Source organism: Grus americana, chromosome 1, assembly GCF_028858705.1.
Source record: "Grus americana isolate bGruAme1 chromosome 1, bGruAme1.mat, whole genome shotgun sequence".
In the NCBI taxonomy this organism is placed as follows: domain Eukaryota; kingdom Metazoa; phylum Chordata; class Aves; order Gruiformes; family Gruidae; genus Grus; species Grus americana.
The window spans coordinates 164,942,765-165,231,122 of record NC_072852.1 but is presented as its reverse complement, the minus strand read 5'-3'; the positions used below and the strand labels follow the sequence as shown (position 1 = coordinate 165,231,122).

General features: G+C 38.2%; 2 pseudogenes; both read left to right on the top strand.

Annotated features, from left to right (window-relative positions):
- Nucleotides 1–19,635: 19,635 nt before the first annotated feature.
- Nucleotides 19,636–21,102, top strand: LOC129204843 (uncharacterized; annotated as a pseudogene).
- Nucleotides 21,103–171,704: 150,602 nt separating this feature from the next.
- LOC129204793 (inositol 1,4,5-trisphosphate receptor-interacting protein-like 1) lies at nucleotides 171,705–172,744 on the top strand (annotated as a pseudogene).
- Nucleotides 172,745–288,358: the final 115,614 nt, after the last annotated feature.

Below are 288,358 nucleotides of genomic sequence, written 5' to 3'. Positions count from 1 at the left end.
CAACATCTATAAAGTTAAAATCAGGACTCAAAGTGGAGATCCACAGCATTTTATGCAAAAATATACTTGTCTCTGGGAGGTTGCTTTTTTATCAGTTGCAGAATTCTTAATTTTTAGCATGAATATTATATTTCAGCAAAAGAAAAAAAACAAAGGCTTATAGTGGAAGCAGGAAATTAAACTTATCTAAAAGAAATATAAATATTTGTCATCCAAGAAGAATGATGTTTGCAGCTCAGTTAAGGAAAGGTGTGGGGTTTGTGGGGTTTTTTGTTTGTTTTGTATTAAATAACTTTTTTTTTTTTTTAAAGAAGTCATTTAGGGTTATCCTATCAATGGTCTTACATAATTTAACTGCATAAGACGACCATTGCCATTAGTTATTGTGCATGTCTTTTCTATATCTCAGAATGTCACTCTGCTGCATATACTTGGAAAATTGTTTCATGCTCTATTTCTTGGAATTTTTTTTACTTTTTTTTGAACATTTTGGAGAGAAAAATGGGAAAAGAAATGCTGAAGAAGAATTAAAGGGATATTATTCTAAAAAAATTGGAAACCTGTCAGTAGTAGAGCAGCTTCAGAATACGGCAAATTGAAGGGAATTTGTATGATTTGTTGAGATGTATGCTGTGTACCAAAAAGTACATCACCAAATTCCAGGTGTAAAATAAAGGTTACTGTGCTATTTTTTTTCTACCTCCTTTGATCACTCCATTGGGATCTCATTAGTCCTGTGGTTTGATCTTTAGCTGTAGCTGACCAGCCTTCTCAAAAATAAGGAGTAAGAGAGAAGGGAAAACATTCATTAAAACAATGAAATTTTGATACAGCTATATGTTTACAAAGTCTCCAAGACATATTTGAGTATCTTGACTTTGTCTGTAGTTTACTCAGTGTCCTGGTTTCAGCACGGTGCTCAGCTGCTGGCTGGGGTAAAACCACGACACTCAGATACTCCAGAAACTTACTGTAGATGTTGTATTAGGGCTGGGGATGGTGTTGATTAGAAAGATATAGTGCTTGCTTTATGTCATCTAAGATTTCCTTTAACCCAGGAAAGCTCTCCACCAAAGGCATGCTTTGTCTTCACATCACCAAAATAGCAGTTTCACTGTGACCTACTAGTTAAATAAAAATATAATAGCTTGTGTAAAGTAATGGTTTCACGTACTGCATTCATCTTAAGGAATAAAAGAATCGTCACAAAAAAAACAGTCAATGGTGCTTTAATAGATTTTGACCTTTCAGGGAAAGATGAATTTCACTTCCCAGCTGGACGCTAGACTCAGTGACACAGAAGATATCTGCCAGGCTTCACAATTTCCTAAGATTCAATATAGGAAATGAAAGATACTGTGAAAATAGAGCATTCTTAAGGTAGATATCAACTATAGAGCTATTTAACCAAACTAACTCTTGCAAAGTCCTGGTATACTTTACCAAAAAATCAACATTATATTGCTTTCATTTCATACCCTACATAGATTAAGTAAATGTTTTAGTTATTAACTTTCTGCATACTACATGGTAGAAGCCCTTTGTTACAGAAATCGTTAGTCCAGAGGCAATAAAATCAGACTCTGATCCCACCTGTCTCAATGTAAATGTGAAATAATACCATCAAGTTATTAAAATTGAAAGCATTAAAATTACAGTTAAATATGTCCCATAAATTTGGAGTGATCTACTTCTATTTACTTATTTAAATGTTTAAGTTATGTCTGGAAATCATAAAGTATTATGTTTTTTTGGTGTGTCTTTAATTTAGACAAACAATAGAAATAAAGTATTTGTACAAAGTGATACCACTATTTTGGAGTGTAGCAAGTTGGCCACAGTCAACATCAACACTCACACAGCTGCTTACTCCCTCCCCTCTCCCATGGAACGGGGAGAAAATGGCAGGAAGGTGAGAGAAGTCTTGTGGATTGAGTCAGCTGTCCCAGTTGTGCCCCCTCCCTACTTCTTGCCCACCGCAGCCTGCTCAAGGGGAAGGTGCAGGGCGGGTAAAAGAGAAAACCTCAATGCTGTGCAAGTTCTGCTCAGGAACAGCCGACAGACCAGTGTGTTATCAACACTGTTCTAGTCACAAATACAAAACATAACATCATACATCAAACTTACATCAACCTCAACCATCAACCATCAACCCACTACAAGGAGCAATAGCATTGCATGCCTGAGTGAATAAAGATACGAAGGGCAAACCGTATAGATGAGAGAACTTATTTTATTTGTTGATCTTAAAATGCTTTTCCACTCTGAATGTCCTCAAATGTCATAATGCAGACAAATAATCATTTGTGTTGCAATATGTGTACAGTCCACTGAGAGAAAAGCTGCAGTTTTAGATTCCCATTTAGGGAGTTGAAGGTTGTCAGTTGTTCTCAAAGGGAGGAGAAAGAAGTGGTCAATCCCAAAAGCTACACCTGTACTACTAAATGAAAGAGAACCACGGAATGGAGGCAAAGGCTGGACAGTTGTCTACAGGACATAGTCAAAGCAGGGAGTCTTTTGAATTCTGAAGAGAAGGAAGTGAAAAACAAATAATAGGACTTTACAGCTAAACCACAGGATATAAAGATTTCCAGTTTCCTGTTCATTGTTTTGAGGCTGCATTTTTGTGCCAGCAGTTTTGGTAATCTCTGATTTAATGTCCAAATATTGATGCTACATATAAAACCTTTTTCTAAATGCAGACTTAATATTTATTTTACTCTAAAAAATCACAATGGTTTAATTCAATTTTTTCTATGACTTGATCTGTAGATTTTCAACAAATATTTTCTATATGCAATTGTAATTTTATATTTTATGTTTTAATTAATATAGTTTTGTCATTTTCCTTTTCTTTTTAATATCATTATCAGTTTGGCAAATTTCATTCTAAGATGAAAAAGTATCTATCACCTCCTATGTTTTGTAAAAATAAAATAAAATATTAGCAGTACCAGAAACAATTAATGGGGCTGTTTAATACAAAATGGGGAATAAAATTGCCATGAGGACATTAAGTCTGAGAGCCAGAAACCTTTGATGGGAAACATGAAAAAAAATCTAACATTAAAAGCAAGACTGAAAAAATCCAAAGAAAAAATAAATTGAACCATTAAACAAGAGAGCACTTATAAAAAAAATACTTTAAAATGTTGTGCTTGTTATTTTAATTATCAATACAATTAATGGCATTAGTTAATTAGTTCAGATGCTAAAAAAAAAAAAAAAAAAAAGAGAGAGAGAAAAAAAGCTTTCTCGCTGAACATTTACATCTTTTCCTGCCTAGTAGATGGGAATTGGGAGAAGAGGTTATACAAGGTGGAAGTAAGGGCACAGGGGAAAACCAAAAAAAGGGACTGAAAAAGGACATGACCAGGATGGATAAAGATGAACAATAGTCATAAAACATACCAAGAAGGATTCTTTAGGCATGCTAATTGCTAAAGAAAATTCAGGGAAGAACTGAGTCTGATGAAGGACGGGGAAACAACCTAGTGATATTGAAAGATAGGGAAACATTGAGGTACTCAACACCTTTTGGCATTGTTCTTCACAGACCAAACCTACTCTCAGACCTCTGCCCGTACCATATGGTATGGGAGACAGAAGGGCAGCCAGCGGCAAAAGAGCAAAAAGCTAGGGAGGAAGTAAGGCAAAGCAAATATCACATACTGGAGGACCACAGCCAGCAGATTGGGGGGGGGGGGGGGGAATCAGCACTGATGATGACACCTCTGGAATACTGTGTCGAGTTTTGGGGTCCCTAATTCAAGAAAGATTTTGAGATACAGGAGAGATCCTTCAGAGAGCTATCCAGACTGTCAAAGGCTAGATCACATGTCCCGTGTAGACCAGGGTGAAGGAGCTGGGTTGCTTAGTCTGGTGAAGAGGCGGCTAAGGGGTAATTTCACAGCAGCCTACAATTACTTGGAGGGAAGTCACAAAAATGAAAAAGGTAAGCTCTTCTCTGTAGTTCCAAATGATACAGCAAAGGTCAATGGCCACATACTGTGGTTTGAGAGGTTCATGCTGGGCATTAGGAAAATAATTGTAACTAAAAAGTGCAATACTGGACCAGGTTGCCCTGAACAGTCATGGACTCTGTATCAGCGAGGTCTATGAGACTAAGCCAGACAAAGCCACAGCCAACCTGACGTCATGCTGGCAATAGGTCTGCTTTGAGTGAAAAGTTAACAAAATGGCCTTCAGAAATCTCTTCTAAACAATACTTTTTTTATAATTCAATGACTCTGTGTTCCCTGGTTTTGTATTATAAACACCAGGGATTATTCATTGCTGTTGATGGCAGTTCAGAATCTATTTGCCTAAAATTTACTTTGAAAATAAACTACCAGTTTTTAAAGAGTAGGGCCTCAAAGCAAACATATACTTAAAACTGTCAAACTGTAGCCCTAAATGTTTCTACTAAGCACAGTCAAGGACTAGAAAGTTCATGTACCATTTCAGTTTCAGAATGCTTCAATGTGTTACAGACAAGATATGCTCTCAGGAATGCACAGGATCACCTATGCTGTCTGAAGAGTTTGTGTCATCTGTTCTGTCAATGCAAAAAAGAATTTCAGTTCCTGGGGCTTCTGGTACAGGATTTTTCAGAAATATAAAATTTAATTTAAAAAAAAAAAAAAGGGAAATTTTGTCCAATGTCCAGGTTGTCAGTTTAAAGCTGATTTATTTTGTTTCATTAACAGCAGGGTCGTATGAGACACTAATTCTCTTTCTGAGTGGTTTCAAATGGAATCCTCGAATCCTTGAACTAGAACTTCAGTTGAGATAAACAAAAAGCAATGAATACTTTGTTGAATCCTAATCTTTTAATTAGTTTATTTAAACAGAAAGATGATCCTTGATCAAAATTTTCTTAAAAATAATGTAACATATATATCTTCAAGAATGTGTAAACATTGTGTTTATAAAACATTTCTAAACAGCACTGAGGCCCTAAGATAAGAAATCAAGTATGCCACTGCTGCAATATGTTTCTCACCTTAAAGTTTTATTAGGTTGTATCTTGCTGTAGAAAATTATGAGGTTTATGAAAAAAAAAATACAAACTCTAGACAGGAAAAAAACCAAAATGCTTCAAGTACTTTTCTGATTCATATCACTTTTGATTACTCTGTATGGATCATATGTAGCCCTAAAAAGCAGAAGTCTTCCAGCTGTATAACGACAAAGCTCCACAGGGTTTCAGTAGTGACATTTTTCCATTGTGAAAATTACCATTTCCTCTTTTCAAGCTATGTTTACAAGACAAAATCAGGATTCCCTTCAAAAGATATAGTTTCAATCTTGAAATCTACAACCTAATAATTTTTATAGTCATTTTGTTCAGTAGAGCTTGATTGATATTTCACCTAACATTGTCTATTTGTTTTTTGACATGCTAATAAATTAGTGGAACCCCTGCTTAGTTTTGGAAACCATTGTACAGTAAAAAATATTCTTTTTTTCCACTTTGTTTTAAAACTTCTTTCCTACCAATTTCATATGATACAGCCAAATTCTGTCTAATAATAGTAAATAGCAAAGTCCTGTTCATACCAATTTACCTCGTTCACATTTTACATGATTTTATGAATGTTACAGTATTCCTTCTCAGATGTACCATTTCAAAACTGAGAAAAAAGTCATTTAATCTTGCTTTCAACGGAAATTTTTTAATAAATCTGAGCTTACTAGCTGTCTTCCTCTTTATATGCGTCTTTGCCTTCTCTCTGTTTGGGAACAGGGGAGAAAGAAGTGGAGATGTTGATGTGAGCAGAATAAGAAACTATATTCAAGATTTGAGCACACTGTTACTGTGGCCTGTGGCTTAATAATGTTTTTCTGCTTTCAGCTTTATTTTCTTCTTTTCTTGGTTAACTCCTCTTAACATAGTATTTTAGCTTTTCAGTTTCTGCTAAGGTTTTCACATGGTATTTTTACAGCCAAATATTCTATGATACTTTTTCTCTGTGAAAATTGCAGGACCAGTATTAAAACTATATGACAGATATGTCACCCTATGATGAGGGTATTTAGGGGGCCGATAAACTGCTAGGCTATTATTACTTCATGTGTTACACCTTACATGGACCACTGAGCCATTGCTTCATGCAAAATGAATTATTGTCCCAAAGCGGGTGTTTATCCATTTTAAAAATAAGATAAAAACATTAAGATGTTTTCCAAATTTCACAATAGATATTGGGATGAAAGTTTATTAAAAATCATTATGTATACCTATGACACAATGTAAAAGAGCTTACACTACTATTCTACCTGAAAGAAAAGCCTCACAAATCTATTAGAACTCTTTGAGAGTGCTGACAAGCTGATATAGTTAATAAAGCATAGTAGCCTTCTTAGAATGCTTTGACATGGTGCCTCAGCAAAGGCTCTGTAAGAAATTCATCCACTATGTGATAACAAGGAAGACAATCTTGTGGATTAAAAACTGGCTAAAAGGTAGGGAATAAAAGAGTTGAAAGGGTCTTTTATGCTACAGAAGGCAGTTACTAGTGAAGTCTCACAGAGATCTGTGCAGTCGTTTGTGTCTTTCAGTACGCTTGTGAAAAATTCAGAAAAGCAGCCAGTTAATGAAGATACAGAACTAAGGCATAGCAGAAAATTATTTGGGTTATTAAAAAATTAAACTGACATAACAAAATGCAGAAAAATGACTGGAAAATGAGAAAAAAAATCATACAAGAAATAACAATCTTAACTGTACAAGTGATGGACTGGTGTTCAACCTGTCCTGATGGCAGCATTGTTATTATCCCAGAAGCCAAGTTAACAGATTGACAGAGCATTTTGATCATGCTAATATCTCAAGCCAAGAAGCAGCACACATCAGTATGAACAGACCTCTATTATTATATGGCATTCCAGATTATCTGAATATCTACCTCTCTTCCCATTAGTGTAGCTGCAGCTATTACATCTAACACCACTCTTCAGAATTAGCAAAGCACTTCAGAATATATATCCTTTATCGACAAGAAATATTCCTGTCTGTTAAACAAAAGTGTAGAATTGCTATTTTGAAAGCTATGCTGCAGCTTCTTATATTTGGGGAAAAAAACAACCCAAAAAACCCCACAAAAAACAAAACTAAAACCAAACCACCAAAACTCGCAGAAACTGGTTTCTAGTATCTCACATAAATATTTTGTGTTGCCTGCACATGAATGCTTCATTATTTAGCAGATGAGTTTCTATCAGGGTCTCAGCATAGACATAGTGATTTCCTGTATACACTGTATTTACACTAGAAAAGTTATATACACGATTAGAAGCAACAATTAAATCTTTAAGGTACTGTACAAGTTGTGTATTCCATTGATGTTTTAAGACCCTGAGTATGTTTGATTGTTTCAGGTCACCTGCTCGAAACTACTTTTTGAGAATGAACAATCACTATCAAGGGAAGTTTTTTCCATTAATTTCTGAGTTTCTTCACATAGAATCATAGAATCATAGAATGGATTGGGTGGGAAGGGACCTCAAAGATCATCTAGTTCCAAACCCCCTGCTGCGGGCAGGGACACCCTCCACTAGACCATGTTGCCCAAAGCCTCATCCAACCTGGCCTTGAACACTTCCAGGGAGGGAGCATCCACAACCTCTCTGGGCAACCTGTTCCAGTACCTCACCACTCTCACAGTAAAGAATTTCTTCCTAACATCTCATCTAAATCTACCCTCTTTCAGCTTAAACCCATTACCCCTTGTCCTGTCAGTACACTCCCTCATAAACAGTCCCTCACCATCTTTCCTGTAGGCCCCTTCAGGTACTGGAAGGCCACAATTAGATCTCCCCGGAGCCTTCTCTTCTCCAGGCTGAACAACCCCAATTCTCTCAGCCTGTCCTCATAGGAGAGGTGCTCCAGCCCTCTGATCAGCTTTGTGGCCCTGCTCTGGACTCTCTCCAACAGCTCCATGTCTCTCCTGTACTGGGGCCCCCAGAGCTGGATGCAGTACTCCAGGTGGGGTCTCACAAGAGCAGAGTAGAGGGGCAGGATCACCTCCCTCGACCTGCTGGTTACCCCTCTTTTGATGCAGCCTAGGACACAGTTGGCTTTCTGGGCTGCAAGCACACACTGCCGGCTCATGTTGAGCTTCTCATCAATCGATACCCCCAAGTCCTTCTCCTCAGGGCTGCTCCCAATCCATTCCCTGCCCAGCCTACAGTCATGCTTGGGATTGCACTGATATCTTGCGTTTTGTAACTCTGTTTCTCTTTTCTCATTCTCACCTTGGCTGATCAGCCACATAAGGCATGTCTTTATGAATGTCATTATTTAAAGGTTCATATTACTGCTATTTTAACATATCAGAATATGCTCCTTAAATGATATATCTGCAGATATCTGAGGCCTCAGAGTGCATTTTTCTCACTCGCTAGCTAACAGTACATTTTAAATTACAGCTTAGTAGAGTTTTACTTCAAACAAAACTGTTTCAATATTCAAGTAAGCATAGTGAAACTTCATTGATTGTTAGTAACAATAGATTTATTTATGAATATATCTTTTCTCATTTGAAATGTTGTAGAGGAAACCAAACCAAACCAACAAATTTGATAACTTCTAGCCAAATAAATTTAATGCCTTTTTTTTTTCAGACAGAAAGAAGTGTGTATTCTTGGCAATAGATCTAATGCTCCAGTTATACTAGCTGGTTAAGAAATTTGTCTTTCCTTCCTCAAATTTTTCTTGCTTGTATCCTCAGACTGACATGGCAGAAAAAATAACTAACTGTCCTGGTTTCAGTTGAGATGATAGAGTTAATTTTCTTCACAGTAGCTAGTATGGGGCTAAGTTTTGGATTTGTGCTGAAAACAGTGTTGACAACTTAGAGATGTTTTAGTTACTGCTGAGCAGTGCTTACACAGAGCCAAGGCCTTTTCTGATTCTCACACCACTCCACCAGCCAGTAGGCTGGGGTGCACAAGGATTTGGGAGGGGACATGGCCAGGACAGCTGACCTCAACTGATCAAAGGGATATTCCATACCATATGATGTCATGACCAGCATATAAGGCTGGGGGAAGAGGAAGGAAGGGGAAGGGAAGATGTTCAGAGTTCTGGTGTTTGTCTTCCCAAGGAACCATTACACGTCATGGAGCCCTGCTTTCCTGGAGATGGCTGAACACCTGCCTGCTGATGGGAAGTGGTGAATGAATTCCTTGTTTTGCTTTGCTTGCATGCACGGCTTTTGCTTTACCTATTAAACTGTCTTTATCTCAACCCACGAGTTTTCTCACTTTCACTCCTGATTCTCTTCCCCATTCCGCTGGGGGAAAGTGAGCAAGTGGCTGCATGATGCTCAGCTGCTGGCTGGGTGTCGTGGTTTAGGCCCAGCCAGTAGCTGGGTGCCACGCGGCCGCTCACTCACCCCTCCCCCAGCGGGACGGGAAGGAGAAGTATAACAGAAGGCTTGGGTCGAGATAAGGACAGGGAGAGATCACTCACTAATTACCGTCACGAGCAAAACAAACTGAATGTAGAGAGGAGATTCATCTAATTTATTACTAGGCAAAACAGAGTAGAGCAGTAAGAAAATAAAATCAACTCTTAAAACACCTCCCCCCACCCCTCCCATCTTCCTGGGCTCAACTTCACTCCCAGCTTCAACCTTCCCCCCCTCAGCAGCACAAGGGGGAAGGGAATGGGGGTTGCCGTCAGTTCAGCACACATTGTCTCTGCCGCTTCTTTGTCCTCAGGGGGAGGACTCCTCTCAACATTCCCCTGCTCCAACATGGAGTCCCTCCCACGGGCTACAGTCCTTCACAAACTGCTCCAGCGTAGTCTCTCCCACAGGGTGCAGACCTTCAGGAGCAGACTGCTCCAGCGTGGGGTCTCTCCCACAGGGTGCAGACCTTCAGGAGCAAACTGCTCCAGCGTGGGGTCTCTCCCACAGGGTGCAGACCTTCAGGAGCAGACTGCTCCAGCATGAGTCCCCCACGGGGTCACAAGTCCTGCCAGCAAACCTGCTCTGGTGTGGGCTCCCCTCTTCACGAGTCTACCGGTCCAGCCCAGAACTTGCTCCAGCGTGGGCTTCCCACAGGCCACAGCCTCCTTCAGGTGCCTCCACCTGCTCCGGCATGGGGTCCTCCATGGGCTGCAGGTGGAATCTCTACACCCCCTCATCCTTCCTCCATGGGCTGCAGGGGGACAGCCTGCTTCACCGTGGCCTTCACCACGGGCTGCAGGGGGATCTCTGCTCCGGCGCCTGGAGCACCTCCTGCCCCTCCTTCCTCACTGACCTTGGTGTCTGCAGAGTTTTCTTACATCTTCTCACTCCTCTCTCTGGCTGCAAAAGCTTTTTCAACTGTTTTGTTTGCCTTCTTAAATATGTTATCACAGAGGCGCTGATTGGCTTGGCCTTGGCCAGCGGCGGGCCCGTCTTGGAGCCGGCTGGCATTGGCTCTGTCAGACACAGGGGAAGCTTCTAGCAACTTCTCACAGAAGCCACCCCTGTAGCCCCTCCCGCTACCAAAACCTTGCCACAGGAAACCCAACACACTGGGTTAAAACCATGACAATTATCCTCCCTTTTCTGTGTCTTGTTTTGTCCTATTAAATTTTCTTTATCTCAACCCATGAGGTTTTTTTTTTCATTTTCCATTTTCGATTCTCCCCCCCTCCCACTGGGGGGGTGGGGAGAGAGCAAATGGCTGTGTAGTTGGTTTAGCTACTGGCTGGGTTAAACCACAACAGGTATAAAAATATATCCTTTGTGTAAAATAAAGTACATAAACACTTCATAGACATGCTAAACTGTCTCACAGAAGACTACATATCACTAATTCCTTCCACAAATTGAAAAATTAAGCTCAAAAATTAAAACAAGAAATGGGAATTCACGAGTCAGATGGAAAAGACAGTCATTAGGAAACAAGTTGACAATAATTTATTTAAACCTAGTAATACTTACTAAACACTTTTAGAGAAAATTGCTGGCAGCGAGAAAGTCTTTATGTAGTAGTTAGTGTTACAGTTTTAGGACAATGTAAATACACATTTCCAGCACAAAGATTTAATCTCATGATGGAATTTACTAATTAATACCCAATATTTTTGATGGATGATTTCAGTAGACTTCCAGGGAATGACTAAATTGCTCAACATAGGGGATGTGCCTGCTGATTTTTAAGATACCTAGGGGGTCTGGTATATCTGAAAAAAGAAAAAAAAAATGTTCTAAATGTGATTTGAACCACCTGGAACAAGAGCTGGGAGACAGGATGGATGCTCTGCACGGCATCAGAAATAGTATTATCTGTGCAACATAATCCCAGTCCCATCTTTTTCTATTACTTTGTATACTGCTTATTTTTTGAGAAACAAATGTTGAAGAGGAGATTAAGCTTCATATTATGACAATTAGATTGATAGACTGAGAAACTTCCCAGGCCACATTGACTGTGTTGACTAGATCTCAGCTGTCAGGAGAGCTCAAACACATACCTCTTGTTAAGACAACTTTATTGTATATAGCAAAATTTAGGCCTTAAACTCAAAGGAAAACTGAATGTAGACATTGTTTGAAGCCATTTAAAGAAAATAAGCTCTTCAAGTGTATGATTAGTCTAATCCTAATAAAACATCTAAAGCACAATTCATTTATTAGAGACACTGAAATTCATTGAGGTATCCCTTTTCCATCCAACTTCTAATTCCAAGAGCACTGTTTCTCCTAAAATCCTCGCTCATACCTGCCGGCCCCATGTGGATACCTAATCAACTTTGTTTAGGCAAATCCATTGCACTTCTAAAACTGGGCAGGTGTGAAGCTTCTAAAAGCATGTATTTCTGTCTGGTGGCATGAAACCAGGCTAAGGTCAGATGTAATTGTGAAGAATCAAATGTAGATGTCTGATATTTGTGACGTAACTGCCATCTTGAATGCAAAGGATGAGAACAGAAAAAAGTGCCATAATTTTTACCTTTAGAGAATATCTATCATTTTTTTCAGAAATGTAACACTATAGAGGATATGAATGACAAAATGCTGTGGAAATACAGAGACTGCAGACAGTGATACAGAAGACAGGTGGCTCTCCAAGTCTCTCAGTGGGTAGACTAAGTAGTATCTATATGGAATTCAAAAATTGCTTTTTATCAATATTAGTAAGATTAAATCATAATTAATGGACTGCTTGATAGAGCACATTCTTTGTCATGAAGACATTCATCATATTGCAAGAACTCGTGCATTTAAAAATATGTGACATTCTAAGCTCAGATGGTAATGTAAAGTCTTGATTCAAAGTCTATAAAGTCGATAAGGGTATTAACATTAAAAATCAGAAATAATTAGATTAGTTCTTAACTTAAAAAATGGCACAGACAAGAATGGATGCAGAGAATGCTGTAGGAAAGCATTCTTACCAAAGTTAGAAAGATGGCAGGCATGATATGACAAACTGATTTTTTTAATGCTTGAAAACAAAATATCAGCAGAAGATAGTTATTTTTCTCAAAAAAATTTGTAAGTAAGGTCTTTGTGCTGGGTATTTAAAGACAAGGTTCAGCCATAGTGCAGTAACAAATTTGAATGAGATTGATATGGATACAGTTTTTAGCCAGCCTTGAAAAAACATACTTCTCTAAAGAAAAGTGGTATCTTTGTAACACCAGTTTGATGATAGGTGAGGTTGCTGCAATTTGTTAAAGTAATTATTCAAGAAAAGCATGCCTCAAACAGAGGAATTCTGTGTTCCACATACATACACTAAAAAAAAAAAAATCATTTGAGGTTTTCTGTGATGGAGAAAGCTTTTGTGGTCTGAGTGTAAAAACAGTCTCAGAAGAAAACGTGTAGTGTAAATACTGGTGTCTGAAAGTATGAGAAACTATAACACAACTTATCTGGGAAAATGCAGCTTGTTTTTAAACTATAAAGCATAAGTGCCTCCAAATAAGAATCCTCACTTGGAAATGTTATGCAGTGAAAAAAAAATTTCAACAAAATTAACTCTAGGATCAAAGTTACCCTTCAGTAAATGGGACATGATCACAATCTACTAGGCTAAACTAATATTGGCAAAAACTATGAACACGTGTATTGGGACTTAGCCAGAACTTAAGTATCTATTAAGTTCAATATAAAACATTCACTCTGATTTGTCACTCTGTTTCAAAGATACCTAAATTCAATGGATATTGTCATTGATCCTATAGCTAAATACAGCTATCCTTTCATCTTACAATGAGTATTTATGTGGATAAGACCTGTTGTGCCTGAAAAGCAAAGAAGGTCCCTCTGTCCAAACCAGGTACTCTTAATCACTCTTCAAATTGTGCAGGATACCTAAATGCCCATTTTCACCGTTTTGAATTACCCAGCAATTACAATGCTTAAATTCAGCTCTGAGATCTGAACCTGGCCTCTAATCACTAATCTTTTTCTGTCAGTCTGGTGGCATGTAGGCAATCGCAAAGCTGTGTAAGCTGTGAGGACGCCAAATCTGAAAAACTGATGCACTTACCTCTTCCTAGAATTAGAGCATTTGAATGTTAAAGAACAGGATTTTTTAAAAAATATCAAAATAATAATTCTGGGAATTTAGACTCGTGCAGCTGCTGCTGTTGTTAGTGAGGAAAAGAACATGAAATGCAAAAGAGGTGGTTGAGTTAGTTAGTTACACTGACAGGGCAATCAAGCTGATTTCCAGTTGTTCTGCACTGAATAAATGTACTCATACTGCAGTAAAGACTTTACAATGATTTCCATGTCTCACACTTGGCTCTGTCACCCATGCACATCAGCTGAAAGCTGGAAATAAAACTAATTAAAATCCTGCCCTTTTTCACAGTAAGAAAAGGCTTTAAACAGCCATCATAATCTTAAGCCAAGATAATTATAAAATGCAAATCTGTATCAGATATATTGGCATCTTGTAGTCATTAAGCAAATAGAAACTTAATTTCAAAATCACAGCTTCATTTGTATGAGTTGTACTTCTCAAAAAGAGTACCTTTCATATGGAAGTCCTAGCTTTCAAACTTCTCAAGCCTTACAACACTGACATTATCATGCTTCCTGCAGATTTCTGCTCCTATTGTAGTAACATAGGGATGAAAACGACCTCATGGGTTACTGAGTCTTGTCCCCTGCTGTGCATATAATCCTGAGCCCATTGAAGTCAGTGGGAGTTTTAGCTTTTGCTTCAATGGTAGCATGATTAGGTCCAGAATATTTCAAAAATATTCTAATTAAAGCTGGTTTTTACACATTTTCTTAATGACTAGTTAAAGATAATAGTCCAATGTCTTCAATTACAAATGTAATTGGTTCAGTTTAGTTGCAATTTGTTTTTAAATTCCTGGCTCTCTGATGAAAAGCTTAAAATAACACTAAAGAAATTATTTTTGTCCATATCTAGTCATGAAAGGTCAAAGCACACTGAGCTTAGATGTCTCAAGCAAAGGACAGGCTGGAAGCAAACAGCCACAGCCTTTAAGATAATTTAACTCCTTGTATCTCTAAGAAAAATTCTCCAGGGAAAGCTGGTATTTGAGTAACAACAATTGGAGATGATATTCACAGGGCAGTTAAATGCCTACTGCCTCTGAAGACCTGTGCTTATCCTGATCTGTTTTCTTAATTAGATCAATCACAAAAGATGAATCCACTGGACTAATCTTCCAGATCCACACCTTCACAGAGTGTAAAGCTGATATATCTCAGGTACTGTCTTACATCTTCTAGCCTTATGAAAGAAGGACACGAAGTTGGAGTAAAAACACGTTAGTTTATGAAACATGCTGAAACAGTCAATATTGCCCAGTGTCTTTAACGCTGTAAAAATTATTTGAGCAAGCTTCAGTTATTTGAAGTTATTTGTCTGGTCAAAGACAGTGAAGTTTCCTTTATGATCAATGGACAGAAGTAGAGCACCTCTGGAGTGTAATTCAATCTGGTTATCTAAACATCTATCTTAGACTAGAATGATTCATCCTATGAGAGAAGAAAAAACAAAACAACAAAACAATCACAAAAAAACAAACGAAAAACCTTCAGAAACCCCAACACTCCCCCCCTCCCCCACCAAACATCAGATTTCAATCATCTTTCTTACAGCTTTGGGTTGGGGCTTGGTTTTTGTTTTGTTTTGTTTTGTTTTTTCCCAGAATGCAAAATAATGGAAGTCATGAAATATATTAAATGTATTGGGCTATTTTAACTATGATTTTAAACTATGGTAGTGGTACACATCGCGGGACATCAACACCTTTACTGGTATAAACTGGCATAAATTCCAAAGAGATGTGTGTCATTATTCCACAAAACAGGAAAAAAAAAATTAAAAAAAAAAAGTACAATTACGAGTATTTGAAATGTCTTTAACACTAGAACAGTTGTAAATTGATTGCCACTAACAGTATCTTAAAGCCATCATGAGAGCTAATCTACTATAGGTAGTAAATCAGTAGTTTGAGGAACAGTAGAATGTAGCAGTTGTAAGTTAGGGGTCTTCAGAGAAATACTACTAGGATTTAACGTACAAAGGGGTTTTTTTTTGCTAATATATATTTGAATTCTTATAGCTCTAGTAAAAAATTGTGCTTGAATTATGTTATTAGGTTCAGCAAACCAAATGGAATGAGAGTTTCTGTGTTACTATGTTCATGTGTAAAACAATCATTTGAGGATTTACATCAAAACATATAATGCAATTGTTATTGTAGTCATATGTTCTAATATATGCTCTTCAGCTTTCTAGTCTTTATACTTTCCTGCTTGTCTCTTGTAAATATTTTCTTAAAAATGAATCAAGCATAGCTGTCCTTTTCTGTTTAGAATCCATGAACTTGCCATAAAAATTTGCAATTTTACATAGACTGTTTTCAGAAACAGAATTTAGGTCCAGCACTGCAACCCATCCTTGTCTAGGCATGTAGGACATCTATCTAGTGATTCCAAAACCTTCCTTAAGAAAATTGGCACATCTCACTGGTAAATTTGCTAAGATATTTCTGTTCAAATGGATCAGCTAACTAATTTTTGGTTTGTAGATTGAAGCTTCTAAACATGTCCAAGCAGAAATATTTCCTTTGAGTGACAGTATATTCCAGTGTGTTTTCATGTATGTCTTCTTGCTGAAGGTAAGGAAAAGAGAATTGGGAAGTTGTGTGACAGGAATCATGAACCCATTCTGGAGATGTCTAGCACAGGAGTGAATTGGGGCATGCTAGATAAGGGAAAATTGTATTATTGGGTAATGCTGTTGGCCAAGGAGTAGAAAACATGATTGCTGGCTTCCTCAGGACTATGTTCAGTCATGCTGGAAGAAAACGAGTAAAAGAGGAGGCCCTTGGCCACTGAGGAGCAAGGGAAGTAGTGATAGTTCTCTGTAATGATGAGCTAACAAGAGACTCAGAAATGGCTTCAATCCCTGACATACAGGGCAAACACCTGGATTAAGACCTTAGCTGCTATTGCCACTGTCTCCTGGTTTTCCAGCTTCCCCTTTCTACAGTTTTCTTCTTGCTCAGTTCCAGATCCAATCTATTGCTTCATTTGGACATTGTTGCTGTGCTGGTACCACCATACTCTCCTCACTATCTGTATCAGAAACATCTGCTGATTTGGGGTGTTGCCAGATCACTCCATCTTCAACTCTCCTATTTTCTCTGATCTGACTCACTGATATTTAGCAATGGGAAACATCCTTGGACACACTTGACTCTGCATTCTTTAATGCAATCTGACCTTGCTAGGCTGATTAACAACCAGCTTCCCCATTCCCTGACACTGTCAAGACCTGCTTGCCCATAAGTTTATTGAATTATAGTTGCCTCCAAATTCGGAACTTCAGAGGTAGGATACAGAGTTTGGGATGTGTGGTGGGTTGACCTTGGCTAGCCACCAGGTGCCCATGAAGCCACTCTATTACTCCCTTTCCTCAGCAGGACAGGAGGGAGAAAATATTATGAAAGGCTCACAGGTTGAGAAAAGGACAGGGAGATCACTCAGCAATTACTGTCACAGGCAAAACAAACTCAACTTACTGCCAATCAAATCAGAGTAGGATAATGAGAAACAAGAAAAAATATTAAAACACCTCCCCCCACCCCTCCCTTCCTCCCAGGCTCAACTTCACTCCTGAATTCTCTATCTCTGCCGCCTGAGCGGCACAGGAGGACAGGGAATGGGGGTCGTGGTCAGTTCATCACACGTTGTCTCTGCCGCTCCTTCCTCCTCAGGGGGACAACTCCTCACACTCTTCCCCTGCTCCAGCGTGGGGTCCCTCCCACAAGAGAGAGTCCTCCACCAACTTCTCCAAAGTGGGTCCTTCCCATGGGCTGCAGTTTTTCATCAACTGCTCCAGTATGAGCCCCTTCCACAGGGTGCAGACCTTCAGGAGCAGACTGCTCCAGCATGGGTCCCCCACAGGATCACAAGTCCTGCCAGCAAACCTGCTCTGGCGTGGGCTCCTCTCTCCACAGGGCCACAGGTCCTTCCAGGAGCCTGCTCCAGTGCAGGCTTCCCACAGGGTCACAGTCTCCTTCAGGCATTCATCTGCTCTGGTGTGGGGTCCTCCACAGGCTGCAGGTGGATATCTGCTCCACCATCATCCTCCATGGGTTGCAGGGGGACAGCCTGCCTCACCATGGTCTTCTCCACAGGCTGCAGGGGAATCTCTGCTCCAGCACCTGGAGCACCTCCTCCCCCTCCTTCTTCACTGGCGTTGGTGTCTGCAGGGTTGTTCCTCTCACATCTTCTCACTCCTCTCTCTTCCAGCTGCTGTTGCACAGCAGTTTTTTTCCCCTTCTGAACTGTGTTACCCCAGAGGCACTACCACTGTCACCGATGGGCTCAGCCTTGGCCAGCAGCGGATCCATCTTGGAGCCAGCTGGCATTGGCTCTATGGGACATGGGGGAAGCTTCTAGCAGCTTCTCACAGAAGCCACCCCTGTAGTCCCCCTGCTACCAAAACCTTGCCACACAAACTCAATAGAGAATTTTGGGCAGCTTAGCCAAAGTTAGCAGTAAATGTACTTAGGGAGGGGATAAGGAATTTATAATATGTTTCAGTTCACTTTGGGTGAGGATTTGAGCCAATGTTTCCAAAGAGGCAAGATGAAGTCTTTTTCATTTTCCAACAGAAATAAATCATGTGGAATGAATAGTCAGTAAACACAATAAAATTTATCATGTTATTTTTCTGCAAGACTTTGAACATAAAAAAACCTTAAAGGAATAAACCCAAAATATTATCAGAGCATTGTGAAGCAGAAATGGTTTCCTAATAGAGTGTTTAAACAGAAGTGTATCAGACTTGATCTTCATTAATTTAAAATATTATTATAGAAATTAAGGGAGGGTTATTCATAAGTATGATTGCTACTTGAAAAACCAGAGCTCTTGATTTTTAAGATGTCACCAAAACAGGTAAAGTACTGTTTAAAAATTCAGAAAAAAAACCTCTTGCCTAGGTTATTTTTGCACTTTCAAATATTTTTTGAGACGTCTCAGAGGTTTAGGGAAGGTTGCGACAAACCACGTCTTGAGTGAACTGTCTCAAAACTTGTTCGCAACCCTGGTAAGCTCTTCGTGAGACTCCCCACTGGATTGGCCGAGCCCAGTTGCCACGACCAGACCAACACTCCCCGCCGGATTGGCCGAGCCGAGTTGCCGTGGGCAGACCAACAGGGGTGAAAGCACAATCACGTTGCTACGGGGGTGTGGTGGGGGTGTGCCCAGGCAGGGGCGACCACCCCAACCTGTCGAGAGCGTGCGCAGGTATGCAGTACGTGCCGTCATCTAGGGAACAACCTCCCCGCGTACCCTATAAAAGACTGCTCGGTCAAATGGTGAGGGGAACCTTCACCGCCGGAATACGCGAAGACTACGGACCAACGGGACGCCGCTGGATCCATGGTGGTGACTATCTTTCGCAACTCTATCCTGACTGCTTGCTAAATTTCCTCCTTTTCTATTCCCTCTTTCCCTTTCCTATCGCTACCTTCTTGATAAATGATAAATACTTTGTTCAGTAAAGTCCTCCAGTTAGCGGCATATGACCTCGTTTGTGTCTTAATCTTGCTCTGGGTTTAACAACGAGTCTTCCCGGCCCGGGCCTTCCCGGATCGGAACACTTAATTAGCATCACGGACAGGATGCCCTGAAGCAAGAGTGCCAAGACAAGTCTAATTACCACCACTCTGAGTCCAGTGATGTTCCGTTGGCTCCCTCTATGGTGTCCAAGCGCCGCAGGTTTTGCCGAAGCAGGTCCCGGAAGATGCACGAGGAAGAAAGAGAAAAAGCCCCGCTGACTACTGGAGCACGTGCGCTCCTTTATATAGGGTCCCATGCTCACGCGCAGATCACGGCTGCGTACGTGCAGTTTGTGCAGCACGTGCGGTACGTGCTGCCTCCTCGGGAAGCCTTTTTGCGCCCTGGCTCTCGCGCATGCGCACGGTGGCGCTCGTCCGCAGACAGCGCGGGGGGGGCAGTGCCCTCCGAGGCAGGACATCAACGCGGAGAAATAGTGGTGCGATGGGAATGTCGAGACAAACCGCATACAGTAGCGGTCTGCTACAGGGCGGGCTTGTGTTTTTTGTTTGAGACTTGCGTGCTGCCTTCCTGAGACGACCACTTCCCCGCTTTAAACAAAATGAGTGATAATAGAACCATTCCTTCGGGAAGAGAAGTTTTGTTTGATTTTCTGGAGAAATATGAAGTGCGACCCTCTGTGCCCAGGGTGGACTGGACTCAGGGAAATTGGCATAATTTGCAGAGCGTGGTTGACCGAATGAGTGCCTCGTGCAAAGATGCAAAACTAAGAGCAGGACAAGGAAAAGCGATTATTTGTGCCGTATTGGGCATTAGTTTGGTTGCAGCTGTAGAAGCTAGAGAGCAACAACGCACGGTGGAATCCCAAATGATACAGCCCTTGCAAGGGCAAGTAAAGAGTTTAAAGGACCAAGTGGAAGCAGAAAGAACTCAGGCCTATCATTTGCAATCTGCTCTAAAAGAGCAACTCCTTGTGGGCAAGGACTGTCCTAGGCCTCCTGGGAAAAGGACTGAATATCCTTACAACAAATTGGAGGAAGCAAAATTAAGGTTGGACAAATCAGATGTCCCTACCAGTTTTTTGCGACCCTTGGTTAAGATGGAATTTAAATATGAGGATGAATTTCCTCAAATCACTGCTAAGGAGGTCCCATATTCTGCTACTGAATTGGCTAAATTGGAAAAGGATTTTGGCCGTAACCCTAAGAAGTCAGAGACAGAATACGTTTGGAGAGTGCCGTTGTTGGGGCGGGGGGGGGACACCAGATACTGTTAAGTGAGAAGGAAGCCGAGGGCTACTGGGGGCCGGGAGTGTTCTTGACCACTGGCAACCACCATGCGCCCTGGTCTCTAACCCAAAGAGCAGCCTATTGGGCTGGGGGACTCAACCCTTTGGAGGGGGGGACCCCCTTGCTATCGTAGGGACGGTCGACCAATTAGTAGAAAACGTGCAGAAGGCGGCATGTCTGCAAATGATGTATGAATGGGAACTTAGACCTAAACAAGAGTCCCCAGTGATGATACCAGTCAATCCAGAATGAATGACACCCCTTATAAGGGGCCTCCCTGATTCCTTAAAAGCTGTTGGCATCCAACTGCAAGGAAAAATACAGGCAATGTCCCAGGGCAAAAGGGCCGTTGCCGCGTTAGAAGAAATAGTGACCCCCAATAGTAGACAGCAGGAAAGGAAAGCGTGGACCTGGGGAGAGGTTGCTCAGGAATTAACTACCGGCAGAAGTACGGCCCTGTGGCCATTCCATCTGCTAAAACAGACCCAAAGGATCTAACACACACAGAACTGAACCCTTCCCCACACCCAACCAACAGTAAAAGGGTATCCCTCATAACACCACCGGGTGGCAGGGATATAGGACATAAACGTAACGGTCTGTGGACCATGGGGTGGCGAAAGGGCATTCCCCAAGACCTTATGAGTGGGTTACCCATGGACAAACTGGAAAAATTAGTACTAGGATGGCCTGAAAACCCACCGAGTAAGGAGGAGAGCCCCACTCCTAGTGCCCCTGTGCTGGGGCTGACCATCTCCCCTGGGCCAACAGGAAACTAACTCCTTTGCCCCCTTGTAGTGAGTGGGGGAGCAAAGGGTGGATATGTATTAGACGGCTCACTGGAAACCACAGGGGTGATCTATTAATTACTTGTTTTGTGGAGCCTAAGTTAATTCCAATAATGTTCCTGGTAGACACTGGAGCCCAAATTTGGGCCATCAAAATGGAGGACACAGTACAAAGCAGCATAACTTTGTCTAGGCGACGGATGTTCATTGCAAATGCTTTCGGTGATGTCCAAACGCAAACATTGGCTACCATAAGTTTGTGATTGCCTGGGTGACATGGTTCAGCCCCACCCGGCAGCTGAGCACCATGCACTGCTCGGTCACCGCTCCCCCGGTGGGATGGGGAGGAGAATGGAAAAACAAAGGCATCTGGTATGGTCCATGCTCGCAGTATGGATGTCAAAGATGTGATTTTTGATGAAGTTCCTGGGCACCAGTTGAAGTCAGTTCTAGTTCCATCATCATGGCACTTTGTTCAGTTTCAAAGTCCATCCTTCATTAGTTTTGGGTGATTCTTATGGTCATACCATTGATATGGTATATAGCTATTAACATCATGCAGTTTAAATCATTGGCTATTCTCACCCAAAACCAAATCCCCTTGAGGTACACAACGGACTTCCCCATCCTTTCTCATCACCCACCAAGTGCACCGTGGTCCCTGAGCAAAAGCAATCCCACAGATGGGCTTGCCTTTGCCTGAAGCGGTGATAACCCAAACTGTTTTACCCAACATATTTTTCATGCGCACTACAGGAACTTTATCCCCTTCTACTGGGCGTGGAAATTTTGATTGGGCAGGGCCAGCTCGATTGGCAGATCCCCTAGTGTTAACTAACCAGGTGGCCTTTGCTAAATGGGTGTCCCAGTGTTTGAGGGTCCCACCACCCATTGCTCTCAGGGTAGTTTTTAGCAGTCCATTGTACCTTTCAATTTTCCCAGAGGCTGGTGCATGGTAGGGGATGTGATACACCCACTCAATACCATGCTCTTTGGCCCAGGTGTCTATGAGGTTGTTCCGAAAATGAGTCCCGTTGTCTGACTCAATTCTCTCTGGGGTGCCATGTCGCCACAGGACTTGCTTTTCAAGACCCAGAACGGTGTTCCGGGCAGTGGCATGGGGCACAGGATATGTTTCCAGCCATCCAGTGGTTACTTCCACCATTGTAAAAACATAACGCTTGCCTTGGCGGGTTTGTGGGAGCGTGATGTAGTCGATCTGCCATGCTTCCCCATATTTATATTTCAACCATCAGCCTCCATACCACAGAGGCTTTACCCGCTTGGCTTGCTTGATTGCAGCTCCTGTTTCACATTGATGGATGACCTGTGAGATGGCGTCCATGCTCAAGTCCACCCTTCGATCACGGGCCCATCTATATGTCGCATCTCTTCCTTGATGGCCTGAGGTGTCATGGGCCCACCGAGCTATAAATAATTCACCCTTACGCTGCCAGTCCAAATCCACCTGAGCCACTTCAATCTTGGCAGCCTGATCCACCTGCTGGTTGTTCTGATGTTCCTCTGTGGCCCGACTCTTGGGTGCGTGGGCATCTACATGACGTACCTTTACAACTAGCTTCTCTAGCTGGGCAGCAATATCTTGCCACAGTGGGGCAGCCCAGATGGGTTTGACTCTGTGTTGCCAGTTGTTTCGCTTCCACTGCTGTAACCACCCCCACAGGGCATTGGCCACCATCCATGAGTCAGTATAGAGGTACAGCGTTGGCCACTTTTCTCTTTCAGCAATATCTAAAGCCAGCTGGATGGCTTTCACCTCTGCAAACTGGCTCGATTCACCTTCTCCTTCAGCAGCTTCTGCAACTCGCCGTGTAGGACTCCATACAGCGGCCTTCCACCTTCGATGCTTTCCCACGATGCGACAGGACCCATCAGTGAAGAGGGCATATGGTTTCTCATCTTCTGTTAGTTTATTATACGGTGGGGCTTCTTCAGCACTTGTCACCTCCTCCTCTGGTGACATTCCAAAATCTTTGCCTTCTGGCCAGTCCATGATCACTTCAAAAATTCCTGGGCGATTGGGGCTTCCTATTCGAGCCTGCTGTGTAATCAGTGCAACCCATTTACTCCACGTAGCATCAGTGGCATGATGTGTAGAAGGAGCCCTCTCTTTGAACATCCAGCCCAGCACTGGCAGTCGGGGTGCCAAGAGGAGCTGTGCTTCAGTGCCAATCACCTCTGAAGCAGCTCGAACCCCTTCATAGGCTGCCAATATCTCCTTTTCCGTTGGAGTGTAGCGGGCCTCGGATCCTCTGTATCCCTGACTCCAAAACCACAGGGGTCAGCCTTGAGTCTTCCCTGGTGCTTTCTGCCAGAGACTCCAGGTAGGGCCATTCTCCCCGGTTGCAGTGTACAGCACATTTTTTACATCTGGTCCTGCCCGGACTGGCCCAAGAGCTACAGCATGAACTATTTCTTGTTTAATTTGTTCAAAAGCTTGTCGTTGCTCAGGGCCCCATTTAAAATCATTCTTCTTCCAGGTTATGTGGTAGAGAGGGCTTACTATCAGACTATAATTCGGAATGTGCATTCTCCAGAAACCCACAACACCTAAGAAGGCCTGTGTCTCCTTTTTGTTGGTTGGTGGAGACATGGCTGCTATTTTGTTGATAATATCCATAGGGATCTGATGCCGCCCATCATGCCACCTTATTCCTAAAAACTGGATTTCCTGCGCAGGCCCCTTCACCTTACTTCGTTTTATGGCAAAGCCAGCCTGCAGCAGGATTTAGATTATTTTCTTCCCTTTCTCAGAAACTTCCTCTGCTGAGTTGCCCCATACAATGATGTCATCAATGTATTGCAGGTGCTCCGGGGCTTCACCCTTTTCTAGTGCAGTCTGGATCAGTCCATGGCAAATGGTGGGGCTGTGTTTCCACCCCGGGGCAGTCGATTCCAGGTGTGCTGGACGCCCCTCCAAGTGAAGGCAAACTGTGGCCTGCACTCTGCTGCCAAAGGGATCGAGAAAAATACATTAGCTATATCAATTGTGGTGTACCACATGGCTGCCTTTGACTCCAGTTCATATTGAAGCTCCAGCATGTCTGGCACAGCAGCACTCATCGGCGGTGTGACTTCATTCAGGCCACGATAGTCTACCGTCAGCCTCCACTCTCCATTGGACTTCCGCACTGGCCATATGGGACTGTTAAAGGGTGAGCGGGTTCTGCTGATCACTCCCTGACCCTCCAGTTGACGAATTAGCTCGTGGATGGGAACCAGGGAGTCTCTGTTGGTGCGGTATTGCCGCCGGTGCACAGTTGTGGTAGCAATCGGCACCTGTTGCTCTTCAACCCTCAGCAACCCTACAACAGAAGGGTCCTCCGAGAGACCGGGCAAAGTAGACAATGGTTCAATTTCCTCCACTTCCAAGGCGGCTATTCCAAAAGCCCACCGGTAGCCTTTTGGATCTTTGAAATACCCTTTCCGGAGGTAGTCTATGCCCAGGATGCACAGAGCCTCTGGCCCAGTCACAATGGAGTGCTTTTGCCACTCATTCCCAGTTAGACTTCAGCCTCCAACAGAGTCAACTGTTGGGATCCCCCCGTCACACCAGAAATAGATATCGGTTCCACCCCTTCATAGCTCAATGGCATTAGGGTACACTGTGCACCAGTGTCCACTAGGGCTTTGTACTCTTGTGGGTCCGATGTGCCAGGCCATCGGATCCACACAGTCCAATAAACCCTATTGTCCCTTTCCTCCACCTGGCTGGAGGCAGGGCCCCTCTAATCCTGCTCATCATAGTCACTACTCACCTCTTGCAAAAAGGACTTAGAAGTCCCTTCAAGAGGATCAAAAGTGCGATCGGGCCTTTCACATGGTCTGGGGGGCTGCCCGGTGGAAACTGGAGCGGCATTCTTTCTGGAAGAGTCCCTTTTTACAGCTGTCTTGCCTTGTAGCTCATGTACTCGTGCCCGCAGGGTTGAGGTAGGCTTCCCATCCCATTTCCTCATGTCTTCTCCATGGTGACGCAGATAAAACCACAGGATATCTCGTGGTGTGTATGCTCTATATCCCCTCTCTGGAGCAGAAAAACGCTTACTCCTAACAGCTGCAATACGCGTCTGTGCAGGTGGGGAGTAAGATATATCCTCTTTGAATTGCCGGACATCCTGGGACAGTTTCTGCATAGCCGAGACGAGGGAGGAAGAAAGGCTCTCTTCATATTGCTGGAGTCAGCCAGCCACTTCATCCACTGTGGGCGCCTCTTCACTTTTCCAGTCGATGACTGCCACTGAGTTGGTGTACGATGATGGTGCACTTCGTACAAATTTTTGCCACATGGGTCGGGTATATTGGACTTCATCGGGGTCTGTGGGCAGCTGTGCATTGTCCGGATCATAATAAACCATCTCCCGCACAGCTAATTCCCTCAGATATTGGATACCTCTCTCCATAGTGGTCCACTTGCCTGGCCGACATACAACATCTTCGCTGAAAGGATACCTTTCCCTCACACTTGACAGGAGTCGCCTCCAGAGGCTGAGGGCCTGTGCCTTCTTCCTGATTGCCTTGTCAATGCCCCCTTCCTTAGACAGGGATCCTAGCTGCTTGGCCTCCCTGCCCTCCAGTTCCGGGCTACTGGCCCCATTATCACAGCAGCGGAGCAGCCAGGTAATAATGTGCTCCCCTGGAAGGCGGCTGAAGTCTTTCCGCATGTCTCGCAGCTCACTCAGGGACAGGGATCAGGTGATCACTTCTGGTTCTGGCTCTTCTTCTTGTTCTCGTGATGGTCCCGGTTCATCATCGTCTTTCACTAAGCGAACCGATTTCCTTGTGTATTTCTTTTTGTGTATAGGGGCGACTGATACTGGTATGGGTTGATCTTTTAGCTCGGCTACAGTGCCTGTTGCGGGGGCTTGGGCAGCTGCAGGGCCTGTGGGTCCACTCTCTCCCTCTGGATGGTGCTGTCTACTGTCAAGCAGTGTTTGATAGATTGTGGCCAGGGCCCAGCACAGCGCAGTAAGTTGTGTTTCCTTAGAATCCCCACAGCATTTTTCTTTCACATGTTCTACCATTTTATCAGGGTCTTGCAGTTGTTCAGGAGCGAAGCTCCAAACCGTTGCGGGTGAGAAGGTCTCTAGATACCTGCCCATACTCTCCCACATGCCATACCAGCCCTGACTATTCAGCCTTGGGGAAGATCCCTAGGTGGTATTGAAACAATTTTTGCTAACCCTGAACAGGACTTGGAAAACATTCAGGAGACCTAGCAATAGGAATATACTGGCCTGAACATTCCAAGGGTATTCAAAATTCTCAGAAATTGTTGTAACTAACCAAAAGGGAAAAGGGGAGGTGAAAGAGTGGGAGAAGGTATCCCCCCGCCTTCCCCATAGATTGGGTGTGTAACCATGGATAGGGGCCATGAAACAGAAACTATAGAATCAGGTTGAGATAATTAGTTTGTAACCAAGGTAATAGGTAATGAAGCTAACTGACCATGGCAAGGTACAATGCTGCTATGTTCCATGTACAGTCCCTACCAAACTGAACAATAGGTTTGGAGACAGCAATTTACTTCATAAGATTAATATGGACAGGTGCACCTACAACAAGGATACTGCGCATGCCTGCAAGAAGAGGGTCACCCAGCAGACATGGTGATGGTTCAGGATCTGAGGGCCGTAAATCAAATAGTTCAAGATATACACCCAGTAGTGGCCAATCCATACACTTTACTGACATCTTTAAAGGAGGAACATAAATGATTTACTGTACTGGATTTAAAGGATGCCTTCTTTTGCATACCTTTGGATACAAAAAGTCAAAGCATATTTGCTTTTGAATGGGAAAGTTCACACAACTAACATGGACTGTACTTCCGCAAGGATTTAAGAATAGCCCCACAATATTTGGAAATCAATTGGCAAAAGAGTTAGAAATGTGGAAGAAACAGAATCAAGGAGAAGGTATATTATTACAGTATGTGGATGACATCCTGATAGCAGCAGAAAGCAAAGAAACATGTTTTGAAATGACCATCAGTTTATTGAATTTCCTGGGCCAAGGAGGATATAGAGTTTCTAGAAACAAGGCCCAGATGGGGAAAGAAGCAGTGATTTATTTGGGATTTGAGATATCTCAAGGACAGAGACAATTGGGAAGCAAAAGAAAAGAAGCCATTTGTCAGATCCCCGAACCTAACAGTCCAAAGGAACTGAGAGGCTTTCTGGGAATAATTGGGTGGTGTCGACTCTGGATTCTAAATTATGGATTGTATGTGAAACCCCTATATGAAGCCCTGAAGGAATCCAAAGACCAATACTTGATTTGGACACCTGAGTGCCACAAATGATTTAAAGAACTCAAAAAGGCATTAATGATGGTCCCTGCACTGGGTTTACCTGATCTAACCAAACCTTTTGAGCTGTTTGTGCATGAAAGGCAACATCTGGCCCTTGGAGTGCTGGCGCAACGGCTGGGATCTTGGAAGCAACCGGTGGGGTACTTCTCCAAACAACTTGACACCGTGAGTAAAGGGTGGCTGGGATGTTTGCGTGCCGTGGCAGCAATGGTGCTGCTGATTCAGGGCGCTTGAAAATTGACTATGGGCCAAAAGATAGTGGTATATGTATCGCATATGGTAATAACTGTCTTAGAACAAAAAGGGGGTCACTGGCTATCCCCCAGCAGAATGTTGATATACCAGGTTGTCCTATTGGAACAAGATGATGTGGAATTAAAAACCACAGCAATTGTAAATCCAGCAATGTTCCTGTCAACAGAAAATCCTACCGAGGAATTGGAACACGATTGCCTGCTAACCATTGAACAAGTTTATTCCAGCAGGCCAGACCTGACGGACAAAACTTTGAAGGATCCTGATCTGGAACTGTTTACAGACGGAAGCAGTTTCGTGCAAGAAGGAAGGCAAATGGCCGGATATGCTGTTGTTGCCACCGACAAGGTATTGGAGTCAGGGACACTACCTGCAAATACATCAGTGCAGAAAGCAGAATTGGTGGTGTTAAAGCAGGCTTTACAGATGGCAGAAGGGAAAAGGGTAAACATATGGATGGATTCCAAATATGCATTTGGTGTGATCCATGCTCATGGAGCCACCTGGAAAGAAAGAGCACTGTTATCAGCCCAAGGATCACCGATAAGGCATAAGGAGGAAGTTCTTCAACTCCTACAAGATGTGCAGAAACTGAAAGAAGTGGCTGTAATGCATTGCAAGGCTCATCAGTTTGGTCAGATGGTAATCGACTGGCAGATAAAGCTGCAAAGGAGGCTGCAGGACAAGGTCTCCTTGCACTAGTACCAGTAAAACAGATGAAAATTCCAAATTTAAAAGCAAGATACAGCAAACTAGATGAACAATTGGCAGAGCACTTAAAAGCATCTCAGAATATGGAAGGATGGTGGGTAACACCAGAAAATCAGGTAATAGTAACTCCATAAGTTATGTTAGAACTTGCAAAAGAGAAACATGAGCAGACACACTGGGGCACAGATGCTATGGTTACAAGTTTAAGAACATCTGTAATGTGCCTAAGATAGGAAAATATGAGTGGAAGTATTGAAAAGATATTATTTAAAAACTTCCAAAGGGGGGAAATGTAACCGTGGGATAGGGGCCGTGAAACAAAAACTATAGAATCAGGTTGAGATAATTAGTTTGTAACCAAGGTAATAGGTAATGAAGCTAACTGACCATGGCAAGGTACAATGCTGCTATGTTCCATGTACAGTCCCTACCAAACTGAACAATAGGTTTGGAGATACTAATCTTATGAAGTAAGTTGCTATGGACAGGTTCACCTACAACAAGGATACTGCGCATGCCTGCAAGAAGAGGGTCACCCAGCGGACATGGGTGCGAGACCACTGACGACCACCAGAGACCCCTGAGGACCACCGACTCAAATCACTGAGCATGCGTGACAGGGAGGGAATATGGAAATGCATTCTAAGAAATGATTATCATAGGACTGCCCTTTCTGAGAAAAACGATGAATATGTATGTTTTGATCCTAAACAACCTGTGTGTTGGTGATCACCTGGCATGCACCTTGGGTGGAGCTATCCCCCGTGCATCCAGCGCTGCAGTAAAGAATGCCTGCCTTTTAACACTACATTGGTGTTACGAGGTTTATTCCCGGATTTCGGTGACAGGTGCAATTATTAATCAATTCTGAAAGATACTGACTGAGGTACGGGCATGACAGAAATGCTACGTACAAGTACCAGTTCAGACTCATGACCGTCGATGATATCTTATCATAAGTCAATATCACGCAATACAACAATATGAGAACACGAACCCCTCTCCCAGAGGTGATAAACAGCGCCGCAGGGATTACATAGAGTAAACACAGGTTTACAAACCAGAGCCATGTGACCAAACAGAACATCATTATGACCAGCGACTGTTTCAATAACATTATAAATGCTTATAACGATTTTGTTTTAACATGCTTGGGTCAGACTTGTCGTTATCACAACCCTTTGAGCCCCATGTTGGGCACCAAAAAGGACTGACGTGGTTCAGCCCCAGCTGGCAGCTGAGCGCCACGCACCACTCACCCCTTCCCTGGCAGGATAGGGAGGAGAATGGAAAAACAACGGCAAAGCCATGAGGGTTGGGATAAGGGCAGTTTACTGGGACAGCAAGGGAGAGGGAAACAATCAACAACAGTACTGATAACAGATATTCACAATGGGTGATAACAGAGAACAATTTACTGATCCCAGGACCAGTGGGATGCCTAGCCCATCCCAGAGCCATGCTGAACCCACCCCTGCCCGACTGGCCCCCTTTTATGGTGAGCATGATGTCACATGGCATGGAATAGCCCCTGGCCAGCTTGGCTCAGCTGTCCTGGCTCCTTGTGAAATTAACTCTGTCCTTGCCAGAACCAGGATACTGGGGAAGATAAGGTCACTCCGGTAATGATGGTTGTGGGCTCATTCCCCCTTAACCTTTTAGGACTCGACGTTCTGAAAGGCAAGGTGTGGATTGATAAGGGAAGGAACTGGATGTTTGGCACCCCATCTACAGACAAACGGTTGTTACATGTGGCGCCTCTGCTCCCTCCCTCACGGATGTTAAACCCTATCTGTTACACTTAAGGGCATGGGAAGGTATAACCCCGGTATTGGAGGAATTAAAAGAACAGGGAATTGTGGTGCCAACCCACTCTCCTTTTAACTCCCTAGTATGGCCTGTTTGCAAGCCAAATGGGAAATGGAGACTTACCGTAGACTATCGAAAGCTTAATGCTAACTCAGGCCTGTTAACAGCTGCTGTGCCAAACATTGCTGAACTTACAGCTTCCATCCAGGAACAAGCTCACCCTATCATGGCAACCATTGATGTTAAAGACATGTTTTTTGTGGTTCCCCGGCAACCTGAGGATCAGGAGTGCTTTGCATTCACTTGGGAAGGGCAGCAGTTCATCTTTACCTGGCTCCCTCAGGGGTACAAGCATTCCCCTACTTTGGCTCACCACGCTTTGGCACGAGAATTAGAATTGATTCTTTTAGAGGAAGAGGTAAAAATTTACCAGTATATTGATGACATCCTTATAGGAGGAAGTCGAGCAGATAGAGTTCAAGCAATGCAAGACAAAATCATTTCACATCTAGAAGGCTTGGGGTTAAAAGTCCCACTCAAGAAAGTTCAAGCACCATCAAATGAAGTAAAACTCTTAGGAATCTGGTGGAATGGAGGGATGACATGAATTCCTCGAGATACTCTCTTCACACTAGATCAGATAAGAATGCCCGAAACAAAGAAAGAGTTACAACATGCACTGGGATTGCTTGTGTTTTGGAGAAAATATATTCCCGATTTTTCCATCATTGCAAGACCTTTATATGACCTGTTACAAAAGGGAGTGTCATGGGACTGGACCCCACTCCACGAGCAGGCCCTGCAGTTGCTAGTGTTTGAAGCTACTAACCACCAAGCCCTTGGCCCAGTTCACCCCTCCGACCCGGTCCAAATTTAATGGGGATTTGCCCAATCAGGTTTACCGATACATCTTTGGCAAAAGGGCCCCAAAGGACCCACTTGACCTATCGGGTTCTACTCTCGAAGCTTCAAGGATGCCAAGAAAAGGTATTCTACCTGGGAAAAGGGCTTATTCATAGTTAGTTTAGCTTTGCGGGAAGCTGAACGTACCATACATAAACAACCAATAGTGCTTAGAGGTCCTTTTAAGGTGATAAAACCGGTGCTGGCTGGCACACCACCTGCTGATGGAGTGGCACAAAAAGCCTCGGTGCGGAAATGGTATGCTCAGATAGAGCATTACTGCAATATTTTCGAGGTCTCAGAGGGTGTGACTAAGACCTTGGCTATTCAGGAGGAAGCTGCCTCAGAACCCGAAAATGGTACAATCTCCCCTGTAGTGCAAGTTGCCCCCCCATTTTCAGAACGATTACACAATGTTTGGTTTACCGATGCCTCCGCCAAAAGAGAAGGCAAAACATGGAGATATCGAGCTGTTGCCTTGCAAATAAAAAACAAACAGAAAATAATCACCGATGGGGAAGGCAGCGCTCAAGTAGGAGAACTAGTAGCGGTATGGAGTGTTTTCCAACATGAGGCACAATCTGCTTCTCCTGTCTATACCTACACTGACTCTTTCGCTGTCTTTAAAGGGTACACTGAATGGCTCCCATTTTGGGAGCAGAATGGATGGGAGGTTAATCGAGTACCGGCATGGCCAAAGGAGAAATGGCAAGATATATTAACCATTGCGAAACAGGGAAATTTTGTGGTGGCATGGGTAGCTTCCCACCAAGAGGGTGAAACACCGGTCAGCCGATGGAACAGTAGGGCAGATGAGTTAGCCAGGCTCACTCCCCTACAAAGTGATTCTAGATCGGAAGATTGGGAGAGGCTGTTAGAATGGTTACATCTCAAAAGGAGACTCACTGGAGCCAAAGATCTTTGTCGAGAAGCTCAGGCTAGGGGCTGGCTGATTACCTGCAAAAACTGTCTCACCTGCATTTCTGCCTGTGAGCAATGCTGCAATCGTTTAGACGGACACCTGCTTGTAGAAGCCCCCCTACATTTGAGGCAAGGGAAGGGGCTCTGGGAAGCCTGGCAGGTAGATTATATCAGCCCTTTTCGGAGATCGGAGGGTAAGTACTATGTCCTGGTGGGAGTAGAGATAATATCAGGACTGGTTCAAGCTGAAGCATTTGCACGAGCCACGGGCAAGAACACAGTGAAGGCCCTGAAGATGTGGTTTAGCTTCGTTCCTAAACCACAGTCGATCCAGTCAGATAATGGTCCCATTTTACAGCCAAGGTGGTACAGGACTGGGCTACAAGAGAGGGAATTATATGGGTTTTCCACATGCCCTATTACCCACAAGCAAATGGAATAGTGGAAAGAACAAAGGGTCTCCTCAAACGCTTCCTCAAACCCCATGAATCAGGGTGGTTGGAGCAATTGTGGGACGCGGTTGCTCATGTGGACAACCGGTGGGGGGTAAATGGATGCCCCATGATCACAGCATTCTGTCCAAATGCCCCAAACCTGATCCCGAACCTCAACAGCCCTGAGCACCCCCAGAATCCCTCCCACTTCCCAGGCCAACCAGTGATGGTGAAATTACCTACCATTGGGACCGTACCACTGGTACTCGAAATTCCGCTGAACAAATACACCTGGAAGGCAAAGGATGCCCCTGGGAAAGAATATAAAATTAATACGAGATGGATTGTTCCTTCTTTCTAACATTGATTTGCTTCCGGTTCTTTTAGAACCGAGTACCGTTTCTTTTCCTTTTACAGGTGGAGCCCGCGGAGCCAAGTTAAGATCTTCCCTGGAGAAGAGACAGATGTTAATCCTGATTCTTTGTATAGTACTGGTAGTTACAGTTTTGTTAATCTTTATAGGATGTGTAGTGTCCTATCGCAAATAATGTTTTGGCTGGCCATTATCACCATCTTTAATATCGGGGGAAGCTTCTGCACTCCCTCCTCCCCAAACTTGTTATGGCAAAATGAATTTGTTGCTTTAGGCCAACAAGTAGCTAACGCTTTTAATCTTACTAAGTGTTGGGTTTGTGGTGGACCGTTAGTTTTAGAAAGTTGGCCATGGACTGCTATCCCCATTTCCCCTGAATGGCTGGTGAGCAACTACAGTGAAATTAAAAATGATACCAATTGGGAAGACAGTACATCACCGCCCTGGCCAATATGATACCTGACTTGTGGAGAATATTGTATAGCCTCCAACAACATCAATACTGGAAACTACCTAGGACGATCTAACTGTAAATTGACTTACAGCTATGGTAGTACTTCCACTGGGAAGATGGACTGGAGATGGCGAAATGAAACAGGTGGTATTTGGTATCAGGAGGGATTCTGGTCCCCAGGTGGGAGTTTGGGGTCCCACTGGGGAGGGTTAATGAATTGTTTCTGTTCATATAATAGTTTGGCAGGAGCCTATTACTGTATTAATTGTACTTCGAATAACTCCCCCGTAACCCCCCCGAGTCCGTGGGCACAAGGCAATCCAAAAGGGTCAAACTCACGAAGCCCCTTTGCCAACGGGCATTGTGCTCTGAAGGGACATTATTGGGTGTGTGGCCAATCTGCTTATAAACTGTTACCGGCAAATTGGACTGGGGTGTGTTATGTGGGGGCAATCTGCCCCTTGTTCTTTCTGCTCCCAGAGGATGAAGGTAATGAATCGGGTGCTGAGGTGCATGATGACCTCAAATGGTATCGGCAGTCCATTGATACCTCAATAACAGGTGGAAGTAGTCAAACCTGGGGTAAGGATGATTGGCTCCCTCGCTGTATAATCCAACATTATGGACCTGCCACCTGGAATCCCAACAAATGGGTCAGCGGTGCTCAAAAGCCCTTCTATAATTTAAACTGCATCATCTAGCTAGAAGCCGTCCTAGAAATTATTACTAATGAGACGGCCCATGCTCTTGATCTATTGGCAGATCAGGCTACACAAATGCGAACAGTGATATTCCAACACTACATGGTTCTCGATTACCTGCTGGCTGAAGAAGGGGGGGGGTCTGTGGTAAACTAAATGATTCAAATTGCTGTTTAAGAATTGACGATAATGGCCAAGTTGTTAGGAAGATTACTGTGGGGATATGAAAACTAGCTCACGTCCCTGTCCAGACCTGGAAGGGTTGGGAATTTGATCCCTTCTCTTGGCTTCCAGGTGCTCCATGGGTCAAATGTATTCTCTTCTATATGTTATGTGGTGTTGCATTGCTATTGTTCCTCCCGTTTCATTCTGTGTTTTATACAGTTGATTCAGTGCACTGTTTCCAGTATGCAATTTAGAGCCGCTTCGCCTCACGATGATGTTAGAGACATCCACGCGATATATCGACTTAAGCCCGAACCTTCAACTGTGAAAATTGTATAGACTACGCTTTCTTTTCCACATCTCACTATCTTCTTTACTTTTCCTGTCACCACCATGGGCGAAGAGGTGACAACCTTTGAGCCACGGGGTGGATGTGGATGTGAGGGATCACGTCTTGAGTGAACTGTCTCAAAGCTTGTTCGCAACCCTGGTAAGCTCTTCGCGAGACTCCCCACTGGATTGGCCGAGCCCAGTTGCCATGACCAGACCAACACTCCCCGCCGGATTGGCCGAGCCGAGTTGCCGTGGGCAGACCAACAGGGGTGAAAGCACAATCACGTTGCTACGGGGGTGTGGTGGGGGTATGCCCAGGCAGGGGCGACCACCCCAACCTGTCGAGAACGTGCGTAGGTATGCAGTACGTGCCGTCATCTAGGGAACAACCTCCCCGCGTACCCTATAAAAGACTGCTCGGTCAAATGGTGAGGGGAACTTTCACCACCGGAATACACGAAGACTACGGACCAACGGGACGCCGCTGGATCCATGGTGGTGACTATCTTTCGCAACTCTATCCTGACCGCTTGCTAAATTTCCTCCTTTTCTATTCTCTCTTTCCCTTTCCTATCGCTACCTTCTTGATAAATGATAAATACTTTGTTCAGTAAAGTCCTCCAGTTAGTGGCATATGACCTCGTTTGTGTCTTAATCTTGCTCTGGGTATAACAACTAATCTTCCCGGCCCAGGCCTTCCCGGATCGGAACAAAGGTATAAAAGATGAGGAGCTATAAGCACTAGCTTTTACATCTTATTAACAAAATCCTGTGGGAACTATGAATAATATCTGCTGCATTCAGAATTAAAATAACATATAGCATGAACTCACTTTGTCAAAAAAATTCTCATTAATTATGCAATTTATACTTTTTGAGTGCTGTTGCCTATTCTGATTTTTTTGTCAATTATATTAATTTTTTGATCTTTGAAAACAACTATTGATAGATTTTTAAATGCTGATCATTTTTTTTATAATTACAATGTCTTGAACGTCTTGTGGTGATTATCTTCTGAAAAAGGGACCATAAGTTCTAAACTAGTGTGTGTATGTAGAGGAAATAAATAAAATTTCATGTTTTCACCTTCTGTTTTAAAATAAAATCATAATAAATTCCTTGGTCATTCTCTACTGTTTTATCTGTAAATCTGAATGGATATTACAGGTATTTAGGCTGTAGAAGACAAGTAGATAATAATTTAGACTATCTAATTTAAGTGAGAACTGATTAATACTTTTCTTCTACTTTCAAAACCATAGTTCTCTCTTACTTAGCTCTTTGGCACCAGCAGATGGAAAGACTTTCCTTACCCAAATTTCTCTGCATCCAGATCTGAAGATCTGAGCAGTCAGAACCTCAGGTGTAGTAGACTTCCATTCCTCAGACTAACATCACCAAAGCAAACCCTTTTTTATGATGATAAAATTATATTCAGTTATGTTAAAATGATACTGGATATTGGGAAAAGTTAGACTTTTTAAAGACTTCATCACATGCATCTCTTTTTAGAATTATATGACAATTTCAGTTATTATATTTAAGTGAATGAAGCTTGCCAAATAAAGTTGCAGTCTTTTTTCAGTCATTATTTTAGCATCTATCTATAGCAGAGGTTTAAAATTTCTTTACTGGAAGACGTTAATAGGGATTCTATAGAAAAACAAGGAACTTTTTTTGCATCTTTAGGAAACAGGGAATTTTTCCCCCTCTTTTGTGTTTTTTTATTTTTTTAATACAATACATTTTACATTTTAAAGATGTTTTCTTTACTACCCCATTGTGTTTCAATATAAGTAATGAACAATCACACAAGAATCTGCTAAAGACAGTTCAAAATGTTATCTTTATAAATCAGAGTTCAGTTCAGTGCTGGGTTGCCTGATCCAGGGTTTTGGTTTCTTTTATTGTTATAAACACTATAAAAAGTGGGGGTTTTTTGTTCAGAGGAGGATGGTGACAGAGTCACTTTGGGATGAACCTGTGAATAAAAGCAATAAGAATTCAGGTACAAACTTACCTTCTAAACTGAATTATTTTGTAGTACAGTTCAGTAAGCTGGGAAAAGGTCTACTCTAGGACAGTACAGTACAAATCTCTTTCACTTCTAAGGAGAGAAATTAAAAAAAAAAAAAAAGAAAAAACATGTTTAAGCAGTTACTGAAACAGAAAATCTCATGCCTTACCACATTCAATTACCAGACAATTTTCAATTACCGGATAGGTCCTTTAAATGTTTAATTATTTTTTTTATTGAAGCAATAAGAGATAAGTCTTTCTGTGATCTGTCATCATAAGGTTTAAAGTTGAAAATATAATACACTGTCAAATAAAAAGAATGTTTTCACAATGAAAATATTGATGAAATAATGCAAAGGTTTTCTGATTTCTCAATATAACTTGCTGCATGAATTTGTTCACTATTCACAAGTTATTTAAAATGCTTGCCTCAAATAAGTAGCATGTAAAATAAAATCCGTAATTCAAATCTATGCCCATTAATATCTATAGGGACCCATATAAAGCAAACCATTTTTATATTTTGGGTTTAATTTAAAACATCTGCTGTATAGCTGAATATGAAGGGAACAAGAAAAAATCGTAAATTATTTATCTGAAGTTCCAGTTAATAAAACACCTATGCCTAGGTCATTCTGAGACAAATATTGTTGTTTCTTTTCCATCTAGTCACAATACTGTAATTCTGGAGGCAAAAATAAACCAAACAAGACAGAAAACACAATTTCAGTGTATATACCACAGGAAGAAAACAAACCCAAATAAAAACAAACATTCACCTTCATTAAAGATGCTAGTATATCAAAGATAACAGTTTATAAAAGCCTTTCTTTTGCACTGGGATTTGACTAGCGTACAGGTTTATCTGAGTTCCTAGCTAATAATGCTCTTTGGATTTGACATTACAAGAATTTTTAAAAGTGCTCTTGAACCACAATAGAAGTTGTGAATTGGAAGAAAATTATATTGCAGAAGTTTTATTTAAATCTATGGTCTTGTCTCTCCTATTCACATTTTCATTTAGAACCTTTTTGTGAAGGTATCGGACCTGATGGCAATAACTTTATAGCTTTAATCTCCTAACTTTTGTATATTTTTGGATGTATTATCTTAGCACGTGTTTTCTCCTGTAGCTGATTTAGAAAAGTGGATACTGGTCTAATTTGTGTTTTCTCTTGTTCAGAGACACAGTGCACTACACAGTTTACAATGAGCCAATCTGAAAATGGATTGTAATGAAAGATGTTGAAACTTGGTCAGCAGAGACATGGAACCAGCCCCTCCCGGGTGATGGAGTCCACACCTCCCATTTGATTCCAGGCTCTCCATAAACCTCCTCAGGAGATTCAGAGATCTGAAAAAAAAAAAGAGTTTAGCAGAAGCTAGAACTATCTTGAAGCCACTTAAGCTAACTAGTCTCAAACCCTTCAAATCTATTTATTTATATGTCTTGTAGAGACCTTTTAAAGCATAAGCAAATTAGCCTTTTTTTTCATGAAATACAGGCCTTTCTTCCACCAGATCCCTTTATTCGTTCCTTTCTCTGCACTCACATTATATCCCGCAACAATTACTAATTAGAACACTTACCAAAAATGGTTAGAATTAAGCACTCTTCCTATGAGAGAGAAATATATTTACATACTTATATTTTTTATTTATTTATTTGTACACCAAGAAATACTTTTCAGAACAAGACATCAAGACAGGTTGTACAAATCTCACCCCATAGTATAATATAGATCCTGAAATCAGGCATGGTAGGGTCTACAACACATGAAGAAAGCTCAGGGTTTTAAAGAGCTTAGATACCTCAGTCGATATTTCAAAGGAAGTACCTTCATGCACACAAGATTCGTAGGCTGGCATCTTATCACATGAATAGGCTTTTTCTCTTTTCTTCCCATCTCCCCCCCCCCCCCAAGTAACTGAATAGGAATCACTATTTTCCTATTACAACTGGGAAATATTGCATGTCTTCAGAGTAAAATGAATTACAATGGGTTTTTTTTTCAGGAAATCTATTTGATATAGAAGTTCTATTTAGTTAAAGGGAGATCATTTCCACAGATCCCAGTTGTGCATGATAGCAAGCAAGCTACCAGACTGAAGGTTTGGCTTTAGAAACCTCTCCTTTTTTATTTTGAGCCCAAGTATTTGAATGTCCAAGATTCATAGTCTCTGAAAGAAAAGAAGCATAATAATGGCACTTATTTATTACATATATTTTCCTAATTTGAATATTCAGATAACATAAAGAACATGGTAAAATTTTTCTTCATGAAGTGTGGTTAGAACTTCACCTGTGTTCTGATAATAAAATGTAAGGCTTACAAAGGTATATGGAATGTGAACATAATAATCTTATTATGAGAATATTATACAGCCAAGATACTGACTGACATAATCTTTTCACGTACTCATTTTTGTATGTGGACTTCATTACATAATTAGTGAAAGCTCTTTTACACAGCAATTTGAAGAAAAAAGTGTTAGTAAGTAGTTTCCATACAGGTTGTAGGCTTCATTACTTTCTAGTTAATCCCTTCATTTTAAATATATATATTAAGATCAGTATGCTAAGTACATTTTTCTGAATCAAGCATTCTGCTGTTTCTTAATGGTATGCAGTGTTATTGTTTGAACCAATTTTATGTTATTCATATAGTGAATGAGTGAAATTCCTGCTCAGAACATTGTCAAGTTAATGATATAGTATAAACTCCTACCATGCTATCTCCGTTTACAAAGATAAACTGGAATTTAATTTCCTTCTTTGACTAAAATAACCCAAACCCAAATAAATTAAAGCAATCTCATAGAACTCAAAAAACTTGGCATATTTTGTAATATTGTCATTTCTCTTAACTATAATAAAGATTTTTAATTTAATTTAATGTCAGAATTATATGGAATACTTATTTTGCAAAATAAATATTTAGAGTTGGAACTACGTAATAAACATTTTCTAGTGTATTTGTAGCTCTTAGAAGTGAAATAAGCAAAAAGAATCGAGGCTTGAGCAGGGAAAAGAGAGGGAAGAAAGAGCTAATTCCTATTGGCTGTTTGTCTGTTTAAATGAAATGTTCCACACAGTGTTTCTTTCTTTTTAAAAAATATTTAATAGAAACATTGAAACAGATACAATTAACCCGAGAGAGACCATAGTTAAAATATTTTTGAGCCATTGCATTTTCACTGCTGATGTAATGAAAAGTTTGGAGCCTAGAAAGTTTTGATAATTTTCTTCATTTCCTTAAAATAAAATGTCTACATCAGAACAAGTACAGTAAAAAAAGATTTTCTTACAACTTCCTGATAGAAGCTTACACTTGTATTAATCTCTGCTCATTTACACCGATGGCTTGTCTTTATTTATTACCCTAGAGCATACAAAATCTTTCTCTATACTTTTAATGACATATGTAACACAATTTGCAATTCTACTATTATTGGGTATATTGTAAGTGATATTACTTGACTAATATTAGTGAACAATACAGCTGAGTCATGCATAGAAATCAGGGGAAAATTATATAATGGCCTTGGTGGCCGATGGGCTCTAATTATCTGTCTTCTAATAAGAGTTATGGTGTCATGACAGATTGGTAATTAAATAAAAACCTAGAAATTTATGTTTCCAAATTATTTATAGAAAACACAGATTAAGCAAAGTACAAGGTCTTATATACACAAACAGTATGAATGTATTACCCTACCAAATTGTCTTATGTGTACATTGTTTTCATAATACTAAGATAAAATTCTAACTAAACAAAGGCTTTGGGCATGGTATGAGATATAAAATTTTATAAAAATGCCATTGAGTGAAATGCACTAAACCTGAAAACACATTCCAAAATTACATGGCAATTAGCCTATGCTATTTTCTTGCCATGCCATGCCATGCTTCAGTCTACACCCTAATAATCTGGGAACATTTATTAAAAAACTCTGCATCAGGTTAACATTCTCAGTCTACTCTCTCATGTAAAGGTACCACTCCCCTGCATAGGGTGGCACAGAAAGCCTGCCAGCCTGGAACACGCAGTGTAGGGCATGCAGACACCTCTCCCTGGGGAAGACATACAGGTGCAATCACAAAATTAGACCACAAACCCCCTGGTACCTACCTGATCAACAGCAGCTAGTACCTCCCTGTAACAAAATGCCTACATGGGCAGTATAAGAAGCAGGAAAACAGGCAATACCAGTGATTATACCTTCTCCAACTTCTGAAGCGGTTTTCACAGGCCAGACTAGGTGGTTTGGTGTCCTGTGTTGACAAACTAATGAATCCAGTTACACCTGCAAGACAAAGTCCTGAAGGGCAACCCAGGAAGCTCTCTCTAGAAGGGCAGAAAGCTGGGCTGATTCAACAGTAACAGGGAAATTAATGGAAACCTTTGCTAGGATCAAGGTCCATGAGAAATCTCAGAAAAACAAAACAAAACAAAAACCAACAAAACCCTAAATAGAGATATCTACCTATGAATTAATTAGGGGATATACTCACGCTGTACTTAGAAAACTGTTGTTCACATACTTGCTGCTAAATTAATTTGAAATATTATAGTTTACCTAAAAAGTTCCTAGCAAAGTAACAGCCCGGATACTCAACTGCATCTAAGATGACATTGGATTCTTACATTTAGACAACTGAATTAAGACTCTTTTCAATACTGTCAGCAGAAACTACAGAGTTATCTAGAGTTGATTCAGTCTCCACTGATAAAAATAAAAGCTTAGACATCCATACAGTAGATATCAAAATGTATTCCTTCTCTGGAGTTAAATCTTTCCCTAGCATGAGATTCAGTTACAAAAGTAGATTATTTAATACAATCTAAGCATTTAAGGTATTCCAGTGTACCTAAGATACTAAAGAACTGTCACAGGACTTTAGAGACATCTTTGCCCTTCTCACATTGCAGCTAGGTTGTAGGCAGGGTGTCCAGAGACTTCTCAAATGGCACCAGATATCTATGGTTAGACAACAGAATTGTGTCCGAAATATCATGAGATTTTTCTTTTTTTTTTTTTTTGCTTGGATTTTTTTTTCCCCTGATTTTTTGTTTTGTGTGGTAGTCTATAATAATTTAAAAGAACATGATAATGTAGATGACTTTTTTTTAGCTTTAACTGGGCAATCTGTACTTTGCATTCATGGTCTTAAACTGAAGGTAGAAGGAGGATATGCCACGTGGTTTTGCTTGCTGAAGAGGTGGCACTTACTCCATTTTATTACAGGATGTCCAAATCAGATTTAAGAGTTGTGGTGCGTTGACCCTGGCTGGAGGCCAGGTGCCCACCAGAGCCGCTCTCTCACTCCCCTCATTCACTAGACAGGGGAGAAAAGGCATAACGAAATGCTTGCAGGTCGAGATAAGGACAGGGAGAGATCACTCACTAATTATCGTCACGAGCAAAACAGACCAAACTTAGAGAGGGAATTCATCTAATTTATTACTAGGCAAAACAGAGTAGAGGAATGAGAAATGAAATCAACTCTTAAAACACTTCCCCCCACCCCTCCCATCTTCCCGGGCTCAACTTCACTCCCGGCTTCAACCTTCCCCCCCTCAGCGTCACAGGGGGACGGGGAGTGGGGGTTACGGTCAGTTCATCTCACGGTGTTTCTGCCGCTTCTTCATCCTCAGGGGGAGGACTCCTCTCATCGTTCCCCTGCTCCAGAATGGAGTCCCTCTCATGGGGTGCAGACCTTCAGGAGCAAACTGCTCCAGCATGGGGTCCCCCACGGGGTCACAAGTCCTGCCAGCAAACCTGCCCTGGCGTGGGCTCCCCTCTTCACGGGTCCACCGGTCCGGCCTGGAACTTGCTCCAGCGTGGGCTTCCCACAGGCCGCAGCCTCCTTCAGGTGCCTCCACCTGCTCTGGCGTGGGGTCCTCCACGGGCTGCAGGTGGAATCTCTACACCCCCTCATCCTTCCTCCATGGGCTGCAGGGGGACAGCCTGCTTCACCATGGCCTTCACCACGGGCTGCAGGGGGATCTCTGCTCCGGCGCCTGGAGCTCCTCCTGCCCCTCCATCTGCACTGACCTTGGTGTCTGCAGAGTTTCTTACATCTTCTCACTCCTCTCTCTGGCTGCAAAAGCTCTCTCCCTCTAAGTGTTTTGCTTCTTCTTAAATATGTTATCACAGAGGCGCTGATTGGCTTGGCCTTGGCCAGCAGCAGGTCCATCTTGGAGCCGGCTGGCATTGGCTCTGTCAGACACAGGGGGAGCTTCTAGCAGCTTCTCACAGAAGCCACCCCTGTAGCCCCCCCCCCACCAAAACCCTGCCACACAAACCCAACACAGAGTTCAAGTCAAAATACGGTCTTTATTTTTTCAACAATCTAGATTTTCCTCCCAATAATCTCTACAAAGCACTGTTTAGAAGAAGTTGTGTTAAATGTAATCCGATGGGAGTAAGACTAAACTCAGCAGTAAAGACTGTTTTTCATTTTTCTACGTAAGATCTCAGATGTGCCTGAGTTGGCCCTATCGATCAAGGTCTGACTAAATAGAAAGCTCCTCTGGATGTCTCATCATCTCCAGTAAGATAGGAAGCACTTTATGTAAGCAAAAGTATTCAGTTTTTGTTGGTGGTGGTTTTCTTCTCTGTGGGACCAACAGTCCCTAGAACGCTCACGTGTGTTAACTCAAACCTTGCCAGCAGCTTCTTTATTTAAGAATAACGAAATTTGCTTACACCTGACAACGTCTGTTTGATCTTCCTGAATGTCCACTGGGAAGATTCTTAGTTCAAAACTTCTAGGTGTTACCCCTAGGGGGTTGTAGCTGAAACACTGACTCATTTTCTTTACTTCCACTTTCTGTTGTAGTATATTAATTCTGGGAATATCTTTTTATTTTCAAGTCTCTTTTTTCTTGCCGATAAAAATGTTTAAACGTGCATCTGAAACATTGTATGTAACTGAAAGCTGTGCCAGTAGTTCCTGCATTGCTTAAGGAAAAGGGAAAATTATATTTGGAAAAGCATATACAATTTGACCCATTGCTTGGCATATGTTTTCCCTCAGAACATGTTGTTTCAAATTATATAAAGCAGCTCAAAGGAAAAACTGTAATAAGATAATGAATTCATTTGAGTCTAATTCTTTCTGATAAAGTATCAGGGTAATGAAATAATGAAGAATTCCCAGTTTAATTACAGAGTTTTCATGATTGACACAAATCCATATGCTCACTTTGAAACATAACAAAATTTTATAACACCTTTATTTGAGTAAATCAGAGCAAAGTCTAAGGCATTTAAATATATGTAAATCCCAGAGCTAAAAGTGGATTAAGTACCACTTGCAACCCCACTGTAAATTGTAATTATACCATGATATAGAAGAGTTCACCTTTTATAGATCAATATTCATATTTTTCATAGTGTTGGAAAAGGGATTCTAGTGACTCCCTTCAAGCAATACTATTTTTTCAGCTGTTTAATTATGACTATTTGCAATGCTGATTTCATTCTTCAACACAAACCTTTCTGACTACTCTGACTACTCTTTTTTGGGGTTTTTTTTTTTTAGTAGGTTCTCTAAGTGTTGCCAATCTAATGTGAACACTATCAGAAGATTGCTTCATGTCTTCCTTTTTTTTGGATAGAAAATAGTTTGCTGCTCTTGTGTTTTCTCCAGACCTTTATATTTTGCACATATAGGCATATCCTGATAAGGATGATCAGCATAATTGTGGCAGATATGTTTTAAAGGCAGCTGTTAGATGACAGAGGATAAATAAAAATCATTATTTTGATAGAAATTGGCTAAGATGCCTGATATTTGTCTGTAAGACAGCTTTGATTCCTGAATTGGATTTGTCTGTAAGAGCTCACAGTGATCACGAAGAATCACTTCAGTGAAATGGGTGTGATGCCTGAGGATGTATCCGTGCTGTACTGCCTGATGGCGTTTCAGATAGCTCTGAGCTAGCTCCAGTTCAGCTGGTGTGTTTGCACAGAGAAAATCCACTGACACACAGGCTGGAAACAGTATAGCTGTGTCCACGTGGTGCCACCTCAGAGCTCACTGACCAAGGCTTAGCCATGTAATGTGGTATCCGTATCATCTCTAGCCTGCAGGTATTGTGCAATATAGACATACACTGAGGGTCTCAAGAAAAGAACTAAAGCAACCAGTGATTGTGCAGCAAGTACACCACTATCACTCAGACCATTTAGCGTATCTTAAATTAAGCCATTAATACATGGATAAATGTGTTGGAAAATCCCCACAGCCCAGAAAGCATTCCTGATGGAACACCTAGATTACTTTAAAAAACACTGTAGTAATGGAACTATCTTCTTTTTATGTATTTATAAGACACTCAGATTAAATTTGTAACAATTCCTTAGAAGATTCAAGCCTACTTTTCCTGCTTAAAAAATACTTTAATCATCAAGCTGTAGATGGGGTTGAAATTTAAAATAATATTAGATGTTTCCAGAGCATTGATCTTAGACATACAACCTAAAGAGCTACTTCAGGGATTTTGGTGTAAATCTACACTGGTAAATGGAAAAAGATTAGGAACTTATCATTTTCTACACTAAGTAATTGTTAGGTCACTCCCTACAACTGGTTGTCTCTGAGACCAGCTTATAAAGAGTGCTAGCAGTAAGCAGTGTGGACGTGAGCTAGTCAATGTCATTCGGCCTCGGGTTCTTTTTCGTTTGCTAGCACTAAACCAGCTCAAGTACAACCACACCATGCAACACAGACACTCTGTTGCATAGAATCTGAACGAGAGATTTGCGCAGATAGGAAATACATTACTGCATATTGCAATAAGAACAATAATCGCTTTGCACTTGGAGCTTTTTTTGCAACAAAGTCCCTAACAGAATAGGTCATATCCAATTTCTGAATTTTTAGAGCTGGAAAGCATGAGGCATAAACCAGGGAAATGAGTTACCTCCGATTACCTATTACACTCATGGCAGCAATCCCAGTACTGGGGAAAAAAAAAAAAAAAAAATCCTCTACAATAATTACAAGAAGATTAGAAGTATCTGAGATTTGAATGTGTTGTTTACAAATTGTGGTCAGCTGAGGTCTACATCCACAAAAGAACACAGGAAGTGTTGTGGATGCTGACTTAAAAGTGTACAGCAATACCTAATTTTTAGGAGTCTTGCCATTTGCAAGAACCTGCAGTCCTAAATTACTTACCTAGGCTACTCTTACACTCATGCTGGGGGAGAATTAAGAGCCCAGGAATGAGAGTCATAACTGGCAGTTGAGTGGGAGTCACATACAATAGATTGCAGAGTAAATCATAAACTCTTCTCTCTTCGAGGCTTAATTATGTAACTGTAGGAAGGCACTTATCTTCAGTCAGGATCCCCAACAGAGTTTAGATAGTTCTTAGCTGCCTAGACTTAACAGTGAAAATGAAGGTGCTTTGACTGTAACAGAAGCTGAGTAAAGAAAGGTGTTTGCCATTTAACATCTAATCTTCATTTTATATGCAACTACCTACAGGGACAATTAATCAGGATTTAAGTGCCTTATTTCTTTGCAGACCAAGTACTTATTGTATAATATCTGAACAACAATGAAGAAAGTAAAGTGCAGAAATACACTATAAAATCTAACAGTCTTGAGCATAAATGTTTTAGTTGTACAATAATGCTCCATGGGATGGAACATGGTCATTTCTCAGCCACCTGTTTCGACTCCATATGATTTCAGTTCTATGGCTAAAGCAAAAGCCATTCTAATTTTATATGTCTGCAAGTGCTTTTGCTTCTCAGATAAATAACAGGTCTGATTCACTTTCCTCTTCTTATTCTACACAGTGTTTCTGATAAAAATGCCTCCAATTAAAAAAAAAAAAAAAAGAAAAAAAAAGAGAAATCATAAAGACATTTCTTTACCAGGTTGAAAAACATTTTAAGATTTGTTAAAGAGCCTCTTGCAAGATTCTGAAGTGGTTAACAGAAGGAAACATGCATAAAATACCTGACCTAGCACCTTGCCTATTTCAAAAGACAAAGAAGCGTCTCTTCCAGAATGAAGAAATCCAGCATTTTCACTAGTCAGAGTATCTTTTTGTAAGCAAATAGTCAGATATTAAGTTTTTTAAGTGGTCAAACAGACATACCCAAGATTTGTTTTTTACATTCTATACATTTCATTTTAATCTGGGAATAATGAACATTTTTTTTAAAATAAAGCCCTAATCCTAAAATGGCCACTGAAAAGACCTGCAGTATTTTATCCATGGGATGTATTTGCTATGGCAAAAACTGTTCTTGATAAACTTGTATTTTTAAAACCATGAATTTGACCCTCAGAATATAGGCTTTGGCACAAATGAAATATAGTGCAATACAGAAAATGAGTGTGATGTAATGACATCTCTGTCTCCCCCTTTCCCTTTGTTCTTCCTTTTTTTTTTTTTTAGTATGAAGATTATTTTTTTTTATTGTTAGCCTTCTATACCCCCACAGAAATGTGAAAGAGAAGTGTTTAGTTTGTTACTGAAATGTTTTTAGAAGATCTGAAATATATTTTAAAAAGTCTCTGATTTGTAGAGGAGGAAAATATTTACATTTAGTCAGAGAGTAGATCCTGCTTTGGGATTAGAAACTGTGTCAAAGTAAAATGAACAGTTAAGAATTTAGCACTGAAATGCACAAAATTCCTCCATTAATGATAGAGAGAGCCTACATAACCACATTAGACTAACTACACACCTAAGCATGAGATGTTCCACATAGCATAGATGAATTCAACACTAGACTTTAGATGTGAATAGGGTACTCCTTTTAGGAAATCTTAATCCTATGTCAAGCCCCATCATGCGCTTTTGAACATTTCATTTTAAAATTCACACGCTGCAAACCTCGATGGCTATTTTTAATAATAAATCTGAGTATCTGTGTTTTTCAGGTGGTGTTTGGGGTTTTTTTCTCTTTTAGAGGTGAGGGGTTTGTTTGGGGTATTTTTTTTGGATAATAGAAGACTATTTGAGAACTAAAATGTATAAATCTAACCCTAGCTAAAAGAAGTCATATCCTATTTACTTTAAATCTGTTTCGGTTTTCCAGAGAGTTCTGACATGAGATGAGTTGTGGCATAAGCATAATTTCAAAACAAAGAGAACAAAAGACAGTTTCTAAACTTTCTAGCCCCTTTTAATAATGGAAATCAATAGATTTTTATCATTGTTTGTTATTTGAGTAATATTTGTCGAATATAAAAATGATTGTTACCCTCTTGTTATCTATCTTCTCGCGATATGGAGTCGACAGTCTAGAAGCTAAGAGATGGACGTGAACTGGGGAGAATTTAATGCAGGATTGCAAACTAAAGCTAAAAAGCAAAAGACTTAAGAAATACAAGAGAAATAAGATTATTTGGATTTTTTTTTAAAATAAAATATCACTTTCCCAGGGAAAACCGAATAACAACAGTGCTTCAAAATGCACTAGTGCAAGGCAGCAAGGATAAGAGCACTTGGCCTAAATGCTGCCACCAAAGCTTCAGTGTGTGTGCACTGCAAGCAAAAAGGCAGACTAAAACTGCAAATACCTTAAGCGATATTAAAGCACTTGACCCTGTACAACAATACATAAAGGACTCCATAGTTCTTGTTTTGATCTCCATAAACACAGTCTCAATATTCCACTGAGACAGTCAATGGGGTTTTCGTGAAAACCTGCAGTATCTGCAGGAAGATTTAAGTGTGGGCATGAAACAAGTTTGTCATTTGCCTAGTTCCATCTGATAGTTCTCCAAGTCTGGAGAAAATACAGTTAGGCTAGATAGGAAAGCCAATAACTGAGATTTTAGACAGAGATTTCTTTGAATTTGTCAGCCTGAAGCCAGACTATTTTCTGGGCATGCTGAGATATTTTTCTCACAAAGAGTACTCTCTCTCTCTTTTTTTTTTTTTTTTTTTTTTTTTTTAGAGAAATACTCTAAAATACCATAAATGAACAAATTAAAACCTAAATAATCTTTTGAGAATTTTAACAAGGCAATTAACAGTCTTACCTCAAAAAAGATATATATAAAAAATCAAGAGTATCTTGTGAATAAAGATATCTCAGCATGGGCAGAAAGGAGATGGAAAAAGGTATGAAACAACATGTGCCTTTCTATCAAAATAAACCTTCCTTAGCAGATATTTCTTTGCTCTTGTGTTTTTCATTAAAGTTATTTCAACAGCGGGGGAAATGCAGGCTTGTACTTTGTTATTAATCCATAATGAGAGAAGCAGGAGGAAGGTCTTATCCTGGTACCTTTTCACATTAAAGCTAAGTGTAATGTTTCAGGCTAGCAAACTTTTTCATTCTAATGGATTTTCTTTCCCTGTAAACAAATGGAATATCTCATTTGCTCAGACAGATCAGTGATGATGCACATACAGCTGTATGTATCTACTGTGGAGGTATTTGCAACTGAACTTAGCAGCTAAAGCCAATTAACCAGAAGCCAGAATGTTTTGTGGCATCGACTTTGGGACTCGGAGAAAAAGAGCACAAAGGGACGCCCCACACCATCGCCCCCCTGTTTGAACCACCAGTTTGAATTCTCACCACATCTCTGATTTATAATTACATTCTCTACTCTTTAAAGCTGGTTAAGCAGGAAATTGTTTTGGCTGCGTCTATATGGGCACATGGTTCTTTCACAATGCTCAGAGGCTGCATCTAGATAATCTGAGTCATATTGGTTTTTTTGTCTTATCTCTACAAGAGGTCTTAGAGGTTTTAACATCTTTTCTAATGAAGAAAAGAGAGAGGAAGGGACAGTGGTCCATCCCTCGATTTGAACTTGGCTGATTTTATTAGGTTGTGCCATAATGATATAATGCATACAGGTTTTCTTTTACAGGATACTAATATTAGCATAGAAAATAGTTATTCATAAGGCTATTGCTCCAGCTTTAGTGAAGCTAGATTTGGATTTCTTGGTCCATGGTATTTTTCCCTCATCTATTTTTATTTATGATATAGGCATCAGTCTTGCTGTTGCCATAGGCAAAATGGATTAGAAGCAAAAAGCAGCAGCAAAGCACATACACATGCAGCCTCATTTGCAGAGTTCCAGCCAGAGCATATCTGTGTTCATTCACTTCAGCCAAACTGCTTGTCTGCCAGGCTTTACTTCCCGTTCCAGCGTTACTGGCTCATAACACCATCCTAAATACATTAAAATCCTGTTTTAAGATCACATATTTGGTTTTTCACTCAGCCATGTGGATTGCAGGGGTCAAGTGCATGGGTTGCCTCTGGATACATTTCTTGGAATAACCATTTGATGGAATAACCATCAGGCATCCTATTGTATAAGTGATCTTAATTCAGAGTAATTTTACAGTACTCAAACAGGAGGAGGCTAAGATGATATTCTTCTCAAATCCAAATGCACTTTTCAAAATTCAAATATACAAACTTTTAAAATCAAACTTCTCAAATCCCAGTGTAAAAACATTTACATAGGAAGTTAATGAGGTTAGGTGCTATATAACTGATGTCATCAGTTCATTAGGTGACGTTATTGGGAAAGCTGTCAGTATTTTGGAGTGCCTTCCTTTTAAATCCCATGTCCTCAAATCTATTCAGGACTCTAATGCTCCCTGTCTGTAGACATTGGCAATGATGAAGTGTTGTGTGGAAAGTAAAACAGCAATGGTAATTTAAAGCAAAATTCTTTTTATGCCACAAAACTCTTACATTTTAAAAAGTCTTCCCTGGAGTTTGCCGTATTCTCTGTAAACAGATGTATCCAAGCTTTTCTGCTTCTTCTCAGATAGCATAGTGGCACATTTCTGAGTTTTAAGTAAAGCTCAATAAAGATGTACAGAAATAGAAAAGATTTTCGAACAAATACTTTCAGAAACTTACCAACGTAGATTAATGACACTGGTCTGAGAAATACAGGATAATGATTAGTATAATTTGATATTTCAGCTGAAAAAGTGATACTTTATATGTTCCTTACAGCATGTTTGACAGTCCAAAAATGTTTCCATAGCAACGAGATTAGAAATAGCCTTCAGAAGAGTTGTCAGAAATCAGATTCCACCAATTGGAATTTACTGAGGTAATGTTCATTTACCAGTATCTAAATGTCCAAGTTCCTAAAACCTAACTATGTTAATATATGTATTTATTAAAAAAAAAAAAAGAAAGAAAAAAAAAAGAAAGAAAAAAGGAAAGAAAAAAACCCAAACAAACAAACAACTATAAATGTTAGGATGTTTTACAGAAGTTTTGTAAGAGCTATAGTAAACAGCCCTTATCAAGTTTTTAGATTTTTAGAGAATACTTACCACAAAAATATTCTGTAAGGTGGATGGCCGTGGTAATTAAATGTCTAATGGGACTTAGGAATTTATTGTAAAGGCATTAGTATGCTCATAGTATCTATCAGAGATTTTATTATTATTATTAATAATTATTATTATTATTGGGTATTCTCAGCAGGAAACCTACTCATTCAGGAAAATGTGATAGCAGAATACATTCTGCTGTAGATCTGACAAAATTCACTATTACCACTGTAAATGCAGCATAATTCCACCAAGTTTGATAAGATCAGAATGAGCTCCAAATCTATTTTATACTAAAACACAAAAAAAAGTGCAGAAGCACATGCCATCTCCTCTTGAACCCGATATATCATCTGTACTTTCCAAACGTGTAGCTTCTCTGAGAGAGATGAGCTATGAGTTGTTTCCTCTTATTCACCTTGGGAGTGACCAGAAGCTGGAAGCACTACCAAGACCCTAGTCCATGTTCATCGTACCCACACAGGCAGCCTGGTTTTGGTCCTTTGTGGGAGGAAACATAGGGGCGTTCCCAGGAAAGGCATTGATATTCTTCATCTATTGCCACACGTCATAGACACAGAGACAGAGACGTGGCCAAGTCAGGACTCATCCTCAGCAGAAGAATCATGTCCTCTGGTGCACAGGTCATACCCTCTTCCCCTATAATTTCCAGTCTTGGTCTGTTTGTCCTGCAGGAGATAAAAGAGTTAGACACTTGATGGGATTAATTTGGTCTCACAGGTGGCCTGGCTACTGCAATAAAAACAAGATGTACATTTAGCAAGAGCTTCTTTATTTCTTGAAAAGAACAGTACATGCTTTCCGGAGAATCCAGGAGAGACTATCAGAGATTTCACAACTACTTTTGTCCCTCAGAGATCCTGAATTTTCAGAATAACAAAGCATTTATTAAAATTGCTGTGGAAGTCTCAAACTATACAAAATATCATTACTTTAGCAGAAACTTGATTGAGTGACAGAGTTTCACTGACTCATCTATCTGATAATTTTCCGAGTACATAAAAGCTCTAAAGATGTTGTGGTTATAATATCTGAATGTTCAGTCAGTTCACCTACATATGTAAGGTGATAATGGATGAGCTTCCTGTATATAATTATTATTAGAAAATATTATTATTATATTTTATACCTTTACTTTCTACATCTATACATGCCATAAAGATGAATAAAGATCTATGAAGAAAAGTCATAATTTAACAAATATGGATAACATTATTAAATAAATTATATTTTTTATCATCATGGTAACAGGTCAGAGTTAAATTTAAACTCGTTGCTTTCAACAGAAGTCATTCTTATCAAAGCTTGAAAAGTAATTCTTGAAACAATTTAGATATATTTCTCTCATCGTCTCAGATTCATTTTGAATATCATCTTTGTAGAAAGCTAAAATGATTACATTTATCTCCTCTTTTTGTGTCATCTCAAAATCAGTTCAGTTAATCTATGTAGTATAGAGAAAATAGAAGTCTCTATTTCTAAAAAGGGCAGTTATTTTATCTGAGGATCAACTGATGTATTTTAAGATTTTGTGAGGATAATACTATGAGAAGAAAAGCCAACACAAATTCATCTGAACTTAGAAACATTATTGTTATTAACCAATTAACAGTCACAGAAGCATACTGATATCTGTTTACAGAAGCAGCAGCAAACAAATTAGAAGAAAAGTCCAACTGGTGCTTATAAAAAAAGAAATGTATGTTTAACTGAGGTTTCTGTGTTTGCTTCTTTAATTTTCTAGAATTCACAGGACTAATGGCAGGGTGGAGGCAATAATGCTGGTCATATTTTTAAGCCCCAGGCAGTTTCATTTGAAATGTCTGCTGTATTCTGTGTTCCTACTAGCAGAGCCACTTGGCATCTTAATCACATGGAATCGAGTTCTCAGGAGTCATATGCAACTATAACTGCATAAGTCCAGTGAGTTTTTTGTTTGAATTTAATGAGTTTGTTTTATTTCTTACTTTGCTAATGCTAATATTTAAGCTAGAAGAATAAGCAATAGGGAATAATGATGAGCTGCTTGGATATATTTATGTGAATGATTTTGTGTTTCTTTCAGAGGTCTTTCTGCATAACAAGTGTAAAAATCCTTATTTTAAAGTGCAAAGTGAAAGCAACATCTTTATTTGTCAATTTTATTGTATGATTTCATATTTTGCTTGTTGTTGGAGAATAGAATGTCTGTGCATTTCCAAATATATATTGTAAAACCAAGTTTAGCAATGGTACTTTGCTACAAGCTGAAGGACTGCACTTAACACCTTCTTGTTGCATGCGCATACTGAATACTGTATGTGCATTTGTGAATGCAATAATGCCCATGCGTTGTTATTAGCTGACAAATTTTCTTAGCCTGGACATACTTAAGCATGTCTGTTTTGAGTGTTGCTAGAATTCAGCAGCAACAAACATAATAATTGTTGAGCACTTTTAGGATCTTTCAGTCAGGGTGGTGAAGTACAGAGACATTTTGGCTCCAAATAACGTAGTGATCCATAAGTTTGAGGGACTTGGTCTAGATGTTGTTAGCACATTATGTTGTTGCTGAAGTTCATTATAAACAGGCTGAATGATAACCTCTTCTGTAGGTAAATACTCGTCATAGATGTTTTCAGAAAAAAAAATGTTTGTTTGGTTGGGTTTTTTACTTGTGTAATCCACCAAAACCTTACAAAATTATGAATTCTCTGGAACACAGTGAGATTTTACAGTGCTGGAGGACTGCTGTAGGCACAGTTTCTGAAATATGAAGAACAGAGTCATCTTGCAGCCTGTCATTACAGCCTTTTATGATACATCCAAAAGTCAGCGGTTAAATTTCACATCAAAATGTATCCAAATTACTTACACACTAATTTTTAAATAAAATGTAATATTTGAATTATCAATTTTTCATGGGGTGAAAGAGTTAGAAACCTGGCACAGAGCCTGACTTGTTTTTCTTTGTCTAGGTACTATTTTCTGCTGCAGGTTTGAATGACTCAGTAGAACAAAGCAAAGTTGATTGTTAAATAATTTACAGGAGACTGAGTCATCTTTAAAAAACAATTTCACCACCTGCAACTTGAATGCTGAGGCATGTTATTTGCTCAAATGTAGCTTATTAGACTAAAACTCTGATGTGTGTCTGAAAACTAAACCTATTTATCAATTGTGAGTCTAAATGACCTTACAGAAAGAAAAAATGGTAATTTTCCAAATGAATAGTGAACAGTGATGTATCTCACGAAAGGTTTTTGATGACTTTATTGTTTGTTTTTTTCACATGAATAGCCATCTAAGCTCATCTGCTTCAAAAGGTACAGTGTGGCAACTTTACTACATTGACATCCAAAGATATTTTCTATGAAATAATTAATTTTTATTATAATTTTTCCTGACAATACATTCAGAACAGTGAAATACTGATTCTGCTTTTGTGTTCTTCCCCACGCAAAAAGATGCAAAAAATATCTGGCTCATTCTGTATGAAAAACAGACAAGGATGACATTAAGTTCACACTTTTATTTCCACTTCTATTTGTTTATTTCATAAGAATTTATGACAAGGTCCTTAGTGTTTCACTGAGACAAATTTCTTAAGTGCTTTCAAAGAGTTTTCAGAAATATATGGGTTACTAAGGGGAACTGTTATTGCTGCTGACTGTACATCAACAATAATATTCAGAGTTTTCAATAAATTTCATCACCTGAGGACCTAAACTATTTAAACACTTTTCAGATATGTACCTCTGTCATATTCCAGGGAGTGGATGAAGAAGTTCATCAAGCTTTAAGGGAAAAAAAGGTCCTTCTGGCATTCTGCAGCTGAGATCTTAGGGAGTAATACAGACTTATTCCCATTGTTATATAGCAGGTGGACCCTTTTGTAAATACGAATACAAGTAAGAAGACAGAAATTAGGTAGTGCAAAAAACTTAGTGCTTTGTGAAGAATTTGGAGATGGAGAAACCAAGACAAACTGGCATTCAGAGTTTCAGGAGTTTCGTCTGATACTAACTTATATTTCAAGATGAATTTTTCTTGCATTAAAAAATAATTATTTTACTTTGATGTTTTAAGCCCATTTGAAAGTACTGAAATTATTAAGCGGTGAAAGTAATAAGACTGAATTTGCCTAAACTAATGGCCTTGACTAAGTGATTTGTTTTTTAAAAGTCATGAGTGCCCAGAAATGTTATGACTGTTAACACACTTGAAAATAAGACCACTTATTTAAGCATGTATGTAGTACAGCTCTAGGCATTTATTTTTAGGTAGTCTTCATGGAGGTTCAAATAGACTGTACATTAACATTTCATGTAATTTAAGTCTCTAAAACCTTTTTCATATTATAAAACAAAAGGAAAAAGGAAAAAGGAAAAAGGAAAGAGGAAAGAGGAAAAAGGGAAGAGGGAAGAGGGAAGAGGGAAGAGGGAAGAGGGAAGAGGGAAGAGGGAAGAGGAAGGAGGAAGGAGGAAGGAGGGAAGAGGGAAGAGGGAAGAGGGAAGAGGGAAGAGGGAAGGAGGAAGGAGGAAAGAGGAAAGAGGAAAGAGGAAAGAGGAAAGAGGAAAGAGGAAAGAGGAAAGAGGAAAGAGGAAAGAGGAAAGGAAAGGAGAGGAAAGGAAAGGAGAGGAAAGGAAAGGAGAGGAAAGGAAAGGAGAGGAAAGGAAAGGAGAGGAAAGGAAAGGAGAGGAAAGGAGAGGAAAGGAGAGGAAAGGAGAGGAGAGGAAAGGAGAGGAAAGGAGAGGAAAGGAGAGGAAAGGAAAGGAAAGGAAAGGAAAGGAAAGGAAAGGAAAGGAAAGGAAAGGAAAGGAAAGGAAAGGAAAGGAAAGGAAAGGAAAGGGAAGGAAAGGAAAGGAAAGGAAAGGAAAGGAAAGGAAAGGAAAGGAAAGGAAAGGAAAGGAAAAGGAAAAAAATATGGGACTAAGTAAAACATTATGGGATGGGGTAGGGGAATTGTGAGACCTCATGAGACTTCTTATGAAATGTTTAGGGAAGGACCAAAGGGAAGTGTCAAGGTGGATCAGAGGGGAACAAGTGTGAAAAAATACAGGGAAAAGGGAATAAAGGAGTCCAACTGTGTAAGCCAGCTGCTGGACAGTATTTGTGCTTAGTTAAGCTCTTAGCCTGATCACTGTAGTCTGCCCTATATTCTTATTAAATCCTATTTTTAACTACCTTCTGTGAGGGTGCACTCCTGTTCTGAGCGTGTGTGTGGCCAAAAACTGGAGGAGACTGGGGACTGGGGCCAGCTCTAGGATACATTCTGTGCTTAAGATCAGCCATGGGAGAATCCCTTTGTGCATGTGTGGATGTGTATATTGCACTAATCACCTTTGATCCTGCTCAGTCAGAGAGGAAGAAGAGGTTTTGGCAATATTTGCGCATGTGCTGGTGAAGGTGCTGCCCTCTGTCTGCATTTGTCTACGTGGGCGGCTGTTTACTGTAGACATGTGCACACAGGGGGGTGTGTGGGGGTGTGTGTGTGTGCGCGCGCCTGTTGGGAATACATGCTCAGCCTCACTGATGTTTAGACCTGGCGACACAGAACCAGCAACTTCCTTTGGGCTGAGAAAGGAGGAGCCCCCTGTACATTAGAGTCTGCCAAAGCCAGCTCTTACAGACCAGAGAGGAAAAGGTCCCCTTGCTGTGCACTGAATGCCACTGAATCTCACAGCCTCAAAAAAGGATTTATCAGATACTCAACAATAAATATAATTAATAAAATGAGTGACAAAAACAAATACAGAAAATCTGTTTCACTTAAAATAAGATTGGACACAGGAATCAGCTCTAACTAAACCGAAATAAGCCACTGCAGTTGAAATAAGAACATTAACAAAGGAAATTTTCTGCTTAAAGTGGTTTATCCACTAAATAAGTAAAAGTAATGCCTATTCCTCACATACATATGGTCTTTCTGCAAGGATACTGTCATAGAAAGTTGCCAAAATGATAGAGCTGTAAATGCAAGCAGCCTTACTCCTCGCAGTTTATAACAGGTCAAGAGCTTGCACATTAGGAGTTAGTGATAAGTAACTGGTATGCTACTCTCATAACCTACTCTTTTACTTTCTTTCATGGTGAAGGCATGATATCAGTGTCATGATATCAAACATGACAATGTCTGCGTGCATGGATATCCTTTGGAATATCCTATCCATCACAACAAAAAGGTGATTTAAAGTGGGCTCCTTTGTGAAAGGTAGTGCCCAGTCTGAAGTATGACATTTAACAGAATATTAATGGCTTCATATTTTTTTTATTAATCTGAAATTGGTCTTCAGGTAGACACCTTGAAAGTATTAAGGAAGACAGAACATTTTTTTCCATGGATATTTGCACTGGTAATGAATATTGCTCTTTTCATTTCTATCTGCCAGGCTCTCTTTTCCAATTTTAGAGAGTCCAGGATCACAAACCATTTATTTGCATCATATAAATTCTTTAATAATCCACATTCATATTTAGTTACCTTCTTTTCCATATTTCTTCTCCTTTTTGTTTGAGTAAGCTGAACATTAATGTTCTAAAGTATTCTGAAACCCTCCCCTTTGGGACACAGACAAAATAGATTAAAAAATGAACATCTGGGTTTTGTTCCTGTCTCCCTCCCTATTTATTTCTCAATAACAGAATAGCTAAATCTTCAATTTTACGCATGTATTCTTTCACTTCCATCTCTCATTACCTTAATAAGCAGAAATTAAATACTTATTTGGAGACATTTAATTTAAAGGGTGATCCATTTATTTGCTCTAATTGAGTTCCCAGATGCCAAATCAAATTTGTATTCAGTCTCTACTTTGGCATAATGGTGCACAATAAGCTCCTTTTTCTTTTCATATCAAAATGATATTCTATTTTAATTCACTATTCATATCATTCAGTAAATGTTTTTTCATGACAAGAGACAGTAACTTCAGTTTGTTCAGGGATCTGCTCAGCAGGACCTAACAGGAGAGAGCAAAGAGGCCCCGGGGAGTCGGTTGATCTTCAAGGAAATCCTTCTCAAAGTAGAAAAAATGTTCCACTTTATTGAGGAAGAAGTCAAGGGAAGATTGCACTGGGACAGCATGGATGTGCAGGGAATGCACAGGGATGCTCAGCCTGGCTAAGCTCTGTCACAGAGAAAATCTGTGAGGTGGTTTATTGATTTATTAACTAATACATAGTTCAGAACCAACATAGCAGATACCATCTATAGCTGATCCCATGAAATTCTAATCCCACATGTACACATAACCTTTGCAGAGCTACGTACAGATATACCCACCCCTTCCAACCAGCTAGGTAACCACCAGCGCGTTGCCCCTCCCCTGGGAGTGCAAGTTCCCCTGGGTTCACACCCTTCCTGTTGTAGCCATGGGTGCACCAGGTCAGTGTAATTCTGACATTCCCTACAATCTTAGTGGATCTATCCACACAACAGCAAGTCGTTGCCCCAGGAGGTGTCCTCTGCACCCCAAGGTGGAGTCTCTGTGTGCAGCCCCAGCCCTGCCAGCCACCGCTGGGTGCAGGCTGCTTCTGGTACCTCACGGAGAGCCCGCGCTGCCTGGCCTGGGCAGGGGTCAGGTGGCCCAGGGATGCTGCCAACAGGGACAGACCTCCTGTGACAGCTGCTGCTTCCTCTCCACCGTGTCTCCTCGCTGTCACAAATATTCATGCTTCTTTTTCTTTTCCAGTTGATTGTTTGTTTTCTCAAGTGTCTTGGTCATTCCCTAGTCATTCTCTGCTTAATCCAGCTCATTAACAGTATCATTTTTTTTCTGGCAACTACCCTTTCAGACATTTCAATCACGCAGAGTGTTTACATTTATGCTTCTATTTTAACAGGTACTGTTTGCTGGGCTATTTTGTGTGTGTGAGTGTGCACATGCACATATGTGTGATAAACCCCCTACAAGCTCAAAGTAAAAAAAGAAGTACACAGAAGGTGGAAACTTGGACAGGGTACCAAGCAGGAACATAGAAATACTGTCTGTGTGTACAGGGATGGATGTGGGAAAGACAAAGTTGAAATGAGGGAGGAATGTGAAGGGCAACAGGAAAGGCTGCTACGAGTATATCACCAGAATAAAAAAAATGCTAATGAAAGTTGGAGCCCACATGCTCAGTGGGGCAGAGGAGCTACTGACAAAGAACACAGAAAAAGGCTGAGTTACTTAATTTTTATTTGCATTCATTTTTCCTGATAAGGTTTACCCTCAGGCTTCTCAGAAGACCAAGTGTATTAGCAGAGTAGGTGGGAGTGAAGCGGTACCCACAGTAGAGGAAGAAAAAGCTAAGGAGCGCTTAAGCTAGGAAGATGTACATACTTCTATAAGATTAGATCTCAGGGTGCTCAGGGTTCTGAAAGATGCCATTGGGATGCTGTTTTTTATCATCTCTATCATGGTTACTGCGGAATGTTCCAAATGACTGGAAGAAGGCAAACCTCAAACCCATCTTCAGGAAGGGCAGCTTGGAGGATTTAAGAAACTACGGACTGGAAAGCTACACCTCAGGCCCAGCAAGATCATGGAGCAAATTCTGAAAGCCGCTTCCATGCACATGAAGGACAATTAGGAACGTGTAACATAGATTTATTTTTTTTTTAATACCAAAATTAACTAATTAGAGGAAGGGGGAATATCAAATATGATTCTCTGAAGTACTACTTTGCATTTTTTTATCTCAACAATCATATAGCCATGACTGTAACTAATACTGACAACAGCGTTTCATGCTCCAGAATGGATTTGTCAAAGGTAGCTTTCAGACTGTATCTTGTGTGTCTGACACTACAGGGATATGAGATTTGTTGAAAGAAAAAGGATAACTTTTAATGAAGTAAAAACTGAATAATGGCCACTGATGCAATATTTCTCCATTTTTAACTGACTAACATAAAAGAACAATTTTCAGGACAAGTTGATCGTACATCCCTTTGGAATTGGGCATCTTCAGCATATCTACTAATTCCTTTTTCAGGAAGAAGGAATTAATCTAACTAGAGATACATAAAGTAAATGATGACAATATAGTTATGAAAAGGGGAAGCAATTTTGCCTTTTTTTCAGATAGCTGATAGACTTTCCTTGATTGAAGTCACATAAGCTACATTGTGTTGTTATTTTCTGATTTGGGTAAGAAGTGAAATTTCTCTCCTGAATCATCTGCTTAATTGAAGGATCTGTCATGAGACATAAACTTCTGGATATTACTATTTCCTTGCTCCATGCACTATACTTTCTTCCTCTGTAAGGTACGTTGATGATTCAAATCTTGAATGTGATATTTTATTAATTAACTAGAACAAGAGAATTTAAACTATGGGGTAAATGAATAAATTAAATGACAAGACTCTAAATCCCTGGCTGAGTGTCACTTTATTCAGAAATACTTTTTCCTCTTCATGAACATTTTTAAGCAGACACTAAGAAGAGTTGCCGTGCTGTGCCAAGTAGACTGGTCTTACAGATCTACAAGTTGTTTGAAGATAATTGGGTATTGTTGTGGGCATCTGTGAACAAAGTGCTACTCATGTACCCCACCTCTGATTTTTGCAGGAAACATTGACATGTATAGTTAATGTTAATGTTGACTGCTGTCTGGCATTTGATGGATTTATTTTATGATTTTATAGCAGGGTGTAATGCAGGATGATTTGTATTAAAATACCTTTAATATTTACACTTTGAAAAACACAGTACAAAATTGGCTTCTTCATGTTGACTGCAATTTGTATGTTGCTTCACGTCACATTTTATTGTGACTTAGGAAATCCTGTTTGATGTAAAAACATCAGCAACATATTGATGTCAATGGGAGCAGTGACTAAATTAAACTGGACTTGCTAGCAATCTGAGTAGCATATTTTTAGTTCTGTAATTCAGTTCTGTAACACTTCTTCTGAGGTGGTGTTTGTTTGTTTAGCCTTTGATTTTTCAGGACTATGAAGAACCATGAGAAGTTTGTATATCAACTATAATTGTACTATGTAGTCTATACTGGCTTCCTCTAGTGTAGTAATTCCACATGGAGTGGGTGCCAGTCACAGGGTTTATCTACCATGCAGTGCAATACTGTATTAACAGTATCTAAGCTAACTTTGAATAAGGTCTTCTACAAGATAGTAGAAGTCTTCTTACTCACTTCTGCAAGGTACAGTACCTTTAAAAAATGTTAGTTCTGGGCCTGGAAACCATATACTTTGTCAGCACATTATTGTGCTCAAAGTAATGAGCCTTGACCTCTCAGTTTGGAGTTTGATTTTTGTATGGCTCTGCATTGCTATATAATAACAGTAATAAAATTCATCCATAAGAGCATTGTAAGCATCTTGGAAAGCATAGGACAGATAGCACACTCTGAGAGGTTACAACATTAGATAATGTTTTTCCAGTCACAACAGGTGATAAATGGATAGATGGAATAGAAGCACTGAAATAAACAGGACCCTGAACATACCTATTCTACTGGAAATGAAGTGGGAGGGGGCATAGAACAGCTCTGGATATATCCGTGGGGAAAATTCTGCACCACCAGAGCAGAGCAATCTCTAGTCTGTCACTATTTCAGCCACCATTTTATTTATTTATTTTTTTAAATTTTTGTTTTAAATCTTTTCAGTGATGAAAAGAGGGGGGAGAGCAGTTATAGAAAGAATGTATTTTTGTAGTCCTTGCTCAATTAAAACGTGTACTGATTTCAGCATATTTTAAACAAAGCCTCCAGTGCAGTGCCCAGTCTCAGTCTGTACCTTGAACCTGAGCTAAACTGTACCAAAACTAGTTCATGGCACGTTCTCATTAACATCAATCAGAATCAATGGAAATTAGTTTATAAACCAACATTGTTTTTCTAATATGTATTTCATGATGTGTATCCACTTTCTGTGTTTTGTTGTGGGTTTTTTTTTCTGGTTGAAACCTTTTGCTGAAAAATGCAGATTTAGGTGAACTCCACAAAGGTGTAATCTTTTAATTTAAGATACACTTTCTTTTCATTTAATTGAAAGTATATGAAATATATGTACATGAAAAGCAGTTCAGTGGTTCTCTGAAGTTACAGCAGTTGCTTTTATCAGCACCATTTTTCACATTCCTCAATAACTATATTTTCCTTATATTTCCTCCAAGATATATTAGCTTGTAATTTCTATTCAAATTTAATTTTATTTATAGTTATTTCCAATGCTAATTGATTTTCCTCTTGTGCTTATTGATCCATCACACCCATCATTCTGTCCATCTCCACCTCTTTTCCAAATAATGTGGTCTTTTTTTTTTTTAAATTTCTATTCTTGACTTGAAGTACAATTTAATTTGATATGCAACATCAGAAAACTTTAAGTCCTCTCATCCACAACATGAGGAGACCAACAGAAAAAAAAAACAAAAAAAACCCCAATTCCTAAAGGAACAGTTGTTATATATTTATTTCCTGTACTTCAGTGTTCCTTTTCTGATTAAAGGATCAGAAACAGTCAATAAAGTCGTATTTTGGATGGAAAAAAATTTCATTAAACTGAGTGGGGCAAGAGGACATGGCATCCAAAATAGAGCTCTAGCACTGTCATTTATTCCACACAAGTAGGGTATTGTAGAGAAACTTCTGGCTTCAGTGAAGCACTGCCTGTAACAAACCTTGAACATGCTGAACACTGTTAAATTAAGGATGAAATATTCAGCCTACCGTATCTATCAAAGAATTCCACAATGTAAGTAGGACAGTTGGCTTACAGAGCATTTATTGTGTGCAACATTGCACATCCAGAGCTGAACTCTAATTCTTCTGTTCAAAATGTTTAATTCTCTCTTCCATAAGAGGACCGATTGACCCAGAGTGAAAAATTGTCTGTGATGCCAACCGTGCAACTCTTCATCCTCTTCATATATGGCTAATCATGTGGAGTAATCTCAATTTTTAGGAGATTAAATGTATAAATACACGGTCAGCTATGTAGATAGGTGTACAAAGTAACAGTATTACAAACTTAAAAAATACAGATATATTTGGATTTTTTGCTATCTTTAACAGAATAGTACATATTTTTTCTTTTCTTTTTCTTTGGTTGTGAGGATGAATGGCTGTTTTTTTTGCTGTTCTATGGTAAAAAAAATAAGTATCAAGAACTATACACTAAATTCTGATATGCTTTGAGATTAATAATATATTAATATATGTTACATTAGTCTAGCTTATTGAATTTAGCAAAACAATCCTTTGCAGTGCTTTTCCATTGTAAAGCATACAGCTTTAATAAATTGATGTGTTGTTTTCTCTTTTTCAACTTTGGTTCCAGCAATAGAATTAAAAGTATGTACTGTGTTTCTCTTCCAAAACATATCGAGATCAAATAAAGAAGAAAATTATTATGTATGTGATCAGTGTTATTTGCTATTTGAATGGTGAGTTTATACAATTAATTTGTTGTTCACTATGTAGGTTCACTACATAGTATTAGTCCAAGATTGCATTTGCCAGCTCACTGAATGTCCGGATGAAAACGAGGTATACCTCTCTTCCTCCCACATGCAGCTGTGCCCACAAGTCCCCAAACTGGAGGATAGCACTGGAGAGCACATGGGCATGACAATTCTGTGCTGCTTCTACTGTCCACTGTCCTGAGAGAAACTTGAAATAATTAATTTTGAGACATGATTATAATTTAGGACTTTGTTATGGTAATACACATTTTCATTGTAAACTGAGATCTCAAACACATTATGGTTCCATTTACTGTTAAGCTTTTAAAGGGATGCAGCAAATATTTAAATGCAGGCTTATTTTTAATAGAAAATAAGTTTCTCTTTACCTTAAGTGCCTCTAGAATTTTATGAAATGTTACAACCTATTAAAAGCTTGTCAGATAAAGTCATTATTCCTTATTTGATCCTTTTACCTAGTATCAATTTATATGCATAGAAAGAGACTTAGCTCCAAACTATTAATATTCAAGAAGCCAATTAATTTTTAATTTATCAAGTAAATTGACATTATCATAAATATTTAAATTAACATTTGTTTTTATATTTTTTGATTAATTTTCCATTGAATGGAGTTTTAAACTGTCACATTTTTATAATGATTGATATTAATATTCCATATGTTCATGTTCTAATCAAAACTGGAACTTTTTAATGAAAAATAAGTTTGTCACTGACTGATAAGACTGTAATCAAATATATATTTGAGTTCTTTTGTCTTCATAAATTTTAGTTTTTGAAAAATATTTATTTTAAAATTTTAAAGAACTTGCATTAGTTTATTTATTTTTAAATTATTTTTCATGTATTTTGGTATACGGTTACCTTTCAGGACATGATCTTTCACTTCTTCCTGTGCTTTTGGTAATGAGGAAAATGGGGAAGATAATAAAGTGGGAAAAGCATTTTTTTTTCCTCAATGAAATAGAATTACAATTAATCACCTTTAAACAATGGAAAAGAATCAGCTAAGTGTTACATCAAGTTTGGCTATAATGATCAATTTGTTAGCTTTACCTGAGCTTGGACTAACGTAAACACCTTAAATTTACTTTCTTAGGAAACTCCAGAAGTCCAGAAGTAGGTAGTCTGAAAGGAGTGAAGAGGCAGCATTTTTCAGGGTTGATATTGTAGTGTTGTTCTTGCTCATAAAGTCAGGTAATAAAAGGTGAAATATGGCCTCAGGTCATCTTTGAGCTTCAAGGGAAGAGACCATCTATGTCTGAGTAATTTACTGACCATAACTTGTCAATCACAAGGCAACAGTGAGATACAAAGTTGTTAAGCTGTATGATATAGTAAGTGCTAAGCTTAACTTTCTAAATGCAAAGATTTAGAAGAAAGTATGAATTAAAGTTTCATTAAAAACCTAAAGTACATGAAAAATGGGATAAAAGGTAACCAGGCAAAACTCACCAGTTGAAACGTGTTTCCCATGTATTTCTTTGTAAAGGTAATTGACTTTCTGGGCAAAAGAAATGACCTCTACCTGGCCTTCAGTAAAACACTTCAGCCAGTGACAAATTGGAAACCATTAACTAAATTGGGAGATACAGGCAAAGGTGGAAGAACTTAAAAAAACTTAAAAGTATTATAAGTGGAATTAATGTATTTTATTTTTAGATTATGTTAAAACTGCATTTAGGGAGTTACCTACAATTATTTTTGTACTTGCAGGAGCTGCACAGCATACGGTGCTGTCTCTCATATCCGTGGAGCAACCTTCAATAGCTGACGTAGTGTTCCATAATGTGAAAGAGAGCTACACGCCTGGGTCAACAGAAACAACGTGCTTGCATTGGAAAGGTGCTCTATCCAGGCTAATTAACCCTGTTTCTCCACAATTAGCTGTACAGGATAATTAGAGCTTCTGATTCCAGAGTTAGCTCATTTGTTGCTAGCCTAGAAATCTGTGCACTCTGATTCACAGTTCAGAGAACAAATGTACATAAACGTAACTCTGCTTTAAAATGTGAAGTGACTAAGCTAAAGGAATTCCAGTATCTGTATCTTTGAAAGTCAGCTCTTGAATCTCAAAGAAGGTATCATCATTCCCCAGAAGACATTTTAATGAGGTTTTATAGACCTCACAATACCATTTTTTTAACATATAACTTGCTTCATATGCTTATATTGTATTTTTAACTCATTTTAAAATGACTTCTAGGTTTCTATAAAGTATTCAGTGCCTTTAATTGGAAGGTACAAATATATTTTAATTGGTATACTTAAGCCTAAGGGCAATTTTGAACACAGTCATCAAGGAAACACTGTTGTAGATTGTGTAAGTGTTCAAGGCCAAAAAACAGTTCAGAGCTAGAGCTCCGTGTATTTTGGGAGTCATACCTGAGCTTTGTGAAAAGGCTGTAAAAAAGATTCTTTGTACAACTCAGGGAAAAAAAAATCTGCCTTGTTAAGCATTGAAAGTATGACAGCAGTTTGGGGTCTTTTTTCGTCTGTCTAGGCATGAAATGAATACGGTTTTGTGTTCCAAAATATTATGCAAAAAAAAAAAAAAAAAGATTTATTAAATAACTTACTGAATTGAGCAAGAAGTATTCTCTCCTCTTCTTTGTTCTCATTCTTCACCACAGCAAGTTCATCACATCATCTCTTTTCCTCTTCTATAAGCAGTTGTGATCTGACAGGCAAACAGAACAAAGTACAAAGGAAATTATAATGATTATAAAGAAAACCAACCTTCTAGACTTGACATCTAGAAATTTGGTGAAATTTTTAAAATATTGTCGAAAAGAACAATACAAGTAAGGGTATGAACTCTGTACAGTAATATCAGACAACCTTGAGGACTCTAAACAGGCTAAAATGTCATAGTACAGAGTGAAAAGCAACATGCTTTGGAATAATATCTTCCATGTCTGCTGTGAAATGATATATAAAAAACTACTGGCTAAAATGCATAAGCACTTTCTGAGCCAAGACTGGTACTCACAGGTAAGTATTCCAATTACTGTGCAAAAGTTTCCTTCAACTTCGAAAGTGTGCACTGCTGAGTAGCTACCCACATGAAATACTATGTACAAGATGGAAACTGAAAAGAAGCATTTGTGATGGAGCATCTACTGTGCTACCATAGATGCAGTAGATACATAATCTACTGTCCTACAGTAGAAAGCCACAAATATAAGGACCTCAAAGCTTAGTTTTCTGCAACTGAAAAGCTGAATATCAGGTTCTGAGATTTGTTCCTTGAATTACTTCATGTTTATCCCTAATCAGCAATGAGAAAGCCTTTGGTATCTGCTTGAAACAGCCTTTGCTAGCTGCTTGAATTTCACGCCCCTATACCCACTTCTGCACAGGCTGAATTGAAAAAGAAAAACCCCAGACAGCATCGTCAAGGAAGAAGTCATTTACAAAACACAGAAGTTGAGAATAATGCTAATATTTAAAATATTCAGGGATGTAAATTTAATAGAGGAACCACATGTTAGCATCTCTCTCTCTCCTATAGACTTTTCTTTAGATCAGATGAATCAATTTTTAAGCATTTTTATATTGATTGGTTACACAATAATGTTGTCTGAGCAGGCTAGGTGCATACAAAGGGACAACAAGAGATTCACGCTACATGTTCCCAACTAAAATAAAGTCAATACAGATGTATTTTAAAAAATTATAGGGCGATTTTTTTTTCCTGGTTTTATTTTTATTCAAAGACAAAGCTCCAGCTTTGAGAGTTTCCCTTCTGCAAAGAAATTTAGGCAAGGTAAAGCCTTTTGATTTTCCCATATCTGTATCTAAATATTCATAATGGGAGAAAAAGGAAATAAAGAGTTTTCTTTTCTGAACTATGCAGTTAGGATGTGTTCCCAGAGTTGCTCTGCTAACCTTGTCCACAGCTGTGATAAGTACAGCTCAAGGATGCAGCTGTATAGTCTCTTAGCAAGCCACCATCCAAGAGCTCACTGAAAAAAAGAGTGATGTCTAAGACAGAATTGAATGTCTCCTAGTATTTCTGTAAAGGTTCATATGCTTGGCAAGATACCATCCTATCTCTTTCTTATGCCTCTTGGCCATCTTACCGCTCTTGACCTGTTTCCAAAAATACATATAAAGTGTCAACAGTTTAGGTTCCAAATGGAGGTGTGCTCCTTAATATTCATGCAGTTCTTTCCACATCAGGAAGGGGGAAAAAAAAAAAAAAATTACTTTCAGGCTTGGATGAAAAGACTATGGAGAAGAAGGACTAGCACCAGCAGTAATTCATCTCTGCTGCTGTTCACCCTTCTTATTTGGATCCCCAAAGAAAAAGGCTGGGTTGTTTTTTTGTTTTTCTGGGGGTTTGGTTGGTTGGACGTTTTGTTTTGTTTTAAAAAGAAAATGGAGTGAAGGGTAGGGGACAAAATAGAGTGGAGATATAGCTGGATTCAGGTGAAAAGAGGTGTTAGAACTGATGTACTTTTTAAAGTCATAAGGAAAGAAGTGTCCTGGAGCAAAGAGGGAAATAACTTTGGAATAAGCAGATTTTTTCCCTTCTGAACATTGAAAGTAGTTGCATCAAAGTGGTAACTGTTCCATTTACATATTCTTAAAAGTCCTTTACCAAAATTCTGTGTCAACATGCACTTTTAAGTTTTAATTCTAACAAATGTGAATGCATCTTTGTAAGACATATTCCACACTTTATGCATATAAAAGTACAATATTCAAAGATGCAATTAAATTCTAAAGGGATTTTAGCTTCCTGCATAAATCCAGATTAAATGATATGTTGGCTCAATCCACTCAGCAGGTATATTTTTCTCTTTAACCTGCAGCTTGAAACTCACAGTTTCTCAATCTTCAAAGAATGTCATAATCTTCATTTGGTTTTGAAAAGAGACTTACCAACTAACTTATTCTGAATGCAGAGGTGATGATTATGCATAAGCACTGTCCTGGTTTCATCTGAGATAGAGTTACTTTTTTTTTCTAGTAGCCAATATAGTGCTGTGTTTTGGATTTAGTACGAGAATCATGTTGATAGCACACTGGTGTTTTTAGTTGTTACTAGGTAGTTGTAGTGTTCACACTAAGCCAAGGACTTTTCAGCTTCTCACGCCCTGCCAGGTGCACAAGAAGCTGGGAGAGCACAGCCAGGACAGCTGACCCAGGCTGGCCAAAGGGATATTCCCTACCATATAACATCATGCTCTGTATAGGACTGGGGAAGCCAGCCGTGAGACAGATTCACTGCTTGGAAACAGACTAGGCATCAGATTGCTTTTTTTTGCTTTCACATGTGGTGAGCAATTATATTTGTGCATCACTTTGTTATTGTTATTGTTATTGTTATTGTTATGTTATTGCTATTATTATTCTCTTCCTTTGTTATCCTATTAAACTGTCTTCATCTCAACCCATGAGGTTGGTTTTTTTCCCATTATCCTCCCATTCCCTTGAGGCGGGGAGGAATGGGTGAGCTGCTGTGTGGTGCTCAGTTACCGGCTGGGGTTAAAACACGACAAGCATAAAAAAAATTGTGCATCAAGGAAATATTTGGGCCAAATGAGAAATGTATAATGTTATTTGAGATTTAGGATAGAAAGTGCCTAAATTCCAATGTAGGGAGACCAGTTTCTACCCTGTGATATTTAATTCAAGAAAAAGCAAGGAAACCACAAGCTAAAAGGTGACTCTCAATAGTGTGAACTGCAGATATTTCACCTTTATTTCTCAATTGACTCTGACTCTGCTCCCCAGAATGAATGACTATGTCATCTATGGCCAGATTATTGAGGAATTAAGTAATTTACACCATAGGATGTGATGCACCTCAGCTCTGTTCCTTTTGTTCACTTCAAATTCATTCCTTCCCTTAGGAAATCAACTACTTTTATCATCTCTCTTTGTCTTCTTTTCCCTGTAACATCCCCTGCATGACACTTGTACTAATGACCTTTTACATCACAGACGGTCTACTTGACACATACTTAAAAAAACCTGGAGGAATTTTTCACAACTTGTGTTGAGCTTTGTCCGTTTTTTCCTCAGTATACCACTTCGTCTAATACAAAAATATTACCTCTAGCTTACAAACAATGCATTACCTCACTCACCATACTATGCTGGGTGCTGAGAGTCACATTTTGAGATGCTTAACTCTTCACACTTACAATATAAAGATTTTAAATTCTCCATCCAGGTCTCAGATTTCTACCTACTGAGATGAAACAGAGGTTGATACAATGCTCAGCAACACCTACAAACCTGGAAGGGTTTGAGAATCTCATTCCCACTTTATGGGAAGAGGGTGAAAAGGCAGAATCTTATCTTACATAAAATGCATATATCGTTTAGATTGCAGACCAAAAATAGGAATGGATTTTCTTATATGCAACAATAAGGAAAATAAATGTTGCTGGGATTAACAGATGGATTATTTGAAAATAACAAACAGACTCTGAGAAAGTTTACAAAATAATATGAAAACTTTAGTGATTGAGTACTATAAGATTATCTATTAAATGCTGTATTTAAAAATATGTATAGATCATCTGTGAATGGCAATGAATTAAAGATGTTTGGTAAATTCTGCTTATGAAAATAAAAATTAGATTATCAGAGAAGGATATAAGAACCCCCAAAAATCTCACCTCATCTTTACTGAAAATGTTTGCATGTTTCCGTAACATCTAGTTCCCAATATTATATTTTTATTATCTCTGTTATGGGGAGTAACTTCCAGTTTTGTATCAGAAGGGGAAAACAGATATTATAAATACTGAAGATCAAAGTACAGCATCAGGAAAACATGCCAAAATCACATTAACAGAAACACACATAAATACTTGAAGGCAGAATGTTTCTCTGATGAATTACATCTCACATACAAAAAAACCACCTCATGAGATAATTAAGCATCAACTAAACACTCTACTTTTCTCAAGACTGATGTCAAACGATGCTTGTGAACAGTCTGCTGAAGGCCACACTGCTCATCGTGGGGTGAGTACTACTGGCTCCTTCTGTGGGCCCCACGCCCCACGATACAAATGGCTGCTGTTGCCCCCACTCTGGGTCAGTCAGGCTGTTGCCCCCGGCTCGTCAGTGGTGCTCCCTGATCCAGAGGTAGCTCCTGCCAGGCAGTGAGTGTGGGGAGGGGGAACTGGCCCTAACCAGCTCCAACCGGCTCCAACCAGTCAAGGCCACCCCCACCCCATGAGAGAGACCTGCCCTGCCGCTGCCGGGACACAGATGCAGGTGGAGTTACAGAGTAAAAGACATATAAAAGTTTTAAATAAATGTATAAGTAAAACTATTACCTATTTATGGAATTTAGAGGTATATTCACTTCTTCATAGGTACCTACTTAATTACTTATACAGAGATACTGCAAGCGTTCATCACTTGCTATGTTTGGTGATCAGAATTATGTGTTAACTACAGAACTGCATCATAAAATAATTATGTATCTCTGAACAATTTTTACATGTAAATAAAAAAGGGATTTCTTTTCACAAACCATGCTGCTTAGTTGCCCCGTACAGGCCGTGATAAACAGTGCCTACACTGAAGTTTGTTGCTCACCCTCTGGAATCTGATGCTGGTGTTTTCAGAAAGAAAAGTCCTCCACTTCCCAAAGGCATAACACTCTTGCACTAACTTCAAAAGCTCTCATAAAAAAAAATTAAAATGAATATCCTGACATCTGGTTTTATATAGCTTTAGTTTTATGTGAGGTTCTGGTGGCTTTCTTCACTCCCCAGGTCTACCTTGCTTTGTAAATGAAGCAAAAAAAAGGAGGGCAAGCAAGTGCCTGACTGCAAGGATCCAGAAACTGATGCCATTACTTGAGAAGTGAATTCTCCTTTCCACACCTCTTCAGGATGAACTACTCACAAACAATCTGAGCCAAAACACACCACAGAGATTGTGACACCAGATTAAATATCTGATACTTGCTTCAGAAGCTTAGCTGAACACTGCTATTTTTCTATTTTCATGTAGTGTTATGTACTGACATGCAAGAACTATTTTTTGTTTGTTTGTTTTCCAAATTGTGCCATCAAATTTATGGATGAGAATTTCTGTTGGGTTTGGTTTTGGTTTTCTTTGTCTTGGATTAGGTACCTGATTTTAGCAATCTCTAAGTGACATGTGTTCTAACTAAACTGTTGCCATGAATGAAGCTCCCTGTGACTGATATCTTTTATTTTCAGTAGCATCTGATAAAACTACGACCAGTGTGATCAGGCAAGAGCTCTGGAAATGGTTAGAGGATCATCTTTGAGTTCGTGTGTTGAGAAAGGGATCAAGATCCATTATTGTCCATTCCAAAAACTTCCTTTGTATTTAGGGGGAAATAGTTAGGACTAAATTCTTGAAGGTACTAAGGGCAATGCCACTGTTTAGTAATGCAGTGCCTAATAGCCAGACTGTTGAGTCAAGCCTTAGTTAAGGACTCGAATTCCCCATGCAATGTAAGGGAAGTATAATAAATAAATAAATTAATAAATTAATAAAAAAATCAGCAGGCTATTGCAGCTAATTGAGAGTGCAGTACGGAGGAAAGAGAAAGTCGTAGCCATAACAATATTGACAGCATCTAGCAATTTCATTTTCACAGCTATTCACGCTGCATAATTTTTGATGCCTCATTTGTTCACTCATGTTAGGAATAGACGTTATTACAGTCCTAACTTTTGGTCGTGCAGTCAAATACAAATTTCCCTGAAGATTTAGGTGAGCTCTAGGAAATTCTCCATCCAAATATAGCACACAAAGAATAATTATAGGTTCTTTATGTGAAATACATGATGGAATGTTCAGAGCAAGTGGGACGTTTGCTTGTGAATCTCCAAAGCTAAGAGTTGAGGGAATAAGGGTAGCCCAGGCTGTAGTCTAGACATTAAAGCAAATTTAGGTATCTAAATCCCAGTTTCAGAAGACCATTGTGATTCCCTGTATTCTCGGAGAGGGCCCTCAGATTGCCCAAATTTCTAGAGAATATGTGGATTCCCCAGCTATCCAACTGAACTTGTTCCTGCTTAAATAAATGAGAAAACATTCTTTTTAAGATACGCCATCATTCAAGACATTAGGATGTTAAATTAATCTCTGCATCTACCACTTGTAGAGTAGCTTATTAGCATTTTATTCTACTGTAATTTCTAAAAGTATTACTACTTTATTATTTTTTTCAAGCATAAAAGCTCCAACAAGACAGCTACTAGAAGATAGTTGAAATATTTTCATGGGCTTCTACCTAGAATTACATGGGAAGTAAGAAATCTGAAAAGAAGGCTTAAGCAGTAGACTATTATGAAGCAGAACACCTACTGTGCTACGTTTTGTAATAACTATTTTGTATGCTGGAGAATAAGAAAAAAAAAGAGTGCTGATTCCTCTTCTAATGAAAAATCTGATCATCTGTCAAGCTTCACAATTAGAGAATAACTGTAAAAGAAACTTTAGTCTTCTATGTATTCCCTGATGCTGTATCAAGATACATAAATGCTCTCATTACCTTTGCAGTGGTAGGGTACACCTAATTAGTGATCACTATTCAGAGTGGCAGTCTCTGTTTTTCTGAGCAGGTCTGCAGGAAATTATCGACACTTTGGGGATATGACCTCCTAATTTAATAATTCTAGTTCAGCACTTCCAAAACTTAATCTTGTCCAAGACTTCCAAGGTGTTTGCAGGTAGATCAGTTTCAGTTCTTAGATGTCTTCACACACAAGATTATGAAGGAATGCAACAGGTAAGGAATGTAATAGGTAAGTGATGGATTTAAGCACATCAATAATGTTTACGTCAGGGAAACAAAGAGAAGGAACATATAATTTGGAAAAGTATTATGGGATTTAGACCAGAACCTTTATTGCAGCATATTATCTTGAAGTAAGAATTACAATTTTTCTTCCATCCTTTCCTTTTTTTTTTTTTTTTTCCTATAAGTTTAGAAAATGTCCATCACATTCTACAGGTTTCACATATAGATCATAGTTTCTATGGCTTCTTCAATCACATGCAATAAACAGTCATTGATAACAATTAATTCTCAGCAGATCCCCTAGATTGTCACTGAGTGATCCTTTTTCTCTTCATTTGCCTGTTCCCAGATGCTTCATACGTAAATAATTCCTCTCCATTTATATTCAGATGCAATTGTATGTACGGCACATAAAATTCCAGATTCATGAAACATGTCAAAACTACCATTTATCTGGATTATTTATTAATGATACAGCATATGGAGCATATGGCACAATAACAAAAATTAGTTGGTTTTATATTCAGATTTTACAAGATTCCACTGTGGATAACTTTAATAATGTTCTTTGCCATTTCTGGTCATCTGACATAAATAATATTAAAACCTTTTTCCTTTTCCTTTTCCTTTTCCTTTTCCTTTTCCTTTTCCTTTTCCTCTTTCCTTTTCCTTTTCCTTTAGATTTATGTTAGCAAGGACTTTCTCTACTATCTGTCTATCATACTAAATTATGAAAGGCATCTCAGAAGACTTTGCAAGATTTCAGGTAGCTACTGATGCCATTAAAATGACAGGTTCCTTTACGTAACTGCTGGTGACATTTTGTAAAAATGTAACATTGATTTATATTTCCACTAAAAGAACAGATGGCATTTCACGCTGGATAAATTTCTGACCTTCCAGTATCTGAATTCTTAAGATATATTTACTGCAACAAGATACATATAGTACTCAAAACAACGTCACTTATCTTAATTAAGATATGCATGCAAAACAAAATATCCATTGAATAAATTGTTTTGCATAGTCCTATAGGTTCAGGAACAGACTTCAGAAGAATGCTGATATGCCATTTTTTAAAGAAATGTCCTTGCACAACTTCTTAATAATGTTTTATGCCATCTATTAAACTATACTTTAGTGTTGTGCACCTTAACATACATGAGAGATGTTTCATGAAAATTGTAGCTAGTTACTGAGCAGGCATGCAGAAGCCTCATGATGGTCAGAATTGTCATGATTCTAGTGCTAGAAGGTGCACAAGAGAAAAGATAGATCATGTGAAGAAAGAACTGTATGCGATACTTGCAACAAGAGAAAAAAAATATGTGGATAATGTATGCTTTCATACTGTGTTTACCATCTCTTAGTATATTATTAGTATTATTCATGGCAGAACACTCTTGCAGGATCTAGATTAGTGATGGAGATATATATATATATATATATATAAAGTTTCAGTAGTTGCAAGAATAATTCTCTTGAAAGTTTGAAGTAATTTAAATTTCTTTTCCCCCCTATACATTAAAAAAGCCCCAAACCTGCAATCTGTATATAAATGTAAAATTTACTTCAAACATTCCTCTGAAATAATTTGAAATAATTAAATCTCTTTCACAGATCTCACACTTTCATTTCTTAAATGATTCACATAAGGTGGCTAGAAATCTTACAGAATTAAGATACCCAGTATGCCTGTGGATAGGCAGTACTTTTTCACTTCATATTTTGGTAATGGAATACTAAATACTTTATAAACCTAGACATTCTCCAGACAACATCAAAGGATGATATTTCCTGGAGGGTAATAGATAAGAAGACTGTAGTCTCATGCTTGTTGGAGAATTAGGCCATGTATAATACATTCCTTGAGAATAACTTGATAAACACAAACACAGAGTAGTGGTAAAAGGAATGAAGTGGTTTGGGGGACAAAAGTGGCTAGTATGTCCTCCATATATTAATAATTACCATTACTATGAAAAGGGAGGATTCATTTATTTGGATACCATCAGCTGATGTTTGAGAAAAACTGTAGTATATATACTGAAGTTGTAAAAAGTCTTTGTAAAAAAAGAAAACAAAAAGATCTTCTGTCAAAAGTCTCTTTCTGTCAAAAACGGGTATATTTAAAGCACACCCCACTAGTCGATATTTTGTAGCTGTTAAATAGACTAATCTATACAATTAAGAAAATATAACACATATGGTATCAGTACAATGATAGTAGTAGAGATCTTTATTTGATATATGTAACATTAGTAGGATTAGAGGGAGAAAATACATATATTCCTAGGTTGACAATAAATTCTGTCTTATGCATTTACATGTCATGAGATAGATAACTGGTTTTAGGTGGAGATTTTGCTTCTTACTACATTTACATTTTGAAAGATGCATTTTTTCAAAGGTTACTTCTGAACTTGAACCTATAGAACAGATGTAATTATATATTTGCATTTGTAACTTCTTTAAAAAGTTTAAAAAAATATATATATATATATGTTGACTAAATTCCATGACTAGGATATACAGAAGGATTGAATCTCAGCCAGTACTAAATTCCTGAAACAAAAAACAAAGAATTGTCTGAAGGCAGATTTCGGAGATGTGGGGAGTCCAAGTGCATAATAACACAAATACAGTTTAGCAGAGGTCAGACAGACGCTTTATTACCTATGATCATAGTGAAAGAATATTTGGGGAGAATTTTCGCCTCTGTACCCTGATTCTCTCCCAAGTTATTGCAGAGATCAAACCTATACATTGTTTTGGATTGGGAGGAGGGGGGAGGAAGTGAGGAAAAACAATTATTTCAATGTTAACAAAGCCTATAGGAATGGCATACCCAGTATTACCTTAGGTCAGAGGTGGGGATTTGGAAACAATCACAGACTGTTAGCTTTTAGTATCAGACTATCAGGGCTTTAGTATCAGACCTCCGGCCCCTCCCTTCTCTCAGACTGGGCAAAAGCATCTCATGCTGAAGGGCCACTGGGATGTATGTGAAGTAACATTGGGTTTAGCTTTTAGTTGAAAGGAATGTTCTTTTAGTTAGGATAAACTGGAACAGGTTGCCCAGAGAAGTTGCGGATGGCCCATCACTGGAAGTGTTCCAGGTCAGGTTGGGCAGGGCTTTGGGCAACATGATATGGTGAAAGATGTCCCTGCCCATGACATGGGTTTGGACTATATGATCTTTAAAGGTTCTTTCAAACCCAAACCATTCTACGATTCTATGAAACCATATTTTTATATTTTGTGGTTTACATAATTTGATAACTCATACCATTGTCTTCTTATTCCATAAAATTGTGCAGTTTTTGTTAGATTTTGTCATGTGAAACTTGACATGTCACATTAAACACTAGCTACTCCACTTGTTAATGAAGTTTCATGGTAAAATTTTACATCACTCCTTTAACTTGAAAGAGCATAGAGGACTCAGCACTATTAAGTTTCGGAAAGAAGCAGGATTCTCATGCTACAAAGACCATAAGCAAGATGATGAACTTGGGATCAGTCGGAGAATGAGGAATCATAAAAGCCTTTAAGAAAAGGATGGATAGATAAGTGAATAGACATGAAAGTCTGATTTTATTTTGGTATCTTGAACATAGACTCTGCTTTTACACAAAATGTTTTTATATTGTTATTAGGTCATGTAAACTTTGTTATAGAAATAAGGTAGTTATTTTTAGAACTCACTTTGCTATCAACATGAATTAAAATATAAAAATTAAAAAATCTTCATAGCATTGCTATTACAGACTCTTTCTACTTTAAATTCTGATAGATTACATTTTAACAGAGTACATTAACTCTGTGTAGTGAATATCTCCCAAATATTTTTTTTTTTTTCAGTTGAAATCAGAAAAGTTTGAGGGAAATGTATTTAGTCACAATCTATCTAGAAAACAGTCACAGTAAATCCTGGAAACAGTACATTTTTTAGCCATTAAAACCCACCAAAATATGTAATCTGGCAATATTTTTTTAATACAAGTGCTAATACCCTAATAATACTATTTCAAATTCAGGAAAACATGTCTCTTCACACATACAATGACATCTTGTGGTGAACACAAAAAATGTCAGTCCTATAAATTTCCACATGAAATTAAGAATTTTATTTTTGCAATTAAGTATTGCAGTACTGTTTATTTAAATTTTTTAATGAATAGTAATATGTGTATGTGTAAAGTATTATAAGAGTACTTGAACCAAATGTGGTGTGATATTTTAATTGCAATCTAAAAAGAATTTTTGTCTGGTATTGGAAAGAATTATTTGCAGTAAAGGTGGATGTATTTTATACTCTAATTCATAGCTGGAAGGAGTTTGATACACTCAGTAATTTTTAAGAGCTAAAACTCTTAATTTTTTTTTTAATTTTGGTTGTTTTTTTTTTTCCCCAGTAGAACTATATAATCCCTCTTTTTAGGAAAACATGCACACCTACACATGAAGCACTTCTTAGAACCTGTCCCTTCTTCAGTTTGTCCTTATAAGAATTGTTGCACCATTTATTTTGTGAAGATAAGTAGTAAAGATTAATGCATCTCCTATTTTATCTTAGGTCAACATACACATTTGGGTAGTTACTTGAAATGCTACTGTGCCTATTTTTACATAATGTTACTAAACTGCTGTGGTATTTCTATGTTGTTTCTTCTTGGTTGTTTTTTTTTTTTTTTGTTTTGGTTTTTTTTTTTCCATTTTTTTTGGTTTGTTTGTTTGTTCATTTTCATAAAAGTAAAGCAAGGTTTCAGTCACTTGTTTTGGGGAAAAAATATGTTTTGTTTTCCAAATTTTGATTTTTATCTAAACAGCTTTTATGTATTTAGTGTAAAACAAGTAACTGTTGCTATATTTACACTATTCAAGGTTTCAGGGTATTGTTCTTTTTTATTTCAAGCAGTCAAAAATATTTCTGCAAGGAGGATTTGTCTCATTGTTTTGATCTAACATGCTGTACTGGCTTTGCCTCTCCCTTCTTTATTTTTGCCATTTAGTACTTATGCTGGCATGATTCATTGCCATCAAATGTCTTAGCATGGTGAATTCTTACATTTATTTGGAAGTCAGTTGTCTAGAAGACAGAATTTCTGCTTTGTATTCCTGGCTGTGCTGCTGCCTGTTCTCAATCTCTGGCACTTGGCAGGTCACCTGCCCTCTCCTTGAGTGATTTTATAAAGTTGTATTTTGGGATACTGGCTAATTTAACACCTTTTCTATGAGTACTTCTAGTTGAATAATTTGACTAATCAGCACAGTATGTCTGTTAATAGAAGACTCACATGCAACCTAGTACACCGATTACCATGAGTTTTCCTAAATTTCCCATAAATATGAACCTCTTTAGGAAACAGAAACCACAATAATAATACTTAAGTAATTTAGGAAACTGAGGGAATAACAATAGTAAAATCACAGCAGCAACATGACATTTAAAGTGAACTAATTTTAAATACATAGTCAATAATCTTATCCTGAATTTAAATGTTCTCTTCCTGTATGGGGAACTTGCTAGTATATCTGAATGCATTTTAGATGTCTTCTGTTAACTCTGAGCAATGTGGACATTTTTTATTTCAAAAGTGGCAATTCAGTCACTTTGTTTTGCTCTTATTATATGCATAAACTGCCTTGGCAGCCATGAGTAGTTAATTTACCTTACTGGATAGAAAGCAGTTGGTACACAAGGTTATTATTGTTGCTATTTTCCTCCTGAGAAATTACTGAAGTCAATTCCTAAAGTGTTTGTGCACGCACAGAAGAACAGAATTTTGAATAGCTTTACCATTAGCTCTGAGTTAGTGCCAGGGATCAGGGATATGCAGATGAAGAGGGGTGGGGTGGGGGGGGAGAAAAAGAAAAAAAAGAAAAAGAAAAAAAGAAAAAGAAAAGAAGGAAGTATCTAAAGGATTAATTCATCTTCACTTTTCAGGCCAATAATTTACACAGTCTCCTTTGCATTGAAATTTTAGTGTTTTGAGCTAGGTACTTGTCTTAAATTGTATGCCACTGCAATGCTTGTAATTGCCCTCTGATTTTTAAAACTAGCGAGGTTTTTCTTGGCTGGTAACTGTTCTCTAGTAGAAGAAATCACAACCTTGAACATGCCAACCTGTCCTTAGGAAGCAGAGATGAAGAACAAGTGTTAACTGCAGTATTTCACTCTGAGTACTACCGAATCGAACAGAGTCTCATTGGCCTCTACGGTGTAGACTAATCATTATTATCTCAGCAATGTCTGGTACAGAGGGAATAAGACAATTTTCCAGAGTAGAAGATACTGCCACAATATCTGAAGTGCTCTGGAGATAGAAAACAAAATTAAAAACACCAAAATAACACAAAACCAAACAGGAAAGCTTTAAAGTGGGCTTAATTGTGATACCTAACAGGAAGATATCCAAAAGTAGCCTTATTTATAACAATATTAATGTTAAAGTCTTTGATAATTTTGATGTATTAAAGATAACTTGAACAGCAGAAGCATACTCTAACACTGCATTGTAGAAATGTGAAATATACACTCCAGGTAAAAGTTTAAATATATTAGCTGTTGAGAGAGTGTACAGAAAAATGAGATAAATTTATAACTTATCTAAGACTTTGCAGCCAGCATTCCACTAAGAAAAATATGTACTATGTCTCTCATCAGAGGTGAAACAAAATCTTTACAGAAACATTCAAAATCTAGTATTAATCCTGACTAGGTAATTAGAATTTGCAAAGCAGTGGGAATCACGTTTAATCTTACAAAGACTTAAGAACATCCTGATAGTAAGGATGTGAGGGAGAACCCCAGTTAATATGAGAAAAGATGCCGGAGGCGTAAAGACATGCAGAGCTTAACGCTGAATTCTCCTGAGCTACCCATATCAAGTTAAAACTGTCTAGAAAGCTTTTCAGCTTCTCTGGTCTACATATATTGTCTGCTTAAATTCTGACTGTTAGCCTGCTACCTATCCTAACAACCAAATCACTTTTTCAAATATTGTTTTCAAATTTACTTTCCTAAAGAGGTAATTGCTGATCTATATTACCAGGGATAAATATCAAATATTTTGGATATAATCTAAATTGTGGCAAGCATTTTCAAGTATATAATACAAAAATAATAAAATATACTGTAAGTCATGTAATTTGTCTACCTTAAGAACATCAGGAAACACTTTTCTACTGTAAGGGTGATAGAGCATAGGCACAGGTTTCCCAGAGAGGCTGCAGAGTCTCCATCCTTGCATGATATGCAAAAGCTGTTTGTACATGGTCCTGGGCAACCTGCTCTAGATGACCTTGCTTGAGCAGGTGGTTGGACAAGATAATTTACAGAAGTCTCTTCCAAATGCAACCATTCTGTGATTCCATGATTAACAAATGAAGAACATTCATCTGGAAGGGGTTTATTGTTTCCTTAAAATCTCAAGAACATTTTGTTCAAATATTCTGTAAAGTATAATGGTCACTCTCTTGCACAGAAATAGGCTCCTTTAAATTTGTTCTGACGATCTGTACCTAGGATTCTCCCTGACAGCCAAACTATAAGGTTGTTCTTAACTCTTCTAAGCAGCACATGATTTCACTGTAACAAAGCCATCACTGTGCTATAATTGAAAGATGAATAACACAAATACATATCCATATTGTTAACTGCTATATATTACATTCTTGAGGAATTAATTGATTCCTAACTCTTACATTTAACTTGATGTTCAGAAGGCCTATTTCAGGATTGGGTGTTTTTTGTTGTTGTTTCGGGTTTTTTTCTATCAAACATTTCAAAGGCAAGTAAATGCAATCAATAATGAAACTAATGTCTAATACACTGATTAAAATACTCCAAAATTTTTACTGAGCTTGAGACTGCTTAAAAGAAATACAGATAGTAAAAAAATTCTTGTATTTCAGATAAGAACATAAAAAAAAATCATAGAAGATTTTATGCTTCAGCTTTCCTATGTCTACTATATAGATTATCACATTTTGCAAAGATTTTCATTTTTCCTATGTTTAACACATTAATTAAATGCATTCTTACAACACACATATGAAGATTCTTTGCTCCCTTTTTATAAACAGTGGGCACAGAAATAAAATTTGCCATTGTTTATGGAAATTGAAATATCTAGAGACAAAAATGGTTATTACAAGAGAATTTTTTTCAGAAATTTTCAGTCCAGTATTTCAACTACAGACTTCCCTCCTTCTGCCTACAATATATGTCATAATGCTATGACTTCAGAGGAAGATAGATCTTCAGAACTTCTGGCGGGTCACACAGCCTCTGCTGACAAGAAAGCTTAAGGCTCTGGCTGCAACTAAAAAAGTTAACTGCCATCCTTCCAGGGAGAGAAATACCTACCAAACTGTGTCCTGAACTCCTCTCATGTTGTCTTCAGAATCAGTACAAGTTATCTGCATGTAGTACACTGGTTTTTATGTTCCCCAGCATAAGACATGGCGTTACAGCCAGCCAGCCTCAGAAGCAGTCTACCTTCTTTCCTACCCAGTCCTGGATTTGTGCATCAGTCCGCTCTACTCCAGAATGTATGATTCTTCATCATCATTTGATCATCCCCTGAAAACAGCCTGATAAGGATTACTGTATTTGTATTACATTGGAAGTAGCAAAGAAATAACAAGATTTTTTATATAATTCTTAATTGTCTGTCCTATTTAAAATGCGTTGAAAGGCATATTTAATTACTAAAGAAGCCTGATACTCAAACAGTACAAAGCACATATGGCAAATAGTACACAGCAGAAAGCATGCTTGATTTGTGATGCTGATAAAATTGATGTAGAAAGCCTGCTGTGATCCTTTCCAGCCTGTGAGATGTCTCTGACATCATGCTGTGGGTGTTATACTTCATTTACTGTGATAAGTCTAGTTTTCAAATGACACTAAGAAGAAATATTGGAGTGAGGGAATACACAAAAGAGTAAATTCTATCATTTTAAAGGCAGATTCACGGCATCTAGCATTTCCAAACAAGAACAATATTCAAAGAAGTGCTTAGCAAGTAGAATTTAACTTCCCGGACTTTCTAGATATTGTTTGGGGATTGATCACAGTATTCTGCCAAAATGTATTTCACAAGTCATGTTTGGAGAATAGGATGCACGTAGTATTATAAAAGCATTAGAAGTGTGAAGGAACAGTAACCATTTCAAAGAAATCACAGTTTATTGAATTCTTCTCTCAGTCATATTCCTTATCAGTAAGTACATCATCAAAATAAGGCGTGATCTTAACCAATCTGTTTGACAGATCACAGTTTTCTGAGTTGATGCTTTATTGGCTTGCTTGCATATTTATAAACATTGTATGTACCTGGAAATAAATAACAATTAAAATTAATAAATCATTTTTATTAATTTGCTTCCCACCAAAATGTCACCAATATAGAAATCTACTGCTCCCTAAAAAAAACCAGTCTTCATTAAATGTTTTACATTTGATTCAAAGAAGGTAATGATCAGATGTACAGCTATATCGCAGAAAAACATGGTTCTCTCACAGAAGCAACAATAATATCTAACAGTTGTAGACAGAAGTCTTGGCGTGCCTTTCTGATGACATTAGATATTGATGCTTAAACAGTTGATCTCTACATCCCCACTGACTATATTTGGAGCTTATATACCTAGTTGATATGACTATGCTTATGTTTGCTCTTAAGAATTTAGTGTTTACAGCCCAAAATTGAACACTTCTTGAACCTTTATTCAGTTGCCTGAAGACATCTGAGATACCATCAGTTATCCAAGACTTTAAAACAGATGGCTGTCAGATATGATGTGGCCAGGGAGAGACCCACACAATTCTGGAGCACTAGCTGTTGGCCAGGTGATCCTATAAAGGAACTCAAATGTTTTTAAATACCTAAGTTTAATCAGCAATGAATCAAGTCCACAGTGAAGTTGTTTGCAAATGACAGAACAGTGGGAGACTGACAGATATTTTATAAGGGCTCTATACTAAGCATACAGATTAGTAAAGACTACTTAGAACCTTTTCATTCTCATTATTTACAGATAGCCTAGATAATACAGGAGCTTTTTTTTTTTCAGTAAGAGCTGTTCTCTCTCTGACTTCACACAGCTGTTATGCTCTTGCAGTACTGACCTTAAAGAAACCATCATTCATATCTGTGAGTTATATTCTCAGTAGAATAAACAAGAAAAACTGATGAACTCATATGCCTAAGTTCATCCTAACCACGAAGATTTGATGTATATTTTAAGCAGAGCAATGTTCTCCCAAACAACTATTCTGTTTTCCAATCAATCCAACTGTTCTGTAAGTGGCAGAGCTGCACAGCTGTAAGGCCAATACCACATCACATCGTCAGGACTGCATGCTGCAATTATCAGTTCTGATGAATTATCAATTCTGATGAATTGATAATGTGTGCATTGGATGAGTGGACAGTGAGGTGGGTTGAGAACTGGCTGAATGGCAGAGCCCAGAGGGTTGTGATAAGCGGCGCAGAGCCTAGTTGGAGGCCTGTAGCTCATGGTGTGCCCTGGGGTCAGTGCTGGGTCTGGTCTTATTCAACATCTTTGTCAATGACCTGGACGAGGGGACAGAGTGTACCCTCAGCAAATTTGCTGATGATACAAAACTGGGAGGAGTGGCCCACACACCAGAAGGCTGCGCTGGCATTCACCAAGATCTTGACAGACTAGAGAATTGAGCAGAGAGGAACCAAATGAAATTCAATAAGGGCAAGTGTAGGGTCCTGCACCTAGGGAAGAATAACCCCAGGCACCAGTACAGGTTAGGAGTTGACCTGCTGGGAAGCAGCGCTGCAGAGAAGGACCTGGGAGTCCCCGTGGACAGCAAGCTCTGCATGAGCCAGCAATGTGCCCTTGTGGCCAAGAAGACCAATGGTATCCTGGGGTGCCTCAAGAAGAGAGTGGCCAGCAGGTCAAGGGAGGTTCTCCTCCTCCTCAACTCTGCCCTGGTGAGGCCGCATCTGGAGTTCTGTGTCCAGTTCTGGGCACCCCAGCTCAAGAAAGACAAGGAACTACTGGAGAGAGTCCAGCGGAGGGCTACACAGATGATTAGGGGACTGGAGCATCTCTCGTATGAGGAAAGGCTGAGAGAGCTGGGTCTGTTTTGCCTGGAGAAGAGAAGACTAAGAAGGGATCTTATTAAGGCTTATAAATATGTTAAAAGTGGATGTCTAGAGGATGGGGCCAGACTCTTCTCTATGGTGCCCAGTGACAGGACAAGGGGCAATGGGCACAAACTGGAACACAGGAAGTTCCATCTGAACATGAAGAAAAATTTCTTTACTTCGAGAGTGACTGAGCACTGAAACAGGCTGCCCAGAGAGGTTGTGGAGTCTCCTTCTGTGGGGATATTCAAAACCCTCCTGGATGCAATCCTGTGCAACCTGCTCTGGGTGATCCTGGTTTAGTAGTGGAGTCAGACTAGATGATCTCCAGAGGTCCCTTCCAACCCTTACCATTCTGTGAATCTGTGAATTGAGGAGCTTAAACTATTACCATATCTGCACTGTTGTCTGTTATTTTCTTTTTTAAATCTTACTTTAATATTTTAAAACTTTCAGGAAAAGAGATTCCTTAAGGAAACGTGGCAGTTAATTTTTTCCTGCTTTGCATCTCTAAAATCATAGCATCAGACAATCAGAGAATCATAGAATATCTCAAGTTGGAAAAGACCCATAAGGATCATTAAGTCCAACTCCCTGCTCCTCACAAGACTACCTAAAACTAAACCGTATGATTAAGAGCATCACCCAGACACTCCTTGAACAGTCAAACTTGGTGCCATAACTGCTTCTCTGGGGAGCCTGTTCCAGTGACCAACCACCCTCTCAGTGAAGAATCTTTTCCTAATGTCCAACCTGAACTTCCCCTGACCCAGCTTCATACCATATCCTTGTGTCCTATCACTGATCACCAGAGACAGGAGATCAGCAACTCTCCCTCTTCTGCCCTCCTTGAGGAAGTTGTAGACTGCAGTGAGCTCAGCCTTGCCTTCTCCAAGCTGAACAAATCAAGCGACCTCAGCCATTCCTCTTCAGTCTTGCCCTTGAGACCTTTCACCATCATCTAGGTTGCGCTCCCCTGGACACACTCTCAAAGTTTGATGTCCTTCTTATATGGAGGTGCCCAAGACTGCAAACAGCACTCGAGGTGGGGCCGCACCAGTGTGGTCTGGAGTGGGACAATCACCTCCCTTGACCAGCTAGCTATGCTGTGCTTGGTGCACCTCAGGACACCGTTGGCCATTTTTGGCTGCCAGGGCACACTGTTCACTCATATTCAACTTGCCATCAAGCCAACACCCCAGATCTCTTTCCACAGGGCTGCTCTCCATCCTCTCGTCCCCCAATTTGTACATACAACCAGGATTACCCTGCCCCAGGTGGAGAATTTGTCACTTGCTCTTGTTAAATTTCACATGGTTGGTGATTGCCCAGCTCTCTAGTCTATCCAGATCTCTCTGTAAGGCCTCTCTACCCTCAAGGGAGTCCACAGCTGCTCCTAGTTTAGTATCATCAGCAAACTTACTTAAGGTACATTTCATTCCTGCATCCAGATCACTTATAAAAACATTAAAGAGCGCTGACCCTGTAAATTGAGCCCTGGGGAACCCCACTGGTGACTGGCCTCCAGCCTGATGTAACCCCATTTACTATTATAACTCTCTGAGCCCAACCCATCAGCCAATTGCTCACCCAACGTATAATGGACTTGTCTAGCTGTGTGCTGGACAGTTTATCCAGAAGAATACTGTGAGAGACAGCATGAAAAGCTTTGCTAAAATCCAAACCTACCAAATCTACTGGCTTCCCTTGGTCAACTAGATGGATGACCTTGTCATAAAAGGAAAGTAAGCTAGTTAAGCAGGACTTTCCCCCTGTGAACCCATGCTGGCTATGACCTATGACTGCATTGTCTCTCAAGTGTTTCTCAGTAACTTCTAGAATAACCTTCTCCATAATTTTACCAGGCCCTGAAGTGAGACTGACAGGCCTGTAATTACCAGGGTCTTCCTTCTTACCCTTCTTGAAAACTGGGACAACATTTGCCTGCTTCCATTCAACTGGGACCTCTCCAGATTCCCAAGTCTGCTGAAAAATAATGGAGAGAAGTCCCACGATGATGTCAACCAGCTCTTTTAGTACCCTGGGATGAATCCCATCAGACCCCATAGATTTATGCACATCCATCTGGAGCAGCAAGTCTTGAACAAGTTCAGAGTTGACTGGGAGTTTATCATCCCCCCAGTCACAGTCTTCCAACACAGGCCTCCAGGACTCCCAGGGCCCATTATCAGTGTTAAAGAGAGAGGCAAAGAAGATATTAAACAACTTTGCTTTATCTATGTCCCTTTTTGTGAGGTGACTTCAAGTAACAGACCAATGTTATCTCTGATTCTCCTTTTCCTGTTAACATATTTTAAAAAGCCCTTTTTGTTTTCCTTCACAGTGCTGGCCAGCTTGAACTCTGAGCTTTGACTGCATGAATTTTCTCCCTACAGTGGTAAACAACATTTCTGCAGTTCTCTTTTGTCACCTATCCTTGCTTCCAATGTCCATATAGTTTCCTTTTCCATTTAAGGTCTGGAAGAAGATCCCTGCTCAGCCAAGCTGGCCTTCTGCCCCGCTTGCTTGACTTCCAACACTTTGGAATTGCCTGCTGCTGTGCTCTTAAGAGACAGCTCTTAAAAGCTGATGAGCATTCCTGGACCCCAATACTTCAAAAGCAGATTCCCAGATAACCTTGCTAACTAGCTCCTTCAGCAGCCCAAAGTCTGCTGTCCCTGTATCAAGGGTAGAAGTTTTACTGGCAGTTATCCTCCTATTGCCAACAATTTGAAACTCAACTACTTTGTGGTCACTGTGACTGAGACAGCCACCAATTACCGCTTCACCCACAAATTCCTTTCTGTTTACAAACAACAAATCCAGGAAGGCTCCTTGGTACCTGCACCTTCAACGTGCTTCTGGAATTTCCTGGACCTGTTTGTGTCTGCTGTACGATACTCCCCATTGATGTCTGGGAAGTTCAAATCACCCATAAGGACAAGGGCAGCTGATCTAGAGATATCCCTTAATTCCCTGAGAATGTATTAAAAACCTAGTCAACAAAATAAAACTTTGATACTTTTGGACATTGTTTGCAAAACTGCATTTACAAGTAATGTTACTTTGTTAATATTATCAGGGACATTGCAGATTATAACAGAATGCTTAGCGTTAACACTGGAAAGATGTTTATGTGGAAGAAGAGGCAGTCTGCCTTTCTTAGGAAAGTTAGATTTAGGTAAAACATAATTTCTACTGAAATCTCTGATCAAACTTTACATTCGAACAGTAATATAGCCATGCTAAATTGGACCAAAGATCTACTTAGTTCATGGTTACAGTGAACTAACTCCTACTCCACCACTGATTTTGCATTATTTATTTACTTTATTTACTGATTCTCCAGTTGTGTCTTTCACAGGTTTCTTTTTAAAGAGGCTTTTAGGATTTGTTGGGGTTTTTATAAATTGTCATAGCCTGTTCTTGAAAGTGGGGGGGGGGGGGGGGGAAAAGTCAGAAATTGGTAACAGGTGAGATGAGTATGAGATAAGGACAATTATAATACCCTTGTAGCTTAGATATTTTCTATTAGCTCCAAATTAATTTTATTCCTCACATGATACAAAAAAAGCAACAACTAGCAATCACAATAGCAGTTGTCTTAATCTTACGTTAATTTTGATGACTGTAAAAATAAGCATTTTTCATTTGTTTGAGTTCAGAAACTCAGAAGGGTCCTATTTATCAATTGTTGTCCAAATATCTCTGCCCCAGACCTATTTTGGCTTAAAAAGATCAGTGGTTTCTCATTAATTATTTGAGAATCTACATCATACTTGATGTACTACCTTCTGTGATTTTGATAATTCAGTATCAGAAAGATACTGAAAAATAATTAATAGGACTTCAGAGGAAAAGGCAAAAGGCAAGGCAAGAGGCATAGCAAGAGGCAAAGCAAGAGGCAAAGCAAGGTAGGGCAAGGAACTCTTCAGCTGGAAATACCTGCTAATAGTGTGAAAATGAAAAGCAGAAGTCACACAGTATCTTAAATGTGTATCTTAAAATACCATAACTCTATAAAATAAGCCTGTATCTGTATAACCTTCCTCTCGCTAATTTTGGAAAGAGACTTATGCTTTTACACTCCCTCTTATGACCACTGCATATCATTAGGAATTAATTACATTTTATCTCTGAAAATAATATATATTAAAATATTTGTATTTCTATTTTCTATTTTCTCATATTATTAATTTAATTTTCAAAAAGTTTCTTCTTTTTCAGTGTTTCTAACCAACACTTTATCCACACTACTACTTATTAATTGAAAACTTAAAATAAAAAACTTTTCCATTTTTTTATTCATGTTTATGCATTAATTTAAAATGTTCCTAATGAGGTCAACAAAAAATAGTCTCCAGGCACTTTCAGCTGGCACTTTCTGGACTCTCACTCATAATTGCCAGGTAATTTACATTTGACCTGTACCTTGAAGTCAGAATGTTAATGCATTTTGCAAGGTGAATTCAAATCTGTCCTTAATTAGGGTGCAAAATAGGAAGAGTTATATTTTGTCTGGAATATAACCTCAGCATTTCTGAATAATGGAATTAATGTGCAGGATCATAAAATATGCATTGGTAAGCACTTCCTCCATTATAGAATAATAATGAATTAGTATTTGAAAATTTTATGTTGCATCATCAACTACTATTTTTCCTTTTATTTGGGAAAGGAAGAGATACATATATATAAATGTGCACACACATATACTTACATATTACAGAGATGCTAGGAACAAAATAAATATACAGATGGACTGGAATGCTGTTGTTCCAGAATGGTAATTTATATATTGCATACTTAGAGCTCATCCCTCTTTGATGTATATCCAAAAATCCCAGTACCTGGAAGTGCTACAGAAAGTATTAATGGTTGATTGCCCAAAGAACTGAAAAGAGACTGAATTTGTGTTTTCACACCTACACAGATTAATTTATTTATTTTTAAGTATTTTACTACGTATCCATTGCATTGCTTCTAGGCATATTTACCGAAAGATTAAGAGTATAAATTATCATAGCGAATCAACTTCCTAACAACAGATTTGCCTACAATTTGAGTATATCCTGGGTAATCCAGTTCTTCAAGCTGTTACATTCTGTTTAGCCTTTCTTAGCCATTCTGTTTAGGTCTTCTCTCCAGGGAATATCATGCCCCTGCAGGATTTATGAACTGCTAAGTCTCCACTTGACTAGATTTTTTTTTCACTCTGCACCTTGACCCAGCACAGAACTGTTTTTTACTTTAAGGAATTTGCCCTGTTACTATTCTTAAATAATTAACATACCCCACAGTAAGGGATAGTTTTAATTGACATGAATTATTTGTGGGAAAAGACTTTTTTTTCCCAGAACTTTGCTCTAAAATGGATTTATGTATTTTGTAAAGTGAATATTGCTAACTTTTTAGGATTTAAAGGAAACATCTAAACAAGCAAATTAATTGGTTAACCATCATGGTTTTACCCCAGACAGCAGCTAAGCACCACACAGCCACTCACTCACTCCCCCTCCAGTGGGATGGGGGAGAGAATTGGAAGAGTGAGAGTGAGAAAACTCGTGGGCTGGGATAAAGACGGTTTAATAGGTAAAGCAAAAGCCATGCACACAAGCAAAGCAAAGCAAACCTCTTAACTATTACACTTATCCTTTTGGACAACACTGTATTCTCAACTAATTTTGCCAGTGTAAGTATCACTACTCTGTAAATGCCCCCCCTAAAATTTGTAGACATTAATCTTAATGCTTCAGATGTTGGATCAAAGACTCATTGTATTAACAAATTCTCTGAGGAAAGTTCAGCTTCTGAAAATATCTCTTTTAACATCTATATTTTGTTAAATATCTTTACATCAGACACTGGTATTTCATACAGATAGAATTAAGTATTTGTAATAACTGATTCTCAAAGATGTTTTTGTTTTCAGTTTCATGTAATTTTGAATAGCTAAAAAAAAGGGAATAATTTCTCTGACAAATTTTTGTCTTTTTTTTCTAAACTGCTGAATACACTAAAGCATAAATTCCAGCTGTTCCTGATACCTTCTCATTTGGTATGGCAAGAGTTCTCGCAGAAATCATAATCATATACCTGTTTAGATATCATGTGGGATTCATCCATTAACAGTCTCAAAAATTAAGTTCAGAATTCTGAAGTGGAAAGGACAGTGGAATTGGACAAGGAGCCAAAAGTCTCAAATGAGGGACAAATGATTGGCTTCCTAGTTCTGAGGACTTTCGGGCTGTCCTGGTTTTGGCTGAGATAATTTTCTTTCTAGTAGCTGGTATAGTGCTGTGTTTTGGATTCAGGATGAGAATAATGTTGATAGCACACTGATGTTTTTAGTTGTTGCTAGGTAGGTGTAGTGCCTACACTAAACCAAGGACTTTTCAGCTTCTCACGCCCTGCCAGGTGCACAAGAAGCTGGGAGAGCACAGCCAGGACAGCTGACCCAGGCTGGCCAAAGGGATATTCCCTACCACAGAGCGTCACGCTCCGGGTAGAACTGGGGAAGCCATCCGGGAGGCAGATTTTCTGCTTGGAAACAGATTGGGCATTGTTTGTTGTTTTTTTTCACAGATGGTGACTGATTGCAGTTGTGCATCACTTGTTTTTTTTTTTAATTATTATTATTATTATTATTAATTTTCCTTCATTATCCTATGAAACTGTCTTTTTCCAAACCATGAAATTTCTTCCATTCTCCTCCCCATTCACTTGCGGGGGTAGGGGTGAGCAAGCATCTGCATGGTGCTTAGTTACCGGCTGGGATTAAACCACGACACAGGCTCAATTTATATCATACAATCTTATATAGGGCTGAATATTAACAGCATGTTAGGTGTCCATATATGACTGAGTGCAAATGCTCAGTACAAGTCACTAATTTTCAATCATATACATTTCTAAGGCTACTTATCTGCCCAAGGAATGATTACTTCTAAATGAAGTTGAAGCTGTCATGGTTGATTTCATGGATCCCAAAGTTAAGTTCTATCTTGCTCATCTATCAAAGATATCATATATTGAAAAGAGGATATTACATACAGAGGGGAGAAATGCTATTAACTGCTATACAACACAGTGCATCATATGCATGTGTTGTTGTGTGGCTTTGTTGCTCAAAGTATAACCTCACATGGCAAAATACAATAAATTTTTTTTTTTAGTTAATAGTTTGAGCCAGAAATAGTAAATCAAATTATTATGGTAACTGAAGCAGTGACAACACTGAAAGGAACTGATCATTTTCCCATCTGTTCATCAGGATATGAATACAAATAAGAGCATCATAGCATGTGGATATTTCTCAGCACAAAGTTATTACTTAGAAATCTAAACAAAACTGCTGTTCTAAAGAATTTTGGTGTGTGTAATCCACTGGTCTTCAATCTTGAACTGAACTGACTAAATATATTTCTATGAATGCATAAATAGCAGATTTGCATGGAAATTTACTGTAGAAATAAGTATGGAATCTATGTAAGAACAAGGTAAATATCTAGGAACTAATCACGACTTTCTTCCTGGTACTGTATGAAATATTAGAAGTTGAACTACTACTTTGTTAACTTCTTTTGTGACTCTCTGATGTTGGAAGATCTTAAGTATTGTAAAGGAGCGGTTGTATGTATGATAGTCTGGAAAATAAAGCTGGCTCCAGAGCATTAAACTTCTGTAATTCTCAGCTAGTGAACTTCGAGATGACTGCTGGAACATCCACACCATCACTGCACGGAAATATTGAGCAAAGAATTCAAAAGATACATTGTTTTCTTGACCCACGTAGTATGTCAATGAACAGAAGCTGAGCAGAAAAGAGAATTTCATCTTTCATATGAAATAAATTTGCAACACCACATATTGTATATTAGTTTGTTGGTTTTTTTTTTCCTGGGATCCTGGAGTTAGTATAATAAGCCACAGCTACCAAAAATCTCCTGTGGATTGAATATTGTAATATGTTTATATGCAACACTCTTAAGGCATTTCCTCAAAGGCTGCAGTGTAGTAATCACTCTGACTGGCATTACTAATTCTATCATTTGTCACCACAGAGAGGATAAGTGTTTCATTTGGAAGAGATTGCAATGAATGTTTTTATCTGTACCATCCCTTCAAGAAATTGAGGAAAGTCTTCCATGCCAGAAGGCTCAAGGCTTGATTTTTGCATCATGTATTCACTGTTGTTTGGCTGAATATCTATGGTTTTATTGGATTTGAAAGGAGCTAAAGGAACCTAGTTTAAAGACCCAGTGTCTAGTATAGATTAAAACAAATGTCCTCCAAATGTTGAAAAACTATCACAGCTGTACTCTACCCACTCAGATGGAGTTTATGTAATGTAAAAATTAGAAATGTCTATTTCAGCTAAATACCCAATGCAGAGAAATAGACATTCTCAAGTAAGTATTTATCAAACCTCTAAAAACACTTATTGTAGGATGAAAGAAATTCCCAACTGTGGATACCTACTTCTCACCATTAATACTGAAAAGATCATACAGTGGGTAGCTCGGATCTGGATCTCTAGTGTCTGGAGGTCTAAATTAGAGTAGATAATCAATCCTTTCTCAGAGTTACCAGAATGTCTTTTAATTTTCTCAGTTTAATACTATATGACTGCAGCAGTAAAAAAAAGCCAACAGGATGCTGGGTTGCATCAACAAGGGCATCACCAGCAGAGATAAAGAATTCATTATCCCACTCTACTCAGAGCTTGTCAGGCCACACCTGGACTACTGTGTTCAGTTTTCATCCCCACTGTACAGAAAAGATGCAGACAGGCTGGAGAGGGTCCAGAGAAGGGCCACCAGGATGCTGAAAGGACTGGGAAGCCTGCCATATGAGGAAAGGCTGAGAGAACTGGGTTTGTTTCAGCCTTGAGAAAAGGAGGCTTCGGGGAGACCTCATCACCATGTTCCAGTACTTAAAGGGTGGCTACAAAGAAGATGGAGACTCCCTTTTTACAAGGAGACACATGGAAAAGATGAGGGGTAATGGGTGCAAGTTACTCCTGGGGAGATTCCAACTGGACGCAAGAGGACAATTTTTCACAATGAGAACAATCAGCCATTGGAATAATCTTGCCAGGGAAGTGGTGGACTCCCCAACACTGGACACTTTTAAGATTCAGCTGGACAGGGTGCTGGGCCGTCTTGTCTAGATGGAGCTATTGCCAAGAAAGTTTGGACCAGATGATTCTAGAGGTCCCTTACAACCTGGTATTCTACAATTCTACGATGATTTTATGATGACACTGAATTTTCTCTTCATCCCTGCTCCATAGTCACAGGAACATTTCATAATTTTCTGCTTCAAAACTTTAAAAAGTCTCAGTCTGGAAAAGAACAGAGATTATTATTATTAAGCAATGTAAGAACTGGAGAAAATTTTACAAAATTATAAGGTAAAAATTGTAATTATAAAAAAGAAAAAAAAAAAAGAAAAAGGAAATAGCAAATACAAAATGTTCTATTGTGATCTCAAATTCATTGCCAGAAGAAGTTGTGGATTCTAAAACCTAAGAATGATTCGAACAGGCATTAGAAAAATTCCTGAAAGAAAACTTCACTGAACACAAAGATGAGAAATCAGCTCCACTTCAGCTAAGTCTTAAAATGCAGGTTGCTTAATATATCAGAAAGATACATCATCTGCAGCATCACTGCTCTAAGAATACCTTCTAAGCTCGTAATCTTCAGCTTGAATAGGCTGCTCACTGAGTTATGCATTTGTATTGCAACAATGGTAGTCATAATTAACAGGCAGGAATATCCTCTAGGACATGTTGTGGTGGGTTGCATTTGGCTGGCTGCCAGACCCCCACCCAGCTGGTCTCTCACTCCCCCTCCTCAACAAGACAGAGGGAGAAAATAGGATGGAAAAGCTCTTGTGTCAAGATAAAGGGTGTTTACTTACCAATTAACATCACAGGCAAAGCAGATTCGACTTGGGGAAAATTAATTTAATTTATTGCCAATTAAAAATGAAGCAGGATGATAAGAAACAAAGGCAAAACTCAAAAGCACAGATGAGTTATTCTGTAGGTAATTAGGAGAAATTTCTGGATCAGTAGCCCTTGTCCTTATGGGAGATTTCAACTTCCCAGACATCAACTGGGAACATCATAGTGCTGTGATGAGCAGGTCTTGGAAACTGGGCAATCACCAATGGCATGACATTTAGCAGGTTACAATGCCAGATTCTGCACCTAGGATGGAGTAATGCTGGGCACAAGCATAAATTGGGAGAGGAGTGGCTGGAGAGCAGCCCTGCAGAAAGGGACCTGGGGGTGCTGGTCGACAGCAGCTCAACATGAGCCAGCAGCATGCCCTGGCAGCCAAGAGGGCAAACCACATCATGGGGGGCATCAAACACAGCGTAACCAGCCGGTCAAGAGAGGTGATTGTCCCCCTGTACTCAGCGTTGGTGCGGCCTCACCTGGAGTGCTGCGTGCAGTTCTGGGCCCCACAGTTTAAGAAGGATGTGAAGGTCCTTGAATGTGTCCAGAGAAGGACAACAGAGCTGGTGACAGGGCTAAAGGCATGTCCTGTGAGGAGTGGCTGAGGACTTTGGGCTTGTCTAGTTTGGAGAAAAGGAGGCTGAGGGGTGACCTCATTGCTCTCTGCAGCGTCCTGAGGAGGGGCAGTGGAGAGGGAGGTGCTGAGCTCTTCTCCCTGGTGTCCAGTGCCAGGACACATGGGAATAGTTCAAAGCTGCACCAGGGGAGGTTCAGACTGGACATGAGGAAGCATTTCTTTACCAGGAAGGTTGTCAGACACTGGAACAGAGTCTTCCCAGAGAAATGGTCGATGACCCAAGCCTGTTAGCATTTAAGAGACATTTGGACAATGCCCTTAACAACATGCAGCATGGGGTCCTCCATGGGCTGCAGGTTGAATCTCTACACCCCCTCATCCTTCCTCCATGGGCTGCAGGGGGACAGCCTGCTTCACCATGGTCTTCTCCATGAGCTATAGGGGAATCTCTGCTCTGGCACCTGGAGCACCTCCTCCCTCTCCTTTTTCACTGACCTTGGTTTTCACAGGTTTGTTTCTCTCTCTCACAACTGCTGAACAATGGCTTTTACCTTTTCTTAAATATGTTTCCCCTGAGGCACCACCATCTTGGCTGGTGGGGTCAGCTGTGTCCTGTGATGGGGCCATTGCAGCTGACTGGAACCAGCTGTGTCTGGCACTGGGCAGCCCCTGGCCTCTCCTTGCGGAGGCCACCCTTACATACCCCCACTGCCAAAACCTTAACACCTACACCCAATACACAGGTTTGTAACAGAGCACAAGCAATCTTGTTTCCATTAAATGGAGCATGTAAGAGGTATTTTATTGGCGTAACTAACATTGCAACACTTGCATTTGCCTTTTTAAGAATTACTTTTTGGGGCTTGATACCTTGTGTTGGGTTTGCGTGGCAAGGTTTTGGTAGCAGGGGGGGCTACAGGTGTGGCTTCTGTGAGAAGCTGCTAGAAGCTTCCCCTGTGTCTGATAGAGCCAATGCCAGCCGGCTCTAAGACGGGCCCGCCGCTGGCCAAGGCCAAGCCAATCAGCACCTCTGTGATAACATATTTAAGAAGAAGAAAAACACTTAGAGAGAGAGAGCTTTTGCAGCCGGAGAGAGGAGTGAGAAGATGTAAGAAATTCTGCAGACACCAAGGTCAGTGAGGAAGGAGGGGCAGGAGGTGCTCCAGGCGCCAGAGCAGAGATCCCCCTGCAGCCCATGGTGAAGCCCATGGTGAAGACCATGGTGAAGCAGGCTGTCCCCCTGCAGCCCATGGAGGAAGGATGAGGGGGTGTAGCGATTCCACCTGCAGCCCGTGGAGGACCCCATGCCGGAGCAGGTGGAGGCACCTGAAGGAGGCTGCGGCCCGTGGGAAGCCCATGCTGGAGCAAGTTCCTGGCCAGACCTGTGGACCCGTAGAGAGAGGAGCCCACGCCAGGGCAGGTTTGCTGGCAGGACTTGTGACCCTGTGGAAGGGACCCCACGCTGGAGCAGTTTGCTCCTGAAGGTCTGCACCCCGTGAGAGGGACTCCATGCTGGAGCAGGGGAACGATGAGAGGAGTCCTCCCCCTGAGGATGAAGAAGCAGCAGAGACACCGTGTGATGAACTGACCGTAACCCCCACTCCCCGTCCCCCTGTGCCGCTGAGGGGGGGAAGGTTGAAGCCGGGAGTGAAGTTGAGCCCGGGAAGATGGGAGGGGTGGGGGGAAGTGTTTTAAGAGTTGATTTTATTTCTCATTCCTCTACTCTGTTTTGCCTAGTAATAAATTAGATGAATTCCCTCTCTAAGTTCAGTCTGTTTTGCTCGTGACAACAATTAGTGAGTGATCTCTCCCTGTCCTTATCTCGACCTACAAGCATTTCGTTATGCCTTTTCTCCCCTGTTTAGTGAAGGAGGGGAGTGAGAGAGCGGCTCTGGTGGGCACCTGGCCTCCAGCCAAGGTCAACCCACCACATACCTGAAACACACAGTGATCAATTCAGCAGTCATGGGGGATCTCTCCAGATATCTGCCTGATATCTTCAACATGTATTCAGCTGGCTACATGTAGTATGTGTAATAGAAATGTTTACTGTGTGGTGGGTAGAAAATGGTGTGAGCAGCAGAGATTGAAACCAATTTAGTGAATGCACAGTACAGACCACAGCATATCAACTGAAGAAAATGGTGCTTGAAGTCTGGCTGCCTGTCATTCAAGGCATTGATTCTTCAGAAGAAAACTTAAATCAATATGGCTAATGGAGAAAGTCCTAAAAACAAACGGAGAGCTTTCACATTTCTAATGTGTCCTGCATAGAAAGTGGTGTCTGACTGAGCTATGCAAACAAAATATCTTCTCCTTCTTAAGAAAGCGAAAGTTTGAAAGTGTTCAGGACTGGTGGCATTTGATGTTAACATGTTTATCAATCTCTATATGATTTCATCATCTGGTGCATTATAACCAAGGTAAAGAAGATATATTTACTTGTCCCTTGATTTTTGTTTCCCACTTTACTCTGAAAAGAAAGAAGCGGCAGTATGGGGCATAGGAATCATTTCACCCGATGCCAGTTGTCTAATTGGTAACTATTTTAAGCAATTTATCTAGGTTCTTTCTACAGCCAGTGCAGGGGAAAAAATGTTTTCCAAATTCATCCTGTTATAACTGTCTGGCTGTCTAAAATATGTAACATGGACAGCTTTCACAGTGTCTCTTCACCCCTTTATATCTAAGTCCAGGTTCCAAGGACACAACTGGAACATAAATGCACTGTGAAGCTCAACAGCCTAATTAAAATATGGTACTAAAATCTATGGTACTAAAATCTTGTCTTTTACATTTATCTAGTTACTTTCTTTTAGGCAAAATAGCAACAGCAATTAATGGCTCTTTAAAGTGCAGTAGTTTTTCTCCCCTTTAAAATATATTTTTCATTTTTATCTGTTTCTGCCTGTTAATTCAACAGCCTTAAGCAGTATTCATTAAAAAATTTGCTTTATTTTCTTTTCTACAACATTCATAATCGTTGATATTTCAGGTGGAAGGTCCTTCATCTGGGCAAGTTGTCATACTCTAAGGAAAGTCATACAGCTGATTATGGGTTCATATAAAAGAAAACTAATGACCATCCATAAGTAAATGCATCTATGGAGAGGAACATTAAAACAAAGCATCTCCTCAGGCAATAATTTTGTAAGGTAAACGTGTGCCTCAGGGCTAGCTGATACAGATTATTTGTACTGTGCTCTTTCAGGCCTGTTTGTAGGGCACAAGTAGGTTCACTAGGAGATTTGGATTCTGCAACAGAATTTTAGGTTTTATAAGGTTTGGGCCCAAAATTTTAATTGTGAAAGACAGAAGTTGAATCTCAATTCAGCATTTTTTTCTCCCTGTATCCCAGAACATCCCCAGAACTCTCACCTATATTCAGAGAATTTCTATTCAGATTCAGAAGTGATTCTTCACAGAGCAAATACAGGTTGAGAGATTCTCCCAGACTGAAGTTGGGGGATGAAAAATAAGTCTAGTTTGTATATATGCCAGTCTTAAAACTGGGCAGAGGCAGTTTCTTTCCTGCTTTCTGAACAAGCCTTTTATAAAAGATCTTTGCAGTTTTCCTGAAGAAGCAGAATTTTAACAGAAATTTCATATGATTTTATCTTGTTTGACATGCTTATTAGATATTAGACTAAACAAAGAAAGTTATTAATAGATTAATAGAGTTTTTTTAGTACTTTCAGCAAAGCAAGAAATTACAATGCAGTAGGTGGCATTTTTAAATTTTAAGTGGTACTAAAGTACTACTTCATGTAGAATATTCTAAGAATGCATTTATTTATATGTGGTCACATCTAGCTTTGGAAGTAATATAGAAATGCAAAGTATCTTAAACTGAAATTGCATAGAAAAGCTTTTCATATCCTGCAAGACTTAAGAAATTTAAAAAAAGAAATTCCAGTTCCAAAAAAAAAATTTTTTCCTGAAAGTGTATTTCTAACAAAATTTAAGACAATAAAAAAATTAATCTAGAAACTTTTTTTAGAACATTTTTGCTTCAAAATCACTTCAAAACCATTGCAAGAAGCATAGTTTTCAATAAAAACCAATGTGTTTAATTTTGAAATATTTTTTACTTTTTTTAAATTTTGAAACCACTTTTAAATAGAAGATTTATGAAAGGGAATTACTTCAGTTCACTTTTTTCCTTTAAAATTCTTATTACAAAATTCCCAGCAGCAATATATTAATGGGAAACATTGACCCTGTGGTTGGGTTTTTTTCTGTATAGTTCATAGCTTTTGCTAGAGGATGTTCCTCTGACAGTTTAATAAAGGATTATACTATCATATTATTAAGTCTGAAAAAATAAAATAAAGTTTTATGCTGTCATCTTTTTCTTAAAATTTCTACTCCTTTTGGATGCTCAACCTGAGTTGCATAAAGATAGACCTTTGGTAATCCCAAGCACTAACAAATGCAATTAAATTTATTAAAACAAACAAATTGAAACAAAAAAGTTTAAAGAAAAAGCACCCAGAAGATAAGGATAAGATTACTATTAGTCAATAAACAAAAAAAACCCCAACAACAACAACAACAACAAACACACAGAAAAGGAAAATACTATTATAAAACCCCTCTCTTTCACATATATTTTCATTTGTAAAACAAAACTTAACACACATCTTTATGCTTTGATTTCCAGAGCATATCTTTCTTTCCAGTTTGTTTCTGATTAGAATTAACTGCAAAATATCAATGAACTTTGTGAAAGTTTCCCAGCAAGAGTCAACTTTTACCATTCAACATAGACCACATTTTGGTGTCTGAAGTTACAATTTTGAAGCTTCTTGTAGTGAGTAAAATGATTACTCACAAAAACCCCGGCAATGTGGGAAAATTCACCCTTAATTCAGTATTGATCTCATCAAGTATTCCTCTTGTTGTCTCACCTCCCTCTGTTGTACATCTCCCAAGGTTCCCAGAGGCAAGATCACAGTGAGAACAAGTACGAGGATTCAGATACCCTAAGAGAGTTTGGACCAGAGGAGGGCCATAAAAATGACCACAGGGCTGGAACATTTCTCCTATAAAGAAAAGCTTCCAACCTGAACCATTCTATGATTCCACGATTTTATTTTACTAACATTTTGTCTTTGATGTTTCCTACATATCATTCCTACATATCATACACAGATCTGTGACATGATATGTGTTCCATTTTCAAGTTCATAAAATATTACTATTAGTGTAGATTTCTTCTGGGAAATCTGTAGGATATGTATAAATATATATCTCAATATATATATGTATATGTATATGGGAATATCTGAAATGAGTACTGGAAGTCACATAAATATGTATCAAAACCAGTAAAATATTATTTTAATTAAATAAAAAATTTCAATATTCAATAAAAATTTTTTAACAATGAAAAACAGAGAATTTAATTTAGTAGAAGATACCTCTGTACTTTTAAATAAAGCTCAGTTCTTTTATTTTGGATGTGTATTGGAGAATGGGACATGGACTAAGCATCTATTTTAAGGGTAAATTGCATAGTTCTCCAGAACAGGAACTGCAGTATCAAAATTTGAGTTTTTCGGTTTGGGAGGGTTGGTTCTTACTCACAGTGTAAACAAAAAGATTTTCAGGTTTGATTTCTTTTAATCCTAAACAACAGGTGAAGCTGGAGATTGCACCAGAAATGTGTCTCTATATGATTTTTTTACTGTTTCCTGGATATCAGTTATAGATAATAGAGCTATAACTGTCAGGTCAAGATATGCTAACTGAACTTTTGGACTTGGCAGGTTTTTTGCTCTTAGTCTTCTTCACTAACTATAGTGTTCCTCAAAAAGTTGCAAGCTTTTTTTATAGAGTATTTTTTTAATAGAGTATTTAGAGAAATTTAGTATTGCCAAAGGAAAGTAGTCAAAGGTTGCATGTAAGTTCCCACAAAATCATGTGAGTTTAAATAAAGAAATAACCCCCCCTTTTCTTAATAAAGATTTCTGATTTACCAGGGAGAGAGAAATGGGATTCTGTTCTGGTTAGTTTATCTATTCGTATTTAAGAAAAACTGAGATCATGAGATCACAGAATGCTTACACAACTTTCTTTTAAGCCTAGAGAATCTTTGTTTTCAAATGTCGGGACAGTATCAATGTCATTGGAAAAGAGGTCCCCTACTCGAACCTCCTGCTTGAAGCCAAGACTAAGTCCTATTTGGTAATCAGAACGGGCAAAGATACATTTTACGGATCTTGTCCCTTTTTATATCATCTGTCACAGCTTAAAATTATTTATCTCCATCATCTCTGTAACTCCCCTTCAAGTGGTAGTAAGCTGCTTTTAGATCACCCCTTACATTTGTTTTCACTAGACTAAGCAAGTCCAGTTGCCTCTGCCTTTCAACTTTGGGAGGGAGATCTAGCCTCTGAATATCTTTGAAGCTTTCCTTCAACCCTCTCTCAGGGTGTATACAGAAAGTTATTTCCAGGATGTTGTAAATATCACGAACATCTTTACCACTTTTGTAATTAGTATGTATGTATGTATATATATGTATGTATTAGTAGGATGTTGAAACAGCCTAAAGAAAAAAACGTCTGTGATCATAAGCTTAAGAGGTCAGGACAGAAGTATTTCTTAGAAATGTCACATAACAAAACTACTATTTTAATTAGAGAAAAAAAAATAAACAAACACCAAACTGAGGCAGGAGGACTGTTCAAGGAGAAGTTTATTCTATTTAATAAAATATTTAAAATGTACTTGAAGAATAATGTGTAAAGTTAGGCACAAAAGAGAATTGAAATTAGTACTTAGGCATAAGTGGTTAATAATTTATGCTTAATATTCAGCGTGAGTTCAAGGTTTACATGTTTAATGTAAACCCAAAATATTTAAAATATTGTTCATAATTTTCAGTTTGCACTCATTTTTTTTAAGATTATTGTCAATATAACAAAGAAAAGCATTACAATTGCCTTTTTGCATTGATTTAAAAATGAATGTTTAAAATATCATTGTAGCAATTAATAATCATTCTGAGACTCACCTACTAATTTGTATTGGAGGAACAATAAAATCACTGGGCTATTTCCAGGTTTTCATGAAACAAACATAGTCTTCAGAACTGTATGGCTCAAATGAAAGAAAATTACTTTTATTTAAAATGTATTTCAAGACATTTGGGATATGAAAATAGTTTTCCTAATGGACCAAGATGCAGAAATACGTTCTTTTGTATTTTTGTCATGTGCAATACTGACATCTATTTTAACAGTGCATGCATAATTTACATTAATGATCTAACAAAGTCTGTGAATTTACCTGACTGGCTACCATTTTACTTTTAAGTATGAATTCATGATAAACATTTCAATGTTTCCAGGCTAAATTAAAAATTCACTAGTGCAACAATTCTAGTTCATGTCTAATGGAATCAGGGATATTTTAATGATAAAAAAATATGCCAATTAGAAATAATTTTCAGAACTTGTTAATGTTGTGCCCAGAATCTTCAATTCACTGTCACAGACATGCCTCATAGCTCTTTGCTAGTGATTTTGTAGTTAGTTCAAGTAATCTACAGAGAACCCTTTTTTTCTTTATTGTTGGCATTTCATAATCAGTTCAGTCTCTAAATATCACAAGCCAGATTCTCATCTCTTCTATCAATGAAAAACATTTTATAACTATGTGACAGCAGAAAAACACCTTATGCCTTTATCGGTTAAAAAAACGTTTTTAAGAAAACTTTGAAAAAACACAAAAAGCTTGCAATATATTACGAATGTTGTTCTTAAAATGTGGACTCCTATAGGTATTAGAAATGTCAGTCTTTGAAGTATTTCACATGTTCAAAATTTGTAGGAAATTTGACTTTTTAGAGATTGATTTTTTATTTTGATAAATGAAAAATGTTTTATTCAAATTTCTGTTTATTACTTGATGCTATCACGTATACTCCAAAATAAAATGTAAACTGAAAAAAAAGTATCAAAATTAGCAATTAATATTTTATCATTTTTTAAAAAAGAGAAATGTTTAAATATAGTCAGAAGAATTGTTAACTAAGTTTTGGCTGAAAAGCCTATATAAAGGACTTTTGACAACACTAGAATTTTGGCTAGCAATTTTTCCTTTAAAAAAGGTACAGAACTGACTCAGAGTTCCATGTGAAAATGCATCTAAACCCCAAAATGTTCTTTTAGAATTAAAGATTATTATCTCTTTGGCAAAGAAATCTTTTCCTCTGTCTCTGAGCACAATAAAGTATCACTAAATGAAAAAAATTAAGCTCAATTATTCCACTTTTCTGAATTCTCAGCTTTTATCTCCCATCTCAGTCCTTGAGTCTGCTATAATTTCCATTATTTCCGTAACTCCAGACCAGCTTTAGCCTTCATGAATTCAGTTTTCACTACATCTCACTCACATAGATGAGTAGTAGTGTAGCAAAAACTGAAAGCATTTATTCTATTATTGACTGTGATATCCAGCAAGAGACCCTGATCAAGAATCAGGCCTCAAGAATTCTAGACCCAGTGGAAAAATAAAAGTAGAGTCCCTACCTTACAGATATTCAAGCTGTGTGCTGTCAGTCATTACCTTCCTTCCAAAGTATGAGAAATAAAATTGCTTTCCTCCTATAGTGAAAAAGATACAGTAAAATTTTTTTCCTTCGTGGAAGCTATTGATTTATTCTAGCTGGATAATTGGTCCCAAGAGCCTTGATCAGAAACTGAAACAATTCCTGTGTCTCATTAAGTGTATTAATTTAGCAACTTTGCAGCATAGTTGTAAAAATTTACCTACCTTGGCATATAAACTGCTTGCCCACTCTTTACCTCAATGATTAATGACAATTAAAAAAACCCGACAAAACAACCCTATTGTTACTTCATTTGCTTTTAAAAAAAAAAAAAAAGGAAAAAAAGAAGAAAAAAAAAGGAAATCACTTCCTCAGGGCAAATGGGCAATTAAAAATCAGTTGGCTCATAATGAGTATACAATAATAACCCACTAAATGCATTAGGACACTTACTGCAGAACAATGCCACTTTGAGCAGTATACTGTTTAATTTTAGCACTTCCAGTGGTATAAACTGACTCTCTCCTTTCACTCTAGCTTTAAAGCAGAATACTGTGATCCAAGTCCAACTTTTTTTGGCATGCTGCTTGCATTAGTATTTTATATGTTCCTGGGATTTTTCCTCACATTCCAATGGTTTTCCTTGCATTTTGAGCAGTTTGAATATTGATAAATTTATGCTGGTTTTATAAAATGGGCAATAATACAAGAAAATAAGAAAAATGTAAAAAATACTTCTGGCTTAATCTTCTTCAAGAAACTTCAACAATTTTATGGCTTGTCCTTGCTCTTATTCAATTTGCATATCGCATACTAATTGTTTGAATAATAATTGTAGAGCCCATAGTATTTCTAAACAAAGTGTTTTAGAAATTATTACCTAAAGTCTAAAAAATATGCGGTGTCCTAACACACTGTATTACTGAAATTATTGTTGGTTGTATGTCTCAAAATATATGATGACAACTCAGGGTGTTGCTTTCATCATGGGGAAGCAATGAGGATTATTTTGAGTGTACTGACCAGAGCTAGTCAAAACATTTTTGACAAATATCTTCTCATTAGAATGTGATGCTCTGTCCAAGATGTATTTATTTTGACATGGATTTTAATGTTTACTTTTCTGATGTTCATAGTTCTCTAGGCTCTGCTGCACTGGCTGTGATGAGAAACAATGTGAGGGGGAAGAGGAAATAAAATTTGGGATATATACTTTGATACACGGTTGCTTTCACAACCATATTAAGACTGTTTTGTTCAGATTCCAGCAGTGGATTCCTCCCACCCTCCAACACAGAGCTTTGACAGTGGAAAGTTGTAGTGAAATATGGTTGTTATCATACAGCAAGCTCTGACGTGTTACACTGGTAATTTTGAAAACAGGAGTAGATTATTAGAAATTGCTGACGCATGTTAGTCATCCACATTATTCAGAACAGTTGACATGGTCAAGCTGCACAACGCTGGTTTGTTTGTTTCATCTCCTTCTCATTTCCCAGAAAGGCATATATTTACTTCTGACTCTGCAATGACACCAAGGAAAACCAGATCTGTATCTTCTTATCTGTGATTTTTTTTTTTTAGAAAACCAGGAAAAAAAGAAAAATAATAAAAAATTAAAATCACAATATGAATTTGTCTTGATAGGCATGTCATGGATCACAGATCTTTTGCTGTGAGGGATCAGTTTCAGCTGCTCCAGATAGAGCTTTAGCAGTATAGAATGAAGCAAAATCAACATTGAGCTGAAGAGGAGAGGCAGTAAGATGGAGAAAAGATGTGATGGAGCAAGAATCAAGACTTAGTAAAGGCAAGATATGATTCAGTGACATTTTGACTGGACTACTGGTGTAAAAAACAAACAAATAAACAAATAAATAAATAATTAAAACAAAACCAACAACAACAACAAAAAAAAAAAACACAAAAGCCCCACAAAACCAGGAGAAAAGGAGGAGTGTTCCAAGTCTTATGTTTCAGGGCAACAGGATGAGAAGGGTTTTTTTTCGATGTGCAGTTTAGTTTTGCTTTGGGTTGGAACATTTTTGCAATTTTCTTTTTTTATCTGGAGGATTGGAGGAGAAAAGAAACCTGATGAAACAACTACAGGCAATGACAGAAAAGGATGCTACAAGCTCAACTTCTAATGCCAGCATGAAAAAAGGGACAAGACCACATCCTATTAGCGCTTGTCAAATTCAGATAGTGTGATGGATGATAAGTGAAATATGAATAAACAAATAAAAAAGAATCCTGATAATACCTTATCTTCTTCTGAAGAGAGCAAACACCAGTAGCTTTTGAATTTTATCAAAGTAGGAACATAGAAAAAAAGCTTCTACTATTTCATTTTAAAAGGCTAATCATAGTTATATAAAAATTGAGATAGATAATAAAGAAAACACTTATATCCATGTTTATATATACATATATATGAACAGATATACATACATAAATTTTGCAATTTATGCTCAAACAACAAAAAATTGTTTTAATCAGTCCTCTTGATGTTGTCTGAAATATAGTAAGTAGTCAACAAAATATAAATTGGTAACTTGGAGATCTGCATGTTGGTTTGAAAGGTCACAGCATTCATCACAAGTATAAATCTTTCTGCACAGAATGGAGACGGTGCAACTAGACCTTTAAGTACACCATCACTCACCCCACTTGGAATCCAACTGAAACTGCGAGTCTGTGCCTGAACAAAATTTTGGTAATAAGCAGTGCAATCTCCACCTGGAGTAATGACGAAGTTTGAAGAAAGCTCAGTGTAGGTTATATTATCTTGAATCAAGAGTACTCCACAATAATCATTGGAGGCAAGCATCTGCTTTCAGTAAATGCTGTACAGACGTGGCAGTCCTTCCTATCTGTTATATGTATACCATTCGGCTTGCTTTCTGCAAGTCTGCAGATATAAAACTGTGAGAAATAATTGATACAGCCACTGGTTGTGCTGTCATTCAGAGGGAACTCAACAAGCTGGATATATGAGCAGACAGAAACTCTTGAAGTTAAACAAAAGGAAACGCAAAATCCCGCCCCTGGGGAGAAATAACCCCAGGCACCAGTACATACTTGGGCCTGAATGGCTGGAAAGCAGCTCTGCTGAGAATGACCTTGGGGTCCTGGTGGACAGCAAGTTGAATATGAGCCAGCAATGCAACCTTGTGGCAAATGTAGTCAACAATCCTGGGCTGCGCTAGGAAGATCATTGCCAGCAGGTCAAGGGAGGTAATTTTTCCCATCTCCTCAGCACTGGTGAGGCCACACCTGGAACACTGTGTCCAGTTCTGGGCTCGGCAGTACAAGAGGTGTGGACATACTGGAGTGAGTCCACCACAGGGCTACAAAGATTATTAAGGGACTGGAGCATCTTTCACATGAGGAAAGGCTGAGAGAGCTGGGAGTGCTGAATGATTTGCTTCAAAACTGCTTGGACTAAACCTTCTTTCTAATTGGTTTGTCTTGACAGAGTTCCCTAGAGTGGTCCATAAAAGCATGAGATAGTGAGCTATCAACTGAGCAGCAAGAGAAAAAAGAGGTCCAGTAATTGAGTTAGCTCTATGGACCTCTATTATTTAACAATGTAGACCTGAAGTCTCTTGAAAACAGAAGAAATATATAAAGCTGGCCAGAGTAATGGTTTTATAACACAAAACTGATGGTTTGGGTATCATGACCTAAGCGTGGCATGAAAACTTGGAGGAGAGTTTTGAAAGTGCAAAGCAGGTTGTGGTAGCATGAGATAACCATGTGGGGAAGGGAGGTCATCTGTTATTACTCTAGAGCCCATATGTGTTAGTGACTGATTCAAAACACTTGGTCTTTAGGTTTATCATCACTTCCTTCACCCTCCTGGAAAGACAGGTTTCCATGCATCTGCTGGTCAATCTATGCTATGGAATGTGTGGGATACTTCTGTAGGTAGACATTGTCTTATGCAATTAGCCTCAGAAATTCCTTTTAATTTAATCAGAAATTCTAATTTGGATCTGGAAAACTTAGAGAAAAACAGTTGCATGAAAGGTTTGAGTTTTCTTCTGGGAAAGGAAAAGGCAAATAAGTGCATCTTGAGCATTTATTATGTATTAGACCATTATAAGCAAAACAGACACAAAAATAGAAGCCAGAACTGTCCTTTTGCATGCGAGTGCCTTAGCCTTTGTGAGTAATTTATAAGGATAAACTAAACTTTCTTTTTAGTTTAAAAGTATTAAATCTTTAAAAAGTCACTGCACTGAAATAGAAAGGTTCCTCTTTCCTGATTTATTTGTGGTCTCAGTTACTCCTGCATTCTTGATTGCTCATAGGCTGGGTTTGATCAGTACATCCATGCACCTGGAATGATTCTTTTTTAATGATATTTTATTTTCCTGAGATGTGTGGGAGGCATCGTTAAAACCTATAAAACTCATCTTGATCCCAAGACAACATTCTAACTATTAATCTCCTATGTATAAAAGATCAGCATCACTACAACCAAAATGCGATCTGAAAAAAAATTCAATGTATCATGCAGAGGACAACTGGTTTCCCACAAATTCTGGAATATAACAGACCTTATGTGAGAAAGAAGTTAATATATCCTTAGACCAAAGTACTTCTAAGCATAGGTATTTAAGCAAGAACTCCCCAAGATACAAGACAGTTGCCTGAAGACTTAGGTAATGCTGGAATCAAGACAGAACCAAGGGGCATTTGGATTCCTAAGTCTCCATTTAAATTAACTTCACTGATCTTTTTTTGTTACCACATCACCAAAAGAGTAAAACTAGAGGTAATTTTTAAAGAGTTCTGTTCACATACAGCCATATACAGGACCACCAGCAATTAATGCTTTTGCATTTATGTATACTGCAGACTATGTAATATGTGGTATTCACATAAAATCAAGAATATTAATTGAGAAGATAAAGCACAAAATATCTGATGCTTACTTTGAATATTTTGTGTTGTTTTCTATTGCAATATCTCCTACAGATTCAGACTGTGAAATGGCTTATGAGACCATGACAGTGTAATGAATTGACTAAAATCTTATGGCCTCATTTAAGTAAGGCTCCAACTTTGGACACTAGACAAAGTTTTCAAATTTATGAACATGAATCTTGTGAATTTTTACAAGGTAATAAATTGCATGATTGGACTGGTTGGACTATTCAAATTCAATCACTGGAGCCTTTTGTGACTTCATTATAAAAGAAACAAAACAACAAAATAAATTTTGTTTTTCATTTCATATGAGTTATGATAACACTTAAGAAGAAATTTTAAAACTGAACTTTAGAAGAAACTCCACGTGAGAGTCTCGAGCAAAACCCACCTTAGCAAAGAGTTCTACTGGCTGGTACACATACCCTCTTTCCATGACATCTTTTAAGTTAGGGAAGAGGTCTTAGGTATATTTTCATAAGACAATTTCTGTTCAAAGATAAAAAAGGAAGGGCTGTTCCAACTGCAGTGTTTAAGCTCCCTTTTTCATAGAAATAAGTTTGCTTTTTGTTATGTGCAAATCTTGTGAAAAGTGTAATTTAATAACAACTGTATCATCAGCTAATAAAACTCAGGATTACATATTTCTTTCTGTCAGAAAATGATCCAGCTCTCTTAGCCAATTAAATTTGAATGATTTACCAGACACATTTCTTGTCTAATGCAGTAGTATGTATCTTATATGCCTGTAGTTGAGTTTGTTATTTTCTCCTTCAGTTTCTTGATAAAACAGCATCGCTTCTTTCTCCTGTTACTTGTTTTCCAGCTGATATATCTATTATATATATATAATTTTCACATTTTCTCACTGTTCTCCCTTACATTAGCAAATTATTCAGATAAGCTGTGATAACAGTGAATGATTAAACTGATTTGAAGAGGAAATAAGATGCAGTTGTGTCTGCCTATGAATGTTTGTGCCTTCCTATTATATCACCTGACACAGCATGGAAAGTAGGAATGATGCCAATAAAAAGTGCATTCTTGATACAATTAGCCTACCAGTTGTATTGCAATGTTGGTTAATTTTCCATAGCTTCTCATCTTTTGCTACAGTAAACAAACAAACAAAAAATTATTATAGTGGAACAGCACTTTTTAAAGTATCCTGTTGGCTTCTTCCATTGCTTCTCTCCCTTTTAGTTTTACAATAAATTATTTCAAATGACTGTACTTGAAATGACTGCATATTACATGCCTGTTTAGTGGGACTTTTTCATATTACTTTGCTGACGATCGGCAGTGAGGAATAAAGCTTCGTAACATCCACATCAATAACTTATGATTTGTCCTCTCTGTGTCTGATCATTGAAGACAAAGCAAAAGTGGAAAGGGTGTACTTGTTTGGTTTGAGGGCTTTATAGGTGTTTTATTCAGCTTTCAGTCACAAATTTTGAGAGTCTGTGATCAAAAACTTATTAACTTTGGTTTGAGAATACACAGTTCTTTCATGTGGCCATATTCCCTTTTACCTGTGATTTCTGTTTTATATATGTACTATAAGAATATTATTAAAATTCATACCTAAATGTTTTAACTTCTGTAGAAGCTTGACCTGGAAAAGTACTGTTTAAGATCAAGTTCTTTCCTACCAGCTCTTTGTCTTACTGCTTACTGATACTTTCTTCCATTCTTACCTGGCTTTTCTGTCTGTCAATGTGATTGCTCCTGAGATGCATCTGTAAAAATCAGCAAAAGTACATTCAATGAGTAGGTCAGAAACTTTGGTGTTTGCATCTTTTTGTCGGGGTCTCCTCATTCCCATTGTTCTGTGTTTACACAGCTTCTGGAAGAAAGCTTTGTTCCTCTCTAATCACTGTTGAAGTCATTGGGTCGTGCTGTTTGTGTTGATCATTTGCTCTAGCAAATTGACTTTAGAATATCCATTAAAATCCTAGTGCAGGTCATTTTTATTTTTTAGATCTCCCAAACTTCATGTGTGTTTGCATATTAGAGAGAAATACAGAGGCCAAAACTTTTCAACAAAGGAAGGCTTACAGCACATAAATCCTTTATATGCTTCTAAATGTAGGGGGGTGAGAACTTCAAGATCCTATTGTTATGAAAGTGAATTGTGCTTGTCCTGAACCTCTGAAAGGTGTGATGTACCTTTTTAAGTACATTTATAAGCATATCGAGAAACAGTTTATTGGCATTTACAACTATCATAAATTTGATAGCTGAAGTTCTATTAAACCAACAGCATTCAATATATGCATAAAAGTGATAGATTCAAGTTTCCAGGTACTCTCCTTCTTGGGTTTTTGTTTTATTTTGTTATTATACTCTTTATACTTATTTTCAGAAGAATATTTTTCTTATAAGGTCATTCTGTTCTGTGTATACTCCCCTGCTGATAATATCTGTTTCCTTACACTGTCTCAGAGTTGCTGAAACCAACCTCTAACTGCCAGGAATGATAAAAACTCACCCTGGAAAGGGTCAGGAAAGAAATTCTTGACAAAAAAATAACCCCGAATCCTAGTTTTTACTTTCATCCAGAAGTCTCTGAAAAGCAGTAGTATTAGAACAGAGAATGTGGTGAAAGAGAGAATAAAATGCACTTCTTCAGTTACACACATAGACAGCAGGAGTGGGCTTTATCTGATCCAGCTTCAGCCATTTAAAAGATAAGTTTTAAGTTCTAAGTTGTTATCAAGCTGATTTGACACAGGAACTTCTGGAAGATTTTACTTTTCATGCAATTAGATTAGCTACCCTTTGGAAGCACCCATCTATATCCATTGACTATGAAGAAAATCTACCTTGGACTCTAAGTCTTCTCTTAGAAAGCTATAGCAAGAGTAAATACTTATACATGAAGAGAACATAAGGAGTATAGCTGCAGTAAAATCCATGGAGCTATCTGATTTTGCAGCAGCTATAGAACAATTTGCTTCTTACTTTTCTAACTTCTTCAGGCTTGTTATAATAGCAAACTGAAGCTAAGACAAGTACACTCTGAGATTATAAACTGTAGCTGATAACTAAGAATACAAAGATTTCTTGGGAGACTAAATATATATATTAATATAAAAATAAGAAAAACATAATTCTTTAGTAGCAAGTCTTCATATACAAAACTTGTAAATTGTTCACAGGCATCATAGTGAAAAATTTGCATCGTAACTCAAATGAATATGTGAATAAAATAGAGAATATTTGTACCATAACCTTCAGCTTCTTTGGTCCTTTGTCCAACTCCCTCCTTCCTGCCCTTTGGATTTCTGTGCAGGCTATATGAGGATTATTTTCAAGTATATAAAGATGAGGTATTTCAGATGATAAATTTTGTTGGTATTTTTCAGATGGAACGTGAAACTTTTAGATTACTTTTTGTACTGGTTCTCATCAGGATGGAGTTAACTTTCTTTATAGCAGACCATATGGTGCTGTGTTTTGGATCGGTGCCTGAAACAGTGTTGATAACACATCGGTGTTTTGATTATTGCTAAAGAGTGCTTGTACAGTAGTCTTCTCTTCCCCCCCGCCGACTCTGTCCCCCTAGTGAATAGGCTGGGGGTGGGCAAGAAGTTGGGAGAGGAACACAGTTGGGACAGCTGACCCAAATTGGCCAAAGTGATATTCCGTACCATAAGATGTTAGACTTAGCAATAAAAACTGGAGACAAAGGAAGGTGGTTGTCTTCCAAGGTGGCCATTGCTTAGAGACTGTCTAGGCATCAGTTTGCTTTAGGGAGGTGCTGAGTGATTTTTTTTTCATCACTTTTTTTTTTTCCTTCACTAATTAGAATGTCTGTATCTTCATGCATGAGTTTTTTGCTTTTGCTCTTCCTATTCTCTCCCCCATGTTGCTGATGATGAGGGGAGTGAGCAAGAGGCTGTGTGGGTGCTTAGCTGCTGGCAGGGGTCAACTCTCCGCACTTTCATAATTAGTTTCTTCATTCTTAAAAGTGGCTAATAACTCTTAATTAAATCTCTGCTCTTTATGTATTGAGTTCAAAGGCTTTCATTGCTGCCCAAAGAAGGGACCGAATATTGGCACATCAAAATAATTGCAGTTTTTGTAAAGGAAAGGCACAGAAGTAAGGGAAGAAATAAAAACACATAATGATGAATTAGACTATCTAAAGTTTCAATTTTGGCAACAGAAGCGTGACAACTTAGGTTTGAGGGACTTTTTTCTTCTTAAAAAACCCCAGGATAGAACCAAACTATAAAGACTCTTTAAAACAGAGCAAAGAAAGAGTTTCTGTAGCAGTCCCAGTATTTCTTAATGATTGCCTCTTATCTTCATGAAGAAATGCCTATGTTGATAATCCTTACTAGTTTGTGTCTCCAAACATCATCATCTTCATTCTAGGCCATGGTCGAATTTGTACTCTAAATCAATATGTTTCTCCCAAGCAGGCCATATATAAGAAAGGCTTAAACATACTACATTGTCCAAACAAAAGACTACATTGTTTTTACAAATTTTTTCACAGGTAAACAGAGCAAGAGCAAAAGGTAGATTAAGGGTGAGAGGCACTGGACACAGCTTGGAACACCTGAAATTCTGATTAGATGTAAAGAAGACATTTTTCTACTATAAGGGTGGTAAAATACTTGAAGTGGTTGCCCAGAAAGGTGGAGGGATTTCCAGCCTTGGAGGTGTTCAAGAATTGACTAAAAATGGTTCTGAGAAACCTGATCTTATTGAACCTTCTTCAAGTAAGGGGGTTGAACTGAAGACCTTGAGAGGTCCCCTCCACCTAAGCCATTCTGTGATTCTATTCTATAGTTAAAATAGAAGATACAGATCAATTTTTACCATAAAGAACTTTACATCTATCACAATATTATAATGTACTTTCATGAAATTTGTTCAAACTTCTGTCTTTGAAATATATTCATTGAGACACCTTGCAGTTTTGGAATTGATTAGAATAATCAGATTCTCCAACTATTACTAAACTGTAGCCAAGAACAGGAAATTAGATATCTGGCAGATTTACTGTGTTAAAGCTTTTCTTAAGTGACTAAGTTTTTAAAATATTTGGGTGTAACCTTAAGAAGCATGACTTAATGCAGGTTAGAGGAGTAATAATTCTTTAGTGTCATGTGGTTATTATAACCACATACATAATACTTAGATCCTGACCCTGGTTCCATAATGTGCTTAATATGCTGGCTGCTCCTGCTGAAGTCATACACATTTTTGCAGTGTTGAGGTCAGTTTAAAATAAAGGACTTCAGGACGTAAACATGAAAGATGCCTGAAGTTAGCTGATCACATTTAGAATTAACAAAGTGATACAACTTCTAAATTCATCTCTTAAATTAAAAGCATCTGCTTTTGTTAGGCTCAGCCATCCAGTAATAGATTTGCCTCCATTCATCTCTGTCAAAGTGAGCTACTTCTGCATGCAGAGCCCAGACAGTTACCCCCATTTTTCCAACTGTGTTAACCTTAGCAATCTAAACAGGATCCAGGTAGTTCTTCACCTGTAGCCTTCCCCAGCTCCCCCCCACCCCCCTCCCCCAGGATCCAGCTTTCTTCCAAAGTTATTTTTAGTTCAAACAGCTGTTTAGTCAAAAGTAGAGTAGTGCCAAGCCCAGAACGAGAAGCTGTGCGTAGAGGCAGGAGCTCAGCCGTAGCACCATGCTAAGTTGCCTTCACAACTTCCTCGCTGGAGCTGAGGAGCATCTGGCTCGCGATGGCAGGCTGGCCTGTGACGCTGCGTGAGCTTGCTTGTATCTCTTTGTAAATTGCCGTGTAAACATGGGTAAAGTAAAACAGAGCGTATTGTTGCAGCACCTTGTCTGTCAGACTTAGTCGGTTTGTCAACTTCACTGTTCTGATAAATAAACTGAAGGTTACAAGATACTCACAAAGCTAATAATCGCTCAGTACTACAGTACTTTTCCTCATCTCCTTCAAAATGGCAGCATCTTCATAGAGTAAAATTCCTAACCCATAGATTTAGGTTTCTATATGATGACTCCATGGAAGGCTATATACAGCGTTAAAATGTCATCTGATTTGAGTTTGGCTTTTGTAATTGCTAGAACTTCAATCTGAATGTTAACAGCAAAGGAATATAAAATAAATTATATTTCCTTTTAGAAGAATAACAATATGTATTTTCTTCATCTGATATGTACGGTATACAATATCTGATAATCTCCATTTATTTTCTAATCAGTCTGCAGTTTTCTTCCATTTTGCGTCTCTCAGATGATGAAGGCAGAACATACTTTTAAAATATATCCACTAAATTAATTGTGATTTAGACAATGAAAAGACAATTGGAATAGGTTTGATGGAGAATACACCAGCTTAACCAAACAATTTCCGACTGATTCTGGTCAGAATAAAAAAGCTGCTGATGTTGATTACATATAATTAGTTTTATGTTTGGAAAAATCAAATCCCAGTACAGTGCACCAAAGGTGTAACCAATGAAGAAAGAGAGCAGAATAATATAAAGGTCATATGGAAGTTTTACAAGGAGAAAAAAAATGCAGGTTGGCCTTATTATATAGCTCTCATTGTTACAAAAGCATAATTGTTAATTTAGTCTGATTAAATTAGAACCGTAAGATGATTAATGGCATTAACTGAATGATTAAAGCTAAGTCACTGCAAGCTATTAGAAAATAAAAGAACTATCTGGATTGGAGACATGCCAGCCAATTAAACAAAAACAAAGCCAAAGTCAACACAAAACCAAAATAGATTTGTTAGGTATTGGTGTGCCTTTGTGGATCAGTGATGGGTTGCCTGCATTACTCTGAGTTACATTCTTTAATACATAAATTTAAATTAGCATATTGTCAGCAATTCATCTATCTAAAATTGAAACAAATTTGTTAGTCACTGTTTATAAACAATGTTGTCAATGAACAGGAGTACAGCTCTACCAAAAATAAAGAAAATATCTCTTTGCTTTGAACACTAACAACATAAGACACGAACTCCCTGTTTGCATTCTCAGTTTTTCTGTGATATGTGTGTTTAGTCCTATAAGTCACTCAGGATTCTGGTTCTGATCCAGTAAGTTCTTAAACATATAAATGGTGTGCTTTACCAAAATTAGACATTTGGCTATTTTCTAATATTGTCTATATGTGCTTGATAGAGCAGGAGTGGCTGCAGCTGACAGTTGTACGGTATCTGCAATCTGCCAGATGATGTGGAGCTCAGAGCACACAGGTGGCAAAGCTTCCCTATCCTAGCCTTATCCTATCCTAGCCCTTCCTGAAAATCAGTGCTTTATGGAGCTTTCATTGTTTCCTACAAGAGGCTGAAGACCTTTGAATTGTTTCTGAAATGTACTCTTTACTATTAATTGTTCTTCAACTAAATATTCTACTGTCAGTACCAGCTAATGCAATTAGTAGCTTACCACAGATAGTAAAGATTTATATGTTGGCTCAAGCAGGTCATATAGAAGAAAAACTTAAACAAACTTCATTTTTTAAGTACCTTATTTCCACAACTTCTGTTGCAGATAGAGACAGAATCATAACACAAAGCAATAGATACATTAGAATAGAAGATGTAGATAATTTTTACTATGAGTCTTGACATCTATCACAGTACTAAAATATGCTTCTATGAAATTTATTCGAACTTCTTCTTAGACATTCATCAAAACACCTTTCAGTATTGAAAAGTCATGAGCCAACATAGTTCTTGAATTCCTACAGATTTGAGAAAGTGTATAAATACTATAAAAATGTACCCTACAACTAATAAAGAGTAAATGAAAACCATTATTATGTAGCTGTAAGCTCCTGGTGGTAGTTACAGCATAAATAAATAAATAAACAAACAAACAAACTACAAAGAATAAAACTTCTCTTAGAAGAGAGAGAAGGGAAACATGACTTATATGTATGGTCCTTTTCTCTCCATATTCTAGAAAGAAGATGAGGCATCTAGAGTATTTGTCAGTTTTTTTAGAAAAGTTGTATTTGGGATTATCAGAAAGATCATGATGAAATGAAGATTTGCCAGACATTTCTCTGCAACTCAGAGAGAAACAGAAAGTAGTGTAGCACTTAGATATACATTTTCTTTCTCTCTGTATATAATTTTTCATGGAACATTAGTTTTCCTACCTTGTTTTTTATTTAGGTTACCCACCAGGCAGTGCAGAAGTTTATGTTTTTAGCTGAATGTCACGCTAACAGTACACTAAACGGGCTATTTTTTCACACACTCTAATGCTAATATTGCAAATGTTGCCACCTCTCTGTTCCATAATTGTAGTCTTCATGTGTGCATGTGGGTGTGTGAGGAAAATGCAATTTTAAAAGTTTCTTTGCTTGCTTGATTCAGGTGTTTTTGTCTTTCTGTTTAAGCCATGGTCTCCTAGTGCAGACACAATAATGGCCCATTCCTCCCTTCACTGGAGATTTAGATCATCCAGTGTGAAATTTATCATTTCTGGAAAATAGATTCATGTCTTTATCATCATGGTAGGGACTTTTAAGAAATAAAAAATATTAATAATCCATTTTATACATCAGGCTAACAACTAAGATAGCTGAAATATACCATGTAGGACTGCACAGATAAGTGGCCTAGGGTTATTCATGACCTCACACTTACGTGTCTGCTCCTTCATCCAGCCATGTCATCTGTCTGCAGGTTGTATGTACATTTAATGTGTGAAAAGACTATGTTTACCCAGCAGACAAATGATATTTTGGTGACACATCTGTGCTGCTATTTTGGAGGAGTTAGCATTAGACCTGCTTCCATATGCCTGTCAGAATTTGGCCCTAAGTACTGTAAGCAGGAATTAACCTTTTAGTTGAGTTCCAGTGGCATCCTGTTTGTAGTAAATACCATATTTTTCTTCAGTATGGGCATATGCTGCAAATAGGAAAAAAAAACCAAAAACCAAACAACCGAAACAAAACCCCAACAAAAACAAAACAACAGATAAATATATAGTAGTGCTAGGGGAATTTTCTTTTTTTAATTACTGAATACTATAGCACTTCTGAAGAGTTCAATTGTTTAAAACAAATCTTTTGCAACATGCCAAATGCACGTTCAGCAGAAGTTATGAAACCCACATAAAAACTGTTGCCATGTTGCCAACCATACTATGTATAAGATGAACAGATTGTCCTTCTTGATATATTGATCTATTGTTCTATTCTATACAACTAGAAACTTTTAATTATAAGCACATGATCCACTATATACAAGGTAGAATTTGCCTGCCACCCGTTGATTCTTTTCACTGTTAGCTCTACTCCTTCTCCTTTCCCTGTGAACTGATCTTAGGCCAAAGTTGTAGTGACTTTATTTTCTGATTTTTTAGCATTAATTTTCTTTGCCTTTGCTTAATTTGTATTTGCACAATAATCTGCAAAGTAAGTATCTATCTTCATAATATATCTAGCAAAGGATCTTCACTCAGTGGAGAACATTTCTGTTCATTCATACTGCAAACAAAATGTAAGTGATGAAGATCTGATCCTCAAAGCAATGACACAGGAATGAGAAAAGTCTAGTCATTCAAGAACAATTTTATTTAGTTAACTAGAATGAGAAAAGTCTAGTCATTCAAGAATAATTTTATGTAGTTAGCCAGATTTGCTGTTGCATTTGTTATGTAAGCAGAGACAGCTAAGAAAAGAAAGTGGAAAACAAAAGGCCTTTATTTATACTGCTAAATGAAGGATTATGAGGAAACCAACTCTGATCCACTGATAATTTGTAGATGTTTGGGGGTTTTTAAAATATTTTTAAATTTCATTTTAACATATTTATTGGCCTGGTTTTGTGCAACTTAACGTGCTCTGACACAGTGCCCAATCATTGTTCAGGAGTTAAGACGGACTGTTTCCTGAAAGGCAATTTAGGCAGTACTATTCCAGGCTTGGCTCCCTCTGCCTTACATAATCCTCCAACACACTCCCACTGGACTTAGCAGATCAAACAACTCTACATAACCTCCATACTCCAAGTATAAGAAACACATGCACCGACATTAAGTGGTGATGGTGTTCTGGTTTCGCACAGGTGATTGCCACGCAGCTCTGATACTATTCACACACTTTGTAATGGGGGGAGAAAAAAGAAAAAAAAGCACACCTCACAGGAAATAACTGTCATGTCTTAATATCACAAGGGCATCACAATGACCCCAGAAGAGATTCAAAATTGTATGTTAGATGCTCTGGACATAATCAGTCTGCAGTAGAGAAACTATCCCTGAGTAACTTGGGGCTGCCACCTTGTCTTGAAGACAGGAGGCACTTTATGGGCTGGTTGCATTTAGCTCTGTAGATGCTCTGTAGTGTTGAGGTAACTTCAGATGAGACCGTCTGGATAAAGATTTGCAGATCTGCATTTTAAAAGCAGGTTTACCTTGTGGCAATATTTTACAAGGTTTATTTTATCTATACTAGCATATAACTTACGAATATGAAATGGTAGTCCTGCTGAAATCAAGGATTAAACTTACATCAAATTCACTGGGAACAAGATTTGACCTTTAATTGACATCCAGTTAAATCCCTTTTACTGGAATAATCACTACAAAACAAAATCAACACAGTATATCCAATTACTTTTAACAAGGGCTAAATGGCTTACCTCATCTGTTTAAATGTTAAACTGGTGTTATTTGTAAGGCTACTCACAGTAACTATCTAGAAAACATTGCAGCTTTCCAGAACAAATGTTCTGGGTTTGTCTTTTTTTTCTACAGTTTCATCCCCTCTACTTTCCCTAAGGTGTTTTAAGTGTGTTACACTTACTCTGAAAAGCAAGTCTTTGACAAGAAATGGGTCCAAAATTAAGAGATAAATTACTTCAAAGAAATTTTGAAAACACATACAATGGAATTAGCCTCATCCCCACTACCCTAATACATAAGTAAAAACACCTAATCAAGCAAGCTTTCCCTAGCAATGAAACAACCCTGTGTAGCAAGGAAGCATAAAAATTAAATTCTAAAAGCCATGTCAATACTAATAATTTTATAAGAAACATGAAGATATACATGCCCTTGATTTGGAGGTCAGGATATTTGCTGTGTTAGTGAATGGAAGGTAGCCATACAAGTAATCTTCTAGTGGTCATGAGGCTCATTCAGGATATCCTGGTACACAAAAGAACGAAATATAAAGAAAAGGTTAAAATATTTTAATAATCATAAGTAACTAAAGGACTTTAAAAACATACTTTATTTTAAACTCAATAGTGAATTTCTAAGACATGACTTTTACTGCCATTTATGAAATAAAAGTGTATGCATGAAGTATGTACACTGATAAATTATGATTATTAGGACTATCATTTAATTAGTTCATTAGTGCTTCTATCAGGATGTTCAAATTAAAAAATTCTTATGTGTTGTGAATAACTAATAAAGATTTTCATAATTTATTGGCTAGATATTGATATACTAAAAAGAAAGAGTCCTCGTGGACTTTTCCTGTCCTATTGGTTTCATACCAGTTTAGGAATGAAAAAAGAATTTCTTGCAGGCAACTAGATACCATTTGTTGTATTTTAAAAAAAAAAAAAAAAAAGAAGGTACTGTAGCTTTCATGTGTGATGAAGCTGCTTTTCATTCTGGCTATACTGCGGGACATGATACTTTGAGCTTATATGAGGACCTTATCTGGAAATGTCTATCATCCTCAGATGGACATGAAATTAAATTTAATCTATGTGAATTATTTTAAAATCCATCATAGATTGTTGAGCTACCTTATTTTTTTTCTCTCCAGTGTAAACGAGTTTTTCCTATTACTAATAGATTAAGGTGATAATACTTTGGGGTTAATTACCACTCAGTTCTTGATGTATTCCTTCTGTACGTAGCTGGTTTCTTTTTGATATTCAAAACAACAAATTATGTTATTTTTTTCAGTAATTGCTCCCACTCAAATTCATTATACTGTTCCATGTTGTGAACAGCAGAAGTGTGATCTCTCAGCTAGCAGAGGCCAAGAAACAATAGCTTTATACAACAGCAAATGGCAGTTCTGTTTTGTTTTGTTTTGTGGTTAAAGGCAAACATCACTCTATTTTATTTACTGAGAAACCAGTTGATTTATTGCAATAATCAATTTTAAAAATACTTAGTGTTCTTTGTTTGGTTTTGATGTAAACAAAGTAGGACATCGACAACATTATTGATACTGTCATGGGGTAACCCCAGCCAGTAGCTGAGCACCACACAGCTGCTCATTCATCCCTCCCAACCCCAAGGGGATGGGGAGGAGAATGGCAAAAAAACCAACTCATGGGTTGAGATAAAGACAGTTTAAAAGGATAACAAAAGAAGAAGATGATGGTTATATATATATGTATATATGTATACAAGTATATAAAACAAGTGATGCACAAATGCAATTGCTCACCACATGTAGAAAGGGAAAAAAACAATCAATGCCCAGTCTGTTTCCAAGCAGCGATCCCACCTCCCGGCTGGCTTCCCCAGTTCTACCCGGAGCATGACGCTCTGTGGTAGGGAATATCCCTTTGGCCAGCCTGGGTCAGCTGTCCTGGCTGTGCTCTCCCAGCTTCTTGTGCACCTGGCAGGGCCTGAGAAACATCAGTGTGTTATAAATACTATTCTCATTCCAAATCCAAAACACAGCACTATGATTGCTAGGAAGAAAAATTAACTCTATCTCAGCTGAAACCAGGACAGATGCTTATATTGCATCTTCATCAGAACTGGGCATGTTCCACCCATGAAAATACCAAATGAATTAACTATGATCACTGCCATTAGGATTAGCACCACATGAACTCATAATGTCAGAATTTATTTTATTATGTCTCTATTTCATTTTACATGTCCTATCATTATCAACACATTTGATATTCACTTTGTTAACAGTGATCATTACTAATTCATTCAGAGCTATTAATGTGGATGTCATGGAAATTTCCACCAAAATCTCGCTGTATTTCCTATTTATGAAAACATTTAAGCCCTATACTTAGATAATGTTAACTGATGTTATTGATGAGTTGGAGCTAAATAGTTTAGCTACACAGTATCACTTATGTTGTAATCTCTGAAAATTTGTTATTCTTATAGACACTGAAAACTTCAGACCATAACCTTGAAGTAATACAAGAGCCTTTTTTCTGCAGTCTCACAGAACTTTCATAAGCTATGCTTTAACACTTGGAAGGACAATTTTTTATCCTTTGATTGTGCTAATCTAATAATTTTCTGATTTTATATGGGACAAAGAGAGAACGGTACATTTTCAACGATACTAGCAATGATAGTCTTCTCTTCAAGTTTGTTCATATTACACTTACATAAAAATAAGTTGAAATTGGTCACAAATTTGAAAATGTATGCAGTTGCAGCAATGGTCTTTTTTCCCCTATTGCCTGATTTCTGTTATTACCAGTAAGGATTATATTATTCAGTGAAAGCTCGAATAGAATCCTTTGGGTTGGATTTTAATCATATTTTATTCTGTAGGATTTTATTTTGCAAATAGCTACAGTGGCTACACTGTTAAGATTACTTGGCCTTAAACAAATACAAAACAACCACATTTCAGAAAAAAAAAAAAATGACCCTTTATAAGTAATTTAATTGCTAAGCTAAATCATAATGCTTCTTTTTTATGGTCATTTATGGGCCAAATAAATAGATCTTAAATTATTTTTCACAGATTCAACACAAGTGGGCTATGCTATTATCTAAAATAATTTACAGATTAGTGAAAGATGCATGTTTGAATCTTTTCAGAGATGAAAGAGGCTTGAACCTGTGACTCGCACATCTTGGGCAAGGCTCCTGTGTACTCAACTATGAATAAAAGTAAGCCTACCTCTTCCAAGCAAGGAAAACCTCCAGGTGTCATTCCAGAAATATTTTGGTTTCCAGTACCACGTTTTTGATTGCCCAAGGCATCTCAAATGACATCAGATACTTAAATGGAGACAACTGAATTTTACTTTTGGAGTGGTATTTTTTTGCATAAAAACAGATGTCTAATTTAATTTCAGTTTCTATAGGATATCCCTTCTGGTCTCGAGCAGTAGCAAGGGCAGCAATGGGTGTCTCATAAATTCTGTGTCATTCTCATAGTCTGGTGCACTTGTCTCAGATACTTCAGGGTGTCTGCCTCTGTTTAAGTAACTGCATGGAGCTCTAGATTTCCACTGACTAAAATGAAGTTATGAAGTTGTATTTGAACAACTTGCTCTCGTGAAAGACCCACTTGTAAACTCCTGTACTTAGATACCTACATTCTGGAGCTGAACCCTGCCATAGAGTCAGGATTTAAAATTCATCACACTGTTTTTTCCATTGATTTGAGCTGTCTTCTGAAAAATAAGTTACACAACTTCTCACTCAAGGACTGAATAATTTAGATCCTGTTCAGTGTCACTCAGCTCTTCTGAAGCACCTTTTTATGATTATGGACTCCCTTTTAGCAAGCATGGTAGGTGAGTGAACGAGTATGTGAAATAATCAAGTAGGGTAAAAGCTCTAATCTCAGTGGTTCTTAAATAAATCCCAGGATCCAAATCCACCATGGGTTTAATCTGTCTCACTGTGACAGAAGACAGGCACCAACCACCCACAGTTCTGTTACAACTCCATGTTCCAAAATGGTCTCCAAACCCTTCATGGCAGTGTCACCTTACATCAGATCCACAAGCGATCAGCTGCGAGCCCACATAATTACATTAGCTTTTTGTAAGGAAAGGGAAGAATGGGATACAGATCTCCTGACTCCCAGATTAATCACTGGGCAAGTTGTAACCTTTGGAATCCTTTTGGTTCAGAGTATTTACAGGTCCTTTCTCTGTCACATAAGGACCAGCTGGAGTAGGCACACCAGACCTTGCTATTACAGCTGTCTTGATAAAATATTGATTTAATTGATATTTAATATTGATAAAAATCATTATGATAGGACTTACTGTTTATTTGAAGAACAGCTATTGAATTGTTTAATTTTATTTATCATTCTTACTTACTGTAATTTAATTTTTCTCTTCCTCAATGCAATCATTGTCTCTGTATTTGAATGTATATGCTCTACAGCTTCTTTGAAGACAAAATTGTCTTTCAGTTCCTTAGGGTTGATATGATATTACACTTCTTTTCTTTGAACCATCTATGGGCATAAATATACTCAGGCAAAGTGAATTCAGTCAATGCCTCAACCTGCTTATTAAATATTTTCTTGCCTACGTGCTTCTCCAAAACATTGTGTATATATTTCACACATTTCCAATTTTAGTAGAATTGCACTATTATTTGTGGTACCAGTCTGAACTTGTCCTTAAATGTGCCACAGGAGGGCTGCTGTTAAGAGTAAAGGGGTTATTACATTCTCTTAGATGGAGTCCTTTGTCCTTAGAACCTGCTTTAAAATAATTACAGTATTCTTTGCTGAAAAAATCTTTATTAGGGATACAAGTAATTTCTGTGTTAGAACCACAAGCAAATAGCTAGTTCTTTCTTGCATCTCACATATTAATCAAAACTAATTTTAAAGATCTCCAGTTCGAAGAAGGTGTAACCTTCCTATTCAATTCATTGTACACTTTGATATCCTTACTTTTAAAAATGATAAACCATTAACTAGGAGTCCTTTGTTTAAATATTCTTTATCTTTGTATAGTAGGCATGAAAAGCATTCTTTCTTTCCTTTTTCCAGTCATCTTGACATTTCTGAGTTATGTTATCATGCTTTCTCCCTACTTCTTCTCTATTAAAGTCACCCTGTTCTTTCCAGTTTACTTAATAGATCATATTTTTTTCACAGCAGTGATTAATAACAAAACCAGCTCTAATTTCAGTTCCAGACTTAACAAGCTTAAAATCTGTTTTCCCACTTCATCCATTTCACCCATTTTCTATTTGGATAGATTGGTTTCCAGCTTTCATTAGTACCTCACATCTCAGCCTCTCAAGTTCTCTTAGATTTCAGCCTGTGTTAATGTGTATATTTCTATTATGCCTTCATCTTAGGGAAAAACAAACAAACAAACAAAAAGACAAAAAAAACCCAACAGTGAATCCCCCAAAAGAAAGTTACCTTTCTTTGTCACTACTCAAATATACCTCACTTATTTAATATGATAAACATTTTGTGACACATGTTGTGACAACTCTTCACGTTTGACAATTCCCTGTTGAACTACGGTGTTTTTGTTTTCTTTATAACATTAAGGACAATTTTAGAGATGAAGTTTTCTCTGGAAGGATCAATTCTAGCGATGTCTAGAAACCATTATGTTCGCCTCAAGCTCCCTAAAATATAGAAAGTAAAAAAAAAAAGTTTTGATTTTTTTCTTCACACAAATATTGTGTGGCACAAAATATTCTTTGTAAAAGCAGAGGAACATTTCTATAACGTTGACAGCAATATTTCTGGCAATAAATGTGTTCCATTCATAATGTGAATGTTCAGACAGGTAGTCTGAGCAGTTAGCATATAAAATATTTCCCCTCATATTTTCTGCTCCAATGCTCAACTAAATCTCCAAATTTTCACATTTTCTTACACTGTCAGAATCATTCTGCCTCATTTTCGATTTTACTTTCTACATATTGTCTGCTCTAAGCTACTAAAGCAAACATGCTAGTTCTCATGACTGTTTCCCTTTTCTCTTGACTTTATGTACAGCAATCTCAGTACCTTTGCAAACAAGGATGATAGCTATTCTCCTGTCCATGGCAAAGTTCACCACTTCCAAGTTCACCTGTATTCTTATAGAGTCTTGCATGCAGTGCAGATTTACAAGCCACTGACAGCAAACAAGCCTGGAATGAGCACTCAGCTTTGAGGAGTCCCTTGTACAATACACTCTAATATTTTTATGTCATTAATAAAGCTACAGTTGCTAAACTGGTGCATATAATATTTCAAGTGTGCAAGACAATACACTGTATATATATTTAGGAATAAATACGCATTGACTATATGTGCAGTGACTATACATCGATGAATTATACTAATGATCAGCTGCACCTATATTAAATAGTGGTCACACAGTATCCATGATGCCAAGACATGCACCTGGATTAGCCATCATGTGGATCACTAACCCCTCATAAAATAGCCTCGCTGTCTGCCCACTACATATCTTTGGGTTTTTGCTAAAACAAAACCAAGTACAGATGCCCTGCAATCATTTTTTTCTTTGTAGACCAGCAGCATTAGCTTAAGGATTAATATTTTCTCATCTTCACATGTATTCTGACAGTCTTGTAATAGCTAAAAGACAGGTTTCATTAACCTTGAAAATTACTCATAATTGTATTTAATTTGTTAGTTAAAAACCCAAAATCAACAAACAAATGAGCACGGGATAAAGAGAATAACTGAAGCTGGTAATGTAAAGCTTTATGACTCACAGTTTTTTCTGGAGATACTCTAAATAATTTTATTTTAAAATACCCTTTTTTTCACAAATAGTAAAGTCAGTGTTGCATGTGAACAGAATGGTTAAATGACTTAAAGAGAACATTTCAATCACACATAGTCATTTCTAGTGGGGATTAACTTAAAAAGAAATCTTTTCCTGGTCTTATTAATTGTGAATTGGGCCTTTAACTGAGATAAAAGAGTAGGATGTGTGCCATGAAATTGAAACAGCAGAGTTAGAAACAAAAAAAAAGCTTATCAACTTTTTTCACATGAAGACATTGGTGGTGGCATTAATTCTTACTTGCAATTAGTTGCTGGAATAATTTAAAGAAAACAATGATCCACATGAAGGTCATTGTACTATGGGAAACACTCTTTGTTCAAGTAAGTAGCTTAAACTTGCATCCTGACTTTCTTGAAATTAAATGGGTTCTCAGAGAATAGGCCAGGTACTGTTCCGCTCCCATTTCCCATGTAGAGAAAATTAGTAAAGTTCTGATCAAGATTAGCCTACAGGGAATTACCCCTGTGTAAAATAATTCCTTCAGGGTAACAAAGGCAGTTACCTGCCTGCTCCAAATGTAAGTCTTTTTCAATATTCTAGACCAGGAACACAAGCACAAGAAATGCTAAAACTCACTTGTGCATTATAAAAAAATTCAAAATATTTACATGATGAGTAGGGGAACAGTTTTAAGGTTAGGATAATTCAATCTGAAATTAACAGGAAAAGGATCATAATATTTCAAGTCAGTGTTTGCCAGGCATATTTTGACTTAAGTGTTGAACTTCAATGCAGCTACACATTTCAGAATTATTTTTTTTAATAACAATTGGAAAAGCAGACCAACAGAGATTTTTTACTACAGTAAGAAATGTATTCTTGACAAGATCTAGTATGTAGTTAAATTTACTATTTCACAGTTGTTTATCAACGTGAGAGATGAGCTAATTCACTTACCTGAATATGAGATTACAACAGGCTTGACACTGCAGCCTTTTTTTGTAATTGTCTAACAGAAAAAACCTTTCAGAAAGGAAAATGTTGAAATGTTTAGATCATAAGGGTAGATTGAAATGGATTGTGATATTAATCACAGTTGATCTCAAAAGGGATTTTTTTCCCATTTTTTGGTATCAAGATAATATAAGGTCTTTCACTGTCTTAAAAACAGAGCCCTTTGGCTCTTGAAATTAGTTATTACAGGCCTAAGTATTTACATTGGGTTGAACTTGGCTGGCTGCCAGGTGCCCACCAAGCAGCTCTATCATTCCCTCTCTATCAACAGGACGAGGGGAAAAAATACAGCAAAAAGCTCATGGATTTGCATAAGGACAGGGAGATTACTTTTTACCATCATTGACAAAACAGAGTTGACTTCGGAAATTATCACAAACCAGAGTAGGATAATAAGATATAAGAACAAAACTAAAACCATCTTTGTGCTACCCCTCCCTTTTTCCCAGGCTCAGTTTCCCTCCAAACTCTTCTACCTCCTACCCCTGCACAGCTTGGGGGGATGGGGAATGGGGATTATAGTCAGCTCATAAAGCTGTGTCTCCCACTCCTTCCTCCTTATGCTGTTTCCCTGCTCCAACATGGGGTCCCTCCTGTGTGAGACAGTCCTTCATGAACTTCTACAACACAGGTCCTTCCCAAGGGCTGCAACTCTTCCCAAACTGCTCCAGCATAGGTCCTTTCCACAGGGTGCTGTCCTTCAGGAACGGACTGCTCCAGTGTGAGTCCCCCACAAGGTTACAGGTCCTGCCAGGAACCTTCTCCAGCATAGGCTTTCCATGGATAGCTGCTCCACTGTGAACTTCTATTAGATGCAGGAGGACAATCGGCTTCACCATGGTCTTTTCACCATGGGGTGCAGGGTAATCTCTGCTCTGGTGCCTGGAGCACCTTGTCCCCTTCCTTCTTCAGTGACCTTGGTGTCTGCAGAGTTGTTTTTCTCACATATTCTCACTCCTCTCTCTCACTTGTTCTGCAGCAGTTTTCCCCCTTCTTAACCACGTTATCCCAGAGGCACTACCACCATCAGTGATGGGCTCAACTTTGGCCAGAAGTGGGTCTGTCTTGGAGCTGGCTGGAACTAGCTCTGTCCAACATGGGGGCAGCTTCTGGTATCTTCTTGTAGCCTCCTTGTGACCAAAACCTTGCCACGCAGAGCCAAAACAATATCACATATGTTATTGGATTCTTAGGGAGTGGCTTCCTGTTAGTGATATTGAAATATTGCCTGGGCTGAAATCCATAAAATCAGAGAAAAAAAAGGCAATAGTAATGTCTAATGAGGTGTTACATTGGATAGTGAGGTTATTCCCTCTGCACTCCTCCTCTTTTTTTATGATTAACCATATATTAGTGGTTAATTACCATCCTTAAAATTAAATTTTTTACTTCGTTAAATAAAATAATAATTGTGGTGACATCAGTCACTGCTTTCTAAAATCATTAAAAGCTTGCCCAAGTTATGATAATAAATAACTATTCACATCAGAAACACAGATTTCTTATAGAATCTTAAAGGAGAAATGGTATTTTTAATATTAGTCTTAAAGAAGAAATCAAATTCAAAATAGAATACAGTATTTTCTTTTCTCTCTGCACTTTGTAGGTTACAACACTTGTTTTCCTATATCTTTGTACTGTGGGATGATTTTCTTAACACTGCAGATGTTAATCATGCATCTCTTTTCTGGTTCCAGTGGAGACATGGCGAATCACATCAAAACCACTAACACAAAGACTCAGTCAAGTGGCTACAATAAATCATCTTCAAAGGCCTGTTTGCCAGTTTTGTTCTTCAGTTCTCATTAGGTCTACTGAAGCTTTAAGTACAATCATCTGCAAGTGTCATTTGGGTTTTGTTGAGATTTCTCTTGTGAAGGTGTACAAGATCAGATTTTCTGGAAATCTTAAATTGTGGTATAGCTAAATTGACTGTTTTTTGAAGATGGATGGAAATCATAGCCTTCATGGGCTGATTAACTTCTCTTTTGCCTAGATATGGAATATGACTGAAAATTCTAATTCCCTCAGTTTCTGTACTTTCATCATTAGATAAGAATGTAAAATGGAATCTTTTGAGTCTTCTGTGTTAAGAGCTTAACAGTGTTATGAAGTGATGAATGTACTGCATTTTTTTCATGAACAAATTGATAATGAAATTCTTATGGAGAAGTTTAAGCAATCTCTTGGAGTACAAGACATTTAGCGTACAGTGATTCTCACTATGAACCAAACACATATGAAAGGCATACCCATATTATGGCTATGACAATCCAATAATTTTTGTGAACATAATTGGATTTTCAGTCAGTCCATTGCTTTCAGCTGTGAGAAGAGCTGGAAAGTGCAGTGATAGCGACATGTCACTTGTAAGACTAAGTAAAAAAAGAGTGTGATAAAAGAGGGACTTGCTGCATATTTGTTTGTTTGGGTTTTTTTCCTATCTTCAAGAAAATTAGAGAAAAACCCACACAAACTCCCTGTTCAGGTATATTTATGTAGGATGTTTAAATTCATTGGAACAAAATCTCTGGGATATTTATTGCAGACAGAGAGTGGTGATTTTGACAAATATACTACTTGTTTTTCTCCATGTACTAGTTTCTCAGATTTGTTCTAGATGAAGACAAAGTCTAGATGTAGTCAAAGTCTGACTCATTGAAGATGAACGTATTAATATTTTTGGTTATTTATGGTGTCCTTTAAGAATTTTTTTATGAGGAAAGCTTGCTTAGCCTATACACATTATAATTCTCTTCTTCACTCATTATAGCAAGTAGAATCACTAAAAAGAAATATGTAAGAAAAAAAGAAAGTGTAAAAAACCCCCATACTATGTAGTATGTTCAGGAAAAAAAAAAATTAGTATCTTTAATTACTTGATGGCACTTTGTAGTTTTCCAACAATGTACAGAAAACATTCTGGATTATACCCATATTATTGCATCAAGTAATCTGACTAAGATTTTTGTGATAAAGAAAACCTGCTACTCTTTTGCAAGAAATCGCAATTAAAATACTTTTCAGTTCAGGAATCCTATCTGTTTATGAAACCGGAAGAACTTCAAAAGAGAAAAAAAATCTTTTTGCTTTTCTCCACTCTGAGAAATTAGGTCATTAATTATATTCACTTTGGAGAAGACAAGTTTTGGTCATCATATATACTTGAAAAACTTCTTTGTAACTCCATGCTTTTTCAAAACAAATTTTAGTTTTCAGCTACTTTGCAAATATCCAAGAGGCAAAGACAAATGTTTAGGTCATAGTTGTTAGAAATTTCTAAGTTGTTATTTTTCTCTGATGAGAATAATCAATTAATTTCTGACAGGTATGGAAAAATATAGGAGAACCTGTAATGACTCGAACACTTAAAAAGGGAAATTAACTTACATACTCCCCATATAGATATATCCTATTCCATGATAGTTTCAATAAATGTATATTTGTCAAATTTTTCATTGTTAATAGCCGACACATTTTCTCATATCTATGAAGTAGTTATTACAAACCAGAAACTCAGTAAATCTATTCATTTATTCAGCAAATGATGAGTGTATATCATACATTTATACATGGGTGCAAATGGATACGTAACAATATCCATAAACATATTGTGTAAACTGTTTATAGTCATAGCATTACAGCCACCAAATCAGTAGTATTATTTATTATTTTTTTATATGTATTTCATCAGTTATGCATTGAACGGACCAGAACTAATTTCAAATGGCTGGTCTGAGAAACACTTTGTGTTCCATTCTCAGGGCTTTACAGTCATCAAGTAGCTGCTTTTCCATTGCTGTCCTTTCTACCTTTAAATCTAACACAAACTAGAAATTGTGAAAAGATGAAGTTTAAAAGAAGAAGAATGGCCAATTTAACACCAGGCTTTGGAATTGCAAACACTAGTAGAAATAGCTTTTGTGTCACTTAGTAGATCATTTTCATTAGAAAGTAAACAACAGCAGCTGGTTCACCTACTAGTTCCTCCAGGCCTCTTTCTATCTTCTTTCAAATGACATGGGGAGATCTGCATGATTTAAAAAATAAATAAATAATTTTTTTAAAAAAGTATAGTGTAATGTACAAACATACACTACATTTCTATTAGGGTGATTTTGGCTGGTTCAGCAGGAGGTATGCCTAATCTCTGTCAAAGGTATCTTACATTTCATTTGGGTCATAAGTATGTGCTAGTGTATTGATTAATGTCTTCAGTCATTTCCTTGGACTGCCAATTCTGTTTGATATCTAATTCAAAATTAATTACTGAATGTGAAACTAATACTTGGCACCTCTCCTTGCCTTTTTCTGACAAATTGCTTAGACTGATAACTGAAGATCTACTTGGAGACATACCAAGAAGGATCATTTTCTATTTTGCAATCTGAATTTTCTTCAGTTTTAAAACTGTACATAATAACATATTGAGAATGGTTTTTATGTAAATGCTGTAATGGGATGGCATCAATCAAATCTTAGTCTCGCCCTTCCAATCCCATACACTTTCAATAGATCTGGAACTAAACATCCAATAATAAAGTATTGTGACTAAGATTTTTTAAATTATTTTTCTCGGTGCTTGTCCTGTCGAAATTCCACAGGGGTAGATAAGGAACTCCCCTGGGAAAGACGTCTTACCTAGATAAAGATTATATATTCACTTTTAGGATTAGCCCACTTCTCTCCATTTAGAAAACACAATTTCAAAACTGATAATCTTCCTTTGTAAGTGAGATGAACTAATCAAAATCATTATAAATTACACATAGGTCAGAAACCTCTTACTGTGGTAACCTTCAGCTCATGAAGAATTCAGGCTTTACAAAAATCTTTATGAAAGTACTCAGCACTTTTTAAAGTGAACCTACAATAGGAGAAAAAAAAAAAAAGATTTCTATATTTCTCTAGTGAGAACCAAAATAATCTCCTAAATTAAAAACAATTTCAGATGTCTGCAAGAATGCAGGTCAGCAACAAATCTGAGAAAAAGAAAATCATTAAATTCTAAAGGAATGCTGAATCATATTTATTTTTTCTGTCACAGAGACCTGAACATTTCGAATCTCACAGGAGGACTCAGCGTAATCTGGGATGCTATGGTGGTCCAGTAAAATGTTTTTTCCTGAATTCTGATAATGGGTTCTAAATTCAATGACAGGATTAGAAAAGAGATAGATAAGGGCTCAGATATGATTGCTAATGATACAAACCATAATTTTAAAAAATAATCAGCTGGGAATCTTTTTTTTTTTTTTTTAATCCCATTTTAGAAATGCTTCCTATCTTTTCAATCTTTTTTCAGGTTTTATCTGGAAAATTACATACACTAATTTTATGAACTTGCCAGTTTTATTGCTTGATTTTCCTTTGTAAGTTGTCTTGGATATTCATTTAGTTATTCTTTATTTGCTGTACCACATGATATTGGTTAGTGTTTGTTTATTCTTCCACTTTGGTTTTTTTGGTTTTAATTTTTTAAATTATTTTCTTAGATTTTTTATACTATTTTGGCTTGCTTTTGCTTCCAGCAGCCTTAATTGAAATGCTGTGTCTAGTATTTGCATGCTTAAAGAAATTTCATTTCCAAAAACAATTTTACATTTATTTAAGATTATAAAAATTTGAAAATCATATCTGCTTTCACAATTAAAATAAAAGTGTGTAATTAATCTTATTTGATATCAGTAAATAACTCATTAGCAGAGTATTAATAGGACATTAAACAAATAGAATATGTACTTAGTGATGCCTCTTTCTCTTCACTATATTGTTCCTTGCCTTTTTCTCTATATGCCAGTCAATATGTTGTTCTCATTTTCAGTGCTGCAGCCATTTCAAAAGAGAATCAGAACCCAGGGACTTCTAATACTCCCAGTGTAATCTTAAAACTTCAAGCTTTCAGACAACATGAATCATTCAAATCCATTAACCATTATCACCTCCGGTCTGGAGCAAGGAGGATCAAGGTCAGTAACATTTTAAAAATACCAGACATGCACAAGTCCATGATTGGCCAAATTGACAGCCTTCTATGATGAAATGACTAGCTCAGTGGATGAAGCAGTGAGCAGTAGATGCTGCTGATCCTGACTTTAACATTGCTTTTGACATTATGCTCAACCGTTTAATGGTACGTCCCAAAGCGTGAAAGGAGGAAGTTTTTGCAAAGGATCACCTGGCACCTTCTGTGGGACAAGTGCAGTGCGCACAGTGAATCATGGCCCTCTCCACCCAGACTGCACTAGACTGAAGATTTTGGGCATGTAAATGAGGATATGGATTACATAGCTCAGGATATATGGTGAGGAAATGTGTAGTATCTTAGGATGTAAATCCTGCTAGGGTGGTACTGAAAAACCATGTAGAGTGGATGGAACCCAGTTTGATTCACTCTCATCTGCACTGTTTTTTTTCCTTGAAGTCTTTCCCCAGAACCACACTGTTCTGTGTTGTTCTGGAGGAAATTTGCTGGTTCTTACCACAAGAGAGTCTGTGAACAAACTAATGGTTATGTGATGTTGATAATCCTGGAAGAGAGCTGAGTTAGATCGCTGTCATGATTTAACTCCAGTTGGTAACTAAGCACCACGCAGCTGCTCACTCACCCCCACCCACGCACCGCCTTCTGCAAGGGATTGAATGTAAATAAAACCTCATGGTTTGAGAAAAGGACAGTTTAATAGGATAACAAAAGATGATGATAATTATTAATTAATAATTAATAATATAAACCAAGTGATGCACAAATGCAATTGCTCACCACATGCAGAAAAAACCCCGATGACCAGCCTGTTTCAGAGCAGCGATCCCACCTCCCGGCTGGCTTCCCCAGTTCTATCCGGAGCATGACGCTCTGTGGTGGGGAATATCCCTTTGGCCAGCCTGGGTCAGCTGTCCTGGCTGTGCTCTCCCAGCTTCTTGTGCACCTGGCAGGGCGTGAGAAGCTGAAAAGTCCTTGGCTTAGTGTAGGCACTACACCTACCCAGCAACAACTAAAACCATCAGTGTGTTATCAGCATTATTCTCATGCTAAATCCAAAACACAGCACTATACCAGCTACTAGAAAGAACATTATCTCAGATGAAATCAGGAAAAACACTAAGATGGGAGAAAGTGACTACACCATAAGTTTTTGATCCATCTGACTTTTTAGAAGTGAAATTCAGCCACTCCTCCCAGTTTATTGTCATCTGCAAACTAGCTGAGGGTCATCATCCAGATCATTAATAAAGACTATTCACGTAGTTTTATACAGTGTTGAGATCCCCCTCCTTGAAGCCTTCTCTTCTTTTGGCTAAACAGTACCAACACTCTCAGCCTTCCCTTAATCATCTTCGTGACACCAGGTGTAGCCTCACCAGTGCTGAGCAGAGGGCCTCATAGGCCAAATTAGTATGCTAGTAGCTTGGATTTGAAAGTGAAATGATAACAATGAGCCAAGTCTTGTCTGCTGAAATTGTTACTAATGAAACCAAAATCCACATGAATCTCAAGCAGCAATTCAAGCACTGCCTACAGTTAAAGTCACATTACCTTGCTAAGTATAGCCACTTGTACTTTTAAGTCTCACAGGCACCATACTTTATCTGTCCAGGTATTCCCAGATGTGCCAGTTTCAAGACGAAAGTGCTTGTTTTCCTTTGAGAGGTTGACCATGACTCCACCTTAGACACATAGGTTGTCCTGAGCACTGATGGCCTTGGATTCAGCAGTATAGGAGTAGCAGAAATTTTTTCCGTTTGTGGTCATTTGAACTGACTCCAGACCTTTGTCTGTCTGAATTAATGAATCTTCCGTTTCTTGTTCCATGGTAACCCACCTTCAATAACTGACATAAAGTCAACTCTTTAAATCAGGAATTCAGAATATTTTAAGGCATGGGTGGTAACACAACTAAAATAGGAGTAAAAGCCTTCTCAACAGAATGAGGGAAGGGTAGAAAGCAGCACTGTTTTTTTTACCAAAGATTGAATTTGTATATAGGAAAACAAAAGTTAAAAAACTTATTTATATTTGCTATATATGATCTAATAATGATTGATGTAAATGGAACTAGAGTAAGACTATACAAAATGTTTTGTGGAACCATTGAGGGAAAGTTGACATATAATCTTTGATACCACTTTTTCTGTCATATTATAGAATGACAAATTGCTTTAAATATCACCCAAGAAATACCTAACTATAGAGGATACTGCTATTCTTGTAAAATCACACACACAAAAAACCATACCTGAAAATGAAATGGAATTGTCTGAACCAGTTAGAGTCCTTGGATACTATATAGCTTTTGACCTATAATTATGTACTCAGTTATTCAATTTTCTGAAGTCTCTGACGGTCATGGAAAATTATGTTATTTCTCTAGATATTTTATCTCTCCTTTGGAATATAGAGGAAGACAAGTTTCTGTTATAAAATTCTACAGGTCTCTAAGTAAATTATAGAAGAAATGTTATTTATGAAGTAGTAAAATGCCTCATTTCTTTGATTTTGTACCTATTTTAAAATATAATTTTAACTCTTATAAAACTTACTTGGACTTATCTTTTAGTTGGTTTATATTTTGTGGTTTAGAATTGGTATGTATATATTATATATTTAGTTTGACTACTTAAGAAAACCCAGAATATGAAAATCTTGACATACCGAGTAATAATATTTGCCAACCAAAATGACAGAATCTACATAATCATTACAGTTATTGCTTGTCAGATGTACTAAAGACATGCAAACTTCTCTATTCAGATTAATCTCTTCTAATTGGCTGTGGTGGTTTGACTCCAGCCAGAAGCCAAGCTCCCACCCAGGTGCTTGCTCACCCCTCAGCAGGATGATGGAGAAAATAGGAGGAAAAGCTGAAAGATTATCAGTTGAGATAAAGCAAGTATAATAATTGAAGCAAAGCTGTATGTGCAAGCAAAGCAAAAAGAGGAATTAATTTGGTATTTCCCATTGGCAGGCAGATGTTTAGCTACTTGAAAGCAGTGTCTCAGCACACATAACGGTTACTTGGGAAGACAAATGCCATAACCACAAACATCCCCTTTCCTCCTCCTTTGTCTGAGTTTTTATTGCAGTGGATGATGTCATATGGCATGGAATATCCCTTTGGTCAGCTTCAGTCAACTGGCTGTGTCCTCTCCCAACTTCTTGTGCACCTCCAGCCTACTTGCTGAGGAGAGGCACATGGGAAGAAAGAGAAAACCCCTGTGCTGTGCAAGCACTGTTCAGTGGTAACGAAAACACTGGTGTCTTATCAACACTGTTTTGATTACAAATACAGCAATATACTAGTTTAATCCAATATCTACATTAGTACAGACATACTATATTTGGATAACTTGCACTTCAGAGTATGTTTATGGTTGATTAAGAAAAAAAAAAGTCAAATACATTCCAGGCATTGAAAGGAATATTCTGATTTGCAAGACAACTTAATTAATTATGAAACTGAAGGCTACGACTCCTTATTTTCTTCAGGAACACACCACTCTCTCTTTTTTTCCACAGATCTCCACCTCTTCAGGAACTTTTCTCATAGCATTCATGCCTTGATCATCACAGGGACCCTATGTGATACAGGCATCACAGCAAAAGCTACCGGTTGAGAAACAGCTGTCATAGTTTAGACAACACTGTTAGTGGTTGAGTTGTTCATCTGTTAAAGAACAGTCTCTATTGCAAAACTGGTATTGTGCCAACACTAATCAGCTTAAACAAAATGTATATGTCCAGTATGAAATTTGAAAATATCTAAGAAACAGTAAAGTATCTAAGAAACAGAAAATAAACAGTTGAGAGTAGAAAATAAAAGCCATTAATAGAACAGTACGCATTAATAAATACATTAATGACTGGTTATTTGCAAAGCTGAAATGGGAAATAATTTTTAAGGAAACAAAATGCCTGATAGAGCTATAAACTGCATTTTTATGTATAATAAACACTTAGCATCAAATTAAGAGAGGGATATGAGTTGTAATGAAAGACATTCAAGACTCAGGAAACTCCCCAAATATTATTTTTTCAACCCTAAACTCTAGTGTCTAATAGTTAGAACACTGCAGACTTAAAAGTAAAAGGTACTGAAATACTAGGAATGATTCCTACAGCTAAGCATATGTTAAGACTGCATTTATAATTATTTCACTTGTAATCTTTTGCTTCCCACTGTTAGCTAATTGTTGACCTTCCCTCTGGTTAAATTACCCTTTTTACTTTCTCATTGAGACTGTCTGGCTTTGGACAACAAGATGCATCTGGATGAAATAGAAAAGCATTGACTCCCAGCTATGATCAAAATCAAGTCCCATTTTTGAGGAATATTAAAGGATGTATCTCAGGATGAATTTAGAAAATCCCAGGTCTGGAATCTGTTTCTTGCCAGGGTGAAAAGATGGTGACCATGAATCTCCTTTTTTGTAAGGAACTTCCCTCGTTTCCTTAATTTGTCTCATAAATAAAGTGTAAACTGAATGAATTTATCAGTCCTTTATGGAGCAGCATAATTTGAATAATGGATTATGGAGTAGCATAAGTTGATTCAATCTTTTTTGAGTAAAGAATTCAGGTCATGAAACCTATTTTCTAGTAAAAACTAACTATAAATTCCAAAAAGCAAAGAGTCAAACAAACAAAGGGGTTTTTTTTCCTTTTTTTCTTATGTCATCTAGAATGGCAAAAGATCATACAAAAGGGGTTTTAAAATATTATACTGGGTAGAAAAATACATTGGATGATCAGAACTCAGGACGTGGTACTCAAAACTATTTGCAACATTAGAACTTCAAAGTTCTCATGAAAGCTCCTCAATATAACTTGCTTAGTTTTACACAGAAGGCAAGAATAGAAAAAAGTCTACTCAATTCCTAAGCACTGAGTTACCCTTCAGTATCCCATCAATATGTACATGTAATCAATGTCAGTTAGTTGCGCCATTAGCAGATATTTTGAATTTGGCTCACTGAGTTGGGTTACTAAAACATGTGGCTACAAATATTTTCATCTGCTTTACTCCCATATGCCACTGATTTCTTCAGTGTCTATAACCATGTCACATAGCTTCCGCGTATGCTGGTATTTCCATCTTTGCTAAATTTTTATCCATGTGTCTAGTGGCATTGCACACAAAAGTAAAAATGCTTCTCCTAGAAACACCCATTCTAGCTTGCTGTACTACAAAAACATATTGAATAATCACAACAGCAGCACTTCATGAGTGTTATGACAATTAATTAATTATAGTTCATAGAGCACTTTTATTTCTTCGAAGTGATTATTACTCTTATCTGCTCTTACTTAACAACTCCCTAAGAAACAGGCAATTATTTCAGTTAAAACTCAAGGTAAAATCTTACTTGAAATTATTATAATTTGTGAGTTTTTATTAGTAAATACCAATACAAATTTTACAGTATATAACATTTAGGAAAGCAATCAAACTGCAAATGCAACTCAGAGTTTGGTCTCTGCTAATATTCTTGTATTAGTATGCTAAGACTTTAAAAATATTATATCCATGTTTTACATGAATTTAACAATATAAACTATTTACACAAGGGAATGAATAAACATTTACTTATCTCTGGTTCAGACAAGATAAAGGAGCAGAGCAATTAATGAACTGCCTTATCCTATTACTTAATAATACACTGCATTTTGCAGAGGAAGAGGAATCCTGTTGTCATAATAAAAGCCCTGTAGTATGTCTTAAGACACAAAGATATAACCTGGAAGAATAAATTTAGGATTGAAACACGAAAACAGTTTCTAGCAATTTCTGCAGTGAGATTCTAAAATACCCTTTAAATTGGGTAGTGACAAGTACTGGACTTCAGTAAACCTATGAAAGAGATTGTTAACATGATAGAGCAGAGGACTGGGACTCTCTCTGAGTTCTGTTCTTATATGGATGATGCTCCTGTTTCAAATATATTTCCTGCAGTAACTTTGAGAGTTGTGTAAACATCATGTGTCTCAGTTTTTCTAGAATAAAAAAAAAGGACAATTATCCCTATTCCAATGGAGAAATGAGCATTTCCTTGTTAATTTTAGAGCTAATGAGAAGACGAGAATTGGACATATCAATGTAATATTAGAACATCTCAGTGTTTCAATGACAATTAAAAAAAAAACAAAAAGAAGTTTAAAGTTTGTTCTGGGAATAGGATTAGTTCCTGACTTCCCCCTTCAGAATATCTCATCTAGCAAACTGAGGAGAGACAAGGGACAGACTCATAGGTTAGGTTTGTTCTTCCAGGTACACCTAAACTTTTCCAAGGGAAAAGAACTGATGTTTCAGGTTCAGTTCCTTTGACTAGGTATGCATTTTTGGGGGCATAAATAAATAAAGGATCTTATGTCTTCTCTCTCAAGGTGCTCTAATCCATTGAATCAAATCCCTGAACAGCTGCCATCCATTCCCATTATGATCTTTCTGGCTTTGTTTGTTCAAAGAGTAGCAAAACAAGTATTCTCTTGTCGTTACCCATGGTCAATTGATTAAAGTACTTTCCTAGAATTTAGGACATATGGGTTGGTCCCTGTTAGGCTGGATAGAGTCCCGAACACTTTGGTTAGAAATCTACATAAATGTGAATAGCTGCTGCCACCTCTGTAGTCTTTTGCATTTGGCTGTTCACCCACAATAATCTAATTCATATTAAAGCTTTGAGTGAGAGATAAGTGATCACCTCTATAACAGTTCCTGAGCATATATTAGAAAGTGGGTAGTGGGGACGTAGATAAAGTGAGATTTTGCTTGTCATGTATCCATTGTGGTAGTAGTAAAACCCTGATTATGTCTTTTTGAGAAAGAGGGAAATAATATCCCAGATACGTTCATGTGTTGTTGTGTCAAGTTGTCATTGCTTAGGATGGTGATATCCCTTGTTCCAAAGTGAAGCACAATCCTCACCTTTAAAAGGGAGGAGTGCAGTACTGCCTCTTAAATACTAAATATTAAGGAATTATTTTAAACATTCTTGATAATTGGGCATGGTGTTACACTTAGTTGTGTTTGAAGGTAAGCAACTGACAGAACTTTAACTTGGAATATTAAGGAAATATTTTCTGTACAACTCTCTTACTGCAATTTCAGTTCTACCAATATGGGTCACGTGATGTCAAATTTTTGGTTGTAATATGTTTATCTCTTTTTCTGTTTCAAACAGAAACATACTTTTGGTGGTTTTGTTCATTTCTGAAAGCAAAAAAACAATATCAGAAAAAGGAAAGTAAATGAACAGATTTCTAAGCAGTCATATAGTTTCAGTTTAATTTTTCTTCTGATTTCAACACATGGACAAACTGCTGTCACCAAGTGCCAAGCTGCTTGATCACGGGGCTGACTAGCTGTTACATTTTTCGTCTGTCATGGTAGGCATCTTTTTGCATCAACTTCAGATGTCAGCAACAATGAGAGCCCTTGCTTTTTCTGGAACTATAAAGTTGGAAATGACCATCTGCTCAGCCTTCTGTTAGCTGAATTCTTCCCTAGAAATAGTTTTCAAGAATATATTAAGAACTGCAAAGAAAGAGATAATGTGTAAGATGTTGGTAATATAGTTTTAACCCTTTTCTTTCACTTAATGAGGCATATTTTTGTTAGAGACACTGAAACAATGAAGACCAAAAGGAAATTTGTGTAGTTCACAATAATTTGATTTACAGCATTATTTGGCACTACAGTTTATTAACTTATACTTAAATGTTTTCTATATAATTTTTAATGTTATTAGGATGATATTTCCAATATTTAAGATGTTTTTGATGTTCTGTTCACATAAAAAGTTTGGAAAGTGTGTATTCAGCTGTAATTTTTGTCAGAATAATGGATCTAGTACTAGAACACCCCCGAATATAGCAATAGAGCATATATGTAGAGTTTAATTTGGAACAAGGCATCAGTATGGATTTTTTTCATGAAAATTACTGTGCATAAAGGATTTTCTCTTCTTTCCTAAAAAAAAGGTCCATTCTATGACTGTTTAATGCTGAGCTCCTATACAGAGGTTTTTATTCACACTTTGTGGGCTATATGACCAGTTACCTGATTCAGCAATGACAACACGACACTAACGTTATCTACCAGTGTATAGAACACTGGGCTCCCAAATGTGGGTGATGCCAAACACAAAGTTGACTTTGAAAGCCAGGAAATTTATTTAAAAGGGTTGTCATCCAAGAAAAAATAAGTTAGTGGGAACATTCTCATTGTCTTGGTTGAATCGTGGATTGGGATTTCCCTTTATTAGCCCCTCACTGCTTGAGAAGTATGAAATATCATAGTCCTTAGAACTACTGGTTTTTTCAACACAATCTTAGTGCAATGGCTTCTAACACTGAGGTTTTTGCCCATTTTCTTTCTTATAAAAGCTATCCTTACTTGGAAAAGGAAAACCAGTGTAATTACATTTTCCATAGAACAGAATGAATTTGAAATGCAGTGTCACAACTTAACAATTCATCTTGTAGCACGTGATGGAAGCTTTTAAAAAATCATACAACTGCTCAATGTCATTTGGAGTGTCTATTGTTCTCCTTTGTTTTTCAAACTGGAACAAGAAAACTGGAAAGGTTTCCATAGTTTGTTTCATTAACAAGACAGATGTGACTGGTAGTGTGCCAGCACAGCTTTATTCTCAGTTGATGACAGAGTATTAAAGCTATAATCAAGAAAAAAGCATTCAGTATTCAGTTTTGGGTTTTGTGGTTTTTTTTTTTTTTTTTTACATTATTTTAATTCAACTTTGCAAAGCAGACCAATGTAAACTTAACTAAAAAAATCACAGAGTAGGTGATATAGTTAATATTGTTATTTGTTGAAAGTAATCACTACTCCCTTTCCTGACTAAAGTAATAAACCAGTTCAGCAACGTGAAAAATGAAGATATTTGAGTAATTTCAATTTTAGGATTAGTATCTTTCTGAAAACCCCTACCCACGGAAAGGCTTCATTTATTTTCAATATCTGAAGCAGTATGAAGCTTGAGCAGTGAAGGTCAGAGAGCTGTACTTCAGAAAAGAGCAGATCTTCAGTTAAAAATTACACTATGTTAATAATTATCTAAATAACATAGAATTTTGTAATTAAAAATTATTGTTGTTGTTATTGTTATTATTTCAAAAGCTGCTCAGAACACAACAGTTTTCCTCCTTCCTAATTCTCTAGTCCCAGATTCAACAAACACCACCCAAACAAAACTTTCCCAGAATATTTTGAGACCTAAACACTTGGACACTCCTGCAAGAGGCTGCAACTCGAGTCCTGTGTTCAATTTTGGGCCCCTCACTACAGGAAGGACATTGAGGTGCTGGAGTGCGTCCAGAGAAGGGCAATGACGCTGGTGAAGGGTGTAGAGCACAAGTCTTATGAGGAGCGGCTGAGGGAACTGGGGTTCTTTAGTCTGGAGAAAGAAAAGGAGGCTGAGGGGAGACCTTCTCACTCTCTACAGCTACCTGAAAGGAGGTTGTAGCCAGGTGGGTGTTGGTCTCTTCTCCCAAGTAACAAGCGATAGGACGAGAGGAAATGGGCTCAGGTTGCACCAGTGGAGGTTTAGATTGGATATTAGGAAAAATTTCTTCACCGAAAGGGTTCTCAAGCATTGGAACAGGCTGCCCAGGGAAGTAGTGGAGTCACCATCCCTGGAGGTATTTAAAAGATGTGTAGATGTGGTGCTTAGGGGCATGGTTTAGTGGTGGACTTGGCAGTGCTAGGTTAACAGTTGGACTCTATGATCTTAAAGGTCTTTTCCAACCTAAATGATTCTATGGTTCTACGATTCTAAGTGTTTCCTTACAGTAAAGCAAAGCAAGGATGGGAATCAGATTCCTAATTACTCTAACCACTGGGCTACACAGGGTGAGGAATACCCTTTTAACATTTCTTTAGGTTTTTTTAATCCTTTATGAGAGGTCAAGCCCACTGTGACCTGATTGGAAGCAAAACCCATATGTGGCCCTGGATATTTAGATATATCCTCCAGTACCTTATTGCGCACCTGGGAGCGTACAGTGTTACTGACAGTCATTGGAGAAAATGTCTATCTCCATTGACCTCTATGGACCATTACTCCACTGATTCCACACAGATGTAATATAGATTACAGTAAGGTTAATAAAAAAAAGACTTATTTTCCTTATACAACTGCATAACTTTTTCTGCTTTTTTTTTTTTTTTTCTAGAATTCTCAGTTTTAGAGTCAATCTTCTCCTCCAAAGTTTAGCTCATCTAATCTTTCCCGTGTTGCCTTGACCCTACTTTTTCCTTCTCAAGTTGGGAAAAAAAAAAATTAGATCTCAATGAGAATAAAAGTTGTATTTCAATTGTTGTGTAAAGGTCTAAGTTGTTACGCTGGGAAGCTGCTGTACTATTTACCTTGTTGGTATCTGATTAACTATGTTTTGCTTCAAGGAGCTATGAAATTCTCTTCCTCCCTGTGGTGGTTATTGGGTATTCTTCAGTGAGGAACGCATCATTCACTGAACCTTACTTTCTACTTCAGGCTGCACATTAAAATATGAAAAAAATATTACACAGATGTTATATGTAGAAGGTTTTTTTTCTGGCTTTAGACAGATGAAACATAACAGCAATTAAACACTCCTGAGTGTGATAGGTATAAGGTGACAAATTCTCAACCTGTTTCTCTCAGATAAACTGAAGGGAAATTCACAGCATATATAACTTGTTTAAGATACAGCTATTGCCCACTTTAAGTTATTTAAAGAATAGTCAAATAAAATGTATAAACAAGGTAAGTGCAATACACTGTGAATTTTGGATCACCAGGATGCATTTTCTAGGATATTTTTATCCGTTCTTTTTATCTGTTCTTTATATATTAACATTTCAAATAACTAGGTTTTGTCATTAACAACTTCAAATACTCATATTGTTACCATGGTTATAGCTATGGATCTACAAACCTAATAGTATAGAAAAGCATGCATCTGTTCCTAAAATTCCTGAAAGAGCAGTAAGACCAACACAGGTCCATTGTTTGTTTCAGGACACATCCGGTACATCTAATGTTAGACATGCAAACGTCTGAATTTGTTACCAAAGCAGAGTGATTTCACATAGCAAACTTCTGGCTACCATGTTTTTTCTCTGGTGACTGGTTAAATATCTAGCAATCAAATAAAATAATTCTTCCTTATCATACCATCGTCTTTAGCCATATGATGAGTTTATCACTCTCAGATCCTTATAACCTACAGTCGTCTTCTGATAAACTACATGCTAAGGAAAGATTTCAAAAACTGTTGACACAAATTGTGGAGAAAAGTAACATGTGATTTAAGTATGTGAAGGAGAAAATAAACTGTCTCTTGTAGGAACTCACTATCACTACACATTTAGTACACTTCTAATTAAAGAGTAAGAATTATTATCTCCTCAAATAAAACAATGGCTACGGTGAGGTATAACCATCATCCTATCAGCTTTAATTATCTCAGTGCCTCACACTTATCTTTTCCTGACACTGACATATCATTGTTGAGCTGTGCATATCAACAAAAAAGTTATGCTTTTTTATACTATTCTGTTACTCTCAGTCACAGCAGCTGTTTCTGTTTCCTCGGTGATATGTATTTTTATATTCTGAAATGAAACATTTATGAAGTTTCTTTCTGGCCACTGTGATATTTGAAATGAATAGCTCCTGTTTAATTTGCAGTGAAACATATTATCCTGGTGTCATGAATTGTATTAAAATCATGGAGATAAGAACAAGCAAATGATCTCTGCATTCTTGATAATAATAGATTAATTTTCCATGCTAATTTAACACCCTACTTGGAAAAGGAAGTAATGAATTTTATGCATTTCAGGTTAATGTTGGTTTTTTGTTTTCCCTTTAAACACATTGGTAAAGAATTTTCTGTTTCACTGGAATAGTTTCAAATTCCAAAGTAAATATTTTGAGTCATGAAAACTCCTTGTATACAGTTGTGGGTACATAAATTAAGCTAAACTAAAGCAAAATCTAACAATTTGAAGTCTGCTCTGTCTGGCCTTCGTCTCCAGAGACCTTAAGTTTTCTTTCTCTCTTTGGGGACATCATATTTGATTGAATGGGCTCATAAAAGGATTTTAATTATCAATGATGATCAGGGAGTACCAAAAATTCACCATATTTATATTTTTGTGTGAATGTAGTTTGCTATCTCCAGAATGTGTTATAGTGAGTGTAAGAAATTGTCTTCTTTGTGGCTCTGTAGTTGCAGAATACAAAGTTGTTCTGTTCAGAAATAGTTGGACTGTGTTGGCGGTTAGCCCAGGAGATGATGGCTAATTTACCCAGGGAACACTGGAAGGCCAGCTGGGGAGTGTTAAGAATAGCAGCCAATGGAAAATGTAGAAAATCAGCTCTTTATAGCACAGAAGAGAAACTCAATATGAACAGAAGACAGTGAAGAAGGGAACTGTTGTTCTAGGCAAAAAACCTGCATGCTTCCCCAACCATAACTCACATTTTGTTGTTTTAGGTTAGTAAATGGAAAAAAAAATCTAAACCCTACTTTCTTTCTGGAAAAACATAAATTATACAAGCCCACTTGTCAAGTAAACCCACATGATATAATACTTTGAATGTCAAGTCTCAGATCAGGAAATTTCAAAGAAAAGAAGAAATAGACACCTATAAGATGTCGGACAGTAAAAATGACATCAATTGCATGTTTTCTGAACCCTGAATCCAAACTTGCCATATGCAAGCTTTGTAATGCAGGATTCTACAATGTCAAAGGAGCAAAAGTTCAGTGCTGAAGAATACAACTTTTTCTTGACGGTTACTATCATATTTTTTCTTAATAGATAATCCTTTAGTCTTCTTTAATTTAGCAGTGTCAGGGAGGTGACTTAATTCTGTTTCTACTACTGATGTTGTCAGACATGTCACTGAGTCAGTGCTCTTAGTGATACCTCATGCAGAAAGATCAGAATGAATTACATAATCAATACCACTGTAGGTGAGCATTCACGGTAGACAAGAGTATTAGGTATTTACTTTGTGTGCAGGCTTAAGCTGTTTATTGACTTGCTTTAAAGTTTAGTAGGAGGTCAGTGACTTAGGGGATAATTCATAAAAAAATAGCTGTGAGGGTACAGTTTTCCTATGCCTGTGGGGAGACTGAGAAAAAATTGGTGAGTATATGCAAGCTTTTAATTACTTTAAAGAAGGTATACACCAGCATGATACGTGCTGTGAGAAGATTACGTTTATGTAAATTTATGTACATTTATGTGAGAAGGTTACATTTATGAAAGAAAAAAAAATACTATTACATATTAAACCCAAGTTCAGACAATTTCACTACAATCTGATATTAATAATAACATAGCTTTGAATAAGCCCAGATCGGAAACAGTTTGAGGAGTCCTTAACAAGCTTGAAATCTGAAATAAGCCCAGAATGTTACATGGTACTTTTCATATCTGTTTTATGACTGGATTAAAAACATATATTTATTATAGAATAAGAAGCTAGTCAGGGGTAAAGTTACAGCCAAAAATTTGATGTTTTTAATTTGTATGTCATTGTTTTGAATAGTATGCTATAGAGTTTAGGAAACTGTATTCCTCAACTTTCCTCTTTAGAAAGCATAACATGTAATAAGAATGGTGGGAAAGCATTCAGGAGGTGAGCACTGTGGTTTTTTGGTTTATTATGTTTAGGATAATGTCAGACTGTAGCAGCAACTCATTACCTCTTTTGTGATTCCCTGGAAATTTAGGAAAATACAGTAAGAGAAAGTCATAAATCTCAGCTACCACTTGAAGTATTAATTCGAATACCTTTTTTTTTTTTTTTTTTTTTTTTTGACCCATCCATGTCTGTAGACTATTTAGATGCTCCAAACTTTATGAAGTGACAATTTAGGAATGGTAATGTCATAATGATATTCTTAATGACATCATCATGCATCCCACATGACAGTATGGTCACGTTTTTCTAGTTTAACTTCAGAGCACCATAGAAAATGACATGTTATTTTCCAAGAAGAAAAGAATTTCAGGGACATCATAGGGCATTTTTTTAATAAAACTATATGTATATTTGTACTATTTTAGATGTCTCCCTTCTCTTCCTTCAAACTTCATTGAAATAATCTTACACACCATTTCCCTCGAGTACCATCTTACGGTTACAACTTGCACAGCTCCTTCTCTCATTTAGCAGGGACTGATGAGTTTTATGAGCCTAGAAACAGTTTTGGATATTCACTATCCAATCATCTAGTGAATATTTCCATTTCCTTCGACATCAATTGTCCAACCATAACTTATGAATCCGGCACATAAATTTCACTCTGCAGTAATTATCACTTTCAGAAACATTCTTCTTGAAATCCTTCTGTGTGTGCTCCACTACTCTGGGTACTTTCAGTAGGTCAAAACCATCTAGCGAGTGTGGCAAAATGGTTGGAAAATTAAGAAGATATGTACTATAATTTTTCATCAATTTTAGCAATTTCTAAGTAGCTTTTCAAGCAAAAACTTCAGCATCTGCTTGGCCTTTTTAAATGTAAGATATTATCAGGTCTATTATTGTTTACTTAGAATTATTCAATTGTATTATGTGTCTCAAATTCCAAAGGAAAACATTTCACTGCTCAGCAGTAAGATAATACAAGTCTCTCAGAGTTGTAGTTTGAGACTAAATACTGTTCTGCCTACTGGAGTATGATATTTTTCTGCTGTCTTCTCAATTTACTGATATACTGGGATTTCTTTCTTACAAAATGATAGAAGGCTGAGATTTTTCCATATTTTTTCCATTAAAAATTATATCAATAGCTAGATAATGAATTATTTGCATACTGTTTTTCACAGTTCACCTTGCTGTATCCAAAAATCCATGGATTCATAGGGTAAGCAGAATTCTCATGTAATAGTATATTTCCTTTAATATCCATAATAATAACAGCAATGCTTTCAGCATGTATACTGATACAAATAAAATACCAGTCACCAACTGTCTCGTAGGTAAGGTATACTTCAGAGATTAAAGTGAGAAAGAACTGCATTAGCATGCCATAAAATTTCATCACAATGACTGATAATACATTCAGGTAAATATTTTGAGTTAACAACATTAATAAAAATTTACCTTTTGTAAATAAAAGCAGTAGGACAGCTGCAAAGAAAACTACTCTGTGGCATCCAATTTTTATTTCAGTTTTCATTATGGAAAGTTCATCTTGAAAAAGACTGCTCATGTAGAAGCATTACAATACAGAAAAGGATGCTCTTAAACCCTGTAAACAGCAAACCTACCATTTTTTTCTGCTGTAAGACAGTATCAGTTCTGTTTCATTTGGCTTGCAGATTGAATTGGTAGGATCAGTTAGAAACCACGGAATTGATTCTGCATTTCTCTTTGTGGTTCCAATCATAGATGTAGAAGATGGGGTATCATATTGATGTGGGAGTAGAGACAGCATTTAAATACAAGTACCCCTTGCAAGAGCTGGGACAGCAGCACACGCATTTTGACAGAAGGCAAGAGCCATTATTTCCATAATATGAGCAAGAACAGGACATACAACACTTCACATCCCAGCTCCCTGCGTCTTTCTCCTTTTCATTTTCCACTTGTCAAGTAGGCAGTGAGAGCAAAGTAAGGCCAGTATTCCCTCAGGGTAAAAAATAATTCTCTGCTCAGTTACTCAAATGAGATACAGAATTCTTTTTTCACTGGTCTTTCCACCGTTTCTTTATACTTCAAATTCTCTGATGACTTAGAGTCTCTCGTTTACCTGATTATCTTCTTCTTTTATGTGTGCTTGCTTTCTTTTTTTTTTTTTTTTTCCTTATTAAGGTAATATACCAAATCTTAACCTTAACTCTTTTTCTCTCAGAATACAATTCAGTACAGTCTGAGACAGAACTATGAGGTTCATTTTTGTAGAACTGCTTTTCTTCACTTTTTTTTCTCTTCCATTCCCACTTTTTTCCTTTATTTCCCAGTTATTGTACCAATTTCTCTACCATTTATTCTAATATTTACACATAAAACTGACAGCTTAAAATGTTATGGGTGCTCTGTGACTGTTTTGTGTTCTGCTTGTTCACAGTATGTCTTTGGCCTTTCCCTTTTGGTAGCTATAGCCTTTTAGAGCACAGTACCACCATTAATTTTAAAGAAGATAGACACCATAATACAATACTGGGACTTGGTTTGGAGTCCCTTCTTCATGTGAGTGCTTCAGAAGCCTGTGTAATTCCAGCTGGACAGCAGCAGCAATCACAGTACACTAAATGATTAAAATGCAGATTATCAGCTCTTAAGACTTATACATTGTTATGCACTCAGATAAGTCTTGACTGACGAGGACACCGTTTTATAACCAGCTAAGGTTATAATTTTTTTTTTTTTTTTAAAAGATCTATCCCTTGGAGTGATTGCACATCTTGTGTTTTAAGGGCCCAAAACTTATTTAATTCATTTGTCACAGTAAAGGGAAATTTCAACCAATCAAACTTTTGCGTAGCAACACTAAGATTGCAAATGATGATTAGATCTTTCTTTTTTATAGCATTCAGCCAAAAGAAGGGTTTACTAGTAAAAAATGCATGGTAAAATTCTTCTTTTTTGGTTTCTTGGACAAGGCCTGATAGCACATCTTAAAGAAAAAATAAAGATTTAAGTTTAATATTTTGCCACTTAAAATGAAATATTAGCCTACACTTCTGTATTTCACATTTGCAACCCTAAAATAATGAAAGAGCGTGAAAGAAATTAAAATGGAGAAAATTACTATGGAGGTGGGCTTCTATGCTTTACTGGAAATGTTGAGCACAGAAGGTGGAATACCTCTTTGTTGTGCATTATCACATAGGTTCTTTTGTCATGGCCTAGAATTCTTTTATGAAGACTATTCCATGCCTCTCAGGAAAGTACATTGCAGTCTCAGTAACTTATAAATAGAGGAGGACTCTAGTTCTTACAAAGATTAGCTGCTTGTGGTGTGTTCCCAGCTATGGAAGAGATTAAGGTGAGCTTCAGAGATGCGTGTGGAACAAAAAAAGAGAAGGGGCGTTCTTTTGAGTTTAGGCACAGGCCAGCATGACTTTGAGAAGAGCACTGAAGACTCCTACAAAAAACTCCTGTGCTAGTATTTCTTTCAGAACCTTTACTAAGATGATGTTTTGATGGATGAAGAACCTGAGACAGAGGTAAAAACCTGGAAATGACTGAGAGAATAATGTGAGTACTCACTCTTCTGGCACTTCTTCAAAACTGAATGTGAGCTGTCATTGCTGAAAGCTGTCTCGTTTTCCCAAACCACCAGTTGTTTGAGATCAAATATTATGTTCTGATCTCAAGCAGTAGTAGTATGAATTTCTTTAGAACTTTTAATACTGGACTATGTTAAAACTCTTTTAAAATCTTGTAAAAAAGACTTCAGAAAGAAAGAAAGTAGAGAGCAAGAAGGAGAGCTGAATTCTAAGAGAACTGCAGATAGAATCATTCTGTATGTTCACGCTTTTGGCATCTAAAGCTGAACTTTAAAATGAAAAAAATCATCAATTTTCCCAATCTGTTACAGTGTAGTTTGTACCACATGTAGTCTAAGGCTGAATTCATGTTAAGTTGCTCAAGTTATAGCCATAACTATCATGAGTAGAATAGTTATAACGATATCATCAGAATGCATAAAGTTATACATTACATTATCCAAGAACAAAATACTTAATGAAAAAAGTGGAGAAAGTATTCTCTGTCAATCAACAAGAATATCAATAACTACAGTTACACCTACTGTATTTTATGTGGATAAAGTTTCTCAGTTACTGATGTTATATTGTCAGATAAAAGACAGCAGACTACTGTAAAAGTGTCCATAGCAGTATTTCTAAGAATGAAGCAAAACTTGTTATTTTTACATTAGGAAATGTGAAGATACAAAAAATAAGTATATTATAGTAGCATATATAATCTCATTAAATAGATAATATATTCACAGCTAGTAAGTATTTCATTCTAATTATTGTCTGTAATTCAACTGGTGCATCCTGGTAGAGTTTTGGGATTTAGTTTGGTTTGGTGGTTTTTGTGGGTTTTTTGTTTGTTTGTTGGGTTGGTTTTTGTGTGTGTGTGAGTTTGGTTTGGTTTGGTTTTTGTTTTGTTTTTGTTTTTCAATTACAAGACATGTTTAATTCTTTTTCTGAGGGGAGGAAGAAGGAGGGGAAGAATCATAGAATCACAGAATCTTAGAATGGTTTGGGTTGGAAGGGACCTTAAAGCTCATCTAGTTCCAACCCCCCTGCTGCGGGCAGGGACACCCCCAACTAGACCACATTGCCCAGATAATAAGAAGATTATTTGAAATTTATTTCTGTATGGCCATTTATGCTTCAAACTGTGGAGATATAGAAATGTGTCTGATATTTTCCACCTCCCTAATAAGTGGAAAATGAGAGTAGCATTTGCTATCAGCTCATTGTGCAGCCCTTATATTGCATAATGAAAAGTAAAAATGTAATTGACTTGTCAACATTTGATCTTAAAACTGTGTAAAAAAAGTTTTCAAGCACTTTCCTTAAAAAAAGCCTTAGAATTAAAGCAGCAATATAATTTTGTCAAACTTTGCTAACTGAAAATTATATTATATGATATAATCCTATTGGAGAGTAGATAAGTGGTATCTAGTTTTATATACCCAGTTAAATTGGTTAAATTTTTATTTTCATGTTTTTTAAAGATAAAAAGTCATTAGCATTAGTTTCTTCTGGAAGATATAAAATTTACCTTTACTACACTGGTACTAAGTCCCTCATGGTAAAGAAACTACTTCAAAGAAACCTTGGGTAAAAGTTAAGCACTCTGGTTAAGTGACCTTGATCCCACCAAAGACTCCTTGTAGAGGTACTAGACTGAATTGCACATGTTTATTTTGAATGACTACCCCTAAAACTGGCAACTGTTAACACCTGAGCTCCTTTTAACAAGTGCTTTGAAGTAAAAATTGTATGTGCTTACAAAGCCAAACAAACATAAGGAGAAAAGGAACTATAAAGATACTATGAACCCTAACGAACCATAACAGAATTATTTGGATATGTTAATTGAGTTGTAACTACTTCATAAAAAATACCATCTGATAACAACTGGCAGTTTGATAATATCACATAACTTTTTCCAGAAAAGTGAGAGGGCAAATTATGTATTTCTTATGTTTATACGATTATCACAACTTTATTCATTGAGTAATTAAAATGTCATTGTTATGAAAGCACATAATTTTTATTTACTTATACCAAAATCAGCTGTGAATTTTAAGAAATGCAAATCCTGGAACCCGGTAAACTTCTGGATCTTCATCTAATACAGCAAAATTTCTTGACATAAAATCTTATGGCTAAAAGATTCTTTATATTTGAAAGAAGACCTGAATACAAAGATTAAAAACACTAATTTTGGTGTTACCACAATGAGTTCAGCAAACAAAGTCTGTTAGTCTGGTTTAAGTATTCTCTGTGACTAAAGGGAGATTATTTATATTAAGATTAAAAGGATCTGGACAATGAAATTACAGAGCTACAGTTAAATTCTCACCTTCATTTATTCCAAGTTATTAGTGTTAAAAGGTTTGTTAGACTTAGAATGTGCAAATGAGGAGAAAACTGAATAGTGTATTCAGTTATAAATCATAGAATAATTTAGGTTGGAAGAGACCTTCAGAGGTCAAGTCCAAACTCCAGCTCAAAGAAGGTTGAACTATATCAGGTTGCCCAGGGACCTTTCTGGTCGAGCCTTGAACACCTCTGAGGATAAATATTCCACAACTTCCCTAGATAACTTGTTCTAGTGTTTGACCACCCTTACAGTGATTTTTTCCCATCCTTAACCTTAATTTCTCACGTTTGGACTTGTGTCCATTATCTTTCATCCTATCACTATGCACCCTCAGGAAGAAGAGTCTGGCTTCATTTCTTTATATACTCCCATTAGGAAACTGAAGAATCCCCCTTTAACTTTCTCTTCTGAAGGATCAACAAACCTAGGTCTCTCAGCCTCTTCTTGTATGTCATATTCTTTAGCCCCATGACCCTCTTAGTCATCCTCCACTGCTCTCACTTATGTCAGTGCTATTATATTAATGTTATTAAAGTGAGGAGCCCAAAAGTGTACACAGTGCCCCAGATGTGGTCTCATATGTACCAGCGAGAGAGGAAGAACCATTTAGCTGGACCTGTTGGCTACACTACTGCTAATGCAAACAAGGGCTGCACTGGGCACGCTGCCAATTCACATTTAATTCTTGTCCACCGGAATCCCAAGGTCCTTTTCTGCAAAGCTGATTTTTAACAAGTTGCACCATTGCTAGTGCTGCAGGTCACTAAAAAAAAAAAGCTGGATTTTGAACCATTGATGAAAACTCTTTGATCGTAGCAGTCCAGCTGATTCCCACCTCCCTTCTTCTCAGTTTCTCCACTTTGACCATAAGGTTAGTCTGGGTGAACATGTCAAAGGTCTTGCTACAGTCAAAATGTAAAGCAGTCACTGCTCCCTTTCCAGGTACTGAGCCAGTTTTCCTCTTGTAGAAGATAATCATATTGGTCATAAATAATTTGTACTTCATAAATATATGCTGTCCATTTGCAAACAATTTATTGTTTTTCACATGCTTGGAAATGACTTTCACCATGATTTGCTCCACAGTCTTCCAAGGGACTGAGGTTAGACTTAAAAGCCTGTAGTTCCTAAGATCCTACTTTTTCTAAAATAAATGTGATATTTGCCATCTTTGCATCATCAGGTATCTCACTTGATCACCATGATCTTTCAAAGATGATAAAGCCCTCATAATGTCATCAGCCACCTTCTGTACACCCATTGGTGTGTCCCATCTGGACTTATGTACATCCAGTTATAAATGCTCCCTAACGCTATCCTCCTCCACTGTGGGCAATGTTTCACTCCTACTAGACTCTGCTAGTAGTGTCAGAGGAGACCTGAGAGCAAATTTCACTGATAAAAAAAGGCAAAGAAGTCATCATGAATTTCTCCAACATAAGTCCTTCCAAAGAGCTGCAGTTCTTCATGAACTGCTCCAGTGTGGGTCCTGTCCATGGGGTGCAGTCCTTCAGGAACAGACTGCTCCAGCATGGGTCCCCCACGGGGTCACAAGTCCTGCCAGCAAACCTGCTCTGGCGTGGGCTCCTCTCTCCATGGGTCCTGCCAGGAGCCTGCTCCAGCACAGGCTTCCCACGGGGTCACAGCCTCCTTAGAGCATCCACCTGCTCTGGTGGGGTTCTCCACAGGCTGCAGGTGGATATCTGCTCCACTGTTAACCTCCATGGGCTGCAGGGGGACAGCCTGCCTCACCATGGTCTTCTCCACGGGCTGCAGGGGAATCCCTGCTCCAGATCCTGGAGCACTTCCTTCTTCACTGACCTTGGTGTCTGCAGAGTTGTTCCTCTCACATCTTCTCACTCCTCTCTCTTCCACCTGCTGTTGCACAGCAGTTTTTTCCCCTTCTTAGCTATGTTACCCCAGAGGCACTACCACCATCACTGATGGGCTTGGCCTTGGCCAGCAGCAGGTCTATCTTGGAGCTGGCTGGCATTAGCTCTATTGGACATGGGGGAAGCTTCTAGCAGCTTCTCACAGAAGCCACCTTGTAGCCCCTCTGACTAGCAAAACCTTGCCACACAAACCACATGCAGCAGTTCTTATTTCTCAGAAGAGGCCAAGCCCTGTGACACCACCTGCACAGCCAGGTGTTGACCTGCAAGATGCCACTCCTACCTAGCTGAGACTTTCTCCCTCACTGGCAGGACTGAAAAGAACATCGCCTTGGCCTCTACACCCTTATCCTAGCTCCCAGAACTCTGCTGTCACTCTTGATGTGTTTAAGGTCATCTTTGGCACTATCATTGATTCCCACTGGATGAAAAACTTGTGGAAATCACAGAATTAGATAAGTCTTAATAGCCTCTCCAAAACATCCTGGATCTGAGACTCTAGCAAGTAACAAGTCTGATCAGTAGATGAGTGACAGCATTCTCCACAGGAAGGAGTCTTTGTGACACAACTTTTCCTTTTGTGGGGGCAACTGCTTCAGGCTCAGCTGGCTCTGGTGCCCTTACTGAGCGTCTTCTTCCTCTTTACGTCTTCCCAGAGAACTTTATTTGCAGCTTAGCAAAGCAAATTTCCAGCTTCCTCCCTCTTGGGATGGAGACACCCACCCCTCTTCTAAGTGCAGTCTCTTTCTCTCCTTTCTTCCTTGTATCATAGGGCTCAGGTTCTTGCCTCTGCAAGGTCTGTGTGAAAAACCTTGTTAATCTCTTTTTCAGCTGCCTTGGTGATATGCAGTCTGCTTAGTGCTGCTCACTTGGTAGCTCAGTGCCCACACCACACTTCATGTCCCACCAGACGGTAATCAGCCTCAGAGGAAGGGACCTTCCCTCCCTGCAGCCCACGGCCTGAACATTGGTGTCCTTCTGGGCTGAGGTGAGACATTTGATACGCCAGTAGTTGCTTCAGCTTGTGTTGGAGACCCTGCCCTGTGGCACATCAACACAATCATTGCACAGTCTCAAATAGCTCTGTGCAATTTCGAGCAGACTTTCTGGGTCCTCTTTGTGCTTCATTGAGCTAGCCTTTTTGACAATTGCTGCATCTCTGGTAGTTGCCTCTTTTTGCTGTACTTACTACGTTTAATATTACTAGTCACCAAATCCAAGCAGTTGGTACTGGAACTCTTTTCAGTAACTTAAGAAGTCTTTTTCATTAGTGTAGGGATAAATAGGGAGTGTAGGATGGCAGGGGTAAACACACTAAGAGGTTCCAGGAGTCCTGAGTTGGGATAAAGACAGCAAGATGGCAAGAAGGAAATGAAATGCATTTATTAGACAATCCTGTAAATCAAAATCTGCCAAGACACGGAAACATTCTATTCTCTTGAACTTTAAGATTAGTTTGCAGTAACTGGAAATGGATTTTGCTTTCCACTTCACTTTTTGTTTTTTCCCTTGTCCTTTCCCTTGGTCTGTTTCCATCTATTTGATTTTTTTTTTTCCCCCACAATAGAGGTCAGTAAAATTATGGTAGTTCTTTTTATTGATCACAACCAATTTGTATTATTCATAGACTTACAAACCAAACTTAACTTGCAAATCTAAGCATACAGTTTTTTTCAGAAATACACTGAGTTTCAAATTTGAATTATATATCCAGGTAGTTAGAATCATACTTAAAATTCAGTTTTGCAAATATGAAATAGAAGTAAAAAAATAACAGAACTTTTTTAGGCATAAATTTCAACTAGAGAAAGGATGCTGTGGTTTGTTACAAGCATACATCAGTAATCTGTAAGGAATGAGAAGATATTTTGAAGGTTTTGGGTTGGTTTTTTTTTTCTTTTTTTTTTTTTCTGTATTATGATGAAGTTAATTATGTTAGGGACCCAACTGAAATTCAAATATATTTATAATCATGAAGGGCATATAATCTTTGTTTTCCTTGCTTTATTGCTCTCAGTTTGTCATATCTGGAATTTCTAGCATTAACTCTTCAGCTTGCCTTAAAATGCTAATATATCTTACTCATAGTGTTGCTTTATACTGTACAAAAAATAACAAGCTTTCACTCTGTGCATATTTTGAACAATAACAGTTGCTTGTGCTCTAGCAATAAGTGGTAACTTTCAGCAATGTATATATACATAGCATTTTTATTCATATTTTTACTTCTGTAAAAGAGCAGTGAAGATCGATTAAAACATGGGAATAGGAAAAAAGCTGGATTTACTTAAAATTTAATGAATAACATTGGTTTGGTTCCAGTTGTACGGCTAGGTTCAGACTATGTAACTTCATGAACAGTCTGAGACCAGAAATTTTTTACGAGACTCTCAGTCAGATTTAACTTGCGTTTGAAAGAAAGGGTATGTATTAGGTTGCAGGCCCTCTGCATTTGTTTTCACAGGCAGAAGGAAACAAAATTCAGGCTATGTTTATAATTAGGAAGAGAAGAGACAGCTTTATAACAGTGTTTCTTTTTACCTTAATCCCTGGTAAAGTCTTTCACATTGATTTCTTACATTCTTGTCCTGAAGCAGGAAAGACCACACTCAAAAATCTCATCAAGCTGACAGTGTGAAAGGGTTTCTGAAGATACGAACATAGTAAAAACACAAAAGGAAGGAAGAATCATCGGGTGGCAGCAGCCTGATGGAATGACAAGTAACATATTGTCTATGGAATTAAGGTAAATTGAAAGCCATATGGGGACAAAAATCTTTGTTTAATGGTAAAGAAGGGCTGACTTATCTACAAATATGCTTTATTTCTGCATCGCTCTACTCACCTTTCCTCTTATACTCTTGACGAAGTGTCCTTCTGATGGAACTTTATAAATTGAACCTGACAGAGCTCCCATTTCCCTGTATGAGAATTTGTTTGTGTAAAAAATGTGCAAGTAGAGACCCTAGATGTTATCAGGCTGGTTCTTAGAAAAATATTAGCTTTTCAACTCAAATCATACATGTCAAAATGTGCAAATAATTAGAAGATAAGATAAATGGAAACATGTGGGTAGGACTTATCGGATCAAATGTAGAGGTCTCTACTTTTTCTCTCAATAACTAGGCAATACTATGACACAAGTCATCTCATCCTAAGTTAGATTTCTAAAATAAAGCAAATGAATCTCACTGTACAACTGCTAATTTCGCAGTATTGATACTAAAGACAATCTAGATAACCGAGTTATAAATCTATATACTGTACAAGTGTTAAGTAATATGACATGGATCCATGCCCTGATGCAGTATTTTAAAGTGTATTCAAAACAGAAATCAAACTTTGAAGTAATATATCATCAGCACCTTATCTTGCACCATCAGCTTTCCACAGAATGGATATTATTAAAAATATATAAAAATTACAGAAATTAATATTGTGTTGATTATCCTAAGTGAATGCTTGCAAGTGAATCAAAGTTTAGAAGTGACATGTAGTCAATAATATGTGCTGCAAACAATTTTTTCTGGCTACTTCCTTTCTACCATTTTTGTAAGTTCTGGGGATATATTTTTTAAATAAAATGCAATTTTCCTGCTGATTCAGAAGGTTAGCCAGCAACGTAACTATCTGATTAATTATTGTTTTCTTTGTGAAAGGAGTCACCTTTGAGGATGAATTTGCCCAAAGATGAAAAGTTGTATATTTGACACACACTTTTGTTGCCTGCTGGTGGAGTGCCAAGGAATCTATTTTGGTCTTGTCTTACCAGCCCACTTTAATCACTATAAAAATCATTCAAAGGATCAGCCAATGCCTAGCTGACATAGGGCAAGTGCCTTGAAACAGATATAGAAAGTTCCAGCTAAAACACTATAAATAATTTGGGTTTATCTTCTGTTCCTGGTAAATGACAAAGTAATATTTATGATTATCAGACTTTCAAGTAAATCAGAAAAAGCTTTTTCGCTTTTTTTTTTTTTAATGTTATGCCACTAAGTATAAAACGCTTGATTGTTCTCATAGGAAACAATACCTCTTGAAGTACTTACCATAAAGTGTTTCCTTACAGGCATAGCAAGTAGATCTTAATTAACCTTTACAGTAACCTTTCCTTGTAGTTAATTAAATCTGTACAAACCACACTAGCTTAATTCTGAATTCTAAACTTACAGTGATCAAAATGGTGAAGATAAATTCCTTTTGGAGCTTTCACCTGACCTTATAATTTAACATCGTATAGCTTTTATTAAGAATACAAACTTTTAAAGAAACAATGCCTTCATATTATAGATTTTTCTAAGTGTATTCAGGCAGTTGTTATTTCTAGAGCAATTTGATGGCAGTTACCTCTTCACTGCTCTGACAGGTACCCCGAAAAAAATTAAGTAACATACATATATATGCACATTCATATATACACACACAGACATGCATATACGTATATGTATGAAGACAGATCCAAGTTCGACATACAGATATAGGAATAATCTTTAAACAGTTTCCTAGATGGGAATACAAATTCTAATGACCACCTGCACTATTATAATTAGAGGTAAAATACAACATTTAAATCTTTATACTGAACAAGCAAAGCATGACAAAAAACCCCTCTGTTTGACTCTATGTGAACAGGAGCATGTATTTACCCAAGAGGCAGTGAGATCTCAGGAGCAAGCCAGCACATCCACCTGCAATTCAGCAACTAAAGTATGTTGATACACAATCAACTGCTAAGCATTTGTATTTTCTTTCCCATCATGGTCTAGTTGTGGCACCCCCAGGGAATTTGGAACTCATTCAATTAGCTTTCTCATGTCCATAAATGTTTGTGTTCCCCTACTTGCTCTCCTCCTGCTCCATTCATTGAAAATAACAAAAATCTAATTTGCTGTAAGCAAATGTAACATTTTTAGGAAGAGATTTGTGAATGTGAGGACAGTGTTCACTCCTGAATAGCTCTTCTTCATCTCCACCAGGAAAAAGTCAGCAAGCCATATGAAAGGATAGCCAGAAGAGAGTTGTTATGGGTACAATCCAATTTATTTTATTAAACATTTAAAATGTACAACACCATTTCTTTGTAATTCAACAAAGAAAATGCAGGTTAACTTCTTTTATTTTAATTTTCTTATGGCTGTCTTCCTATTACAAAGCTTAAAACAGAATATTTTACATGAGATATTAATAGTTTCATGACATAAATTCGCAGCAGTTTCTATATATTCAGATACGGCTGATCTGGCTTGATTCCCTAAATGGAAATACGTGGACCTCAGTGAGAATTTAAGCAAAAACTAAATGACAATGTCAGTATAAATTCTGTATTTCATTCAATAAGGAGACTGTATAAAATGACCAGAGTTGTATTTACAGCAGAGGAATTATAGTCACACAGAATTAAACTTGGATATAGTTAGAATATGATTGTGTTAGGTTTTGTTTCCATGGAAAATAGCTCACTTTATCTCCAGGTCAAAGTGCTTTTAGTGAAAGCATTAACTTGATCAAACAAAACTAGTAAAATAGAGAAATCAATATTTGTTTTATTTAAATTTTATTTTAATCAGTTTAATTTAATTTTATATTTTCTTTCTTAACCATAACTCTCTTAGATGCCTATATTAATTTTTCCCATGTTGATCAGGGTGTTTTATATCAGTTCATGGTATTAACTAATATTCTTTTATTTGTTGTCAATCAAATACACTCCCTCAAAAAAAAAAACAAAAGAAAAGAAAGAAAAAGAACCTTCCCTATCCAATGCCTCATGAGTCTTTGAACAGTAGCCACACAAGGACTCACATGTTGTGAATTTATGCATATATTAGATCTATTCTGGTACTCTGAGCTAAAGACAGCACCAATAACAAATTGCCTCCACAACAATATTCTTCAGATTACTCATAATGATAATTTTATAAAGAAATAAAATCTTACACAGGTGGTAGCTAAATAAAAGCCTCAGTGTATTTTATAAATATGTATCATCCACAATAAAAGCTTGGAGTGTTGCAGATCAGTCATTACTAGTCTAGTCTAGAGTGGAATGGATTATTTACAACCCACAATGTAAGAACAAACTCTTCTAAAATATTTTTTCAGCCCTACCGATGAGAAGGACTCAGTTTCATGAGATCTCATAGGAATATAGTAGTGTGTCCCTTGCACAGTGTAAAAGATTCAGCTAAAGTTTGCCTCAAAATTTTCAAACTGCAGTGCTCACACATTTGCAGTGTTCACATATTCCATGTTGCGGCAAACCTTTATTAACGAGCAAAGATTTTCTAAATCAATTTTAGGAAATAGTAGGTGTTGACTATATTATGATATTTTTATTCAGATTTTCTTATAAGAATGCACTAATAAAACCATCCAGCAAGTCTCTGAAATATTTTCTTCATCTCCTGTAACATCTGCATGGGAGTATAGGGTAGGAGAAAACCAAAGTGTATCATCAGATTCTGATCTAGTGGAATGGGATTCTACATCTGTAAATATCTGTCATACAGACTGGAGTTTGCATGCAGCTGTAAGGCTCTGATAACAAGTGAATGTCGCAAACACCCGTCTTGACATGGACAGGGATGGGCTGATGATGACCAGGGAGTGTTGAACAAGAACGGAGCCTGCGGAGGCAGGATAACATCTCGTGAGACCACTCCTCTGTTCCTGAAACACGTAAACAAAGACCATCTGTGCCCTGTGCACCATGTGCCTGTGACAGACCACCACTCACTTGGTCAGCCCTGAAGGGGGGGGTGCACAGTGAGACCCCCAGGACCCCCACAACCCACCGACTCATTTCTAGAACATTTCTGAACATTCCTGAGCACATACTGTGCCTGCTCAGTGATGACAGACCCCCACCTATGGGGTGGGCACAATGGGTTATAAAAAGTGGAAACATAAATTTTAGGTGCACGCCCACCACCTGAAGACTACAACTACAAGCAGAGAACATCGCTGGATCCAAGGGTGGTGATATCTTTTCTCTTTCTCTCTCTCTCTCACTCTTGCTCTCTTTCTTTCTCTCTCTCTTTTCCTCTCTCTGTCTTTAACTTAATTGTTGGCACATCAGGGTAATATCACAAGTTTTGCTAAACCTTTACCTTTTGTAGTTCTGCTAAGTTTCAAATATTGTTATGACTTTTGCCAAGCCTCTATCTTTTGTAGTTCCACTGAGTTTTAAGTAAATTTATGATTGGTTTGAACCTCTAGAGTAATTGTCGTTACTTCTGATTACCACACAAAGAATTAAAAAGTTAATCTCACCCTAACCCACCGAGTGGGATCGGACAGCAGCTGTCTTTCATTTCTCTGCCATTGTTCCGTAAAATAATTGTGTAGTCTCCCAGGCTGTATTTATATCTACCTGCTGGACATGCTGCAGTGAACTGGAGGGGTTGTATCCTCAGCTAGCCCTCGTTGGTCACCTGAAAATACACTGAGTTTCCAATCATGGAAGGCAGGAAAAAGAACAAGGAAGGGAGAAGGGAGCCTTCATCTTGATAAAAGCACTTGGTTTTATTAAAGGTTCATGCTAAGGTCACAGCTTGAAATTGCTATGCCAAGAACTCTCAGTAACTTTGGTATCAAGAAGATTTAGTGCTATGCTGACAAAATAAAGAAACACCAACTATAAACAAGCTACATCAAGAAAGAAAGGTAGACAAGTGGAGTGGGGAGAAAAGACTTCCATATGAAAACATCCTCAAATTGAGTGACCACAGGACTTGATCTGAGCTGTTCACAAAGATGTAGAGAGGGAAATGACTCATCCTCCCCCAACTTCTCAGTGAGAAAGATGGTATTACCCAATCTTTCTTTCCTGCTTTGAACTGGAGTGTGCATCTGCCTCCTTCCATCTCCAGTTGATAAGAAGGATGGGATGGACAGCTTCTGTATTTGTCAAGCATTAATTCACTTCAATAGAACAAGAGTTCAGGTGACCTCTCTTCTCCTTTGATTAACTTATCAGCTTGGCATTTTTTATTATGATATTTTTAATCTGTGTGCTATTGTTAATTTGTGACTATAAATAAAATTATCTTAAAAAAATGCTTCTTAAATGTCAGCATGACCATTCAGCACCCATTCCACACACTGAATATCTCACTAAAAATTCACATTGTTATGTTTAAATCATGGAGCTGCTAGTAAATCCATTGATAAAAGGACAGGAAAATCAGTTCTTTAGACTTCCATTTTCATTATCAGGCTTCCTTCATGGGTCAGTGAGTGAACTATATTTTGTTTATTTTGAGTTGTCAATATTCCTTCTTTTTTATCAGGGCCCAAAGAATGTTTGCATGAAGTTTTAGAGTCATCTGAATAATTTTATAAAGAAAATTCATTTGGCTATTTGAGAATTGTCTGTTATACACGCATTATTATTTTTAAATATATGAGCTATTTTAAAAACTTATTGAAGAGAAGCGGTCATATAGCTCCTGCTCTCAAAATATATGTTTAGCTAGTTAAAAAATAGGACTGGGGTGCGTGAGGGGGAGGGTGGAGGCAGTATTTATGTTTTGGTCAAATGACAGTATTCTAATTAAGCCACGCTGATGGTAATAGAGATCTTCCCAAACATTTCATTTGGGTTTTATTAATCTCCTTAATACATTTACAGAAATACTATATAGTGAAATAAGTATTCCGTTATTATCAATGAAATCTCAGTAGGGGAACAAAACCCTGTTTAATAGTGTTTAGAAAAAAAAGACACAGAAAATCAGGAATTATATCCTGAAAATGTAGTAAAAGGAAATATTTTCTCATCCTAACATGTGAAAGGGATGTAATGTTGCACTAAGATCTTTCATAGGAATTTCATGTTTTTCACCTGTCAACACTGAATATCATTACATGCAAGAAAATACCAAGGATAAGCTATTGACGTTTTTTCTGTGTGATAATTCTTAAAACTTTACTGTGTGATAGCATGGGAAATTTTGATGCAGCATGAAAGATAAAGTAGTAGCTTTCAAAAGTTTAAATTGTAGAAGTCAGCAACACCTCAAATGTCTTTGATAATTGACCCATTAGATAGAGTCTTCCCTTGAGGTCTAAACATACATTAGGCTTCGCTGTGTGCTGTCCAGAATATTTATTGACCAGTGAGGAAAACCACCCATGAGATCACAAGAAAGGTATGAAGCATTGTGTGGACAGTAATAAGTATAATCTCCAATTCTGCTGAGCTGCTGAACAGTAGTGACATGAAAAAAAAAAAAAAGGCACAAATAAATAAATAAAAGACAGAAAAGAAAATATATCAAGCAAGAGGAAATAACATTGCTCCAAGAATCAGCCATCACAACAAAGCAAGACAAGTCTCTTGGATACAAATCAAAGCTGACATAGAAAAATGAAAACCACAAACACATAGAATAAAACATTCATAAGACTGTTTGAACACACTAGGGAGTCCTCTGATGTTTACAGTTCACTTCAGTGAGGGTAGAATTAAAACTAGGGACAAGCTTTTAGATGTACTAATACATTCCACACCATGAAATGGTGGAGTTCAGGATCCTTAGGGCAGCAAGGAGAGTGCGCAGCCAGCTCACTACCCTGGATTCAAGAGAGCAGACTTTGGCCTCTTCAGGGACCTGCTTGGTAAAGTATCATGGGAGAAAGCCCTGGAAGGAAGAGGGGTCCAAGTCAGCTGGTTGGTATTCAAGGATCACCTCCTCCAAGCTCAGGAGCGATGCATCCCAACAAAGAGGAAGTCAGGCAAAAATGCCTGGAGGCCTGCATGGATGAACAAGGAGCTCCTGGACAAACTCCAACATAGAAAGGAAGCCTACAGAGGGTGGAAGCAAGGGCAGGTAGTCTGGAAAGAACACAGAGAAATTGTCTGAGTAGCCAAGGATCAGGTTAGGAAAGCTAAAGCCCTGATAGAATTGAATCTGGCCAGGGACATCAAGGGCAACAAGAAAAAAGCTTCTATAGGTACATCAGCCATAAAAGAAAGACTAGGGAAAATGTGGGCCCTCTCTGGAAGGAAATGGGAGACCTGGTTACCTGGGATATGGAGAAGGCTGAGGTACTCAATAACACTTTGCCTCAGTCTTCACTGGCAAGTACTCTAGCCACACCACCCAAGTCGCAGAAGGCAAAGGCAGGGACTGGGAGAATGAAGAACCACCCACTGTAGGAGAAGATCAGGTTCTTGAGAGGCGGCCCTGTGCAAACCACATGATGTTCAACAAGGCAAAGTGCAAGGTCCTGCACATAGGTTGGCACAATTCCGAGCACATCAAAGGCTGTGAAAGCAGCCCTGAGGAGAAGGAATTGGGAGCGTTGGTGGATGAGAAGCATCCGACCGAGCAATGTGCGCTTGCAGACCAGAAAGCCAAGTGTATCTTGGGTTACATCAAAAGACACGTGACCAGCAGATCAAAGGAGGTGATTCTACCCCTCTACTCAGCTTTCATGAGACCCCACCTGGAGTACTGCATCCAGATCTGGGCTCCCCAGTACAAGAAAGACAGGGACTTGTTGGAGCAAGTCCAGAGGAAGGCCACAAAGATGATCAGAGGGCTGGAGCACCTCTCCTATGAAGACAGGCTGAGAGAGCTGGGGAAAAGAAACAGCCCACTCTTTGTTGTGGTGCCACTATGCCACAGTACAGGTGAGAAATCAAAATGAATAGGCCCAGATGGTATATAAAAAGCAGGAATACCACTCTATAGCTTAGTGATTAGGATTTATATAAAGCATGTTCCTCTCCTGCAACTCCTAGAGTGGAGATACTTGCACTGGGTGCAGGTGCCCGGGCGCTGGCAGCAGGATGCTTCAGGGCAGCATCAGTGAGGAAAGGCTGGGGCTGCTCCATGCCAGATGCAGCTGGTTCCAGCTGTTTCCAATGGACCCACTGCAGCGCATGGCTGAGTCCAGCAGCCAAGATGGTGGTGACCTTGGGAAAATGTGTTTAAAGAACAGAAGACACTGGAGAGAGAGAAAGGAGGAGGGGGAAAAAAAGAGAAACAGCAGAGGAAACACAAAGGTCTGAGAAGGAAGAGGAGGATGTCCTCCATGTCACCAGAACAGATATCCCCTGCAGCCTGTGGAGGACTACATGCTGGAGCAGTGGAAAGGTGTGAGAGGAAAGAAGGGCAGAGAGAAACCACTACGTACTGACCACAGCCGACCCTGCTGACCCCTCCTTTGTGCTATTCATTGCTTCACTGAAGAGACTGTGGCCTGCAGGGATAGCAAGGGTGGAGGGAGAAGAGCTGGGAGTGAACGAGTGAAGCTGAGTCTGGGAAAGGGGGGAGGAAAGGTGTTGTTTTAGTGCTTGTCTTTTTGTTTCCTACTACCTGAATCAGTTATTAAATATTTAACAGGCAATAAATTAAATTAGTTTTCCCCAAGTCAAGTTTGTTTTACCCAAGATGATAAATAGTAAGCAATCTCCTTGACTTTATCTCAACCCATGTGCTTTGCCATTCCTGTACTTCCTATTTTCTGCCCCCATACTGCTGAGGGATGGGAGTGAGCAGGCGGCTGGGTGGGAGCTCAGCTGTTTGTCAAGGCTAACCCACCACAAGGTGGTAAACACAAAACACCGTTATTGACTTTTCATGGTGTTTTGTGGTTGATTTATGCAGTAATTCTACTACTGAGTGTTACCTTTTTTTTCAAAGACAGCAATAACTGAAAGATTTCCCCAGGGGAAAAATAATACAGGTCACATGATATTTAAACATGGTGGTTCCAATTCAAAAGTACCATATTCCTTTCTCCATGGACTTTGGCTAACATTCAGAAAAACTTGAAATGTAAGAAAAAGAGAATTTTCTTATAATATATAATAAAATTGAAGCCAAAAATTAGCTTGTTAATATACAAGACAATTCTTAGATATAACTCCTCTGGAGCCCTGTGTTAGAAGACCGTGACTTGGGGGATGATAAACTCCCAGCCGACCTTGAACTTGTGTTAGACTTGCTGCTCCAGATGGAGGCACAAAAATCTATGGGGCCTGATGGGATTCATCCCAGGGTACTAAAAGAGCTGGTTGACGTCATCGTGGGACTTCTCTCCATTATTTTTCAGCAGACTTGGGAATCTGGAGAGGTCCCAGTTGAATGGAAGCAGGCAAATGTTGTCCCAATTTTCAAGAAGGGTAAGAAGGAAGACCCTGGTAATTACAGGCCTGTCAGTCTCACGTCAGGGCCTGGGAAATTATGGAGAAGGTTATTCTGGGAGTTATTGAAAAACACTTGAGAGACAACACAGTCATTGGCCATATCCAGCACAGGTTCACAAGGGGAAAGTCCTGCTTAACTAGCTTACTTTCCTTTTATGACAAGATCACCTATCTAGTTGACCGAGTGAAGCCAGTAGATTTGGTGGGTTTGGATTTTAGCAAAGCTTTTCATGCTGTCTCTCACAGTATTCTTCTGGATGAACTGTCCAGCACACAGCTAGACAAGTCCATTATACGTTGGGTGAGCAATTGGCTGATGGGTTGGGCTCAGAGAGTTATAATAGTAAATGGGGTTACATCAGGCTGGCAGCCAGTCACCAGTGGGGTTCCCCAGGGCTCAATTTACAGGGTCAGCGCTCTTTAATGTTTTTATAAGTGATCTGGATGCAGGAATGAAATGTACCTTAAGTAAGTTTGCTGATGATACTAAACTAGGAGCAGCTGTGGACTCCCTTGAGGGTAGAGAGGCCTTACAGAGAGATCTGGATAGACTAGAGAGCTGGGCAATCACCAGCCAAGTGAAAGTTAACAAGAGCAAGTGACAAATTCTCCACCTGGGGCAGGGTAATCCTGGTTGTATGTACAAATTGGGGGACGAGAGGATGGAGAGCAGCCCTGTGGAAAGAGATCTGGGGTGCTGGGTTGATGGCAAGTTGAATATGAGTGAACAGTGTGCCCTGGAAGCCAAAAATAGCCAACTATGTCTTGGGGTGCACCAAGCACAGCATAGCTAGCTGGTCAAGGGAGGTGATTGTCCCACTCCAGACCACACTGGTGCGGCCCCACCTCAAGTGCTGTTTGCAGTCTTGGGCACCTCCATATAAGAAGGACATCAAACTTTGAGAGTGTGTCCAGGGGAGCGCAACCTAGATGATGGTGAAAGGTCTGAAGGGCAAGACTGAAGAGGAATGGCTGAGGTCACTTGATTTGTTCAGCTTGGAGAAGGCAAGGCTGAGGGGTGAGCTCACTGCAGTCTACAACTTCCTCAAGGAGGGCAGAAGAGGGAGAGTTGCTGATCTCCTGTCTCTGGTGATCAGTGATAGGACACAAGGATATGGTATGAAGCTGGGTCAGGGGAAGTTCAGGTTGGACATTAGGAAAAGATTCTTCACTGAGAGGGTGGTTGGTCACTGGAACAGGCTCCCCAGAGAAGCGGTTATGGCACCAAGTATGACTGTTCAAGGAGTGTCTGGGTGATGCTCTTAATCATATGATTTAGTTTTAGATAGTCCTGTGCAGACCAGGGAATTTAACTCAATGATCCTTATGAGTCCCTTCAAACTTGAGATATTTTATGATTCTGTGATTCTATAACTGCTTTAATCTGTAATGCCTAAAATTCCAAGGCCTGCAGCCACCACACAGGTATTGTTCAGCTACGATTCCCACTCGTTTTGAAAGGAATTTGGCCTATGTCTTGGTAAGGACCTGGAAAAGTTCACTTAACAGTGTACGATATGTATACTTTTTTGCAAGGTAAAAATCTTAAATATATGCTTTAATATATATGTTTTAATATTATCCTATGCCTTACTAACAGATACTCTCACTCAGTTTATCCAGTTCATTAACAGACTGTGGCAAGGAGATGTCAGATTTAACTTTGTTACTTTTCCTCACTTTCATATTACTTTCTTCAATTTAACACTTAGCATTTTTAATATATTTAGTTGAAAATAAATATGTACAAAACAAATGAGTTGATTTGAGACATGGACAAACAATTCATTTTTTATGGAGTTAATGCTGGGGTGCAATGACAGCAAATACATTATTTTCCCCCCTATCAAAAAAAATCCTAGTAAACATCTCATTTTTATTCGCCATCTATAAGCCTGTCACTTAGTCAATATTTTTTTCTAAAATATTTAAGAATTTATCAAAACAGACTTGTTTGACATTTGGAATTTAGTAACTAATAGGAATGTCATGTATTGATTAATACACTATGCACAAAAATAAATTAGTAATTCTGTTGAGCAACATGGTCCTTTATAGTAGTGTGCTGTCAGAGCAAAAAACCTCACAGTTACTTGTTTAAGGAGCACATTGTTGTAAATTATATTAATTTCATCTCTTTTATTTCACACTTGGAATGGAAGTATGAAAAGCTAGTGACTACAATAAAGAGTTGTAGAATACATTAATAGATGAGTCTCTCAGTAAGTACAAAATGTAAATTTGAGATGAATTGCTAAAACGTGCTAGAGGTTTCTAAGCTAGATACTGTCTCCGGGGGGGTGGGGGGGGAGGAAATATTTTAAATGCCCTTGCATATATCATATTCTAATGAATATTCAGTATATTTCAATAGCCTAAAGAGTGAACAAAATGTCTCAGTTATGTTGTAAAGAGAAAATGGAATAATCCAGGTAGATTTGCTTCCTAAGACCTGATTTTATGTTGTCTTTTCACTTAGCCATGACAGCTAAGTTTTAAAAAGAATATCTTATATTAAAGGTATGTTACATATAAACACATGTATCTATATATTTTATAGTTATAAAACCCGATCTAATCATGCAGGCAAAATGTTATATACAGGATTCCCAAGAGGAAATATAAAAAAGACAAAAATTAAAATTTGAAAGGCATAAAGGTTTTATTTGCAGACAGATTTCAATACATGGTATCTTCAGGCAAAGATATGGAGGGGGAGCCAGATAAGCTATGCAGTACACTAGTGTAGAGCTTTGCCTGAGATCGTATTAGATAAATCTAAGGTGGCTTTACAGCTCTTGGATTCAAGTTTGCTCTCCTCTGTCCAGTTCAAAATACAGGTAGAGAAACTTTTTATCTTCTGAATTTTCATGTCAGCATATCTGACATGATATATCTAGGGCCCTGGAAAGAACTTCATAACAAGAAAATTATTCACTTCTCCATTTAAAGACATTATGTCTCCTAAAACAGAGACAGTCTCTTTCCAAAAGTAATCAATGGACAAGTGGAACAGTATGGACTCCTTTTAGCTCCTGTTTTTTCTACTTCTATATAAAAGCTGAACTTTCTGAAGGAAGCTGTCTCTGTCCACAAGATCTACCATAACTTATGTATATAGACCAGAAAAGAAGATGTGAAAGTTCCTTGAAAATCTTTTGCTTTCTTAGGTATGTTAAGGCAAATCACAGCCTTTTAACTGACATTTCTTATATGTAGCATATTTTTTTCTTTATGATGTTTTTAATCTGAAAGGGACAGAAATGATACAATATGACTCTGGTGACTAACCAAAAAGCAACCCCAAATATAGATTTGGAAAAATCAACATTAACAATCCTCAGCTGTTAAAAAATGGGCTTACACTGAATTGATAACTTCATTCTCAGAGACTAATTTGGCTAGTTGTAATGCAGATGACCTTTGTTAACACTGTCACTAGGCTCATTTTTGAAAACTATATGCAAGGGAAATGTACGAAACTGGAGTGAGTGAGTACTGCAGTCCTAATCTAGTCAGGCTCTCAAATTGTGCCATATTCTTTCTTCTCTTTCATAATATCTTTTCTTTAGGTATCTATTTTACTCTGTGAACTTTGCTTCACCTTTTTCTTTGATCAAATGGAACAAGGGAAACAATGAGAAACTGCTTTCCTCTGCCATTAGGAAAGGACTAGTATTTGGAAGGAAGGAAGTTCTAATGAATGGTTGCTGAGAGTTCCTGTCCTCATTGCAGAGGGTTAGAAAATTGTCATGCAGGCTGCCATAAGCTCTGTAATTCACCACAGATATTTCTTGAGTGTCCATTATGATGGTATATCACTATCTTTAAGGTTAGCATTTTCTTTAAAGAAAGGAAATAATACAGTCTCCCTTGCAGACATTAGGAAACTAAGACACAGTGGCTTGCGAGGAGAAGTTTAGAGTTGGAATTAATCTCTCCTAGAGGGCAAATTAGCACTAAATTCTGGCAATTCTTGCAATTCAAAATAGAATTCCAGTATTTAAATTTCAAATCTAAATACTTTTTGTAGAAAGACATTCTGTGTAGAACTCCCAGCAGTGCTGTGTAATAGTACTCAAGATGATCTACTCCATTGCCTTCCCCAGCACTGAGGTCAGACTGACAGGCCTGGAGTTCCCATATCCTCCTTCTGGCACTTCTTGTGGATGGGAGTCATACTGGCTAACCTCCAGTCAACTGGGACCTCCCCAGTTAGCCAGGACTGCTGATAAATGATGGAAAATGGCTTGGTGAGCACTTCCACCAGCTCCCTCAGTACCCTTGGGTGGATCCCATCCAGCCCCATAGACCTGTGTGTGTCTAAGTGGTGCAGCAGGTCGCTAACCATTTCCCCTTGGGTTATGGGGGCTTCATTCTGCTCCCCATCCCTGTCTTCCACCTCAGGGGGCTGGGTACCCTGAGAATGACTGGTCTTACTATTAAAGACTGAGGCAAAGAAGGCATTAAGGACCTCAGCCTTTTCATCATCCTTTGTCATTATGTTTCCCCCCCCCATCCAATAAATGATGGAGATTCTTCTTAGCTCTCTTTTTGTTGTTAATGCAATTATATGAACATTTTTTACTGTCTTTTACAACAGTAGCCAGATTAAGTTCCAATTGGGCTTTTGCTCTTCTAATTTTTTCCCTGCATAGCCTCACAACATTCTTGTAGTCCTCCTGAGTTACCTGCATCTTCTTACAAACGTCATAAACTCTCTTTTTTTTCTCCTGAGTTCCAGCCAAAGCCCTCTGTTCAGCCAGGCCGGTCTTGTTCCCTGCCAGCATGTCTTTTGGCACATGGGGACGGCCTGATCCTGCAGCTTTGAGATTTCCTTCTTGAAGAATGTTCAGCCTTCCTGCACTCCTTTGCCCTTCAGGACTGCCTCCCAAAGGACTCTGTCAAACAGGCCCTGAAACAGGGGGAAGAAAGGAAGCAGAAGAAAAGAAAAGGGAGCAGAAAAGAGAAGAAGAAAAAAGGGAACAGAAAAGGGAGAAAAAAAAGTAAATGGAGAAGAAAGGGAGGGGAGAGGAGATCTGTGATGGAACTCTAGCACCTGTGACAGCACAGGGGACAGGTCACAATGAGGCTGTCACCAGGGGCACCAGCAGGCAGGGCTGCTGCACTGTAACTTGGGCCAGCCAATGACTAGCGCAAGTGAACACATGGCAGGGAGGCTGAGCTGGACAAGGGCAGGGGCAGAAACTCCAGCTCCTGAGGGAGATTCTCACCCTGGAGTGAGGGTCCAACCACTCAGGGAAGCACCTTCACAGTGCCACCCAGTTCCCTCACCCCCTCTCCTACCTGCCCCCAGGTCCCTGTGGTTCCCACCCCTGCTCCTCTCTGCCACCAGCTCCTTCCTGCCCAGCCCCACTAAGACCCCTTCTCTTCTGTCTCCTGCAGGCCATGGCTGTCATTGTCTTCCTTGCCCTAGCTGTACTGGGCATTGTCCAGAACCCATTGCAGATGAGTGACAAGCTGGATGTGGCAATACACAGGTTCATGCAGCAGTGCACAGAGTAGCTGAGCTGCAAGATGACTCAGCTGCTGCAGCATATGGAGCCGACCCAGAAGCAGAACAGGGAGGGTGGGGAATCATGGAGTCACAGAATCATAGAATCATAAAATGATTCTATGGTGCCTCAGCTACCCCATTCTGGCTGAGGAATCATAGAATCATAGAAGTCCTGCTCCTTGTTGTCTTCCAGCAATGGTGGTTCTAGGGCCTCTGCTTTTGACGCAGGACCTCTGGTCCTGCTTCTGTGGCTCTGCTGGAGACCCAGAAAAAGGAGCCATAAGCCAGAAAGCTGCTGCAAACAGGGCAGCCCCAGAAGTCAAGAGGAGGAGGAAGCAGCAGAAGATGATGACGACTCTGGTGACACCTGTGATCTGGGCAAATTTTTGGCCAATCACATCCAGTGGTCAGTGCCGTACATGACTGACATGTGCAAGTTGGTGGAGGATCTGGTAGACGAGCTTCTTAGTGCCTTCCAAAGACTTTCTGGGAGTAACTTCAAGCCACGGCCATTGAGATGGGCTGTGTCTATGAAGTTTAGAGTGCCTGAGAGGACAATGTTCTCTACTACCTGCTCGTGACCCTGCACCCTCCCCCCTGGGCATGCCTTCTGCTTGGAGTTGGGCACTGCAGAGGAGATGCTGACCAACAACTCCTGCCATGTGCAGCTACAGTGCATGTGCGTGACGGAGCAGTTGGTGGAGGACATACTATGCTTCCTCCACCACCACGAGGATGAGCTGAAAAGTCAAGACCCCAGCCTCCTCAACACCTTTTGCACCGGCTCCTACTTAGACATCAAGAAAACTGCCTGCTGGTTCCAAATGTTGGTGAAAGACAGCTGGAAGGTTATGCTCAGTAACACTGCTGCCAGCAGCCAGTGCTGCCTACTACATGCTCCTTCAAGCTCAGGCTAATGAACACCTCCTAGGAAACTGTGTCTATTGACATGATTTTTGGGGTGCAGTTAGATGACTCAGACTCCTTTCCTGAGCCTTGGATAGGCAGAGGACAGCTTTACCACCAGCACTGCATGGAAGGAGAGCTGTGACATGGCCGAGATGCAGTTCATCAGGCATGGTCAGCACAACATCTTCCACCCAAGAAGTGAGAACTTTCTATAACAAAAATGAATATATGAATACCTAAAAAGCAAATCTTGTGCATAGTAGCTAAAATAAAAAGAAAACAATTTTTTTTCTAAAAAAAGAACAACTATTTTGTTGTTTTTTCTAAACAACTTGTCTTTTCTAAAAAGAAACTCTGTACTTCCACTGTAATACATTAACTATACCTAAAATTAATTAAATATTTTTAATTAATTTTCCTATTAATATGTACTTTGAATAAATCTGTATGCCAGTTTCCTTTAAATATTCAGATCCCTGTAAATATTCTAAGTCTCTGGGAATTTCTTTAGAATAAATTGACTCTAATATGAATATTGACACAATCTTAAGTTCAGACATTCATATCTTAGGTGAGGTATAGGTATCACTGAAAAAAAAGCCACCTTTTAATTATACATTAAGATTGTATAATATTAGGTAGTAGAGCTTTCTTAGTTGAGCTGCCTTCCTTAATGCGTTCACTTCAGTAACTTACACAACAACCAACTGAAAAATAATCATATTTAATGTTCAACTTCATTTAAAAAAACAGTTTTACCCTGTCATGGTTTAACCCCAGCCAGCAACTAAGCACCACACAGCTGCTTGCTCACTCCCCCCACAGTGGGATGGGAAAGAGAATCAGAAGAGTAAAAGTGAGAAAACTGATGGGTTGAGATAAAGACAGTTTAATAAGTAAAGCAAAAACCACACACGCAAGCAAAACAAAGCAAGGAATTAATTCCCCACTTCCCATGGGCAGGCAGGTGTTCAGCCATCTCCAGGAAAGCAGGGCTCTGTCACGTGTAATGGTTACTTGGGAAGACAAACACCATCACTGCAAACATCCCCTCTCACTTCTTCTTCCCCCAGCCCCTTAGATGCTGAGCATGACATCACATGGTATGGAATATCCCTTTGGTCAGTTGGGGTCAGCTGTCCTGGCTGTGTCCCCTCCCAACTCCTTGTGCACCCCCAGCCTACTGGCTGGTGGGGTGGTGCGAGAAGCAGAAAAGGCCTTGGCTCTGTGTAAGCGCTGCTCAGCAATAACAAAAATGTCCCTGTACTACCAACACTGTTTTCAGCTAAAATCCAAATCATAGACTCATATTAGCAATTCACTCTATCCCCAGCTAAAACCAGCACACACCCTTAAATTTACCAAACTTCAGAGATAACACTTATTTTAAATAGTTTTATGAGACCTGTATGATTTTGTTGTTGTTGTTTTTTTAGAGGAACACAAGTGTCTAATATACGGTAAACTGTAAAAAACTCTTAAAATATCCTGGATTTTCAATCACATAGTCTAGAACCTCAGAAAAAATATTAAGTTTTATATCAGTCACACTTTACAGGCAACCACAGGATTCACTTAAGTCTCCACAGAGACAGGCACAGCATCCTCCTTATGAATTATGCATTTTTACATATTCACTTTTATTTGAAACATTAAAATGTATTCTGATGATGTCATGTATGTCAAATCTGTCTGCAAAAACATATTTATATTTTTTAATTACAATTCAGAAAAAAAAAAAAAAACAAACAACTTTTTGGTACTTAGTAAGGGAATAAAAACTTATCTGATTTTTTTTTTTTCCTACTAAGACTATTCTCCCAAGCTGATGGTTTAATTCCCAGTGGATGTGTTCTGATTCTTCAGATAACTAGTGAAAGACTCTCACTCTCCTTGTCTTTCTACTGTGATGTTATTTCACTGAAATTCTTTGTAAAGCTGAATTGAATTTAGATGACTCTTCACTTAGGTCCTGATCCAAAACCCATCAAAGTCAATGACTTTCTTTGGGAATCAAGTTCCAAAGATATTTTTTAAATACTTTTGAGGTAATGATAACCTGAATATATATCTCAAAGAATTTCTATGTTCTGTGACTGTTTCTGAATTCAAGCTTAATGTAACATGAAGGCTGAGAAATCTCCAGGCTTCAGCAAGGTTCACAGGCTATGCTTACTTAGAAGTAGGGAACCACAGGCTATGAGAAGCTTTGGGAGTAAAATAGCTAGGGGTTCTTACAGTGATTCATGTTCTCATGTTTCAAGTTGTTTTATGATTATTCGTTACAATGACTTATGCATTTCATGATAATGAGGGAGAGACACTGCACAACATGAGACAAGACCCTGGGAGACTGTTAAAACACCTGAAGAATTAGAGAGGAGTGCCTAAATTTCTTTGTGGATCTCATGCATAGTATCTTACTCAGGCCAACTGTATAAGGACTGAGTCTGTTTAATTCTGAGATGGGACTGTTTATCTCCAAGGAAGGTAAGATGCAATTTACCGATCCTGGATTTCAGGCGAGTGGACTTCAGTTTATTCAGAGAACTGGGATCCCATGGAAGGAAGCTCTGAATTAGTGGTCTATACTGGGAACTGCTGTTTTCAATATCTTTATCAATGAGCCAGAGGAATGAATAGAGGGCTTGTGCATAAAGTTTGCCCTATTAAATGTCATCTGCAAACTGAGGACAGTCAGGTAGGTTGCCCTGAGGGGTTGTGCAGACTCCATCCTTGGAGATTTTCAAGACTTGACCATATCAAGCCCTGGCCAACCTTGTCTGCTTGGAGAAAGAGTTTGGAGAAAAACGTCCCCAGGTCTCTTCCAGCATGAATCATCTTGTGATTTTATTATTATTTCCTGGCTTCTTTAAGTTATCAGAATCAAATTTTGGTTTTGACAAGATGAACTTTCTGAAATTATTCAGGGGCAATTCTCTTTGGGAATACTGCTAAGTATTAGACCTCAATTCACCTAGTTTGTGTCAGGAATTAAGACTGTAGTATGATTCAAAGTTCCTTTCAATCAGGGAGTATCTGAGAAAAACAAAAGGCACTGGTAGGTGTTTTAAAATTATGACATATGGTGGGTTTGCCTTCTACTTTCATTTCAGCTTTCATGTTTTATGATGGGAAAAAAGAGGTAGCAGCTTCTTTTACATAAAGAAATTGCATCTCTGAATCATTTACCTTAGAAGTTCAAGACAAGACCTGAGGCTCAGCTTACAGGTTTGATCCTTCACTTCTCACATCCTAGAGGAGTGTTTTAACTAAAAGGGTAGAGACAAAATGATGATCCTATTATTTTCCATTCTTTCAATTTCGTAGCTTCTGGGGAAGTTAGGCATTTTCTCTGTAGGGATCACTGACATCTACAACTGAATGAAGACGACTGGAGAGAGATTCAGAATTCCCTGTGCGTTAATTCCTTTCATCAGGCTGTAGCCAGATACCCTGCTATGATCTTCTTTGTTTCTTTATGTCCTAATAGCCAAGTGTTACATGGATTATTGGAGGTGTAGTTGAAATCCCATTCATGATGAGGGGTTTGCTACTTTCTAGGCTTGTGTACCAAACTGTCATGTTTTAAGATCAATTTGACATGGGGAGACAACATGAAATTGGATATCAGAACATTTCAATTACAGATCTATACAAAATTTTGCGAATTACACAACTTCCTTGTACCATGGGTGAGACAGTGAAATCCAGTAGAGGAGCTGAACGTCTTACGCTAGTGGTTTCTCACATAACCTCCCTATCCTGCAGGAGCGATGGAATGAGTCAGTCTAGTAGTTCTAGCTGTGGGGTGCGTGGTCCTGGGGCTAGGCAAGGGCTCCCCCAGGCATGTCTCTTCGATCACCAAAGTTTCTCCTGTGTGACCCCAGATACCATCAATGCTAGAATGATTCTTGATTCTTGAATAGCCTCTTCTGTGTCACTTGAGACCTAACAACCGACCATCACCATCGCTGGTACTCACAATCTGCCTGTCTGGGAGGTTCTTGGGAATTCACGATTTTTACAGTGACTGACACATTTGCAGCTGTGTCACAGCGGTTGGCAGGTTATTTATGCTAACTTACTCCTCTATCCTTACAATCAAGCTGCTACCTTGGCACTTTTACACTGACTTCCATCTGTGTTTTTTCCATCATCCTAACTATCCCCACAAAGCATTGGCCACCATCAGTGTAGACATACACTACAGGCTACTTTTCCTGTTCAGCCACTCCTAGGACTAATTGCATAGCTATGGTGTTTGTCCCAAGATGACAATGTCCCCAGTGTTTTGCATGTGTTCTGGGGTACCACCCTCCTCTACAGTCTCTTAAATTAGCCTGTGGTAAATGGTGAGATGATATTTCTACCTGTGGGGTAATTGCTTCCAGTGTATTGAATTTATTAGCAGGTGAAAGCAAGCTGTGTTTACATTCGTCCATTGTGGGAATGGAGAAGGTGTTTGCTTTGTCCATGGTGGCATGCTGTCTAACTTGCTTTGCTTCCAGTTCATACGGCATGTGAAGCACATCCAGAATAGCAGCAGGCAAAGCTAGGGTCACTTCATTTTGATCCATCATCAGCCACCACTCCCCATTTTTCACAGGCCATACCACACTATTGTAGGGGGGAACTGGTTTGTGTTGCAACTATTCACTCCTTGTCACCATGTCTTGGTGCTCATTCTACCCCTGCAGATCTTCCCTCTCAGCATTTCAGCAATCACATCATCACTCCTCCCTTTCTTTGCAGTTTCTTCTCCCTCCCAGGTTGTGCAATGTCAGCAGGCTGCAGGAGCAGGGTTGAAGTATCATTGCAGCCACCCCAGCTCTACAGCAGTGGCTAGAATCACTATCCCACTTCCCCAGCCACATGTCTTGGCCAGCCCCTGCGGTGGACCCATCTGCCCTCTTCTCCCCTTGTTCTTCTTTAATAAGAGTGATGGGGCTGCTTATCGCTGGGGAGGGAACAAGCTCCTCCTCATCACTATTGGAGGAGAAGGAGGACTATACATCCCCACTGTAGACCTCTGGTTCCCAGTTGGGAACACTTTGTTTACCAGATCACCCTTCTCCTCCTCCAGTTTTGGTACTTTTCTCCTTGAAAAAAACAGTGCACAAAGGAACAAGCCAACAACAAAGCCTCCCATCAGGGAACCAGGGGGGTTCTTATTTCTTATCCCTTTCTTACTTTATTGCCTAAACATTTTACCAAGTCTCATCCCTGCACACACATTTTTGAATTTGGGGTTTACAAACTTGAGCCATCGACTCCGCTCTTGTGAGACCCCACCTGGAGTACTGCATCCAGCTCTGGGGGCCCCCATCATAAGAAGGGCATGGAGCTGCTGGAGCAAGTCCAGAGGAGAGCCACGAAGTTGATCAGAGGGCTGGAGCACCTCTCCTATGAGGATAGGCTGAGACAGTTGGGGTTGTTCAGCCTGGAGAAGAGAAGGCTCCAGGGACACCTTATAGCAGCCTTCCAGTACCTGAAGGAGGACTTCAGGAAAGCTGGAGAGGGACTTTTCACAAGGGCATGTAGTGACAGGACAAGGGGTAATGGGTTTAAGCTGAAAGAGGGTAGAGTTAGATTAGATATTAGGAAACAAATATTCTTTATGAGGGTGGTGAGGTATTTGAACAGATTGCCTAGAGAAGTTGTGGATGCCCCCTCCCTGGAAGTGTTTAAGGCCAGGTTGGATGGGGCTTTGGGCAACGTGGTCTAGTGGAGGGTGTCCCTGCCCATGGAAGTGGGGTTGGAACTAGATGATCTTTAAGGTCTCTTCCAGCTCAAACCATTCTATGATTCTATGAATGCCTGCTACAAGGGCATTCCTTGCTGCACTGATCCCTTCTTGAGAGCAAGGTCCTGCTGCAGTCTGAAGTCCCAGTCCCTAATACCCATCAGAACCCATGTTACAGGTATTTGTGGTCTGAGCAATTTGTATCTCACTGCTGACAGCAAAATTCGCTATTGAATTAAATGACCTCTTTTCACCACAGGAGAGATGACACAGCTTGGGAGTAAGGTTGGGTGAGTCAGCATGGTAGTCCCAGCCATGCAGCGCTGATTGCTGGGCTGTGGGGTCTTCTGCCCATTTCTCTCAGGTGCTAGAAATGCCTACTCTGCATAGTTGTTGATTACCCTTTGGGTCCATAGTATTATTATTATTTTCATTAGGTAAAAGTGGCAATGGTTTCCTACACTTTATTGTTGCAGCCTGGTGTGTAACACATTCACCTGGCATGTAAGTCTTAAAAAGTCTGTAGTTCAAAAGATTTGAGCTTGCTTACGAACAAGGTGTAACTAAAAAGCTACATTATCTTCCCTTGAGTACAGGGGGGAAAAATGAACTTGAAAATTCATTCCCCTACAACCTCTGGCTGACTGCAGCTTTTGAGACAAACTGGGGCGGGGGGGGGAAGTGCCTTTTTCATTATGCTAAACTTTCACTACAGCTGTGAGAGTTATTATCTACCTAATAATATTAATTGAACTACAACACTTCTAAAAATCATGATGAAAATTACATTCTTCAAGCTTGCACATTCCTTCTGCTGAAAGATTATTCAACTTCTCAGATGCCAGGTCTTACAGTGTTTATCCGTTAATATAAGCTTTTAATATATATCAGTTAATATATATAAAAATAAACCAAGAAAATCAATGCCAGAATTAAAAGAACAAGAACAAGGTCAAAACAAAATGGGGAAGGGGAGACAAATATGTAACAAAAGGCCTCCTTTGAATATGACCAAATTTTATGAACTCTCAGATTATTGCTATAAATATATTTCAGTAATAAATATTTACTTAATATTGGTTATATTGAGTAATATATATTCTGTATTTACAGAAATATTCAAGAGTTTCTTTCCTTTAAACTAGAAAATTTATTATTTTCAATCATTGATAAAAAAGAAAGCATTATTTCCTCAGTTATTGAGCTGCAATCATCTTAATGGAGAAATCAATTAAGAATGTCTATTACAATTATAATGTCACTGTTAACAGTAAACATCAACTAAAGACCGTTGTAACTTATTTCTAAAAGTGCTAAACAACTGTCCAGAAAAGGTCATATAAAAAGTTATCTATCCTGATCAAGTAATGAGATCATGTAAAATTGATTTCATGTAATAAATATATAGAAAATGTTATTAATCAAGTATATCCTATCAACACAAAGGTTTAAAAATCTCTTACACCTAATAGTCCCAAAGGTAATTTTTTATTTCACTTCTGGAAGCATAACCTTTAGTTACTTTTCAGTAACTTATTTTTGGAATAATGCTGAATCTACTTAATAAAAGCTATATAGTGACATGGGTAACAAATTCCTTCAAAATAATCCAATTCAAATTGATTAGATTAGTAATGAAGTGCAGTAAACCTCGATCAGATGCCTGAGTGCTGAAGACCCTAAAGAAGTAATTTATTTTTATAAACCTCAATTTCCTCATTTCAAAGATGTTACTAATGATTTTAGTTATATTTGAAAACCAACCTAAATACTATCAATAAAAAATATACATTTTTTTGTGTATATAGAAGTGAGATATTACTATCATCATCCAGAATAAGAGTAACAAATCAGACAACTTCCTTCCTTAGTCAGAAACTAGGCTAATTGCTTTGTTGGTGAAAAATAATGTTGCATGTATTAGCAAATTAAATGTGTTCTCTGGTATTCCTTATTCTTTGATTGTGTTTCACTTGTACGGTTGTTCTGAAATTTAATCATGATAACAATTCAACTGCTGGTAAACTTTTCAGTGACAGCAGGTCACCTAGAAGGAATTGGAAATTTTGCATTCAGCAATTGATTGGTTAAATCAAGATTAAACAAGAAACAAAGAAGGACTGCTGGAATAAGTAAACTGAAACTTTAAAAAAAATTGCTTACAAAATAAATGTATTTAGTTCCTGCAAAAATTAGCATATTTTTACACATATAATACTTTGGCCTAGCCAATGTATTTTAATGTTGTATAGGATTAATATCTAATTTTTACCCTGGATATTGTTTTACTCTGGATGCTGTTTTGAAACCTGTGAAAAGTGACTACAGTTCATTGAACCAATTAGAGAACTGCCCCAGCTTTTAGGAGAATTTCACAGCTGAGATTTAATCTAGGGTGCTAATAGTTACAGAGAAATAAACTTGATTTATAATCACTTACTAAATCTCCCTCTGACCTCAAGACTAGTAGTTAATTAAGAGCAATGCAAGTGCAAATCATTCTTATTCTAACTTACATAAATCATGTACAGAAAAAAAAAATATAAAAAATTCAGTACTCAGACTATACTTTCAGATTCTCAAATGTGAATTGAAAGTAAGTGAAAGATATGACTTGTTTTAGAAAAATGAAGCTTCCAAAGGACTGGTGGAATGGCCACCTTTCCTTTTTCTCTAAGTATATATGACATCATTCAAGTTACATCATTGTTGCAACGAATTCAGAAGACTACTAAATTGTAAATCAGGAAATATATGCAAAAGCAAAATCCAAGTTCTTTGAAATCTCAATCATTATACTAAAAATTAATGGCATAGTAGCTCTGCTTTTCGTTGTATCTATACATAGTAAAGTTTTAAGGAAAGAAAGAGCTTATTTATGCTGATTTTTCTATGGTCCTGAAAATACTTGGTGAATTTACAGGTGGAGATATATATATAAAAATATACACACATATACCTAACAATAATTTCACATGACATTCAGTTTCTAGGTATGAATCTGAAGCACACGTGCACTGTTGGGCCCATCCATACTGCTATGATGTTCAAGATTTCTACAAAACAAAGCAAAGCAGAGTTTACAAATAGCGCAAATACTATTTTAAAATAAGGTTTCCAATTAAAAGACAAAAAGTTTCCCACTAGAGAAAACTTTCACAAGTTTGGGAGCTTCCTATATTCTGAACAACAGCAGCTTTTGCTCTGGACTACTTGACTGTTTTAGCTATTTGTGGTGAATACTATTACTGAAGTTTAGGACAAAACCAGGTGATTTCTCTTAAATTCAGGCCATTGTCTGGCCTTTATATATATAGACAAAAGGAAAGTATTCAGTGATGAATTACATATTTGACTTTAGTGTCTGCCTGTTTAATACCATCTCTTCCTTGTTACTTCAGCTCAGACTATAATTCTGGTATCTGGAAAACAGGCTAATCTAATGATTTATGTCAAATCCTTGTCCTACAGGAATGAAAAGGCTGCTGATAAAATGAAATAGTAGACAACTTTCATGATGCATTGCCACCTTTTTCCCCATAGCTTCTGACATATCTTTTTCTTCTTTTCCTTCAAAATACAAAAAATTTTCTTTCTAAGGAAATATTTTATTCTACCTAATTATCAGCACAGGTTTAGTTGGTCTTTTGTTTATTATTATTATTAATTTTAATTTTGTATGACTTCACATAAGATATGGTTTTACTCCAATGAATAAAACCATAAAACCATGAAAGCATCAAAGATCAATTTCAACCTAGTTAAAACAGAATTATATACTTGATCAAAAACTAAGTCAGTTAGATGAGACTGAATCAAATACACATGCATTTAACAAAGATAGATCATGCTCAATTTACCTGATAAATTCTTGGACAGGATAACTGATTTTTTACAGTAGAAAAATACACTTGATCTAATCTTCCTAGACATCAGTAAATACTTTGGTAGAGTGCCATATTGTTAGGAAAACTAGAGAAGGTAGAGATTTGTCAAGTGAAAAAGGAATTGTTCAAAAAGAAACATACAATTGATAATGATGAAAGGAGACGATCAGTTTATTTGTGCATGAAGAAGTTCCTCAGCAATCTTATTTAATATTTAGCACTTTTCACCAGTGTTTTCTTCTAAAGTTAAGAGTGGGAACGTTAAAAATATTTGTTGTCAGAAAATAAGGAAGCAATAATACCTTGGATGATTGGAATACTCTGTAGATGTTGTTGAGAACCTAATTTATAAAGTGGGATAACATTTCTTATCCAAAAAATGTAGATCATAGACTTTGACATCATAAGAAGTCTTTCTGGTACAATATGGGGCCTCTTCAATTAGGAAAGACACTTAAAAGAAAATAGCTATGTGTATAAAAACTAGCAAAGATAACTTTAAAATGTGTCGGGCAAGAAATCTACAGTGAACATAGGTTTGGCCATCTATCTAGTAAACTCTGTTGGTCTATTCACAAATGAATGGAAAATAGCTATATTCTTGGAAATCACTAAATACTTTCATTCCAAGAAAATCTTTTAAAATTAAGTTCCCTTCAAGAAGCACTGAACTCTTACTGAGATCCATGTATGCATATAATGTGCAGTAAGTTTTATCATTTATATCACTTAACAGATAAAATGTGCATCGCTGAACATTTTTTATTAAGAAGCATTTATGAAAAATTACTATATTCTGAGATTTTATGGAAGTGACAGCATCTATACCATATCTAAAGCCTCACTGAGATTTGCAGTCAAGTAGTATTAATAGCATTTGATATTTTTTAGTTTAATGATTGAATTTAACACAATTGCTTGTCAATTTATTGTTGCATTTTCCATAATTTTTTGTTACAATAATCACAATATTTTTTCAGAGGAACTTTAAGGAATCCGTTTCCCTTTAGAGACTTATTTTACATCCTCTAGTTGAAAAGTCCCTCATTTAGCATAACTACAGTAACCCTACAAATTAATTTTCTCCTTTCATTAAATGAATAATTATTATATAGTAGGACACAAAATACTTCATCATCATTATTAATTGGAACATCATGGAAAGTGAACTGTTCAGAATCACCACCTAATTCTTCAATCTTTCAACTCTGATTTCTTTTTCTCTATAGCTTTTCCTATTCTTGATAACTCCTTATTATATTAAGCACTTTGATTTCCTCCATTATAGACAACATTAAAAAATATTATTATTTTATAGAATATTATTAGATTATAGAATATATCTTATATTCTAAATATAAATGCATGTTGTATCTCTAAGTATATTTACATATAAGAATATATTATCTTTTTATGCCCCTAAATACCCTGTTCCCTTATGACAAGGGAAGGTTCTTCTTTTCCCAAGGCATTACCATCTGTGACTTCTCCCATCTTTGTAGTGTGAAAATCTTCAGAAGTCAGTTGATATGTCTGGTTTGACCCATTAAAATTCATCATGTAGAGTAATTGCTTCTGTAGCTAAATTCCAAGCTCCCTTCCTCAGGCATCCCTTTCAATTTTCTCTTTAGTCTGCATCTTCCCAGATTATTTTACCCTGTAATGCTACTAGCATTACTAGAATCAGAGATTCTCAGTCTGTGCTGAAATGTGAACCTTTGGTATTATTTAATATAAAGTTGATTTCTTTTCAATTTTTGTATTCATACATGAATATGAGAGATTTGATTGTAGGTAATATACACTTATGAGAGACAGGACAACAATAAAATCTGTCCTGTATTGTTTGTACATAAAATTATAGGAGGTCACATTTCAGACTGTTTATTTGTTCATTTTGTTATAACTTGGACCTGAAAGGCAGTTTAATGTGGAGCCAGAAGCCTGTTTGTGTTTGAGTTCCTTGAGTTACCGTTAACATTTCCGAGCTTAAACTTTCTGTGAACCCAGTTTGGCTGGATTCTTTGATTTTTAATGATTTTTTCGATGTTTAATGACTGTTTCAATAGAAAACTGAACCATGGTTGTTCTAAGCTGAAAAACAGATGCTGGTTTAGTGTCAGGTCCAGAGCGTGCTCCCTGCCTCCTTGGAGTTGTCCTGCCTGCATTCAAGGCCAGTGGTGGGACACAGGGCAGTGGTGCAACCTTGAGTCAGACTGCTGTGTGAGAAAAAGCAGGAGAAAGACTTGTTGGGTTGGCCCTGCTCTGCTCCACTTCATCTGTGGCTCTCTCCCTTGTCCCAGAGCTATGTTGCAGCCCTGACCCTGCCCAGCCGTGTCCCTGCTGATCCCAGCCCTGATCCCCTCTTGCTGACTTGCCTTCTGATGGGGGCAGCCATAAAGGCAGTCTGGTTAGAAGGGAAAAATTACGGAGCAGAAGAAATACTGCTGAAAAACACTGACAGACTGTTGCTCAGGGTGGTGAGCCCTTGCTGGGGATGCCCCTGTCCTGGCAACTTCTCTGGCACCTCCTCTTCTAGTACCCCTTTCCTTACAGGACAGCCCAGTCTTGCTGCTCCTAGTCCATTTAGTTTGATTGTATTTGGTTAGGAATTATTCTCATGTTAAAATAACACTGCAGTGGGAAGGATGAAATAATGCAGTTTAAGAATTTATCATTGCCTTCAAGGCAGATGGATGCAAATGAACCCAGTATCCTGATTTTTTTTTTTTTTAATTTTGCATGTGGTTTGATGATAACTAAAATTGAATAAATACATTCACACTGTTACCTAAAAGTAGTTAATGATCAGTTATTAAAAAAAATCACATCATTAAATTACTTTTCAACATCAACAACCATTAAATTAATAGCATTGAGTCAACTGAAGCTAATTATGGTTAACTTCTATGAAAGGTACAGGACTCTTCTTCCAATATATCAGCTGAAGCCATTGGTTTTTTGTCTTAAATTTTGTTTCATTAGTTTTTAAATTTACATTTCATTGATCATTTCTTATTCAATGAAGAATTTTTATTATACTGAAATTTAAATGGTAGATAATAACCTCTCCTCTATCAATTAAGTGCAAACAATCTGATCTACGCTTTTGTCATACCACAACTTAATTGCTAGGCCAAAGGTTTCCTCTAGCTGGCAGATTTCATAGTGTATGTCCTGCCAGCTCTCATTTGTCAGCACACTCTGCCTGCATTTTTGGCCCTGCAGTGAAAGATTTTTTTTTTATTCAAATTAGCTTATGCTGCCAGAAAATAATGTTACAACTTCCTATTGTTTGTCATTGACTTCCTGATTTTCCAAAGCAAAATAAATTCCTTGTAAAGTCCGATGCAACAAACCGTTTTTGAATAATTAGAAAATGCACTGCAGGAGTCAAACACTGGAAGAGCAAAATACTGATTGAGATACCGAGAGCGCCTTCTATTTCTTCTTTGTACTCAGTTCTCTTCTTATCAGTGATAGCTACAGATGTAATGAAAAATATTTTTTCAAAATGTAACCACCCCCCAGACATAACAATTCCGTCTTAAGGCCACAGGGGAACAGTGCCTGCCTCAGATAAGACTAAGGTTCAAGTGTGTTGTATTACAAGCGGTATGCTCTGTGGAGGGAGCCCTTTGTGCTGTAGATGCAAGTTTCTCTGCATCACATAGCTACTTTAAAGACTGGTTAATAAAACTGAGAATTAATTAAGATGGATATTTAAAATTTATCTTTATTTAGATATAATACTGTTTAATTTTTCATAAATTTTCTAGTGTCATGATGAGTATCTTTGATGTTGTTTGTCTGGTTCACATTGTACTTCCTCTGTATCCCTGCTGATGTTACAAATCACCTGGGGCTGCCATGTTTCTCAGCAATGGAAGTTACTGCCAGCAGAGGTGACAGTTAGATTTGCCATGTATTCTTTATCCTTTCATGTCAAAATGAGAATCATTTCCCCATGACCACTTTCATATCAGTTTTTATGAGGACAATAGTTATATTTAGTCTAATGTTCTTTAAGAATATGTGCACTGGAATTGCAGCTTATTAACCAATCTTCAAATTCCAGTAAGTGTATGAAATGAATAGGTCTTTTTGAGGGCAAACCCATTTATCACATCACTAGTTTAATACAAAAGTCTTTAGTCAGCTGGCTGATCACTTAGTCTGCAAGAGGAAGTGCTGATAGAAGCAGCCTCCGGTATCAGAAGGAGGACCTTAAACATGGTCATGAAGCCAAGACATTTATATCACTATGCATTTCAGATACTGAGGGAGGGAAAAAGGTGCCATAGTGTGTTTCTATAAATAGTGTGGAGACTGGAATTATAGACACTACACTCCAATGCCCTGCTGACAGATATTATATGGGACGTGGGGACAGACGGTAACTTTTACATGACAGATTAACCAAAGGAGATAAGAATGAATTTTCATAAACTTAATGTTTCTTCCAAGACATGAAGGAGAGCTGGAAAATAACCAGTCTCCAGAAAGGAGAAATAAAAGTCAAGGAGAGCTAACGAATGAAAGAGAATGTCACTTGTACTTTGAAAAACAGAAATAAATGTAGTATTGAAATATTCAGGGTAGAGAAAAAGTAAAAAAGATGTTCTCTGATGAGTGTTAAACTGAGTAGATCTCACCTGGATTATATACATAACACTATATGATTCCAAATTTACAGGTTTTATTTTCCCATGTTTTTGGACCATAATGTCAGAAGCTGTTTCCTAGTTTTCAGTAATATTTTACTGTTACTCAAAATATATTAATTTTCCTACAATACTCAGGCTGTTAGATTTTCTCTTTTAATTTTGGGAGATAAGTAAAATATCATAAAGTATTCTATGATGGCCGATGATAGCTTATAAAAATTGACAAAATGTTTGAAGTGAAATGCATCCATTCAGAGTATGACACCACTCTATTTTGTCCTTTATATAGTTGCTTGCTGCATACAGAAGTAATTTTTGCTTTGTTCTCTTTTCAGATGAACAGTGACAAGTACTTTAGGAACCAAAAAAATAAGAGTAGACTAGATATTTCAGGGATAATAACCAAGGACCTCAAATTCTTTTGCCCTTTCAGGCTAAACACACTACATAATTTTTGTGCATTGCAGTGATGCATAATCAAAAATTAGCATGTAATCTTTTTTTAAGGTAAAAATGAGTCTAAAATATATTCTTTTGTCAACTGATGTGTTTTTTAAATTAATGTAAAGAGTCTATTTGAAAAATCTGTTGCTCTAGTCAGAAAAAAAAAGACTTCAGCATAGATTTGAGTAAAAAATCAAACTAAAAGGAAGAAAAAATATTAAAAAAGGACAGCTTAATGTTAGAAAAATCTGTTAAAATATTAGAGGATGGGAATCAGAGGATGAACCAGATGTATACTCAAAAGGACTAAGAGTGAGGAAACAATTTAAAAAACATAATCAAGAGTAAAATAATTACAAAGACACAATGCAGCAGGTTAGAAGTAAATAAGTTACATGATGCAAGGCAATTAGTCAATACGTGCATTTAAGATGGCAAAGCAAAAGCCTAACATCTGTGCCTGGTAACATCATGGAACACATCCTCCTGAAAGACATGTCAGAACATATGGAAGGCAGGGAGGTGATTAGAGACAGCCAACATGGCTTCACCAAGGGTAAATTGTGCCTGACTAATCTAGTGGCCATCTACTATGGAGTGACTGTATCAGTGGACAAGCTATGGATGTCATCTACCTGGAATTCTGTAAGGCCTTTAATACAGTCCTCCTCAACATTCCTGCTGCTCAACTGGAGACATATGGGTTTGATGGATAGTCTGCTAGATGGCTGAGGATCTGGATGGATGGAGGCGTCCAAAGAATTGCAGTCAACAGCTCAATGTCCAAGTAGAAACCAGTAATGAGTGATGTCCCTCAAGGGTCTATAGTGGGACCAATATTATTTAACACCTGCATCAGTGACATAGACAGTGGGACTGGGTACACCCTCAGCAAGTTGGGGGATGACACCAAGCTAAGTGGTGCAGATGATGCACTAGAGGGCAGGGATACCATCCAGATGGACCCTGACAGGCTTGAGGAGTGGGCCCATGTGAACCTCAAAAAGTTCAACATGGCCAAGTACAAGAACATGTGCTTGGGTGAGGGCAATCCTCAGTATCTATACAGACTGGGGGTTGAATGGATTGAGAGCAGCCCTGCAGAGAAGGAGTTGAGGGTGCTGGTGGATGAAAAATAGAACATGAGCTGGCAATGTGCACTTGAGCCCAGAAAACCAGTCTCAGTCTTCCTTTCAGAAGAGGACTTGAACCTCTTAAAAAAGCAGTGACTTAAAACACCTTGTGATTCATGTAAGCATGAACATAGACACATTACAACTCTGAAAGTCCTTCTTCAAGTTTGAATGTGGAAATAATATTCTATCTTGGGTTCCCAAAAATCAATGGATCCTACTAATTAGCCCTAAAATAAAGTCAATAAATGCTAAATCTGTAGTTATTATTGTACTCTGCCTAATGCTTTCACTTCTTAGGTCTTAGCCTACATTGTAAGAATTGGAACAACAGCCAACTTGTTTTAGACAAAAGTTATTCCAGTTTTAATTAAGTAGGTAGACCAAAAAAGAACAAATTCCTTCAAATAAATAATGTATCTCTATTTCAAACAATGCTGAGTAAACCTTGGCTTTTCTGTACATATATAGTCTTTGCTATCTAGTCCTGATCTGCAGACATAAATTGTAAGAAACATACTGTAAAATATAATAAATTGACCTTTAACTAATCATGTATGTGTTTGTTTTGAAGGACATTTTATTAAAAAAAACCCAACCAACAATAAAAATACTTGTAGGTAGAAGAAAAACTCAGGTGTCACAATTAAAATTAAATCTGTACTAGAATGTGGACGTGTGGGAGGTCTGATTTCTTTATAAATTCCATGCTGAGTTTCCTTTAGGGAGAGATACTGAGATATTAGAATCATAGCAGTACATAATTTTAAATTTTGTTGTCAAATGTTACGTTTTAAAATTAAATGTGATGTTTTTATAAAATACCATAAAACAAGCATCTTTGGTGATGACAAAAAGAACTAGTATTTATATATTTATATTCAAAAATGACAACAATAACTCTCATAACATTAAAAACTATACATTTACTGAAGAATCACAAGCATACTCAAAAAATAATGTTGTTGCTTATTCAAAACCATGGCATTTATTTTGGTTTAGTTGTTTCATAAATCATACTTTATTGTATCCATAAGAATTATGTTGACCAAAAAGTTCTCTTATTGGCTGCTTTATATTGAAATTACTTTCCCATCCACAAGTAAAAACTAACTTAATCACATATCTCTTTCTAAAATGGAAATAAAGATTTATAACATTAAGTTTAGCTTTGGGGAAAATGTGGTGACAGAAAAGTCAGATATACCAGCAAGTTCTTATGGGGAAAAAATGCAATGAAGCTACAGAAATATAACAGGTGAAGATATAAGGTAATTCAGTGCTGCTAAACTTTCTTTTTCCTAATAATGGGAGTAGCAAAATATTTTGTTAAAAGTAAAGCCATTTGACAATGTAATTCCAGCAGATATGGAAAAATAAATAAGCATTACTATCTAGAAAACAGGTTAAGAAGTAATATAAAAGTCAAAACTGCCATTTAAATGGGTCTGTCTCCTGTGGTGGCTTGGAAAACACATCTAGGTATCTCAACCGTGATCTATTTATGATATAACTGATAAATGAGCAGGAGGTTGTCGTCATTTTGTCCCAGCCAGCAGCTGAGCACCACACAGCCACTCCCTCACTCCTCCCTATCCAAAATACAGCCCCATACTAGCTGCTATGAAGAAAATTACCTCTATATCAGCTGAAACCAGGACAGAGGTACAGACATAATCTGAAATCTAATGTCCTTTGTGGTTAGCTGTTTCACAGGAGTGATGTGACACCTGATGGGAAGGTATAAGCAAGCAGCTCATTCTGTCTTAGTCTTGCAAGGATTTCAATGGTTTACATTACCAAAAGTGATTACAAAATGAAAATGTGTAGATTAATAGCTAATTACCACAGATAGGCAGCTGTGTCATGGAGTAGCAACAAACGGTCAAGATCCTCGGAATCATTTGGGCACTGGTGAGAAAAATGACTGATAACCACAGAACGGCAGAGAGAGGCCCATCCAGGAAGAATCAGCAAACTGAAGAAAAGTATGATATGATGATAACAAATAATAACAAAACACATCCATGCAACTAGAAGACTCTCCAAGTTGTTTTCTGTTGTCCCTAATTTCTTGTCATTAATCCATTATGTTAGAAGTGAAAGAGGGTTGAATCAGATATGCCTTTGAGCTTATAGTCATCCTCTTAAGAAAGTACCACCTTTCAGATTATTCTCCCTTCCCCTCTCAGTTACTGCTTACTTGATTGAAGAGAACTTAATTCAAATTATTTTGATTGACAATGAAACAAATGAGGAATTCGATCAGTGAGTCAGTCGCTGAGGGGAGCTGCTCTGGTGTCGGCCTGACCCACAGTGGAGTGGCAGATCTCGGTGCACAGGGGGTTTTCCTGGGGAAGGGAAACACCAGGGGAGGGGAGAGACCCACCATGAGCCAGCAGCTCTGGTGGGAGCTGCTGACGAGGCCTGGGCATTGACAGAACCATGGTGCCCACTCCCAGGCCTACACAAGGCAGCCTGGGAAGCACTGCAAACAGAGCAGGCAAACAGGGCATGGCGCGGCAGCCAGGGCCTGGCACAGCAGTTTGCACAGGAAGGGTGCGCAGGGAGGGCCTAGTCCCCCTACCCGCTCAAGAGGTGAGTTCTGTTGGTGGTCATCACCCTCTTTGAAGGTGCTTAGCTATGGCATCCACCCAGCAGAAAGCTCTGTCCTCTGTGCTCACCAGAATGGATGCAGCAACCCAGACAGAGCTCCCACAAAAACATGCAGCCACCCAGGTGTCAGGCTGCAGGGAGTGCCAGAGCCTGTCACTGGGAATGGATGGCAGTGGGGAGAATGGCTGTGTGAGGTGTGACCAGGTGGATGATCTGCTCAGCCTGGTGGCAGAGCTACAAGAGGAAGTAGAAAGGTTAAGGATCATCAGGGAGGCTGAGAAAGAGATAGACTGGTGGAGCCATTCTCTGCCCTCCCTGAGACAGAAACAGGGACAGACACCAGAGTAAACCCAGGATCAAGGTACCCCTGTATCCTCCCCCTGCCAAGATGAAGGCAGCAGCTTAAAGGAAAGGAGTGAATGGAAGAAAGCCCATGATCGAGGTGGCAGGTGAACCTCCTCCTTGCCCACCTCACCCTCCCAGGTGCCTCTGCACAATAGGTATGAGGCTCTAGCTGTGGAAGGGCAGTCAATGGAGGACATGGATGATGATCCATCTACACCAGAGGTGTCGCCAAGGTCAGAAAGGCCCACCCCCTGTATCGTGACCACCTCCATGAGGAAGAAAAGGAGGGTTGTAGTTTTAGACAACTCCCTTTTGAGGCATACAGAGGGTCCAATATGCCAGACAGACCCTCCTCTTAGGGAAGTCTGTTGCTTCCCTGGGGCCTGTGTTAAGGACATCACTAGGAAACTTCCTAGCCTGGTACGGCCCTTGGACTATTACCCACTACTGCTCTTCCATGTGGGTGGCAATGAAGCCGCAATGCACAGTGCGAGAATGATCAAAAGAGACTTCAGGGTCTTGGGATGGTTGCTGAGAGAATCTGGTGCACAGGTTATTTTTTCCTCTCTCCTTCCAGTTGCAGGCAGTGACACTGGGAGAAACAGATGGACACATTCTGTCAATACATGGCTCTGTGGCTGTTGTCACTGCCACAGTTTTGTGGTTTTTAATAATGGGATGGCCTACATGGCACCAGGCTTTATGCCATCAGATGGGATTCACCTTTCTCAAAGGGGAAACAGGGTCTTTGCCCAGGAGCTTGTGGGGCTCATTGAGAGAGCTTTAAACTAGGCTTGAAGGGGAGGGGGTTAATATCAGGCTTGCTTGCAACAAGGGACGGGATGCTACTGAGAGCCCTCAGCCTGTTGCTTGGAGACATGCTGAATACAATGCAGCACACTTGAAGTATTACTGATATGAGCCGGGGGCTCCTGAGGTAATAGGAATCAACAGGGAAACATTGATGAAGTACCTCAAAGGAATTCCAGCCACTCCAGCAAGTCACCTTCATCGGAGGCCCAACTGAAATGCCTCTGTGCAATCACACATAGTGTGTGGGATAGGGGCCGTGAAACAGAAACTATAGAATCAGGTTGAAATAATTAGTTTGTAACCAAGGTAATAGGTAATGAAGCTAACTGACCATGGCAAGGTACAGTGCTGCTATGTTCCATGTACAGTCCCTACCAAACTGAACAATAGGTTTGGAGATACTAATCTTATGAAGTAAGTTGCTATGGACAGGTGCACCTACAACAAGGATACTGCGCATGCCTGCAAGAAGAGGGTCACCCAGCGGACATGGGTGCGAGACCACTGACGACCACCAGAGACCCTTGAGGACCACCAACTCAAATCACTGAGCATGCGTGACAGGGAGGAGAATATGGAAATGCATTCTAAGAAATGATTATCATAGGACTGCCCTTTCTGAGAAAAACGATGAATATGTATGTTTTGATCTTACACAACCTGTGTGTTGGTGATCACCTGGCATGCACCTTGGGTGGAGCTATCCCCCGTGCATCCAGCGCTGCAGTAAAGAATGCCTGCCTTTTAACACTACATTGGTGTTACGAGGTTTATTCCTGGATTTTGGTGACAATAGCATGGGGAATAAACAAGAGGAGTCAGAGATGTGCACATATCTTATTGGCATCACAGAGACTTAGAATGATGGCTCTGATGACTGGTGTGTTGGAATGCAAGGATACAAGCTTTTTAGGAAGGACAGGCAGGGGAAACGAGGAGGGGGTGTCGCCCTCTATGTCAATGACCAGCGAGAGTGCATGGAGCTGCACTTGGGGATGGATGAGGAGCCGACCAAGAGCTTATGGGTCAGGATTAAAGGGAAGGCAGGGAAAGGAGACATTATAGTGGGGGTCTGCTACAGGCCACTGGACCAGGAAGACCAAGCCAATGAGGCCCTCTGTAGGCAGATAGGAGCAGCCTCACATTCACAAGCCCTGGTCCTCATGGGGAACTTCAATCACCTTGATGTCTGTTGGAGGGACAACACAGCAGGACATAAGCAATCCAGGAGGTTCCTGAAATGCGTTGATGATAGCTTCCTTCTGCAAGTGATAGAGGAGCCAACCAGGAGAGGTGCCATGCTAGACCTTTTTCTCACCCACAAGTAGGGGCTGGTAGGGAATGTGAAGCTCAAGGGCAGCCTTGGCTGCAGTGACCGCGAAATGGTGGAGTTCAAGATCCTCAGGGCAGCGAGGAGGGCGCACAACAAGCTCACTACCCTGGACTTCAAGAGAGCAGACTTTGGCCTCTTCAGGGACCTGCTTGGTAGAGTACCATGGGACAAAGCCCTGGAAGGAAGAGGGGCCCAAGACAGCTGGTTAGTATTCAAGGGTCACCTCCTCCAAGCTCAGGAGCCATGCATCCCAGCAAAGAGGAAGTCAGGCAAAAACACCAGGAGGCCTGCGTGGATGAACAAGGAGCTCCTGGACAAACTCCAACACAAACCAGAAACCTACAAAGGGTGGAAGCAAGGGCAGGTAGCCTGGGAAGAATACAGAGAAACTGTCTGAGCAGCCAGGGATCAGGTTAGGAAAGCTAAAGCCCTGATAGAATTGAATCTGGCCAGGGACATCAAGGGCAACAAGAAAAAAGCTTCTATAGGTATGTCAGTGATAAAAGGAGGATGAGAGAAAGTGTGAGCTCCCTCCAGAATGAAACAGGAGACCTGGTTACCTAGGATATGGGGAAGGCTGAGGTACTTAACAACATTTTGCCTCAATCTTCTCTGGCAAGTTCTCTAGCCACACTGCCGAAGTTGCAGAAGGAAAAGGCAGGGACTAGGAGAATTAAGAACCATCCACTGACGGAGAAGATCAGGTTCGAGACCGTCTAAGGAACCTGAAGGTGCACAAGTTCACAGGACCTGATGAGGGTCCTGAGGGAACAGGCAAATGAAGTTGCTAAGCCACTGTCCATCATATTTGATCATATATTAGCTGTATGCAAAATATAGAATGTTTCAGAATGAATGCAATATATAGATGAATGCAATATATAGATGTTTCAGAATATCTAAAAATGATCCACAATGAACAAAACTAATTGGATCAACACATAGGCATGTAAATTCAACAACACTCTGTTACTTCTTCATGTTACTATGACTTTTTTTTTAGCTAGTGCAGAAAAAAAAAAAAAGAGCAATGAATTATCTGAGACCAATGTCTTCTGGTAAGTATGACAGATGATAAGCGAGAAAACACAGTATGAGTAACTGAAGCATGAATACATTAAATCTCAAAAAAATACATGATAGAATATGATCCTTTCTAGACATTTCAGTGCAAATTCTATAAAATTCATAACATATGTAATCAGGAATTGGTTAGCTTCCACTCACAGATTAGTTTTTCCACAGACTACTACATGAGTTACTGTGATTTCTTTTGCCCAGAAATAGCCAATATAAATCTCCTATGGTCATAGAAATATATTTAAATAAGTAAAAGCTAGTGCAATACGAGAAGTAGCTGATGCAGATAAAGTGACAGAGTAGAACTTTGTAGCAGGGTTTTGAATGCATATATATATATATGTGTGTATATATGCAGGGTAAGACTGCATTTTCAGTAGTAGAGGAGGAGATGTTGTAGAAATCAAGATTCTGGGAACCTAAATGGGAATTTTGCCTTGGTGCACCTAAGAGATCTTTTCAAAAACAAATGTAGAATATTTAAATGCAGGAACTGAATGAAGACTTTGAAAGTGGCTTACTTGGAAAATGAAGTTCAGCATATAAGCTTGAGCAAAAATGAGAATTGTAATGGTGTGAGAAACCGGACTGTAAGAACTTTTGTCTCAAAGATCACTTTGCTCAAGTGGGAAACCCCTCCAGCTACTGAGGACAATAAGGACTATTGCCGGGTTGTCGAGAATTTCAACCTGCGAAAAATGCCCTGCCGGCTCATGCGCCACGGAGTCAGATAACAGTCGCGTGAAGAACGGGGCTGGAATTGTGTGTACGCATATGCAGGAATGTGGAAACTGTGTCGTACGTGCCATCATGAAGACCGCCACCCGTATAAAAGGGGACTGCCTTCGCCCACCGCCGCAGAACAAGAGATTTGGACTGTCCCGAAATGGACCTCCAAGACGCTGTGGACCTGCGCCGCGCCTTCGTCCACGGGACGCTGTGGACCCGCGTCTTCGTCCGCCATTGCAGAACGAGAGATTTGGACCCCTTTCCCCCACCGAGACACCGTGGATCTGTGGCGGTGACTATTCTTGCGGTTCTATCCCCGAGTCTTGCTTGGTTTTCTGCCTTTCTTTTCTGCTCTGTCCTATCACTCTTATTGGTTACCTTTACCTTTTCTTTTTTACTCTTTTCATTATAAAAACTGTTTCTGGTATACGGCATTTGACCTCATTTGTGTCTTAATCTCGCTCTTGGGATCATATCGAAACCTCCCCGATATTGGATCGGGACAAATGGGCAGACAATGATTACAGAAGGTAAGAGAGAGAAGACTTTGAGTCAAAGGTAGAAAGTTCTGGTATGACTGTTTCTATGTCGAACTAATTCATTTTTTTCAATACAAAAATGCCAAGAAAGAGGCTGAGATTTTATTTTTGACACAGAGTAAATATCTAGAGTAGAGAAGTAGCTCTGAAATTATCACAGAACCTTTACATTCATGTATGAGACCTTTCACTGGAGAAGGAAATAGAAAAACAAAGACTGAGATCAGTGTAAAGATGCATGATGATAGAAACTGAGACATGAATTATGGACTATGAAACCAGTGATAGATTCTCGTGTTCTTGGAACAGCAGTCCTTGCAAAATAAAAAGTAATGGCAGAAAATTTATTTTAGAATTTATTTAAATTCTATACAATTTAAAATATTTGGAAGTAATCTGCTTTGCTTTTCACCCATATACTCATTTCCCTACAAAGCACTGTTATGATGATTACTCTTTTTTGATCTGTAGAAGTAGCATGTTTTACTCAAGAGTAATCTTTGTCGTTTCCAATTATTTCCAGAGAAAACCAATGTAATATTCTGCTTCTAGTTTGAATAATATAACTTGATTTATTTTAGTGGCACTTACGTGGATTTATGTCAGTGTAACTAAAAGGACAATATCCTCCAAAATATGAAAACTGTTCCCTTTTAATCCCAAACAACTGCAGAGGACTGTCATCTCAAGCTTGTAAGTCATTTGTCTCTTCATAATAAGTTCATGCTGGCTCATTTCCATGGCAACCTCCAATTCAACAGTGACCAGTTCTGTATTTGTATTTTCTTCTCTTGGCATTTTCAATAAATGTTTGAGACCTGCCAAACATGTGCCAAAAGATAAAGGTCTTACCTCAGAGCTTCGTGGATACAAAACTGCTGCTCTGATATTTACACATGTGAAAGATTGTTTTACTACAGCTGATTTTATTCTATGTCTCTTCTTTGGATTAAACTATTTTTTACACTTCAAATAATTATAAAGTAATTTCTTAATCCTATTCTTTTTTCCCTAATATTTGTTTAAGAAGCCTTTATGTATTGTGCCATTTTGGAAGCTACAAACTTCTTACATATAAATTCTCTACAAATTTTAGATTATCTAAGAGTGGTACTACACGCTTCAGGAATGTGTTACTACTGTGAAAATCAGGTTTGAGTGTTTTTCCTATTTGCTTCATGGTTCACAGAACCTGGTATAGCTGTTTACAGACTGAAACCCTTATCTCATAAGAAATCGGTGGCAAAAATGTCATGAGCTCCAATAACATCACTAGTCTACCTTCAAATGTCACAGTAATTTACAGAGAGCTATATATTCCAGTTTCAGAGGTTTCTTTTTCAAGCCCAACATGACGTTAATGACATAACCAATGGACAATCTTCCAAATTATGTAAAGTTTGAATTATTCTGATATAAGGCCCCAACCCTGGAAGTGTTCAAGGCCAGGTTGGATGAGGCTTTGGGCAACGTGGTCTAGTGGAGGGTGTCCCTGCCTATGGCAGGGGGGTTGGAACTAGATGATCTTTGAGGTCCCTTCCAACCCAAACCATTCTAGGATTCTGTGATTCTATTCTTCATTCTCTTCAATCTGTATAAGAAGAATCAAGTCAATATTATATAGTGTATAAAACTCTGACACACATATATCTCAGCTAGCTTTAGATGTCTACAGTGTAGACACCTATATCTAAAGTAGTCACACTTAACTTTTCATAGTCTTTCAAAGAAATAGGCATTTTCAGAACCTGGATTGTTTGACTCATTTAAATGTTCACCCTGGAGGAGAGAGGGGTTAATAGCGCTCTGTAAAAGGGTCTGTCTCTCTGTTACCCATAAAGTAGTCTGACAGACTAATTTTCTCTCTACAAAGTGAGACCAATGAGTCATTTGTTCACATGATACTCACCCATCAAAAATCCTGGCAAGACAACAATGTTATTACGTGGCTTCAGCCAAACAAATTAGGCAAAGGACACAGCAATTAATAGTCCTGTCATGGTGTATTGTGTTTGCGTGGCAAGGTTTTGGTAGCAGCGGGGGTACAGGAGTGGCTTCTGTGAGAAGCTGCTAGAAGCTTCCCCCATATCCAATAGAGACAATGCCAGCCAGCTCCAAGACAGACACACCACTGGCCAAGGCTGAGCCCATCAGCAATGGTGGTAGCACCTCTGGGGTAACATAGTTAAGATGGGGGAAAAACTGCTGTGCAACAGCAGCCAGGAGAGAGATGCGAGAATATGTGAGAGAAACAACTCTGCAGACACCCGGGTCAGTGAAGAAAGAGGGGCAGGAGGTGCTCCAGGTGCCAGAGCAGAGATTCCCCTGCAGCCTGTGGAGAAGACCATGGTGAAGAAGACTGTCCCCCTACAGCCCATGGAGGTCCATGGTGGAGCAGATATCCACCTGCAACCCATGAAGGACCCCACGCTGGAGCAGGTGGATGCCTGAAGGACGCTGTGAACCTGTGGGAAGCTTGCGCTGGAGCAGTCTGGTCTTGAAGGACTGCACCCTGTGGAAGGGACCCACGCTGGAGCAGCTGGTGAAGAACTGCAGCCCATGGGAGGGACTCACATTGGAGAAGTTGGTAGAGGACTGTGTAAAATGGGAGGGACCCCAGGCTGGAGCAGGCGAAGAGTGTGAGGAGTCCTGCCCCTGAGGAGGAAGGAGCAGCAGAGACAACGTGTGATGAACTGACCACAACCCCCATTCCTCATCCCCCTGTGCTGCTGAGGGGGAGGAGGGTTAGAAATCAGAGTGAAGTTGAGCCCAGGAAGAAGGGAGGGATGGGGGGAAGGTGTTTTAAGGTTTAGTTTTTATTTCTCCTTACCCTACTCTGATTTCATTGGTTATAAATTAAATTAATTTTCCCAAGTTGAGTCTATTTTACCTGTGACAGTAATTGGTGAGTGATCTCTCCCTGTCCTTATCTTGACCCACAAGCCTTTTGTTATATTTTCTCTCCCCTGTCCAGCTGAGGAGGGAAGTGATAGAGCGGCTTTGGTGTGCACCTGGCATCCAGCCAGGGTCAATCCACCACATATAGCTTACATCTTCCTTTAAAAAAAGAAAGCTTTTGAAAAGACTTGACGTGAACAGGAGTTGTCACATTACCCTCCTTTTCTCTGCTCACCCATTTTTTATGGTATGCTTAAAAGGATTTGTTGAAGGGAACAAATGAATTGGATTCATTTTTGAGTTATGGGAAATAATCAGAGGAAGTGAACAGGAAGCTGTTGAAAAAGTGAAAAGAACCTCAGTTAGACGTTCTTGTCTGGCTCTGTTGCAAAGGAAAACGCTTTTGTTAGATTACTGGTGCAGTAGCTGTGGTTTGGTGAGATGACATTAAGGCTCTCAGTCCTGCACGTCACTGACTCATCATAACAGCTTGCTTGCTAAGCTAATGTCAAGAATTAGTCTGTGGGAGTTTACTGGTAGAGCATTTATAACTCATTTGGAAAAAGTCCAGCCACATACCTTTTCATTGTATTACTGGATAAAATATCTCTTATTTCCTTGATGTCAAAGTATGGTGAGACTTGCTGGCTCAGACTTCTACTTCTCTGGGCTGATGTAAAACCACAGCTACCTATTACTGACTGCTTATTTGGTTTGTTTGTTGGGTTTTTTCCTACTTCCAAATCAGAATGAAAGATGAAACTGTATTTTATCATCAGAGTAAAGACATACTAGTAATAGCATCAGAGCAGTGGATCTAACAGGACTAATATGATCATACAGCAATGCTGTTGAAACTGTCCAAGAAATATTTGTCTATTCAAATTGAGACAGCCAGTGAGAAAAGATAACTGGTGTTGGTGAAAAAACAGGAGCAGAAAGATATTTTTGAATGAATATTAGGTATCCAAGTATATTACTTTCTCCTTATCTTGAGGAATGAAAGAAAGTAGATTAACTCCTATCATCTGCACCACTGTATCCTACCAATATGCCATTTGCTTTACTGACATTGAGTGCACTTTCAGCTGAGATTCAGCCTGCTATCTAGTGTAACACCCCTAGGTCCCTTTCAGCAAGGCTGATGCTCAGCCAGTTAGGTTTCTATCTCTTCTGTACCACACACTGTTTTCTTGACACTTATGATATCATAACAGCTTCCAAAGCCATCCAGAGGGACCTTGACAGGCTTGAGAGGTGATCCAGTGAGAACCGCATCAAGTTCGACAAGGCCAAGTGCATGGGTCGGCACAATCCCAAGCACAACTACAGGCTGGGTGGAGAATGGATTGAGAGCATCCCTGAGGAGAAGGAAGTGGGGGTGTTGGTTAATGAGAAGCTCAACATGAGCCAGCAATATGCATGTGCAGCCCAGAAAGCCAACTGTATCCTGGGCTGCACCAAAACCAGCATGACCAGCAGGTCATGGGAGGTGATTCTGCCCCTCTACTCTGCTCTGCTGAGACCCCATCTGAAGTACTGCATCTGGCTCTGGGGTCCACAGTAGAAGAAAGACAGGGACCTGTTGGAGCAAGTCCAGAGGAAGGCCATGGGGATGATCAGAGGGCTGGAGGACCTCTCCTATGAAGACAGACTGGAAAAAATGTGAAAGAAACAGCCCTGCAGACACCAAGGTCAGAGAAGATGGAGAGGGAGGAGGTTCTCGAGGTGCCACAGCAGAGATTCCTCTGAAAACTGTGGAGAAGACCATAGTGAAGCAGGTTGTCCCCTGCAGCCCATGGAGGACTAAGGGAAAGCAGATATCCACACTGCTGCCTGTGGAGGACCCCACAATGCAGGAGGTGGAGATGCACTGAAGGAAGCTACAGCCTGTGGAAAGCCCATGCTGGAACAGCTTTGAAGGACTGTAGCCCATGGGAAGCACCCCATGCTGGAGTAGGGGAAAGATGTGAGGAGGAAGGAGCAGCAGAGACAAAGTGTTATTGACTGACCACAACCCCCATTCCCTTTTCTCCCAAAGGCACAGGGGGCTGGGAGGTAGAGAAGCTGAGAATGAAGGAATGAAGCTGAGCCTGGGAAAAAGGACCGTGAACAGGGATGTCGTGGTTTTACCCCAGCCGGCAGCTAAGCACCATGCAGCCGCTCGCTCACTCCCCCGCATCGGGATGGGGGGGAGAATTGGAAAAGTTAAAGTGAGAAAACTTGTTGGTTGAGATACAGACAGTTTAATAGGTAAAGCAAAAGCCGCGTGCACAAGCTAAGCAAAGCAAGGAATTCGTTCACCACTTCCCATGGGCAGGCAGGTGTTCAGCCATCTCCAGGAAAGCAGGGCTCTGTCACGTGTAATGGTTACTTGGGAAGACAAACGCCATCACTCCAAACGCCGCCGTCTGTCGTTCCCCCCCACACACACACCTTCCCCCAAGCTCCTTATAAACTGAGCATGACATCATGTGGCATGGAATACCCCTTTGGTCAGTTTGGGTCACCTGTCCTGTCTGTGTCTCCTCCCAACTTCTTGTGCACCCCCAGCCATCCTGCTGGCAGGGCAGTGCAAGAAGCAGAAAAGGCCTTGGCCCCATGTAAACACCGCTCAACAATAAGTCCATAGAACAAAAACATCTCTATATTACCAACGCTGTCTCCAGCACAAATCCAAAACATATCCCCACACTAGCTACTATGAAGAAAATCAACCCTCTCAGCTGAAACCAGGACAAGGGGTAATAAATTTATATTATTAATTTAATTGATTAACTTGAACTTAAACTAATTAATATAAACGTGACTCATCAAGTCTGTTTTGCCCATGATGGTAATTACTGAGTGATCCGTCTGTCTTCATCTCAAGCCATGAGCTTTTCATCTTATATTCTATTCCTGTCCTGTTGAGGATGGGGAGTGAGAGAATGGCTGGTTGGGCATCTGGCAGCCAGCCAAGGTTGGGCAACCCACTACACAGATTTAGAAGGTCAGCAAACTGTGGCAGTAAAGCTATAAGAAATTAGTTTTCCAGCATTATTTTTGCAGTATTGGTGCTACATTGGCAGTGTTTAACTAATGTAATAGGGAGAAGACACTTCTCCAGCTTCATCACCTTAGAATGTTTGAGGCTGAGACATAGAGCAGCACATTTTTTTTATTTATCAGCATTTCATGATTCCTTAAATGATGAGCTATAATGCTTGATTGTGCAAATAATGGGAAACTTTGAATGATATATAGTTTCTGAATTATATATACATCTGATATAGGCATTATTGTGGTCCACAAAGGATTAAATAATATTAAACATAAAAAAAATATGCCACCAACTTCACTGTTGCTGAAAGTTGCCACTAGAAAACATAGCTATTTCTTTCAAGGTCTTCTTTAAAGATAGGACAATATCCAAAGAACCTTCTCCATTTTTACTCCAGAAGGTTACACTGTAGACGCTGCAAAAGTTCAACTTTGAATGTTAGAAAAACTAAACAAACAATAATTTGACTATCTTATATGGAAAAAAAAAATTATATATGGAGAACAATTCAAAGAAGATTTGTTGATTTGAAACAAATGTTTTCTGTGTTTTTCTCCACAACATTAAGTTTTTATGGTTTGGTTTTGCTTTTCTGTAAAAAAACCAAGATGTAACTAACAGTTGATTTAGAACAGGTTTTTGAAACTGAAGATCTGATTTTCCATTGAGAGGTTTTTGTTTTTTTTTCTTTATGTTTCAGTTAACCCTGGTAGGCAGCTAAGTCTCTGTAGTGTGTTGACCCTGGCTGGATGCCAGGTGCCTACCAAAGACGCACTATCACTCTCCATCATCATCTGGACAGGGGAGAAAAAATATAGTGAAAGGCTTATGGGTCAAGATAAGGACAGGGAGAGATCACTCACCAATTACCGTCAGGGGCAAAACAGACTCAACTTGTCAAAAATTAATTTAATTTATTGCCAATTATATCAGAGTAATGAGAACTAAAACCAAATCTTAAAATACACCTTCTCCTCACCCCTCCCTTCTTCCTGGGCTCAACTTCACTCCCAATTTCTATCCCTCCTCCCCCTCAGCAGCACAGGGGGATGAGGAATGGGGGTTGTGGTCAGTTCATCACACATTGTCTCTGCTGCTCCTTCCTCCTCAGGGGGAGGACTCCTCATACTCTGCCCCTGCTCCAGCCTGGGGTCCCTCCCATGCGACACAGTCCTCCACCAACTTCTCCAATGTGAGTCCTTCCCACGGGCTGCAGTTCTTCACCAGCTGCTCCAGCATGGGTCCCTTCCACGGAATGCGGTCCTTCAGGAACAGACTGCTGCTGTGTGGGTCCCCCATGGGGTCACAAGTCCTGCCAGCAAACCTGCTCTGGCGTGGGCTCCTCTCTCCACGGGGCCACAGGTCCTGCGAGGAGCCTGCTCCAGTGCAGCCTTCCCACAGGGTCACAGTCTCCTTCAGGCATCCACCTGCTCTGCTGTGGGATCCTCCATGGGTTGCAGGTGGAAATCTGCTCCACCATTAACCTCCATGGGCTGCAGGGGGAAAGCCTGCCTCACCATGGTCTTCTCTATGGGCTGCACTGGGATAGGGGGATCTCTGCTCTGGCACCTGGAGCACCTCTTCCCCCTCCTTCTTCGCCGACCTTGGTGCCTGCAGAGTTGTTCCTATCACATATTCGCACTCTTCTCCCTGGCTGCGAATGCTGCTGGTTTTTTGGTTTGTGGGTTTTTGTTTGGTTTTTGTGTTGTTTTTTTTTTCTTTTTCCCTCTTCTTAACTATGTTACCCCAGAGGCACTAGCACCATCACTGATTGGCTCGGCCTTGGCCAGTGGCAGGTCCGTCTTGGAGCCAGCTGGCATTGGCTCTATTGGACATGGGGGAAGCTTCTAGCAGCTTCTCACAGAAGCCACCCCTGAACCCCAGCTGCTACCAAAACCTTGCCATGCAAACCCAGTGCATTCCCCACCCAGTCACTCACCCACCCCATAGTGAGATGTGGGATGGAACTGGAAGGGCAAAACCAAAAAAAAACCTCTTGGAATGAGATAATAGTTTAATAGGTGAAGTAAAGTTGCATGTGCACAAGCAAAGCAAAATAAGAAATTCAATCACTATGTCCCATTAGCGGTCAGTCATTCAGCCATTTCTTGGGAAGCAGGGCATCAGCGTGCATAATGGCTACCTGGGAAGACAAATGCCATCGCCACAAGTGTACCCTGTTTCCTCCTTCCTATCCCCATCTTTTATTGCTGAGCACCCTCTCATATGGTATGGGATATCCCTTTGGTTTGTTGATATCAGCTGTCCCCCACTGACTTATTGTAATCCGCAGTCTACTCTGGTGGGGCAGCATGGGAAAAAGACACTGTGCAAGTACTGTTCAGCAGCGGCTAAAACATTGGCATGTTTTCAACATGGTGTTCCACAAATCCAAAACAGCACCATACAGGCTACTCTGAAGAAAATTCACTGCATTCCAGCCAGACCCAGTACACTATGTATATATGTTAGACTAGAATTGTGTCTTTAGAATATAGAGTAAGCAAAAATAGTTTATATGATTAATTTCTGTCATAATCACATACAGTATGTTAACACACATCTGTATGCACATGTCTTTCTCCAGATCCTAATATGTGGCTTTTTATTTCATTGGTAAAGTTACAAAATAAAACTGATTGAAACATTAATCATTTGAACCAATCCCACATTATTATTTTTTTTTAATATAACTTAAGTGATATTGAGAGTACAGTTATTCACCAAAGAGTTTGAAATGGATGGGGAATAAAGATAAGTGATTGCTACCTTGAGGAAATGGAAGTGAGGGTAAGAAAAAATTACTAGTTGAACTAATTGGAAAATAATTTTTTAGCAAGCAAATGGTGAATTTCAAAATTGGTAAAGATGTTGTACCACTAAGCGGAAGATTAAGATCTCTAGGGGCACATAATAGATTGCATGCATCATGCACAGTTAGAAGAACTATGAAATAAAAAAAATGAAGAAAAGTCACAGAATGCAAGATTATGAAACTTCAACAACATAGCAACACTAAGAAAAAGTTGAATTCATTATAAAATCTACTCCATGTATATACTGGTAATTTTTCCATGGGAGAAACTTTCACAAAGATGTTTCCAGGGACAAATCTGTTTGAATTTTGTGAGGAAATACATATTCTTAAGAGTATTTAGAATGTAATCCAAATTATATCCCAAAAGACATACAGGTATTGTGCTTTTTCTGATACATTTTAGAGAGTTTAGATACATTTTGGATAGTATAAATATATTTTAAATGTTTAGATACATTAGGAGAGGAATAGAGTAAGATAATTTGTAGTGTATGGGTAATGACCGTGCTTTGGTGTAAGTCAATTTTCATCCTGGACAGAAATGTTATGACTGAAGCACTTCCATAAATGGAAATTTGGAAGTTGATGAAATTTGCTATTGCAAATGTAGGTATACGCAGAGTTTAGAGGCCTTTAAGATTAGACGTGCCATTGAACAGGGAATTTCAAGGTAGAAGGTTTGAATTAAGGAACCACAAACCTTTCAAATTTAGGCACCCAAATTACATGGTGAGAGTCTGAGCTATGTTTCACATAGTAGAAGTACTGCATCAATAGATGAAGCCATATTAACTTAGTCGAGACTATTTTAAAAAATATTAATTAGTGAATCAGGGTTGTGAAGTGTTCTTACGTTTCTAAAAAAAAAAAAAAAGACTGTGGAGGGAAGAAAAAGGGAAATATTGCAGTTTTATCAAGGCAACATGCAATTGTTGTCAAGGAAACAACATCATCTTGTTGCTATAGCGACGTAATACAGGACACATGTTAACATGAATAAAAGTAAAGGGTCAAATTTCTTTACAGACAGAATTCTTACAGTACTATAAAATACAGAGTTCAATATTAAACAGAAGGGTTTTAGTCAAAAACTGCAGAGCCCTTCACACTTTGACTATTTCTATGATAGAAATACTCTGTGACTGCTTTGCTCTACGAGTTCTAGGAAAAGAAAACTCTGCAAAAATATTAAAAAATAAAATAATTCTTTTCTTCTGATTTTTTTAATCTAAAAATACCGTCCAAGGTTTAAAATTCATTTACCACCACCTACATCATCCCGCCCTAAAAAAAAGGAGGTCATCTTTTCCCCTTTCTTCTAGCAATATAAATCTTTACAGTCTCCTTTACTAACTTGCTTTCACGCTTATAGTCTTTGTTTGCCAGTAAAACAAGACAACTGTGTTTTTCTCACACTGTGAGCAGGTGTTAATCCTAATGGGGAAAGAATTAAATATCATTTATGACAGTCAGGCACATGAGCTGTTATTACCTTATTTTGCTATAACGAAGGCAGTAGTGACTTGTCCGACAGGGAAGCCAGACAACAGGTTTGACAGCCCTCAAGGAGAAACTTTTTGGATTAGCGAAACATCAGATCCTGAGTTTAATGTTGTAAAAGAGTTCATTACCTAGGGTGAGATCTACTAAATTATTCTATGTAAAGAATATCTTGGTAACACCTAATAGGCAATAGTAGATGTAGCCTGGGAATGGAAAAAGGAATATAGGTATACGAATATGGTTGTGCATTGCTGCACAGCAGTGAGTTTTAGGCATCTTCAGGTTAAGACGGCCACAACAGTGTTTACCTTCTGATTCACTTTCTTTAATTCAAGGACCCAAATTTTAATCAGCATCCAACCTTTGTAGACACACTGATTCTTAGCAGAGAGGTCCTAGATTTTCTACATTCTACAAGTGACAGTGTCCTTTACTGTTTGATTCAGCTTCTGTATTGGCTTCTACATAGTGTGGACCTTAGACTGAAAGGAGGTTGACTGCTTTCTGAAATGTTTAACAGAAAATTTAATACACAGTGATCCTATTTTAATGTCTTTTTTTTTAGTTGCTGTCAGAATTTGTTTCTTGGATATTTTGAACTTTCTGATTCAGCCAGTCTTAACTGCAGTACCTGGAATATTGCATATTATAGTGTGGTGGGTTGACCTTGGCTGGATGCCAGGTGCCCACCAAAGCTGCTCTATCACTCTCCTCATCAGCTGGACAGGGGAGAGAAAATATAACAAAAAGCTCGTGGGTCGAGATAAGGACAGGGAGAGATCACTCACCAATTACCGTCACGGGCAAAACAGACTTGACTTGGGGAAATTAGTTTAATTTATTACCAATTAAATAAGAGTCGAGTAATGAGAAATAAATCCAAGTCTTAAAAAACCACCTTCCCCCCATCCCTCCCTTCTTCCTGGGCTCAACTTCACTCCCAATTTCTACCCCTGGGGTGCAGGGGGATGAGGAATGGGGGTTGTGGTCAGTTCATCACACGTTGTCTCTGCCACTCCTTCCTCCTCAGGGGGAGGACTCCTCACACTCTGCCCCTGCTCCAGCCTGGGGTCCCTCCCATGCGACACAGTCCTCTACCAACTTCTCCAATGTGAGTCCTTCCCACGTGTTGCAACTGCTCCAGCATGGGTCCCTTCCACGGAATGCGGTCCTTCAGGAACAGACTGCTGCTGTGTGGGTCCCCCATGGGGTCACAAGTCCTGCCAGCAAACCTGCTCTGGCGTGGGCTCCTCTCTCCATGGGGCCACAGGTCCGGCCAGGAACTTGCTCCAGCGTGGGCTTCCCACAGGGTCACAGTCTCCTTCAGGCATCCACCTGCTCTGCTGTGGGATCCTCCATGGGTTGCAGGTGGAAATCTGCTCCACCATTAACCTCCATGGGCTGCAGGGGGAAAGCCTGCCTCACCATGGTCTTCCCACGGGCTGCAGGGGAATCTCTGCTCTGGCACCTGGAGCACCTCCTCCCCCTCCTTCTTCACTGACCTTGGTGCCTGCAGAGTTGTTCCTATCACATATTCTCACTCTTCTCTCTGGCTACAATAGCTCTTGATGTTTTGGTTGGGTTTTTTTTGCTCCTTAACTATGTTATCCTAGATGCGCTACCTTCATCACTGATGGGCTTGGGCTTGGCTCAAGGCGTGTCCATCTTGGAGCTGCACCACATTAGAACAGAAATTCCCCACAATCATTCCAGTCTCTAGCTGTTTCAGTCCATGTTTTGACCATTACCTCTCACAATTACTGTCCTTATCTCAAATTCCTCATGCCCCACTTTGGGCACCAAAAAGGACTGTGGTTAGTTAATCTTGGCTGGATGCCCATCAAGCTGCTTTATTACTCCATCATTCCCCTCTTCAGCAGGACAGGGAGGGGATAAAAATAAGATGTAAAAAAACCAAAACCCTTGGGGGTCAAGATAAAGGCAGTTTAATGAAGCAAAAGGACATGTGTGGAAGCAAAGGAAAAAAATAAAAGATTTATTCTCCACTTCCTATCAGCAGGTGATGTCCATCCACTTCCCAGGAAGCAGGGCTTCAGTACACATAGAGGTTGCTCTGGAAGACAAATGCTGTAAATAACAAATGTGCCCCCTGCCCTTTCTCTTGGCTTCTTACTGATGAGCAGATATCCTGTGGTATGGAATATCTCTGTGGTCAGTTGGGGTCAACTGTCCCAGCTGTGTCCCCTCCCAGGATCTTGCCCACCCCCAGCCTACTGGTGAGGGGGAGAATGTAGGAGAGACAGCCTTGGTGCTGTGCCAGCACTGCTCAGCAGCAGCCAAAACACTGGTGTATCAACACCTTGGTCGCTACTAATACACAGCACAGCGCTGTGAGGGCTACTACGGGGAAAATTAAATCGGTCTCAGCCAGTCCCAATACAGCATTCAAAGTCATTTATGTATTTATATGTATGTATATGTTGACATATTTTTGGAATTAAGTGCCTTAAAACTCTGAATTCAGATTCAGAGCAAATTAGATATGAGAAAATAATTAGATTTTCCTATGACAGTAATGTGTAACAGATACAACATTTACTTTAACTTCTATAGTATGCACTTTTTTATACAGTAGTTATGCAGTCATATTTTCTTCGATGCTTCATTGATATATTTTGCTATATATTTTCTGTTCCATTTCGTAGTTTCCACATTTTAAAAACAATTAATTAGAGCAATTTTTATAGTGAAGCAGACTTGTAATTATTGACTAAATTAAGAATACTATAAGACCATTTTTAATTATGTTAAAAGAGCCATTATGAATATTAACATACTACAAGGAGCATTTTTATATAAAAAAATCCCAAATCAATCTTGTTTAGCCAAGATACAGATGATTCTTCTCAGCACGACAAACATTACCATACTGAAATACCCTTTCTCTTTGTTTCAGCAGGAAATCTGTATTTCAAGGACATAGCAGAAGTCTATTTTATACAAAGTTAAGACTGAGATTGTAAAGCCACTGCTGTCAAGAAACATATAAATTGTCTTCTCATTCTAAATACTTTAATGTATCCATTTAGCACGTAAGACTATTATAAAGGGATCACCATCTTACTGTATCGTGGAATCATATAATCATAGAATCCTAGAATGGTTTGGGTTGGAAGGGACCTCAAATATCACCTAGTTCCAACCCCCCTGCCATGGGCAGGGACACCCTCCACTAGACCACGTTGCCCAAAGCCCCATCCAACCTGGCCTTGAACACTTCCAGGGAGGGGGCATCCACAGCTTCTCTGGGCAACCTGTTCCAGTGCCTCACCATTCTCACAGTAAAGAATTTCTTTCTAACATCTAATCTAAATCTATCCTCTTTCAGTTTAAAGCCATTACTCCTTCTCCTATCACTCCATGCCTTTGTAAACAGTCCCTCTCCAGCTTTCCTGTAAGCCCCCTTCAGGTACTGGAAGGCTGCTATAGGGTCTCCCTGGAGCCTTCTCTTCTCCAGACTGAACAATCCCAACTCTCTCAGCCTTTCCTCATAGGAGAGGTGCTCCAGCCCTCTGATCATCTTCGTGGTCCTCTGGAATCTCTCCAACAGGACCACGTCCTTCTTATGTTGGGGACCCCAGAGCTGGACACAGTACTCCAGGTGAGGTCTCATGACAGCAGAGTAAAGAGGCAGAATCACCTCCCTTGACCTGCTGGTCACGCTTCTTTTGATGTAGCCCAGGACACGGGTGGCTTTCTGGGCTGCAAGCATGCATTGCCTCCACCAACACTCCCAAGTCTTTCTCCTCAGGGCTGCTTTCAATCCATTCTCCACACTGCCTGGAGTTGTGTTTGGGATTGCTCTGACCCACGTGCAGGACCTTGCACTTGGCCTTGTTGAGCTTCATGTAGTTCGCACGGGCCCACCTCTCCAGCCTGTCAAGGTCCCTCTGGATGGCATCCCTTCCCTCCAGCATGTAAACCATATCACACAGTTTAGTGTTATCAGCAAACTTGCTGAGGGTGCACTCGATCCCACTGTCCATGTCACCGACAAAGATGTTGAACAGTGCCAGTCCCAGTACCCCTGACAAATGTCACTCATCGCTGGTCTCCACTTGGACACTGATCCATTGACTGCAACTCTTTCAGTGCGACCATCCAGCCAATTAGATCTCCCCAGAGCCTTCTTTTCTCCAGGCTGAGCAATCCCAGCTCTCTCAGCCTGTCCTCATAGGAGAGGTGCTCCAGCCCTGTGATCATCTTCTTGGCCCTCCTCTGGTATCACTCTGTTATCCCAAAAGTGGGATCTTTTATCCGGTGTGCAGTATGCCAATATACGCACAGAGCAGACGTATTTTATTTATTTCATGTCTGCACAGAGATGGGTGCTAGGTGGTAATTCCACAAAGCTAGCACCCCACACACAGAATCTACCACATATTTATCTTGTTACGGGATTAGAGAAACCCGCCTAAATTTACGCTAATTGGTTATTAATTACTGCATCATCTACTATTGGTCAAGCATCTTTAAATTAGCAGGCATGATCCTTGGAGGGTTTGGGGGTATAACTTGCATAGTCCTTTAATTGGGTAGGTGGTGGTAAATCTGCCCCCCCCAGCCACCTTTCCCATCCCCTGGTTACTGGCGATTCTTGTTGACTTCAGGCCTCTCTGGCAATCGCCCAGCTCTCAGCGCCTTCTGGGGCAGGATGTTTCCTCGTTATCAGTTTTTCAGCTCTCCTTCATGCCTTCAACAAAGCATGCTTTTTATCAGTCTTTCGGCTCTTCTTCAAAGATATAGTCGTCAGCAAAGCAAGTAGTGCATTTAACCCTAAATTAAACAGTGTCTAAGCACTAACCCAAACACATTTCTTTCCCTGTAAGGTGGAAAAATCTACTTTATGGATATCAACTCCAACAGCTCAATGTCTTTCTTTTACTAGGGACCCCAAAGCTGGACGCAGTACTGCAGGTGGGTGCTCATGAGAGTGGAGTAGAGGGAGAGAACTGGAGGAGTAAGAGTGACAAAACTCATGGATTGAGATAAAGACAGTTTAATAGGTAAAGCAAAAGCCATGCATGCAAGCAAAGCAAAACAAGGAATTCATTCACCACTTCGCATAGGCAGGCAGATGTTCACCCATCTCCAGGAAAGCAGGGCTCCATCACACAAAACAGTTACTTGGGAAGACAAATACCATCACTCCGAACATCCCCCCTTCCTCATTCTTCCCCCAGCTTTTATTGCTGAGCTTGACTTTATATGGAACGGGATATCCCCTTGGTCAGTTGGGATTAACTGCCCTGGCTGTGTCCTCTCCTAAATTCTTGTGAGCTCCCAGCCTACTTGCTGGCAGAGCAGTGTGGGAAAAAGAGAAAACTGTCACACCATGTAAGCACTGTTTAACAATTGCTAAAACATCCCTGTGTTATCAACACTGCATTAGTCAGAAATAAAAAAAATAAAGCACTGTACAAGCTACTATGAGGAAAACTAGCTCCATCCCAACCGAAATCAGTATATCATAGAATCATAGAATCACAGAATCACAGAATCACAGAATCATAGAATGGTTAGGCTTGGAAGGGACCTCAAAGATCATCTAGTTCCAATCCCCCTGCCATGGGCAGGGACACCCTCCACTAGACCACGTTGCACAAAGGCCCATCCAACCTTGTCTTAAATACTTCCAGGGAAGGGGCATCCACAACCTCTCTGGGCAACCTGTTCCAGTGCCTCACCACCCTCACAGGAAAGAATTTCTTTCTAACATCTAATCTAAATTGACCCTCCTTCAGCTTAAACCCATTACCCCTTGTCCTGTCAATACACTCCCTGATAAACAGTCCCTCACCATCTTTCCTGTAGGCCCCTTAAGGTACTGGTAAGCCGCAATTGGATCTCCCTGGAGCCGCCTTTTCTCCAGGCTGAACAACCCCAACTCTCTCAGCCTGTCCTCATAGGAGAGGTGCTCCAGCCCTCTGATCAGCTTCGTGGCCCTCCTCTGGAATCTCTCCAACAGCTCCATGTCTCTCCTGTACTGGGGCCCCCAGAGCTGGATGCGGTACTCCAGGTGGGGTCCCACAAGAGCAGAGTAGAGGGGCAGGATCACCTCCCTTGACCTGCTGGTCACACTTCTGTTGATGCAGCCCAGGACACGGGTGGCTTTCTGGGCTGCAAGCACACACTGCCGGCTCATGTTGAGCTTCTCATCAATCAATACCCCCAAGTCCTTCTCCTCGGGGCTGCTTTCAATCCATTCCTCACCCAGCCTATAGTCGTGCTTGGAATCGCGCCGACCCACGTGCAGGACCTTGCACTTGGCCTTGTTGAACTTCATGTGGTTCGCACGGGCCCACCTCTGCAGCCTGTAAAGGTCCCTCTTGATGGCATCCCTTCCCTCCAATGTGTCGACCACACCACACAGCTTGGTGTCATTGGCAAACTTGCTGAGGGTGCACTCGATCCCGCTGTCCATGTCACTGACAAAGATGTTGAACAGTGCCGGTCCCAGTACCGACCCCTGAGGAGCCCCACTCGTCATTGGTCTCCACTTGGACATTGAGCCATTGACCACAACTCTTTTAGTGCGACCATCCAGCCAATTCCTTATCCACTGAGTCATCCATCCATCGAGTCCATGCCTCTCCAATTTAGAGACAAGGATGTCATGCAGGACAGTGTCAAATGCCTTGCACAAGTCCAAGTAGATGATGTCAGTTGCCCTTCCCTTGTCCACCGGCGTTGTAACCCCATCAGAGAAGGCCACCAAATTTGTCAGGCGCGATTTGCCCCTAGTGAAGCCATGTTGGCTGTCACCAATCACCTCCTTATATTCCACACGCCTTAACACAGTTTCCAGGAGGATCTGCTCCATGATTTTGCCAGGCATGGAGGTGAGACTGACAGGCCTGTAGGTCCCTGGGTCTTCCTTTTTTCCCTTCTTAAAAATGGGGGTTATGTTCCCCCTCTTCCAGTCAGTGGGAACTTCGCCAGACTGCCAGGACTTTTCAAATATGAAGGAGAGTGGCCTGGCCACTTCATCCTCCCAGTTCCCTCAGGACCCACAGATGCATCTCATCAGGTCCCATGGTCTTGTGCACCTTCAGGTTCCTTAGATGGTCTTAAACCTGATCTTCTCCTACAGTGGGCGGTTCTGCATTCTCCCAGTCCCTGCCTTCTGTGACCTGGGCAGTGTCAGGCTCAAGCGTTTGCCAGTGAAGACTGAGGCAAAGAAGTCGTTGAGTACCTCAGCCTTCTTCATATCCTGGGTAACCAGGTCACCCGTTTCATTCCGGAGGGGACCCACATTTTCCCTCATCCTCATTTTATCACTGACATACCTATAGAAACTTTTCTTGTTCTCCTTGACATCCCTGGCTATTTTATATACTTTATATACTTTATATACTTCTATAAAACTGTATATTCTCGTGGAAATATTCTTACATTCCTATTCCTCTTATGAAAGACATGTACAATATAATTAAAGTTAAATTAAACTTAAATATTACTTATTTGTTTGAATTAATTGTATGATAGGTTAACTACCCATATATTAGTGCTGGGACATCAAATCAGAAATTGACTCAAACTTAATTAAATAATGTGATTGATTTGTGGAAAGGAAAGTATAATGAAATTCTTTAGGTGCTATCTCTTTTATCTGACAGTTACCCTGATCACCAAATCAAAATGGTATCAAATGTCTAAAACAGATTTTTTTTTTCATTAGTTGCCATCTGTTTGCAGAATTTTAGTGCTGTATCTAACAGAAATATCTGAAAGGTATATATTAGCAAGAATAAAGAGAAGAATAGAAAAATCAAGTATTCTTTTCAGAGGACTGTTTTTTATTCTAAAGCAATAAGATAATTAAAAGACTCGTGAGGAGTTCGATGTTGGACACTGAAAGCTGGTAATTTCTAGGTCAGGAGCATTCTGGATGTTTTTAGAAATGGTCCTGTCAGAAAAAGCACATTAATTTTCAGATATAGAGCATATGTTAAGATAGAAACATATCTACTAGAGATTAACACAGAAATTGTTTTTTGTGTGTGTTTTAATCATGCACTAAGAGAATGGAATGAGAATAACCACAAGAACATATCTAAAAATGTCTTTGATGAGACCTTGTCACCACAGCATTATATATAAAAAACAAACCAAAGAATGATGTGAAGAGTCACATTTCTACTGACAGGTTGGAAGAGAAACAGAGAACTATTGTGTTATGGTCATGAGTAATAACTTTGAGAGATGCTTAAGAAACACAGAGTTTTAGGAACTACAAAAAAATTATGGAAGGCTGATATATTGCGCTGCACACCTTTTTGAAAATTAAGACATTTATTTTTGTGATAGAGGAATTCTAATTTCCCTTTATACAACACAACATATTTTCCTACTTGACTAAAAAACTACACCCAGGTTTGTGTTTTGGGATAATATATAGCTTTCTTATGACTAACTTCTGCAGCCCTTACTTGAGTGAAATGCCATTTGACTTCCAAAAACTTTTGCCGCCAACAGCAGGGTCTAGCCTTCTACATTAAACAAGTCAACAAGTTTTATATTGTCTCTTGAAAACCATTTTTTCTATTATGAGATATTTTAGTACAGTCTGAGGAACATACTTATTAATGCAGGAGACTTTATTTCATACCTGAGATTAACCTTGTCCTCCAAATTTGTAACCACAGTTGCCATTTCACAGTTTTGGTAAATGCTACAGTTAAAATTAAAAAATATAAATATGTGTTACTTCCTTAATTTGGTAGTGTTCTTTTAGCTAGTTAAACATTTATCTACATGTGGTGGGTTAACCTTGGCTGGATGCCAGGCGCCCACCAAGCCATTGCATCACTCCCCTCCTCAGCAGGACAGGGAGGGGAGAAAAATAAGATGGAAAAAAACCCCAACCTTCATGGGTCAAGATAAAGGCAGTTTAATAAAGCAAAAGAAAAAGGCTGTGCATGGAAGCAAAGGAAACAAACACAAGATTTATTCTCTGCTTCCCATCAGCAGGTGATGTCCATCCACTTCCTGGGAAGCAGGGCTCCAGTACTCATAGAGGTTGCTCTGGAAGAAAAACGTCGTAAATACGAATGTGCCCACTTCCTCCTCCTTTCTCTCAGCTTGTTATCGCTGAGCAAACATCCTATGGTATGGAATATCCCTTTGGCTAGTTTGAGTCAGCTGTCCTGGCTGTGTCCTCTGCCTGCTTCTTATCAAAATTAATTGTATCCCAGCTGAAAACCAGGACACTTATATATAGGATCAGGGAATGAAATCTAAATTTTTGTACTCATTTGCAACTGAGAAAGCTCTGGAAAGACTTATTTCCTCCTACTCTCCAGGGAATATTGGAAAATATCTACTATGTGGTAAGAATTTAAGAAGATGAAACTATGTCATTTCCATTATTACTACTTTCATGTTTGATTACAAGGTATTGTCTGTTTAGGACACTCTCTGGCACCTAAATTCTATAAGGAAATTAAGAGTATTGAACAGGTATTGATTTCCATGCCCTGACAAGCCTATAACCAGTGTGTTGTCTTTAAAAACATCACCAAGGAAAGGGAATTTTAGTCCATGCTTTGCAAGAATTTGGTGGTTGCCACAGATTCTGCATGAATTCTCACCAGTTTAGAAGGCCAAACATATAGCTGCTAATGGCATAGTGGAATTTACTATGACTTTACTATATGCTTATGGGATTTACTATGACTTGTCTAGCTAGCACCTTTTCTTTGACAGTTGTACGTGGAAATTTAAAAATTCTGAAAATATCTTTTTTGCCTCAAGTAACTTATACCTATGCCTTGATTTCTAATAATTGATTGATCTTTGACTAATATATCTTTGACAGATTTAGTATCTTTGTGACTGATTAAAACCAAGAAAGTAAATTTAATACCTCCAAATTTTGTAAAAGATACTTTGAATAACACTTTTACATTGGATTTTAGTGTTGCTGCCTTTTCAGGGATCACAGGCTAGGATATTGCAGCCAGTTACAAAAATGAACATTTTAATAATTTTCTATAAGTACCAAAAACATTTCCACAAATGTACAAGGTTCACAATAAAAATTGGCAAACTTAAAGAATTCACTGCTTTATGTACAAAACAAATTTGTAGTTTTTCTGCAAGTAAATTAAAAAGACAAAAAAATGATAACCTATATTTATCTTCGTAGTCTGGCCACAGAAAAATAGATGCTTGGTGTGTTGGGTTTCATGGCAAGGTTTTGGTAGCGAGGGGGGCTACAGGGGTGGCTTCTGTGAGAAGCTGCTAGAAGCTTCCCCTGTGTCTGACAGAGCCAATGCCAGCCGGCTCTAAGATGGACCTGCCGCTGGCCAAGGCCAAGCCCATCTGCACCTCTGTGATAACATATTTAAGAAGAAGAAAAAACACTTAGAGAGAGCTTTTGCAGCCGGAGAGAGGAGTGAGAAGATGTAAGAAACTCTGCAGACACCAAGGTCAGTGCAGAAGGAGGGGCAGGAGGAGCTCCAGGCACCGGAGCAGAGATCCCCCTGCAGCCCGTGGTGAAGGCCATGGTGAAGCAGGCTGTCCCCCTGCAGCCCATGGAGGAAGGATGAGGGGGTGTAGAGATTCCACCTGCAGCCCGTGGAGGACCCCACACCAGAGCAGGTGGAGGCACCTGAAGGAGGCTGTGGCCCGTGGGAAGTCCACGCTGGAGCAAGTTCCTGGCAGGACCTGTGGACCTGTGGAGAGAGGAGCCCACGCCAGAGCAGGTTTGCTGGCAGGACTTGTGACCTCGTGGGGGACCCACGGTGGAGCAGTCTGTTCCTGAAGGTCTGCACCCCGTGGGAGAGACCCACGTTGGAGAAGTTTGTGAAGGACTGTCTCCCGTGAGAGGGACTCCATGTTGGAGCAGGGGAACAATGAGAGGAGTCCTCCCCCTGAGGACAAAGAAGCGGCAGAGACACCATGTGATGAACTGACCGTAACCCCCATTCCCTGTCCCCCTGTGCTGCTGAGGGGGGAGGAGGTTGAAGCTGGGAGTGAAGTTGAGCTCGGGAAGATGGGAGGGGTGGGGGGGAGGTGTTTTAAGATTTGATTTTATTTCTCATTCCTCTACTCTGTTTTGCTTGGTAATAAATTAGATGAATTCCCTCTCTAAGTTCAGTCTGTTTTGCTCGTGACAACAATTAGTGAGTGATCTCTCCCTGTCCTTATCTCGACCCACAAGCATTTCGTTATACCTTTTCTCCCCTGTCTGGTGAATGAGGGGAGTGATAGAGCGGCTCTGGTGGGCACCTGGCCCCCAGCCAGGGTCAACCCACCACATTTGTGGAGTTTCAGCAGGATCATTTTGAAAGCTGAAGCAAAACTATTGCTGCTCTATCTTTTCTGAAACTTTTATGGGTTTTAGAATTTCAGTATTTTGGGAAATTGAGATGATTTTATATATACATATATGTAGATGACATATATATACATACATGCAATTCAGCAGAAGTATACACAATTGTCATAAATAGCATCTGTATAAGGTCTTTAGAGAGAGAGCAAGGTTTTCATGTCACTAATATAGCTACAGTGACTAGAGGAAATTCAAGGTAGTTATTTGGCCTCATCTCCAGTTAGACCAGGTAACCTGGAAGGTATATAGGATTTTCTTTTCCCTTTTCTGTTACAGAATATGGAGAGAGAATTCTCATAATTTTATACTATGATTCTACCACTCAAAAGCAGCCAGAGAAGGTGAGACAATTCGATTTCTGTTTTAATAACTTTCCTGGCAAGATAAGACATATGAATGGCACTAACAGAAATGTGTAAAATACTATTGCTTAAATTTGTCTACTACAGCCCTCTCGGTGACAATAGGATCCTGTAGATGGGTCTCCTGAGGCTTTTTCCTACCTGACTTCACAATGGTTAACATAATGAATTTATGAGATCCTTAATAACAAGAATACCCAAGTCAGATTTTTTATTGAGTAGACTCATTTTATGCTCTTGTCTATTCTAATTGATATTAGGCTTTCTTTTGTATATCTAAAAGCAGAAGTCAGCAGCTATAAGGAAAAAAAATCTTATATTCAAACATAGTTTTCCATGTTTTTAACACTGCTGTGATAAAAAATTTGCTCTAGAGGAGCACAGAACAAACATAGTTTCTCTCAAAATTCAGCTAGTTCATTATTAGATAGCAGAGTATTGGTACCGGCAAGCGGCAAAATAATTCACTAAGACTTATTTTGAAGTTTTAGAAAGCAGGCATTCTTTATTGCAGTGCTGGGTGCACGGGGGATAACTCCACCTAACGTGCACACCCAAAAGACAAAACTAGCAGGTATTTATACTGTTTTAATATACATATTCAGTATATTTTGGAGTAGTGCTTATCACATTCATGGATTTTCCAGGAACTTGTTAGCATATGCTAATGTCTTTCGCGCATGTTCATTGGCACCCCCGGGTGGTCGTCGGGGGTCTTCAGACTCAGTCCTGGTATCTATCACGTATACCTTATCCCTCAAGGCTGGTTTCGTGATCACCTTGTAACTTTCTTATCTTTGCACATTTGTTCTTCCAAGGCCGAGCTGTTTAAAATGAGATTGTTCCAGAGCTTCTTATCTTACAACTAATTGTTTTCTAAGTTACAATGGTTTCCCTTTTGTTTGGTTACGTCTATTGAGCAATGGTTCTAATTGCTTGAATTGATCTTAATATTTCAATATTCACAGGTACCAGTATAGTGCGATATACTAATGATTCCAAATCCTGCATTCAGTACTATAGGTGAATACTATTTAGGATCTTTACCAGAAGGACATTTTAGGAAATAGCAAAATAACTCAGTGAGGAGTTAGAGACGTTTACAGTTGGAAGGCTTGGTGAAAATAATGCCTCCTTTTGAAAGAGTAATCCCATGGAAACTAGCTTTACTGCTTTTTAACCATAAAATTAACATCCCGTCATATAATTTGGCAATGGTATAGGGTTGTAGCAGTACTGCAGCCTCTCATTTCCAGATGGAGTATGTCTGTGAACAGTTATAGCTGCCTGTCCTGAAACACATAAAGAAAGTTTAAGCAGAGTAGATGGCTGATATTGTTGTTGACTATATGGTGCTAAATGTGGAATATGCATTATGCTAAATATGATGTATATTAAGCTTTAATACATTCAGTTCTATGTTATCTATATTATTCTGCCTCCTGTGGAAAGACAAGTGAAAATGCATAGCGCTTAACACTCTATAGTTCATGACAACAATTACTCGTCTCTTTCACTAACAGACATTATACAGTTGCAGTAATCTGTAAGGATTTTGTAATTATTTCTAAAAGAAATATACAAGATACTATCCAAAATGAAAAATATAGTTCAATGTGATATGCTTCTTCTTAACATGTATACTTTAGAAGTATAACAGATCACCCAGATGCTGGGCAAACTAAAGCAACAACTGATATCTTGAAGTCAAAAGTATGCAAGCAGAAGTAGAGACAGGAGTGGGGAAGGTTCCAGCTCACTGCACTGAGTATTGTGAGAATATCCTCAGAAAGAATACCTTATCCTTTGGTAGTGGCATGTATGTGCATACTATGTAAAGTGTACATGGTTTTCAGAGGCAAAAGGGTACATTTCAAGATCATGAGGTCTATTCTGGAGGAACTCAGGAAGACAGAGAAAAGTTGATGAACAACATATTTGGGGATATCTTTCAACTACTAGGACAGCTGCCTCATTGCTGCTGAGAAACAGAAATAAAAGCAAACAAGTCTGTCAGGGACATTGCGTAATGTTTCAATTTACAAGCCAGCATCTCCAGCCACATGAAAGCAAGAAACTGAGCTGATGAAAATGGAAATGACGTCGAGTAAGAACTCATAGAAAACTATAAAATTATTTGCATTGGAGAGATGAGAAATGAGAAACAACTATCTCATTGGCTCTTCAGTACTAGAACAAGGAACATTGAATAAAACTGAAGATAGTAAGCTCAAAAAAGAATACAGCCATCAAACTTTTACTTCATTTTTTCTTATGCTGTCATTTCTGTCTCATAAAATTAAACAGTGGTACACACAGTCTGTTTCTCCCCCTCTGTACACTAAATGTACAGAGAGTTGCTCACTGCTCTCAGGAAAATAATCTGAAACAATTATACTTGTATCAGATACACTGCATTTACATAGGTCATTTTTTCTAAGAATCTCAATACCACTATCAGATAAATAGAAATGGTTATGTTAATTAAAGCCATAGGGAAAATGAGTCACAGGGGGGCTTTGGATTAAAGACATTTTATAAGCAGCTGGGCATAATTTCCCTTGTCACCCATTGTACCTCTAAGCATTGAAACAGATAATGTCTTTAACAAATACACACAAATTAACAATAGAATTAAATTAGAGCTATAAGAGTCCAGAATTCCTTCACATAAATTCAGGAATTTTAGTGAGATATCAGTTAGACAATGATTGCTCAGGGTTCACATTGTACTCAATGCAGAGACATAAGCATTCCCAAAATCATCTTGTCATGGTGTATGTTTCGTTCCTTTGGCTTTAATAATACCTGAGGGAAGGCTACAAAATACAGTTAAGATTGCAAAACTTGTTGGAATGAACCCAGACTTTAGTCTTGATTTATAAAAACTAGTTTATTTCAATAAGTATGATTACTGACACATTTTCCAGTTCAATGGTATACAACAAAATATAGTATCCCTTTTTCCACTTTTTTTCATCATTAAGGCAAAATGTTACACCAGACGTCAAAATTTCCCCAATACCCATATGCCAAACTGCATAGATAAGGGAAACAGCATTCCAATATGTAATTTACTTCATAATGAGCAGAATTTTTGCCATCAGCATAGGCAATTATGTAAAAATGTTTCTGTCAAGCATCTTGAATGTTATCAGAAGAGTATGAAACTGAGGTTGCTACAATGTATGAGTAAATCTGATAGTAAAATAGAATTTAAATTCTAGTTTATTTTTTTAACTACTTTGGCACATTACCTACTACTTTGGGGGGTTTTTGTTATGTTTTGTTTTGTTTGTTCTGGTGGGTTTTTTGTTTGTGGGTTTTGTTATTATTTATTTTTAAATGAAAGTTGTGTGAAAAAAGTGTGATTTAGAGTTAAGAAAAAAAAAATCTTGTGAGCCTATAAGCAACACTAAGGGAAACACAATCTCTCATCTTAAGCTCTTACAGGAGCCAAGTTCGATTAGCTGAACAGACCCTAAAAGGACTCCATCTTTTTTCTGTAATGCGGGGGGAAGAGTCTTAATTCAAAGTTTTGACAAATTTGTAATCACTTAACACTCTGAATTAGAAATATAGAGCAAGTATAATAATGGTTCATAATCACTATATGAAGAGCAATAAGAATGTATATTAGTTTGCATTTTCTCATCTTCTGCTATGTGATTTGTAAATTAGTTCTATGTTTTTAAAAAAAGAAAATCAAGAGGAAAAAGTTATTTAAATATACTAGTCATTTTTTCAGTTAGTGGGATATTTTCCATAGATTTGCTGAAAATAATGGTGTCATTGTCATTGCCAAGGGAGAATGTTACTGGCATGGCAAAATAACACACATACACAAAAGTTATGCTCTAGAGTATTTTTTTTCTTTTTTCTCCCCCCCCCCCCCCCCGCCCCCCAGTGGTTTTTTACCAATGGCAGAGAAATGACAGACTTCTTTGTATTTCAAATCTTCAAAGATCTTCAAATGCAGAATCTTGGTGGAAGCATGTGCTGTACTAGTTTAAGTCTTCTTTTTTGCCTTGCTTTTGTCAGAAAGATATTTGGGTTTATTTCATCCATACCCTATATGTCTTTTTAGAAGAAGTATACTATATTACAATAGGAAATAAAAAATCTTATAAAAGAAGGGTCTTTCTGGATGTCATTTCTAATATGCCTCCCTCTAAGTTTCTGACAGAGGTCACTTTTCAATAGAAGTCAAGTATGTCAGCTTTTAAAAGAAAATATACAGAGGAAATAATACTCAACAAAATAGCTATGCTCTGTGGTTCACTGAATATCAACTAGTGCCTTACATAGTTACTTTACTAGATGAGACTAGGAGTGTAAATAAGAGAGGTAAATTAAATGTAGGTAAAGTTTGCACATTGCATGAAATATTACAATTGTCCTTCCATTCGAACCAAGTCCTGGGTAAAAAGGGTACATGATCTGGAACATTCCTGTTCTTTACATTGCATTAGAGTAATTGAAATGAAGAGGAAAAATTACTGAATTATGAAAGAATGACTCTGAAATATATATGAAAGTGAGATCACCCTAAAGTTTTCAAATTGAGGAAACAAACACTGGATAGAACATAATACTTCACTGAAGGAAAGTTACTACATATTAAATCATACTGTTTCCTAAAAAAATCCAAACCAAAACAAAACAAATCCCTTCATAAAGTTAGCTACTTCTAAATAGCTGTGAAACTACTGACTATTTTGTATTTCAAGTTATATTCAGCAAACTTCAGCTTTTGCTAGGTATTGCTCATACAAGTTACTGAAGAAGTAACATTACCAATAATCAATTTGCTAGGATACTTTTCTTTCTTTTCCTATTTTTTATTTATTTTCTTTTTGCAGTAATGTCTCTTTCTACAGAACTATGACTGATAATAACATTCTCTACTGAGAAAATCAAATTTATAGAAATATTTGAGATAAATACTGATGAGACCTTATATGTAAAGAACTTACCACAGAGTCTTCAGCGAGGGCAGCAGAGTTGTGCATATTACACGTAGTTGTTACTAACTGTCTTCTCATTGAATTGACAATATTATATTTGAGTTAATTCTAAGCACTATCTTCAGGCTGTTCTCTCATATTTTTATATCAGGTCAAGATTTTCTTGGACTCAAACTATTCTTTATGTAAAAGGAACACAAGAAACTTAGATTATTATTGGAGTACAATAACAATTGCCCAACAATGAGAGGAATTAATGAATACTATATAAATAAATAAAACACAGTCAAAACTCAAACTGTAAGTAACCAGCTAAATCAGTATATTCTAAATTTTTTCTAGGGAAAAGTTCTAATAATAAGCAGCCTTCATCAAGATTACCTGTAACCTATTGCCTACATTTTTCCTAATGGATTTTACATTGACCAAAATTCATAACTCACAGATATAATGGAAGAATGGTCAAAGAACATAATGCTTGTTACTGTTCCTATGTTGCATTAACTTCTCTGTTCTTTTCAAGAAACAACATGCACATTTTTTATGTACAAAAAGGATCATCTTGTACATTTTATGTACAAAAAGGAATACAGGATGAAAGAAAAGGAAATGTGGGGTTAGGAAAGACATGGAGCTGTTGGAGCGAGTCCAGAGGAGGGCCATGAAGGTGATCGGAGGGCTGGAGCACCTCTCCTGTGAGGACAAGCTGAGAGAGTTGGGGTTGTTCAGCCTGGAGAAGAGAAGGCTCCAGGGAGACCTTATTGCAGCCTTTCAATACTTAAATACTTAAGAAAGATGAAGACAAACTTTTTAGAAGGGCCTGTTCCAATAGGATAAGGACTAGATGGCCTTTAAAGGTCCATTGCAGCCCAAATGATTCTATGATTCTATGATGCTATGAATACCACTAGCGTGGACAGATTCACAGTGTTAGAAGCTGCTTTAGCTTTCAGTAAAAACATTGTAAGAAGCAATTAACTACTACTACTAGTAGTAGTAACAGAAGCAGCAGTAGTAAAGATCAACTGTGAAATGTGCTAATTCATTCTAAAATAAATCCACTCTAAGTAATTCTGTCGACCTGAGTTCTGCAGGAGCTGGTTGGATGTAGTCTGGATAAGAGGTATTGAGATAATCTTACACTTTGTATATCTCCTCTCAGCTATATTTTAGCACCTTTAATAGCTCAAAAAATTATGTGCAATACTTCAGCTTTGAAGTTTTTTCATTAAAAAAATTGGAACATGTACACAGCTGGGCTTAATTAATCTTACTGAATTAAATGCTGAAGTATTTTGTACAGAGTGATTATAATGTGTGATTAAATATTGAAATACTAATTACTTCTTTTTGTTGTGGTAGAGAAGGCAGATTTATCTCAGACTCTATGTTATCTACATTGATGATCATTGTCTTTATTTTTCATAGGAAATAAGGGGAAAAAAGACAGACATAAACATGCCAATTGTGAATTGGTTTCATACGATTATACTGACACTAAATAATATCTTACTACTTATGTTAAATTTTTTTGTTCTGCTTAGAAACATATTACACAGAGAGATGCAAACTTGTTACACTAACCAGTTCTGAATGGAAGCTGTTCAGGAATAGGCAAATTTATTTTTTTTAAATTGCTGAAAATGCCATAAAAATTGGACTTTATTGCAAAGTATATAAAAAAGATAGCTACTACAAAGTAATAATAAATATATGTATACCCAAACAAACCTTCAAATTACAATTTAAGCCTGCTGATACTTTTGTCATTTTAAGGACTTACAATTTGCACTACCTCTTTGCAGCAAACAGTTACATATTTGAAGTTAGCTTCTCTAAATAAATCGATCTCTACCCATCTTCTGTTATCAGTCATTTTCTAGGCCACTGATCTTTCTGCACTTTTTCCAATTAACCCATTAGAGCTAAACATTAAACATTTGAGCAGGCCAGTCCCACTATCCACTTTAATCTTCATTGGCACCTCAGCTAGAAGCCAGTCAAAGAAAAGAGTAGGATTTAGGAACCTTAAGCTCCCTCTGTACAGGGAGGTTCAGAAGTCATTCCAAGTACCAAAGTTACTTCTTTGAAGTTTGAAGGTCTGAATGCGCCTCCAAATGAAATAACATGACACCATTCATCAAATACTAGCACAATGCAGATATACAATGCCATAGGGATTCTTCTATAGTTTCTGGTTTAGGTAGAAGGATTTTTTTTTTCCTTTTTTCCTAGTTCTTACATGAACCTACACTTCATTTTTGTACTAATTGTAGTATTGAACTCTTTAAAATTCTTCTGAGCAATGATTTAGCATTCTAAACTGCTTATGCCTTTACTTTTTTAGTATATTACCTATGTGACTGAAGAGAGTTTATATATCAAAGGGAAAGAATTCAAAGGTATATGCAATTATAATAATTCAAGAATCTGATTTAGTTACAGGTAGAGAGAGGGGAAGAGGTGAGAGAAAACTGCTGCAGTTAAGGAACCCATTGTCTCTAAAGTTACAATTTCAGTTTGTTTTCAGAATTAAATCAATAAGTCAGGTGTATAAAATAAAGTCTTTTTATCTCTGCCTCAGTCAAGCCCTCCTTAGTGCACACTGAATTAAAAAATAAAATTTCTCAGGTGATTCATGTAGTCTTCTACTTAATAACCAATTTGAAGATCTCCATCAGAATCCTTCTATGTTTAAGAGAAGCATGCTTCTATGCATGAGTTCAATATATATATTAATGTGTTTTCATATAAGAATCAGAATAATATTTTTTAAGGTTAACAAGTATATAATGTCTAATGCTACATATATACCTTTTCTTATATTTCAACTGTTTATCGAATATCTAATCATCTCAGAGACAAAATTACTATATTAGTTCACATACGTTCTCATCAAAATCTTCCATGATTAAAGGAAAATTTTTCAGATCACTCTTATTCTAACAAAATTTGGAATCCTTTTTCTGACCTTTTCATAAGTGGTTTTTTTTTTTTTTTTAAAAAAAGCCCAGTATAATGGAATAGTTATTAACAGTTCAATTCTGTTGCCTGTACGTAGAGGCCCTGTGACATCTGAGATACCCTGCACTGTTTGAGATATTCAGTGAAGGTCTAGCAGATATGGCAGAAAACCTACAGAAGACTGGTATTGCCTTGAGGGAGGCAGCTGAAGAACAGATGGGAGACTTAGACATCTAATGGCATCGAATCAAGTCTATTAAGTTATCCTGTAAATAAACACTTGATACACAGAGAAAATGTGTCAGTAGCTTCACTGTAGTAGCCCATAAAATTGTAAGGACTGATTGTTCAAGTTATGAGTTTTTCTAAGTACAAAATGTCTTTAGTTGTTTCTCAGTACAGCCGAAGTAACTTAAGATCTCATCACTGTGCATTTTTTTCAAACATAAATGTGATTTCAGTGTATGAAGTATATTCTTCATACATTTGATCCTCGTACCTATGCACTTACTCATGTAAGACAACTTACATGTGTAGGACCTGCTCTGTTTCCAGGATAAACAATATATTAATATGCTGAATGACTACCTAACAATTAATTAGACCCAGAATAGTACTAAGGTGATTCTTTTTTCAGTCCTGAGAATCAATCTAGTTTTTGATGGAGTATCAACAAGGTCATCATTATATTCTGGGGAAAAAAAAAATATCCTAGCAGGTCAAATTTTAAATAGAAGAAGTTGCCTGTAGTTCCTTTAAAGCATTTGAAAAGAGAGTACTGCCTCAAAGATGTCAGTGAAATACTGAAGACTTTAAATTAACTTTTTGAATTAATCTGTGCTATGAAAGATAATAAGAGAATTCCTATTACAAGGGTAGTACTGATGGTAAATCAGGGGGGAATGGGCATACTGTTGAAGAAGTAGTAAATCATCAGGATGAGGTAGCAGCCACATACTGAAAGCATGAAAGAAATATAATTCAAAGTAATCCATATTTTAATGGAAACTAATTGCTTGTGCAAGATATAGGTCCCTGCATAGTGCTTTATTATTCACATAAGGTTTTTTTAAGTCAGTTCGCATTTTGTTTGTTGTTGTCTTAAAATATCATCAGGTATTAGATAACCTTCTTAGATATGTAATAGGAGCAGTCTGTACATACATGAGACATTTAATAATCCTTCATTTTATCTCTGCTGTTTAAAACAAAATAAAAAGCATAAATCCTAGCCTAATTTTCATCACAGCTATATCAGTTCTTAGAATTTTTCCTGCAAATGCTCTTTACCTGTGCCCCTAAGTTGCTATTTTCTTTTATCTGTGTTTTTAAGCAGTCTTTCTCTTTTTGGATTGACAAGAACAGATGAACATAAGCCATACTGTCAATCTAAAATCTCATATGAGTAGGACAACATTAGAAAAGTGATATTGCATACTTTTTCCTTTTGTCAAGATTTTTATGGGCCTGTAATATAACATTCTTCCCTTTCAAGGCAACTAAGAATGAAGACAGATTCTGGATCATAAAATATACCTGTATGCTATATATCCAAGGAACGGATATGCAGTTCAGAATTTCAAAACCAAGGGACAGCAAAACATGCTGTAACTATCATATATCATTTCATCAGGTACATTATGCTCACTAATCAGGATTTACTGCCTGAGTCAGAAGGTGAAACGTGTATACTTCTGTTACAATATATCTGTAGGTTCCATGGTTTTCCTCTTAAAATAATTACCTTGAATACTTTGTTCCTGAAGATCATGACAGACAATTACTTTCTGCACTGTTATGCCTTTTATTCTGTTAAACAGAAAAAAAATATGATCTCAGTCAGTGTTAAGATAGCATGGCAAAGCAATTCTATAATTTTACAGATAAAGAACAGCAATTAACATAGGAATGTATGACCAAAGCTCAGATAAACTAAGATTAGTGTTTCAATATCTACCTGGGGTTTTCTTTCAGTCAGTGTGGTTATAGGAATTTGCTTCAGGCTACAACATGATCTTAGGAAAAGATATTTTTCTTCCCTGAAATTTCTTAAGTAATTTAGTTCTATTTAAAACCTGTAAGAAATATGCTGATTTTTAACACTTTTACTGCTTAGCACTAAGTGGTTTTGATTTTTAAAGTGAAATTTGGCAACTGAGTCATACATATGTCCTGACTGCTTGTAATTTGCGTTTTAAAAAAAGGATGTTATGCCTTGAGAGAAAGTAAAAAGTTTCTGAGAATGTTTTAAGGATTTTTTTTCAGAAATATTTATATTACTTCCATTTTTTTGTTAGGAAAAATAGTGATTGGTGCCCTTCTGCACACCATCTGATCATTGCAACAAGGTAATGAAGACCTTCTGTCACGATATAAGTGTTTACTCTTCCAGCAATGTCAGTGTTGCCATTGTTGGTATCGACTTAAAATTATAGATAGATACAGATGTAGATATAGAAACAGAGAATTCTCCCTAAATACTGTGCAACTGAAAGAGTACACTTCTTGATTTCCTGGCAGATGTATCATTATGTGCCAGAACAGTGCATTTGTAAAATCTGCTTGTATTCAAAATATGTAATATATATTTAAATAGTTTTGCGTCTCCATTTTTACAGCAACCTGTTTCCCATATCTGTTTTACATTAAAGACTGTACATAGTTCCAAAGGAAGTCTTTTGAAAAGGAAATATTTTGTACCCATGGAGAGAACAGAACATATTGTGCCACAGAGAATTGAAGGTGAGTCAGGCACCCACAAAAAGAAGGCTCATTCTCATGAGTAAAATATGGAGTGGTGCCTGCTGAGAACTTGATTCTCTCCCTTTCTCTGTGGAGGTCCTACATAACACTGAAAAAGTCAGTGGAACTAAATCTTTCCCACTAGTCACCCATGAGTAGGCTCACCTGAGTCTAGTCTAATTTGCGGTTAAGAACTGTAACAGAACTCTAGGAGATCTTTATTTTGAACAATAAATTGAGTACCTATTAATCTGAAAAATCAGGTCCGCATCTGGAAAAGCTGAATGCTGAGATTGGTTGAAATTAAACGTATTTGTTGTGTAGGCTGTTCATTAAAATTAAAATGGAATAGCTTCAAGGAGGCAATTCAGTCTTGATAGGATTCCTCTGATAATGAGTCCTGCAGAACCCTTCCTGCTTAGTAACAACAGATTTCTCTTTGGTAGGCCATGTCTTAGAATCACAGGAGCCCTGGCTGCAGTGCTCATAGCTTCTCATTAGTATGTGTTCTAAAGAGTTGCAGGAACACAGCTCTTTAGAATTTGTGGGGTTTTTTGAAAGTGGTATTCTGACAGGTGGCTGGGGAGGTGCACATATACCTTTCCACGGAGCATTCAGCTATTATGTTGTGGGTTGGTGTTTTTTTCTTCCAGAGTGTCTGCATTTGTGATGATGGTTTTGATTTAGAAAAGGAATAAAACTGAAGGGAGGCAAGTTTAGGGAGATGTCAGATTTCAAAATCCTTCATGAAACAAAATGACTATGACTTTGTCATTAAATTCCAGTGGAAACTATTAATTTCACTTTCTCAGTATCTTTAAAGTACTACTCATAATGTCTCTTCTTATAGGAACTTTTATGCATATGAATTCATCAATATTTTTAAAGCATTCAAATAGCATAGATATGGTGATGAGCACCAAAGATAAGTCCTGTGAGAACTTGAGTAATTGGCTGTCCAGAACAGAGCTAAAATAATGTGATCTAAGCAAAGAAGACAAAACATAAATATTGAATAGCTGCTTAGGAAGCAAAATGCAATATGTTTTGTATTGACTAAGGCAAAGGTGCACTAGGGAAAAATACTGATAATTAAAAGACTAGATCATCATGTGCCTATACAGATGGTCACATGAGCACCTAAAATGAGATTGTGTGATCCCAGGTGTGGTGTTGCAATGGGACAATAAAGCACTAGCTTCTCCAACTGATTTTAACTGAAACTGAAACCTTGAAAATAAATAGAATCTCAAACTTATCTCTAGATTTTATGAGGCTAAGAACTACACATCTTTTACAACTGATTCATAGGAACAACAAAAGTTATACCTGCAATTGAAAAAAGGCACCTCAATAGCACATCTCAGGAATCTACTGGAAAATACTGAAAATGAAACCTTATTTTCCATAAAAGTGTTTATTCAAAACAATCATTTCCACTCACAGCATACCTACTAAAAGTATGTTGCTAAAAGTTCATTAAGTCTACCTTTGTATAGACTAATCAGACTCTGGATAACCAGACCAGCTGGTCTTTTGGTCAAGAATCAACAAAATTCCAACCCCAAAGCCTTAAAACCTGTCTACCTAGGAGATAACAGCTCTCATTCAGCCTCTTAAACTTCCTAATGTAATTTTCCTACCAGCACCACTAAAAGACACTCTTTATTTTCCAGATGAGAAGGTGAAACACCACAAGTAAAGGTTCTTCAGTCACCAAAGGAATTTTTGCATGTCTTGTCCTTGTTGACTGGTCAAATTTAGTCTGACTAGAATTAGCAATACCAGCCCAGTTACATTAATTGTCTGCACAATTCAGGAGGAGAATTTAATTCCTCTCAAACAATATTCATAAACCCATCATGAAGGTAACCTAAACCAGCAAATAATGTGAAAACTATGGACAGGAAGTATGCTAAATGGTTATTTAAAGAAGAGCAGAAAAGAAGTCATCGGCTCTGTAGTTTGACCATGCCGCTTTTTCATTGAAAGCAGACTGGTCCTGAGCTCTTTGCTCCCAGAATTAGTCATGAAATTTATACTGAGGAGTGAGTTCACACTAAGTAAAAATTTTGAAAGAAATGGAGTCGAGTCTCTGGAAGGCCTGATTAGTCTAGAATTTTTCATTAAACTTCAATTTTGTAGGGAATGTTCCAATAAACTAGTAATATAACTCCAGCATATGCTATCTCCCCGTTTTCTCAGATTTCATATCCATTTATAACATGTTATTAAATGTTTTTGATAGTACACATAATTAACTGCTGCAAATTCCAGAGAACATGGAGAAATGCAGCATTAGTATCCTCTTCCTTTGGTATTACATTATTTGCTTCCACTTAAGATGATAATTACCATGATGAGACAAAAAAGCTATCTATTTTTCTTCTTTGTGAGAAGATGGATTCTAAGCTCTATAACTGAAGACAATTATGTTCAAAATATAGACTCCTAAAGTTGGAAATGACATAATGGAATGTATCATTTTTATTCTCTATGGAATAAAGAGTCTTGCTAAAATAAAAAAAAAAATATTGAACACTCCTGAGACCCAGTTTTATAAACCACTCCCTTTTGTGTTAAATGACAATAATATCCAAACACTTCAAATCTGCCCAAGAAGTAAGTACATACTGAAAAACCCACTAAAAATGGCATCACCATTGCTATATAAGCACTGTTTTTGAAAGATAAACAAATTGCCTCTACGCAGTGCTACAAATAATGATTAACTGAGTAAATGCAAAGTATTTTTAACATTGGTGTTTGTGATGCACCTCTTTGAGTCCCCAAAACTTAATAACAATCTCAATCTGATGATTTGCTATGTAGATTTTTTTTTTTTTTGAGAAAATGGATAAACCAGTCATCAAAAAGTAAACCCCTGCAACTCCTAGTGGTTTTCCTGCTATAGGGACTGTTTCATAGACACAGAGATTGAATAACATCTTGTCAAGACAGGACTGTGTGACATGAATATTTTAAGGAACATATATCTGTTATGCAAAATTATTCCCATGTTGCCTTCAAATGGCCACTTGTACCACTTGTCACTAAAAAGGATGTGAAAAGCAACACTGTGAACGTACTTCATAGATGAATTTATCCTTATGTGCTGTGATTTAGCTGTTGCAATTTCCCCATGGAAATAACTGCAAACAAAACAAAGTGCATGTAGATGTTTTTGTTTCCTCCAAGCAGAAAATTTCTTATTAATTGCCACTCAGGATGTTATTTTGCATAATTTATTTTCTGAATAGTCCAGGAACAGAAGCAGAAATGAATAAAAAGGGGAACTTCTGTTTTTATGCTGAATGGCAGTGCCAAGACAGATTCCAGCACAAAAGAAAATAACAATAGACTGGGATTTGCATCTTTCCTCAGAGGCATCTAGGACAGAGTCTGATATTGTACTCATACTTCCTTTAAGCAAGCAGGTTAATTTGTATTTTACAGTCTCATTGCATGAATGGACACTTTTCCCAAATTCTGTGAAAACATAGATGATATTTTTAATGTTCTTTTTGTAGTTCATAAAATTAGAAGGGATCACAGAATCTTAATACCTGATCTATAGTGAAAAGAAATATTGCTATAGAGGGCAGAAAAAAAAAAAAAAAAAAAAAAGAACCACAAAAAAACCCAAAACACCAAACCCAAATAACTCACTCATGTATGTAGAAAGAATATGAATTAGGACAGAAACGGATACTGAGACTTCTGCTTAATAATCTCTGTTTACATTATTTGTATGTTATTTTGTTGTGGTTCTTATGGTGGTAACTGAAAGTCATACATTAATCAATCTTTTCCCAAGACCTCTGAGAGGAAGGTCCAAAGTAAAAAAAAAAAAACAAAAAAAACCCAAACCAACCAAACAAACAAAAAAACCCAAACAAAAAAAAAAACCAAAACACCAAATTAAAATATACTGTGGTGTTTGTTTGTTATGGTTTTTACCAGAAAGAGTTTAAAAAAGTAGATGTTACTTCATGCAGACAGCACAGGAGCCAAACATACACATAAGGTGGCTGAGAAGGCGGCATTTTTTACTGCATAGCTTGAGAAGAAAAACACAATAGAAAAGGGGTCATGGGATGCAGAGCTGTCCAGAGAAGATCCCCAAACTAAGCTACTGACAACACAAATCAAGAAACCTTGGTGACATTTTAGGGAAACATTATGCAATAGGTTTTATACTGCTGGAAGAGTTCAGACTTTTGTAAGTTACCCATGCATTTTACAATGAGACCTTATCACTTACAAATATCCAACAGTTAGAAGCATTGGTACTTGTACATCTGCATAGTGAAAATATCCTATTATCCCTTCAGCATAATTCAGGTGCATTCAGAACTTACTAAATGACTCAAACAGGTCCATAAACAAGATATAGCTATATATTTTTCAAATAGAAATAGCAGTACAGCTGGAAAAACAAGCTCTTTAAAGTTCATGTAGATTAGTCCCCTTCTGCTCTCATGTTTCATTCATTTAAGGCACAGTCACATATCAAAGCAAGCTTGGTCAACCTAATTCGATCTTTCATTGGGGAATGAGCTGCAATACATGAACAAGATCTTCAAGCTAAAGACAGGTTACAGTGCTGTGCAAAAACAAAGTCTCTGTTGTCTTACATTTAGAAGAGCCAGATACGAGCCTCACTTCTCAGCTGGATCATGGAATTGTTAATGTTCCTCACCTGTTGGTGATCTGACACATTCCTCCATCGCTACAGAATGCAATGGTCCAAACGCAGCACCCATCCCATGTGAATTTACGCAGGACTGCTGCATACTTCAAGAAGGAAAAAAAAAACTACTTCCCTGCTGTGGAAATGAAAGAGCTTCTTTCTTTCCATCTCACTATTATGTTTCTGAACTAAAGAGAAACAAATGTTAAACTGACCTTTTTAACTCAGATAATTTAAAAGCACTGTTCAGTAGTCCCTTAACTAAAGTAAGTCAGAAAACTGCATTTGTTTATAGTGACATATGTTGAAAGAACAGTAGAAATGCTTATAAAATACCAAGTGCTTGGCTTCTCTTTGTTGACATCTTAAAAACTTCTCTTAAACATCTTTTAAAAATATCTCTCTGGTGAAAAACTACCCTGTGAGATGTGTTGCCCACAATGTCAGAAAACCCTATATTGCTTTAAAACAACAAAACTACAATGTAAGCAAAAATATCTTAAAGTTCTGCAAATTTTTGCTTTCTCCCACATGAAATTTGAAAGAAAAAGTGTTGAACAGCCATCTGGCATGGTGTCCATAAGGATATGTAAATTTAATTGGAAGAAAAGCCTGCTCTTATGCTACATATAGTTGCCAATATCCTGTGTTATGAACATACTAAAATATTAAAAAAAAAAAAAAAAAGCTTGTCAATTTTTTCCCAGTATCTTTGTTGTTTTTTCTGTACAGTATTTTCTATATGCACATTGCATATGAAACTATCAGTAGCAGTTTTTGCCGCCTGTTTTCTGGAAAAATTGATTGATCCATCTTGGCTTGCAAATTCATTGTTTATAGAAATTAAAGTCTATCAGATTTTGTAAACCAGAAGGAATAGGTAACTCATAAAATGAAATCTTTATTATCTATGCTGTCATATATAATATTTCAAATCTTAAAAAAGGTAGGTAAATAGAAGAAATTAAAATCTCAGTGAATTTCAACTGAAATCTCTCAAGATGTAGGTTCAGGTAGATCATGTGTTTTAATTTACCATGTTTCTTTAGGAAAGAATCTGCAATCTGACTCAAGAGCATGAAGATATACATTGTATAAGTATAGCTGGCATCTATGAGCAACCTTGCAGGGACAGCATCAGAATCAACTGGAATATCTATCAGAATCTGAAATGAAAGCCCCCTAGAGCTTCTGCTTATATGTTTAATTGTTTTTGGTTTTGGTTTTTTTTTCTCTCTCTTTTAAACATGGATTATTACAAAACCACAATAGGATGAATCAGAGTACATGGAAATGTGCATCTAACTTGGAGTTTAAACAGTCTTCTATGAACTGGGAGGCATTCTACAGAGGAGGAAAATGACTATTTTTATCCCATTTTCCTAAAGGCATGAAGCTGATACCATCATCCTGTATACAATCTGTCTGCCATTAACTGTAGTATCCATTAGCAAGTTTGACTAAAGAAAGGCTTTTCAGTTACATTCCTTGAAAAATGAGAAAGGAGTTAAAAATGAGGAGAAAGACCTATGAGTGCACATAAAATGACCGTTCAAGTGAAAAGCTACAGAATGAGGTCATGTGTTCTTAGAAATCAGAGAATCCAAAGAGGAAAAAGATTTCACAGATGTGGTAAAGAGTTCAGCAGACCTGTGCAGAGTCTTGACAAAATCAGCCAATGACAGATCCAGAATTAGGCCTCATTGGGTTGAAAGTTTAGGAAGCTTCTTGGTTATTTATGCATACAAATTTTGAAAGTCAACATTAAGTTCTTATTGACTACAGTGGTGAAGAACTAAGTCCACGATGACTTCAGAAAAGATTTTGTCATACATAAAAGTAATTATTTATCTATCTTAACAAATGTTTAAGATATTTATATTTTTAGACTTATTTTACAGAAAATGAGCTGCAGTTTAGAAAATCCAGAATTAGCAAAAATGGAGTGAGGAATTTTATGAGTTCCTCCCTTACACACACCTTGATTTTAGACTTCAATCAGTGAAGGAGTTATTAAAAAATTACTCTTGAAATTTTATTTGCATTACCTTTTTTCATCCTTTTACACTCACTATAATCAGAAAAAATAATATGAAAGTCAGTATTTTCCTTATTCACACTCATGCTGGCAAGGTAATCACCACAGGTACAGTACAGGTTTTCCTGACTTCAAAAACATATCAGTTTTGAAAAGCCTGCAACCTGAGGTAGGAATAAAAACTTTGTTAAAAGCTATCAAGTAGTCGTGGTTAAGAAATATAGGCACCCAAGTTATCCAGATATGCTGTTGCTCCTAAGTTGTCAAAGATAGCCACTTATTTTCACTGATTGTACAAAAGAATTATACATTTCCCATTCCAGTTTGTTTTGGAGCTGGGCTCAGTGATAGCATGCATGCTCTTCATGCTTAGTGCAAGAGGAAAACAAGTCACAGAAAGATGCTGGGGGTCATATTGCTTTAATGAAAGGATATTAAATTCTGCTGGGAACACATCTCACTATTCCCAAGGTAAGACCTGCCCCTGGATATAATTAATTCATAGGTCTAGTTTTAAGATGTTGGAGAAGGCAAACTGACTTTACTCTTTCTGATTTAAACAACTAGATCTTCCTTATAAATGAGATCTGACCCAAATAATTCCTCTTTTGTGACAAATAAATAATAGGAAATGTACAAACCAATCTTCATAGTGATATTTAGCTGCTAAAATAAGGTTGTGTCTAAGTCATTCTTCTCTGTAGGCAATCAAGGTTCGGCATTTTATGATTTATGTTGTTTTCTTCTGCTCATTTTGCCCTAATTAAAATGTAACAAGACTGTTAAATCTTACCAATTGTTTCAAAAAATACTTTTTTATGTATTTTCATTTTTCTCAAATATTCTTTTCCTCATTAATGATTCATGCTCATCCTATGTAATCTTTTTGGCTATGCAAAACACCTTGATTTTGTTTCTAGAAGGAAATATTCATAAGTACCTCATTCAACTAAAACAAATACTAAAAGATAACAATTTTTTGTTGCACTGCTTTTAGTGTGTGCTGGGTTTGCATGGCAAGGTTTTGGTAGCGGGGGGGGCTACAGGGGTGGCTTCTGTGAGAAGCTGCTAGAAGCTCCCCCTGTGTCTGACAGAGCCAATGCCAGCCGGCTCTAAGACAGGCCCGCCCCTGGCCAAGGCCAAGCCAATCAGCACCTCTGTGATAACATATTTAAGAAGGAAAAAAACCCAGTTAGGGAGAGCTTTTGCAGCTGGAGAGAGGAGTGAGAAGATGTAAGAAACTCTGCAGACACCAAGGTCAGTGCAGAAGGAGGGGGAGGAGGAGCTCCAGACACCAGAGCAAAGATCCCCCTGCAGCCCCTGGTGAAGACCATGGTGAAGACCATGGTGAAGCAGGCTGTCCCCCTGCAGCCCATGGAGGAAGGATGAGGGGGTGTAGAGATTCCACCTGCAGCCCATGGAGGACCCCACGCCGGAGCAGGTGGAGGCACCTGAAGGAGGCTGTGGCCCGTGGGAAGCCCACGCTGGAGCAAGTTCCTGGCCGGACCTGTGGAGAGAGGAGCCCACGCCAGGGCAGGTTTGCTGGCAGGACTTGTGACCCCGTGGTGGGCTCATGCTGGAGCAGTTTGCTCCTGAAGGTCTGCACCCTAAGTTCAGTCTGTTTTGCTCGTGATGATAATTAGTGAGTGATCTCTCCCTGTCCTTACCTTGACCCACAAGCGTTTCGTTATACCTTTTCTCCCCTGTCTAGTGAAGGAGGGCAGTGATAGAGCGGCTCTGGTGGGCACATGGCCCCCAGCCAGGGTCAACCCACCACACAGTGTAAAACTCATGACATTTTCATCATCTTGTTTTCTGGCACAAAACTAAAATTATTGCATGCTGCTTCTCATGGGTAGGGAAAAAGGGAAAAATTCATCAGTTGCCTGATACCTGAACACAATGATAACTATTCAATAGTTACGGAATAGAAAAAAAAAAGCTACCTTATTGTCTCATCTACAGTTTACTTGCTTAGACTCACAATGGTATGCTACTGCACCCCAAATTGGATTTGCACAGTATGGTCTGTGCTCACTTTTCCTTGAAAGTATCTGATGAGATTTCAGAAATCTGCAGATTGTGGTTTCTAACAATGAATGAGGCTAAATATGGTGACTTTACTACTTCTCCACTATATAAAAATCATATCTAATAAAAAAAAAATAAGATCAGGCAACGATCTGAACACAGGCATAGAAACTTGTTTTGTTTTGGGATTTGAGAACAAATGTTTTACTTCAGTCTACTTCAGAAAAAGTACTGATGACTTACTCTTGATATGCAAAGGTTTAGGTTAATCAATCCTACCTTAAGATATTTAGAAATAAAATTATTACTTGAAAGTTTGTGTTCTAGACACTTAATAGCCACTTGAAAGATGTAATTATAGGATAATTTTTGTTCATTTGGCAACAAAAGTTAGGTAAATTACCCTTTAGAAATGTTTTTATATTAAGACTATCTGAAGTGACCAATTCAGATTTAAAGACACAACCTTGGACACCTAATGTTAAATTAGATTATTCACTTCCTTATGCTACTAGTGCTAGAACTATGCAGCACTATAAGGACAGAGGAAAAAATGACACAAAAAGAATGTAGTATAGCATTCCATAATTCTTAGAATACACTAATTTATGCTATTTAACTTCAGCAAAATGTACAGCAAGAGCTGTGTTTATGAGTTGTTCAGTATACTTGTAATTACTGTGATCTCCTGTTAAAACTGAGAAAACAGAATTGAACTATTTATAGGTAGTGTGTTTCCAGTAGCTAGGGATTTATGCTTTTCACCAGTTACTAGACAAAAACTATAGATAGCAGAATATTATTCACTTCAGATGTCCACAAAGTGTTTCTTGCTGCACTGAAAAATGCCGCAAACATAATTGTGTTCCATTGCTCCTTAAATTATAAATATTCTTCTCTCTTGTAGACAAGTTAAATCATAAAACTATAAATAATAGCCAACTGGAATACAGATAATCAGTATTATGTGGCTGTATTCTATGTCTCCTTTCTATTTTAAATTTTAGAAAGGAGACATAGAATACACATACATAACGGATGAGAACCCAACAGACAGCTTATGGGTCAGGATTAAAGTGAAGGCAGGGAAAGGAGACATTATAGTGGGGGTCTGCTACAGGCCACTGGACCAGGAAGACCAAGCCAATGAGGCCCTCTATAGGCAGATAGGAGCAGCCTCACATTCACATCCTCATGGGAGACCTCAACCACCATGATATCTATTAGGACAAGACAGCAGGGCATAAGCAATCCAGGAGGTTCCTGAAATGCGTTGATGATAGCTTCCTTCTGCAAGTGATAGAGGAGCCAACCAGGAGAGGTGCCATGCTAGACCTTTTTCTCACCCACAAGTAGGGGCTGGTAGGGAATGTGAAGCTCAAGGGCAGCCTTGGCTGCAGTGACCGCGAAATGGTGGAGTTCAAGATCCTCAGGGCAGCGAGGAGGGCGCACAACAAGCTCACTACCCTGGACTTCAAGAGAGCAGACTTTGGCCTCTTCAGGGACCTGCTTGGTAGAGTACCATGGGACAAAGCCCTGGAAGGAAGAGGGGCCCAAGACAGCTGGTTGGTATTCAAGGGTCACCTCCTCTGAGCTCAGGAGCCATGCATCCCAGCAAAGAGGAAGTCAGGCAAAAACACCAGGAGGCGTGCATGGATGAACAAGGAGCTCCTGGGCAAACTCCAACACAAACCAGAAACCTACAAAGGGTGGAAGCAAGGGCAGGTAGCCTGGGAAGAATACAGAGAAACTGTCTGAGCAGCCAGGGATCAGGTTAGGAAAGCTAAAGCCCTGATAGAATTGAATCTGGCCAGGGACATCAGGGCAACAAGAAAAAAGCTTCTATAGGTATGTCAGTGATAAAAGGAGGATGAGAGAAAGTGTGAGCTCCCTCCAGAATGAAACAGGAGACCTGGTTACCTGGGATATGGGGAAGGCTGAGGTACTTAACAACACTTTGCCTCAATCTTCTCTGGCAAGTTCTCTAGCCACACTGCCGAAGTTGCAGAAGGAAAAGGCAGGGACTAGGAGAATTAAGAACCACCCACTGTAGGAGAAGATCAGGTTCGAGAATATCTAAGGAACCTGAAGGTGCACAAGTCCATGGGACCTGATGAGACGCATCCGCGGGTCCTGAGGGAACTGGGAGGATGAAGTGGCCAGGCCACTCTCCATCATATTTGAGAAGTCCTGGCAGTCCAGCGAAGTTATCACTGACTGGAAGAGGGGGAACATAACCCCCATGTTTAAGAAGGGAAAAAAGGAAGACCCAGGGAACTACAGGCCTGTCAGTCTCACCTCCATGCCTGGCAAGATCATGGAGCAGATCCTCCTGGAGACTATGCTCAGGCATGTGGAGTATAAGGAGGTGACTGGTGACAACCAACATGGCTTCACTAAGAGCAAATTGTGCCTAACAAATTTGATGGCTTCTATGATGGGGTTACAGCGTTGGTGGACAAGAGAAGAGCAACTGACATCATCTACCTGGACTTGTGCAAAGCATTTGACACCGTCCCACACAAGATCCTTGTCTCTAAATTGGAGAGACATGGATTTGATGGATGGACCACTCAGTGGATGAGGAATTGGCTGGATGGTCGCACTGAAAGAGTTGCAGTCAATGGATCAATGTCCAAGTGGAGACCAGCGATGAGTGACATTTGTCAGGGGTACTGGGACTGGCACTGTTCAACATCTTTGTCGGTGACATGGACAGTGGGATCGAGTGCACCCTCAGCAAGTTTGCCGACAACACTAAACTGTGTGATATGGTTTACATGCTGGAGGGAAGGGATGCCATCCAGAGGGACCTTGACAGGCTGGAGAGGTGGGCCCGTGTGAACTACATGAAGCTCAACAAGGCCAAGTGCAAGGTCCTGCACGTGGGTCAGAGCAATCCCAAACACAACTCCAGGCAGTGTGGAGAATGGATTGAAAGCAGCCCTGAGGAGAAAGACTTGGGAGTGTTGGTGGAGGCAATGCATGCTTGCAGCCCAGAAAGCCACCCGTGTCCTGGGCTACGTCAAAAGAAGCGTGACCAGCAGGTCAAGGGAGGTGATCCTGCCTCTTTACTCTGCTGTCATGAGACCTCACCTGGAGTACTGTGTCCAGCTCTGGGGTCCCCAACATAAGAAGGACATGGTCCTGTTGGAGAGATTCCAGAGGACCACGAAGATGATCAGAGGGCTGGAGCACCTCTCCTATGAGGACAGGCTGAGAGAGTTGGGATTGTTCAGCCTGGAGAAGAGAAGGCTCCAGGGAGACCTTATAGCAGCCTTCCAGTACCTGAAAGGGGCTTACAGGAAAGCTGGAGAGGGACTGTTTACAAAGGCATGGAGTGATAGGAGAAGGAGTAATGGCTTTAAACTGAAAGAGGATAGATTTAGATTAGATGTTAGAAAGAAATTCTTTACTGTGAGAATGGTGAGGCAGTGGAACAGGTTGCCCAGAGAAGCTGTGGATGCCCCCTCCCTGGAAGTGTTCAAGGCCAGGTTGGATGGGGCTTTGGGCAACGAGGTCTAGTGGAGGGTGTCCCTGCCCATGGCAGGGGGGTTGGAACTAGATGATATTTGAGGTCCCTTCCAACCCAAACCATTCTATGATTCTGTGATTTTCAGGTATTTCATTAGCTGGAAAGATAAATTTTTCAATCCTTGATTTCATATTTCTGTTTTTTTCCAGAATATTGAGTACTACAGTCAAACTACATAATACTATTAAATTTCCTTCATGTGAGTTATTCACTTCAGTGTCTTGAGACATATCTGAGAAGGAACCAAATTGAACTGTGAAAATCCTTATTTCCACTGAGAATTTTATTTTTAGTTTTTTAGCTCTCTTTCCATCTGCCTTTGAGCAATTTTCTGTGCTTCAAGCATGAACAAGCAATATTAATCCAATTTCTAGTTCATGTAAGGCACATTAAGTTAGATCAAACGCACCTCAACTCACCTCTTTAGGAACTGTGCAATTATTTAACTGTTTCACTGTCTGACTCTCGTCAAATCTGTGCAACACCCAGAGCTCTATACTGAAAAAAAAATTTAAAAAAATGGATTTTTCTGAAGTGGATGTCTAAGTGAAAATGAAAAGTAAACAAGTATGCTCCATATTGCTTTTTTTGCCAAAGTAAAGATTCTGCTCTGATTCCCAAACCTAGCAATCACTCACAACCATTGCATTTCAGACCTATAATTCAGTCAACATTCAATTTACTCAGCAGGTAAGGTACATCAGCAGTATGGTTAGTACCTGTTCTTAAAAAACACTTCAAAGAATAGGAAGCAAAAAAGGCAAACAATCAGTTTTTGCTTTGCCCCTTCCGAGCTTTCAGTCAGTTACAGGGTTGACCAAAGCATTTCTCATTTACCTTGCTTCTCTTAACTGAGATTCATATTCCTTTTCTGTTATATCATTGTTCCTTAGATAGTTTGCATCAGTTTTTTGCTTACAGGTAGTAAATATTATGAAGAAGTAGCTTGAGATACCACTTAATCTGCATTAAAATAATCCTCCAACATACATTATCATAGCTGTTACTAATCAGTATTTGTTATTAGCCTTTATAATTAGTCTTTCTTCAACATTATATTTACACAATATACAGCAGAATAAGATGGTGTGATGAGGTATTATTTCCAGCTAAATATTGCTGATCTCATATTACTATAGATCTTACTACTACTCTTATTAAAGGCAGTCATTACTTTTCCATGTTAGATGTGTGTTGTAAATATTTGAAAGCATTCCTGTAATGGCTGCTGGGGATGCTCAAGCCAAGTCGGACTAAGCTAAACTAAGCTAAGCTAAAGTAAGCTAAGCTAAACTAATCATAAGAATCATAGAATCATAGAATACCAGGTTGGAAGGGACCTCAAGGATCAATTTTCTGGCAAAAGTTCCTTTTAGACAAAAGCATGATCTAGACAAGATGGCCCAGAACCCTGTCCAGCCAGATTTTAAAAGTGTCCAATGCTGGGGAATCCACCACTTCCCTTGGGACATTATTCCAATGGCTGACTGTTCTCATTGTGAAAAATGTCCTCTAGAGTCCAGTCAGAATCTCTCCATGAATAACTTGCACCCATTACCCCTCATCTTTTCCATGTGTCTCCTTGTAAAAAGGGAGTCTCCATCTTCTTTGTAGCCACCCTTTAAGTACTGGAACATGGTGATGAGGTCTCCCCTAAGTCTTCTTTTCTCAAGGCTGAAACAAACCCAATTCTCTCAGTCTTTCCTCATATGGCAGCCTTTCCAGTCATTTCATCATCCTGGTGGCCCTTCTCTGGACCCTCCCCAGCCTGTCCGCATCTTTTTTGTATAGTGGGGATGAAAACTGAACACAGTATTCCAGGTGTGGCCTGACAGGCTCTGAGTAGAGTAGAATAATGACATCTTTATTTCTGTTGATGATGCCCTTGATGCAACCTGGCATCCTGTTGGCTTGATTTGCTACTGTACCGCACTGTTCACTCATATTGATCTTGTTTCCCACCAGCACCCCCAGGTCCCTTTCCAGAGAGCTGCTCCCCAGCCAGGTGGATCCCAGCCTGTGCTGGGATCAACCTTACACTTGTCCTTGTTGAATTTCATAAAGTTCTTCTTAGCCCACTTTTCCAGCCCATCCAGGTCTTCTTGCAGGGTGGCTCTCCCTTCCAAAGTGTCTACTTCCCCACTCAGTTTGGTATCATCTGCAGATTTCATCAGGGTGCACTTGATCCCATCATCCAGATCACTTATGAAGATATTAAACAGTGTTGGGCCCCATATCGATCCCTGGAGAACCCCACTTGTGACAGATTGCCAGTTCAAAAAAGAGCTATCTACCACCACCCTCTGGGTGCTGCCTGTCAGCCAGTTCCCCATCCACTGCATGGACCACTTGTCTAGACCATAACATATCGGTTTCTTTGTGTGGGGTCTGTGGGGAACTATATCAAAAGCCTTGGAGAAATCCAGGTAGACAACGTCCACTACTCGCCCCACATCAACTGAGCAGGTTACTTTGTTGTAGAAGTCATGCTTTGTTAAGCATGATTTGCCCTTGGTGAATCCGTGCTGACTTTTCCCAATCACCTGCTTCATTTGGCCTGTGATAATCTCCAGGAGGATTCGTTCCGTAACTTTCCCAGGGATTGAAGTAAGACTGATGGGCCTGTAATTTCCTGGATCCGCCTTTAATCCCTTCTTGTAGATGGAGGGGTGACATTCACCTTCCTCCAGTTTTCTGGGACATCCCTCGATCTCCACAACTTCTCAAAAATTATGGACAGCAGCCTCACAATTAGGTCAGCCAGCTCTCTTAAAACCCTTGGGTGCCTATTGTCAGGACCCATCAATTTGTAAGGGTCAAGCTTCTGCAACAGTTCACACACCAACTTTTCCTTCACTGACAGCAGATCTGTGTTTACATCGACCTGGGTCTTTGTTCCCAAGGCCTGGGGCCCAACAGTGCTGGTAAAGACAGAGGTGAAGAAAGTGTTGCGAACCTCTGCCTTTTCAGCATTGTTGGTGACCAGTTCATTTCTCCTGTTTAACAGTGGGCTAATATTATCCCTGTGCTTCTGCATGTTGTCTGCATACCTGAAGAACCCTTTCTTGTAGTTTTTGACAGCTCTGGCCAATTTCGATTCGAGCTGAGCTGTTGTTTTTCTAACTGCATCTCTGCATGCCCTGACAATGCCCTTGTAGTTCTCGACGGGTATTTGTCCGCTTTTCCATTTCTGGTACTCTTCCCTTTTGGTTTTGAGCAGTCTCAGAAGCTCACAGTTAAGCCAAGGGGGTCTCTTGCTCTGCCTACTTTCTTTCCCTTTAAAGGGGATGAACTGGTTTTGTGCTTCCAGGAGAGCGTTCTTGAAAATCTCCCAGCACTCGCTAGCTCCTTTATCCTCCAGGGAAGCTTCCCACGGAATCTCTCCCAGCTGAGGTCTGAGTGAGCTGAAGTTTGCTCTTCTAAAATCTAAAATCTTTGTCTTAGCGCTAACATTCAACCTGCTCAGCAGGGTCCCAAACTCCACAATATTGTGGTCACTGCAGCCAAGGCTATCTAAGCTGGTCTTTAACCTGTATATAAATTATACATGTGAGTGACTGACAAATAAACTCCTACAATGGAAGAAGGCTCAGAGGGGATGATGGGCAAGGATGATGTGCCCATTAAGCTCAGGGAATAATGTAGGGCGTGACTGACCACAGCTGTTGCAAAGAAAGCTGACTTTATCTTAACACAGAGGGGTCCAGAGGGTGGCTTTTGTTTGAGATAAACAGCGATGTCATTTGAGTGGATCAACTGGTGGTGTAAATGTTTCTCCCTGAGTTTCTTAAAAGAGTGTAAATATCCAAGTTAGACAGAGCAGCATGGAGGGGAGGGAATGCATGTCTCAGCCCAACAGAGCATAAAAACTTAAATAATAAAATAATTTTGAAGAGGGCAATGGACCCGAGGTGGCTTTAATACATTTATTCCTTCCTGGCAAGTGGGGATACTGTTGTGTTGTTATGGTGAACATATAAAGACCAGTAATGGGGATCACACTGGGATTGTGACTGAACTATGGATTGCAATCGCTCTATTTTGCAAAGTGCAGCTTATATTTATGATTTCAGTACACTTTGTATCACTCTACTAATTAAAAAATCCAAATATCTTCAAATAAATATATTTGATATTAAATATTACACCCTCCATATGTAGACTGTCTAATAGAACCTAGTCAGAGAGTGTTAGACTCTAGCATTTTACCAGAGTAAAATCCCTGGAAAACTGTCTTTTTTAAACTTTCTCCTTGCCTTTTAAACCTCTATGGTTTGGAAATAGAGGCCTTCTGAATATATTTGAAGCTTGGCTACTCAAGTCTTACTTCACGTAGTTTGATAGGCATTATTTTACAACCATGTTGCTTATGAGTAATGTATGAATTTCCTTAGTTCTTTAAAATGCTTGTGGTGTTTGAGTTTGGGTTGGTTTTGTTAGGTTGTTGGTTGGGGTTCTTTTGGTTGTGGGTTCGTTTTGCCTTTTTTTTTTTTTTCCCCCCAAGCCAATATGGGATAGAAATGCTTTAAGTGGAGAATGGTGACGAGTGGCATTCCTCAGGGGTCGGTACTGGGACCAGCACTGTTTAACATCTTTGTCGGCAACATGGACAATGGGATCGAGTGCACCCTCAGCAAGTTTGATGACAACACCAAGCTGTGTGGTGTGGTCGACACATTGGAGGGAAGGGATGCCATCCAGAGGGACCTGGACAGGCTGGAGAGATGGGCCTATGTGAACTGCATGAAGTTCAACAAGGCCAAGTGGAAGGTCCTGCACATGGGTCAGTGCAATCCCAAGCACAAAGACAGGCTGGGCAGAGAATGGATTGAGAGATGCCCTGAGGAGAAGGACTTGGGGTACTGATTGATAAGCTCAACATGAGCCGGCAGTGTGCGCTTGCAGCCCAGAAAGCCAACCGTGTCCTGGGCTGCATCAAAAGAGGTGTGACCAGCAGGTCAAGGGAGGTGATCCTGCCCCTCTTCTCCGCTCTGGTGAGACCCCACCTGGAGTACTGCATCCAGCTCTGGGGGCCCCAGTACAGGAGAGACATGGAGCTGTTGGAGAGATTCCAGAGGAGGGCCACGAAGCTGATCGGAGGGCTGGAGCACCTCTCCTGTGAGGACAGGCTGAGAGAGTTACGGTTGTTCAGCCTGGAGAAAAGGCGGCTCCGGGGAGATCTAATTGCGGTTTACCAGTACCTGAAGGGGCCTACAGGAAAGATGGTGAGGGACTGTTTATGAGGGAGTGTAGTGACAGGACAGGGGGTAATGGGTTCAAGCTGAAGGAGGGTCGATTTAGATTAGATGTTAGAAAGAAATTCTTCCCTGTGAGGGTGGTGAGGCACTGGAACAGGTTGCCCAGAGAAGCTGTGGATGCCCCATCCCTGGAAGTGTTCAAGGCCAGGTTGGATGGGGCTTTGGGCAACGTGGTCTAGTGGAGGGTGTCCCTGCCCGCAGCAGGGGGGTTGGAACTAGATGATCTTTAAGGTCCTTTCCAACCCAAACCATTCTATGATTCTGTGAAAATATGTGATGGTTCACTAAGACACACAAAGTAAATAAGAATAGGGATATTTTTTTTCTCCTCTTTCTGATTTGTATTTATTCTTCTAATTTAGAAATGTGGTTATTAGATTATTTCCTATTTGCCATTTTAAAATATATATAATATATATTTATATATAAAAATATGAGTTATATAACATATATTTTGTATTTAAAATGTGTATATATAAATAAATTATATACAGTTTTAAATTTATTAATTCAAACCAGGAGGGACTAATTTATAGGTCAGTATAACAGACCAGTGCTTGTTGCTACTGCTGCTTGACACATTTGCTACATTTTTGCTATTAAGATGGAGAGCCTTTCTTATTATTTCCTTCCTTAATTCAGAAATGTGTTATTAGTTTTGACATTACTGGGAAAAAAAACCCCTAACAATATCTAACTGAGAAAAACCCCAAATCTGGTACTGGGTTGTGTTATCTGGAAACAGCCTTCAATATGGGAAGATTCTGTCTTTCCCTTCTCTCCTACATCTCTTGGTAACCTAACACCCAGAAGACCACCCTTATAAAATGGGTTCTTGTTGGGATGTTTTTGTTTTATTTTCTTACCATTTTCTCTAAGAAAACCTCAATTACAATTTCATGTATTTCTGTCCCCATCCTGTGACTCCTCCTGCAGGAAATTCCAATAGTGCATCATAGACAGGAATCCTTATCCATAGATCAAAAAGCTTTTCTGGTGATATTCCTTCACTGACATCAAGTCACTTTATTGGTTAATTATCAAAAATATAGTATGATATTTAGCCCTTAGAAGACATCACTTCTTTAGCTTATACAAAATGGAGATTCTAATGTATCAGAAATAGTGTGGCCAGCAGGACTAGGGAAGTGATTGGAACAGGCTGCCCAGGGCAGTGGTTGAGTTACCACCCCTGACGTATCTAAAAGATATGTAGACATGGTGCTCAGGAACACGGTTTAGTGGTGGACTTGGTAGTGTTAACTTCATGGTTGGACTTGATGATGTTAAGAGTCTTTTTCAACCTAAATGGTTCTATGCTAGCCGGGGTTTTTAAATGGAGCACTGACATCATTTTCTTTGGCACTCAATACAAATAACAGCAGTGAGTGATAAATGAGGTCTAGTGGAATGCTCTAAATATTTTTTCCTAACCTCACAGTGCATTTCTTAGAGTCTGTGCTACTGCCAAAATCTCTGCACTTTAAATACAAGAGAAAAAAGCAGAAAATACTCAACTTGAACACACTGGAAGCCTTTAAAAATTGAAGTAAAGAAACACAAAGGCCACAAAATTATTCAAGAGGTTTATTTTGCCTCTTTTACAGGAATCTAAACATATTTCTAAAATCAAACCACAAAACTTGTCAATGAAGCTAGTATATTTTTTAGTGGAATTTTTAGTAAACTGATGGTGTAATCCTTAGAAAATGCATGTTCTTCACACATTTTACAAATACTATTTTCTGTATTCTAACTAGTGTAACATTGTTTCAAAATATAAAAATATATAAGAAAATAGTTTAAAGACAAACTGCATCTTTCTGGAAATAAAATTCTATACTCTAAAGCACAATGTGAATCTCAACTGCAAACATACAAAGGAAGGAGTACTCTACCAATATACTGGTTTATTAAGCAGAAGAAAGCAAAAATTAAACCTGCCCAGTTTCTCTCCACTTCACACCTCCCATGAACTGAGAAGAGACAAAATTCTAACTTAATATATGATTAGAGGAAAATCTATTTAGAGAAAGTTGGTGGTATAACTGCAGATACTTACATAGACCAAAAAAACCAAACACACAAACAAACAAAAAAAAAACCCCAAACAAAACCCTGGTTTTGTAACTTAAAGTACTGAAGGCATTGATTTCTAAACCTTGGAAGAAGAAACTGCTATTTCTACTTTGCTTTATATAAATGATTGAAATTTCAAGGTCCTCTTAATCTGCCTTTATATTTCATATTTTGTCTAAAAGGAATAATGCTTTTCTAGACTAGTTCAGAAGTTTTATATGCCAGCCTCTTAGACACAAATACCAAAGTACATTTGTTAGAAATGGTCTAGAGGTAGGAAGAACTAGAAGAACAGTCAAAATTTTTCATCTGACTTTTGCTGCTGCTGCCATCCATGGAAAGGTGATGACCTTGCCACTCAGATCAGGTGGCAAGGTCAGTAGCTAGAAATTGCAAAGGGTGGAGTGAGACATTACTGGACGGCAGAAAAAAATCTGGATTAATTTCTGGAAGGAATGGTGTTGCTTGTTATCACTACAACTCTAGTGCTTATATAGCTTCAGAAGTGTGTTGCCTTCTACCTTTACAGAAATGAAGGTGCGTTTGCTCTTCAGATCTCCTGCATACAACAAACTCACAAGCAAGTGGATCCCTTGAATCCTGTGAATGGCTCTAATGAAGTGTGTAGAATCACTTACAAAGGCAGCATCTTGTCTGTAATAGGGTTATAGTCTCAATTTTGTTTTCTGGATCCAGTGTCAGTGTAAATTTTTTTTATGAACTTGATCAGCCCTCACTGCTAGAATACCATGTTATAAGGAATTAACCCTCACAACATTCATCTATAAAAAATTAATGCTACTTACCCATACTCCACTTCAGTGTTTTGACTAACTCTCTCCTCTGACTGTAAAAGGAAAGGCTGTGTTTACATTATCAAATAGTGTTGCTTAGTATAAGTAGATTTCAGCTGGGCAACCAACATCCACCTTGCCTTCCAGAGGAGAGGGGAAGAGTTCCTTAGGACTAGCTCTAGTCAGGCCCCATTTACTAAATGCTGTTACTGGTTGAAGAGCTCTAATTTGCACACCTGTAGCTCATCTTCCACTTCAGTTTCATCTGAGAGACATTCTGTCAGCTTCACTCTGAGGCTTTTCCATAATGGGAACCAAAGCATAATGGGAGAGAAGAAATAGGAGATTCTTTTAAAAAATGCTCTTCTGATCTGAGCTAACATGCTAACGTGCATGCAATTGGTGACAACCAAACCATGGTTTGAGGTAAATGGGTCAGTTGAGACCTGTTAGACACAATAGGTGTAATGTCATTTTAAGCAACTTCAATAAAGTGCAGAAGAGACCAAGAGGGAATTAACATGCCTACTTTTCACCTGACTTTCATAGCTTCCATTTGAAAAGTGAACTAAATACTGATGGAATGTTGTTCTGATCAAAACCAAGAGGAATACATGATATAGTGCTAACAGTACTTATTCCAAAATTATGGTGTTGTTTCTTCCAAAACATTCTAAGTTTAGTGTTATTAATTTAGTGTTTAATTCTATGTGTTCAAATGGTTAGATTAGTTACAAAGAGGAAGAAAGGAGGGAATAATTTAAACCACTGAGAACAGAATTGGTTTCCGTGTTCATGGCATTATGATATCTTGGCAAGCCACAGATTCCAATTTTTTGGTAGCTGTGAGTCAAGCTTTTCTAAAAATCTTTGAATGGCTATCTCAGAGAACGAACAAACACTCACCGGTAGGTAACTTACTGGAGTTCTGAAGAATAGGTGGGGACTAAGTTCTAAGTTTTTTTGATATTTAATTGTACTGTCCATTAACAGCACATTTCAGCTACCTAAATTTCTCTCAACATGCTCGGTTTCATAGCTATTCAACTCAATGACAGAGCTCCCACTGGAGAGTCAGACAGAATCAGCTCCCTAAAGAACAGAAATACATTATTGAGAAATTCTACCTCTATGACTAATCTTGATATTTGATGCCTTTCTCCAGTTATTTGATAAAAAGGAGATGTTCACAGTAATTTGAACCTCAGAAAATATTAAATATTAGATTATATAAGATCTATTCTATCTGATTTATACTTCTTACTGCCAAAGAAAGGGAAAATAAAATTCACTGTGACAAAGAAAATTTCCCATATTCTGATACCAACAACAATCAACAAGTTGGACAATCCTATATCTCTAAATATGAACCATTTCCTATTTTAAGTAATTAGAAAAAGCTACAAGTGTTTTATGTAGTTAAAAGTATGTCATATCCAATTAAACTGTGGAAACAAAATTGTCCAGCGAACTCACTAAAAATCGATTTGTTATTTTCCATTTGCATTCATTTCTTATTATGTCTAGTACATGGATTGCAAATTGTTCTATATATTTGGCAATACTATCGTTATTATGATGAGCACTTGGTAAAATGTCTGCACTATTTACTATATTGAATATTTAATTATTTCTCTGAGAAGCTAAAAGGTGTAGTAAATACTTTTTCCCAATATGGACTGAACTTTTCACAGATTCAGAGAATCACAGAATGGTAGGGGTTGGAATGGACCTTTGGAGATCATCTAGTCCAACCCCTCTGCTAAAGCAGGATCACCTAGAGCAGGTTGCACAGGATCACGTCCAGGTTCAGTCTGAGCCTCTCTGGTTCCAGTCTCAGGCATATGTCTAGTGACCATACGATGTTGGTGACCACTTGCAGAACTGACCTGGTTGTGATGTCTTTTTTGTATTATGGGCTCCGAACTGGATGCAGTATCTAGATGAGATCTAATGAATGCTCAGTACAGGGGTATAATCGCTTCCCTTGATCCCTGGTTGTGCCTCCATTAATACAGCCCAGGATGCTGATGGCCATCTTTGTTGTCAATGCACACTGCTGGCTCATGCTCAGCTTGCTGTCCCCCAGAACCTCCAGTGCCTTTTCTACATAGCTGCTCCCCAGTCATCAGTCCTGTCCTGGTGAATTAACTCTATCTCAGCTGAAACCAGGACAGTCCTCAAATTGTATCACTGCCCAGGGACTATTACGTCCCAGGGGCCGGACTTTGTATTTGTCCTTGTTGAATTTCATTACATTCCTGTCAGCTCATTCCCCCAACTTTTCTGTTTCACTCTGAATGACAGTGCTGCCCTCAAGAACATTCACTGATTTCTGTGCTTATTAATTTGAATATGGCTTCCTGTTAGGCATGAGTTACTATCAATACTCTTTCAAATGAGGCACTGACCATGTACAGTGGAATTAAAAATTTTTTACTCTGTTGGACATAGCTAACTTTATCTACCCTAAAACAATATTTACCATTTGTATTTACATCATATTCCTTATGACTGACCACTACATAATGGATTTTTTAACTCATTCGTTTCCATCTGTGAACTCCTAACTTATCTCAGACATTCCTGTTATCCTTTATTACATAACTTGATTCATTGTCCCAATTTTCAAGAAGGGTGAGAAGGAAGACTCTAGTAATTACAGGCCTGTCAGTCTCACTTCAGGGCCTGGTAAAATTATGGAGAAGGTTATTCTGGGAGTTATTGAGAGACAACACAGTCATTGGCCATATCCAGCACAGGTTCACAAGGGGAAAGTCCTGCTTAACTAGCTTACTTTCCTTTTATGACAAGATCACCTATCTAGTTGACCAGGTGAAGCCAGTAGATTTGGTGGGTTTGGATTTTAGCAAAGCTTTTCATGCTGTCTCTCACAGTATTCTTCTGGATAAACTGTCCAGCACACAGCTAGACAAGTCCATTATACGTTGGGTGAGCAATTGGCTGATGGGTTGGGGTCAGAGAGTTATAATAGTAAATGGGGTTACATCAGGCTGGCAGCCAGTCACCAGTGGGGTTCCCCAGGGCTCAATTTACAGGGCCAGTGCTCTTTAATGTTTTTATAAGTGATCTGGACACAGGAATTGAATGTGCATTAAGTAAATTTGCTGATGATACTAAACTAGGAGCAGCTGTGGACTCCCTTGAGGGTAGAGAGGCCTTACAGAGAGATCTGGATAGACTAGAGATGGGCAATCACCAACCATATGACATTTAACAAGAGCAAGTGACAGATTCTCCACCTGGGGATGGGGTAGTCCTGGTTACACATACAAACTGGGGGATGAGAGGATGCAGAGCAGTCCCGTGGAAAGATATCTGGGGGTTTGGGTTGATGGCAAGTTGAATATGTCCACGGTGTGCCCTTGGCAGCCAAAGATGGCCAACTATGTCCTGGGGTAAACCAAGCACAGCATAGCTAGCCGGTCGAGGGAGGTGATTGTCCCACTCTGCACTGTACTGGTGCGGCCCCACTTCACGTGCTGTGTGCAGTCTTGGGCACCTCAATATAAGAAAGACATCAAACTATGAGAGTATGTCCAGAGGAGGGTGACCAAGATGGTGAAAGATCTCAAGGGCAAGACTGAAGAGGAATGGCTGAGGTCACTTGGTTTGTTCAGCTTGTAGAAGAGAAGGCTGAGGGGTGCCCTCATCACAGTCTACACCTTCCTCAAGGAGGGCAGTGGAGGGGAGGTGCAGATCTGGTCTCTCTGGTGATCAGTGATACGACACAAGGAAACAGAATGAAGTTGCGTCAGGGAAGTTCAGACTGGACACTACCAAAAGGTTCTTCACTGGGAGGGTGGTTGGTCACTGGAACAGGCTCCCCAGGGAAGCAGTCACAGCACGAAGCCTGTCAGAGTTCAAGGAGCATCTGGACGATACTCTTAGACATATGGTTTATTTTTAGGTAGTCTTTTGAGGAGCAGGGAGTTGGACTTGATGATCCTTATGGGTCCCTTCCAACCTGAGATATTTTATGATTATATTACTTTTGTATTGTTGAATTAAATATCTATATCTGCTCATAGCTATGCAGTTTACTTCTTTGAGACCCCCGTCCTAAGTTGTTCCTGTCTTGTCATCAGCACATTTCACAGGAACACTTTTTTTGTGCCAATTTCATTAAACAGTATATGAAATAATTTCCTTAATCATTGTAGAAATCTGTTCCCTGAGATGCTAACTTTTTACGAATAGGAAAGTGCAAATTCATATTTCGCTAGAGTACTTCTTAGGTATTGTGTTAATCAATAGTTTGCTGGAATAGAGCATATTTGTACACTTGCAAACAATTGCTTGAAACAGATTTTCAGAATTCAGGAGTAAATGGTACTACTGATGAAAAATAGGAGTAGAATGCAAATATGATATTAAAGTCACAAATGTTCTCATTACTTGGAATACCTTTTTTATGCACAACAATATTCAGCACAGTTTTTTACAATCAGGCAATTGTTAACCCCCTTTAAGCAGTAGCAGTAATTTATTTTGCATGTTGTTTCATAATAATATTGCAGAGTCCTAAGAATTGAATATTTTATGTTTTCGGAAATCACGAAGTCTAGAAAACCTCATTATTAATGTTGATAATAATAAAAAGTTGTAATTTTGATGAATTGTTCCTGCATTAAAATAACATCTATTTAAATTTGCACTGAGTGTAACCATGCTTTAGCTGTCATAACTAGTTTGTTACTCACATTCAGCAGATCTTTTCTTTTACATTGTTACTCTTCTCAGAAAATGCATGCTGAGATTCATTGAGATAAACTATGCCTTTATTTTATAAATAAATTATGCCTTTAATTAAATGTGTTATAATGAAGACAATATCTATTCTATAAGGGATTAAAAAGAAAAAATATATATTAATGTACGATGCTAACACAAAGGCAAGTTAACATAACAAATTCAGAATTGCATCTAGTGATAAGCCCCAAGAATCAATCTTAAGTATTCCAGTGGTCTGTTAATGCAACTTGTGGTAGCACCTGTGATCAAGTCCTACTTAGTTTTCCTTGGCAGTCTTTCATGAGTCCTTTGCTGCTTTCTGAAAAAGGTGAGTCTAAGATTACTTAGATTACTGTGAAAAACAGATGCTACAGCTGTGTTACTAAAAAAAATGTTTTGGAATAGGTAAAAACAGAGATCAAATTTATATGAGATACTCTATTTCCAGTGACATATATTGCATTGTGACTACCTTCGGGATACACAACTCTACTGTTATCTTAAAACTGTTCCTGGGAGATGGGCAGAAGAGTCATGGGCTTGATCTTTACTGATTCATGCACACTTTTCATGAGTCACTTGAAACAATCAGTTAATAAATTCTTTAAATCACACTGGGAAGTACTATGGATGCATTTGGTGCTTCACTCTGATGCCTTTAGTCCATACAACTAGAGCTCTAGATACAACAAATTAAGGTAATATAGGCTTCCCAGCTATGAATTCTGTCTTGTCTGCGTCTACGTGATTGATGGGCAAGTTATTTAAAGTTAGGCACATGGGAAACCTTTAGAGCTCTGTCTCTGAAAGAGAAGTAGGGACTGATTATCAGCCTCCCATTTCCGAGGAGAGGGCTCTAACAGTAAGGGATCCTTGTAAAGAGGGTAACACTAGTTCCTGTGTAGTCAGAGATTCCTAAACGTCTTTGTGGTAGGACATAATTTGCAAAGTGCTTTACATAACTAGTGGAAGACATGATTATACAATACTAAGTAAACTATAACCATATTGTAGACCTAAACCCCTGGTTAGATAATTGCCAGGGAGGATACTAGTGAGAAGTTGGCTTTTTAATAAAGAACATGTTACTTGTGTTTAATCTAACTCCAAGTTAATACAAACTATTCAGGCAGTCTTAAGTCTGCAGCAAGTAGGAAGAAATATTGAGTGTTGAATGGGCATGTCAGGCATGATAAAGCCTCTGAGCGGATGGAAGAAATTAGCTCTGCATATGACCCGGGAGCCTGCAGAGTGGCTGATGGACAGGGCTTACAACATCACGGAACAACCCGTGGACATGCACGTCTTTGCGGAGAAAAGTAAGGTCTGATCAAGTCTCACTTCACTGTGACTTTACTTGTTGTAGACATTGAGTAATTTATCATGTGAACAGCTGTTGATAATAAAGACACACTGTAGCTAAGTTTACTCTAATTAAGTTTTTAAGAGTCATGGTGGGCTGACATAAGAATTTTCCTTCACTGTGTGGGTGGCCTTACTCAAATCCTGTAAATAACATTTGATAAGCAGACAGAATATTCCCTCAATCACCTGGCCCATCTCATGAGTGACAGTGGACATCACTGGGTGTATAACACTTTCTCTCACTGTTCTGTAAGGAAAAACTTTGCTCTTTTAAGATTATATTAGATTACGAAGTAAATATTCAGCAAGGAATTGAAGGAAAAAAAATGTTAAGGCCCCAGTGAAAAATATGGCCTCCAATGAAATAAAAATAAGCTCGGAACATTATGTCATTTCTTAAGGAACATCTACAAAAATGAAATATTTTGGTATGTAACAGAAGCATAAATATATATTTGTGTATACGGATATACATACATATACATAGACACATATTTACAACTGATAGACTGCTATAGCTCAAAGAATAAAATAAACCAGGAAATTATAAATACTATGAACATAAGATTTGGTTGGGAAATATTAAATTATTTCTAGAGGAGACTGCTTTAAAACTATATAATACTCAAAGAGCAAATTGAAGAAATATATGTAAAATAACTTCCAAAAAATGTTACACTCTAAATCTCTCTCTTCCCCACTGTTATATATCACAAAAGTAAAGCATTAATTACTTCATTTTGACATCTTTTGTTCTTGGGAAAGGTGACAGGGGGACACACTTATGGGGAGAGTTCCTAAACGAAGTGAAAACTCTTACAGCTGTGTGGATTGCTTAGCTGAGTATCTGCACATTTGGAAATACTGAAGAGAATATTAAAAACAGATGAATAGCTTTAACTCACTGTTTTGGAATAAGTACTTATGTCAAGTATCTGTGGAATACAATATCAGATTCTTCAGCTATAGCTTTTCTTCTTTAGAATTTCAATATAATGAAGTGAGCTATGGTATTCTTAACTTCTGTCTTTAATTCTAATTTTTTCTTAATTTAATCAGCTTATAGAAAATAGTTAGAAGAAATAGCAGTAATAGAAGAAAAAGTCCAAAGGTGTTGTGTTTTGGTTTTTTTTTCTTACTACTATTGCTATTATTTTAGGAAGTTTTGTTCTGGGCTTTATGTTATCAGAACAGTGTTCATATGATTTAAAAGATATGAACTGTACAATGCAAAAAAAAAAGTATGCAGTTTATACATATTAATACTTCAGTTTCTAATAAAGCAAAAATTAAGCCAATAAGATACCAAATAACTTTGACTGATAAATATGAATAAGTACTGTGATGTGGTGACATAGCATTTAGTCTTGATAAACCAGAATATGTCACTCTACCTTTTTAGCCACTTAGATATATCCTCCAGAATACAAGTTTTTCAAGATGAATTATTCTATCTCATACAAGAGTATCCACTTCTCTCTCTCTCAGAGGATCAGGTTCTTCATTCCTTTACAATAGCTCCAAATCACCTACAAGTGGTGTTTGGGGTATAGAGTGAGATATGGAATGTAGAAGTGGGGTATGGAATGTTTTCAGACTTTTTCTTCTTTTAATGTGTGGAAAATAAGTACTGATTTCAGTCGCACTTCATCTTTACTAATTTATCTGTCTAAATATTTAGGCATATAGGCTAAAATAAAAATCTAGACTTCTTCCACAGTCAGTGAATAATTAGGTCCTTAAAAGGGTGCTTCACACTAAGGTTTTTAGTCAGCTATGTTAGAATAGGGTTAAATACCTTCTGCAGGTACAACTCTCTCCATTAACTGGAGAGTTGGGACTAGCTGGGACTAAATGGCTGCATTTGTGTGCCTGAAAGAGATGAAGATGAATTGCATCGTTAATCTGTTGGACTCTAATATATGATTCTCATCTGTTTGTTTCACATAATTCTTGTACTGTATATTTTGTATTAGCTCGGAAAAATATAAATTTAAAGTAATATTTCAATACTTTAAGCAGTATTTGCATGAAGTACTAGTATATTAATATTGACTATACAGGTATTACTGCTTCTTTCTACTTTTCTCCATATTCACTTACTCCATAGTAATAAATCTAACATTACCAATAGGTGAGTATGTTATTGGCTATTTCATTATATCATTAAGGACTGAATGAGTCAATATTTTGTTGTCTAGTCTAGTACATTTTAATGACATTAATTTAAGGTTTCTTAACTAGTCCTTTTTGATCATTATAGACAGATTCCTCCTCATCTTGGCAGATGAGCAATAAAACACATCCTTTTCTCATTCTTTTATGTCCACAGGAGTTAATTATGCACAATTTTATTAATATGGTAACTGCGACGCTTATTTTAGGATTTCCCCAGTATCTGTTAACAAGTAATCTGATAATCATCACTGATTTATACAATGTAGTAAAGGAGTTTTATGACTCCATTACCTTCCTCTAAAGAAAGATATAAATTCTTTCTTACTTTTATATTTTCTTTTTTTTTCTTTAAACAAAGCTATGAAATAGTGTTCTTAGTCATCAGATGTAACAGATTTTATAATACTGCTTTCACAGACATACTCTACTTCATCTGTTACTAGACTAGCCATGCAGACTAGACTACCTGAAATGGTTGAAAATCACTGAGCTATTGTGAAGTATCAAATTCTATGTCTTAATGCTGGTGTTCAAGATTTTCTTAAAATGAGACTGCATTGTCAGAACTGCAAAGTAGATATAGCTTAAAACATAGTGATGAGCATATAGATGATTGTAAGTTTATCTTTTGTTCTTGATACTAAGAATAAAATCAGTATTAGCCCCAACTATAGTACAAGATATGTATTTTTTTATGCACAGTTTTCTATTCAATAACTGCTTTTTAATTAAAATGAAGGTTCTTATTGTGAATAGGGTATAAAAGGGAGAAAGGAGCTTATTAACTTGAACTATAAAAGTCTTAGGATAATAGGCCTTAGAAATTTTTCATCAGCTAACTTTTGTGTGATGTCTATGAAACTGTAAAAAATGGCACAAATGGATACAGTACATTCTTAGGGCCAGAACGTGATGCAGTTTGCAAAGGAAATGAAGCTACCATGCAACAATTTATAAATATCATACATCTATCTGGTTATTAAGGAGTTTGTCTTATGAAGATATTCTTTAATGTACTACGAAAAAGCACTCATATTAGAAAAAGCAATATAAAGCATCCTCTGAAAAAGTAAAAGCTTACTAAAATCATTAACAAGCAATGGTATTCTTAGCTTTGTCAGCTTGCTGAATAACTGTTGACATGTCAAAGTCAAGCAAATTGCAAGAATATAAACTCTGTTACAGGCAAAAGGGAAGAAACTATGTATCTGGAAACAAGAACTTACTGTTAGCCTAAGTAAAATCTAAGTAACCCAATCTCATCAAATTCTACAGTTGTCATTTTTCCTGTTAATAGTACTGACACTCGTCATACAGATTAATGGAGAAAAATCTCATTAGTATCACAGAATTGTTGTACAAGAAGACTTATAAGTATCTGCCCCATTTTTTTTGTGTTATGCCTCCCCTCCAGGGTCATTCTGAGTGCTAAATTTAATGGTGACACTCTTTGTCAAGCAGGGAGCTGGTGGGTGTCACGGTGAGTCCTCAGCATCCTGGTTACCTCGATGGGGTGAGTGCAGTGCCAGTGAAGGTCCCTGTCCCTTACTCTTAGGTACACTTGGGCTTGTTTTTAAACACTTAGTTATCACAGTCTGCTCACCTCTCTGTGGTTTCCAGCTACACTGTGAAAGCCCAGACACTTCCTGGGATCCTGTAGTGCAAAGCCTTCACTAATAAATGCAGAAAAAAAAAAAAAAAATCTGATTTAATGGATGACAGTGTTTGAGCCTCTTTTATCAAGGTTGCCATTAGAATATTAACTTTACATAACTCGTTATGAAGGACTGAAAGATTTAGGTGAGAAATGTATAGACTTTAAAAATTTTAAAATCTTCTCATAAAAGATGCTTTTTTCCCCTTTTTAACAGTTAAAAAAAAAAAAAAAAGTTCTGCTTTTAAGAAAAGTATTTGGGCATATTCATCATTGTCCATAGTTCCCAGAAGTCAAATCCCTCGGGTAATAAAGCCCCGCAGATGTAGCATGCTAGTGCAGCTGATATGCAGGGCACTTTTGTTAACAGTTCAGTCTAACAGTTGGAGAATTGTATGATTCAACCTGAGAAGAGATAAAGGCAAAAGATTGACATTTGAGAAGTATAATCAGAGAGACTGGGAAGTGGGAAGAATTGCAGCCAGACTGTAACTGTGATCTGGCTCTAAGACAGTTTAAGACTCTTTTGTCTATAGGCAATCACTCAGTCAAGTCTTTAAGGATTAATGTACCAAATTAAATTTTCTTTTTTTTTTTTTTTCCCCCCGAAAGGTTTCAACCCTTTCTTCATGTCTGGACATTTAAATCTCAGTGTGGCACTAAATGTTCTTTTTGTATTACAAAGTGAATTGGAGCTCTTTAAAGAAGCTGCTAGACTTTTATTTTGGTTTGACACAATAGTTGTATCATTAAATGAACCAAGAGGATTTTATAGCTCCTAAATTTGATTCTGACTTGTTACTTGTTAGCTTGCAGCACCCAGCTATCTTAGACACATTTTTGTGATTTAACAATTCATTCATTAATATCAGAACATTTTTCACGTAATCTTTCAAATAAATCCTTATTCTCATTTACACAAGATCAAAAAATAAAGGTTACTTAGATTCACAAGCAATGAAGCAAAAGGACACTGTGGCAATGTCAGACCCATAATACAGCACAAGTCAGTGCCTTCCATTATTTGATAACTGCTCATACTAGAGCACTATATTTTAGAAAAAAAAAAAAAACTAATGACCATCAAGTCAGATGCATTATAGACCTTGGTGGATTCTTTATATGGCCATTCTTATATGAAAAACAAAAAGAGACTTCCTTCATTTTCATTTTCATTTTCATTATCATTTTCATTATTTTCATTTTCATTTTCATTATTTTCTTCTTGAGTATCTAAACTCTCTGCCAAGAACTCTCAACAAGTTTGCTGCTTCTTGTAGGTACATATTGTTCAATGATTATTCTTGCTTAACGTTTATGTGAGACAAGTCTTGCTTTGCTTCTGGTTCTAACCGATTGTGCATGACATAAACAAGACCTTCACAGATTTTTTTGCTTAAACTCTGATTGGGAAAGCTCAGTTGTTTTCTAGCCCTACTTTTCTCCTCTTCCTCCTCCCATCTGCACACAATCCAGTAATACTTCCCACATATTTGTTTATATAGAAATATAGCGCACAATTAAACAGAATTTAATTGTTATGTTTTATTTAGTTAACCTGTGAAATACACTAAAGGCTGTGCTATTATAGGCTTATCTGCAAAAAATATCATTTCTGCTCTGAAGAGACAGCAAATTCTACTTGTCTACTTATTGTACTTCCAAATCAGGTCCTCTGCACTTCTTTCCTCTCCCCTATTCCTTAGAGAAAATATGGTTCATTCTGCCACTGAGTGTTTTGTCCCATCCCACTCAGGGGGTGAGGGTGAGGTTAGCTTTTTAATTCTCTGCACGGTAATCGGAAGTAACGACAATTACTTCAGAGGTTCAAACCAACCATACATTTACTTAAAACTCAGTGGAACTACAAAAGATAGAGGCTTGGCAAAAGTCATAACAATGCTCAAAATTTAGCAGAACTATGAAAGGTAAGGGTTTAGCAAAACATGTGACAGTATTACCCTAATGTGGCGACAATTAAGTTAGAGACAAAGAGAGTGACAGAGAGGAAAAGAGAGAGAGAAATAGAAGAGAGAGAGAAGAGAGAAAAGATATCACCACCCTTGGATCCAGCAATGTTCTCTGCTCGTAGTTGTAGTCTTCAGGTGGTGGGCGTGCGCCAAAAACTTATGTTTTGCTTTTTTATAACCCGATGTGCCCGCCCCATAGGCGGGGGTCTGTCATCACTGAGCAGGCGCAATATGTGCTCAGGAATGTTCAGAAATGTTCTAGAAATGAGTTGGTGGGTTGTGGGGGTCCTGGGGGACTCACTGCCTCCCCTCCCCCCTTTTCAGGGCTGACCAAGTGAGTGGTGATCTGTCACAGGCACACGGTGCACAGGGCACAGATGGTCTTTGTTTATGTGTTTCAGGAATAGAGGAGTGGTCTCACGAGATGTTATCCTGCCTCCGCAGGCTCCGTTCTTGTTCAACACTCCCTGGTCATCATCAGCCCATCCCTGTCCATGTCAAGACGGGTGTTTGCGACATTCACTTGTTATCAGGGGCCTTACATGTTTCAATATGAAAATAGTGTCTCGTACTTATAGAATTGTACTTTTGTCATGAAAATATGGCTTCGGCTATCACATGATCTTCTTTGTACCTTGCTATATTACATTTTGTCTGAATTATATACCTTTACTCAGAGTTATAGATATGTTTTCATTCTGCCTCAGCAACTCTGGTTGGTTCATTCCAAAACTACTTAAAGAGGTTGGCAGTGGCCTTCTACTGTTTTTCCCAGTCCAAACATCCTTTTAATATCCTGTGTACCAAAGATAAGTGTTATATTTATTTATTTATTTTTAAACTGAAGTGCTGGACAAAAGCAGCAGGGGATATTATATTGCATAAACTTGTGCTGCATTCTCTAAGATTTCGCCGATACATTATGAATAGAAAAATATTTACCATCACAATTTTCTCAAGTTTTTTAGTATTTTTTAAGGTCCTATATATCATTTATGTTCTAATGTATAGTTATTTGTTGATACTGTAAATCTAAAATAGGTTTCCTTAATCTGCTGAACGTGTATGGTCCATATTTGGATTCTCACAAGGTAATGGAGTCCATTTCAGTTTTTTCTTTTTCTCATGTGGCCAGCATTATATCAGCTCACAGCTGTCAGTAAAGGAACTCCATGCATTGCTTCTGCTAATTATTCTGCTTCTTAGTCTCCTTTTTGTAGTACTATGATATTCTAGTGGATATGGTCCACCAGAATGTTTGACCCATTTTACTTTCTTTTTAACTCAGTTTTTGCTTGGAAAAGGATTAATTCTGTGTTTTCCAGTAGTTTTGCTAACGTGGATCTTCTCATAAATTTTTATTTTATAATATGTTCTTCTTAGTTTGCAGATGAATGACACTTAATTAGTTCAAACAGAAATATTCTATTCTATTCTATTCTATTCTATTCTATTCTATTCTATTCTACTCAATAGAATATTCCATTCCTTTCCATGCTAAAGTAACAGAGGGAAAAAAGTGATACCTAGTGACAAAATTAGAAATACATCTGTTCAGTAAAGGTCTTGTTTGGTTGGGTTTTGGTTGGCCTTTTTGGGTTTTTTTTTTTTGTTAGTTCTTTGGTTGTTTTTTTTCTTCTATTAACAATACCTTCTGTCTTTTGATCAGTTTTTAAGTCACATTTACATTATTGCAGTTTCTTTATCAAAATGCCATGCAGTATCTACTTTAATGCTTTATAAAAGTTTGATGTATTATTATCAAACTGAGATGAAACAAGGACTTTTGTTATCTTGTTTTTCCCATATACCTTGGGGGAAAAAATTGTTTCTTCTTGTAATTTTCTTTTCTTCATTTATGATCAGAAATTTTCTATTGCAAAAAATGCAAAAGTTATTTTCTCTCATTTTAAATCACTATGTAAAAATTTTTTTCACAAATAACTTGATATCTGATGATTATTTCATCTGAAGTTTTAATACAAAGATGAACTAATCCTTACCAAAGACAACTGTAGAACCCTCTGTTTAAATATATATATATGCACACATACAAATATATGTATCTATTTGGTTAAACACAGACTTAAAGAATGTGGGTGGTCTATATCCAGCTTTAATGCCACATTAGAAAAGAAGTTCAACAGGTAGTCACAAGGTATTACAACTATATACTCCTACAGCTGTATGTAATGTTTTATTGATTTCTGAATCTTCAAAAGCTTAGCACTGGTACTTCTATTTCTATCAAAATTAATTGTAAAGCACAACTCTCATTCATTTCAATAGGAACTGTTAAGCCAGTAGCATGTTATGTATAACTTTTGTAGAACATTATAGATGGATAATTTTCTGAACAGTTATGCATTATGTTTAAGAATGTTTAAATGGGTTCATGAAAGGCAGGTCCTGCCTGACCAACCTGATCTCCTCCTATGACCTGGTAACCCGCCTAGTGGATGACGGAAGGGCTGTGTATGTTATCTACCTGGACTTCAGTAAAGCCTTCAACACGGTCTCCCACAGCATTCTCCTGGAGAAGCTGGCGGCTCATGGCTGAGACAGGTGCACTCTTCACTGGGTAAAAAACCAGCTGGAAGGCCAAGCCCAGAGAGTAGTGGTGAACGCAGTTAAATCCAGTTGATGGCCGGTCACAAGTGGTGTTCCCCAGGGCTCGGTACTGGGGACAGTCTTGTTTAATATCTTTATTAATGATCTGGATGAAGGGATCGAGTGCACCCTCAGTAAGTTTGCAGATGACACCAAATTGGGTGGGAGTGTTGATCTGCTGGAGGGTAGGAAGGCTCTGCAGAGGGATCTGGACAGGCTGGATCGATGGGCCAAGGCCAACTATATTGAGGTTCAACAAGGCTCAGTGCCAGGTCCTGCACTTGGGTCACAACAGCCCCAGGCAATGCCACAGGCTTGGGGAAGAGTGGCTGGAAAGCTGGCTGGAGGAAAAGGACCTGGGGGTGCTGGTTGACATCTGGCTGAACATGAGGCAGCAGTGTGCCCAGGTGGCCAAGACGACCAACAGCATCCTGGCTTGTATCAGCAATAGTGTGGCCAGCAGGACTAGGGAAGGGATTGTCCCCCTGTACTCGGCTCTGGTGAGGCCACCCCTCGAGTCCTGTGTTCAGTTTTGGTCCCCTCACTACAAGAAGGACACTGAGGTGCTGGAGCGTGTCCAGAGAAGGGCAATGGAGCTGGTGAAGGGTCTGGAGCACAAGTCTTATGAGGAGCAGCTGAGGGACCTGGGGTTGTTTAGCCTGGAGAAAGAAAAGGAGGCTGAGGGGAGACCTTATGGCTCTCTACAACTACCTGAAAGGAGGTTGTAGCCAGGTAGCTGTTGGTCTCTTCTGCCAAGTGACAAGTGATAGGACAAGAGGAAATGGCCTCAAGTTGCGTCAGGGGAGATTTAGATTAGATATTAGCAAAAATTTCTTCACCAAAAGAGTGGTCAGGCATTGGAACAGGCTGCCCAGAGAGGTGGTGGAGTCACCATTCCTGGAAGTGTTCAAAAAGTGTGTAGGCATGGCACATCAGGACATGGTTTAGTAGACATGGTGGTCTTGGGTTGACGGTTGTACTTGATGATCCTAGACATCTTTTCCAACCTTAAAGATTCTATGATTCTATGATTCTATGATTCTATGAAATGGTAAAAAGTAAGTCATATAAGCAGCTTGCTGCAGTAATGAAAAAAAAATATTTTAGGGTGAATTTTCAAAGAAGTATATTGCATTTTTTTATTTTGGGTTTCAAAAACCTCATCAAAATTTTCTGCTACTGAGGAATGAACAACTGGCACAGAATCAGTAAGTATTCAGAGAATGTAAAGACCTCAACAGTAGTGAAACTTAAAAAGAAGCATTTAGGCTGCATGCTTTGAATATCCATTAAAGAAAAGGAATTAGAATCTTAAATATACTTTTCAGGATTCATTCTTTTTTAGGGGTTTGGGTATTTGACTGGTCAGACAGTGCATAGTCAGCTCGGTGCTAAATAAGATTTCAGGAAAGAATAGGGACTTCTTTGATTTTAAGATCCCTTACTGTGAGAGATGCCACAGCCAGAAGTATGGCATTTTCAGCCTCTTATGCAGAATCCATGTCTCCAGTCATGGCCCATTAGTAGAAAAATAGGTCATCCCAAACTGCTACATCTAATACAGAGGACCAAAAAGCAAGAGAACATGGTGCAGTGTATCATAATTGTATGAGATGCAGGTGTAGACAGTGAAAGGAAAAGGAAAGGAAGAGTTGAATATAGTAGCCTTATGTCTGACATACTCAAAGTGACATGGTGGGTTTGGGGCTGTGTTGTGTTTGGTCTGAGCCAGGGATTTGGATCAGTAAAGCTGAGCTTATTTAAGATTAAGTGAAGGATACCTCACCCAATACCTATTTATAGCAATTTAGAGGCTCTTAGGGCAAGAATTCTTCTCACACAATTTTAATATCAAAAGCCTGTGTTTTTTCTGTTTCAACTAGTCACCTCCATCTCGCTTCATATTCCATGCAAATAACAGCCATAGAATGTACAGTTCAACTCTTCCCAAAGATGAGTTAGATGAACTTTTCAAGCATCTATTTTGTTTCTACAGTTTAAAGGAGAACATACATAATTTATCTTTATGCAGGTAACAAGTAGGCTGACATAAATTTTATCTCTAATAGCTTCATTAGGCAGAAAAATGATACTCCATTTATGTTCACATAAATAATCAGTATAAGGATTACTCACTCAAGGTATGTAAAAGTGTTAAAGAACTGAGGACTTAATATGCAGAAATTTGAAGCATAACAGATCGTCAGATCCTTGAGTTCACTGCAGTATAAGGTTCCCTCTCAAGAGCTGTGGTACAGTGCTTCTACTACAGGACAGACTTGAAGTTGCAAAACAACCCTTAAGCTCTTATGCTGTCTACCTTACTAGTTGAGAATATTGTCTCTGCAAAATTGCATTTAAATTCTTCTTAAAAATCAGATCATTCTCTACAAATATATGCACGATACCAGACTTTAATCACAAAAACTACATTCACATGACAAAACACTTTTGAATCATTCTAGTGTTATACCTTGACATTCCATTTGTATACTGTTATTTGGCACACTTGCATATGCCTTTATTGAATGTCTTTCCTTTCTTTTTCCCCTCTGGTAATGCACATCATATAATATGGGTATAGAATTCATAAAACTTACTATAACCTGTGTAACCTTAAAAATGCTAGCATGTAAAGAGTTATAGAATGTTATTTCCATTTTTATTTCTTCAAACTTGTCTGCCAGAGGATCTCTGAGGCACAAAGACTTCCCCCCTGCCCATAATTTCCTTCTGCTTCTAGAGTGCTATTTTATTGTCATGGATAAGTCATCCTGTGATGAACCTGTAGACAACATTCAGTACTCTAAAATGTCTTTGCATATGTAAGGCTTATCAATTCAAATGGAACTAACAACCTAACAGATTTTTGAGGGCCTAACCTTAACACATTCTGAATGTTATCAAACCACAAGAAATAAACACTCTTGCTCTTTTGGAGATGACCTACCACAGGAAAAAATCAGTTGCCGTATCAGCAGAATGAACAAGGTGGACAGGAATTGTTCACCGTGTTTAAACACAATAGTCAGGGAACATCAGAAGGCGACAGGAAATGGAAAAACTCTTTTTTTTTTTTTTTCCCCACACACACATGCAGTGTGTAGTTAGGCTGGGGAATTCTTTTACGAAAGTTTACATAATTCAAAGGAATGCTGTATTAGCTCATGGAAAAGAAATCTATCGTGGGTTACATAGACACTTAATTAGCTGAGTTATAATGTTTGGAAGCTGAAGATTATTAGGGGGAAACATCATATGTTTTTTCCCTTTCCCTTATGCTTTTTCTGATAGATTGACATTTGGCTGCTTTCAGAAACAAGATGATGATCTAACCCAGTACTTTTGACCTTATGTTTTTATGTTCAAGATAAAATGTACAGGTAAGGAACTGGAAATATCCCAGGCATTAATATGATCCAAAGACTTCTGCAGACTGTCAGAGGAGAACACTTGCTGGACAGGCTAGACTCCAACAGAGTTGCTGAAAGCAAAAGCTGTGAAATCTTAAGTTTTACACCAAGAGAGTTTCAGGAGACTTCTCTAAACAGTAACAGCTGCAGATTTACTTCCTTCATATACAGAAAAAATAGAGAAAAATAAGAAAAATATTATTATACCCAGATTTTTGTTTGAGGATGTCTTAATCCTAACTGAAAGATTGGTACATTGAGTGACATGACCTCTAGAAAAAGCATAGGCATGCTCAAAAGTTTTTTAGGTTTTGGGTGGGGTTTTTTTAGTCTCATTCTTAAAACAATTTCCAGCAGCTATACTCTTTGGCTATCTGCTCAACTACAATAAGTTAAATTTGTCCTTCAAATTTCTGAGACACACACTTCATCTTTACAAAATACTATCAGAACTAATCTTTTGCATGTACGTGAGACAAAAACATCACATTGTCTAAATATAATTTTAGTTTTCATGTTTATGTCTTCTAGAGTTTAAGTATTTTTGTTTTAACCTACAAAGCTCTGTTCAGCATTTTCTGAAAACTCGCATTAAAAAGTGTGTTTTTCGTTCCCTGAAAATGCCTCATACATGCAAAAACACTGTTAAGATTGGAATTCATTGCACATCTTCAAGGTTTGCAAACTCTTCTTGTTATTCTGCATTATTGTTCCATTTCTATTTCTAAACTGGGAAAGTTGGGTTTGAATCTGTGTCTTATACAAAATCTTATGGGAACTGGTTCTCATTTCTGAAGTTCCTGAGATGAATTTCAATGCTCAAAGGATGAAAGAAAGAAAGAATTTGTTTTCTGCAAAATACGGTTCAAAAGATCTTAGGACCTATCTCTAACCTAAATTATATTTGAAGTGGACCTTTCTATTATATCTGTCTTTTGAGTAAGATATTCCCATATTATCTAGCAGACAGTCCAAATTCCATTTCATCCCTCCTTCCCTCCCTCCCTTTGACTGTATACCCCTCCACCCCACCCTTACTTCCTTTCTAGATATCCTAAACAGCTGTTATTAACAGAATAATCATAATTTTGTGTAAAAAAATAATATAGCTTGTAGAAAAGTCTAATCACCATAGTGTCTCTCCTGTTTCAGTTCAGCCGGAGCAGAATGTTACAAATGTTAAGGACATTTATCAAGACAATCTGCAGTTGGTGCATTTTTATATCCTTTTCTGTTTGAGCTCAGCCAAGGAATAGAATTTACTCAGAAAATAGTAAAGCCTGATAAATCAAGTCAGACTCTTTTGCAATGTATTTCAGTATTTAATCCACCATCAGCAAGATTATACACCATCCAATTTTCTCCCCCTTGACTGCACCAACGGCAGAATTTACACAGAGCACAGAACATAAATTTTACTCTATTGACATTCTCCAGTAGATTTTGTGTCCAGGGTTTTTCAGCCTGCTAAAACAACAGAGTTTACAGAGAAAACAATGCTTCCTATAAAGAATACAGAAACCACCAATGTAATAATTTTATCACCAAAGTGATTATGTTATTTTATTAGTTGTATTGGTTAATAAGTCACAATTATAATTTGAGTGAATGTTCATGTACACGAGAACAGAACTTCTAGCTCTGTTTTCAGCAACATAGGGGAAAATAAAATCATAAATAAACATGAGCATATAAAATAAGACAGGTACAAGGACTACAATTATGAAAGGTCTTTGGTATCTATGCCAGGACATAGATGCCGTAAGCTGATCTTCTTAGGAGCTGATTCCAAGAGACTTGTCTAATATACTCTGATAGAACTGATCCTAAAATTTGTTAGTGAAACATGTCTTTAAAACACGATTTATACCAGTCCCAAGTAATGCTACCATGCGACTTGGAAAAATATAAAGGATAACTGAGAAACAGCTATAAATGACATTGACCATATGTTGGCATCCATGAAAAGCAGCCAAGCTTATGTCCCAGACAATAACTTGTATTAAACTATACACACTAAATAGTGAAATCACAACTAGGTATCTGATAAATTTTTCTGTTGCCTTTGTTATATAGGATATATATCTTATAGGATGCAACCACTGTCTCGTGCCCTTAAGGGACAGAAAGGAACTGTATTCTACTGCATTCTTTTTGATGAGATATTTGTATCGCTCATCTGTCAGAACCAACATTATTTTTTTCAAGTATCTATTTCCTGATGTTCTATAAGGAAGCCAACTGTAATACAGAGCAATCAGATTCTAGAATAGCTCATACTTTTTTTTGTTTCTTTCATGATCCTGAAGTAAGATGACCAAAATGCTAATTAGACTTTAGCTTCTGTTGTTCTGACAAAGCATGGGGCAAAAAGCAGAGATGTTCATTGTGGTGTCTTAATAAAAGAACTTCGGCTTTCCAACAAAATTTCTGGTGGTTTTGAGGCAGCTACAGAACACAACTGATGATCAAGAGAGCTTTAGCATACCTTTTCCTGTGAAAACTGGTTTTCACCAGGGATATATCTAGGCGTCTATCTTGTTTGTACTACTTTATGCAATGATGCATTTTGCAATATTTAAATACATAGCTGGAATAGTTCCTGAAAAAAGCTTTTAAAATTTGTCTTCTTGTTTTGCACTGTTATGGTATAAGTGCATTACTGTCTTTCACAGCTCAGATACAAGATTTAAAAAGCTTTTAAAATTTGTCTTCTTGTTTTGCACTGTTATGGTATAAGTGCATTACTGTCTTTCATAGCTCAGATACAAGATTTAAAATGTCCTTATGGTGAATGTTTTGATCTTTGAAAAGACAAATAAATCCCATGCACTATTGTCCTCTCTCAGTTTTACAATTCTGTACAGGCACTAGATACATTTTCTCAGTAGCTGAAATGGTCGGTGCATTTATACTAGTATTTAAGTAAAGTATCCTGTGTTTTTGCCAGAAATGATTAGCATGTCAATGTGATAATGCATAATTAACAATTCAAATTATCATATTTAATGCCTTTCATGTATTTGTAATTGTCATTGACTGTTTCAGCACCTTAGTTTTAATTAAAAATAAACAACAATGAAAATATGTAGTGTTTTCAGATAAAATATTAATCAGTTTTTTATGAATTACAATATCCATTGGGAAATAAAGAATTTACTAAGCCACCCTAATTGCCCTACAGAGTCTCTGTAAAAAAATTAAGTTTCATAAAAGTCATTCCAGTTATTCAAAAAAAAACCCAACTAAAGAGCAGCATCTATTGAATTACTTTATTTAGTGTAGCAATTTTTAGCAGTCTAGCAGAAAGTAATGGGATCATTAAAACTAAATTCTCCTCTCCTGTCTGCACAATGGAACACTTATTATCTATTCTGGTCTTCTTGCTTGCAAAGAACTCTCATTGCTAGCACTGGTGTTTCTACATATGCAGGAAGATCATAATAGCCCCACGAACCTGTTCTGTTCACATGAAAGAGGAAAATTTAGTCAGAAGACTCTAACAAAACCTTGGGACTGCATTTTTCTTTTAGCCACTGAATGGAGTGCCTGCTGATACCTGTGGGAGCTTCACACAAAGATTGAGAATAAACAGTGGGGACTATATGTTCCCTAATTTCCATGACAAAAATTTTTGCATTTTTATCTGCCTCAGAGGTTTTTTGTGTGGCCCATTGTGGTAATAATCAGGTTTGCCTGATTCTGCTTTCCTTAGATATTTTGTGATGCTATATCCTTGGCTCAGCTTATTACCATGAAATATTAAGTCAGAGTGGACCCCAGGACAGGAAATACTGTCCTAATTTCTCAGACACTCTATGCCTGAACTGAGGGACTCAGGGATATTTCCCTGTTCCTTGATCCACCACTGCAAATCTTCAGCATGTATGAGACCTGGAAGCCCATATTTCTCCCTTCTTGCCCCCATTTTTAACTGAGAAGAAACCCAGTGTATGAGCAGGGAAAAACCTGTGGTGCTCTCCAGCAGGTTGCCTGAGCTTGCCCATCAGCAAACCACAATACTTGGTCATATTGCAGTGTAGTTTAGACACAGACCATGTCTCTTGGTTTCTTAAATGAAGATGTTCATAGATGCCTGAGGCTTCTATAACGTTTCTGAAGTATTTTGCAATACCTTGTAACAGCAGCTAAACTTTCCAGACAAGAAGTAGGTCTTTTCTGTATAAATAATGGGGCACAGTGTGTTCAGCCCTGTATGTTTCTCACAAAGTACAGAACTGACTTTGTAACAGAGGAAGACAGATTTTCAAAACTTAGCACAGTTCTTTCAGACTTTTATTTTCTTTTGTTAACATGTCAACTGCAATACATCAGAAGATTTTTATATACTTCCTTGATGAAAAGCACATAAAACTAAAATATTTTTATATTCAAATTTCTGATTGAATCTTTAAATTTCAGCATGTACTTTTGGATTAATGTATGTTCCTTTCAGTGAATACTGCTTCATAGAAAGTGAAGACTGCAACCAAGAACGTTGTGATTTGTTTGGAACTTCAACACTAATATGCTCATTAAACATTACATAGTCCCAGAGATGTTGTTTCTTCCATGCTTGATAAATACTGTCCATTTCCCTGAAAATTGTTTAGTTTAAGCTACTCGTTTAGGTTTTCTTATATTACTTTAAGAATAAAAATTAAAAATATAAATAAAAATAAAAATAAAATAACATCCTCCATATTCCTCTCTAAATAATACTATATAATATCCATTGTGTGTATTTGCACACTTAAAACTTTACATTAATGACAGGAAAAACAATTTTGTGGTAAACATTCTTACTACGTTTCAATCAGATAAATAAGGCAATCTTATAAACTTTATATTTGTTTCTTGGATCTATTATATGTTTATACATACTTATACAAGAAACATATCTAGACATATGACCTACAGTGAGTAAACATGTCATAGAATATGCAAATAGTAAGCATAAGACAATAAATAGCCTTTTAGCACCTTCCTATTTAAATTTCTCTTATTTCAAGTGACATGTAGCAGTAGCAAACAGCTGTAATGCTAGTATCAGCTATCTGAATAGAAAATGTTTGGTCTTCTTTACAGACATTAACATTTCTACAGGAAAAGTTTACTTGATTGTTCACATTTTACCTGCGTATTAAATATTTTATTCTTCAAAATGATTGTGACAATTTCCCTGCTAATATTAAGGTGCTCATCCAAACACAATACAATTTACGACCATTGCAACAAGTGTCCACAAGGCCCTCTTTGTGACATAGAGATTTTGGCTGTAAGTATAATTTCAAGCATAAAATGTAGTAATATTAATTTGAAAAGACAGCTATATGGTGCTTCTGTCATAAGGAGTACAAAGAGAGTGTTTACTTAAAATTGTAAGTTTTTTGCATTATGAAAATGTATATGTACAATGTAGCTTCCAGATAATTGATATTTTATATCTTGTTATATTTTATTTTCATGCTGCTTGCAATCAAGTTCTACATTGGAAATTTTTCTAAATTTTTTGTCATCTTTTCAGTTTATTTTTCTTATGCGTGTTCTGTTTAGCTTATAAATTTCTTGTGGTAAGGATTTTCTTCAGATGTTTTCCTCATTTTAATATGTTAATAACAAAGCAGGTGCAATAATGCTTTTAAAACTATCACACTATAGTTTTCCCAGTTAATCCAAAATTGCACTATATTTAATTTTATGATATTACAACATAATCATTACAGGTTTTGTATGTAACTGTAGACTACATTTTCTGTATAGATACTATTACCAACCTCTTATGTTATTTCTTATATAGAATACTTCAGCATTCTAAAGCAATCCAACAGTATTAGGAAACAAAAAGGAAAGCATTTACATTATTTTGCACTTGGATAAATTAAAGAATAATTAGGTAACAGAACATTTTTGTTGAAGGTTTCTCTTGGAACTTACACATGAATAGTTCACTCCATCTTGCAGTCTTTCTCTGGTCTTACCTGGCCAGTTCGTCTGCACAGACAGTTACAGGGGAACACAAATAAAATGGTACTAAATAGCTTTTTGCTGAGATATTCACCTAGAACACATCAGCTCTGGTCTCAGTTCCCTTCTGCTGAGCCAGACAAGGAAGTTAGGTTTCCCTTTCTTTAGGCAGGTGGCTTGACTATGAAGATAGTAACATACAACATGAGTAACTCCTTTTTCTTTCCTATCTTTGTGTGTCCTGCTTAGGCTAATAAATATTTAGATATAGGTATGCCAACTTTCAGACCACGAAAAGACTTAGTGAAAACATGGAAGAATATGTATGTAGTGAATGAATTTCAGGGATCTATGTGTTTACCAGGAAGTATAATTATACAATACCTTTATTCCTCACTAAAACAGATGGGTTGCAAACAAAACCCACTTACTTCACCATGAAATAAAAGGGACATTGCAATAAATTAATTCAGGTGCAGATATCTACTGTTGAGTTCTAAAATTAGCCGAGATGAATCCTACCCACTTTATGTTTTGTGGGATTTTGGCTTGTATTCAGGAATATAATTTTTTTCTCTTGATGCCCATTAGAAACAGCATGCAGTGTAAGTTAACTGGGTTCCTTCTACAGTCAACGGGGAGAAAGATATCTTGAAAAACTTATCCTGGATTATGAATTAAATCACTTCCTAAAGCCATCTCCCTTTATCTATAATAAGAGGACCATACATAGCTATGTTTGATGGCAATGATTAACTGCAAAAATTTCAGAAAGTTAAAGTTAAGTGAGATGAATCCCACCTTAGGAGTGCAAGGACTAGTTTGATTCTTACACTTAAATACCGAGTAGTGATGTGCATTACAGGAACCACTTAGACAAGCATGCAAAAAAATCTTACAAATCTATTGTCTTACCATAAAAATATCCCCACATGCTGTGATATCTTCTCTCTCTGGTTATCTAATATTCTGTTAGTCTTAAGAAGTCATGTCTGTAACTGTTTTGTGTTCTGAGAAATTAATCAGATTTTAAAACATGGAATTTTCTATTCTGATGGCTTCCTACATTATCCAGTCTCACAAATCTGTACAACTAGGCAGTTCCACTAAGAATGTTTTTTGTTGTTTGTTTGAGCATTTTAGTTTTGGGGGACTGTTGTGGGGTTTTTTGGGGTTTTTTGGGTGTGGGGGTTTGTTTGTTTGTTTGTTTTAATTATAAGTAACACATATGCGACAAAAAATATATGCAGCAAATTTTATGTAGTGGAGAAAGCAGGCCTGTTTTCTTTCAGAAGCTGACCTCCTAGAGATGCTGAGTATGACCTGACAGAAATCATTACAGCAATTTCCCACAGGCAGTAAAAAGGAACCAAATGGTATAGTCATTCCCACTTACAGTTCACTACCTGTAATAGTAGATATGTCCTGTCATGATGGCAATGAGTTTAAAAAAAAAATAATTTGAAAATAATACAGAGCCCAGGGGAATGCAGGCATTCACGTATGTTGTGTGGAAAGGTTAGATTGTTATTTTACCTAATAACTGATTATAAGCTGAAAACTTCAGATATACAATGTGCGAAGTTATTTATCACAGAAGAAAGATAAAAGTAATTTGGTGGGAGAGTCTGCACTGGCAAAGAAGCAGTGAATCAGAAAAGCTGTCATTACTATAGCCATTACGTTGTCAAGTATAATAAGCAAGGATTGTAGGAGAAAAGTGAAGGAAAAACATCCTGAAAGTTGAAGAAACAGAGACTGATTTTCTTTTAAGTGGGTTTGTTATTTTTTTGAGACATCATCTCGGAAAGTCTGGAAGAACTGAAATTAGTCCTGTGTCACTTAATTTTCTTATTAGCAAACAGTAAGGATGCCGGGAGTTATTCAGTCTAATTGAAATGTTCAGAATTTCTTTCAGACTCCACTACAGTTTGCTGTGAGCACTTAGTGTGAGATTTGCCATCAATTTGGTGTTTAAAATATCTCACTTTCAAATAATTTGGAACTTGTTTCTTCTTTTTACTCTAAACATACATATTCATTTCATGTGACACATTTAGAATTAAATCTTCTCTTTGGTATCCATCTAACCTGAAATAATTGTAACTATTTCTACTATTTCCAGTTTTCTCTTCTGATCTCTTAAGTAGATTGACCAAGACAATGAATTGTTTTGCACTTCTCTCTCTTTCTCTCTCTCAAAAAACCACAAACCAAAGCAACAAAGAAACACAACAACAAAACCAAAAAATCTAGGAAAACCAGACCCATAAAAAGTCAATCCTCTGGAAAAAAATAGACATACTTGTAGATTTGATTCTCACAGAGTTTAATAAGAAGAAACTCACATTATAATAAATGCATGAAAAGTCAAAAAACACATGCACAGGATAATCTCTCTAGTATTCTCTTTCTAATATGGAAAGAAACAATATATACAGTAACAATTATTTTCTATGTGTTCATTCAAAAAAGAGAGTTTTCATGAACTGCTGTCTTAAAGGAAAATTAAAATTATAAGCATTGTCACAAATTGATTACACATCATGGATCACAAGGAGTGGATGTGTGCTCCTCAGCCTCCTGAGGCTTGATGCATTCCTGGTGTTCTGTCGTAAAATAGACCAAAACTCTGCTGACCAAAGGGGTCACCATCTATTACAAATCCTCTAATTGTGTGTGCAGAGGAATTCTCAGAGTCTTGATCAATTCAAAGCACTGTGATTTGAATATATTTCTTAATTGTGTCAATGTAGCATCAAGTGAAACTCAGTCTCTTGATCAAACTATCTGGGATCTAAACTTTCTTTTGCTGATATATTTATTGTGCTTTTGTGCTCACCAAATTGAGTTCTGTCCACAAATTTAATTAGTCTGCTTTCTAGACATTGTTGACTTTCTTCATCATAATAATAATAATTAAAAAAAAGACAATAAGATAGTGAAAGCAGAAAAAATCTATTAAAATTAAAGTATTTGAATGCAAGTGTTCTAGACTCTGAGAAAAAATAATACAAAGAGAAAAATTACTGGGTTTTGGGATATATTTCTCATTATACAAGTTAACACAAATTAGATGAGTGGAAAAATAAATACAGATTTTTTCAGAGCACAATAAAACTACAGCACTTGAGTAACTTGTATATAAATATTTATTTTAATATGGTCTGATAGAAAGATTGTACAGAGAGCAAAGGATTTCTGTGTGGTAAATAAAGATAATGGCTATTATATGGGAAATAGACAGCTAAATGGATACAGAAAACTAGCAAGCAACAGAATTCATAAGTTAAATATAATCTGTAGGAGAAAATTCTTACAGGACAATGATACAGATTACCTGTAAACAGCAATTCAAGAATCATAGGCTATTGGTGAAACCCCAAGTAATATTTGACAGCACAGGGAAGATTTAGATTTAGAAAATGAAAGTAGCACTATTTATCAATTATTCATCGCTACTATTTATTGACTGAACTTGGAAAAATTATGCCAATGACAGATTAAAAAAAATAAATCAGCAATAAAAGTCCTGAATTCATTCACCTTGCAATACATTGCTGTGCTTTTTACCTTCAAATGCAATATTTTCATAAATATATAGATGAACATGCAAAATCTGCTTTAAATGAGTATTTATTTAATTGAGCTGGAACATCAGTTTATGGAGCATCAGTTTAAAATATATGTAAAGACAAGGCTTATAGGTGTATAATTTTACATGCACAGTTGACCAATGTTTAGTCAATTAGATCCCATTTCCTAATTCATATGCAGATATCAATGTATACAGCTTAATCTGGTGCCTGAATCTAGATCCAAATCCCATCCATAAAGTCTGACACTACCACCCCTGTGTTACTTAATGGATATTTAGAAGGCTGACTGAAAATTCTGACTAATGGACCTAAGCAGCAAGTTACATTGTACAAGGCAAATTAAATGTTTTGTTCTTTCCATCTCCCTTTTTTATGGCAATTCTGAAATAGAGGATGTCATCATATAATTAAAGACTATATTATAAAGTATGTGCACAACAGCCCCAAATTAACTTTGCATCTAAACTTAATGCTAGTACTTTCTACTTTCAAAAGCTTAACTATCTACCTATTTCACAGAATCTGAACAAGTGTACTGAGATATATAGGATATTTCCATGGATTTTAATAAAGACACCTGGATCTTTCCTGGTTGCATCCAATTTGCAACAAAGTCCCAAAGACAGGATACCAGACTAAAGACCTCAAGCAACTTATCTGAGCTAAAAAACCCACAGCTAATATGTACATACAATAATTTATTGATCATGTAATTAAAACATTAGCATCTAACCATGTCACTATTATGAATCCAGTTACCATGATACTAACACATACCCTCTCACATATTTTATCAATGCTGCTTCCCAATAATAATAGTTAAAACTGATACGCACATACCTTCCAGGTGCTGTCCCTGTTTCTGCGTTTCTAACCCTTGCTGTGCTGCTCTGGATCTTTAAGATGATGGTGTTAGCTTTCCTTAAAAAAGCAGGTGTTAGAAGGGTCCCTGCAAACCATCAGTATGACAAATTCTTCTCCAAGAGATGTATGACATTGATGGTGGGAGTTTCTTCCTCCTTCCCCTAAAGTCCACCTGTGACTACTCTAAAACATTTTCTAATACATAGTACACCTCGCTCTTTCTTCATTGGCCAGCCTTTCCATATTATATCACAAATTCACTATTTTGGTATGGTTTATACTGTTTATACACGATTATTTTTTTTCTCTTTGTTATCTCTATACCTTTTTCACCTAGCACTCAAGGTTGCATTCCTTTGAGGATCAATAACTGGTGACCCATGACCTGCCTATAGCGCTGGGCTTTCTGGCTTCACCCTGTGCCCACACATCACCCTGTGCCCCTGCTCTCATGGACTGTTTTCTATGGTCATATATCATTCTACACTGAATGACAACTGGTTATTACTATTGGTTAAAGAAATTTATAGAAAACAATTACAGCAATAGCTGCTTTACAACAGCATTGCACAAAGCTAAACAACAAATTAAACTAGTAATATAACAGCCACCTGCCTGAGAGCCAATTGCTGTTAACTAAGCTAAAACAAAAGTTCCTGGCAGATCAAGACAAGTCCAGACAAAGCAAGCCTCGTAAATTTAAGTCCTGAATCCGTGTAGAGTTAATGCCAAGTGTGAGATCTGTTACCAGCAATGGAAATAATGTAATTACAGGGCTACAGAGTTAAAGTCTACATTGGTGTTGCATTTCCATGTACAGATTAAAACATGTTTTCCAGAAAGGGTCTTCATCATCCTCTTAGATCTTGTACTTTTAGTTAATGGAAATCGAATTACTCAAACAACAAAATTGCATTAATTTGGTGATTTTCTTTGGTAAAATGTTTAAAGAAAATGAAAAATTTCCCAGTAAATGGAAATTTAGCTGTTCAAATATATTAACTCCTCCAGAAATGTCATGGCTTATCCCAAGCAATGCTGCACAGTGTTCTGATGTGCCCTATCCTATTTTGTTAAAACTGTCAGTAAAATTGTATTCAATAACCTGGCTTGGGGAAGGAGATAGGGAGCGGACATCACAACTAAAGTCCTTTTTGCAAGGTTTATGAACTTCGTCAGAGACTTACAACTTAATGTGACTGAATAATTCCATGCAGGTCATCAAGAAAAAACATTTCTCTTAATTCTGGTGCAGATTGTTTTATTTCTGCACAGTGTAAAGCAATTAGCACTGTGTATGCAATTGCAAGGGGTTTTATTATCTGGGTATCTGATTTGACAAATGTTTTGGTCAACTACAATGGATAAATGCATAATACAAAAGAATTGTTTCATCATGTGTTACTAGGTCTTCATTTGATGAAATTTGTAGCAGTATCACTTTAGCAAAATAATATAAATTGGTTAAATTATGTAACTTGTCTCAAATTCTTTGATGCTGTAATGCTTTCTGAAAGTTCCCCATGCTTTATATAGAAAAAAAAAAAATTCTACTCTGGAATGTTTTAGTGCTTGAAAAAGTGTATTGATTTTACATTTTACTCATTTGCCATTTACTGGAGTGGGTTCCATTGCTCATTTCTTCCAGGAAAGCATATAAAATTACTTTTCTTCAGGATTGATTCAGGCACCTCAACTTAGTTTCTACTGCTGCTTAAACACCATATCTACCTGAAACATCCATAGTGAGTTAGCAGATATGACACAGAAGTTACAAATAAGCTTGTGTTTTTATGGGGCAGCAGCTACAGACCTGGCAAGATACCAAAGGATTCCTGATATGGCATGAGTTACCTGGGCTCGGGCAACCTAATTGTCTTCCAGATGCTGTATTGACTAGCAACTCCTATATAGCACATTCAGTGACATTTGGAGACGTTTCGAGATAACCACCATATCTAGTTTGGACTGGTACATATGACGTACAGCTGCCCTACACCTTTCAGAAATCCATCAGGAAGCCAAGAAAACATTAAAAAATTCCAGTAAGCATTTCTTAAATGTGATCTGATCCTCTAAGTGCTGGTAAACTAAGCCACCTTGCTCACATGTAGACCCATACAAATAAACTTCAAAATTTAGACATCTTAATGTGGAGTTTACTCATATCTCAGAGATGTACACTTTTTTTTTTTTTCTTTCCAGAAATGCGTAGCAATTTTTCCTTCAAGAACCTTATTTCTTTGGTAGAAGTACAGGGTAATGCTTTCCAAGCAACCATTCTAGAGTTTGATGAGCCAGTTTTTGAGTACATTGTACTAAAGTTGCTGATCTATATTCAGAATTACATCTGAGATAAATATTAAAGTTCTAGTGAAATGAAAATATCTGATGACCTTTGTTTGGGTCAAAATCTCTTGGGGGCATAAATTGTCTTCCTCTGGTGTTTTTTACTATGTTTAGCACATGTAGGTTTGTAGCACATGCAACTTCATGGTTGGGGCCTTTGAGTGTTAACTCAGTACAAATAATAAAAAAGCCTATACCATAAAGCAGCAGGGAGGAGTTAGATACTTAAGCATTTTTCCAGTAACCTGTTAATTAAAAGAGATCATTTGCAGCTAAGCAATAAAAAGATTTGCTAACATCAAAGAGAGCTGAAGTCTTTAATCTTAGACTAACATTGAAGAGTGCAAAAGGAAAGTGTAGCAATCCAAGTGCATATATGAACTACAAGGGAAAAATAATCATGCAGAGAGATTAATTAATGATGTTAACAATAAGAAAAAATACAAGCCTTTGCTGACTAGCAAAATAAGATTTTAAATGACAATACCACATATCATTGATTAGACAATTCTGTTAAAATCATTATAAAATCTGTCATTTTTGTGTCTTATTAATTTACCTCCTTTAATATTTCATTTTTTCTTCAACCTGTTTATATTTCTAAATACAACCCTTCTTGCCTTGTAGAAGTGTGACTTTGTTGCATCATTTCTTTTTTTCAGTCCTTTTTTCAGTCCGCAGTGTGGCTGTTATCCTTCTAATACAAATATACTTTGCGTCAACAAAGCTTCATTCTTCTGTACTGAAATCAACAACCCCAGTGTATTCATTTCAATTATACTGCTATTCAAGACGATTATTTAACTTCCTTATAGAGATGTCTAAGCCATATTTTTGCAAGTACAAGCTGGGTAATCTCCTAACTTAGGCTCTGCATCTTACCCTACTAGGACTCCCAAAGTTAAGATTAATCTTTTTCTCTTTGCAAATGGATTTTTTGATAATATGAGTTTTCCATTGTTAATATGAGTTTAAGTGCAATCAAAAGTTTGGCATATGCAGGAAAGTATTTTATGCTTAGTAGGCTCAAGCCTTACTGATCTTATTAAAAGTACAAATTTCTTTAAGAGATTATCTGACTCAAGCAAGAGCAGTATTATTTCATGTCCCAAAAATACTTCTGTCAATTGTGTCTGTAAACTTCTGTGATGAGCTTTACTGTTGGAAGAGCATTTTCTTTCTCATTTAAAAACTTGTGTATTCTTCAGAAGTTATCTAATACTTATTAGATGTGCCCAGTATCAGAATGCATAAAATTTGTGGACAACAATAACATTGATATTTTTGAGGATATGATAATATGGTAATAATGCCTTGTAGAAAGCTAGTGAAAATAACTTGGTACCTACAAAAGTGGCAATCATATTGCATGTCCACTTGTATTTTAAGCTGTCCTATGAGAAAAAACACAGAACTGGCAGACAGAAATTGGCATTTTGAAAGGTATTGGTGTGGCTAGATATTGCACAACAAAGCATTATACTGTCATTTTTTTTTTCTCTCTTATGACAGTATAATGCTGTCACCTTTGGCATAATCGAGCACTGAAACAGATTGCCTAGGGAGATTGGGACGTCTTGATCCTTGTAGATGTTCTGAATTCAACTGGAGAATGTCCTGAGCCACCTTCTCTAACTAGACCTTCTCTGAGTGGGAAGTTGGACTAGTTGATCTTCTAGGTCTCCTGAGATCTTTTCAAAATAAAGATTTTACAATAAACAAAGTTTTCAAGAGTGATATGAGAACTTCCAAGTTATCCAAGGCATCCACACACAGCCAGCAGATATAGTAAATGACTTGCAGGAAACCCAAACCTTTCTGCAGTGCAAGCTGGATGCCAGCCAGGATACAAAGAATAAAGAATTAAACAAGCTGTCAGGATGAGGTTTTAACTTCAGAAGCCAGGATGTAGATGAAGTGAGTTGTTTACTCACGGTAACAAATCCTGAAGAGTAGTGTTGGATTTCTTTTTAACAACCAATGACTATTCCCTGAACACAAGTAATTTTTCAAAATCGTTTATGGAGACTGGAAGTATATAAATAATTTTGATGTGTCCATTTGAGAAAAAAAAAAAAGAAAAAAGAAAAAGAGCTTTCAAAAGCTCTGATCTTTAGATTTCAGTAAAACCTTCTGAGGTTGGGCATCTGTGTGTGGACAAACTATAAAACTGCAGTGAGAACCAGAGTTATCATTTATTAGTAACCAGATAATAATTATGACATGGGTGATAACATAATTTCTTATCCAAATGTTATGCTTTCTGCTTTAAGTGACAGCATGTATCCTTTAAAGAACAGAATAATGACAGATTCATTCTTTTCAGTATCCCACAGAGAAAAATTGTAATGATTTTTTAAGAACTCAAAGTAATCACTAGAACTATGTGGAACATCTTGCTAATGTGTTCTAGATACGCTGATAAACTCTCACACAACTATATTACATTTCTAAACCATGTAAGATATTCTCAGCAGGTTGTGTATTTTAGTATTACCATCCATCAAATTGGTCTATCTTTACTCAAAGCAGAAGAAAGTAAAATGCTGAAAAGCCACACGATCAAGCCTCTGTTTTGGAGGAAAGACAAGTGCTAAATGACCCAGAACTGCACTTAAGAGAAGCCAGAAAAACAAGGGCAGAATTTTGTAAGGATGAATAAAGAAGTAAAATGCGTCTACTATGCATCTTGTTTTTTGTTAAAGGATATGTTTGTTGTGCAATAATCTGCTTAACAACTCATTAGAGAATAATTTCCTGGGTTTAATTCTATTCTTCATGTGGGATTCTGCACCTGCTACACATTTCCACTTATCACCCTCAGTATATCTGGAATTTTTTAATGCTGTCATATCACCTCTGTTGTTAGGAACAAGAGGTAGCACTCCCACCTCAGTCATGCTTTCTACAGAAATCCTCACGTTATCCCTCATCTCTCAGTAAATATAATTACTCTGAGAAACCACTAAGCTGTGACAATAAAACATACCTAAAGCAGATATTAAGCAGAACACTAAAAATTAGTTTACTGCCCATTAATAGATAAAAATCCTCTCATAATCTGAAGACAAATCAATACCATAGACTAGGGTCATGCAACTACATTATATACATCTGCCTGGAGACCAGCCCCTTGTGCTTGATATGTTCCTTTCACTTACAGGTAACTCTTTAAAGATAATCAGTACTTGGAAAGACTTCAGCAGAAGGTGCCTGAAGAACTGACATATGAGCAAGTCTTCAATAAATTAAGTATATAATGCTTAACTGAAAGATTAAAAAGAAAAATTACAGTATTGGTACTGAAGAGTGAGAAGGTGCAAACCAGGTGCAAAGAAAATAAAAATAAACACACAGATACATTTAAGAAAGAGTTGTTATATTGAAGAGTTCCCATAGTGAGATATACTATGGCTTTGTGAGGGATTTATTGGAAATTTCAGTGCCTTACATACTGTAAATAACATCACTGAAAAGAAAAAAAAATCTTGTAGTGCATATTGCTTTGGCAGGGAGAAAGACCAATAAGCTATTTCAATTGCTTTTACTGTGTCTACAAACATGGAGACTACACAAAATATTACAGTTACAGCTGTAACAGTTCACTAGCATGGTTTCTAGTGTCAAGAGAACAGTAATTCAGGTCACCAGCTACTAGGGTTATACTCTAGGCTATTATCCACTGCAGGTGCAACAGTAAATTGTAACCACCAAAGACTATGTGGAGATTTACACTAATACTTGAAAACATTCTTTTTTTTTTTTTTTTCAGAAAATACTAGTTCCAGCCTCTTCAATGAAAAAAGTAGATAAAAAATGTCAAACAAACTTTGAAACTTTGAATTTTATGACATTTTTCCATCTGAAAAAATGCAGTGTCTATCTCTAAGAGCTTTTTTCCAGTTGTAGTCCCACTTTCATTCCCATTTCAAATAACCCTAGCAGCAGATTCAACTATACTTCTATTTTTCAAAATATTTTATTATACAAATGCATATTTCATGGTTCTGCTTATCACTTACAGCAGTCTGGGAAGATTTTTTTGCTGCCCTTCATATAAAATGTTTAAAGTTTTTTCACTTTCCTGTCTAACATTAGATACTGATCACAGAAAAAGATAGTGTGCATAGCAGAACATATAGGTTTTTTCACTGATGTTAAAAATTTGAATTTTCTTTATTGATGTCTTGCTCAAGTACTCAGTGTTTAGCTGATCACCAGATTTTGGCACAGGAAGAAATTCTCAACACATCAATTTTTGAGAAACTGCTTGGGATTTTTCTGCTTTCCCCTTTGGCATGAAGATCTTCAAATTTCATACTGTTGAAAGTAGAATACTTGCAGCACCTTTGATGTTTCTTGCTCCCTTTTCAGAGAACTTCACAGCTATGACTTTTAGTCTTTCTTTAAGTATATATATATAGATTTCCTTAGTTTGTAGAACTGTAAAGTGTTTTGTGAGCTGTGGTAGAATTTACAATAGGTACTTTACTGACAGGAAAAAATTTTGAGTGCTCAGGTGTATGTGATTGCAAGGGACTAAACTCAGTGATAAACTGACACCTTATCCTGTATGTTTCAAAACATTTCCTACTGAAATAATTAATCTCCATTTTTGGTGTAACAGTTCTGTAATTTGTTACAAAAAACTCTTTGCCTAAAGCTGTCCAAGTTTTTCCTGGGTTTCTGGTTTGGTTTGGGTTGGGTTTTAGTTTGTTTGGGGGTTTTTTGTTGGGTTTTTTTTTGAGGGGTGGTAATTTCTTCCTGTCCCAGATTCTTCCTATAGCATGCCCTCCACTCCAGCTTCCATCATCTACTTATCCCTGTCTATCCACAATTTTCTGATTCCATTTATTTAATGTGTGCTTCCAATTAAAAAAAAAAAAAGCATATAAGCCTGTCATTGTCTCATGATTTCTTTTCTCACATAGTATTTGAGAATCTGGCTTTATCTAATCTCTATAAATATTCTTCCTTTTCCATCTTCTTTGATGCTTTTGAATCTGGTTTTCAAACTACCTGTGTTGTGAACACTTCTCACTCCCTTTATATAATACCATTTTAATTCTGGTTTTCTTTCTCTTTGTTCATTTTCTTTGATTTTGTAATTCGAGATCATTTTATTCTTCAGACAGTCCTAAAATATGCATATGTTGCTAGTTTTCTTCCCTGTTTCTGCTTCAGTTTATTAAGCTATCTCTGTGTCATTGCCTATTTCAATAGTTCTTTAAGACCAAGTTCCTTGGGCAAGACAGTACAACATCCACGAGTTTGTCCTAGACTGTTTATCCAAACCAGCTGAGCTGAAACCATACTCCCAAACATGGGCCAGAGATGGACCAGAGGGAAAAGTAATTTTGAAAAGTGCCACGGGAAATTGCACTGATTAGAAAGCTACATCGAACTACCAAATAACACAAGGAAAAAGGACATATTTTACCTTAGAGTATCTGTTAGAGGAGAGCCAAATCCAGCTGCCCAACAGAGGCAAGGTTGACACAGTTCTATGTTCCCAGGACCAAGCAGTAATGAACCCAAGCATGTATTACAAATAGACTCACAAAGTCAGATATTCAATATCCATGCACACAGAAGAGTATCTGACCACACAGATCACAGACAGAGCATTCACATGAACAGAGTACCAAGGGCCTCATCCTGCTCCTCTCTGCTCTCAAGCAGAGCAGGATGAAGGTCCACTAGTGCAAAATTTATCCATGTATGTAATGTGATCAACACCAGCATCTGGGCTCAGATGTTCAGTCTCTTTAGCTGCCCCTGGATCCCTGTCCCTCCAGTTGCTGTCACATGGACATATGAGCCCCAAGGACCATAGCTCCACTCCAGACCACCCTTGATAATACACTGTCCTGGTTTCAGCTGAGATAGTTAATTTTCTTCCTAGTAGCTGGTATAGTGCTGTGGTTTGAATTTAGTTTGAGAATAATGTTGATAATACACTGATGTTTTCAGTTGTTTCTAAGTAATGCTTATACTAAGTGAAGGACTTTTCACCTTCCTATGCTCTGCCAGTGAGGAGGTGCATAAGCCAGGAAGGACCATAGCCAGGACAGCTGACCCAGACTGGCCAAAGGGATGTTCCATACCATATGATGTCATGCTCATTATATAAACTGGGGTAGTTGGCCAGGGGGCAGTGATCCCTGCTCAGGAGTGGGCTGGGCATTGATTAGCGGGTGGTGAGCAATTGCATTGTGCATCATTTCTTTTACATATTCTTTTACCATTATGACATTATCATCATCATCATCATCATCATCATCATTGTCATCATTTTGTCTCCATTTGCTGTCATATTAGACTGTTTTTATCTCAGCCCATGAATTTTACTCTTTTCCTGATTCTCTCCCCCATCCCACTGGGGTGGGGAGTGAGCGAGCAGCTGTGTGGTGTTTGGCTGCCCACCGGGGTTAAACCACAACATACGTGCATGCGCACTTACATACACACAAACATTGACACATCACAGATTGCCCAGGAACTGGACTTGGACACGTGGTCCATCCAGCAGGTGGTCCTGGATCCTTGTTCTCCCCAGGTGCCTCATTCCTAGACACAAACACACAGAGACCTCGTAGTCCTTCCAGCCGCTGTCCTTGAGTCCCTCGGATAGCCAGCTCCTCCTGTGGTCCTGCTCTTACAGACACACCTCTCCAGCTCCACGGCCACTTCACCTACTTGCCAGGTAGTCTAGCTTGATCTTTGCTAGTGATCACATTATTGGCAAAGCTTTAACCACCTATTTCTTTCAGTTTTTTTAAGGCTCTAAGAGACTCCATCATATAGGTATAATGACTGACATTTTTTAACATTACAGTCCTCTGCCCTTTAAGCTTATCAGATGGGATCCTGTAATTTTCCACATCAGACAGTTTCCATTTCTCTTTCTCTCTCTTTTTATTTTTATTTTTTCTTTCTTGAAAGTGCTTCAGGAAGAGGTAGGACATAAAAAGCAGGTGTGGGAGTCTTTAGATCTAAGGAAAAAACAGAGACCAAAGATTTAGGTATGCACATCAAAATCTAATCTGACATTCATCAAATAAAAAACAGTATATGAAAACAAAACCCCACATCCTTACAGGTATTTCTTCTCCTTTCCCTACTTCTTTTGTTTGCTTCTTTACTAATATGAAACCCAGAAAATCTGCTGGCCTTCTTAGTCCACCAAAGCCGTGTCCAGAATATAGTACTTTAAATACTATGAACAATATTTAAACATCCTTTTATGTTGTGATAATGAGCTTCAAACTGCATAAAGTTTCCTCAGACCACATTAGTGAATTAATTCTATATAAACTAAGGAAAGTAAGATGCATATGAATACTATTTTAAACTCTACCTTTTGAATGCATTATGGCTTAAGTAACCTGATAGGAAATATCATAAAGAAGGACTTCCGGAAAGTAGGAGGTGCTCTTCAGCCTTTGCAAAATAGCTTCATAGCTAGAACAATATAGACCGTAGAAAAGAGTGTCTTAGTTTCCCTGCTAACCTGGAGAAATGCATAACCATAGTTTCCACTTTTCAGGAATTTTTCCTGACATCACAGGGAAATAAGGAGGGGACTGTACTTCCTCAATACTCTAAAGAGAAGGCCAAAGACAAGCCATGCAGGAGAGAATGAACACAAGCTCTAGGGCATCCAGAAGGAAGCAGCTTATCTGGTTCCCAGTCCTATCCTCTCATCAGGCTTATTTATTTTGTATTAAATAGTCATTGACTGAAATGCAGGAATATGCACTAGCCCCAGTTTCAGAGCTTGCCAGTCAAATACTCTTACCTTTACATGGTGTTAAGCCCTTGCTTCTTTAGTTTCTTGGACTAAAATTCTTCACTTAAAAACATACTAATGAAGACTATTCTATGTTTCAGTCTTTCATTTGTTCCAAGAAGGTGTTGACAGCTATATTATAGCAAAACCCTGCATGGTTATTTAATCAAGGAAGATACAAATGGGTTTTTATAAAAAAATACAACCTTTTTTGCATTGCTAGTTAAGACAATTAATTTTATGCAATATTTGCAACTGTAGCAATAAATTAATAGATGACAAATGTGTCTCATAATTTTAACTGGCTGTTGGAGCCTTTATGTTCATCTCATGGTTGCTGAGTGCAACAGATAAAGCAGAAGAAATATTGAAGTAGAGAGATATTATGACATTCACCCTACTGGAATGCATACCTTCGGTAAAGAAATAAAGAAAAGGTCCAATAAAGTAATTTACTAATATTCTTTTAAAAAATATAAAGATTTTACTTGTAAAGAAAGTAAAGTATAATGTGTCCCTTACCTCTAAATCTTTTGATATCGTTTTAATAAATATTAAAATGAAAATAAGAGTATTTCCAAATTTCTAAAGGCAACTTCTATGGCTCTTTACTATTTTAGACCCTAAAAATTAAAACATGTGTTTTATAGGTAGTTTCTTGTCTACAGCAAGAACAAGGCAAAACCGGAACGCCTCAATTT